The sequence below is a fragment of the Carcharodon carcharias genome, chromosome 7 (assembly GCF_017639515.1).
Source record: "Carcharodon carcharias isolate sCarCar2 chromosome 7, sCarCar2.pri, whole genome shotgun sequence".
Classification (NCBI taxonomy): Eukaryota; Metazoa; Chordata; class Chondrichthyes; order Lamniformes; family Lamnidae; genus Carcharodon; species Carcharodon carcharias.
The window spans coordinates 139,834,933-140,123,290 of NC_054473.1; the positions used below are offsets into that span (position 1 = coordinate 139,834,933).

At 42.8% G+C, this 288,358-nt stretch overlaps 1 protein-coding gene across 2 annotated transcripts; it reads left to right on the plus strand.

Annotated features, from left to right (window-relative positions):
- Positions 1-77,767: 77,767 nt before the first annotated feature.
- On the plus strand, positions 77,768-201,303 carry tox3 (TOX high mobility group box family member 3). 2 transcript variants are annotated; one of them, XM_041192206.1, is made up of 7 exons: positions 77,768-77,869; positions 144,051-144,116; positions 181,066-181,320; positions 191,721-191,990; positions 192,811-193,038; positions 197,484-197,564; positions 200,229-201,303. In XM_041192206.1, the coding sequence occupies exons 1-7, from the start codon at positions 77,768-77,770 to the stop codon at positions 201,009-201,011; spliced, it is 1,785 nt and encodes a 594-aa protein (XP_041048140.1). In that variant the 3' UTR covers positions 201,012-201,303. The 2 variants fall into 2 exon arrangements, with proteins under 2 accessions (XP_041048140.1, XP_041048139.1); XM_041192205.1 differs by having other exon boundaries at positions 181,069-181,320.
- Positions 201,304-288,358: the final 87,055 nt, after the last annotated feature.

A 288,358-nucleotide genomic window follows, 5' to 3' on the forward strand; every position in this document is an offset into this window, starting at 1 on the left:
AAATTCACCCACCCACTTCAGTCAATACTCAACTGCTGCTCCCGGTCCCTTTGGTCAGCTTTTCCTTGCACAAGTGCAGACGGAGCTGTCTCTTGTGGGGTTCTCATGGGCTCAAACATTTTTAGCAGCTTCTTCAATGAACTTCCCTCCAACATAGGTTCAGAGTGTGGATGTTTATTGATGATCACACAATGTTCAGTAACATTCAGAAATCCTCAGATAAAAAGCAGTCCATGCATGCATGCAGTGAAAACATTCAGACTTGAATTGATAAGTGGCAAGTAATATTTGCACCTAACAAGTGCCAAGCACTGTCCATCTCTGTTATGGCACAGCCGATGGTAAATGCTGAGTTGTTCAAATCCCAAAGGGAAACTTGAAACAACTGCCACAACTTGTTTTTTCAATTTGTATGTTTCGAGATGTGGGCTTTGAATTCAGTAGTAATAAGACAACCAAGCCTCGTGGGTTTTTACAAATTAGGGGTAGGATTTTTCCATCATCACTGCACCCCATTTAACTTTTCAGGTAGGCGGGGGCACAGCAAAATCAGCTGTGCACCCGCCGACCTGTCAATGGCCTTGAGGTTGGCGGGCAGGCCTGAAGCCTTAGCGGGAATTAGAAAAAGCACTAAACCTCATCCATGGGTGGGATGAGGTTTCATGTAGGTTTTTAAATATTTAATTAAAGTTTTTTTAAAAATTATGGACATGTCCCAACTCATGTGAAAGTGTCACATGAGGGAACATGTCAGGGATATTTTTTTCTCTAATTTTAATATTTTTTATAGCAGGACCAATCTCCCTGAGGCAGCATTTAGCCTCAGGGAGATGAGTGTGCACTTTCATGTGCATGCGCGAAAGACAGTACTCTCAGGTTTAGGATCCCAACCCCCCCCACCACCTGCACAGGGAGTGCATAGCACTTCTTTGCGGATGTCCCGCTGAATGGGCTTTAATTGGCCCGCCCATGTAAAATGGTGGCATGCCCCGACTGGGGTGCTGATTGGAGGCGCACCTGCATGCACCGGACGGGGGTAAAATCCTGCCCTAGATTAAACATATATTGATCAGAGAAATTATTTTAAGTTCATACATATGTCTATAAATTACTCTAATAATTTCTAAATCCCCTAATCAATCTGACTCCCAGTTACACTTACACTATTACACTAAGATACATATATTTTAAAAGACCCAGCAAAGATGACACACAATACCCTGAACCAGTCGAATTCAATGGGAGTTTCCTTAACTTCAGTTCTTTGAAGGCAGAGGCTTGCTGAAAGCTTTTTACATTTGTTAGATCTTAAAAATGCCTGTTCTTATACACAAGCTTCACTCCTGTATAAATATTTTCCCTTTGGAATGCAAATTCCCATTGTTTCACTCTGTCTTTGGTCTTTATCTTTCTGATAATAAAAATCTCTCATAGTACGAAGTTTTACCAGAAATCTTTAGGAAAAATAAACACACTGTTTCCGAACTTCACCTGGCTAGGTGACACATTTCACTCCCTCTTTTGAAAACAATCTAGTTTGGTTTATTTAAAATGCAAATTGCCTCTATGTTTACCTACTTAACATTTCAGCCCTAGTTTCTCTTCTAACACACCAAAGCCTTCAGACCAGCTGCCTTTAATCCAATTAAGTCTTTCTCACATATACACGGACACATATAGGCACAGATACCACTACTTATAATAAATTCCACTAACACTATTATATCTTCCTGACATCCCCCTCCTTATTAAAAAATGAGCTGTCATAATTTAAAAAGATGGCTTCATTTTTATTAACCCATCTTATACTGTCTCCTATACTTATCTATTACATTATCAGGTACATATATTAACATAATATATATAAAAGTCCTTCATATTAAAAGAAATCATTTCAGTTCAGTGTCCAGTCTTTAAAAATCCAATTTTCCCTTTAAGCTTCAAACTCTTTGATAATGCATCTGCAATCAGATTTTCTCATTCTGCTACATTTATAATCTGAAGATTAAATGGTTGCAGTAATAAATGTCATCTGAATAGCCTTGCACTTCAGTTTCAAAATTTGGCCAGAAACTTTAAAGGATTGTGGTCGGTATAAACAATTGTTTCTGACTAATTGTTTGCAGCATAAATCTCAAAATGCTGCAATGCTAACACCAGACCCAATTTCTCCTTTTCAATCATTGAATACTTTCTCTGTTGTACATTCAACTTCTGTGAAAAATACCCTATAGTTTTTTTCAATTCCATTTTCATCTTCTTGTAACAGCACGGCCCCAATGTCTATATCACTGGTGTCAACGGCTAACTTAAATTCTCAGCTTAATTGGGTACTGCCAAAACTGCTGTCATAGTTAATACAGTTTTGAAATCGTCAAATGCCTTCTGACACTCCTGTGTCCATTGAAACTCCTTGTTCTTTTTTAATAGTTCAATCAGTGGAGCAACCACACTGTGAAAATTTGGAACAAATTTCCAATTTAAACCCAGTCATGCCCAGAGCTCTCAAAACTTCTCATTTTGTTGTAAGCATGGAGAAATCCACTTTAGCCTTGACTTTCACATTGCTTGGAGCCACCTTACCAGCAATGCTATGGCCTAGATACATAACTTGCGCTTTTGCAAATTCACTTTAGCCAAGTTCACCACCAAATTCTTGTAATCATGTAAATAATTCCTCCAGATATTGTAAATGTTCCTCCCATGTCTGACTGAAAACTATCAAGTTGTCAATATAAACAGCACAATTGCTCAAACCTGCAATTACTTTGTTTGTCAGGTTTTGAAATGTTGCAGTTGCATTTTTCATGCCAATCTGGCATGACTTGAAACTGATATAGTCCACCTGGCATCACAAAAGCTGATATCTCCTTTGTTCTCTCTGATAGCAGTACTTGCCAATATCCTTTTAGCAAGTCAATCTTTGGGATAAATTTTGATTGCCCCACTCTCTCAATATAATCTCCCAACAATGGTAAAGGATATGAATCCACTTTTTGCCATGGCATTCACCTTTCAATGGTCCACACACAGGGCAAGATTTTCCAGACTTTGGACTTTATCTTTCTGATAATAAAAATCTCTCATAGTACTAAGTTTTACCAGTAATCTTTAAGAAAAATAAACACACTGTTTCTGAACTTCATCTGACTAGGTGAAACATTTCACTCCCTCTTTTGAAAATCTAGTTTGGTTTATTTAAAATGCAAATTCCCTCTATGTTTACCTACTTAACATTTCAACCCTAGGTTCTCTTCTAATACACCAAAGCCTTCAGACCCACGGGAGATTTGGTGGCCCAGCCAAAAGTCTACTGACTTTTGGTGGGGCTGGATGATCCTGGTGGTGGGCGGGGCTGGAAAATCCCACCCACAGTCTTTGTGTTCCATCTGGTTTTGGTACCGGCACAATAGGTGAACTCCAGTTACTGCAATTAAACTCAATTATGTCATCTTGAAGCATTAATTCAATTTCTTTCCATACTTGTGATAAATTTGCTGGCTTTAATCTATAAAGATGTTGCCTTAGCGAAGATGAAACTTCTACACATACATCATGTATAGCTAAATTTGTCCTTCCCAGCTTATTCCCACAAATATCTTTGTGTGACCACAATAGCTTTTCCAAATCACTTTGACACTTGTCTGGAAGAAAACTCAATTTTACATTTAAATTTTCAAGCACCCCCTCATTATCCAATTTGATTAGAGGAAAATCAATTTCAGAATCCTGCATTTCTACTTCTTTCTCATCATCTACCACCACTAGTATCTCCTTTTGGCTCTCTTCCCTGACAAAGTACTTTTTAAGCATATTTACATGACACACCCTCTGCTTCTTTCTTCTATGTGAAGCATTTATTAAATAATTTACTTCACTCAGCTTCTTTTGAATCCTGTAAGGCCCACTCAATCTTGCCTTTATTTCAAAAAGAAATGGAAATGTGAAAACGTGATCTCCAGAGGTAACAGAACTAGCACTTTCTCCCCAGCAACAAAACTATGTGCTGTAGCTTTCCTATTTGCTTTCATTTTCATCACTTGTTGTGATATCTTTAAATGTTTCCTAGCCAGCTCACATGCTCTGCCCATTCTCTCTCTCTGAAGTTTGATACGTAATCCAGGAGAGTAGTTTCTGAATTTTGACCCACCAATTTCTCATGAATCAATTTCAGTCATCCTCTCACCTCATGACCATAAAATAATTCGAAGGACTGAAAACCTTTCAATGAATTAGGAGTTTCCCTAATAACAAATAACAAGAATGGAATTCCCCTATCTTCATCCTGTGGATAATCTTGACCATATGCTCTCGTCATAGTTTTTTGAGTTTGATGCCATATTCCAAAGCCCCTTGTGATGCAGGATGATAAGCTGTTGATTTCAAATGTTTTATTCCCAAACTGTTCATCACTTCCTAAAACAGCTGTGACTGAAATTTGAACCCTAATCTGATTGCATTTCTTTAGGTAAACCATACCTTGTAAAAAGTTTAGTTACCTCTTCCACAATTTTATTTGCTGTAATGATTTTCAAAGGTGTTGCTTCAGGAAACCTGGTAGGCACACCCATTATTGTCCATCAGTACTGATTTCCACTTTTAGTCTTAGTGGGGTATCCCACACAATCAATCAATCAACCCTAGTAAAAGGTTCTTCAAATGCTGGAATTGGAATTAAAGGTGCTGACTAATCACTGTTTGTGGTTTCTCTATCACCTGACATGTGTGACATGATCTACAGAATTTGATTATATCCCTATGCAATCCAGGCCAATAAAAATGTTTTTGTATTTTTGCCTGTGTCTTTCTAATTCCTAAATGTACCCCCATTGGAATTTCATGAGCTATCCTCAGAATTTCATTTCTATATCTAAATGGTAGTGCAATCTGATGCACCTCCCTCCAGCTTTCATTTGCTGAAACATGATAAGGCCTCCATTTTCTCATTAAAAATTACCCTTAAAGTATTAACATTCTGGAATACATTTTGCCTCTGTTTCTGAGTAAGCTGTCTGATATAAATGTTGTGTTTGCAAATCCTTTTCCTGCAACTCCACTAACCTCCTTGAGTTAAACACTTCAGCTGAATTGTCTTCCAGTTTTTCTTCCTGAATAATGTTATCAAACACAATGTCAGCTAATTGGATTTCCACACCTTCTCCCTGCCTTTGAACTTCCTATTCTTCTTGTTTCAACCTATGAGCTTGTGATCTCATTATCACACAATCTGGAAACAATCCATGATGCTCTCTCTGCAACATTTCTGTTGAAAACACTTCTACAGGCTGCTCAACTACCATAGGCATCACCCACACTTGTGATCCAGCATCACCTAAAATAAATTGAACCCCTGCAATAGACAATTTTTTCACTACTCCAATGATCGCCTCACCTGTTTTTCACTAACTCCTTAAATTTACCTTCCACAATGGAATAGGTTTAGCATCTCCATGAATACCACTGATTATCAGCTGTTCCTGCAATACACCCTCCGAACAAGGATTGTCACTATCCCACTACATTAAGGATTGACTAACCCATGTGTCTCTTAAAATTTTAACATTTTTAACTATTCCACCTTGTATACATGGAAAGACTTTCCCTTCACGCACACAATCTTTAAACATTTCTGCAACCTGCTCCTCTGAATTCTCTTGTGTAAATTGTGAACACATTCCCACTTCTTTAGCCATCACTGATTCTCTCTGTTTTACCTGTACACAAAACACTGGTTTTTCTTGTGCCTGAACCTCAGAACCCACAGTACTTTTACTTCCAGAACTTTTCTGCACCTCTATAATTCCAACAGATTTTCCCTGCAATTTCCAGCACACAGATTTCATATGTCCAACTTTATTACAATGAAAACACTTCAATTTTCCAACGTCACTTCTACTCTCAGCACCTTTCTTTTTATTCTGAGAAAAAATCTTCCTGCAAATTTCCATCTACTCCTTCTATTTCCCGACTACCCATCTTGCTTTCACCTTCCCACTTTCTATCATTTTCTGATTTAAAAGGGTGGTGACAAAAGGTTTAGCTCTATGAATTAACTCATAATCATCAGCTATCTCTGCTGCTTGTCTTACCATATGGACCCCCCATTCCTCATGAGTTCTCTCTACTGAAGGGATTGAATCTTTAAATTCTTACTAAAGAATTACTTCTCCAAGAGCTGCATATGTTGTTTCTATCTTTAATGCCCATATCCAGCAGTCAATATTATTTTGTTTTACTCTTTCAAACACAAAAAAATTTGCCGAGGCTATTTTCTCGTATTCCTAATTTTCTGCCTGTATGCCTCAGGAACCAACTCATAAGCACTCAAAATAGATGTTTTAACCACGTCATAGTTTACCAACATTTCTTCTGACTGTGAAGCATAAACCTAATGTTCTCTACCCACCAATCTGGATTGTAACAACACTCCAATTTTCCTGTGGCCATTTCTTTTGTTTAGCTATTTTCTCAAATGAAATAAAGACTGCTTTCATATCTCTTTCCTCAAACTTTGGAAGAGCTTGTACAAATTTAAACATCTCCCCCCTGGGTTTTAGGGTAAAGGTTTTTTCCTCATCAGATCTTCACTCAGAATCTGAGATCACTTTTTTAGCTTCCAGCCTTTTAAGTTGGTATGCTCTTTTTCTTTCCTTCTCTCTTTCCATTGCCTCTCTTTCTTTATCCTTCTCTCTTGCCTGGATTTCCAGTTCCAGCTTCCTTCCTTTCTCCTGCCTTTCCGCTTGCTCCCTTTGAAATGCCTTGTTTTTTTTCTGCTGCCTCTAGCGCCAGTTTTATCATTTCCAATTCTTTTTCTTTTTCGTTTGCCTCCAATTCAAATTTCCTCAGTTCCTTTGCTTGTTCAAATTCAAGCCTCTTCATTTCTAACTGAAGTCTCACTACCTCCAGCTGTGACTCACAAGCATCAGGTATTAGTTCCAACTATAGATGCTATGTTACACCTTCATTTATATTTGCTTTCTTAGACCCTGCAGGTAATCCCAATTCGAATTTATCCATGAATTCCATTAACTTAACTTTAGTTACCTTTTGTAAACCAGCCAAAGTTATAACTTCAACTCGCAGACAAGTCTGAGCAACTGCCAAAGCCATATTGCAGTCTCACCACTTCAAAGAAATACCTCACACCAACTCCTGAATTCAAAGTGCTTCTCGTACTCATAACCTTAAGATTGACCAACTCCAAACCAATCAAGTAATTTCAAATATATCCTGCAAAGAGCCCCCAACTATGCTATGGCACAGCCGATGATAAATGCTGAGTTGTTCAAAACGCAAAAGGAAACTTGAAACAACTGCCACAACTTGTTTCTTTAATTTGTATGTTTCAAGATGTGGGTTTTGAATTCAGTAGTAATAAGACAACCGAGCTTCATAGGTTTTTACAAAACTAGGGGCAGGATTTTCCATCTGCGAGCAGGCCACGCCCCCCTTATAGGTTTTTTTTACAAAACTAGATTAAACATTTATTGGTCATGGAAATTATTTTAAGCACATACATATGTCTATAAATTACTACTATATTAACTTCTAAATCCGCTAATCAATCTGACTCCCAGTTACACTGTCACTGAGATACAAAGATTTTAAAATACCCAGCAAAGGTGACACACAATACTCTGAACCAGTCGAATTCAAAGTGAGTTTCCTTAACTTCTGTTCTTTGAAAGCAGCAACTTGAGATTTAGATGCTGAAGGCTTTCACACTTGTTAGATCTTAAAAATGCCTAGCCTTACACACAGCCTCCGCTCCTTTATACATATTTTCCTCACTGAATGCAAATTCCCATTGTTTCACTATGTCTTTGGTCTTTATCTTTCTGATAATAAAAATCTCTCATAGTACTAAGTTTTACCAGTAATCTTTGGGAAAAATAAACACACTGTTTCTGAACTTCACTTGGCTAGGTGACACATTTCATTTCCCCTTTTGAAAACTATCTAATCTGATTTATTTAAAATGCAAATGTTCCTTTATCTCTATGTTTACCTACTTAACATTTCAGCCCTAGCTTCTCTTCTAACACATCAAAGCCTTCAGACCAGCTGCCTTTAATCCAATTAAGACTCCACACAAGCATGTGCACACACCACTATTTTACAATAAATTCCATTAACATTATTATATCTTTCTGACAACCTCTAACTAGCGACGATCTAACCATTTTCCCTTGGCATTCAACAGCATTACCATCTGTGAATCCACCCCCACCATCAACATCCGAATGGTCACCATTGACCAAAACTTAACTGTACTCTGGCTGTAACTGCTGGTCAGAAGCAAGGAATTTTCCAGTGAGTGACTCACCCCAGAGCCTTTCCATCTTCTACAAGTAATAAGTGTGGAATCATTTGGAATACCCTCCACTTGCCTAGATGAGTGCAGCTCCAACAATACTCAAGAAGCTCAAAATCATCCAGGGAAAAGTAGCCCACTTGATCGACACTCCATCCACCAACTTAAACATTCACTCCCTCCACGGCTGACGCATATGTAGCAATGCGTGCTATCTACATGGCTCACTGTAGCAATTGGCCAAGGCTCTTTTGACAGTACTTTCTAACCCCACCTAGAAGGGCAAGGACAGCAGACACAGGCGAACACCACCATCTGGCCATTCACCTCCAAGTCACACACCATCCTGACTTGGAACTATACTGTTGTTGCTTCACTGTGGTTGATCAAAAGCTTGGAACTCCCTCCCTAACAGCACTGTGGATTTACCTACACCAGATGATGTTGTGATATGATGACTTGCAACTTTAAAGGGGCAGGTCTCAAACGATCGTCAATCATTACATACCTGGACAGGATGTGATATTTTAGTCTCATGACTTGGAATCAGTCTGCAAGCAGCAGGACGAGGAGCAAAGTGTGTATATAGTATTCTGCTAGCTAACTCTATCTGCATATAGCCTTATCTTCAAATAAAGAAACCACATTACTGTTTCACCGCTCCATGGCTTGAATTTTGCACTCGTCGGGTGTGCACAATTGGCGGGCCCGAGAGCAGACGGGAAACTGTCCCCCAACCGCGATTGACCCCTGACACAAGTTCACGCTGGCTGGCCAATGAATGGCCAGCCAGCATGAAACTCCCCCTGAGGAAGGCTCAGCTCTGCTGGTGGGGGCGGGACCTCAGGTGCAGACAGATGCCTCAGAAAGCTGAAGGCCTCCAAATAATAAAAGAAAGCATAAAAATTAAATGTTCAAGCCTGTTCAAGCACCTGAAAGCAAATCTCATTTAAAAAACAGTCCCCAGTTATTTATTTTTGTTTTAAATCCTAATGGAAATTTCATCCCACCCTTGGATGAGGCTTCATCAAAAATATAAAGCCTGCCTGGCCGATTGGCCTGTTTGCCAACCGTAAGGCTGGGCGACCCACGAATAATCACTTATAATTGGGCTGTTAATGAGCTTAATTTCCCACTTAATCATTGGTGGGTGCTCTTCTGGCATATGTGCATGCCAGTTGAGTGAAATATTGCTGGCCTGATGTCATCTCATGCGATTTTACGCCAGTTTGGGTCGGGCACGCGCCGGCCTGTGGGACATAAAATTCTGGCCCATGTGTATGATTGATATGTTCACACTGAAGAGGAGAAGAAGGTGGAGTGTGGGGCTCAAGAATGTAGCTCACCATCACCTTCTGGAGGGCAATCAAGAATGGCAACAAATGCCTGCCTTGCCAGCGATGCCCACATCTAAAGAACACATAAAAATAAAAAGACTCCAAGTATTGGAAGTCACCTCCGGGGTGAAAGTGTGCTCTTAGAACATTCCTGAAGCAAAAGCTTTTCACTCACGCATTGAAACAGGTGTAATATCTGGATAAGATTCATCTACTCAGCTCACCCAATTCCCGCTGTCTTCTCAATTTACTTTCATTGGTGAATTCCAGGAAGCACAGGGAACCCGTGCACTCAGACTTAAAGTTAAAATAGCTGTCAATGACCTGTTAACATATTTAGATTGGGCACTCACCTCACCAGAGGGTGTTCTCAATATGCAACCTAAAGGGCTGAAGTTAAAAGTGGAACCTGGAAAAACTCAGTAGGTTTGACAGCATCTGCGGAGAGGAACACAGTTAACATTTCGAGTCCGTATGACTCTTCACCAGAACTAAGGAAAAATAGAAAAGAGGTGAAATCTAAGCTGGTTTAAGGGGAGGGGGGTGGGGGGGGTGGGGGGGGTGGTGGGACAGGTAGAGTTGGATAGAGGACCAGTGATAGGTGGAGATTGCCAAAAGATTTCATAGACAAACGGACAAAGAAGTGTTGACGGTGGTGATACACCTCTTTGTCCTTTTGTCTATGACATCTTTTGGTTATCTCCACCCATCACTGGCCCTCTATCTAACTCTACCTGTCCCACCCACCCCCATCCCCCCACCCCCAACCCTTGCGCGCCCCCCCCCCCCCACCCCACCCCACCTTAAACCAGCTTATAATTCACCTCTTTTTTATTTTTCCTTAGTTCTGATGATGAGTCATTCGGACTCGAAACCTTAACTGTGTTCCTCTCCGCAGATGCTGTCAGACCTGCTGAGTTTTACCAGGTATTTTCGTTTATGTTTTGGATTTCCAGCATCCGCAGTTTTTTGCTTTTAAAAATGGAACCGATGGGTCGCGGCCAGCTTCCAGATGCACTGTCAATTTCAGCCTTACTAACCAGCTACCCATTTCCAAACCACTCACTTTTTTATGGTAAAACTCCCCCAAAAGAGTGGTGATTGTGAATGAGTATGCTGACAGATATCTTTGTCTGTGATGCCTCAGATGATTAAAAGGTTGCGAGATGTGCCCTCAGATGTGAGTCATGTCTGTGAAGGACTGTGGGAAGTATGAATATCAGTGTATAGTTCGATGATGGCTGAACTGTGTTCAGGTTGTGGTGCAGCTGTTGAACAGTGTGTTGATGAGATGGGATCTTACCTTGACCAGTTATGTCAAGCCATTCTTTATACGGCACTGGAGCTTTGTCCTGGTGCATGGCTGTCACCTCCTGGCGAATTTCCTTCTCACATATGTCATGTTACCTGTCTCTGTATCCTCCTTCCGCCTCCATTACCTCCCCTCTGCCCCCTTATGGGTACACAACATTCCTCCTCCTCCTTTGGACTTCCTGAAACAGGACCTCCATTGCTGCATCCAGGAATCCATGAGCCCTCTCTCTAGATTCCTGAGCCATCCTGCAATGTGTGTTTTTTAGACAGCCAGCCACTCCACACCTTCAGTGGAAGTGGATGAATGGAGGCTACATAAACAGCTCCATGAAAATTGCTTCTAATTAGCCTTTAAGTGCCAAATGTGCAGGTGTCATTTTTAGCACCTGCAGAACACATTTAAAATCAAGATAATGATCAATTAGCCCCAAAATAGCGTGGTAAATGCAGACTTTCAAGCAGACCTTTCTTATCATCCTAGCACCCATTTAGCACCTGCTTTCAACCTTTTCCCAAAATAGGCCCAGCATATGCTTCATTCTTGAGCAATACAGTGATAAAGAAAATTACAGTCATTTTAGTGAAACATAAATGAAGATTAATAGGTTAATGAATTAGTTTATTTTCCTTACTCCAACATTGTACCTTATTATAATTACTTGCACTCATTTAATTAACTTGAGTTAAGGTCAATAAAAGTTAATTCATTTTCAAGTTTGAAAACAATGGCTTTAATTTCCAGTGCTCCAGTTTCGGGAATCTGAAGTTTAGTAATGATTTTCTTTTCTTAATAGCAACAGTTTAGAATGGCTGCCTGAAAGGAAACCTCACATTATATTTGGGTAAGTTATCAGTTAATGCAATCTTTTTTCTTGTCACAAAGATGCCAAGCCTCACTCACCTGTCACACTACTTTCCCCACTAACTGAAGTAGTACAGAACCAAAATTTTAGTTTTAATTTTTTGAGATAGCAGTAAGCAGAACAGCTCAACATGATTGCAGCCTATGAATGCTTTAAATTAGAAGCTGTGTTGTTAATGGTGCTAAATTAAATACTTGTACCTTATTGGCTTTGAGCTTTGGGTTTCGGTTGATTTTAACAAGCCTCCAGCTAACCGTAATAATGATGGAATCCTGTAAAATCGCATAAGTTCCCTTACCCAATGGACCCACCTTGATTTTGGAGGATGTATTCTTGTGCAAGAGGCAGCAGCTGCCAGGTAAAAGTGACAAGGCTTGGCCTAAATAGCCAAGTGGTTATGGTACTGGGCTTGTAACCCCAAGATCAAGAGTTCAAATTTCACAATGGCAAACTATGAAACAATGTAATTTTTCCCGTATACCCTACTAGCTCAATCGGCATACTATGTGACTGTTAATCTCAAGGTTGCAGGTTCAAGCCTTGATTTGCTTGGCTTAAATAGCCAAGTGGTTATGGTACTGGGTTTGTAACCCCAAGATCAAGAGTTCAAATCTCACAATGGCAAACTATGAAACAATGTAACTTCATCTGAAACAGATGGAAACAGGTTTACTCAAAAGAATATCAAGAGTTCAAATCTCACAATGGCAAACTATGAAACAATGTAAAAGTGACAAGGGTGGGGAGCATATCATTCAGAGCAGGTTTATCATCCTTGCTGAGAATTTATGGCACTTGGGGCAGAGTTTTCCTGTTGGCGTGCAGGGACAGGCCCCGCACGCAGGTGTGTAAAATGACACGCGATGATGTCAGGCGAGCGTCCCGACGTCACCGCTCGCCATCGCGATATTTCGGTGGGCGGGTGCGTGTTGATCTCCGATGCGCGCCCGCCATTAATTAAGCGGCCACTTAAGGCCCTTGAGGCACAAATCGACAGTGATTTTTCGGCGCCTGTGCGATCATCCGGTCAGCACATGGGCGCAACGGACAGACGGGTGGGACACATTTGTATAAACCTGATCCACAGGCAGGATAAGAGGGGTCAGTGGGGTTGTGAGTGTGCACTGTCAAATATTGAGGTTTCAAAGTTACTGATACTTGCCTGTGTGATCTGCAATACTTCAAAATGCATACCAGCTGCTTGGTCTGGACTCACAACCTTCAGGTCAGCACTCTGCAGTGAGGAATCTTTTCTGGGCCTGCATGTTTCAGGAAGCCTTCCCTTAGCCTGGGAATGGGTGCTGAACTCTCCACTGGAGGCACCTCCTCTGAGAAGGAAGGAAGGGCTAGAAAGGGGAGGAGTGCACATTCAGCCACCAGGAGAGTCACCTTTGGGAGGTCAGGGGCAGGCACAAGGGGCACAGGGCCAAGAGGTAGTCCAAGGCGGAGGGGGCCGCAGAAGACCCGACTATTGTGCTGACAGGGCATACAGATGGTGAAGCAGCTACCTCAATATGTCGGAGGTGCAGTGCCGAAGGAGGCTCCGACTGTCAAGGGAGAGAGTCAACTATATCTGTCAGATTATTGGGCCTGAGATCTCCGCTAACTGTATGGGTAGACACCCCATGCCAGTGGCTCTAAAGGAAACAGCCACCCTCAACTTCTATGCATCTGGCTCCTTCCAGAGGTCAGTGGGTGATCTTTGAGAAGTCTCCCAATCAGCTGTCCACACTTCTGGCAAGTGGGTTACAAACACTCTGTTCAGATGGACATTGACCTTAATCCTCTACCTTTGGGACCAAGCAAGCCAGACACAGCGAGCCAGAGGCTTCACGGCCATTGCTGGCTTCCCCCACGTCCAATGTGCTATAGACTGCACACATGTGGTCATCAAGGCGCCAGCAGGTGAGCCCGGTGCCTTTGTCAACAGGAAGGGCTTCCACTCCATGAACGTGCAGATAGTCTGTGATCACAGGATGCAGATTCTACAAGTCTGCAAGGTACACACGCAGCTCCCACGACGCCTACATCCTCAGACACTCCCCGGTGCCAAGGTTCTTCAGTGCTCCAGACCGGCTTGTTGGATGGCTGCTGGGTAACAAGGGTTATCCCCTCAGAAGGTGATTTATGGTGCCTCTCCGCCATCCAAGAACAGAAGCTGAGCAGCGGTACAATAGGAGCCACGGCACCACAAGGGCTGTGGTGGAGAGAACCATCAGTCTTCTCAAGATGCGCTTCTGATGCCTGGACCGCTCAGGGGGTGCACTCCAGTAGCCCCCAAATCGTGTGTAGCTGATAGTGGTTGCATGCTGCGCTCTCCACAATTTTGCTCTGGAAAGAGGGGATGCTGTGGACAATGAAGACAGAGATGCAGTGGCACACAATGACTCCAGCAGTGAGTCCAAGGATGAGCATGCACAGGGAAATGCTGAGTGGGTAGACACTGACCCGGGCATACTGCAGGGAAGCAGGGACACCTGGGAGGCTTTAATCCAATGAACCTTCAGCTAGCACACCAGATATGGACCTCCAGGACTCCATAGTCGATACCTAAGTGCAAAATCTGCCTGGTTAGGAACATTAACTAAGGTCCTTGTTAATAAAGCTGAATGTCCCACAAAATACTCATTACATTAGTGGAAACCATCCAACTGCAGAAGAAAAGAGGCACACTCAATCATGGTGACATCTCTGAATTTAATATTGCAACCAAAGAAATTTAGTGGAACAAAATGACAAAAGTGTTAAAGATCACACCAACTCATAAAGACCTCATTGCGGGCCAACACAAAAACACTAGTGATAAACCCTTGGCGTGCCTAAGGTGCCTAATGTTTACGTTTTTGGGTGCTACGTCTTGGTGCTGACCCCTTGCTGGGAGTGGTATCTGAGACAGCCTACTGACTCTGCTGTCCTGTTGGCCTCGATTACCTTGGTGGCCATCCTCTGGCCCGTGGAGCCTGTGCTGGCCCCGCCTGGGAGGGAGCTGCCAGTTCCACAGCTGGCATCTCCCCAGTCATTGCAGCCTCACCTCAACGGTCACTGGGAGAGGGGCGGAGGAGCTGCCGCCCTCATCCGGAGCGCCCTGAGAGGAGCCTGCAGAGTTGACAGGAAGCTGCTGCGCCGACGTGAGATCACTTCAGACCTCCCTGCTCACCGTGGATAGATGGGCACCGAGCTGGGAAACTTGGTGCCCGGACCATCTCCTATGTCAATGCTGATGTGAGGGCTTGCTGGTCCGAGCGCATCCCCAGGAAGCCCTAATTGGTCTCCTGGAGGAACCTCCCCATGAGAGTCGCCACTCTGTCCATGGAGGACACATGGTGCTCGGACATGAGGCTCATTGCCTCAGCAATAGTCTGCGTAGACTCCTCCACCACGGACACCAAGCCAAGCATAGCCTCATGTATCTTCCCTAAATGCTCCCGCACACTTGGCCATGTTTCCTGCGCTTGCTGCATCGCGGACGACTCCAGAGGCACATCATCGGGCACCGACTGAGCACGTGCCTGGTCCCCTGCAGTCTTCCGACTGCTGACGCCATGGGCACTCCCTGTGTCTGCCAGCTTCTCCAGTGATTATGAAGTGCCCTCACCACTGTGCCCCGGGACACTAGCAGATGTTCTAACTCCCACTGAGGTGACAGTATCTGCGCTGGTGGCTGCCTGGCAGATGGTGTGACGCTGGTGATACTTCAGGGCCCTCAGGTGTGAGACGGGGGCCTCTGCTGCTCCTCCTCCCAGCCCTGCACTACTGATGCTGAAATGAAGATCAAGGACATTGGGACATGGAGACAATGGCAATGTGCATCCCTGTCCCCTGGATCATTATGCGTTCATCCTTCCAAAAGGAATGGTCAAGCCATGTTGCAAACTTCAATCAATGAACATTCAGCACTGCCATGGCTGTTGGGAGAACAATGGTGACCTCACTGCTGGGCATACATACCTTCCCGTGGCACCCCAACATCACTGACACCAGTGGGCCTGGGCGCATGGCGCCACTTCAGATCTAGGGCCTCCTGCTCGAAGCAGCTGAGAACCGGCAACTGTGCCGGCCCACCACCAGTGCTCACCTGCTCAACAGCATTATTTGCATTCTTCTCCTGAAAAGGAGAGAAGGGCATTGATTAGTGCTACTTGTACCTGGACTCTCTTCATGGACTGCCCACCCCAACCAGCGTGGAACATTGCAGGGCTCCAGTGCTTTCTCACCCAACTGCTGCCGAACACTCACACAGAGATGTTAGGCCTGTCCCCACCACCCACCCCCTTGGCCAAATGCTGCCTACATCACATCAGGCATCACATGGTCTAACCTTCCATAGCAAGGAGGCGCAAGCACATGGAGCGCAGAGGACAGCAGATCGATCATTGCCATGCCACCTTGAAGCTCCCCTCCCAGCATGTCATCACCCTGACTGGGACATGTCCTGCAGTTCAAGCACAGCGCCTAGGTGCAGCTCCTCCAGGTTGCCCCCAAAACAGTCATGTGGGTCTCAGTGCACTACATGCTGCGGGGGCAGAACCCATCTCTTCATCACCCTCTCAGGCTGACCCTGGCATGGGCAATACCTGCTGGCCCACACGGTGAAGGATACATGCCGTCAATGATTCAAAGCAGTCACTACACACAGACTTGGGGGGAGGGGGAACTGCAGGGGATAAGCCGACCTGCTGGGTTAAGTGACCAATGCCAACATTGTCCTCACCCTGCCAGAACGCAACAGGTCGTTGAAGCGCTTTCAACACTGGATCCAGGTGCGCTGCACCACATCATGGAAGCTCACCACCTCCACCACATCCGCCACCTCCTCCCAGGCACATTTGGTCATGTGGGGGGGCCTCATCTTCCTGTCCTGGGGAACCAGGACCTCCCACTGTGCTGCCATCTCCTTGAGGAGGGGAGGAAGGCAATCATCGGAAAAACGAGGGGCACAGTGCCCCCCTGCCCTACCCTCCTGCCTGTCCTGCTCACCAGCAGCGCTCTGGGGAGCCCTTCCACTGACCGTGATTCACAGCCTTGGAAAGGCTGCAGCAACTTTTTAAAACAGGCCGCCGGGTCATCATTGGACCTGGGGGTCATTGCAGTCCCACCGTCGCCCGCCCACTCCCGCTGTCCTTGGGAGCCATGATTCAAGCTGGGCGGATCATAATTGGCCTGCCCACGTAAAATGTCTGCGCCCACCCACGCCCACTCCCGCTCTGCCCCCCTGCCAGCCAGAAAATTCTGCCCTTGGTGAAAGATAAATCAGTTTTCGATGAAGACTAAACAAGCAAATATTGATTAATCTACATACTGACTTCCAAGAAAATTTAGAAATGTGGTTTATGCTTAGCACACCCTTCCCAGTAAGTAGGCTTTGAATTCTTTGGGGTGTATTATCAAATTTACCACCTGAGCAGAAAACTGGCATTAGGAATCAGTCAACAGGAATGAAAATAGGGCTCCGTCTCTAAAAGCTGGCCCATCTGCAACATCAGTGCCAGAAGAGTAGAAAGTGCTGGAAAAACTCAGCAGGTCTGGCAGCATCTGTGGAGAAAGAAACAGAATTAATACTTTGAGTCCAATATGGCTCTTCTTTGGAACTTGTTTACCAAAACTCGTTTTCACACCTGTGTTATACCTGGATGCCAAATTTAAAAACTCTCCACAGTTCATTTGAGCAAGACACTAACTTGGGTGTATGTAGAGTAGTGGTTCTGATATTGTACCAGTAACCCAGAGGTCTGGACTAATGGTCTAGAGACATGGGCCCGAATTTGTCAGGGTGGGGCCAACAGTGGGCCGTAAACTGGGAGCAACCAATTGGCCACTTGGGGTAAACCTGAAAGGTTTAATGTCCATCCAGCAGCTAAAGAGTTGCTTCTGGTGTTCCCACCCCTTGAAGGGACGAAAGCCCAACTCCAAAACCTAGCAGCCAATCCGAGAGTCGGCAGATCTTCATTCCCAGCAGCGCAATCAGAAGCACTGGTCACTGATAGAGCTGCTCCCATCCGAGAGGACGCATCATGGACATTGCTGCCAAGGGTCCCTTCTGTGGGCCACAGGGTTTACTTGGTGGTTTCCCAACATGGTGGAGGGGCCACCTGCTGGTAGAAAAATGCCAGTAGTGGTGGGAAGATCCCTTAATTGGCAACTCAAGTGGCTCAATTTTGGGCAGGAGAGCTGATTTTTACCTTCCCCATCGTTGTAAAATACTATGGCAGCGGGTAGGCACAGGCACACCACTCCCTGCCCTCCCTCCTGATTCCCCCCCCCCTCCCCACCCCCATCGCCTCTTGCCCTACTCTTGCAAGCCGCATAAAATTCCAGTCATAAGTTCAAATCCCACCATGGGAATTCCAATTCAATAAATTAAATAAACCTGGAATAAAAAGCTATGGTGACCATGTAACTACTGGATTGTCATAAAAAAACATCTAGTTCACTGTGTACTATAGGAAACCGAATTTGCTGTCCAAACCAGGTCTGGACTAGGTGTGACTTCAGACCCACAACAATGTGGTTGACTCTTCACTGCCCTCTGAAATGAGTTAGCAAACCAACCAGTTGTGTTTGAGAAGGCAGATCATCATCACCTATTAAGGCGATGGGCAATAAATGATGGTCTTGCCCCATGAATTTAAAAAAAGGTTCATGGTACCAGGCTGTGTGCTCATCATGGAGCTGACAATACAATTCCAGTACCAGACAGGACTGCACACATCAGATTCTGCATGCAGCAGTACTTCAGCAATGGAGGTCCCATTATTACAAAACGTTTTGCAAGTACCAAAGGATTTGTGGCAGCAGTGCCAAAGTAGTCATTCTTAAAGTGCTGCTGCTCCCCCGTAAAGCTGCACAGGTGAAGAAATGGCTACAATACAACTTGTTACTGGTGCTGAATTAAATACATCACAGCTTTCTCAAGGATAAAGGATAATTATGGAGAATTATGATAGTTGTGTCAGTCGTGGCTCAGTTGGTCGCACTCTTACGATGAGTCAGCTGGTTGTGGGTTTAAATCCCACTCTAGAAACTCGAGCAGAAAAGTTTAAGCTGACACCCCAGTGCAGAGCTGAGCGACTGCTTCAATATTGTAGGTGCTGTTTTTGGCCGAGATGTTAAACTTCAAGTGGATGTAAAAAAATCCCATGGGGTGATCCTGAAGAAAGAGTGGGAGCTTTCCCTAGTGACTTGGCCAATATTTATCATTCAATCAACATCACAAAAACAAATCATTTGGCTACTTTCACATTTCTATTTATGGGACCTTTCTGTGCCAAATTAGCTCCAATGTTTCCTGCATTACAACGGTGACTACACTTCAAAAGTACATCATTGGCTGTAAAGTGCTTTGGAATATCCTGAGTTTGTGAAAGGCATGATATAAATGCAAGTAATTTTTTTCTCTATTCTTTCAAATCAAATATGCTCTAATTAATGCAACTGTGGGTTACAGTGGATCAGGGAAAGGAATTTTGGACTTTTTTTGTATAGATGGAAATGATCTTTGACACCATCATAGTGCTATCAATATTTTGGATCCCCAACCAAGCTCCACCATAGCTCAGGACAACCTCATTCAGTATGACTGAAGCCAAGGAATGTTATTGAAGCCTGATGACCCCATCCCCACCCCCTGAGCACTGCCAGGTGCCAAATACTGACCCATAACCTGGTACATATAATAATAATCAAAGTTACTGTTTTATAGTTTTGTTGGAAAAAAGAACAAGATTGAAGAATTCAATCTCACAATATTGCCTATAAATCCCATAATATCACTCCATAAAAACATTGACCTATTCAGTCACCACAGTTAGTGGCCTTGATAATGTCACTTCTAAATACACGTCTGTGATGCTTCAGTGACACATTTCTAATTTCACACTTTCCATTCCTGCTCCCAACTATTAGTAAGAATCTTTAAAACACTCAACTTCAAAAGTATGCCAGATAAAACCAGGAAATAAATTATGCAGATACAATGCGGTCTCCTCAGATGTTCTTAAACATTTTGTAGGGGGCCAGTTAGCTTGGTTGGCTAAGAATATGGTGCAGAATAATGCCACGTACATGGGTTCAATCACTGTACTAGGTGAGGTAGTTCTTGGGGCTTACTCAGTCGCCTTGTCCCATAGTGATGCAGCTGCACAGTTACCTAGATGCCCTGGATCCTCTTTGCTTCGGCGATCAAACAAAAGCAGTGGAGAGGGAGTGGGGCAGCACCACATATTCTATCTCCACTATAATCAAAGGTAGGTTTAGCTGTAAAGTGTGACCTTTGAAATCACTACAGCTTTGACATACTCAAACAGTTAGGAGTCTACCACTACGACTAACTATTTTATTCTTGATGTCCTTATAAAGAGTGTGTTGTCTTAATCCTTAACTTTGGACTCTAACATGGTGCTTCCCAAGCAGGAATGTGGTGGTGAATTGCAGCTGCTGTGGAATGTTCATAGTTTAGATGCTCTGGATGCAGCATTATGCAATATTCCTGCAGTGGAACGAGGCAATGATGTTGTCACAGCAACTTAGCCGCTTTCTGAAAATTCCTCAATCTTTTGAAGGAGTGAGTCAAACAAGGAATTTATATAGTCTTCAAAAGATAAAGTCACCTACTGGAACCCTTACCTTGCCATGCCGAAAGGCTTGGCTTCTTTAGGCCTCCTAGTGGGATGCCATGCATGCTGCATGATTGCAGTTCATGGAATGTCTGCAATGCGGGTGAATTTCACTGACAGTACTTGGTATAAATAATCACCAAGTCTCTCAAATTCAGTAGTGACCTCACTGTAACAGCTTTTGTGCGAGACACATTCTCAGAATAAGAGATAGGCCATTTAGGACTGACATGAGGGAACATTTCTTCACTCAAAAGGTGGTAAATTTTTGGAATTCTTTACCACAGAGGGCTGTGGAGGTTCAGTCAATGAATATGTTCAAGACAGAGATCGATCGATTTCTAAATGTTAAAGATATCAAGGGATATGGGGATAGTGCACTGAGGTGAAAGATCAGCAATGATCTAGTTGAATGGCAGAGCAGGCTTGATAAACCAAATGGCCTTTACCTGCTCCTATTTCCTAACTTCCTGGACCTTTATTGTGTTTGGCCCTTTGATGTATTGAGACTTCCCTGAAGAGGGCTTTGGTAATGTCAGCAATAGACAGAACATAAAGGGCATTGTTCTTTGTCATGAGTTTCTTCAGTAGATTTGGGCCATCTCCTGTTATCCTATGGTTTTTTGCAGCCATGGCCTGCATCAAGAGCACATTATCATACTTCACTCAGAAATCTGAATTCTGCATTTCCTGACAATTGCCTTTCTGGGTGATCTAGGAGGGGCTCTGCACTTGGGAGCTTTGTTGCCTGTGTTAATGTGTCATGCAGTTTCTGTAAGGTTAAGCTGCATAACAGCGAAAGGACCATCCAGTATAATATCTTTGCAGCAGAGGGCTAGTTACACTGCAGTATTGCCATGCATATGGGAAGGGAATGCCTGTACAGTAAAGTGAGTAGACTTAGGGCAGACTTTTCCATGCCCGCTGTTGCCAGGCGTGTTTGGCAGTGTGATGTGGCAAGAAGGCCAAAAATCGGTTTCACAATGTCGTGAAACTAGTTTGTAATCATTCGCTCTGCCCATCAATAACAGGCCGCGTTTTCTGCCCTTGGATGTCGGGAACATCATTGCACTATATCTGCATATCATTATAAGCCCAGCTCACTGGAATCATCCCCATACTGGATCATCCGAGCACATCGGCAAGAAAGCACACCAGTGCAGAACACATCTTAATAAGTGTGACATGCAGGAGCCAGGACTTGCCGCCAGAAGCTTGCTCACATCGCGGACATCTGAGGAGCAGATGGGATCCTGGAGGAATGTCCAAGGCAAGATAGGTGGATTCTCATGGACATGGCTCTGTCGCGAATCGGCTCACGGAAGATGGTAAGTGAACATTGATACTCACAATGGATGATAGGAGAAGGGCTGGAGCGGATGGTCCAGCTGTCTTTGGGACAGGAAGAAATACCGGGGGTTGGGAGAGGAAGGCCTAGGTTCAACTGGGAGAGGGAGAAGATTCAGGATGGGGTGAGGTTTGGAGTGGGGAAACGAAGGTGTTGGGGGGGCTGAGGTTGGGAGGGGGAGGGAGTATGTGGAGGAGTGGATAACGGGGAAGAAGAAGTCAACTGGGGATATAAGTGTAAGGGGGAGGAAGGTGTAAGGAAAGGAGCCAGAGAGCGGAAAGAGTCTGGGGGTAGGAAGCAGTCCAGAGAGGGGGCAGCTAAGGATGCTTCCTGGGGAGCGAACTGAGGATGGGTATGGTATGATGGAATGGTGGGAATGACCGAGGGCAGAGTGAAGCAGTAGGGTGGGAGGATGAGGGTGCCACAGTATCGGTAGAAGGGATGGCAAGGATGATTAGTGGGGACTCAGAGGCAGACACAGGCCCTGAGGGTGGGAAGGAGAAGTTGGGGACATTAATGTGGATGGGGGTGGGAATTTGGGGAAGGAAGAGAACATGCACATTCACCTGGATATCCCTGAAGGGAAAAGGTTGTGACTGGTAGATGACAGTGGAAAGGTGGAAGGTGATTCCAGAGAGGCCAACAGTGATGAGGGAAAGAAAATGGATGACTGGGGAAGGGGAAAGGACGGGGGAGCACAAGAGAACCTGTAGCACTATCATGCTTGCTAAATCGAAATCTGAAATGAGAATGCTGGTGGGTGAGAACAGGTGCTGCATAGGAGTGTGGTCAGTGGGTGGGTGGAGATGCAGGTCAGCTCAGATGGACAACTGAAAGTGTACCCCATCAGGCAGCATTTGTGGGCCATCTGTGTGCAGCTGAACTGCAAACAGAGGGTGGGAGTGGGGGGGATGGTGTGGGGAGTGGGGAAAGATGCAGTGGGAGGACTCACAAAGCCTGTAAATTAAGCTGCAAGACACCATTACACATTATTCAATGAAATGAATATATTTTCAGATTGTAAAGTGACAAAATGTGTTCATCTGTGCAACCATTTATGGTCAGAATTTCTTAACTTTTGAACGCCACAGGATGGGTGCAGACAGACTTTGCAATAGTTGGTCCTGTTGCCTCTGATGATTTTGACATGGGTCCCCTGGAGAGCCAAGGCCTTGAGGGCCTGACTTGCTTTAGCTGTCCTCCTGTGAGCCAGCTACTCCCTCTGTGGTGACAGAAAACGAGGTTGAGGGGGTCACAGGCAAAGGGGACTCAGAGGGAGAGGACAGCCTCTGAGATTTCTGAGTGGATGACCCAGGGATGTTCAGCTGCCACTCCTCCTCCCTTAGGGTGCCGCGGGCCCCGGCCTGACCCCATGGGGAAAAGAGGCATCTAGGGGATTCCCTCTCGTGTTGCCACTTCAGGTACTCACCCAAGGCTACCGCGATGGAGTGCAGGCTGTTATGACGTGGCAGGTGGTATGTGCTGGGCAGACCAAATCCACAAGTGAAACTTGGCTATCACAGCAGTTTTACAATTTGAATTTGTAATGAGAAGATTTGTGCTCTGAATTCAGAAGTAATGAGTTCACTACCACTTTTACAGATTTTAAACTTAAACTAAAACATTTATTAACAAAAGAAAAAAACAATAAACACACACAAGATTAAAGTTACATGGTTAATGAGTCTTCACAGTTCCCAAAATTCTTTAATTAAGCAGGCTCCCAACTACACACTCTCTTTAAGGCAACAGTCCAAAATAGATTTTAAATTTAAATAAGCAACCCAGCAAAGTTACCACACACACCCACTCAACAGTGGAATTCTGAAGTCTTTTTAACACAACTTTAGTTACTGGACGCAACAGACTTCTAGAGGCTTTTCCCCAAGGCTGCTTTACATGGTGTACCTTTCAAGATGTTACACAACCACACTCCCACATAACCTTCCATCCTTCCTTGCATATGTTTTTCTCTCTTTAATGTGTAAAATCCTGTTGTTCTACATGTCTTTGGAAATTACTTTTCCCTATAAAAATCTTTCATGTTGCCAATACAGCCAGTACCTTTGGGAAATAAAAACACACTGCATGGCCTTGCTTACCTTGTTAATTGTAAACATCCTGCCATCCCTTTGAAAATCAAACAACTCCCCACTTAACTTAAAATGCAAATTTCATTTACACCTTATGTGTGGAACCCTCATCCTTACTTCTCCATCTCCATTTCAAAATTCTTTACCCTTGATTCTTTTGATAATTTCAACCTTGCAGTCTATCTGACTTTAATTCAATTAAATCAGTCACACAGACAGAACCATCCACACTCACACCCCAAAGCTTACAATAACATTATGAAAAACATTATAGTTTTGTGACAAGGTCTGCATGCATCTCTGTGTTCTGCTAGACCAGTATCTCCATGGCATCCACCATCCTTCCCATGGAGACATCCATATGCGCATGTGTGGGCACAGCTTCATCAGAGAATAGGCAGACATACTCCTCTGACTTACATACCACTCTGTTGAGGGTTTCCAACAGCTTTGTGTGATGTTCCCCCACCCTCTGTTGACTCTCCACGATGAGCTGGAAGGCTGAATCCAGAGGCTCGTCATCTGACTCAGGCCTCACAGATGTCTCTTCCCCAGTTGTCCTCCAAGTGCTGGGGAGCTCAGCTGAACCTGCCTTCTGCTGTGGACATGCATCCATGCGGTGACCACCAAATTGTGAACCTGAGCCTGCTCTAGATCTAGGTTACACTGAGTTGTATGTCTTTGCGCTGGTGGAGGGTGTGGGTAAGTGATATGATGGGTCTTCCAGGCTGCTTATTTCCAGCTCTTCAATGGAGGAGGAGTCCTTTTGGCTGGAGATGAGAACCTGTATGGAGCTGAGGGACTGGGGTGTTGGTCACTTGGTAGAGTTCCCTGTGAACCAAAGTGGAGATAATTAGTGCATGTCAGCACAGTCAAAAGCAGAAGAGAGCACTCACAGTTGCATTGAGAGAGGGATGATGTGGTGCAGGATCCTCAGGTGGGTATTCACCACTGGCCTCACCATTGCTGCAGGCACAGTCTGTGTCCTCACCAGTCAGCGCGATGGCATGCTTCTCAAAGTAAGTGAGGGGCCTAATGTGGTCCACTCCATCCCCGGCCTGGGATTTCTCCCTGCTGCTGTGAGCCAGCTTCTCCTGCATGAAAACAAGTGGAGAGAGTGTGAGCAAGTCACATGGCACTGTGTGGAATGTTTGTGTGGTGAGAGGATGTGAGCTTGAGAGGATATGAGCCCGATGGAGATGTGATGGGGTATGTGAGAGTTAGCGGTGTTGTTCCGTGAGGTGTGAGATCCCTGTGGATGTGTGATGGGTTTGTGAGTATGAGTTAAGAGTGATGAGAAGAGTGACTTACACTGGCAGAACAGATGAGAACATTCATCCTCTTGTGACACTGGGTGGCTGTTCTCTTTTGCAGGGCATTGGCGCTGACCACTGCTGCCACGACCTCCCAAGCTGGATTAATGATGTTGCTGCCCCTCCTGTAGCCAGAGCGGAGGTAGGGAACATCATGGTGGACCTTCACTGCTCTCAAAAGGTATCTGAGGGACGCATCATAAAACCGGAGAGGCTTCAGTCTTCTTGCCCTTTGGGGCCATGTCCTCTTTGCAGCAGTCCAGGCTGGGAGCACTGAGAGGTGTGCGCGCAGCTGCACTTTAAATAAGGTGCTTGGTGAGGTGATGCTGTAGTGGGTGAATGAGAGCCCACCTGCCATCAAAACGGTGTGTTTCCTGGGAATGCAAGATCAATGAGGCGGGATTGGGACAATACGATGTGAAAAGCCGCCATTGTGGCCAGTGGGTAAAACATTCTTCTTCCAGCCTGCTACCACACATTGCAAATCTGGGATGACTCCGCCCTTAATTTGGCATTCCTTCCTTATCTGTTTATAGGTCTGTCTGATCTGAAACACAGTATTCACTCTCTGGGCAATAGCTTCCCAAGCAGCTTGAACCTCTGGTTTTGGGGAAGGGATGATTTCGGCCTTGAAGAGGGAAACCATCCGCTGCCATATCTTCCCCTTACCTCCAAGGCATCCGGGTTGTAGGCTGCCAACTTTTCTATGGTCACCACCTCAGCAGATTATAAAAGTGGCCTACAGCTCCAAAATCCTAGTCAGTAATGCCTCATGTTATTTATCAGCTGCAGTCTTTTAAGAATTGCTGGCTAATCCAGTTTCCTACCAGCAGTCAACCAACAAAAGTGCTCCCTGTGCACATTTTCCTTATGCAGAGATGCATTATGCAATGGATGGCAGAGCCTAAGTCAGGAAATCCAGCCAGACCAGTTTCCCCAAACCACAAATGTACAAATCTCAAAGTTTCATTGCCTCAGACAAGCAGGTCTTGTTTGTCGTTTATTTGTATATTTCAGAAAAAAAAATCAGAGCCCATTTGAATGCACTGCTTAACTGTGTCAATCACATTGAATTAATTTAATGACAGTGAATATAACTTGTCAAAATTATGTGAAGTTTTTTGCTGTCTGCAAACAAGAATTTATCTCTTTCATTTTAATGTTCTAACAATTTATTGGTTATCTAATGTAGCATTTCTCAACTGATGAAGACAAATGGGCTGAGGTTCTTGGAGATATTTGTTCACAGGGATTTTATATTTAATTACATATGTCACATTGGTTTTATAGGTTGGTCAAACAACTGAGACTTAGTTTTAGAACGAAGAGTGCGGGAGGAGTTAAAAGAGGATTTCAATTTCAGTCACAGTGTAAAGATGCAATGATAGCATCCATTCAGTGGTATAAATTGCACTAGGGGCTGGATTTTCATGGAGTTAGAGAGACTCCGGGGGCCTTTAACAATCCTGGATGGGTCCCGGATCCGGAAGTCCCACCTCACTTCCAGCAGATTCCATTTTTCAGGTAGGAAAAAGGGAGCAGTGCGTGGACTGCACAGGCATGAATGACAAATCAGCTGGGCCTTTTAAATTCAATGCACAGGACAAGCTGATCTGATTTGGACTCGAGGAATGGTGTCACCCCTTTTTTTTATTCATTCATGGGATGTGGATGTCATTGGTTAGGCCAGCATTTATTGCCCATCCCTAATTGCCCTTGAGAAGGTGCTGGTCAGCTGCCTTCTTGAACCATGTGGTTAGGTGCGCCCACAGTGCTGTTAGGAAGGCAATTCCAGAATTTTAACCCAGCGACAGTGAAGAAATGGCGATATATTTTCAAACCAGGATGCTGAGTGGCTTGGAGAGGAACCTCCAGGTGCTGGTGTTCCTATGTGTCTGCTACCTTTGTCCTTCTAAATGGTAGCAGACGTGGGTTTGGAAGGTGCTGTCGAAGGAGCCTTGGTGAGTTCCTGCAGTGCACCTTGTAGATGGTACACATTGCGGCCACTGTGCATTGGTGGTGGAGGGAGTATGCTCCAGGACTTTATGGTGGAGATATTAACACTCATGAGGATGGATAAGATATCTAGAACTGTCAAGCTGTCAAGTTATTTAAATCCACTGCCCTTTAAATTTTGAGAGAGAACAACATCTGCCTGTGTCTGTGATAGTAAAACAAAACTGTTCTAGCAGTTTCAACAGATGTATATTGATGCAACTCTAAAGTCTATCATTATAGCATTATTATAGCTTGACTGTTTCCACAACCTGTCATGACCACAGTGGGGGCCTGTAAGTTCACCATTTTATTGACAGCTCCAAGATGTTATTAAAGTATTAACTGTCTGATGTGAGGTTATGAATACAAATATTTGTTTTATAAGGGATTAAGCACTGTACTTCAGGGGATTAAATGTTCTGAATGGGCTTTCATGAATATAAGTTTTTTTTAATATGGTGCAGTCTGTAATATATATGTATAACTCTTACTTCATCTCAGCATGGCTCCTGAGGTCTGCTCATGGTGGATAGTGGGTGAATTGGCATGGAGCATGTAAGGGAAAAGGGTGGTTGGTTGAGGGGCTGAAATGAGCTGGCATGAGTTGGCACTAAGTTGGCATGGGCTAAAATGGGCATGGGGATGAGTGGAGGGGCATGGATTGGCATGGAGGGTAAGGGGGCATTGGAGTAAGTGGAATGGTAAGGAAGGTATGAGGGACTATGGGGTGGGTGGGGGCATGGATTGGCATAAATGGTATGAGGGGCCATTGGGGTGGGTGGAGGAGTATGAATTGACATGCTTTGGACCTGGGGAGTGGGTGGGGTCTTGAGGCGGTGTGAGGACCAGAGGTCAATCAGAGTGAACTTGCAAACCATTCAGCACCCTTTTCTCCTGTAGTAGAAATTGTTGTGATTGTTTGAAATTTGGCATTCTTGCATTTGTCTTGAAAAGTGCAAAATGAAAAACTTTGAAATATATCTCTCTACTTTTTCATTGGCTGCCAAACACTTTGAGATGTCCTGAGTTTGTGAAAGGTGCTGTATCAATGCAAGTTATTTCCATTTGGGACTGTGTGCCTCCATATAAGAATAACATTTTATCAGTACAAATCGAAAAAATATAATTTTTGAATTCCCGTAGGGCAATGTAAAAACACACCACCAATAGATGCAAATGAGATACCTAGGGCTGGATTTTCATCTTATTGGCAGGTAGCTAGATTTGGGGAAATTTCCTGGCTCAGTGCACCCGGCTCAGGAAAATGTGCCCTCTGCTTCCAAATGGAGAGCATATAGTTTCCTGTTGCCTTTTCTATGGCAATGCCTCAACCAATCAGAGTAGGCTTGCTAATCAATCAGTACCCTTTCTGTGATTGCTTGAAATTTGAAATTCTTGATGTGTCCTGAAGAGCGCAAGATAAAAAACTTCAACAGCATGTCTCTCTTTTCAGCAATATTCAAGTTCTGTACTTCCAAGTGACTACTTTTGAAGTGTAGTCACCATTGTAAGATTAGGGAAAAGGGAATTTAAAATACATTTTATAATGTCTAGATTTGACATTAATACAAATACTGGCCTCAACCCAAAGCAATCATCTCAACGGTAAACAGAGTGCAGAGTTGTCTAACTACATGTGCCACCACAAAGTGTTTTAACCATATTTTAACCCGACGAAGGAAAAATCCAAAGAGTTACTGGACTAGTAATTAGATGTTTGACTGACATCACTGTTTCTGAAAGTTCAGGTATTACATAACTGGGGCGTCTCTGAGCAAATGATTCTAGTTATGTGTAGACGTAGTCAGTAGAGATGGTGATGAGAGGTCACTGCCTGTAACATGGTCATGAAGAACATGTTGAAAAATTGTTGATGCTTACCATTGCTCCAGAATGTAGGGTGTCTATTCCTAACAAACGATGCCATGAGTTTTTTGATTGTAAACTGAAAGGGCAATTTAAAAACTTTACTAAAGGAGTGCTTGAGAATTGGAAAATGAGCATTATCAAGTAAATAATACTTATTTGCATCATTTCCTGCAACTGTAAAGTGTATTGTGTTCAGAGACCAATATCAGTAGTAGTGTGCTGTTCTGTTTTCCTTAGTAACCTTGTGGAATGATATTGGAAGCAGAGTGGTTTGGCCTTTTTGACTGATCCTGCAGAAATGTTAGTCCCATCAAACCTCTCTGTTCTGTAATCATAATAGAAGCTATAGTTTTCTCTGTAGCTGAGGGGCAAAGGTGGCAGAGTGGTAATGTCACTGGACTAGTAATCAAGAGACCCAGGCTAATGGCAGCTGGTGGAATTTGAATTCAGTTAATAAATATGGAATATAATCTAGTTAGATGGTGACCATGAAATTACCTTTGATTGTTATAAAACCCCATCTGGTTCATTCATGTTCTTTACGGAAGGAAATCTGCCATCCTTACCTGGTCTGGCCTACACATGACACCAGGCCCGCAGCAATGTGGTTGACTCTTAGCTGTTTTATGAAATGGCCTAAGAAGCCAATAAATTCAAGGGCAATTAGGGATGGGTAACAAATTCTGGCTTTGCCAATGACGCCCACATGCCATGAAAGAATTAAAAGCTGGATGTGACAATAAAGCTACAGAGTTCTGGACAGTTATAATACACGCCAAGTTTTAGAAGTCAAAACTTCATACTGAATTTAGAGCATTTATTTGTGCCAAGTAATTGTTTTTTATGTTTGAGCACTTCACCAATAAATTCCAATTCAGAATTATTGAAGTGCGCTTTACACCTCCATGATCATTCACATTCGCTGCTGCCTGAATTAGTCTTTTGGCACTGTGCTGTAATCTGTGAGCCTTGGAGTTGATGCCATCTCTTTATTGTGGCATACGTGTCATTATAATATATTGTGATTTCATTTCCACCCCATATAATGCCCCATTGCACATGTCAGGAATGCAGTGCCACATGAATCTGTGCTGTTTTCCAAACACCACACCACAAAAAAGATTTATATCCATTGTAAGCTTAATAACAGTCCAGACTGTATTATGTTATTCAGTAAATAGTAAGCACTTCTGATCCTTCAATTTTTATTTGATGACGTGCTAACCAGATAAGGCATCCTCTGTGACTATTTTTCTCTTTCAGCAATAATTCCTGTAATTGCATATTTAAATAATTCAGCTAGTGTCTCCTGCAATTTCTGCATAGGAAAGGCAGGGCTAGCAGAGTGGCAAGAGACTAACAGAACCAACAGAATAATGTGAATCAGAAAGACCGAGTGATTTTCAGCCTTCTGGCAGCTTGTTGTTGGCTGATGTCCCACCATCCAGCAAATAGGACTCCAACCAAGATACTTAAAGGTTGAATTTTCATTTTTAAACAATCTTACTGGGGTTATTGCAATTAAAAAGGTACTACTATATTATTATAGTAGGTACTACTATATTCGCTTAAATCACCAAGAACTGCAGCACTCATCTTTAGTTTTAATCAGTATATAAAGGATTACTGTAACCAATCAGAAGGCCCAATATGAGGAACATTGCAAGAAAGTGCCATTGTTCTGTTTAATTTTAATTAAAGTTTGTCAATTAGATATGAAAAGAGTAACTAATCTTCAGCCACTTACAACAGATACCAACATTGAGCTGAGAGTGGTAATAGTATGGGCCAGAAGAAAATCTAAGCCTATATCTTTAAGTAAAATTTTCTGAGGTAGAAGATATTTGAGTAATGATGAGGCGTGATATTAATGAGAAATTTTTTCCCCTTTGGATTGCACCTAGTGATAGCCTTCAATGCTTGCAATGCTTCCATCATTGATTGGAAATTTAGGTTACTCGTAAGCAATTCTGGTTCCTTCCATTATTTAATGTAAGACCTCTCAAGATGTATCTGTCAAACTGGTACTAGATTTAGGAAAGGTCTCTATTCCCTGGCAATGTAAGAAATTGTTTCACTAACAGATTTTAAAGTAATTGTAAGAACGAGGGAGAAGAATTTCCTTCAATCTGCTCAAATATGATTCGAGCCACAGAAGTAAACTTAGTCAAAAATGTAATTCTTATTTTGTAGGAAAAGATTTTCCAAATTCATGTTAAGTATCAATGAATATTGTATCGCAACATTGAACAATACAGGAATATTAATTTTCAAAAATCGGCATCTACAACTGAATAAATTTCATATATGATGGTGTAGAATTTCCACATTGGGCACAATTGGCAATTATGGCACAAATTGCAATAAAACATGTGCCATTGTGAGAAGTGTTTTTTTCCTTCATGTTCATTTGTATGGTGCTGAATGCAAAATCTGCCATCTGCAATTGGGCAGCATTTTAAAATATACGTTTTTTTTAAGTTTTAAAAAAAATTCCTTGATATATTTAAGAATGGTAACTTTGTAAAGTTTGATTAATGCAGCTGAAAATTGGTTTATCACACAAAATAAGCATTTTAAATCACTGCCAATCCACCACTATGAGTAACTTGATTTTAAATGACTGAAGATTACTTTTTTTAAAAATGTACAAAGCCAATTTCTAGTTAGCTTGTGGTATAGTAGCTAGTTGCTTAGTAAATATAAAAGAAAATTCAAAACCTTTGAAAATCTACCTATTTGTGTCCGTGAAGCCCACCAGTGAGCAGAATTGGTGGAAACTTCCAATATGATTATTTTTTTAAATTCTTTCACTTTGGGCTTTGCTGGCTAGGCCAGCATTTTTATTGCCCATTCCTTAATGCCCTTGAGAAGGTGATGGTCAGCCACCTTCTTGAACCGCTGCAGTCCCAATTTGATTGAGTGCATGGGCAGTTTTGTGGGTAAGGCCTGCTTCTGAGTTTTTAAACTATTGCAAAAGACTGCAGAAATTTCACTTGCATTGAATGCAACTTGTACTTCAAATTTTGTGAGTGTTTACACCAGTTGTGCCAATATCAATGGAATTGCACCAAAAAGATCAGTGCAATGAGTGGATACTCCAGGCCATTTGCCAGTTTCCTCATAAGCATGATTATGTAAGAGCGCAGTTACTTTAAAAGTATATAAGCTTTTCTAAAAAAGAATCTTTTGTACATTTTAACATGTGTTCTTCCGATTTCATAATGAGTGGTACATTTCCAAGAACCTTTGCCAATGTATAGTTTTCACCTGAGTTTTAAACTGAGTGAAGACTATTTCAAGGCCAGTATTATGATGCAGCTTGCTATTCCATCCACACAACAGAGGCTCATTTGAATTATTTTGTACGTGCTTATTTTCTAATGAGTTCTCTGCAAAAGAGGCTCATTTAAATGATCACGAAGAGTGCATATGTGTGGGTAGATTGCCTCTTGCTAGCAGGATGGCATCAAAACAGATGGTGTAAAGAACATAAAGCTGGATGGAGATGTAGCCACTGGGACACCGATGATTTGATTTAAAATTCTGTTTGATTCAGATTAAGCATTTTCAAGATTACAGCGATATTTCATGCCTTATCTTTGCCTTATGAAAAAGTGGGGCTGTTAAGTTGACTTCACGGGAGTTATGTAATCACCACTTAGCTGCTGTTTCATGCTATCATTGCAGGAGGTAAATCAAGGATGTTGAACACAAAATTCTGGACTGATTCCCAAGCTCTGTGCATATAAACAGATTGAAGCCACAAAGGAACAAATAATGGAGCTACAGAGAGGTGGAAACAGATGCATATACAGAGAGGGAGGCATCTACTCACAGATCACTAATTGATTGACTTATTTTCTGTATTTTTTCCCTTCATGACATTTTAGCAATGCTCACAATGAAATTTGTTTGACTTCAGAATAAGGCAGCAGGGACAAAGACTGATATTTTGTCTTTGGCTTCACATATTACTTTGAAATCAATGGCAAGTCAGATTTTCAAAATTGGAGTGAAATTTTCTCAAGCCTTCAAAATGGCATCTGAGGGTAAATGTTATGATGTTCTACCAGTGGCACTCAGTGTTGTTGGTAATGGGCACAAGTCAGTACGTGAGGCCCTCCAACTTGTGCTCCTACTCACGCCCAGATCATGTGATGCAATTTTGAATAAATGGGAAGGCTGCATTGGTGGACTTTGTGAGCAATGTTTCAGTAGAAATTTGATGCAACCTGCCTCATATAGAATTGTACAACTTCATGTGGTGTTGCACAAACCTCATCCAAATAAATGTTCACAACTGCTTGACAACTAAACAGGCTTGGCCTATTTTAAAGTGCCATGATTTGTGGCTGTTGTGGTTATTTGCTGCTCTAGTTGTTTTGTCGGTTGTGAGCATTTCTTACACACCGTTACTTCCCAGTGTTTTTCTGCCTGTTTACGGACACATTTTATTGGCTAGAGAACACTTTCCTGAAGTTTACCTGATTAAATCTGGAGGACAAATACACCTAATCGAGTTGGGAGAATACAAATATCATTGGCTGTACCATAGTGTTGTATTGTATGATGGGGAGAAAATCTTCAGGTCCGGGGACTGCTCACATGGTATTTGACTCCTGTTACTGCCCCCAAGGAACGATATTTGTACACTACATTATACTTGCTTGTGTAAGTCAGAGGAGACCTAGAATCTGTTGGGGTTGTCACTGACGGCCTCCAGTATTGGGAAAGCTCCTCCTATAACTATAGTGTTAAGTTTTCCTTTTGCAGGAAAATCCTTAGTGGCGATTGATGCAAAGGCATCAGCCAAATAAACCAGTCTGCACTTCAGACCTCCATGAGACAAGTAACCGATGTATGTTTTTCCGAAAGAGACACATTTATCACATTCTTAGTGGAAAAGAAACATCAATGGAGGTGGTCCAAAACATTTAGTGCATCTCAAGAGGACAACATATTATATATGAAGCCCACCTGGCCATTAGGCCTCCGCACATAAACTGAATGCATTTGTCAGCAGGAAGGGGAGAAGTGCAGCCAAAGTCTCTTAAGGATCTTGTTTGAAGATATTTTTAATTGGGAACTGTATTTCAATTTGAGATGCAAATTTAAATCTCTGTTCTTCTGCTTAAGTTTGGAAAATATATTTCAATCTGTCATGTTCCAATTGAATAATTTAACAGAAGCAATAACAGAAAGATAAGTCAGAAAGAATTATCTCGAGATATGCAAGAAGAACTACAAAGACTACTCAATCGTCTGAAGCAATGTATGACTTGGTGGATTTCTACCTACTGACCACTAGAAATGTTGTCCTCAACTGTATTCTGTTGGTGAGGAAGTATGTTCTAAAATTTTAAGGTTCAATTGATAGAGAACTTGAGTTTCCCAGTGAAAACTTGTTTTCTGATGAATACAAATAAAACTAATTGGGATAAGACCTGAACTGTAAAAATTGCTAGTTGTACTGAGTAAAATAGATGTCTAAATTCTTCCAATGATTTAAATGTATCTACATTGTACAAGAAAATAAAGAAAGACTTGCATTTATATAGCGCTTTTCACAACCACTGGACATCTCAAAGCGCTTTACAGCCAGTGAAGTATCTTTTGAAGTGTAGTCACTGTTCTAATAACAAGGAACAAAGAAAAGTACAGCACAGGAACAGGCCCTTCAGCCCTCCAAGCATGCGCTGATCATATTGCCTGTTAAACTAAAACATTTTGCACTTCCGTGGTCTGTATCTCACTATTCCCATCCTATTCATGTATTTGTCAAGCTGCCTCTTAAACACCACTATCGTACCTGCTTCCACCACCTCCTCTGGCAGCGAATTCCAGACATTCACTACCCTCTGCGTAAAAATCTTGCCCTGCACATCTCCTCTAAGGTTTTCTCCTCTCACCTTAAATCTATGTCCCCTAGTAATTGACTCTTCCACCATGGGAAAAAGCTTCTGACTATCTACTCTGTCCATGCCACTCATAATTTTGTAAACATCTATCAAGTCGCCCCTCAATCTCTGTCGCTCTAGTGAGAACAATCCAAGTTTCTCCAACCTCTCCTCATAGCTAATAACCTCCAGACCAGGCAGCATCCTGTTAAACCTCCTCTGCACCCTCTCCAACGCCTCCATATACTTCTGGTAATGTGGCGATCAGAATTGCATGCAATATTCCATGTGTGGCCTAACCAAGGTTCTATACAGCTGCAGCATGACTTCCCAGCTTTTATACTCAATACCTCTGCTGATGAAGGCAAGCATGCCATATGCCTTCCTGACTACCTTATCTGCCTGCGCTGCCACTTTCAGTGACCTGTGGACCAGTACACCCAGATCCTTCTGTTCGTCAATGCACTTAAGGGTTCTGCCATTCACTGTATAATTCTTACCTGTATTAGACCTTCCAAAATGTATTACCTTGCATTTGTCTGGATTAAACTCCATCTGCCATTTCTCCACCCAAGTCTCTAACCGATCTATATCCTGTTGTATCCTTTGACAATACTCTTCACTATCTGCAACTCCTCCAACCTTAGTTTCATCTGCAAACTTACTAATTAGCCCAGTTACATTTTACTCCAAATCATTTACGTATACTACAAACAGCAAAGGTCCCAGCACTGATCCCTGTGGAACACCACTAGTCACAGCTCTCCATTCAGAAAAGCACCCTTCCACTGCTACCCTCTGTCTTCTATGACCAAGCCAATAATAAAGGAAACGCAGCAGGCAATTTGCACACAAAAAGCTCCCACAAACAGCCCTAATGTGATAATGACCATATAATTTCTCTGTGCCATTGATTGAGGGATAACTCCCCTGCTCTTCTTTGAAATACTGCCATGGGATCTTTTACATCCACCTAAGTAGAAAGATGGGCCCTTGGTTTAAAGTCACATCCAAAAGCCAGCACTCCTTCAGTACTGAACTGGAGTGTCAGCTTGATTTTTGTGCTCAGGCCCTGGAGTGGGATTTGAACCCATAACCTTGTGATTTAGAGGTAAGAGTGCTGCTAACTGAACCAGTGCTGACACTGCATATAGTTTATTAAAAAACCATTAAAGGTAACAACTTAAAAAATAAAAAGTATTTTGAATTCAAGGATGTGTTGAATTTCCACACTCATATGGAAAACAGTTAAAACATTCAGTCAGCAGTGACAATATGATTGGCAAAGATGACACATATGTTGCTTTAGTGCTTGTCATTTGTCTCTTGCCTCCCTGTGCAGCCAGGCACCTCAATGTTTTGCATCTTCCACGTCTTCTTCCTCTGTGAGCTATGTCATCCACAGCCTGATCCTCAAACAGATCCACACCTTACTGGGGGCTAATGTTATGGAAAGTGCAACAGGCCCCAACAATGCATAAGACCCTTGCGGGAGTGTACTGCAGGGCATCACCTGGCCAGTCTAGGTACTGGAACTGCATCTTCAGAAGATCATTGGCCTACTTGATGGTAGTCCTTGTCGGCAAATTGCTTCAGTTGTAGTGCTTCTGTAGTAATTAGATGTATTGTCCCTCCCTCCTATCAATCACTTATCACGTGATGCAATTACAGGGCCTTTGACCAATAAGCTGATTGTGCGGCTGACAGAGAGATCGCGTCTAGCGTCCAAGCACCTCCACAGGTCTCCTAAATAAAGTTTAGCCTTTTCTTCACCAAACCTGCTATTCCATCAAGTTATAACATTTGGTGACAAGAATAAAACCAACTTCTGCTGTGTCCTTCGCTCTGGTTGCTGTGAGTAAAATGACGATAAAAAAAAATACCTACCAGTCGTGCTGCTGTTTGGAAGAATCAATCCATAAAATGCTAACATTGAAGGTTGGAGTCAGTATGTTGAGTGCCTCAGGTTTTACTTTGTTACAAATGAAATCACCGCCAAAGATAAACATAAAGCTATCCTACTAAGTGCATGCGGAAGCAAACCATATAACCCAATTCGAAGCCTAACTGCCCAGAATGTTCCCAGTTCTATGTCATACAGTGAGTTAGTGGAACTCGCAAAATTGCACTTTCAACCCAAGTCATCTGTGATCACGCAGTGCTTCAAGCTTAATTCAAGAGTTCATGCCCTGCTACCTTTGTGGTGAATCTGAAACAATTAACTGAATACTGAGAGAGTTTGGGGATACCTTGAATGATATACTAAGGGGCAGACTTGTATGTGGAGTAAAGGACGACGCCACATACTAGCTGAATCCGACATTGATTTCAAGTGCGCCATGAAAATTTCTCTTGCTATGGAAAGTGCCATGACAGACTCGCAGGCTTTACAGCACGTGGATGGTGGTGTCGTACTCCATGTTGGGCGGGAACCTGACACTGAACGTAGTGCAAGAAACAGAACAGCAGATTTTAAATGTGATTCTATGCCCACTACACAAAGACTTAGGAAGCCTAATGGTAACACATAGAGTCATAGCGGTCTACAGCACAGAAAGAGGCCCTTCAGCCCATCGAATCTGCGCTGGTCAAACAAGTATCTAACTATTCTAATCCCATTTTCCAGTACTAGGCCCATAGCCTTGTATGCCATGACATCGCACATCCAAATACTTCTTAAATGTTATGAGGGTTTCTGCCTTTACCATCCTTTCAGGCGTGAGTTCCAGATTCCCACCACCCTCTGGGTGAAAAAATTCATCCTCACATCCCCTATAAGCCTCCTGCCCCTTACCTTAAATCTATGCCCCCTGGTTATTGATCCCTCCACCAAAGGGAAAAGTTCCTTCCTGTCTACCCTATCTATGTCCCTCATAATTCTATACACCTCAATCATGTGCCCCCTCAATCTCCTCTGTTCCAAGGAAAATAACCCCAGTATATCCAATCTCTCCTCACAACTAAAACTCTCCAGCCCCGGCAACATCCTGGTAAATCTCCTCTGCAATTTCTCCACTACAATCACATCCTTCCTATAATGTGGATTCCAGAACTGCATGCAATATTCTAGTTGTGGCCTAACCAGTGTTTTATACAGTTCCAACATAACCTCCCTGCCCTTGTATTCTATACATCGGCTAAAAAAAGGAAGTATTCCATATACCCTCTTAACCACCTTATCTACCTGTCCCGCTACCTTAAGGGACCGGTGGACATGTACACAAAGGTCCCTCTGATCCTCGGTACTTCCCAGGTTCATCGCGTATCCCCATGCGTTGTTTGTCCCAAGTGCATCACCTCATACTTATCCAGATTAAATTCCATTTGCCACTGATCAGCCCATCTGACCAGCCCATCTATATCCTCCTGTAATCTAAGGCTATCCTCCTCACTATTTACCCCCCCACCAATTTTCATGTCATCCATGAACTTACTGATCAACCCTCCTACATTCAAGTCTAGATCGTTTACATATACCACAAACAGCAAGGGCCCAACACCGATCCCTGTGAAATCCCACTGGACACAGGCATCCAGTCACAAAAACACCCCTCGACCATCACCCTCTGCTTCCTGCCACTCAGCCAATTCTGGATCTAATTTGCAAAATTGCCTTGGATCCCATGGGCTCTTACCTTAGTTATCATTCTCCCATGTGGGACCTTATCAAAAGCTTTGCTGAAGTCCAAGTAAACTACGTCAAATGCATTGCGCTCATCTAGACACCTGGTCACATCTTCGAAAAATTCAATCAAATTGGTCAGACAAGACCTCCCTTTAACAAAACCATGCTGACTGTCCTTGATTAATTCCTGCCTCTCCAAGTGTAGATTAATTCTGTCCCTCAGAATTGCTTCCAATAGTTTCCCCGCCACTGAGGTTAGACTGACTGGCCTGTAGTTCCCTGGTTTATCCCTTCCTCCCTTCTTGAATAATGGTACCACATTGGCTGTCCTCCAGTCCTCTAGCACCTCTCCTGTGGCCAAAGAGGTATTTAAAATTATTGCTAGCACCCCTGCTATCTCCTCCCTTGCCTCATTCAACAGCCTGGGATACAATTCATCTGAGCCTGGAGGATTATCTACTTTTAAGCCTGCCAGACCACTTAGAACCTCTTCCCTTTCTAAGCTAATTTCTTTAATTATACCACAGTCCTTCTGCCTGATTTCCATGCCCACATCATCCCTCTCACTTGTGAACACCGACACAAAGTGTTCATTTAGAACCCTACCTACGTCTTCCGGCTCCACACACAAATTATCACTATGGTCCTTAATGGGCCCTACTCTTTCCCTAGTTTTCCTCTTACTCTTAATGTACTTGTAAAATAACTTTGGATTTTTCTTTATTTTACTTGCCAATGTTTTGGCATACTGGCTAACAAGATACGCATTTGCTTCAGATGTGGAGGAAATCATGGAGCAGACGTTTGTAGTTTCAATGAGGCAGAATGCCATTATTGCCACAGGAAAGGACATCTGGTTAGACAATGCAGTACAAAGAATAGGTGAACAGCAAAACAACAAACACATCTAATTGAGCTAACTGATACAGCAAAGGCTAAGGTTTCTACCACTGATGTATACGCTCTGCACCATGTGACTGCTGTTAAATCTCAGCCATTACAGTGATGGCATAAGTTAATGGAAAGCAACTGCAGGTAGAGGTGGATACCAGTGCTTCAATGACCATTGCTGGGGAGCACATGTTCAAGTACCTCAGTGAAGAGAGTCAGCCATTTACATTGGAGCGGACATCCACCAATCTGAGAACTTACACTGGTGAATCCATTCAGATCAAAGGCATTGCTGCTGCTGTCCCAGTCTGCTACAAACAACAGACGGCCCAACTGCCTGTGATCATTGTAAAGGGGAAGGGGCCCAGCCTTTGGGTCAAGTTTGGCTGCGGAAAATAAAATTTGACTGGTCAGAAATATTCCATTTGAAGTCTGATGGAATTCCAGAGCTCTTGAAGAAATACAAAATTGTTTTTCAAGATGAATTGTGAAAACTGAAGGGCATGAAAGCTAAAATGCACATCGATTCCCAGACAACACCACGTTTCTTCAAGGCTGGACATCTAAAGGAGGGAAATGAAGAGTCATGTGGGCTCAAAACATGAACTCTGTTTTTCTCTCCACAGATGCTGCCAACCCTGTTGAGTTTTACCAGTGTTTTCTGTTTTTATTTTATATTTAATATCTCTTTATGTGGTTTGGTATCAAATTTTATTTTATAATTTCCTGTGAAACACCATGGGACATTTTCTTATGTTAAATGTTCTATATAAACAGAAGTTTATTTTTGTTGAAGAGAGTTCTAAACTTCTACCACTCTTTGTCCGGAGAAGTGTTTCCTAGCCTCACGAGGGAAGGCCCTGGGTCTGTTGGTCTGTTTACCTTAGTCCTGAACTTCCCAATCAGTGGAAAGTTTCCCTCGATCTAATTTCCTTATTCACTGAAAGAAAAATTGGAAGCAGAGTTGTGCCAGTTGGGAAACCAGGGAATGAGTTAGCCTGTCCAGTTTTCTGAGTGGGCCACACCCATAGTTCCAGTTGTCAAACCAGACCAGGCTATATGTATATGTGGTGACTACAAACTGGCAGTCAACAAAGCAGCAAACTTAGACAAATACCCCATTCCTAGAATTGATGCCTTGTATTCCAGGTTAGCAAGAGGCAAGTCATATGCAAAACTAGACATGAGTCATGCCTATCAACAATTGGAATTGGATAGCACATCAAGAGAATTAACACCCATAAAGGCCCCTACCAGTACACCCAATTATCTTTTGGAGTTTCATCAGCATGAGCTATTTTTCAGCGAACCACGGAGAGTCTCTCGCAGGGACTTCCACGTGTCCTTGTGTACTTATATGACGTTTTCATCACTGGACTGACCAAAGCTGAACATTTAGCCAAGCTTGAGGAAGTGCTGAGAAGATTTATGGAAGCAGGTGTGAATTTGAAACAAGAAAAATGCATATTTCAAGCATCGGAGTTACCTACCTAGGTCACAGAGTGGATGCTATGGGGTTGCATTCTGTTGAAGACAAGGTCCATGCAATTAAAGATTCACCTTCAACCTCTAATGTGACAAGAGCTTGAAGCTTTCCTAGGTATGATTAATTACCAAAGCCATTTTTTCACTAACCTATCCACTGTACTGGCACCACTACATTTGTGCTGAGGACGAACTACTACTAGTCATGGGGTTCACAGCAAGAAGACAGCTTTGTAACAGAGAAGAAACTACTTAATTCACCAGACTTGTTGATACATTATGACCCATCTAAAGAGCTAGTGTTGACATGTGATGCTTCTCCTTACGGTGTAGGAGCTGTTCTATCACATCAAATGGAGGACGGATCAGAAAGAGCCATTGGCTACATTTCAAGAACACTTTCCCAAGCTGAAAAGAGCTACTCTCAGTTGGAAAAAGAAAGATTATCGGTTGTATTTGGTGTCAAGAAGTTTCACAAATACCTACATGAGCGGCATTTTGCAATTGTGCCTGACCATAAGCCGCTGACAGGTTTGTTCAGTGAAGCCAAAGTTATTTTATCTATAGCTTCAGCAAGAATCCAACTTTGGGCTTTGATGCTTTCAGCTTACGAGTACACATTCCTGTACCGCCCTGGCTTGCATACAGCCAATGCAGATGCACTTAGTCATCTTCTGTTAGCAGGTAGTCTTGTCAATACACCAGTTCCACAAGAGTTAGTGTTATTGGCAAATTTCTTGGATCATCACATGTATGTGCCAAACAGATCAAGAATTGGATGAACAGAGACCCAGAACTGTCAAAAGTCAAAGACTTTGTTTTACAAGGATGGCCAAGAACACTTGTGTCTAATGAATTACGATTATTTTACTCCAGAAATGCTGAACTAAATGGTTAAGACTGAATTTTGCTTTGGGGCTCAAGGGTCATGGGCCCATCACAGGGTAGAGAGTTACTCTTGGCAGAGCACACCCAGGATGGCACGCAGTTATGTCTGGTGGCCAGGAATAGACAGTGACACTGAGAGCCTGGTCAAACACTGTTCCCTTTGCCAGCAACACCAGAAGTTACCTGTTTCAGCTCCTCAGAGACTGGATTTGAAATTGCCAGAGACCGTACAAATATATGCTGTTTTTTCTGACATGTTTTTTATTGTAAATGTAAGAAACTTAAAGGGGGAGGAAGTGTAGTAACTAGATGTATTGTTCCACCCTCCTGTTAATTGTTTATCATGTGATGCAATTACAGGGGCTTTGACCAATAAGCTTATTGCGTGGGTAATCCTTTGGGCGGGACTTCCAACGGAGAGATCGCGTCTAGCGTACAAGCACCTCTACATGTCTCCTAAATAAAGTTTAGCCTTTTCTTCACCAAACCTACTCCATCAAGTTATTAAAGCCTCTGTCTCAGGGTCATGTAAAGGGGTGAGTAGCCATCTCTTCAAGAAATAAGTGTTGTCTCCTAGAATCCAAGCTGTACTATCCTGGATTGGTGAAGGATAAAGATTTCATGGCAGCTACCAGGAAAATGAGTGCACACATGGAGGAAGCCCTTGTTCTGGTTGCACACCAGCTAAATGCTGAGAGAATGGAAGCCCTTCTGGTCCACGAATCTCAGTGGATGGTCACTCAGTGTCTTGATGGCCACATGGGTACAATCGATGATGCCCTGCACCGGCAGGAATCCAGAAATGTCCAGAGTTTGCAAACCTGTGACCTGTGAGATTCAATAGCATGCTGCCACTTGTGAGACCCACCAAGGTCAGCAGCTGATCTTTGAAAGGAACCAGTGGCAAAGAAGTTCAAGGCCACAGTGACTTTGACAGTTATCGGCAGGACATGGCACACAATGCTGTGTGAGGTCTTTTATAAAAAGGGCATAAATCTCTATGATCATTTACCTGGTGAGTTGCAGTCTCTGACAGAACTGGTTCTCCAACATGTCCAGGTAACTCTATCTTCTGCTCTAAGTCCTATGCTATGGGTATGGCCTCAGTTGCCTTACTGGCCCTCATCCCTCTCCGCTGCCTTCCTTGTGCCTGGGGCTTTGCCTCTGCTGCGGAGGATGTTGCGCTTATCGCCAAGAGACATAATATCTGAGAGTGGTGCTCCCATTACCAACTGCCACCTTTCTTGCGCTCAGCTGGACAGTAGTATAATGGGTTCATAGTTATGGTAATGAGTTAGTGATGTGTATCATGAAATAACAGTGACATCAGCAGTCATGTGCAAGGGACTCGGTAGATGGAATAATCTGTAACCAACAGAGATCTGTTTACCTAGTAGCTCGTCATTTATGTCATGTATATAGTGCAAATAAAGTAGTTTTGAAGTAATCAGCCTGAGTCAGACTACAGTATGTCATGTGTGAAGGGAAACCCTCCCTCTAAAGATTAGCCCATGAGATAACCCACAAAACAGGACTCCCAATATCTGGAACCCTAATCCCCTTGGTTTATGCACCTGCAATGCCAGGAGACTGATGACCTCCTGCACTGCCCAAATACATACAGAACACCCTCCCCACAACCTGGGAAGACATCCGATGACAGTTGTGTTCTAATGGCTGCTTGTCCCTCTCAGTCTTGCTCCCTTTTCTGTGTCCATCTAGTTTGATGGTGTGGCCATGACTGACTCCTCACCACGTTCTGCCTTCATCCACCTCATCTGTCCCTGATCCAACATGTAACCCGTGAATTGCACACCTCGCACCCCACAAAAATCCCACAACTAGCTGATAAGAAGCTGACAATGAGCTCAATAACTGGATTAATTGGCCTCAGTCCCACATTGGACGGGTTTCTGGGGCCTGCCTTCCCCTATCCTCAGTGAACTCAGTACGGGCAGGAATGGTGCATAAAACCAGAACAATGACTGGTGCCACTAATTTTATTGCCCATCCACCTCCATTCCCACCCTATGCCCCTGGTGTCTAACTATTAAAATTAACATTAAAAATGCTTTATTCTCTCTATTTTACTTGGTCATGATAAGAAACCAACTAAATCCAATTATGTATAGAACATAAAGCCAAATTTAGTCATAATAATTTAGCAGGCTATATGCTAGCTGAGTTTAAAGAGGCATACTTAACTTGCACTATATACATTATATACATGATGAGCTACTGGTCAGTGATAATGGTAAATCTCTAACTGTGTTGACACAAAAATGTCAATAACTTATTAAAAAACTTAGTTTGCAAATGACCCCTGAAGAAGTTGTACCGGTATTGTTTATGCTGTTGCATGTATCTATCACAGTGCAACATTTTCTAAGCATCCAATATAGCAGGTATGAACCAAAATATTTAGAATAAGAGGCTTCTGGCTCTTTCAGCCACTGAGCCTGCCTGAAGCCCCTTTGAGAGGACAGTTAACCATGGCTGTTAATCATCTTCAAAGACAGAAGGTTTTTGATTAACATTGTCTGATGGAGCCAACACCACAAAAATGGCTGACAGTAGGTATATTACAGAGGAGGTGTATTATTTACAGGGAAATAATTTGTCAACTGGCCACATCAGTGGCTGGGGTTTATAAGGTAAACCATTTCTCAAAAAGAAAACAATTCATAAAGTGTAAAAAATAGTGGGGAGCAGATGAAAGATCAATAAAATCTGGGGCTGCATTTTATCTGCCCCCTCGGGCATGTTTCCAGCAGGGGGGCACATAAAATAGAGTGGGTGCCCACCCCACCACTTTCCCACCCACCCCCAATCTCACCCCCTCATAATACAGGGGGTGGATGGATGCCAAAATCAGTAGCCATATTCAATTAGGTAATAAAGGGTCAATTAGGCTTGTTACCAAGTCAATTCACCCCGAGAATACACTGCCCATGCCATTAAACATTTGGCATGGGCAGCCAGATGAGAGCAAGCAGCCTGGTTTATTTTCAACTCTACTCTTCAAAGGGCAGGAATGAAGCGGAGGTTCAATCTTCAGAGGCTGTCCTTTGAGGAATGGGGAGGCAGCCCCTAAGGTGGAACCCCTCCTTCCTAAACCCTGCAGCCTTAAACCCAGCACTCACATCCAGTGCTCCCCTCCCTGCCCAAGACTCCATCCTTACTGGCTTCAGGGATCCATGAGCCAACTTCCTCCTCTTTTTGCAATTTCAGCAGCAGCCACTAATGTGCTCTTGGCGCTGCCTCAACCGGATTGGCCAGCAGCTCCAGAGGGCGGGACTTTCTCCTCAGTGAGGGGCAGAAGTCCCACATGGCCCTTGTTAAGCCCACCCGCAGTGCGTTATGGCTGTGGGATGGGCTGGCGTGAAGCTTCATGCCGACATTGCCTCTGGGGGGCTTGAGCCGTCGACCCCCCTCCCCAGTTTTATTCAGCCCCTAGTTGTGAAAAACAAACAGCATACATCTAGGGGTGAGGTTTTTTAGAGAAACATATTTTAAACAACTGTGTTGCTGAAGGTAATCATTTTGCACCATTTCTGTAGGTTAAGGACTTGAATATTTAAATATTAAGACCCCTTTAAAGTGAAATATGTTTCTAAAATTAGCAATGTTGTGTCATTTATTTCCAGAGAAATTGCCAGCTTAAACATTGTAGCACCTTCCTCAAGGGAGTGCAATTTACCAGTTTACCAGACCATTTGATTCCTTCCTCAGATTTTTCTCCTTATGGTTAGTTAGCTCTATTTAATATCTAAGGGAGAAGGGCAATGTTGTTCAAGCAGTATTATAGACATTACTACTTTACAGTAACATCAAATGGCAAAAGTAGTGTCAGTTAGGTAATATCAGTGTTTCATTTATTAGTCTACGTCCATCCAAAGTTGTTGGGTAAATCTGATATATCACTTAGCAGGCTGGCTAACCACCAACAAAACTAATCAGAACTAAGAAGGTCATAAGAAATAGGAGCAGGAGTAGGACATTCAGCCCTCAAGCCTGCTCTGCCATTCAATAAGATTGTGGCTAATTTGACTGTGGCCTTAACTCCACTTTCCTGCCTGCCCCTAATAACCTTGACTACCTTGTCAATCAAAAATCTGCCAAGCTCATCCTTGAATATATTGAAAGACCCAGCCTCCACTGCCTTCTGGGGAAGAGAATTCCAAAGCATAACAGCTCTTTGAGAGAAGAAATTCCTTCTCATCTCCATCTTAAATGGGGGCCCCTTATTTTTAAACTGTGGCCTCAGTTCTAGATTCCCCACAAGGGGAAACATCCTCCCAGAATCTACTCTTGCACAGCATCTTATATGTTTCAATAAGATCACCTCCTATTCTTCTAAATGCTAATACCCCAACTTGCTCAACCTTTCCTCAAAAGCCAACCCATTCATCCCAGGAGTCAGCCTAGAGAACCTTTTCTGAACTGTTTCCAATATAAGTACATCCCTCCTTAAGTAAGGAGACCAAAACTGTACACAATACTCTGGGTGCATTCTCGTCAATGCCCTCTACAGTTGTAGCAAGACTTCCCTACTTACTCCTTCACCCTTGTAATATAGACCAACATTCCATTTGCTTTCCTAATTACCTGCTGTACCTGCATGCTAACTTTTTGTGATTCATGTACAAGGGCACCCAGGTCCCTCTCTACTGCCGCATTCTGCAGTCCCGCTCCATTTAAATGGTGTTACGTTTTTCTATTCTTCCTGCCATAGAGGACAACCTCACATTTTTTCACATCTGCCAAATTTTTGCCCACTCATTTAACCTATCCATATCTCTTTTCAGACTCTATGCATCCTTTTCACAATCTGCTTTCCTACATTTTTGTATCATTAGCCAATTTGGCTACAATAAAGTCAGCCCTTTCATTCAAGTCATTAATATGGATCATAAATAGTTGAGACTTCACAAGTTACATATTGCCAAGTTGAAAATGGCCCATTTGTCCTGACTCTTTGTTTCTTGTTAGTTAGATATTTTGGTCTGTCCACACCAACATATCACCCCGAACAGCATGACTCTTATCTTGTGCAGTAACCTTTTATGTGGCATATTATCAAATGCCTTTTGGAAATCCAAATATACTACATCTGCTGGTTCTCCTTTATCCATCTTGCTTGTTACACCCTCAAAGAACTCTGACAAATTTGTCAAACATGATTTCTCTTTCACAAAACCAACTTGACTCTGCCTGATTGTATTATGATTTTATAAATGTCCTGCTATTATTTCCTCAAAAATGTGGTTTAGCATTTTCCCAATGACAGGTGTTCCCAATGACAGGTGTTAGGCAAACTGGCCTATTATTTCCTGCTTTCTTTCTCTCTCCTTTCTTGAATAGAAGTATTACATTTGAAGTTTTTAATCTGCTGCAACCTTTCTAGAATCTAGCCATGGATGGTGCATCCTTCTCCTAGGTTCTTTCTTTCTCAATTGAATATATCTTTGTTGAAAGTTAAGAAATGTCTCCTTAAATGTTTGTCACTGCTGCTTTACCATCTTTCTAACCTATTTTCCCAGTCTACATTAGACAACACTGTCTTCATATCCTTTTAATTGCTTTTATTTATGTTTACGACATTAGTTGTATACCTGCATTTCTCACCCTCAATCTGAATGTTAAATTCTATCATGTTACGATCACTCTTCCCTACAGGGTCCTTTACTATGAGGTCATTTATTAATCCTGTCTCATTACATATTAAGAGGTTTAATATATCCTTGGTTGGTTCCAGAATGTATTGTTCTAAGAAACTGAATTGAACACACTCTGTGAACTTACCCTTCAGGTTACCTTTGCCAATTTGATTTGTACAATATGATTATTATTTATATTATATGAAGATGAAAATCACCCATGATTATTGCAGCATCTTTCATATAAGCCCCTGTTAGTTATTGATTTATACTATGTCACATAATGTAGCTACTCTTAGGGGCTTATAAATTACTTCCGCCAGTGACTTCCTTTCTTTGCCATTTTTTATCTCCATCCAAACTGATTCTACAGACAGGATTTTATGGCAGCAGGATTTTATATTCCTGCCAAAGTCAATGGAGTTTAGAATGTCTCATTGCATTTTACTGCCCCATCCCTGCTGTGACAAGGCTGTAAAATTCTGGCCTACATCTTGATCTTAAGAACCAAGATCATTCCTCTCTATTGTATTGATCTCATTCTTTATTAACAGAGCTACCCCATCTCCAATTCCTTTCTTCCTGTCCTTCCAAAATATCAAATACACTTGAATATTCAGGTCCCAGCCATGGTCACCTTGTAACCATGTCTCTCTAATGGCTATTATGTCATACTCATTTATTTCTATTAGTGCTATGTAAAGAACATATTTTTTTATTTCCTGTTGGACTGTGAAAATTTCTCACTCCTAAAACCAAAAAGGAAATCCTGAGATTTTTGGGAGTGTGTGAGTTTTATAGGAAGCTTGTGCCTAATTTCAGCATAATAGCTGTACCTCTCACCAATTTTGTCAAGAAAACAGTGGTATGGTCAGTGGAATGCCAAGCATCCTTTGAAAAGCTGAAGACAATCTTAATAAATGAACCAGTGTTGACCACCCCTGACTTTACCAAACCTTTTAAAATGGCAATTGATGCTAGCAACTTGGGGGTAGGTGCAGTCCTATTACAAGATGATAAATTACAGATAGAGAAGTCAGTGGGGTACTTTTCCAAGAAACTAAATCAATATCAGGGGAAGTACTGTACGGTAGAAAAAGAAACTCTAGCATTGTTGTTGTCTCGTCAACAATTTGAAGTTTATGTCCAACATGATAACAAAGAAATATTAATCTACACTGACCATAATCCGCTGGGGTTCATTGAAAAGTTTAAAACTCAAAATGCAAGACTGTTTAGGTGGATTTTCTTGTTTCAACCATTCAATGTAAAGATTGTTCACATTGCCAGTAAAGATAATATGATTGAGGATGCATGGTCCCGGGTGTAAAATATTAAAATAAGTTAAAGTAGTAAGGAATGCTAAAGATTGTATTATGGGGAGGAAGGATGAATGAAAGTAAGTCTCGTGTTTTGTTGTCCATGTGTCACATACCTTGAGATGAAACGTATTTTTGAAATAGCGTTTCATCTCTTTTAAGGGTGGAGGCATTTAAAAAACATATCTTTTTATTTCTATTGGACTGTTGTAAGGAACCTACTTTTTACTCCCTGTTGGACTGTCGATTAAAATTACAATGACTGCAGTTTGAAAGACACGTCCACTGGAACAGGATGAGGGATGTACACAAAGTTGCAGTCCTGGAACAGAGTGTGCCATGAAAGACAGGATGGTGCCAGAAAGGAATCCCGGACCAAGGAAGCTGCCTGGCTCCAATGTTTCAATTGGCTTCTGATCAGGTGACCAGGTTTTGTGTGGGGGCAGTGCAGCTAAATAGCTCCTAGCCTGAAAGGAACAAGACCTAAAACCTCTTTCTCCTGTGTGTGGAAGATTCCAGTATTTCCACAATAATAGCTAGATGGCTTTTTCTCCTCATGCCTTCATAACCTGCTCTCCCTCCTGTCAAGAGACAAAGGGGAAAATCACTATTAGGGATATTGAAAGGCAAGTGCTCAACCAGTGAACTAAATAGTGAAAGTGTTGGAAAACTGCCTTGTATCATCAAAAGGAGCTGAAAGGAATTTGGAAGACATCGATCAAAATCAACCCATCGAATCCTGTACTCCGGAATTGGTGCTATTGAACTGTTTTATCCCACCCTTAAAATCCATGTTTTGTCTGTCTTATGTACCACTGAGCAGGTGGCGTTGTTTGTATTGTCTGTCTTTCACTGGGGCACCCATAGAGGCATGAGTATACATGACTTCAATGAATATTCCTTGTCCCTAGAACTCATCCACTCACTTTGGTGGTTGGAGTGAAGATCTGAGGCAGCCTGGACTGGCAGTGGATGAGGGAATCATGACAGCTACCAAGAAAGTGAACATATACATGGAGGAAACTATTGTTGTGGTATTAGACTAGTTGGATAGTGGGGGATTGGAAGCCGTTCCTGCTGATGGATCTCACTGGGTGCATTGATAGCCAGACAGGTGCAATCAATGATGTCCTGTTCCTGGGGAATCCAGCATTGGCTCCGAAATGTCATGTCCTTGAGAAGCAACATCTGTCATGAATGAATCTACTGTCCAGATGTGGCAAAGGGGGAATCACTGACTTGAGAGAAATAGTGGTGTGCAGCCATTTGTGAGATGCCACTAAGATCTGTAGTTGATTTTTGGAGGGAACCAAAATTGAAGAAGTTCAATGCCACAATGAATTTGATGGCCATTGGCAGGGCATGATGACCAGTGCTATCAGGGTATGAGGTCATTGGTGAAGAGATCCAGGCGAGAGTGGCCATCTGCCTGGAAAGTCATAGTCTCCTGCAGCATTGGGTCCCAGTCCTCTCCAAGTAGTATCGTCTTTGCCAGTGGATCCTCTATTGAGGGTGTGGTCTCCGTTACCTTCTTGCTCCTTTTTCCTAACCTGTGCCTTCCTAATGTCCACGGTTTTAGCCTTCCTCTGGAGAATGATGTCCCTGATCACTACAAGGCCTTGAATCTGTCAGTTGCACCTCCATTGCCAGCTGCAGCCTTCCTTTCAGACAGGTGGCCATCCAGTTGCAATTGGCAGCCTTGCCCGGTGATCTTCTAGCCACTTGACGCCAGAGAGGTGGGGTGACAACTTCATTCAATGCTGGTGCTCAAGTGCCCTCTCTCCCTGTCACCTGAGCAGCACCAAGGGCACCACCTTACCAAGTTGGGGGGGGGAGGGGGGTCCTCTTTGCTCCACTGACCGTCTTATGGAGCTGAGCTAATGCAGTGGGACAGCCATGACTGGCTCCACACTCTGTGTCCACCTCCCTTCAGCTGATCTGCACTAGCACCTCCTGAAGCCCATGTCCCCCCCACAAAATTCCTCCTTCTCCAACAAGCTCTTATTCAGCTTTTTAAGTTACTTTAACTGGCCTCCATAGGGATGAAAGTGGGATTCTTGTCCTGCCCCCCAGCATCCTGTTTAACCATGCTGTCACCAGGAATGGTGCCCTGAAACTGACATGTTGAAGGCATCAATATTTTTGACACCCCTGCACGCCCCCCCCCACCTCCATTCCCAACCTTGGGGAGGGGGGCCGAAAAAATTAGTCCCTCATTTCTAGCAGGGTCCGTTATCCTGCTGGTCACATAATAGATATTCAGAGATGAGCTGCATGTGATTTTCAGGCTGTATAAGCCATGCTGAAATGAATGTCAGTACCACAAACAAATAACTGTAGTGGAATTATAAAAGTTCTATCCAGGTTTGCACTTTCCAGAAGTACTGGCCAGGATTTCATGGCCCCACTGTGTCTCCCCACCCGCAGATGCGGCGAGCCATTTAAATCTCCATTCAGCTTGGCGGGACTGTACTATTCCGCCGGGCTGAACGAGGCATAAAACTCAGGCCCCTATTTCACTTTGTAGCAGTTCTGGTGACTTTCTATTGATTCTTCAGGTGCAGAACATATGGAAGGGCTATTGGGAAATATAAATCAGAGGTTTTTTCTGGTCAGAGATCCTCACACTGCATTGGCTGTGAAGTGATGTGAGCTGTCCAGTGGTCATGAAAAATGTTATAAAAATGCAGGTCTTTTTTTTTCTTTGATACATTTTACAGAAAAACAAGATGCTTACTGCAGGAGAAAACAGAGACAAACAAGAAGAAAATGGAAAGGCCATCCATATTGCGCAGAGGAAAAATAGGATGAAATGAAGAGTGTGCAAGAAGAAGACAGGCCTAGTATTGTAACTACATCCCATTGGCGGGTTGACCAAATGGTAAGTGGATTTTCTATGTTCTTCTTCAGTTACAAGTCCATTTTATTTCACAACTTTAGGAAACAGGTTAAAGCTCATCCTATTTTGTGCAGTGCAATGTTCTGCATTACAATCAATTTGTCTGGATGACTAGATGCAATTATTATTTATCCATAAATTAGTCTTTAACTGACAGCATAATTGGTCAGCAATGCCAAAGTGCTTTGTATATGTCATTCGTCCAGGAATAGAGAATACATTCTAGCACATTGAAAAATTGCCACCCTTGATGGGATGACTTGATGACTTGACAGATGCTGTATGTTATCCAGTTTGACATCATTGATGAAGTGGTTGTTTTTAGTACAAGCTATTCTCTGATTTTGCTAACGTTGTCTCACACACAAGCTTTGTTTTTCACACCCGAGTTTTCCCACCTTTGCATACTCTTATGAGGCTGAATATGCAATCCCAATATGCTGTGAATCAGCTGACCTTTGCAAGATCAGGTCAAGATTATTTGATGGTCATGTGTAACACATTATGCCCTGGAATGACTAATGAGGTAGGGGCAGGGTGATGAGGGCAGGTTTCAGGATTGAGCTCTTGGCTGTTGTCAGTTAATCAAGGGCTTATGGTTGCCTGTCAACTGCTGGCAACATTTTCTGGCAGGAGAGATTACATGAGAAATTAGGACATGATTGACTCGCAGGCACACATGATGTAGGAGGAGGGAGGGGTCACAGGGTGGGCCAGGTAGAGGATTTATTTTCTTAGCATATGAGAGCGTGGTCATCAGAGATGTTCCAAATGGGGGTGGGGATTGCAAAATTGGAGTGCTATTCAGGCACTCCAGTTGCTTTTGAGGAGAGCCTCTATTATAAGTTTGTATGCAGTCTGCTAGTGCTTTACTTGCTGGCTTTTGGCAATGAGGCATATTGCAATCCTGCATGCCCAAAAGTATAGGAAGCAGGTACCAGGTGCACTTCACTTTATCAGGACCCTTTAGCATTAGATAATCCTATTTTGTTTAAAGCATATGCTCCTGCTCTTGCACCTGCCTATTCAGAGCCTGCCAATTTTTTGTTTAATTGAACACTTTCTCTCTTAAAGCTACGGCCTGGATTTTCACTGAGTTGGATTGACCCGGGAGTCCTTTATAAATGCCATGTGGGTCCTGATTCTGGGATTCCTGATCCCATTCCCAGGCCCTGCGATTTTTAGGAGTTCCTTTAAAAGATGCGGGCTGCTTCCTGTCAGGCACTCCCAACCTGGCTGGTTCCATTGCAGATTGGCATACTTAATGAGGTTTGGTTGACAGACCAGATATCTATTAGAATAAAAGAACACCTGCTCAAACACCAGATTGATAGCTCAGGCTCTTTGATCACTGCAGTCAATTTCACTGTGTTTGTTTACGTAAGTAAGTGGTTTCAAGTGTTTGTGATTTGTGGTTTTTGAAACTTCAAAGGACCTTCATTGTCATTTCTATTAGCTTGTCCAGATTGTTTCAAGCATATGGGAAAGTGATCAAAGGATTATGCTTTTTCAAAGTTTTTTACACATCCCACTTTGCACAGTGGTGTCCATTGGTTCTAGAAAGTGTACATTGGGTCAATTGACATGGAGTGTCAGACCTTGGCCTAGGGAGCGTGAGGGGCCTGAGAGAGTGGTTGCAAAGGCAGAGCTTGGCATAGGGTGCATAAGCAGGCATAGGGCATGGGTAGGGGGCATGAGGTGGCATGCATGGGGCATAGGGAGTGTTTGGTGGTTGAAAGGAGTGTGAGGGGTGAGGGCTGGAGGGCCTTTGTGCTTTGTTTTCATTCGGACAAGTCCCACAGCCCTGTTGTAGGCCTTTTAATCGGCCATCTCAGGACATGCTTCCACACTTCTTCCGAGGTCAGCTGGACTGACTCCAGCTCATACCCAGCCCCCAGCAATGAAGACCCTGCCTTGGCAGGCACTTTCTCCTGTGATGGTCTGGTGCAACTAGGAATTTTCCTGACTTCCCCCTACCCACCTCAAGGATGAAAATCCAGGCTTATCTCTCCAGTGTTCTTTCTCTCTCGCACACATCCTGATTCCTTTCATGAAATACCCTGACCTTAGTAATTTAATTGCACCCTTCAAAGGGCAGCAGAGCGAACCACAAGGTGTTTTAGCAAGGTGCTAGGGCATCTGTTGGCACTTGAGATCCACCATAACTCAACTCGCTCAACAGACACCCATATACGCTAACATTTGAGTGGAGGACAAACTGAAATATGGATTTGGTAGCAGCTGATTGATTCCAGTACCAAGCAGAAATATTGAATACAAGGACATAAAGCACAACCGGAGCCAGTCAGAATTAAAGAAAGCAATGATAAACTGGAAGGACAAATGTGGCTTCCAGTATGTGTATGCAGCTAAATATCTGCTAAGAAAACACACGTTATTTCAGTAATCTTTGGAGCTAGACCCTAAATTTTTACATGTGTGTAAATGTCTACTGAATTTTATCATAGGATTACATAGGGTTTACGACACAGGAACAGGCCATTCGGCCAAACCAGTCGATGCTGGGTATTTAAGCTCCACTCGAGCCACCTCCCATCTTTTCTCACCAAAATCTATCATTGTAATCCTCTATTCCCTTCTCCCTCATATGCTTATCCAGTTTCCCCTTAAATGCATTTATATTATTCACTTCAGCCACTCCATGTGGTAGCAAGTTCTGACCACTCTTTGGGTGATGAAGTTTCCCCTGAATTCCCTATCAGATTTCTTGATGACTTTCTTATGGCCTCTAGTTATGCTCTTCCCAGAGGTGGGAACATTCTCTCTGTATCCACTCTAGCAAAGCCTTTCATAATTCTACAGACCTCCATTGGTCACCCACAACCATGTATTTTCAAGAGGGAAGAGACAGTCCTTTCCTGATACGAACACCTGTGTATTTCTGGTATCATCCTTGTAAATCTTCTCTGAGAAATAAAAGCTAGTTCTTGCTTTTTTTCAATGGTCGTGTTAACCTGTGATGCAACCCATGGTGGTTGTTGTATTTGTAATCCGAGATCCCTTTGTTCCTCTACACTACCTAGACTTGCATCTTCCAAGAAATAAGTGACCTCCCTATTCTTCCGACCACAATGTACTACTTCAAGGCCTGAATTTTACCCTTGGTAGGCGCATGCGATCGGCGGGCCTGGGACCTGTCAGGAAGCAGGCTCCTGACCAAAATCGGCCCATGACCCTGATTTCATGCTGGATGGCCAGTTAAGGCCTGCCCAGCATGAAACGTGTCTTCCCAATGTTTGGGAAGGGCCGGGCGGGGGCGGGGGTCTGTTGGGCGCCGTGTCTAATGACAACATGGCAGACGGTTTAAAAATGGCAGGGGCAGCTCCCTGAAGGCTGCCAGGGGAGAATCATATATTCTGCATTCTGGAGACTGAGCTGCTCTCAAAAGCGGCTGGAGACAACAGGCAGGAGGACAGGTCGGCTGGGCTCTTGGTCCCCTGTTTTTCAGATGAGTGCCTCGGAGGAGGTGGCTGCCAGGAGGGGCATCCTCATCCCCAGGGATGGAAAGAAGAGGCCACTGCACCAGACAAAAAAATCTTGGGAGGAGGTGGAAGCCGAGGTCAGCAGCAACGACATTTTGTTACGCACATGGGTGGATTGTCGCAAAAGGTTCAATATTCTGCAGCACTCGGAAAGAACAAGTATTGTGTTGGCGAAGTGGAATGGTCTATCCGTCCCTCCATGGAGCTCAGGGGTGTTAGAGCCTGAGATCCAACTGCCAATTACGCCAGAGTTGGACAAGGGGGTGAGCCCTGGCTGCTTGGACTGACTGCCTTGCGACTCGAGGGCCGTGATTCGGATGTGCCCTGAAAGGGGTTCCTCAGATGAGATTGGCCAGGCTGCAGTGGCGCTGCAGGTAGAGAGTGGGCTAATCAATACTTCTCCATCCTTTCAGGAGAAGACGTGCCATATCTACATAGAGAGGTCGCGGACAGGAGGAGGCTCCCCAAACCTCCTAATATTGACCAGATTTGAGCGTCCTGCCTTGGAGCTGGAGAGCTGCCACGCACCTCGTTCAGCCAGTCGTGGAGAGGCAGGGGTGTCAGACGAATGAAAGGGTGCAGTGCACAGAAGTGAGAGTTTTGCATTGTGCAGCCATTCTTGTGTAGTCTCTTAATTGATGGGAGTCTCAAAACTGGAGTCCCCATTGATCATTGAAAGACGATGGCACTATGATGCAGATCTCCATTATCTCACCAGGGTGCCTGGCATGGACAGTGACAGTGTGACGACTTTAACTAATGACATGTTGTTATTCTCCCTTAGATTTACCAGTACGCACTTGTTTGCAGGGCCCCAAAACGCCACCCCTGACGCCAGAGGACCACCAGGTGCTAGCTGCACCCACATCACAACCACTTTCTGAACCAGGCACCAGCACAGATACCAGCACTTCGGTGGACATTAGTTCATTGGCTAGAATGTCGGTGCACATTGGTGAGGGCACTGCACACTCGCTTGAGGTGCAGGCAGAGGTAGAGAGAGCCCAGGGCACCGGCAATCGCTGGAGACCAGGATGATGCTGAATCAAAGGCAGATAATGAGCCTCTGGATTTGTCCATTAGACAGCAAATGCTGGATGTCTACCAGGATGTGTGGGAGGATCTGGCGGAGATCCATGAGGACATGTATGCCATGGTCTCTGTTGTGGAGGAGTCAATACAGAACATAAGCACTGTGATGACCCTCATGGCTAAGCACACAGCCTCCTCCATTGAGAGAATGGCGACTCTCATGGAGAGGCAGCTCCAGGGACAGAATGAGCGGTTCCTGGGGTTACGCTCAGACCTCCAAGTTCTCACACAGGCAATGACCTCAGTGTCAATGTGGGAGATGGATGAGGCACCCAGTATCCCAGCTAGGTGCCCATCCATCAATGGCGAGCAGGGAGGCCCAGAGCAGCCTCATGTTGGTGCGCAAGCTGCTTGTCATCTCTGCTGGCTTCTCTCAGGGCACTCTGGATGATGACAGCAACTCCTCTGCCCCTCTGCCAATGACTGTTGCATCTGATGAGGCTGCAATGACAGGGAGATGCCAGCCATGGCACTGGCTGCTCCCTCCCAGGCGGAGCCAGCACAGGCTCCACTGGCCAGAGGACAACCGCCAAGTTCAACAAGGCCATCAAGGCAGCAGAGTCAGCAGGCTGCCTCCAATGCTGCTGCCAATGAGGAGGGGACACCAAGACGCAGCACTCGCAAATGTAGGCTTAAAGCACAATGAGCACAAGAGGGACTGTCCACGAGTGATCTTCTATTCTGTAATGTCTTGTTTATATGTTTAGTGGTGTGAAGTTGAACACCAGAGATGGTCATGTTATTTTGTTTTATGTGTGAAAATTACATAAATTTTGCTTTTGTCATAATGGCCTCAGTAGTCTTCACCTTTTTTTAGTGCAGGGTAAAACAGTATTTAATGCTGGACGTGAGTGGCTCTATTCTTTATTGCACAGACACTGCATGGACTTTGAGTTCAAATGAAAGAGTCATTTCAGACAGCCTGGATTGAGACATGAGGCAGAAGCAGATCTTTGTCAGCCTAGCTGAAGGAGCGCTTGATCAAGGCTTCCCTGATGTCCCTGCCTTGCTGAAGGATACTTAGATCTGCCTCCACACCCTCAGCATTCTCCTCATCATGCTCCTCTTCTGACTCATTACTGGATTCATCCTCTGTGGCCTGTGGAGCTGCGTCAAGATCCTCTTCCTCCAGTGGGTCCCCCTCCTTGCCAGTACCAGGTTGTGGAGAGCACAGCATGCAACCACTATCAGTGACACCCACTCTGGGGGTTATTGTAGTTTTTCCCCTGAACGGTCATCTTCAGAAGACCTATGGTCCTGTCTATCACCGCCCTTGTGGAGGCATAACTCTTATTTTAACGCTGCTCTGCCTTTATTTTAGGGTTGCGGAGAAACATCATAAGCCGCCTTTTCAATGGATATCCCTTGTCACCCAGCAGCCATCCATCCAGTTGGAGCACTGAAGAGCCTCGGCGCCTGGGTGTGTCTCAGGGTATAAGTGTCATGGGAGCTGCCAGGGTACCTTGCACAGACTTGCAGAATCTGCGTCTTGTGGTCACAAACTATCTGAACTTTCACCGAGTGAACTCCCTTTGTCCCTTCATTGACAAAGGCACCCAGCTGACTTGTTGGCGATTTGATGGCCACATGTGTACAGTTGATTGCACCCTGGATGCAGGGGAACCCAACAATCGCTGCAAAGCCTCTGGCTCACTCAGTCTGGCTGGCCTCGTCCATACAGAAATGAATAAATGTCATTACCCACCTGAACAGAGCTTCTGTCACCAGCTTGACACAATTGTGGACAGCTGATTGGGACACTCCACAAAGATCCCGCGCTGACCCCTGGAAAGAGCCAGAAGCATAGAAGCTGAGGGCCACTGTGACCTTCAGAGCCACTCGAATGGGGTTTCCACCCATACAGTCGGAGCTGATCTCAGGCTCAATCATCTGACAAATGGAGATCACAGTCTCCCTGGAGAGGCAGAGCCTACTTCGGCATTGCACCTTGGACATATTGAGGTAGTTGCATCGCTGTCTGTAAACCCTGGCAGCAGGATATTGGCATATAAGGCATCTTCGGCCTTGGACTACCTGCTCGCTCTGCGTCCCTTGTGCCTGCGCCTCTCTTCCCATAGGTCGCTCTCCTGGAAACTGCATTGGGACACCAGGCCTCTTCTCCCTTGTGCCCCTCTCTTATTCCTCAGAGAAGGTGACACCAGCAGAGATCACAATCCTCATTACCAGGGTTACAGAAGGCTGTCTGATACCTGGAAGGGTCCACACAGTCTGAATTCTCTGGGGGCCTTGGAGACACCAATGAGACCTAAAATGAAGCCTGGAAATGCTAAGAATGAAGCTCAGAACTGAGATGAAGTTGTCAAGTTCCATCCAATAAGCAAACTATCTCCTAAACTTCTTATTACTCACGCTGACCCTGCTGCTGACCTTTTTTATCCCACCCTTGGATGAGGTTTTGCAAAAAGCGGGCTCTCCGCCTGCCCATTTTGCCCATGCGACGAGCGAGAAATTATGCAGGCAATGTAAAATCTGGATCAATTGTGTTTTTAATGGCCTTAAGAGGCCTTTTAATTGATGGTAGGAGTGGCTCTGACACTCACGTGAGCCTGCCAACCTGAAGATTGTTTGCGTGCAGGATGACATCAGGACGCTCGCCCAAGGTCATCCCACACGATTTTACGCCAGATCGGGTTGGGCGTATGCCCACCCGTAAGATGTAAAATTTTGCCACATGTTTATCTGTGCTGAATTTCATTTGCTACTTGTGCCCTACCAAGGTAATAAAAATCTAGTGACCAGAATGTCCCACAAATATATCGAGAGCGTTTGTGGGTGAATGTTCAAATGATTATGTAAATTTTATTGCATGGAATATACAACACAGAAGCAGACTATTCAGCCCAACTAATTCAAGCTGATGTTTATATTCCTCCTTACACAAGTCTCCTCCCACCATATGCACCGGATCTAAGCCTTTCAGGGTTACTTCCTTTCCTTTCTTTCAGGATAACTTCTATTCCTTTTTCTCAGGGTAACTTCTATTCCATTTTCTCATGAATACGTCTAGCTTCCTTTTGAAAGTACCTAAACTGTTACCTCAGCCACTTCCTGTGGTAGTGAGTTTCACATTCTAAGCACTCTCTGAGTAAAGAAATTTCTCCTTATTCTCTGATTGGAATGATTCATAACTTGTGTGTATTTGTGACGCTTAGTTTTGGATTCTCCCACAAATGGAAACATTTTCTCCATTTAAACACACTCATAATTTTAAAGAACTAGAACAGGTCACCTCCAAGTCTTCTCTTTTCAAAATTGAATAGTTCAAACCTGAACAATCTTTCCCAATAGCTGTAAACTCTCAATTCTGGTACCAGCCTTGTAATTCTTTTTTGAACTTTCCCCAATGCTCCTGCATCCTTTTTATAGTATGGAAACCATAAATATGCACAGTACCCTAAGTGTAGCCAGCGCGAGGGAGAATTTTCTCCCCATCAGGCCAGGGGGTGTGGGGGAGGGGGTTGGGTGGGAGCGGGCATGGGCAGGCGCGCAGCCGATTGCCGCCCATGATCGGCTGCAAACTGCCATTTTACGTGGGCGGGCTAATTAAGGCCCACCCAGCATGATGCACGCCCGGAAGTGTTGAGCACTCCCTGTGCAGGCGGGGGGAGTAGGCTGACTCTGGGGAGCCTGTGTTGTTTCACACCCGCGCATGAAACAGTGCAGAAATCTCCCTGAGGCACAGAGCTGCCTCAAGGAGATCAGTTTGAGTTTCAAAAATTTTATTGAAGAAAAAAATTTAGGATATGTCCCCTCATGTGAAAGTGTCACAGGATCTGGGAATCTATGAATTTTAATGAAAATCTTCATTTCACTTATAAATCATTCATGAAACCTCATCCCACCCGTGGATGAGGTTTCATGAAAAATGCGAAGGCCCTGGGTTCTTTGCATGCCCACCTACCTTAAGGTTGGATGCGCAGCTATGTAAAGTTGTTTAATTAGTCACCGCACGTCATTTTACACGTTGGCAATTGGGCCCCGCCCCTGCTTGCCGAGCTGAAGATTCTGGCCCCAGGTTCTATACAAGTTTAATATAACTTTGCTACTTTTTAACTAAATCCCATTATTTTGTTAGCATTTAATTCCTGTGATAACCTGTGTTGCTGTAAAGTGGATTATAATCCCAGCCCCTTTTGGGGACTATTCAGGATCAGGCGTATTCCTTGGATGATGACTCTTACTTAAGTTTGAGAAAGACAGCCCCCACGGACACTTAAATGTGTCTGAAGAACTTATCTAACTCTCCTCGAAGGAAAGGAACTACACGAGAATATTACTGTCCTCCAGATACCCCTTTTAACAAGTTTTAGCTAGATTATAACAACCCAGATATTATAAGTGTCTGGCGATCTCTCCTCAACCATGTACCTCTCCAATGAAGAGCATGCAGAGGTGGGTTTAGATGCAGAAGATTATGTGAGACAATATATTTTCTAAATTACATAAGTTTATTAAAGAGCCATCCAAGCAATTTATTTTTGATGGTAATTAAATTGTAACATTTACAGTTCTAGGAAAAGTAAGTATAATCTTTTTCTAATAGAGAATCCAAGTCTTATTAATGTTACAGAGAGATATTTAAGATGTCCATCAATATTTAAAGTAGTATTTACCTTAAATCCCTGAGTAGAAAGCTATTGAATCTAGCAAAATAACTTAATCCTCATTACGGGGAGAACTGTCATCACTACACCAACTTGAGAGTTGCTAGAGTGAATCCAACAAATCTAAAAATCCTACTGTGTATTTCCAATATTTATATCCTAGAAGACCTAAGCCAGTAGGGAGCATGTTGAACACTCATGCTGGACACCATCCTTTGTTTTTCATCAACATCCTTCATTTTTAGTCAACATCCTTCAATCAGACTAGATACTGAAAGGTGCATATAATGGTCACATACTTGCAATACCCAGGGCAAACTTTTACACCCCGTTTCAGTGGGGATGGGGCCATAAAATGCAGTGAGCCATTATAAACCCCATTGACTTCACAGGGAATGTAAAATCCCACTGCTGTAAAATTCTGCCCCTAGTTGCCAGGATTCAGAGAACATGTTATTTAGGGTCATCCTCATTTTTAGATTGTAGTATCTTACAATTTTCCAATTCTTGCTGAGGTGATGTAAAGGCAAGTTCCTGTTTTTCAGAACTGTCTTGTGTTAGAGGATATGCCATAGAATGTTATTGTCCTTGAGCATATAATTATGCCCAGGCATGTTTATAAACTTTTAAACATTTGTCCAGCAGATGAACTCTACTTTTAATTTTTAAGCCCTATTTCATCAGAGAATCACTCTCCTTAATCTGATTACTCCTTATTTACAGTTGGATTCCCTTATAACTCCGTATTTATAGCTGCGTTCTTTCACTGCTGATTTTAATGCTTGGTTCACTAATATTGCCAGATCCCTCTGCTCTTCTATTCCATTCAGTTTCTTATTTTCTAAGGTGTAGATAATCTTTCTAGTTTTCTTTCCAAAATACATTACCTCACATTTATCTATGATAAAAACATATCTTACTTAACTACCCAGTCTTCAAGTTTTCTAATGCCATCTCTATAATGTTGCAGTTTTCCTTTTTTTTTAGCTTTACCCCCAGATTGATATCATCTGCAATTTTTGATATCAAATTATTTGTTTGTAATCCCAATCATTAATACAAATTATGAATATCGGTGGTCTCAGGACTGATCCTTGTCGAACACAGCTTTATACTTTCCTCTAATCTAAATAACTACCCTTTACCCCTATCACTGCTTCCTATTTTTGGCCAATTTGCTACCCATTCAGCCAGTTGTCCCTAACTCCACATGCTTTAACCTTGGTCATGAACCACTGTGTGGCACCCTATCAAAGGCATTTTGAAAATCCAATTATATGACATCGACTACATTACCCTTGTCTACACTTTCACTTACCCTTTAAAGAATTCCATCAGGTTATCTAAGCATCACCTAGCCTTTCAGAATCCATATTAATTTTTAAAGTATATTTTCTGTTTCTAGATGCTGTTCTATGGGCAGAAATCTGCCCCCCCCCCAGCAGGGGGGGTTGTGCTGGAGCAAGCGCAAACCCAATCGGCACCTCCGATCGGGTGCACGTCGCCATTTTATGTCGGTGGGCCAATTAAGGCTGCCCCTAGCGTGATGCACACCCGAAAGCACTGTGTGCTCCCTGTGCAGGCAGGGAGGGATTCCCTTAATCAGGGCCTGCGCTCTTTCGCACATGCGCCCGAAAAAGCGCATAAATCTCCCTGAGGCATGGAGGTGTTTAAGTTTAAAAAAATGTAATAATGGTAAAAAAAAAATGAAGGTCATGTCCCCTCATGTGAAACTGTCACATGAGCTGGGACGTGTCCATTAATTTTTTCAAAAAATTTTATGTAATTAATAAACCCTTCATGAAACCTCATCCTGCCCGTGGATGAGGTTTCATGAAAAATGCAAAGGTTTCTTCGGCTCTTCGTCTGCCCACCAACCTTAAGGCTGGATGGGCAGCTTTCTTAATAGCTTTAATTACTTTGTTAATGGCCTTAATAGGCCTTTGACATTTTGGCAGGCCTCGCAGCTGATGCGGCCGTACACCCGCTGAACTGACAACCTAAATGACGCATGGTGACGTTGGGATGCCCGCCCGATGTCACCGCGCATCATTCTCCGTGTCGGCAAGTGGGCCCCTCCCCCGCTGGCTAGTGGGAAAATTCTTCCCAATGTTTTATCATATAGATTCTTTCCTATCATTATTGTTAAGTTAACTGATCTCCAGTTCCCAGATTTTTTACTATCTCCTTTTTTTGATATAGGAACGATATCGACTGTCTGCCAGTTCTCTGACACTATTCTCTCTTCTATGGAAATTGCATTTCCTTTAGTATGCATGGGTCCATTCCATTTGGATTTGACATTGTACCTCTTTAGTTTGTCAATTATCTTCTCCCTTTTTATCCAACTTTATTAATATTCTTTCTAATCTCATGCTGTAATGAAGTCCCTATTTCGACATCTTCACTACTGCTACCATTTCTTTACCACTACCCATGAGTTTACTTCACTCTTTGTTTGCCATAGCCCTACTTGTCTATACTACACTTTATTATTTCTTTTTATATTCCTTGATAATTTGACTTCCTAATTTCTCTTTAGTTTCCTGATGGTATTTTAAACATCTCTCCTATGGTATATGTATTTCCTTCTATCCCCCTCCCTTTTCATGTCTAAGAACTCCTTCTGTGTCTTTTTCTTTAGACTGATTTTTTTTCTTTTCCCTTTAGCACTACTGATTATCCTTTACAAAATTTCCACTGATTTTCTGTCGCTTCATTTTCAAGATTTTCTCCCAGTTTACCTTCTTCATTTTTACTTTTATTCTTCATGATTTGTTCTTTTCCAGTCCATTATTTTAGTTTTTGTCGTACTTAGGCCACTGTCAGTCCTAACCTGGAACCTCATGATGTTGTGATCATTCTTTCTAAGACGCACCCCTCCTCTTACTTCTCCTATCCGTCTGGTTCATTATCCATTAGAAGATCAAGCAGTGTTTCTTTTCTTGGGGAAATTGAAAGAACAGGATCAGAGACAACAGCAACATAGTTGGCAAGGAGAGGAATTTGCCCAGTGAAGGTGATTGAGATGTTATAAGGTTTGCCATTTTTTGTATGAAGTCAGAATTAATGTACTGCAGTTGTCATCAGCTAACCTTGGTTTGCACAGTGAAATGCTGAATCAGGTATAAATCTATAAATATTATTGTGTTTCAACCATTGTATATTGTGTACTGTGTTTCAAGACAATTGCAGTTCAGGATATTTTCACTATTGCCCATTCTCAGATGTGCACTGTTACCTACATTTTTGAATGTTTCTGCATTTTTCTGGAGATGACACATTCCTACTTTTAATTCCAAAGCATTCAAATTTCCAAAAAGAGTGTTTTTTTAAAAGTTTCTTTTTACAGACTTGGTCTGTTTTCAACACATATAGTAGAGAACAAATCATGCGGCTGAATGTAAAATGCCATGTTGAAGTTTCAGAAAGGATACTGGCTGTTTAGGGTGCAAGCGCGTTCGAATTCAATAAAAGCTCACATTCGTATAGCACCTTATAACATTAGAGACATTTTGAAGTACTTGAAGCACAGTGACCAATGTGCAGGCAATGCAGTAGCCAGTTTACATTCAGTAAGATCCTACAGGAGTGCAGCCATTTTACATTCAGTAAGGTTCTACAGATGTGTGACCAGTTGATCTGTTTTTGGTGCTAATACTTGAGGGAAGTATTGGTCTGGTGGCTGAGACAACTCCTTTACTTTACTTTCAAATAACGCTGCGCTGTATTATAACATCCATTGGATTAAACAGGTAGAACATTGGCTTAACGTATCATCTGAAGGATGGTATCTACAGTAATACAGCGGTCCCTTGTTACTGTACTGCAGTTTGAACCTAGTTTACGTGCTCAAGTCTTGAAGTGGAATTTATGCCTATAGATTTCTAATCCAGAGACAATTGTCCTACCAGGCTGACATATATATGCAGGTAAAAAGTTGGCGTTCTTTCAAGATTCATCATGCGAATTGTATGGCAAACTGAACATTAAATTGCATCTAAATTGGGGCTGCAGCCCACTGCAGTCCACAGGCATAACGAGGCCAATGGCAGGATCATACAAAGTTGGTCTTCTGGCTTCATTTTTTTAGAGGCACATCACTGATCATGGGATGAATGAAGGTCAGTTGACTCAGATGCCATGAGTTGGGGGAGGAGAGTTATTGGCAGTGACTGGCAGATTTAGCGTGAAGCTGGGAGGAGCACTCCTGCTCCTACTGGTTCAGAATAAGGTAGGTAAAACAATAAAAACATACATTTTGTAAAGCAACCTCCAGTGGGATTCCCTTAAGGGCTGATGTGACAGCCTGATACTTGGCAGTTTCAAAATCAGACAATTCGGGGTGGATCAATATTAACGAGGTCAGTGCTTCAAAATCATGGTAGCATTTTCACCATTGGTGATCAAATGGCTCACTGTGGCAACTATTGATGCCATTGAATGTGTATTGTTTCTGTGAGATATTTTCTTCCACTATCTTATGTCCCTCCATGCTATACAGCTTTACCCAGGCTTTGGTCTGGGAATAGATTTATATAGTACTCTCCTTTGAACCAGTTCAGAAGAAGCATCACAGTACATAGAAACATAGAAAATAGGAGCAGGAATAGGTTATTCAGCCCTTTGAGCTTGCTCCACCATTCAATATGATCATGGCTGATCCTCTATCTCAACACCACACTCCTGTGCTCTCCCCATACACCCTGATGCCTTTAGAGTCCAGAAATCTATCTATTTCCTTCTTAAATATATTCAGTGACTTGGCCTCCACAGCCTTCTGTGGTAGAGAATTCCACAGGTTCACCACCCTCTGAGTGAAGAAGTTTCTCCTCATCTCAGTCCTAAGTTGTCTCCCCTGTATCCTGAGACTGTGACCCCTTGTTCTAGATCGTTCAACCAGAGGAAACATCATCTCTGTATCCAGTCTGTCTATCTCCGTCAGAATTTTATATTTTTCAATGATATCTCCTCTCATTCTTCTAAACTCCAGTGAATACAAGCCGAGTTAGCCCAATCTCTCCTCATACAACAATCTTTCCATCCCAGGAATCAGCCTGGTGAAACTTTGCTGCACTGGCTGTATGGCAAATATATCCTTTCTTAGGTAAGGAGACCAAAACTGCATACAATTCTCCAGGTGTGGTCTCATCAAGGCCCTGTACAGCTGCAGTAAGACATCCTTACTCTTGTACTCATCCTCTCGCAATGAAGGCCAACATACCATTTGCCTTCTTAACTGCTTGCTTTCAGAGACTGGTGTACAAGGACACCCAGGTCCCTTTGTACATCAACATTTCCCAACCTATCACCATTTAAATAATACTCTATCATTCTGTTTTTCCTACCAAAGTGGATAACTTCACACTTATCCGTTATACTGCATCTGCCATGTATTTGCCCACTCACCCAACCTGTCTAAATCGCCTTGAAGCCACTTAACACCCTCCTCATCACTCACATTCCCACCAAATTTCATGTTGTCAGCAAACTTGAAAATATTACATTTGGTTCCCTCATTCAAATCATTGACATATATCGTGAATAGCTGGGGCCCAAGCACTGATCCATGCAGTACCCCGCTAGTCACCGCCTGCAGCTCCAAAAAAGATCCATTTATTCCTACTCTCTGTTTCCTGTCTGCTAACCAATTCTCAATCCGTGGCAATATATTACCCTTAATCTCATGTGCTTTTGTTTTACACACTAACGTCTTAAGTGGGACTTTATCAAAAGCTTTCTGAAAATCCAAATACACCACATCCACTGGTTCTCCCTTATCTATTTTGTTAGTTACGTCCTCAGAAAACCTCAGTAGGTTTGTCAAACATGATTTCCCTTTCATAAGTCCATGTTGACTTTGTCCAATCCTGTTGATATTTTCTAAGTGTCCTGTTATCATATCCTTTGTAATAGACTCTAGCATTTTCCCTACTACTGATGTTAGGCTAACCAGTCTGTAATTCTCTGTTTTCTCCTTCCCTTTTTTTAAATAGTGGGGTTACATTTGCCACCCTTCAATCTGCTGGGACTGTTCTAGAATCTATAGAATTTTGGAAGATGACAACCAACGTATCCACTATTTCCATGGCCACCTCCTTTAGTACCTTGGGATGTTGATTATCAGGCCCTGGGGATTTATTGGCTTTTAGTATTAGATACAAAGAGGAGCCATGTAAAGTTGCTAGAAAAAGTAGCAAGCCTGATGATTGGGAGCATTTTAGAATTCAGGGAAGGAGAACCAAGAGATTAATTGCTCTGTCATATCCTTGTTCTCTATTATAAATTCTACCATTTCAAACTGTAAGGGACCTACATTTGTCTTCACTAATCTTTTTTCTTTTTACATGCTTATGGAAACTTTTACAGTCCACTTTTATGTTTCTTGCAAGTTTACTCTCCTACTCTATTTTTCCCCTCTTAATCTCTTAGTCCTCCTTCCCTGAATTCTAAAATGCTCCTAATCATCAGGTTTGCTACTTTTTCTTTATATGCAACTTTTAGTATAGCAACTTTATATGACTCCTGTTTGGATCTAATACAATCCTTAATTTCTTCTGTTAGCTATGATTGGGCTGCTTTTCCTGTTCTGTTTTTTGCACCAGAAAGGAATGTATAACTGTTGCAATGCGCACATTCATTCCTTAAATATTAGCCATCGCCATGCCTTTTAATGAATTTCTCCAATCTGTCTCAACCAACTCATGCCTCATACCTTTGTAGTTACTTTCATTAAGATTTAAGACCCTAGTTTCAGATCAGGCTACTTTTCTTTCCATCCTAATGAAGAATTCTATCATGTTATGGTCACTTTTCCAGTATTTTCTGCTTTTTTTCAGATTTTGATTTGTAATGTTTCCTTTTATCTCAATATTTAAACAAAATCTTGTTCAAGTACCTTCCCAGATGATTTGCCCACAACTTTGTCTTTGGCTCAGAATAAGAACAAGACATTGCATTCTCCAGGAGGAGAGGATCTCTATTCAGAATGAAGGCCTTAGAGTGACTGATGAAGTCGTGGATATGAAAGGTGTGCAACAAACCTATGGTGCAGACAGGACCAGGAATTTTATTTCTAAGAGAGAAGCTTGAATACCAACACAGATAAGACAGACTGATTAGCTGGAGATTACATGTTCTACCCTTTGTCTAATTCTCAATAACTTCACTTGCTCCTTCCACCTATTTTGTATCCACTTTTCATTTTTGGTTATAAGAAAAGGACAATGTTGTGGGATATTTAAAGCAAAAACTTTGGTCCAATTTGAAAATCAGAACCACAGAGAGGTTTGACCATAAAAGATATTTTTCCTAAAATTAGTGCTTACGGGTGATGCAGTAGCTGTGGCTCATTTGGTAGTTTTCTGGTCTCTTGAGTCAGCAAGTTGTGGATTCCAATTCCATTAGAGAGGTTTGAGCAACTATCAAAGATGACACTCCAGTGCAATACTGAAGGTGTACTGCATTGTCAGAGCTGCCATCTTTCAGATGAGATATTAAATTAAGACCAGCCTGCTATCTCATGGACATGGAAGATGCAATAAGAGCCGGCAAGTTTTCTCCAATGTCCTGGTCAATAGTTATTAGTCAACCAACTTAGCTATATCAGATCATAAGGTCACAAGAAATAGGAACAGGAGAAGACCATTTGGCCCATCGAGCCTGCTCCACCATTCAGTAAGATCATGGCTGATCTAATTGTCACCTTAACTCCACTTTCCTGCCTGCCCCCCAGCCTCGATTCCCTTGTAGATCAAAAATCTGTCTAACTCAGCATTAATTATATTCAATGACCCAAACTCTACTGCTCTCCAGGGAAGAGAACTCCAAAGACTAATAGCTCTCTGAGAGAAGAAATTCCTCCTCATCTCCATCTTAAATGGAAGATGCTTTATTTTGAAACTGTGCCCCCGGTTCTAGATTCCTCCACATGGGGAAACATCCTCTTAGCATCTACCCGGTCAAGCCCCCTCAGAATCTTATATATTTCAATAACCTCTCATTCTTCCAACCTGCAAAGAGTATAGGCACAACCTGCGCAACCTATTCTCATAAGACAATTTCTTCATCCCAGGAATTAACCTAGTGAACACCACCACCTGGAAGTTCCCCTCCAAGCCACTTACCATCCTGACTTGAAAATATATCCCCATTCCTTCACTGTCGCTGGGTCAAAAATCCTAGAAATCCCTTCCTAACAGCACTGTGGATGTACCTACACCACGTGGACTGCAGTAGTTCAAGAAGACAGCTCACCACCACCTTCTCAAGAGCAGTTAGGGATAGGCAATAAATGCTGGCTGATATAGCGATGTCCACATCCCATAAATGAATAAAAAGAGAACTGCTTCCAATGTAAGTATATCCCTCCTTAAGTAAGGAGACCAACACTGTATGCAGTATTCTTGGAACAGTCTCACCAGTGCCCTGTACAGATACAGTAAGAGTTCCCTTGCAATGAATGTCAACATTTTATTTGTCTTACTTCTGTATCTGAATGGTAACGTTTTGTAATTCATATACAGTACAAAGATACCCAGATCTCTCTGTACTGCAGCATTATCCAGTTTCTCTCTATTTAAATAATATTTTGCTTTTCTATTCGTCCTGCCAAAGTGAATAACCTCACATTTTCCCACATTGTACTTCACATGCTAAACTTTTTCCCACTCACGTAAGCCATCTATATTGTTTTGCAAACTCTTTGTATCCTCCTCACAACTTGCTTTCCTACGTATCTTTGTACTGTTAGCAAACCTGGCTACGTTACATTGGTCCCTTCATCCAAGTCATTAATATACATTGAAAATAGTTGAGCACCAAGCACTGATTCCTGTGGCACTCCACTAATTACAATTTACTAACCTGAAAATGACCTATTTGTCCTGACTCTCTGTTTCCTTTTAGTTAGCCAGTCCTCTATTCATGCTATTATATCAACCCAATCTAATTCTTACCACATTGGCATTTATGGGAACTTGTTCTGTGTAAATTGTTCATCATGTTTCCTACATTACTACAGAAAAAACACTTCAAGAGTACTTCATTAGCCATAAAGAACTTTGGGATGTTCACTGTTCATGTGAGTTGTTACATAAATGCAAGTCTACACTTTTGTGTTCACATTATAGCTACAGAAAATATTAAACACAATTTGGAATTTGTGCTCTGTATGTATGAGCAACAGGAAGATATAATAATTCTCATAATATTATTGGAACTTATTGTAAAATAGACTAATAATGGGATGTGTCTGTGTCTATGTGTGCGTATGTGTATGTGAGGCTTAATTGAGTTAGAGGCAGCTAGTCTAGATGTTTTCATGTAACAAGAGAAGTTAGCTTTGAAATGTTGATTAGGTAAACATAGGGCAAAATTTTGACTTCAGTGGGCGGGCTTGGTGGGGGCAGGCGGTGACAATCGGGAAGCCGACCGCAGTCTGCAATTGAGGCCGGAGAGCCATTTCATGCTGGTGGGCCAATTAAGGCTTGCCCAGCATGAAATGCAAGCAGCAGCGCTCATCGCTGCCAGTGTGTGGTGGGGAGGGAAGGTGAGCTGGGCAAACACGAACTTTGCGCATGTGTGCGAGTGCATACTTGGGATTCTCCCTGAGGCACAGAGCAGACTCGGGGAGATGAAGAGTTTTCAAAAAAAACAGATTTGAAATATGTTATAAAACTTGTTCCCCTCATGTGACACAGTCAGGACATAATATGTGAAATTTAAAAAATTTTATTTTATTTTTAGTTGATGTTGGAAACCTCATCCTGTCTGTGGATGAGGTTTCCAAAAAAATGCAAAGTTAATTGATACTTTAATGACCTTAATAGGCCTTTCAATTATTGGTGGGCACACAGCCGACTCCGGCACGTGCCCACAAAATGAAATGTCGCATGAGTGCGCGATGATGTTGGGATGCAGCCTGACTTCATCGCACGTCATATTACACGTGTCGTACACGTGCCCACACACCGAACGTAAAATTCTGGCCTATGTGTCTTACTGTTGCCTTAATGAAAGTGTAACTGAGAATTGGATTGATTAGGGGAATTTAGAAGTTATCATAGAAGTAATTTGTAGATCTGTGTATGCATTTAAAAATCGTTTCTCTCATTAATAAATGTTTAATCTAGTTTTGTAATGCCTATAAGACTTGGTGGTCTTTTTACCACTGAATTCAAGGCACGCATGTCGAAATTTATACAAACTGCAAAGCAAATTGTGGCAGTTGTTTCAAGTTTCCCTTTGGGATTTGAACAACTCAGCATTTACCATCGGCTGTGCCATAACAATGAGGTGAGTCCACAGATATTCATGAAGAGTCCACATGAAGTTTTGGAAGGTTGTGTTGCTCAAAGATCAGATAAACGTGTTTCTTGAGCAGAGGAATACTGACTATCAACGGTCTATTTTTCATAATATACAGAAGAAGGAAAGGTTTATAAGACATTTGTTCCAGATGTCTGTCACCCAAGCTGATGACTAGGGAAATGAATGAATGGGTAACCATTCAAAAGAGACAGGGGTATTTGTTCAAGAGACTGCCATGAATGTTGTTTTTCCTAATACGTACATTATACTCAAATCATGAGGCAGAATCTTTCTCTTCTGGATCCATGTTCACTGTTATTTACAGATAATCACAACAAGGTAAACCACATTCTACCTCAAGCAATATGCGTTTAGATTGCTTCATTTCTGCCATGTTTTATTTGATCAAAAGTGCACTGCCTTCATGAAAAAACCATTGTCAGTTTTTAAAATTAGTTATAAACAAATGATGCAATGAGTCCATTACATTGGAATTAGTGTTACAAACTCTGTTAGATGCTTTTCTGAGGGTTTGATCATGTGACATTTGATCATTGATATTTGTTCATATGACAATCTCCAGGACTGCCCTATTGAATATAAATGTTTAATTAAATTCCTGTGTAAGTACAGATAGGATAACCAATGTGTAGTGTGACCACAAGATGTCCAATCACTTTATATCTTCAAATGTTATTGCAGTTAGCTTTTAAAGTTTGGGTTCCCTGTAAGTGATATTTTTTTCTTCTGGATTTGCAAGTCACAATACTTCAATCTGATTGGTTGTAAGATTTTGAAGTATGTTTGCAACTTGTGAAAGGGGCTAAATAAATGGAGAGGGGTGGGGTCTAAAGAATTTTAAAATGTGAAAAAAGACTCCAACCGGCCCACTTCTGGTTTTAATAGAGGCGGGACGGGGGGGAAGAGATCAATGCGCTCTCAGGAGATGGGTGAATCACTAAAACCGCTTAAAGAGACTGCATGCCTCCATTTTAACTAAAGTCTTATTTTTTAATGCCTGCAGGCCTGGATTCCTGGTCCTAAGGAACCTGCCAAGGAAAGGGTGCAAGAGGGCAGCATCCATGAGATAAATGCATTTATTGCACTGCTTGTAGGCCAGGGGGAGCAGGAGTGCTTCTCCTGGGACCCCAACCTTATCTTTTAAAGACCCTATGTGCCCCCCACCCCTGCTGATTGGTCAACCAACCCATCAACTGCACAACATCTGCCTTCCTCTCACAAGGTCCAACTCCCTCCACTACGGCATGCAATCTTTCATTCATCCCTGGTAATTTCCCATTCAATCTCCAACAATGATCAATTCTCCTCACCCTATTGCAGTGTTTGACTTAACTCCCCACCCGCCTATAACATTCCACTCACTACCCCCGCTGTGATGCACAATCCCCTTATCATCTCACATTTCCAATCCTCCCTGTAAACTTTCCTCACCCCCGTGATGTTCCATTCACTCCCCGTAATGTTCCCTCACCCTCACAATGGTCTCACACCCACTTCGTCCCATTCACTTCCCATGGTGTCCCATTCATTCCCCACAATGTCCCATCCACTCCTTGTGATGTCCCATCCACTCCCCTCGATGTCCCATTAACTCCTTGTGATGTCCCATTCCCTCCTTGTGATGTCCCATTCACTACCAGTCATATCCCAGTCACTCCCTGTGATCTCCATTCACTCCATGTGTTCTTCCATTCACTCTTTATGATGCCCCATTCACTCCCAGAGATGTCCTATTCACTTCCCGTGAAATCCCATTCACTCCCCGTGAAATCCCATTCACTTGCTGTGAAGTCCCTTTCGCTCCCCATGATGTCCCATGCATTGCCCGTGATATCCCTTTACCCCTGCGGTATCTCAACCATGCCCCTGTGATGTTCCCTCATCCACTGGCATGTCCCCTCACCCTACACAATGTCACATTCACCCATTCCCCTCCGTGATTCCCCTCACCCCACGATTCGTTGCCCACAATATGTCCTCTCAGCATGGTATCTGACATTTCCATGAAACCCCTGTTCACATCTTGCGACGTCTCATTCACTCCTCTCAAAACCTGACTGTACCCCCACCATGGCGTCACCTGTCAGACTTATCTGACATCTCTGTTCCAGCTGATTCCCAACCTGATAGACAGCCTGCCATCAGTCAATCTGGCCGGCTGTCAGGTAGGAAACCTGTTGAAGAAATATGAAATAATGCCTGGCATTAATTTTGGCAGTACCTGTGGGAAACCCTTACCTACAAATTTCCCATCTGAGTTATAATCGGGATCCTTATACTTCAGTTCAAAAATCTTCCTTCCCCCTTTGCCTTCTTTCTTCCAGTGAGTTTCCTCATTTGCTTTGTTTGCCCCCAGGGGAAACAATCTGTCACTGTTTACCCACAGTAAAGTCCTTAGGTTTCACTCACTCAGGCTTTTACTAGTTGTTCATTTCTCATGCCATTCCCACTCACCACATTGCCTCTTCTGCTCCCAGTACTACAGGAAATGTTGTACCCCATGTCCCCTATTTCCCACTTTCCCTGACCTACTGTTACTCTCTTCATCTGCCCTCAGCCCCGATCCTCTGAATCCCCTTCCTTCACTGCCCAGTGACCAACTCTTCACTGTGCCCCAATTCCCTGCCCCTTTAGTTCCTGATTATCTTTTTCAAATCCAGCCCCACTCCTCTTCATGCCATCCCACTCCCCCTTTGCCGGCTTTTTCTCTTTTGGCCCATTTTCACTCACCACTAAGCAGGTGCCCCTCACTCTGTAATGGTGGAGCAGTGATATCACTGAGTCAGTTAGTGGCTTCTCGGTGATGCAACTTGGCGAGGTCATAAAGCAGATGGGAGGAGATGGGGAAATGTAATGAGTGAAGATCTCCAGGATCCTTATTAGCTGTTGCTAGGAGTTTCATGCCCTATCGCAGATGACTCATAGTATTCCCGCAGGGGTCAGGAACCAATGCTGGGACATAAATGTGCAGTCAAGCAAAGGCAGGCAGGTCAAGAACATGATCCCAGCTCTGTACTGTGTTGGCTCATCTCAGGCAGGTAAAGATAGGGGTTCTCCAATTGGCTTCAGCTCCCCTTGGTTATGGACGGGGATTATCTGCCAGAGTTCCCACTCTTGACTGCTAACTGTGTCTGTAAAAACTAAGGTAAACCGCTGTGTTGGTTAAAGTTTGATCAGCTTTTGCAGAGGTAACATTATTCCTCTTTCTCTTTCTTCTTTTCTCTTTCTGCTGTATCTCAGCTACTGTCTCACATAAAATTAGGATTAGACATCACACACTAAAATCCTCATGCTCTTTTTTACAATTCTCTCCACTGCCTCATCCTATTTACATCTGCAACCGCTTCCAGCTTTGCAATTATGGCCGTGCACTTCAATTCTCTAGGTATGGCCCCCTGTGCACCTCCAACAACTCCACCCCCAACTCCCACCTCCATTATCTTGTTATACAATCTGTATCAGAGTTTTCAGCCACCTCAGTTCTGTCCTCAGGACCTCCTTCCTGAAACCTCACATCTCTTCTCCCATAACCTTTAAGAATCTCTTCAAAACCCATTTTATAGTTTCCCTCATCTCTCCTAATTCTACCAGTGTTGGAGGGTCCTGCCTCTGCTGTAAAAGACTTTGAGATGTTTACTGCATTACAAAGCTCTATAAAATGCACATTGTTGCTGCTGATGTCCAGCGGGAAGTGTACCAATACATCTCAGAACAAAGCTTACAATATTCCCTTCTCCCATTCTCATTCTTGGCTTGTTCTCAACACCAGACACAGCCCGCAGGGCAGAGAAAGTAAAATTGGAGCAGAGCCTGTTGTTCAGCCCCTTTCACTTGAAAGGAACAAGACTTTGGGCACATATTGCATTAATGCTACAATGTGTTGATGTCCCTCAGGGGTTCTGACTGCATCACTGAAGTCACCAACTCTTAAAGATTATGTTTTTCACTCTCTCTCAGCCGACAACTTAAATCTAAGCAAAACATCGACAGGAAAACCTGAACAATGCCATCTTTATTTATGAATAATTCAGAAACCTGCAAGCTGTCAACGGAGAACTTGTGTATGTATATGTGTCTGATATATGTGTATGTGTATACAGAACTTATTACGGAACAAAATTGATGATCATCCTGCTAAAATTACAGATATGCCAGGTGGCTGCCGCGTGGCATAAAGTTCTTCACCGATGAAACTTTCAGATGAAGCTTTGTAAAATTACTTTTCAACTCACAAGCACCAGGTTGTATAGGAGTATAGGAGGAGGTGTCCTCAGTCTGTTTACTTCTGGAACAGTGTGAGTTCACAGTACAGAGGCAACATGCAGCAGTTGAATGAATGGTGAGCAGCTATTGGTGGACCTAGGCTTTGCCTACCTATAGGTGTGCTGAGTGCAGCTCCAGACCGCAGAGGTGTGAATCCTCAAGAAAATCCACTTTACTACTTGTCTCCTGAGTTAGTAGCAGTGCATGCAGAATTCGATCCTCAGTTCCAGGAGTTCCTCGGTCAATCTGAGGATGGTCACATCAAGTGAAAATAAAGAGCTATACTTTTGACTTGCCTTCTGTCCTGATCACATGAAGAAAACATCTTTTTAATTTTTAAAATTAATAATTTCAAAGTCTTATTCTATTTCTTGATGTCGCAACAGGAGCTAATGTTCATAATGTAAACAAGTATTTTAACAGTCAGGTATTTTTTCTAAAGATTAATCTTACCCAAGCAAAGAGAGAGAGAGGCAATTTCAATGTTTTTAATCATGGACCTCTGAGCATACGCTGTATAAGTGGCTATTCTTTTTTTTATCTACTATAGATGCAAATTATACAAAATAGTTTGAGGGTTTAGCTTTTGTAAGATATGTTCAGAAGCCTGAGGTGATTCCTTCCCATAGGTCATGGGGTCAAGATACACAACATTTATTTTGCAAGGCCACTTTCTAAGGGGTAATGAACAGAGCCATTTATTTTCATTTGTTCTTCCTTGATTACATGGATCTTACATGGAACATATTCACTGGACAGGTGGTTAGAATTCCAGGGAAAGGCGAAAGATATCCCTGTCTTAATTTGGGGGGAAAAAACAGCCAATCATTGTTGACGAAAGCATTTTTTTAAATAAGAGAAATTTTGAAATAGCTAAACTTAGAAGGAGTAGTGCAACATATATTTCGAAACAAGCTTTACTGAATCAGTTTTTATTCGTCTTCCTGGAATGAGGAAAATTTTCCATTTCAATGGGAATCATTAAAAGATAAGCTTTTAAAAACAGACCTGCACGCTGTGTGTGGGTGGGTTGTCTATGATCTGATTCTCTTAGTTTAATTCAACAAGGACTTGATTTTAATTGATTGTTTTCACTAGGTTTTCGCAGCTTGCTTGCACACACTCACTCACCGGGGTTTGTGAGTGCTCGGGAATTAACCCTGATGCCAAGATTTGATGGATCGACAGGAGTTGTTTACTCTGTAAATTTTCGAAGACTACTCACAGTGATCCCCTGGTAAAGATGCTGTGGGTGCGCCTTATAACGTGTATTTGTCTATGTAACATCTGCGTGTTTCTGATCATTTGTACAATCGCTTGATCACCAGGTTTAAAAATAAGCCTTGCGAAATGAAGTTCCAATTGGCATGAACTAGGGACTGGGGCTGGAATAGGAATGGGAACAAGAATGAGACTGCATCTGCCCAGTAGTAAACTGGTTTCGTATGGACTGGTAGATACAAAGTAATGTTTAGTAGGTGTGCACTGAACCTCTGTATTTGTGTGTATAGTGGCAGCTGCTCCTGGTGGGAGTGGTGAGCATTACTGGGAGTGGCTCATTATGAAGCTTTCTGTGCCGCCTTTCAGAAGCTTTACTTATTCATTATTCTCAGGGAGCACTGTGCCAGTAGCAGCTTCAGAGCTCTTCAGCGCTTTAGAGTACAAGCTGTGACCGTTGGGTGGAAGACTTGGACTCCTGTTAGTAACCCCTGGCTTTAAATTCTACAAGGACTGCTTTTTTAATCTTGCCAGCCCAGCTGGTTGTGCGTGTGTGCGTGAGTAGATATGGACGGCTGAAAGTACTGTTTTAAGAGTTAACAGGAAAAAGCTTGGAACCTCCTCCGTCTTCTATAAGGGACCCAGTTGCTGTTCCAGTCTTTATCAGCACCCCAGATCAGAATCTGCTTTGGGTGAAGCTGGGAAGCATCAGCTTATCAGTGCTGGTCGCGTGGCTTCTTTGTGTACAACAGCTGCTCTTGATGCATGGGCAAATACTGAAACTCAGCACTGGGCAGTTAAACACAGACCTAAGGAACACAGGAAATACATGTACCTCTACCTTTTCTAAACGAGATTTAAACCACTTTATACACAATCCCCAGGGTTACTTCTGTGCATTACTTATCCTCAATTGAGTTAGCACTAAGTGGATGTAAAAAGAAGAAACCCATAATACTCAAAGTGGTTCATTACCAAGGGTTGTTATATTTAACAAAAAAAAACCATGGATGTACGTTTTTATCCAGCTGCTGCTGGCAACACTATTCCTGGAGATCCTTCCAACCTGGACCTTTCCCAATGCTTGGGCTACTACAGCTACAACAAGGTGAAAACATTTCTTTATCTTCATTGTTGCCATTCTTTACTCTTAATACTTTGTAAGAAAAGAGGTAATTGAATTATCTAGTATTAAATTATTTCCAGTATATATGCAAACTGTTGATATTTATTGTAAGTGACTCTAACATTCTTTTTGCCTTTATGATTTTAAATGTCTTATCTGCACTTAAAGCCATCAGAAACTAACTCCAAGTGGCATAATCATTATTCGCCTTTTTCGATTTCTGAAATCAATAGAAACACTGATGGGATTGGCAGCATAATCAGTGAGCCAGAAAACTGATTGCTAACCATCTTCCAAAGAAAAGGCCATATTTGGACTCCTAAAGATTACAGGAGTATTGTTTGCAATATTTTATCCTGTCATCTGTGAACGCACATTGAACAGTACCAGAACATTTCTTTTCATGTGCATTATTTATTTGAAGACACAAACTAAAATTAAACAATTTACTCTGAATGTTTAGCTGTACCATTTTTATCAACTGTGTCATTTTGACTGTGATCACTCACTGAATAAAATCTAAAAAAAATTGTGATCTGAATTCAATCATAATCTGTTAATTGCACTAATTACCTAAAATCCTAACAAGAATCATTGGGAATAAACTTTTTTTTCCAAACTGCTGGACTCCACTATATGTTATGTAAATGCAATACCATTGATTTTGCGGATTCAAGCATTTTGTCAACTAAAAGTTTAAAACTCTTACACAACCATTGAAATAATCGGATGTGCTATAGAATGTACGATTTCATTGTGTTGGTAACATGCTCTCCTTGTCTCAATGCTGCTCCTATATTTGACTTTATTACTTGTTTACTGGGTGTTTTTACTGTCTCTGAGTAACACATTGCTCAATCATTTACTGCTTTAGGCTTGAGGGACATCACGCCTAATTATTGGCTAATTACTGTGAGAAAGTTTTGTTTTTTCTCTCTACCCTACTTTCATCCATCCCATGGCAGCATTATCTCCTGATTCTCTTGTACTGTGTATCAGAAGAGTAATCCTTTTGTACTGTCAAAGCAAGTATTGTTTCAAGTTACTCACATGGCAGACACAAAGCTGTTCCCGTAATCAATATAACTATTTCCTTTTTTCATATAGTCAACGCAGCACTGTTGATCTTTGTTGATAACTACATCATCAATACTAATAGTTAGCATTTAGTTTAGTAAAGAGTATGGTGGACTCCTATAGAGTTTGGCAAATCAAAAATGCTTTTATTATGCCAATGATGTTCTTCTGTGCCCTACTGTAGATCTGTTGTGATCTGGCAGAACCACTTCATTGTGTTATTTAGCATACAGTTGTGACCCTGCTGAGGAAAAGCTTGCTCATGCCGCCAGCTTCGTTAGAAAGCTGGTTAATGTGTGTATGCTACTCCCAATTTTAATTGTCTTTAAGTATGAGTTCATGAATCATCTTTTCTGGAGAGTAAATTTCTGAGGGAATCTGCAATAACTTTCTGAATATTGTTCTTTATTGATTTCACTTGAGTTTTAAGTGGTGAAACTTTGTCAGAAGTGCTATATGATGACATGTGAAAAGGTAGTGCCATGTAGAATATTTCATGTGCTTCTAAAGCTACTTTTTGAATAACTCAAAAGCACCTGTGATTTTAAAGCTGCAATACTAATCATTCTCCATTTAAACCAATTGTATAACTTTTGTAAAGAGATGAGTATAAGAAAATGAAATGATTTGGATGAGTATTATTCAACCAAATCTTAGACTCCAACTCTTTTTTTTCATCTTTAGTACATCATCAGCACAATGTGTCATGCAGTATCTGATCTGAACAGGGGCAGCTTAGCATGATCTTTCAGAGTTCATTATTTGGAATGGTTAACAATACATTTTCGAAATACATGGGAAAGATTTGCATTCTCAATGTTACAGTTTTTAAAAACATTTCTGAAAATTTAGATATTTGTCACAGTCTAAAAAATGTTGCTACTTTCACAAATGGTTCTGCAGTTAGATTTTTTTTTGGAACTGTACAACAGCCTATAAATAGAAGATGACTGGCAAGTGAAATCAGAGATGTTTTAAGGTATTTGGTGAATGGAGCTTGAAGTTTTTAGGTTTCATATCATTATTTCCATTGACAATGTTTGAGTAAAGCTGGTGCTACTGTCAGAGTTATGAAAACTCTCTTCTTGTAACTAGAACTCTTGGCAAGTTAAAGACGGTTCCTCTTTGGTACAAATCCAGCCAAATTCTCCAGCTATTAACTCAAAAACATTACCATGATATCCCCAGTGCTTAAAGGTAAAAACTGCTGTCATGAAGTTGATTTGTTTATACTGACAAGCTGTCGGCCAACATACTCTCACTTGCCCAAAGCAATGATTTGTTGAACATGATTCAGCTTTGTTAAATGAAATCTTTTCATCACCTTCTTTTACCTGTAGTTATATGTGCAAATCATTTCATACATAGTAAATGTATTTGCCAAAATACATTAACCAGACTCTTCCAATTGTGGACTTGAAAGTTTTAAGAAATGCTTGTAAAAGAATTAACATAGGAGAAAGAGCAGTGCAGGAGCAATAAATGAAAGTCTGTTTTTTTGTACAGAACATAAAAGTTATAGTGTGGATAGTTATGTGTTATGTAAATAGTGTGCAAATATTTATGCAAATCAATTTGCATTTCATGTTTTAGGTTTGAAATTTGAAGTAGTCTCTGTTATTAATTGATCTAAGTGATTCAAATTTCAGATCCTCTGCACATACTGAGATCTGTTGCAATTTGAATGCACCGTTCCTTCAAGAAAATAATGGAGTCTTGGCAATGGGATCAGTTGTTCTGTGCAAGGATAGTGGCATTTTGCTGGTTGAATATTTCTGTCTTTCAGAAATTGGCAACAAAGGAGTGAAATAGATTTTGTTTTTATTTTGCATTTCAAAATTTGCAGATGACACAACTTGGGAGATCATGATAGACATCAAGAAGACATTGACAGGCTAGTGGAATGGGAGGCCACATGACAGATGCAATTTATCACAGGCAATTGCAATTTGATGCATTTTGGTAGGAAGAACATGGGAGATAATAGAAACTTAGGGGAACAATTCTAAGGGGGATGAAGGAGCAATGAGGCAAATTGTTGAAGGGGCAGGGTAGGTTGAAAAATTGTTTATAAAGACACATGGAATCTTGAGCTCTATAAATACAGGCGTAAGTATACAAAAGCAAGGAAGTCATAACAACTTTAAAACACTGGTTTGGCAGCAACTGGAGCATTGCATCCTGGGCTCTACAATTCAGGGACAATATAAAGAGGGTGCAGAAAAAGAATGAAAACGGTTCCAGGGATGAGGGGCTTCAGTTACGTGAATAGATTGGAAATGCTAGGGCTGTTCTTCTTTGAGAAGAGAATACAGAGAGTAAATTTCATAAAGGTGTTCAAAAATGTAAAGGGTCTAGACAGGGTTTATAGGGAGAAACAGTTTCTGTTGGTAGAAAGGTCGAGAACCAGAGGATACTGGTGATTGGGAAAAGAACCAAAGGTGACATGAGGGGAAACTATTTTACACAGTGGTTATATTCTGGAATGCCCTGCCCTAGAGTGTGGTGGAGGCAGATTCAATCATGGCTTTCGAGAGGGAATTGGATAAGCACCTGAAGGGAAAAGATTGGCCAGGCTACAAGGAATGCGTAGGGGAGTGGGACTAGCTAAATTCCTCTCGCAGAGAGCCAATGTGGAGTGGTGGGAGCAAATGGGCTCTTTCTGTGCTGTAACCATTCTATGATTCTATCTCTACCAAACAATGCAAATTATTTACTTGGTGGCCCAGTGAGTATGTATTCAAGATGGATCAGTAAGGTGTCTGTCAGTAGCTTCCCTTCGTGTTCTTTGTTTCCCAGGCACTATTGAGAAGATTAGGGATTCTCTGCAAAAGTAGATAAATTCAGCCACAATATAATTAAATAGTGGAACTGGCTCAAGGGGCTAGATCCCCTACGTTTGTTCCAAGACCAAGCCCAACCCTGTGTAATTTTTGGGGAGGGAACTATAGGTGGAGTCAAAACTCTTAAACCACGTGAATGTGCCTAGTGTATTTGCCAAAATCTGCTGGGATGAGAATGGAATCCGAATTACATGTGTATTGCTCAGGAAAAAATACGATCCTAGCCTGTGATTGTTTGTTACTTTCTGTAGGCTTGCAGGAATATTTCACAGCTGTAATTTTTCACAACAGTTGGTAGTATGGTATCAGAAGACCCTTTGAAAACTAATTTACAAAAGGAAGAGTTTGAATGATAGTTAGCAGACTGGCATCAAAACTGGAATAATAATTCTTAATCAATGAAAGGATGGATTACAAAGCAATGAATAATGATGGATGAGTTGAGAATCTATCTCCAGGTTTTTGTCATTGTGTTCATACAGTATAAATAAGTTCATGTGCATTAGAAATTGAGACAACCTGCTTTGTTATTTCACAAGAAGTAACTGAATGAATTCAGAGACTAGTGTCTGGCAGCTGTGTTGAGTTAATCATCCAACCAGTCATTAAGTACCTTCAGGGAAAGGATTTTGTTAATATCTCTAGGTATAATAATTCTGATTTAATTTAATCAGCACAGTTTAATTTGACATCAGAGGGCACACTACATCATAAATACTGACAGGACTGAACACAGTTTAACATTTCTGTTTACTATTATTTCATACGCCATTATTTCCCTGCTCTGAATTTATTTTCCTTTTCACTAGTGGAGCAATTCCTGATTTAAAAAAAAATAATCCTGGGAGTATCAAATTTTTAATGTTCCAGGCTGTAGTAAATTAAAATCTGTTCTAACAAATTTGGCTCTTGCAGAGATTTGCTTAAAAATGTTTTTAAATAACTCTGAACATCTAGTTGCAGTAAGGGAATATTTAAATATTGCATGCATTAAATATGACTCCAGAGAAATGGAGCTGGAGTTTAATACAAATTCTGAGGAAACTGGCAAGAAAAAAATCTGCTGTGCAGCAGTAGGAGATTGCATTATACTATTTGTAAGGACTGTGATTATATTGCAAAGTGCTTCAGATGTTATGATTTATTGTAGAAATGTTACAAAGCTATTGAGCAAAATGAATGCAGTAAATAAGTGGAATTGTAATGAAAAGCCACTTCACATTAATTTGGTGCAAGCTGCCTTTGTATGCATAAAATAACAATATCCACCCTACTTGGATTCTACAATCATAGAATAAATTAAAATGTTGTATTTTCACAGTTTGCTATTTAACCAGCATGAGGTAATCAGCATCGTCCTCCAGCCACTTTCTGTGCTGCATATTTAAACAAAGAGCAAAGTGCTCAGCTGTTTCTGAGGGATGGTGCTGGAAAAACACAAATGATTTATGTGCTTACAATCTTTTTAGTGTGTATTGATTTGACTGTTACGATCCATAAACTGCCTCTATCAACTCAGTCCTGAAAATTACTTCAGAAAATCTTATTCAGGATTGATAATATAAAAGTTAAGGAAAAACAAGACAAAATTGTATTGTGAGGCAGAAAATATATTCTCCAATATTAACTTTCTCTTTTTCTGAAAAATGTTTCACAAAAAAAGCATGGAGCTTTAAGCGAAAGATTTTTCTCTAGAATTCTTGAGTTTGACCAATCTAATAAAACTATATATTTTCCTTCTTTCACTCATTCATATTATATTTATGTATTCTGCTTGGTCCCCAAGTTAGGATTAAATAAATTTGAGTCTGTCCCATCCGCCCACTGTTCTTTCAACAAGCTTAAATACAACAGTGATATACTCCTGGAAGGATAGAATCAATCCAATTTCAGGATAGGTGGATAAATGAGGAACAAAGGTCAGCAGTTAGAATAATCTGATTTTTTTAGTCCTTTTTTTAACTTTATAATATTGCGATACAGTCGGTGTAATACTGCTTGGAAAAACTGAGGAAACAATATTGGTTAAAAAGGTGTAAAAAGCTCGTAACTTTGATACCAATGAGCTACTTTTTAACACACTTGCATTGCACTTAAGCAATATGCAAATTAGAGTACAAAACAAGTGAAATCATGTGCACATTTCAGATGTCAAGCATGTGTTTCGCACTGCCTGAAACCCAAAGTTGTTCAGTACACTTTGAGTACTCTCCAAGTGTACTGGTACTGTTTCTTTGAGTACCGTTTTGTTGAATGTGAAATCAGAAAAGTTTTGGAATAATTACTGTGTTGCTTTTTATGATGAAATACTTATGTTTGTAACATTTAAAGTAACTATTAGCCAGAGGAAAAAGAACCAAAAGTCCAAAAGGATAAGGGGCCCCATCATTGGAAAGTTTTATAATAATGTGTATGTTTCCCAAATGATGGAGGGGGAAGGGCTGATAGCAGTTTGATTTCTTTGTGTTGGCCCCTGGCATACCTTTTGGTAACCCTGGTAACAAAAGAGTTAGCAAGAGAATGATTTATCACAGCATGGTACTGTATTTGAAACCACATATGCATAAGTGGTTTAAAATGGTATTTTTCTGCATCAGTTTCTCCACTGTGGCTACTGAAATGATTTTAATTACAGGCTAGTATGGAACAGTAGTAATAAAAGTATCTGACCCCACTGTAATCTGCCTCAGTGTTAGCTGTCAATGATAATGTTTACTATATTGTGTATAATTTAGGCATTAGTGGACCAACCCAATTTCTGTAGTTGACAATTACTTAGAATTCTTTATTCTAAAGTTCATTTGGTGTTGCCAGTTGTTCCAGCATTTTGATCAATAATTGCACATTTGTTTAATTTTAATCATGAGTGCTTTCAGCAGTTAAGTATAGCTACAGAAAAGGCAATTTGTTTTCAACAAGATATGACTGAAAGCATTTTACCAGTAATAAAAAAAAAACTCACCGTAAGCCTATACTTTTTGAAAATGGGGCCTGAGTTTGGTACAACAAATATTTTTTACTGAAATCCTTAATGGATTCCAATGTGGTTAAAAAGAGAAGGTGCAGCAAACTTTTGAAAGGACCATTGAAACTGCCAGCTCACATACCTTGAAAACCTGCTAGGGTAAACGTGTTGACATGAACTGGGTCATTATTTTAATCTTGGTTCAGGGAATAACTTTTGGCTCTAGTTGCTGTGCTGTTGTGCATCAGGGGTTTTGCAAAAGGCTGATTTAACTGACTTGATATGATCTCCCTTCAATTTTTACCACAAAGGAACTTGCAGCACGTGCAATCAACTGGTAATACTTTCCACACAGGAACCGAGACCGGGCAGAGGGCAAGATGGTCGTGTAAACCCGGTTTGAAATTGGTAGTGGAGTAGAGAATTCTTAATCCCTACAAACCAGAGAATGTTTTGATAACTATCAAGCACCATTTGTGCCACAGCTGGACATGAACCTTTATTGGGAATTACAATTACATTCTGGATAATGACTCCATACATCTGATTCCAAGTACTTTATTCCATTTGCTTTTTGGAGCAAAGGTGGTGATTTTAACATAACCCGCACAGTCAGAAACTGCCTGGATCAGGTCAGACATTGGTTTGATAGCCCACCTGATTTTACTCTCCACTCACTTCACTGGACAGTGAAATGAGCTGGGTGTCAATAAAGCTTGTAACCTTATCCCTCCTGTTTTCCCCCCAGCTGAGTCAGGTTAAAATTATCCCCAAGTCTTTAGCTTGCTGATCTCAAGAGTGGTTTAGATTGAATAAGGAGGTTTAAATCAGGTTGGTATAAATGGCAGGTCCAAATAAAATGACCATTTTCTACAGGAAGAATGGTATAACAGTCTCTGACCTGAAACGTTAACTTGGTTTCAGTCTCTACAAATGCGACCTACCCTGCTGAGTATTTTCAGCATTTTCTGTCTTTATTTCCGATTTCCAACTTTTGCAGTATTTTGCTTTTGTACAGCACAAATATTTGGCTGGTAATTTAATAATGCCCATTACCTGAACTGAATCTGAAAAGCTGCTAGTATGAACCCTAGGACAATTGTGTACAGTTCAGATTACCCTGATTCAAACTGTGTAGTCTCAATGAGGACCACAATATAAGCAGGGAAATTAGTGGAATTCTATCTAAGGCATTTCTACAGAATTAAGTGATTAATATGTTCAGTTATGTTGTAAAAGTGTGTGGAAAATTATTACATTATTTAAATATCTTATATTTATCTCTTATGGTAAGTCTTGTTTGTCTTGCCAGAAGGTTGATACTGTCCTACTGATGCCACATGCTGTATGTATTAGAAAAAAGCATTAAATGGGCAAAGCTCTAAAGTACATTTAGATTGGTGCTGGCTGCTGTACAGTGTTGTCAGTTAATTGAAAAAAAACACTACTGCTTTCTATAGTGACACTGAACATAAATGGTTTGCTACCCAGAGTATAGGGCAGAACACAGCTTGTTTCTTTGTGATTGAAAGTGGTTCAAATCCTCCTAGGCGACTAGCATTGACTTTTAAAGCCCCGGACATATGGTACAGTAAATGATTTGTATTTACAGTACTGCCAGGCCTAGGTATCATGTTTTATAAAGGCAGTGTTTTGTAACAGTGCCCTGGTTTGTATTCCCAGTTCTCTTTTCATTGTGCCATGTCTCGGTATCCAACTATTCAGGCGGCCATTATCTTTTACAAATCATTGCATCTGTTATCTTCTCGGGTTACTATTGACAAAGAATTGAGCCTCAACTGCCTACAGACCCAGTTACTACCTTACTTGTTCACTTTACACTGGCTGCCTGACCAAATATGGCAAAGATTTTTTTTAAATTAAATGCTTAATAATTGAAGATAACAAATGCTGTCTTTTTATTTAAAGTCACATGCACTGGAAGACATGGTTCCATTTGTTGTAACTGGTGTCAATTTAATTATTTAGATTTGGTGTTTTGGAGTGGTGAAGAAACCTGATTGCCATGTCTAACAACGTATTTGTGCTTTTGTGTGATTTTAATTTTCATTCCCATTTAGTTCTCATTAACCTAGATTTAGCTTTCTGCACTGACGCGCAGCTAGAAATCTGAAGACAATGCAGATTATGTTTTCTGAATTCTGAATGCTCCTGAGGAATGCCAGAGTGGCTATCGTTGCACAACTGGAGACTTGTAGGCAGATGTAGTAAGGAGTAGTAAATAAACTTTGTGCTGCTTGAACAATTTGACTTGTATTTACTGACGCCAAAGACAGCAGCAACTTCTATCATTCACCCTGTGCTCTTTTTGAAAGGTTAAATTTGAATTTACTCCATAGAACTTTATGCAACAGTATAAAACAATATAAAACCTAAATATTATCCTGCAGCATACAATGACCATCCCAATTATCCTACAGGATATTTTGTCATCTGTTTATTTAAAGAGTATATGTCATTTTAAATATATACTAAAGCATCCTGTTATCTTAATCTACATAAAACCTTTAATTTTTAAAGGAAATTATTGCTCCTTATAAGGGGAATATACTCAACCAAGATTTTTGAAATATGTAATGGTATTTAATATCAGTAAAGGCAAGAAATTGCTGTTTGTTATAAAAGTGGATGAATGGGTAACACATTCATATAACATTCCTCTATCTGCTTTTTTTAATAGAGCCATGAGCACATTCAAAGTAACTTAATAAATGCTTAATAGCCTGTGTTGAAATAGCATCAAAAAGTGATATGAATCCATTAAGCATTGGTCTATTAGAATTGCAAATAATCTGCTTCTAACCTAAAGTGTATTACCCATTCCCTTATCATTTAAAAAAATCTGAACAACAGAAAAGGTGCGAATTGCAGCATTTTGTTCAAGCTGTTATGAAATGAACAATCTAGAGAATTATATTTGCAATCAGGCAAGTAATAGATGTGCTATATCTTTTTTTAATCACATACATCAAATTTACTGCCCATAATCGGGAAAAAGCGGGGTATCTGGAAATTTCTGTTCTGTAGGTGATATTCAAATTTAATTTTTGAATAACAATTCTATTTTCACACATTAGCCAGGCACATTAAAAATACACTTCTTGTTGATTTCGCCATATAAAAATGGATGAAAAGTGACTTTTTCCCCCAACGTGAGGGGAAGACGTGAAGATTACAGCAAAGTCATTAATGTAGGCATTATATTTATGAAGCTTGCAGCGCCTATAACTTAAAATAGATGTACATTAGGAATAAGAAACCTTTTATTCAGCTAAGGAATAACATTGAGAGCCATGCTGTAATATTGAGATGCTTTGGGATATCAGTCATGTCGTAGTAATGATAAAAGGATTTAACATGAATTCAATGATTGGTAACAACTGTTGGGATTAATAAGGATGGAGACAACAGTTTAAATAAAGATGTTCTTACAAGATGCTTCAAATGCCAAACACATGCAGTATGAATAGATTACAATTTATCTGATTATATATTACAATTATCTCTGCAAATCCTAAACACATGAAACAAAGTTTTATGTGACCTAATTTGTACTCTGATTCATCTGGAATACAACCTTTGCAGGTGAGGAAAAAAGATCCGTCAAAAAATGGGGTAGTCAGTGTTTGGTGAAGGGGAGGCTGTGGCAAAATGCAATTGTCACTGGACTGGTATTCCAGAGACCCAGGGTAATGCTCTGGGGACCTGGATTCAAATCCCACCACGACAAATGGTGAAATTTGAATTCAATAAAAATCTGGAATTAAAAGTCTCATGATGACCATGAAACCATTGCCGATTGTCATAAAAATCCACCTGGTTAACTAATATCCTTTAGGGAAGAAAATCTGCTGTCCTTACCTGGTCTGGCCTACATGTGACTTCAGGCCCACAGCAATGTGGTTAAGTTTTAAATGCCCCCTGAACAAGGGCACTTGGGGATGGGCAATAAATGCTGCCCTAGCCAGTGATGTCCACATCCCATGAATGAATAAAACATAGTGGAAAAGCACAATTACAAATAAGAATGGCTGAGGACTTTCTGGATCTTTTGGCTTCTCCAGCAAGGCAAACTGTTCTAATGTATTGTTTTACACAACCTGATAAACACATTTGCTCCTCGTTTAGCCAGGGGATCCTAATACAATATATTTTTCTAACGTTGAAAGTCTGTCTTTGCAGCTTTCCAATTCCGTTTTCCATGGCTTCCTCAACAAAATAATATTCCTATTATAAAAGTGCAAGCCTCTGCCAATGTTCTGAATTTGGCCATGAAGAGGTGCACAGGAATGGCCTGGAAGAACTTGTCTGTTGTTGATATGTGGTTGGTTGGTAGCCCCTATGTTGCTAACCAAGCATTATAACTAATTGTAAACTTGCTTAGTGGAGAGTCATTTGCTTGGTGGACTTCAATCATTTTAACTGAATTAATCCTGAGAGAGAACATTTCTTTACAGTGCACTCCCTCTATGAGTCTGGTGGGTGAGCAGCATATTGTTTGCAAATTGAGCCAAGACCTAAATAAAGTCAAACTCCAGCCTTCCTTGACAATTCCTGGGAGGTTTGTCTGGAGGGAAGCCTCCACCTATCCAACCATGGCCCACTGTGCTAGATGGAGCATGGCTGTGGGGTGAGACTATGTGCCATATACATAGCCAGTGATCCTGCCAGCAGGCTACGGTGCCATGAAGGAATGCCAGCTTGCCCACAAGTACGAGCAGAGTTCAACTGGGGATCTGGGTCAGGGTTGTGCAGTCATTTTTTGGAGTCCTTTATAATTGGCACTACTGGCAGACCACTCCAGGGGACCTCGGCACCCAAACATCTGAGGAAGTATCCTTTGATAGAAATCCTGGTCTTGCTCCAGATGATGCCTAAGATATGCCCCTAGTGGCATTGAAAACTTCCAGCAGCATTATAAAGAGGTGATCTTGCCCTGACCCTGCATACCTTGGGTTCAGTGCAGGAAGTCAATGGCTGTTCCTGGCACTTAAACTGAGATCAAAGGCCTTTGGACTTTCAGGGCTAGTATATTTCTCACCCTTCTAATAGGAAGAGGACCTCTGAAACTTTCTGCAGCTCAACTGAGGATGTTCATCAAGCCATGACTATGTACGATTTACCGGCCTCTTTCTCAAACTGTACCTGGACAACAACAGTTTATTTAAAGTTTGTTGCCCAGTGGGTTATTGCATGATGAAAATTAAGAACTTGGACTTTATTTGAAAGGTGACAGAAATGATGAGATTAGACATGCCTGGAGCTGAATCTTTTCTAAATTCAAGTTAAAATCTAATCAAGAAAAATGAAAAGGTTTAGTGGCAACTATTGCTCTTTACTGCTTATGGCACTGTGAGAAAAATAATAATCTATTTAAGCTCAGGTGCAATTTTATACAGTGAGCTCTTATGTAATGAAATATCATCTATCCTGACAAAATTTCACTATATCAGGAGCTGTCTGATTGAGCTGCCTGTGGACATTAATTTACAGAAAGACACAGAAGGCAAAACTAGATCAACATTTACAGAGTAAAGGCAACACATTACTCAAGGCAGCTGAAGAGAAAAGCACATTAGAAGAAGAATTATGTGTTGCAGAAAGTCAAATAAATGAGTTGTCTCAGAAACTCAATGTAATAATAAAATAAGCACTGCAGGAAGAATTGATGAAAAACAACTTGAGAAACAAAAATCACATTCCCGCTTTGGAAGCGAATAAAACGAGGTTCCAAACATCACAGAGACCTTGAAGCTGACCAGAATGATACGAGACTAAGGTTCAAGCAACATTTAGAGGATCTTACTATCTTGAGTGACAGTAGTGTTCAGACTTATTTTAAATGAATTGGTACAGGGCAATATTTTTACTATAACCATAGATTAAATCTATTTTAATTCATTGTGAGTAGCTTCACAATAGAAATATAGAAACATATTAAAGGAGTGAGTGAGTTGGATTTGAGAATCTAACTCCAGCAGTGACATTGATGAGATGAGTTAAAGGTTTCAGGCCACCCAATATATCATTTTGTGCTGTAAATGCACATTTAAAGTTTGGGTGAATTTTGCCACAAGCATGATTTAGAAGTTCTGGGCTCACTTTCATTTTTAAATTGCATATTTAATTATCATGCCCTTCAGGGGCCTAAATTGGATAGTCCCCCATAAAAGGGCATGAGGATTGCGATTAACCTGTGCCCATTCAATGTTAAGTAGGCAGCATGCCAACTTCATTTGAATAATTGCTGCTTGCAGCCAGCATGAAACCCGCTGTTCATTGGTTGCATGGATTGGCCCAAAATTGTAACTTGCTACCACTGCTAAAACTAACCTGCACTGCTTACACAGAAGATTACTGCCACTGGAGCAGGTGCTGGCACTCGTTCAGGAAGGAATTGATGGAGAATGGCACAACATGGGAGAGCGTGGCTCCAAGGTTCTTGGATGCTGGTCTGGAGGTCTTGGTAGAGGGAGGTGGAAAGTAGGAGAAACGTCCTGTATTTGCAGGAGGCCAGGATGCCCTCCTGATGCACCCTCAAAGGGCAATGGGAGCAAATAGCCATGGAGGCCAGTGTCAGCAGTCAACCCAGAAGGATGCCATGTCGCAGGAAGTTCACCAACCATGCTGAGGCACTGCTCCTCTGGAATGGCTGTGGCTCTGTGTGGCTCGAGGCTGCTGTCCTCTCTCGGGTGACAGCAGTTGTCTTCCCACCCCTGCCGCTCCCTTGCTGTTGAGTGTAAGCCAGCCAACTTAGACTGCAGTCCCCCATGCTGAGGTAGTACAGTTCACAGCTGGTCCTTTTAGGCCCAGAGCTGCTCAAGGTCCTTCATTTATAAATGTGGCTTGGGGAATGTTTGCTTTGTGGTGGCTTTTATTTTTGCATTGTGGCCAACATAACACTGTGATGGTCAGTAACAGAGGGAAGGTAAGGTGTGGTGGATTGGAAATTGTAACTCTTTTAGAGTTAAAACAACTAAACTAAATTAACAAAATGAGGGATAAATCAAGCACAGCCCTAAGTCAGGTCAGCTGTAAAACTAAGGACAAAGTTTAAAGGAAACTTACAAACTTTTAAACCAAAATGTGATCAAAGGGGTCAATAAAACACCCCAGTCCCCGCGGTGCCCACTGAGCACGGAAGGCCTCGAGAGTGCCGGCAGACACCGCGTGCTCCCTCTCCAGGGACACCCGGCCGCGAACGTAGCAGGGGAGAATTGGAAATTGTAGTTGCCTTTATTAGTATAGCACTCTAATTAGCTGTTTCTAGACAGCCTCTTTCTGACTGGACTATCCAGAATGCCTCCTCCTCATGCTTGTTCTGTTCAGCTACTTGTTGTATAGTTGGTGATAAGGGCTGTCCCGTTACGATGGTGAGGCTGTGCAGTATGAAGCAAACCATCGTGTATCTTGAAAGCTGCTCCGCTAAGTACTGTAACGCTCCTGAAAGGTGGTTCAGGTAGATGAAGTGTTGTTTCAGCTCACCAATGGTCTGTCTACAATATGGCTTTCATGATATGCATGCTGTCCACATGCACGTGGACTGTGCGCAGGAGTCATCAGCCATATGGGCCAGTGGATAGCCCTTGTCACCCTTTGGTTTGGTCTGGTGACTCTAATCCAGCTGGCACAATAGGCTGATGCAGAAGGAAGGCAACATGCTTACTGACAGGGTACTAGGCATTGACCTGCATTATTCATGGCCTGTGATCACACACCAGCTGGATGGAGAGGGAGTGGGATTCCAATGAGGAAGAACTGATATGCCATGCCTGCATACAATCAATGGTACCTGGCACCTTAGGAAAGCCTGCAATCCTAGTGAAGGTGCATGTTTTGCACCAGCTCCTCCCCTCTGGCTTTGGGGAATTAAATGAATTTATCTCTCTTTTTAAATAGGTAGCCTCAGTGTCCTCTCTTGCCCAACAGTGAATGATAAATTGTGAGATGTTGCAAATATCTCCCTCCCCAGCCTGGAAGGAGCTAGGCAAATAAATATTCATGGTCACCATAATAGCCGCTGGCAATCTGGCCCTTGCCCTTCTCTGGGGCTGTAGTTGTGGCTGCAGCATGCTGAAAATTTCAGTGAGCAAGTCCTTACTGAAATGCAGGTGTCTCCTGAGATTGAGGCAGGAGAATTGTTTCCTGAGCACTCTGGGTGGATATGCTGAGAACCCTTCTCCCCCTATTTTATCTTCCAGTAGCTTGTCCTGCTTTGTGAGCCCTCTGTTCAAGTTATACTGTACTCCAAGGGGAATGCCTACAGATGTGCCAAAGCCTGGAAGGATTGCTTTGTGCAAAAAGTCTTGAAGTCAGCAAAAAAATTGTTCAGCACCTGCCACAGAACTAACTCTAGACTTTCATAACTTAATGTCTGTAGAAAGTACCAAATCCTTGTTAAATTGTAGCAACAGCCAGAAGAAATCAACCAGTAGGTGATCTGTAAGTAATGCTGATCCCTTTAAGTAACACTGGTGGGGCATCTTCCTGCTGTTGAGTGCACTTTCAGTTGTGTGAGGTTAAGAGGGGGCGTTATCGAGAGCATTACATTCCAAATCGGCATCTCTGGCATGATGGTCTGTCTGCTCTGCATACTTCCATTGGACATTAACTGCATGTGTGCTAACACCCTCACCAATATGGTAGGATAAGCAATACACCTGGCTAGTGTGCATGCCGTACCACAGGGGTCACTTTGCAGCCAGGGCTCAAAAATGGGCACTAACGAGCTCAATTTCTTAACCTTTTATGTTAATTGAAGATGTCTGTGATGGAGCAAGGCAAATGTTCTAGTCAACTTGAATCTAATGTCAACTTGAATCTAATGTCAGTTGATAATGTCTTGTATCACTGCAGACCACCTGCATCGTCCCCAGTATATCATGTCATTCTATGAAGCTACTAGTTTAATGCCCATTAATGAGCAATTCTATACTATGGACTTTTAACTAGAAGGAACTGGGCTTGGCCATTCAAAGTTATTCCTGTCCAGCAGGAAACAGGAACTTTTTGGACTGGAGTCGAATGAAACTTTGCAGCTGGTAGGACAGTGTACATTTTAACCATACCACAGACAAGTTTTATGAACTAGCTGCTGGAGATTTGAAGTTTTATCCACTGGTTGATGTGTTTAACTTAGGTCGGTCTTGTTGGGGATAGGTGAAATTGGCATTAACTTGCACAGGATTTTATCTGACCTTCACTTCAAATCTGGTTCACAGCAAGGGTAAATTGAAATCAAGACTTTGACTTTTGATCCTGGCATCTGGAAGGGATGCACAAAGATCAGCTTCATTTAACTTGGGTTTTAAAGAATGACGCTACTTGTGGTGACAAAAATGAGCCAACTCATACAAAGATTCAGCTCCTGGCTGCTGCTGTAAGCAACTGACTGCTGTGTGCCACACAGTATCCAAAGCAATTCCTAGAACATACATGATACAATGTATGAGTTTCTGTCATCTTAACAAAACCTTTTGTTCCTGTTGAAATCCTTCAAAAATAAGGATTAGCATTGGTAGTGGGCTAGATTTTAAAAAGGTTGGGACCGGAGGCAGGCGGGGGCACAATTTGGCATGCTGGCCTCCTTGTCAGTTCAATGCCGTGATCCCAACCCCGACTACTCAGGGTTGGATTGGCTGCTCACTGGCAAGCGGTGGGCAGTCAATTGAGGCCAGTTAGAGTTAATTAAGGGGCCTAATAAGGCCCCATTCCCATGCCGACTGGGACTTCCATTTGGCAATGTGGGCAGCCCCCATGGACCTGCAGGACCTGGAGGGGTTGCCCCTCTCGCATCATGGCCATTAGCTGTGGCAATGTAAAAAGAGATTTAAGTTGCCTGCCCTCGCTCTTTGCTACTGGCATCCTCAAGTCAGCAGCCCCCACCTTGGCCGGTGGGGCTGGTGATCTCTGAGCACTGGAGAAGCTCCCATTGGCACTTCGGTGTCAGGAATCCACCCGCTGTCCATGATTGGCGGCTATTGATTGGCTCGAGCATTGAAAATTGCGGCGGGTGTGTCTGGAGCACGCCATTTGGAGTCAGGACCTGGAACTTAGCCCTATATATGATTCTGGAACCCTGATTTAAAAATCCAGCCCAATATAACCGTGACTTTTTATTCCAAAATTAATAAGGAGGTTCAGTGTACAATACTTGGTAGATATACGTTGTTTACTGCACTAGCTGGTACATTTCCTTTGCCAGTACTAAGTTGTCCTGCTACACGGTGGTGAAATCCAGCATATAATATTGAACAATTCTTTTATTCACCAGCAGGAGAATTCTGTTCCGTGCTGCAGTAAGTGTTGAATAGGCAATGAAGGGCACTTAGTGGTGGAGAAATTGCCTCTTGCATATTTCCAGGATCCACCATGCTGTAGTGAGGTCTGATTTAGCCATGTGACACTGAGGCATCCACAGTGGCTGCCCGCAGCATGCACAGGCATCATTTAAATAATAAGGCCCCTTTTCTGAAATTGGTGCCCCTCTATGCCTGAAATGTCACTTGCTTAACCATACCACCACCTCCACCCCCCCACTCCCCGCCACACCACTTCATTGGCAGTAAAGCCAGCAAGCAGCTTTCACAGGTGATACTGAGAAAGATCCTCAACTCCATTCAGGTAAGTCACTGATTTGTTGTTTTAGGCTTCTCTGTGTTCTTGAGCTAAATTTTTTGGCTTTTTTTGGATTCTGTTTATCTGCTTTAATACTTTTCCTAAAGTGAAGGGGGGCACAAACTGTTTTTCAGGGTTTCTTGAGTTGCTGAACATGGGAATACTGCTGAGATTACCACCGGGGTTCCAAATCAGGAGGAAGAGAAGCAACAAGGATGGGAACAAAGTATGAAGTCACAGGCTGAAGAAGACCAGGGCTGAGGAGACATTATAGCATGTGGGTTTTCAGGAATCCATCATCATAGATTGCACGCACATGGTCTTGCTTGCTCCTCAAGAACTAGCTCTGTTTTTGCAAAGGAATTAAGGGCAATGTTCAACTTGTTTGTGACCATGGGGAGAGAGTCATGCCACTTTGCCTGGCTTTCTGGCGGTAGTCATGACACTTACTTTCAACTGAGTCAATAGCCTCTCAGCCCTGGGTATGGTGGGACAAAGGCAGCCCCTCATGACTGGCTCATAACAGGAGCTCAACCACAGATGTGGAGCCATATGTGAGAGCCATGAAGCAGCAAGGGTTCTGACTGAGCAAACCATTGACCTCCTGAAACAATGGCCAGGACTTTTCCCTCAGCAACTGTGGTGGGAGCGGTCAGGAAGCCAACCGCCCCCGCGATCGGAGCTGGACCATGATTTCAGCGTCGTCTGTTTGGTTGGAGGGGTGGCAAACAGGGGGAGGAGGAAGGCAAGCGCGCAACTTTGCGTGGGTGCAAGCTGGAAAAGCTCCCTGAAACACAGAGCTGCCTCAGAGAGCTGAAGATATAAAAGAATAAAAATAAAAAATTTTAAGGTGTTAAAAAACATGGCCCCTCCAAGTGACTCTGTCACATGAGCAGGGTCATGTAATTAATGAAAAGTTAAAGTTTTTATTTTATTTTTCATAGCTGTTAGAAACCTTATCCAGCCCATGGATGAGATTTCCTAAAAAATGCAAAGGCCGCTTAACGTTGGATGGGCAGCAAAAAACATTCTTTGCAGTTATAATTGAATGGCCTTAATAGGCCTGTTAATTGTCGGCAGGCGCTCTGCCGACTCCCGTGTACGCCTGCCAACCGAAGTATTGCGCGAGCGCATGACGATGTCGGAACGCTCACTCAACATCATCGTCTATCATTTTACGCTTGAGGGGGTCAGGCGTACGCCCACCCACTCAGCGAAAAATCCTGCCCAATGTTTCTGCTGCCTGGATAGCTCAGGAGAAGACCTTCAGCATCAGCAAAAGATTTGGAAGCAAAGAACTGCAAAGGCTGGAAATCTGAAAATGCTGGAAATATTCAGCAGGTGTGCTGTGAGTCTCTCCAAGTGTGTAACCGTGCTCTCCTTCAGACATTGTAGGCCATATCAAGATGACAACAGTCTGAGCTGCCATTGGAGTCTCCATCACTGTGGGTTCTCCTGCAGTTCTGAAAGAGCTGACATGGTCTCAATACAGTGTGTGAAGATAGCACACAAGTTGGAGCTGAATTCCTCTGTGCTCTCTAACATTGTACTCAAATTAGCTGGCAGGCAGCTCAATACACTTGATCCTTGAAGACAGGCATCACTCTGCTTATCTATGGTGGGACTGTGATATTTTCTGTACCCTGTGCAGCAGGACTAGGATGCACCTGTGCCCCTAGCAAGCTGCTTACTGAACTGTCTAATCATTTGTCCTTTCTCTTGTAGCTATATCCTGGATGAATTTCCACAAACTGAGCACTCCATGCCTTCCATCTCTTCCTTCCCTCTGAATTACACGTAGCATCAGTCTCCAAACTGGTACCTATAAACATTAGGTCGATTGGAGTCTCCTATTCTGCAGTGCGACCCTCTTCAATGACTTTAGTATCGCTACAGATCTTCATATGTGATTGTGTTATGGGATTTGCCACCTAATGTCAGCCACTGAGCTTTTCAAAACCTGTGCTGCATTAGGGATAAAAGTTTGCCTTGTAATACTGACTAGTAATCAAGAAAGGCTAAGCAAATGAGAAAAATTACAAGGCTTTTAAACATGTATGTCAGTAGATAGAGAGAAGATGAAATGATGTTTTGGTCGGTAAATATATTGTTTTTGCCAATATATTTAATGCTGATTTGATTTCTGGATTAACCTTTTCATTGTCTCAATAAATCACTAAAGTTACATAGCTCCCTATCAAACCTTACCAAGAGTTTCATTCAAAAGAAGTAATGTGTAGATGATCATTGATGTACATTGTACCGACTAATGTGTATCTATCAAGGATTTGCTCAAACGACCCATGGAAACCTTGTGAGATTCCCGAGACATACCTGGCACAGTTTTGAAGAGCAGTCTTCATTTTTCTCCTTCAGAAGAACTAAATTATACTGAATGCTAACATAAAAGCTTCAGGGTGTCTTATATGTGGGCTTCATCTTTCATTGTCCATTTCAAAATTATCTTTCATTCTTAAGTTAAATAACAAGGCTGTGAAGTTTGGCTTCATAGCACGTGGCTTTTCACTGTTAACTGTGCCATTTTGTCTCCAAAGTGGCTTCCGCAACGGCACACACACATGTGGTGCTTGTTGTGCCAGACCCCATTTTGGTGAGGACATTATTGTTTGTGCAGTGAACACCCACTGGGTGTACTCTGAGTAAGTAGAAGGTGACATCAGTCAGCATGCTGCCATTTCCAGTGCCCCATGTGCCATCCTATAGCTGTTCTTAACCTCACACAGTTGAAAATGCCTTCAGCAACAGGAAGGACCCCCTCCACCAGTGTTGTTTCAAGGGATTATCAGCTACTTTCAGGTTAGATTCTTATTGATTTCTACTTTCTGCTTGGTGGTGTCTCGACTTGTTTAAAAGTTGCTGAAGTCTACAGGGAGTAGTGTGGCCTGTGCTGAAGTTCTTTATGCTGACTTCAAAGATTTTACTTGAACCACTTGCTGGCAAATATGTGTATCACAGCAGGTATCCCCTTTAGAGTATTGAATGATAGGAAAATGAGCAGAGGTGACAAAGGGCAGCACAAGCTTCTAGAAGAGGAAGGAGGAGAAGGAAGAGAAAGGTCCACCAGCAGGAGACCATTTGAACCCAGGCCATTTACAGAGCAATTCTAACCCATCCTCACAAAGTATGTCTCCACTGAAATCTGTCACCTGCTGCAGCAACAACTGCAATCTCAGAGTAGGGAGAGGATAGCATTGTCAGTGAGTGTGAAGGCCGTGGACTTTTTATGTGGCTAGTTCCGTTCAGGCTGGAGCATGTAATATTTGCAACATCTCGCAGTTTGCCATGGGAGATCACTGAGGCTCTGCATTCCAATGGAACTGAATACATTTCATTCTCTGTTTCCAGAGAAAAGTAGGTGGAACTAGCACATCACTTTGCAAGGATTTTGCAAGCTTTGCAGGCACTGAATGTCAACTCTGAAATGTACTGCAGCTGGATGGAATTTCACTCCGCAACGCCCCCCGGCTGGTATGTGACCATATCAGTGCCAGATATGCTGCCAGTAGTTGTGATGTCTTAATTCTGCAGCAATCTGTTGGGTCTCCACAACAAATCAGAAGACTGCTACTGGGTGATGGGACCTATTCTCTGACTGCATGGCTCTTGACTCCAGTGCACAACCCAAGCACGTTTGCATTTACTACCATAAAAAATGTAATGAATCTAGTTGCTCAAACAACTCTTCTACCTGGGCTGCTCTGGAGAAGCCTCGCTGTACTCACCAGAGCATGTATCAAGAATCTCAGTGGTCTGCTATAAGCTGCAGAACCTCACCAGAATGAGAGCACAAACTTTGCCACCAAAAATCATTTTAATCGCTGTGCAAAAAACAAAAAATCACCACAAAATACACATTCCAAACCAAATTTCTAAACCAAAGCATGTCACATTGTATACGAATGTCAACTGGTTACCTTTGTGAATTCCCTTAGAGCGTGATTCCGGGTGCCTTTGGCTGCCCTACTGCTCCTAAGCAGTGGTGCCCCAGTGGCTGCAGCATGACTGGTGAAAGGATGCTGGCTTTAAGGGGGTGGGTGGGCTGGGCTGCAGATGGCCTTGCGGGCTGACCTTGAGCAGCTCTGGCCGTGAATCCCTGGCTTCAGGCTGCATCATCTCAGCAGCAGTCTAAGCTGGCTGGCTGACAGACGCCAGCAAGGGCACAGCTGGAAAGGCAGTGGTGGGAGGATGGATTGTCACCCTGATAGAAGACTTTGTGCTCCATGTCACTCCCTAGAGCACCATCTCAGCAACTAGTAATGTGTCGGAGGATAGATTACTAAACTGCTGTGACACCCAGCCAGCCTCTTTGAACATTGCTATCTGCAGTTATGATAGCTGCAAGATGATCTTTCATATTAGAAATATGACCTTGCATGACCTCAATATGAGCTTCCATTGCAGCACTTAGACATTGGGTGGTTGCTGGTTTTTTTCCTGCAATGGAAACTGAGAGTTCAGCCATTAGACACTACATCATGTTTGGGTCTACAAGTACAATAATGAAGTTTCCACCACTTCCATACTGGAAATGATGGACTCCAAGTTCTGCACAAAACTGAGTACCGAGTTAGTGCTGAACCCCTCCATGATTGTTTTTTTCATTTATGGGATGTGGGCTTCGCTGACTAGGCCAGCATTTATTTCCCATCCCTAATTGCCCTTAAGAAGGTGATGGTGAGTTGCCGTCTTGAACTGCTGCAATCCATGTGGTGTAGGTGGTGTTAGGGAGGGAGTTCCAGGATTTTGATCCAGCAACAATGAAGGAACAGCGATATATTTCCAAGTCAGGATGGTGAGTGACTTGGAAGGGAACTTCCAGGTGGTGGTGTTCCCCTTGTCCTTCTAGATGGTAGCTGTCTTCAGTTTGGACGGTTCTGTCTAAGGAGCCTTGATGAGTTTCTTGACATTGCAGACTTTCTGGCAGGTCTGCCAATGCACTAAGTATGTTGCATACCCATCAGCTCGATAGGCTGCCCTATTGCAGTCCTCATTGAGTCCTCTACAGCAGAGCTTGTGTTCAAGCTCACTATCTGGAGAGCTGGCAGCTGTACTTTCCTTGCCTCCTGCCTGGCTGCAGGGCACTCTTGCCCAGTGTCTCACCATGTGCCTCTAAGTTATCCTCTTGTGTACGCGCAGTGTCAGTATCTGAGTCTCTAAGTGTGAGAACAAATGATGGTGTTTTTTCTTCTTCACTTTTCCTGCTCTGCCACCTCCTTCTCTTACACCACTGCCTGGTTAGGTTGCGTTCTCGGGTATCTGAAAGGAGCGAGGCACAAGGGTAGGATTGTTGTGAAATCAGTGAGGAAGCAAGGGGGTCATGCTTGCACAACCTGCGCTGTAGATCAGAAAAGACTGTGTGGGATTAGGGGGAACTGGGATATGAGGAGGGAAACCGTCATCTTTGATAGTTTCAGCCTCACTGTTGGCCATGGCCACAGCATGGGTGCTCCAATAATGGTGACCCCTGTCGTCTCCATTGGAGTAAGGACATGTAGCTATCCCTGTTCCCACCAGTTAGCTGCCTCTGGTTATGTGCCACCTTTTGTTGAGAGTGAGGAAAGTGTCATGTGTTTGTGTGATGTGGTTGTCATGGAATAGCTGGCAGTATGTGCAAACTGTGAAATGTGGATGTGAAGCTTTCAGCAGTATTAAGTGTGTGAGGGTAAGAAAGCTATGAATGTGAGGAAATAATATTGATAGAATTTGTTGGTTGGTGAATCATGGAGTGGATGCAGCAGCCTGCGAGGTTACTGGTGTAGTTGGTGGAATATGGCATTTGAAGGTAAATTCAATGGCCTTGACCATCCCTGTGAAGTCACAGAATGTCTTGTGGAACTGCATTCAGAATTTAAGGATTAGCCTCCTGGCATTGGCTGTCACAACAGTCTGGTCCCACTGCCTTCACAAAATCTGTCTGCAGGGCCTCCAGGCTCTGGATATGTGACATTTTTCCTCCTCCTCTTCCTGCTGCACCAGTGCAGTGTCAGAAAATCTTGGATCCTACTCTCTGCCATGCTGTGCCATTCCTTTGTCTTTCCCAGTCCAGAATCGGTTGTAGAACGACTTCCAGCCCCTACTCCAGTTCCAATACACCTCGCCTTTCCTAGGTGTATTCTTGCTTTAAATAATGCACATTAGCTTCACTCACCTCTCACTATTTTATGACAGGAATGCAGCCACTTTACAACCCTGGTGTTGGCTGCATGTGCCAAACATTTAAGTTAGCAGACATCACAAAGTTAGCAGGTTAGTCCCACATCGAAATCCCTGCAGCTGTTTCCAGGTCTTATCCAAATTCATGGCTCGACACCTAATCTGTAGCTATTCCGTGATGCCAATGGGTGTTACTTTAATGGGATTTCCAATATAATGTAAACTCTGTTGCTCATATCCTAGCTTTCATCAGGGCCCATCAGCCCTGTCCTGGCTGACCTATATTGGCTGTTTGTCCCCCAAAACATCAAATTTAAAATTTCGATCCTTGTGTTCAGATTTGCTCGTGGCCTCACCCTGATATAAAAGTGCAAAATAAATGAAAGCTGTTGTTGATCGATAACCTTTTAAGCACCCTATAACACTCTCCCATCCCCTGGCCATGTCCAATATTGATGAAAAGACCTCCAGGTCCATTCTTTCTTGTAGATAAGGTCTTACTTTTAAAACCGTTTTGTATTTTTCTTTAAGTTTAATAGTAAAAATGTCTCCAGCCCACTGGGCTTCTGCCTAGTTTGCTTTTAGGGGCTGCTGTTCAGGCTCCACTTAACTGTTCCTGCTCTCACCATGATGTCTTTCCCAGACAGATTGCCTCCCTCAATCCAGCTCTTTCCTTTTCACTCTATCTTACCACATCTGGCCACAACAACACCCAAGCCTTTCAGCGCTCACCTTTTCCTTCTCACTCTTATCACCTTCTACCCCATTACCCGAGTCATCTGTTCCCTTCTGTTCTTTACCTGATCTATGTCTTCTCTTACCACCTCCCAGACAAAATAAATCCAAACACAGAACAGTAAAAATAAGAAATAATGTCGAATAAGGGAAAGAAGAGAGAATTAGCAGCAACATAGGCCAAGATACTCCTTATCCAACAGGGCAGGTCTGTGCATTGTTTCTAATGCACTTAATCCAGACCCATTTCCCTGGATCAGGGTTCACTTGTGATGTCAATGGGCTTCTGGCAGCATTCCTGCCATTGAAGGAGACTTCAGGACAAGATCGGAACCGTTGACCTCTGTTTGTGGGGAAGTTTACTGGCACGTACTGAGGCCTGCTGTCATCTTGAGGTTATTCTGTTATGATCTCTGGTGAGACCAGTAACTTCTTAAAAAAATGAAATCAAAAATCACAATTATTTACTAAAAGAATGAAGCCACAAGATTCCACTGTTTAAAACAAGAATTTTTACTATCCAAGGGTCCAACAGAGCAAACACTAAATATTATCTTGGCTAACCACTGATGCCCAATGACCAGAATCACCATAAGTTAAACATACATTAACATGGAAACTTGAGGTTAATTATAAATTAAACATTCAATGGCAGATACAACTAAGACAGATCTTACAAATTGGTTCAGCAGTCCACATGGTATATAAGTCATCAAACTCAGTCACTAAGTTCTTCAAAACCCTGTCTTCCTTACGAAGAATTTCAACTCCTCTTAGCCCAATCTTCAATGCCAAAACCATCACCAGAATCAGCATTTGGAACATCCAAACACTTTTCCACTGTGGGAAGATGTCCCAGATGCTGAGAGATGAGAACCTATTGACATGACATCTTGGGCATCAGAAAGATAGGCCAAGGATGAATCAGAGGTAAGAGCGCGATTACCCTGTACTCCAGGCAAGAAGAACACCACAGCCATGGAGTTGGCCTCATATGCAACAGATGCGCAGCGCAAACGTTATTTGGTTGGAAGCCAGTAAATCATCGCATTATCGCTGCTAGATTCCATACAAGGAACACCAAAATCAATGTCATGCAAGTTTACACACCAACAGTGACAGACACAGAGGAGGAGAAAAGTGAATTCTACCACTAATTGCAGGACATGCTGGACAAGGCATGCAGCTAAGATATCAAGTTTCTGATTGGTGACTTAAATGCTAAGCTTAAAGACAACCAGCAAGTACTGAAAAGTACGATTGGGCCCCATGGGTCAGCAAGTATTCTTAATGGAAATAGTGTGTCTCTGCAACAGCAATGGGTATACCTTCTTCAAACACAAGAACATCCACAAAAAGACATGGAGGTCTCCAGATGATAACACCCTGAACAAGATTGACTACAAATGCATCAGTAAAGATGTTCGGACTTGTTGAGGTGCCTAACCTTGTGTTAGGCAAGATCCACCTGAAGCTGAAGAAGGCAATGACCACGAAGTCACCATGACCATATGCAAAGGAAAAACTGAAGGGCAAGCGCATGTTGGACAGCGTACAGCTGGTTCTCCAATAGATTCGAAGTACTATTGAGGTCAGGCAACATCTTCAAAAGAGAGATTAAAAAGAGTGTAGAAATCATCATCAGAATGGAGGAGAGGAACCAACAAGGAACAATGGAATACTGACCCACTGTGGAAGTTGATTAATGAAAGAAAGCTGGCGAAGAGCAGGAGGGTCCAGGAAAAGAACATAGAACAAAGACGAGAAGACAATGAGAAGTACAGAAGACTGGAAAAAGTTGTGCAGAGGAGCTGCAGGTGAGACAAACAAGGATGGACAGAGTAAAAAGGCAGGAAAGGACAAGAAGCAGCAAATTGGAATGACTCCAAGAAGCTGTGCAGGATTATATGGGAACTGACTGATACAAGAAACAACACCACTATACCAAGCAAGGGCAAGGATGGCATGTTGCCTCTGGATGAGGTACAGGTGACGAGGCAGGTGGAACGCTTTTGGGAGATTCTCAACCAGCCCAACCCCAGCTCCACATTAGAGTTTGATGACAGCATTTCACCTCCACAGCTTGATGTCAATCTGGGAGAAATTACCAGATCAGAGGTTCAAAGACCCATCAAGAGCCTGAAGAACAACAAGACACATGGGATCAATGAGATACCAGGAGTGTATTGAAATGTGGCAAGAACACTGTCACAACAGAGCTCATGGACCTGTCCAATAAGATATGGACTGCGGAGGACTGGAGCTGAAGAGTAATTGTCAAGTTACCAAAGAAGGGGAACCCCAGTGACTGCAACAATTGGAGAGGCATAACACTGCTTGTCAGTACCTAGCAAAGCCTTCGGCATGGTGTTCTTCAACAGATTGAAAGCAAAAATAGACAGTACCTCATGAAGAACAGGCAAGTTTTCGGGGTGGCAGATCATTCTGCAAGAAGACCTTTACACTCAGGAACATCACTAAGCAGAGCATAAGACTTTCTGATGCCACTTGTTATCAACTTCATTAATTTCAAGAAGGCTTTTGATAGCATCCATCGGCAGTCACTCATATCATTGCAAGACTGTATGGCATTCTATCGCAGTATATTGACATCTTCAAAGCCTAATCCACAACCCTAGCAACATGAGCACCACGGACTCCTCCTGCATCATCACAGGAGTAGGGAAGGTTGCATGCTCTCGCCATTCCTTTTCCTCTTGGTAATTAATTTTTGTCATTAGGTGGGCATAGACTTTGGCATCCCATGGCAACCCCACCGACTGATGGACTTGGATTTTGCAGACGATGTCACCTTGCTGGCTGAAGAATCGTGTGCAGTTCAAGACATGACCAACAATCTTGAGAGTAGTGGTGCCAAGGTTGGTCTGTCTGCTGTGAGAAGACCAAGACAATGATGACTGGTCAGGAACTTGGCACACTCCATCATCATTGGGCAACAGAACATAGAGGACATCAATTACTTCCCCTACTTAGAAAGTATCCAGGGAGTGTGTTGTAGAGATCAATGTCCATACAAGAGCCTGCAAAGCAGCAACAGCATTCCAGCGACTCCGCATGGTCTGGGAAACCAGCACCATCAACACAGCCATGAAGCTGCAATGCTACATGTCCATAAAAGTACCAACTGCAATCTATGCCAGCAAGACATGGAAGAGAATTTGGACGTCTCCCACCAGCACTGCCTATGTAAGATCCTGGGCATCACATGGAGAGACATCACCAATGAAGAGGTACTATAGAGGACTGGTCAGAAGCACCTGCTGGACATCTTGATGAAGAGAGAACTGAGGCTGACGGGTCACGTATTTCAGCTCCTGGATATGCGCCTCCACCAGAGTGGCAGTAGAATGGATGCCAGCAGATGGAGGAAAAAAAAGATGGGACTGGCCAAAAAAGATATTTAAGAAGCACTTTCAAAAGCATAACACATGCTGGACTGGAACGAAAGAGATTGCAATGGACCTGTAATGGAATCTTGCTGCTGATTGTCCTGCATCGGGCCGGAGGAACTAAATCTAAGGGTGGGGCTTTCTAGTCCTGCCCATGGCAGGGATTTTCCAGTTCTATTGAAAATCAATGGACTTTTGGCTGCCTCTCCAAATTTTTTGTTCCCGCCTGCAACACCAGCAAGACTGGAAAATCTTGGCCTATGGTTTAAGTCCTTCCAGGGTTTAGCCTGATCCCCAGCCAAAAGCATTGCACAGTCAACCCAAATTCCACAGGCACAGCCTTCACCAAAAATGACAAGTCTGCAGAACCTCCTCAACTCTGTCTGGATGGTGTAGATCCACCAATCTTATTTTCATGTAACAGGAACAGCTGCAGCAACTATATATTTGCTTATTCTCAATGCCTGGATATAGCATCTGTCGTCTTCAGCTTGCCTCTACCTGTATGGACTCATCAACTTCAACTACTGAGCCTGGATGGCCCCGCATTGCTTTATACAGCCTCAGCCAGTTTCAGTCTGCCCTGAAGCTATGGTTTCCAGAGTTGGTTTCAATTTTTGTTTCCCTTTGAGATTGGGAGGGTTAGTTTTCTTTGTTTTCCTTTTCAGTTTCCCTTTTCGATTAGGGTCTGCCTCAAAAAATACAAGCTTTGAAAGCACAGATTCCATCACAATTCCCTCATTTCCTGCTGCAAGTGCCCCAGTTGTGATTATGGAGAAGAATTCTCCCCTTACAATCAGAAGAAGGGTGAAGCTGCAGTACTGAGGCAAATAACTTAACAAATGTTATCGCCTGATATGTGGTGAGCAATGCCATGAGAGGCCTGCTAATTTGCACATATTTCCTATGGCAGGTGTTAAAATTGGTTGCATTACATTGGAAGGCCAACACTAAGTATGCCAGCATGTCACTGAATTAGACACACCATTTATTTGACTAAGAACCCTTTTTTAAAAAATAAAATGCTATTACTGAATTGCTTGAATGATCTTTTCAGTAAACTGAAGTGTTTCTAATCTTGTTACACTGAGAAGTGCTGAAATACCAATTTCAAACTGATCTCTGCTTACACTACTTGCACCTGGGAATTTAAAATGGCACTATGGGGCTGGAGGAGGCCCCTAGGGGTCCAGTAGAAATGAAAAGATTAATTGCATTCATTAATTATTCTAATGTTTCGCTTTATTTGAACAACATCTGCTTTATTTGAGCTGTAATTCTGTGGGACATGGCGTAGTTCTATAATCTGAGCAGGCAAGACGTAATGCTGTAATCCTCCAACATGCATTGCCAGAAGGAATAGTACTGCTCTGGTGGTGAGACAGTGCCATGTTACAAGATGGCTTTGATGCACAGCATCCCTTGCTTTGCAATGCTTGACAGAAGTTAACAATGTAGCAACATGTTACTTCTCGAGGGATAGTGGCTCTTTAAATATTACAGCACACTTACAATGCTGATATTGATGACCTTATGAGTTTCTCAGTGGATTAATTGTCTTGTGACGCATTTTAATGCTGACCAAAATCATTTTTGGTAAGGTTTCCTTTCATTCTTAACAATTCACTTTAATATTATAGATGCATTTCATAGGAAGCTAGATATAGGTGAGGGGGAAATGAATAGAAAGTTATGTTGATAGGGGTAGGTGGATAAAGATGGGATGAGGCTTGTGTGGGACATCAACGCCTGCATGGACTGGTTGGGCTGAATGATCTGTTTTTGTGCTGTACATTGTGTGTAAAGTGTCAAAGGTTATTTTAGTGGATTATTATCATGTATTAGAATTCAGTAACCCAATAAGAAACATGATTCTATTTGGTATCATTCACCTTCAGGAACCAGTCAAGTGTTTATCCTCTTTGTATGATAACCGTCATTGGTTAATTGTTTTAATCGATGAAGCTTCAAGTTTGTGTCCTTAATTCCATATTTCATGGAATAATACAACAAAGTAAGAGGCCATTTGACCCTTTGTTCCTGTCCTGATTCTTTGGGAAAAAAAATACACAGTTAGTCCCTTGCCATGGCTCTGCAAATATTTTCCTTTAAGTGTTTCTCCAGTTCCCTACTGAAAGTTACTCTTGAATCTATTTCCACCACCCTTTCAAGCAGCACATTCAGATCATAATAAATTGCTGCATTAGACATGTCTCTTTGTCTCTGGCTCTTTTGCCTATCACTTTAAAGCTTTGTCCTTGGTTATCCATCCTTCTGCCAGTGGAAGCAGTATCTCCTGGTTTACCAAAAACGTTCATGTTTTTGAACACCTCTATCAAATCTCCCCTTGCATTCCCTGCTCTTGGGAGAGCAACCCCAGCTTCTCTAGCCTCTCCATGTAACCTACTATCATTCTAGTAAATCTCCTTTGCACCCCATCAAAGGTTTGGACATTCTTCCCATATGTGGTCTCTGGAATTATAATCAATACTCTGGCTGGGTTCTAACCAGTGATTTTTAAAGGTTTAGCAAAAATTCCTTGCTTTTGCACTATGTGGGCAGAATTTAATCAGGTGACAGGAGTATCACACGCCCAGCCAGAGAACAGGTGAGAGTCCCACATTGTCTCTGTTGAGGAAGGCCCGATGTATTAAGTTCTTATCAGGCACTTAATTGGCCACAATCGGGCCTTCCCTGGGATTATGGACCCTGGGAGTGGGGCAAAAATCCAATCCACCCCCCCCCCCCCCCCCACCAAAGAGTTGCAAACCATAGGCCAGCAGCTCTGCATTGGAGGCAACGCTAACAGGAGCAGTGGCAGCTGCTGGCAATGCGCACACTAGAACAGTTGTCTTCACTATTTTTCAAGGAAGGGCCACTTTGGCAAAAAACACTGCAGTCTGAGAGCCACATTGACTACTAAATTATCATTACTTACTATTCCAGTAACTCACTTGGGCCAAAAAATACACAACACCAATGGCTAAATACTCTGCTATTTCTATGGGGGTTGCTATGGTAATATAACTGTTACTATACAATGCACATGCTTAGATATGCTTGTTGGCATATGTACCATACGGTCAATGTGATATGTAAAGAAGTCTGACTTTTGATAGGCTCGGTACACATTTTTTAATGTTAAAAATAAAATAAATAGGAATATAATGCTGCGTTGGGCTCCAGCTTGCCGCGACCCTCTGAGGATAAAGCCGTTACTAAAAATGAATGGATGGAGTTGGGGAGCTGCCACTGGCTCGAGGGTCTTGCAATGAAGAACACTGCACTGGAGGCTCAGAATCAATGAGGGACCTGAGTGAGTGAGGGTGGAGGAGGCATCAGGGGATGGGTGGATGTTGCAAGGAGGTAGGGGGTTCAAGACTAAAGAGTCGCTTTCAGTGGCCCCTATCTTTCTGATACTGGGTCCCTTAATCAGGCACTGAGTGCCTTTGAATGCGAAACACTCCTTAGCCCACAAGCAAATTCAACAAGGGTTTGCTTTTCAGGCTTCCCGCATTGTGACTCCCCTGCTTGCTGCTCGTTGAATACCAATGGTGAGATGAGATCCTTGAGTGGGCATTAATTGCCCATTTGAGGGCTTCAATTAGTATTCAGGTGGGAAGGTCGCCATGAGGCAGGAAGAGAAAGGGCTTTCCACCAGGTACCCTCCTACCCAATTAAATGTCCGCCCCCTCCACCCCCAAAACTTGCCGCCGGGGTTGGGGGGGGGCAATGAAATTCAACCCTATGCTTCTATTTAAGCCAAGAGTCCGATATGTATTTTTAACAGATTTGGCTTGCCACCTTTAATGATTTGTGTATGTAGACCCGCCCATCTCTCTGGCTGGGATTTTCTGGTCCTGCCCATTGCAAGACTGGAAATTCCCGCTGAGGACTTTTTCCTGGTATGCCATATTTTCCATCCTGCCTGGAAAACCCTGGCCCCTGTTTCTGCATCTCTTTTGATATTTTACCATTCAGTTTATATTATCTCCCCTTTCTTCATAGCAAAATGCACCACTTCACACTTCTCAGCATTAAGTACCATTCCACCTGTCTATGACTTCTTGAAATCTGTTACTCTGTTCCTCATTGTTTACTACATTTCCAAATTGTGTCTTTTTTTATTCATTCATGGGATGAGCATTGCTAGCTAGGCCAGCATTGATTGTCCATCCCTGATTGCCCCTGAGAAGGTAGTGCTGAGCTGCCTTCATGAACTGCTGCAGTCCATGTTATGTAGATATGCAGAGTGCTGTTAGGGAGGGAGTTCCAGGATTTTGACCCAGTGACAGTGAAGGAATGACAATATAGTTCCAAGTCAGGATGGTGAGTGGCTTGGAGGGGAACCTGCAGGTGGTGGTGTTCACATGCATTTGCTGCCCTTTTCCTTCTAGACTTTCAAAATTTGAAATGTCCTGTATACCAAAGTCCTGGTAAATAATATATACCAAATAAAGTGGTGGTCCCAACATTGAACTCTAGAAAACCTCAGTGTGTACTACCGTCCAGTAAGAGAAATGACTGTTCACTGTTACACTCAGCTTTTTAACCCATGCACTCTAATTTTGCTAACTATTCTGTTATGTGGTGCTTTGTCAAATGCCTTTGAAAGTCCATGCACACAACATCAACTGCAATCCTCTCCATCATTTCACTCCAGTCAAGTTATTTATTAGCTCATACTTTTCCAATTGCCAATTAATTTTGTCCAAGGTTATTGTCTTTAGAAGTCTTCCCACCACTAATGTTCAGCTGACTGGGATGTAGTTGTTATGTTTAACTCTTTTCCTCTTTACTTAAATAAGGGAGCAACATTTTCAATCCTGCAATCCTCTGGCACCACCTCCTTATCCAGGGAGGATTGGAAGATTGTGCCCAGAATTTACATGATTTTTATCCTAATTTCCCTCAGCAAATTAAGATGCATTCCCTCCAGACTGAGTGACTTTCCTACCTGGAAGGCACCAAACTTTTAAATATGTCCTCTTTATTTATTTTCATCCTATCCAATATTGTTTTCCCCCACCTACTGATTTCCAGTGCAGTTTGGTATAGAAAATGTCTGATTTAAGAAAACCATTAAGTCCACAAAGCTGCTGTTTAAGGTCTTTGATGTTGAGAATTTTGGGGGTTATGAGCAGAATTCAAATCAATATAATTTGAAAATCTGTTGATATATAATAAACAGTAGAATAGATTTTTCACATTGTAAATGTACTTTGAGGCAGGAAATAGAGTGGGAATCCATTATATTGGATCCTGGCCCACATTTCTGTTCATTCTAACTTCTGCCATTGTTACCAATGGATAGCAGAAGTGCCTGGCTAATATTTGAATAATGTTGCAATAATGTGGTATCATAATATGTACAAATTTACATAATTCCCACCTCAGGTGCATGCATTAGGCCGGTTAGAGTTAGGCTCTTGTTCCTATAACATGGGTCTCCAGTGTTGCATTTTTCTTTTTTCAAGGCAAAGAAGGAGAGCAATGGTCAGGCAGCACCAGGTGTGCATGGAACCCAACAGCCAGAATATAAAGACTGAGCCCCTCCTACTTCCAGTTGTCCCACAAGCAGAGTTTATGGAAGTTGTGCCTGACAAAGGAAGCTATCAACCTACTACAATCTAACTTAAACTAGAGGCACTGCACTGTAAGTGGCTAAAAGTATAGAACAAATAAACATGCATGTATGTATGATCTCAGGATGTTCAAAAATGCTTCACAGCCAATTAAATTAATTTCAAGTGTTGCCACAGCTGTTTGTTGACAAAGATAGTAGCTAATTTGTACAGAGCAAGATCCCACAAGCAGCAAAGAGATAAATGACTAATTTCTTGTAGTGGTGAAGTTGAGAGATTGAATGTTGATCAGGGCAGTAGGAGGTTTTCTAATAGCGCTATGGGATCTATGATTATGGATTCATAAAATAATGCAACCAAAGAAGGATGCCATTCAGCCAACCTGCTTCTGCTAGCTTTTTGATTGTGTTCCCCGCTGGTTCTGCCTCCTTGATCTTTCCCTAAAACCCTGCATGTTTTTTTTTCATCCAAGTATTTATCCAATTCACTTTTGAATCTTAGCATTGAATTTGCTTCCACCACCCTTTCGGGCATCGCATACCAGATCACAACAACTTGCTGAGTTTAAGAAAAACACTCCTCATGGTGCCTCTAGTTCTTTTACCAATTATAAATTTGTGTCCTCTGGTTACCAACCCTTCTGCTACTAGACACAGTTTCTCCTTACTTACTCTATCAAAACTCTTGTTGATTTTGAACACCTCTGCTGAATCTCCCTTAACCTTCTCTGCTCTAAGGAGAACAATTGCAACTTCTCTGCATATAACTGAAATCCCTCATCCTTTAGATCATTTGGGTAAATCTCCTCTTCACCCTCTCCAAGACCTTGACATCCTTTCTGAAGTGTGGTGTCCAGAATTGGACACACTACTCCATTTAAGGCCTAAACAACGTTTTATCAAGAGTTAGCTTGCTTTTGTTCTCTATGGCTTTGTTTATAAAGCCTAGGGTCTCATATGCTTTTTAAATAGCTTTCTCAACCTGTCCTGCCACCAACTAGGATTGTGTGTATACAACCCCAGGTCTCTCTGCTTCTGCACTATCTCTACCCTTAGTCCCTCAGCAATTTAGGATGCATCGTATCCAGACCAGGTGATGTTTCAATTTTAGGTTTACGTACCTCCTCTACCTATTTTTATCCTATACAACTAGTGCCAATGGATTATGCTGTTAATTTTTCTGTGTAAGATTGTCTTTATTGGATAGTCACACTGATCTCATCGTTGAGAAGAAAAGTCGTCAGTGGGACCAAATATTTCCTGTTGGCTTAATCCTGGTAAGGATGTGACTAACCAGGTCAATTATCTTTCAAATGGGCATAACCATGCCAAGAACCTTTGCAGTGCATTTGCTGATAGTATTTTATGAGTGGTATATTCTATACGAGGAAAGAGATAGCAAAGAAAAAATGGTGGTGGTGGGGAGAGGTGGTCATTTTCAATTTTGTCAACTGGGCAACAACCTGATTATGAACTATGAAGCTCCCACTGTGCCTGGAGGATGATAGAACCCACCTAATTTTCATGCCATTCAGGTTAAAAATGATCGACGTGTTCACTTTGCCTCTGAACTATTCTTTATCTGAGCTGGCCAGTACTCATTGTTTACTAATGCTGGAAAATGAGATCTCCTTAAACCTAATTACCTCAGAGAGGATTAAATTAGTGAATGATGACTCATTAAGTAAGCAGCGCAGTAATATTTTGTCCCTCTGTTTTTAGTGATACTGTAATTATTGGTGGTACTTTACTATTTAACTTTAAGATTTGTATGATTATTATTTGAAGCTGTGGAACAATATATAATTTTACATGCAGCTCAGTTGTCAACTTTTCACTATCACTCCGAGATCTGGAGTACCTTAGTTTGTGTTAAATTCTGATTGTTGTGAATCTACCCATAATGTATATCTTACTAAAATCCCAGCAAACTAGTTACTAAAATTTTTATTATGTTCCGTGTATTATTTAGATCTAAAATTTGGAATGGACACAGAAGCTGCTCAATTTTGCAAAAAAACAAAAACAATGCTGAATATAATCTGACACCTATTCTCTTTGGGGTTAAATATATATGCATTCTGGTGACTTATAAGAAATTTGAACAACATTTGTTACTTACATTGTCCTACAGTAGACTTTAAAGAATTTACTGTTATCAATAAATTAACATTGTAATGGCACTGTAGCATTTTATGATTCCAGTTACCAAGCAAAATCTTTAAAGGAATATTTGCAAAATGCCGGATAGAAACAGACTGTGCTCACTGTTTAGCTTTAAGAATACCATTGCTGAAAACATTTTCAAGACTCACAGCGCTTAGTTGGATGCCTTCATCCCTGTTGGTAACTGCTTAAACTGTTCTAAGCCATTACTATAATTATCCCCCTTTTCACCCTTCCCAGTGGGACAACAATGTCCCTGTAATAGGCCACACACTGGAAGACGTAACACTTCAATTTTGTACAACAGTGTGATTTTTAATGACTAAAACAAACCAGTTAAATTGTTCATCTCCAAATGTTGTATAATCTACAATACATTATGATTTTTTAAAGCAAAACTCATTTTCTTATATATAAACTGTTCTTGATTTGGACATTCTGCTTTGGATTGTTTGAATGGATTATGTTGTTATTAATTTTCCTGTGTAAGGTTGACTTCTTGTGTTGTAATATTAAATCACACTGATCCCATCAGTGAGACCAAAAACATTGTTAGGAGAAGGAAGAGTTCCCTGTTGGCCCAAACCTGATAAGGACGTTACTAGCCAGGTCAAATGTCTGCCTAATGAAGATGAATGAAGAAAGTCTCAGTATGAGAAAGACATGGTGGGCATTCAGCCCAGGTTATTGAAAGTGTGATAGGAACTCTGACACAGCATCACAGTTTCATTCATCATTGTCAAGTTTGTGCTCAAAGCATTCTTCCTATAAAAATCAGTCAACTTGGTACAACTCTGGTTTTAGAACAACGCTTGATGTCTTCTTCACTTAGTTTTTTAGACACTTGAAAATCAGTGCAAAGGATTGAGGTAACTGATGGAACTTTATCCTCCATAGCTGTATAAAGGATGGAATCCTAGTCAACATATTAAAGATGCACACAATACTGGTTATTTCTTTGGTGTTTGACATCATGTATGGTACCTATTCACAGAGCAACTCATTGAGTTTTTCCACTGGAAAAAGAAGCCGTCGTATCTTGGAACAATATTCTGTGCTTTTGTAATAAAAGCAAAATACTGCAGATTCTGGAGATCTGAAATAAAAGCAGAATGTGCTGGAAATACTCAGCAGGCCTGGCAGCATCTGTGGAGGGAGAAGAGTTAAAGTTTTGAGTCCGTATGACTCTTCTTCACTTCTTTGGAGTGAAGAAGTGTCAAATGGACTCAAAACTTTAACTCTTCTCTCTCCACAGATGCTGCCAGACTTGCTGAGTTTTCCAGCACTCTGTTTTTATTTCTGTGCTTTTGATTATGTCATGTCATCAGGATTTAAGTGTTGACATTTTTTTGTCCCAAGTGCTATAAACTCAAACCTGTGATTGGCTATTCTCACAAGTTTAAAGCAACTCATTAGCCAAGTAATCATAGACCATAATGTATTTCATAGTGGCTTCATCTTTGATGCTATCTGGACTTTGTCATGACTGTGACCTTAAAGGGACCTAAGGCTGATTCTTCAATCTTTTAAAGTCTATGTACTCACATAGCATGGCAGAGACAATAAGTACTGCAGCCAACCAACTTGGTAGAGGTTTGTCTAATGGCTAATGCATTTAAAAACTATATTGCAATGTGAATAGACACTTCCAATACTTACCGAAATATATTTATATTAAACCAGCAAGCTGAATCAACATTGACTGACAAATCAAGACAATTGAGAAACAGGTGCATAGGGTTTTTAAAGTAAACATATAGGACAGATGTTTCAGTGGTTCAAATTAATTTGTAACAGTCATACTGTTAATCTTTAGCAACTTGTTGATTGGCATTTTGTAGACATATTTTTGGAAAACACCCAAAGCAGTTTCAGCACAAGCAGAGCATCACTGGCAGTAAAAGCAAGCAGCATGGGCACAAAGTGGAGTCTAGTACTGGGAAAACAGCCAAGATTTAAATTAGACAATAACCTCTGATCTGTATATTGCTTCTATTCTTCGGCTGCAGGCAAAGTGATTTGTTTTAATATAGTCAGCCCTGTAGCATATAATAGACTGATGTACGAGTCATTGCTCAACAAAATGCGTTTCTCAAATTTATATGGATTGAACAACTGGTTTGTAATGCTTAGATACAGTTGTGCAAACATTAACCAGTAACAGGGTTGGAATTAACTTGGAAAAATCTCCCTTAGTGGAGTATTTCTTGTTAAGGCTGATGCATGAAAGAGTGTACAAATTAATAATTGAATTATTAAAGTAGAATGGCAGCATCTATTTGTATCTGGGAACTTTCCAAGCCATTTTAAATTATCTTTACTTGTAAAATATAATTAGCTCTGAGACCAAAGTAATAATATTTGAATTATACAGATTTTATGCTATTATATGACAAAATGTAAATTTGCCGATGATTAAGTTTGATGTACTTTTTAAAGGAAAATAATTATATGATGCATATTGTAGGATTTTTTTCCCCCAGAGGAATTCTATATTCATTGACGTAAAGGTTGTTAAAGTGGGCATTGGGGTATTTTTTCCATTTTTGGTACTCAACGTTGGCATCAAGCATATAGTTACCAACTTGCTAATGGATAAATACAAATTTTCCCTATTAGTAGCAAGGCTGAGTTAAAATGAACCATGTAATTCTCTACACTCGTGTACAACAAGGATCCATGTGCTGGCTCTGCAAATTGAGAGTTTATGGGGGCATCGTGGTCTAATTTCCCAAAATGTGCAGCCACTAGATGAGTCATCAAATTGATGGTGTTGCACTCCATGGGTGGAATCGTCACAGGTTTGCACTAAGTGTGGTAGCAGGTGGGTAAAATGATGTTTTACCCGCCGGCCACAATGGCTGGTTTTCATGCCATTTTTTCCCAAACCCGCTGCATTATTTTTGCATTCCTGGGAAACACCCCGTTTCTATGGCAGGCGAGCTCTCATTTGCCCACTACGCCATCATCTCACTGCTTCATCACACCGGGCACCATATTTAAAGCCCAGTCATGTGAACACATCTCAGTGCTTCAAGCCCATGACTACTGCAGGGAAGATGCCCATGAGAGGCAAAAGGACTGCAGGCACCCAGGTTTAATGACACTCACTGGAATGCCATTTGGATGCTGTGGAGGCCAACTGTGTTGTCCTCTACCCCTGCCCTGGCTGCAGGACAGGCAGCAGCATCACCAATCCAGCATGGCAGGCGGTGGCAGTGGTGGTCAGTGCCAATGCTGTGCAGAAGAGGTTGGCCATCCAATGCAGATAGAGAATGAATGATCTCATCTGTGCGGCCAGGGTATGGCAACCATTTCATCACTCTAAACTCTCATACTCAAGCCCATTACACATTCACTGGCATCTCACTCACTGCCAGCTCAAGGGACATCACCACCCATTCTCTCTCTCTCACACACACACACAGACACACCCCCTCGCAGGTTCATTTGGCCTCATCTCCTCTGCATCCTCTGGCCTCCTCAAGCATCACCATCTTAAGGCCACTAGCACAGAAGAACATGTGCCCCCCCACATACACCCTGGGATACCCTCATTCCCCAGTACAGCTCTCGTCCTGCAGCCTCTTCCTTTGCCTGAGGCCACTTCTCTCCCTTTCCAAAGCAAGTCCTTGCCCTGCAGCCATTGAAAAGCCACCCACATATGAGTGATCTGGTAGGTAGAGACCTGCCATGAGTCCCCTAAAAGTGATGTGATGCTGTCTGTGAAGCCTGGTGCTGATGACTATGAATGCTGCCCGAAGCAAGGTAGGCAAACAAACCTGAAAGTCCCGAGCGAAGTGCAGACTAACAGGTGCACGTTGCTCATGTGCTGTTGTGAAACACATCGGCGTGTTTTCCCACCGATGTGGATGGACGATCCTTGAGGCGGGTGCTGAGTCCGGCAGCCTGGCCTTATAATGATATGCTGTTTATTACAATCAGGTTCCTGACGTCTGATGGCGGGAAACATGCCCCCCCCCCCCCCCCACCGAATTGGCAGGAGAAGCAGATGATTCCAAACTGGTTTCATGCTGTTGTGAAACTGATTTTTGGCTTTCTCCCCATATTGTCCGCTCACACCACTGAACACGCCCGATGCTGGCGGGCACAGAAAATCCCGGTCCACGTTGCAGGATTAGAACAATGACTGAGATTCTGCGGTCAATACCGCAGCAAGGGCATCCACTGCTGACTTAGAACAAAGCTGACACTGAGATCTAAAGGTGAGCTCTGAGGTGAGAGTGACTGCCCTTAACATCAAGGTCAAATGCGGCCGAATGCAGTAATAAGGAGCCCTAGCAAAACTGGAGTCAATGGGAATTGGAGAAGTTCTCTGCTGATTGGAGTCATATGTAGCACAAAGAAAGATGGTTGTGGTTATTGGAGGTCAATCATTTCAATTCCAGGGCATCACTGCAGGAGTTCCTCAGGGTAGTGTTTTCAGCCCACGCATCTTCAGCTGCTCCATCAATGACCTTCCTTCCATCACAAGACCAGAAGTGGTGGTGTTGGCTGATGTTTGCACAATGTTCAGCACCATTCGCGAGTCCTCAGATACTGAAGCAGTCCACGTCCAAATGCAGCAAGACCTGGATGATATCCAGGCTTCGGCTGACAAGTGGCAAGTAACATTCATGCCACGCAAGTGCCAGGCATTGACCATCTCCAACAAGAGAGAATCTAATCATCACCCCTAGACATTCAATGGCATTAACATCACTGAATCCCACCGCTGCCCCCCCCCCCCCCCCCCACCCCCCCCACACCTTTCAGCATCCTGGGAGTTACCATTGACCAGAAACTGAACTGGACTAGCCATATAAATACTGTGGCCACAAGAGGAGTTCAGAGGCTAAGAATCCTGTGGCAAGTAACACACCCCCTGACTCCCCAAAGCCTGTCCACCATCTACAAGACACAAGTCGGGAGTGTGATGACACTCCACTTGCCTGGATAAGTGCAGCTCCAACCACTCAAGCTTGATACCATCCAGGACAAAGAAGCCAACTTGTCACCCTATTCACAAACATTCACTCCCTCCACCACTGATGCACAGTGGCAGCAGTGTGTACCATCTACGAGATGCACTGCAGGAACTCACCGAGGCTCCTTAGAGAGCAGTTTCCAAACCCACGGCCACTACCATCTAGAAGGACAAGGGCAGCAGATGCATGGGAACACCACCACCATCCCCTCCAAGCCACTCACCATCCTGACTTGCATTGTCACAGGGGACGGAGTTCCAGGATTTTGACCCAAACAGCACTGTGGGTGTATCTACACCACATAGAATGCAGCAGTTCAAGAAGGCAGCTCACCACCACCTTCTCAAGGGCAGTTAGGAATGGGCAATACATGCTGGCATAGCCAGCAATGCCCACATCCCATCAATGAATTTTTTAAAAATCTGTGGCGGGATGTTCCCCTGTCCCAATGGCAGTTGAAATTTGGTGCCAAGTTGACTGGATCTCTTGGCATGCAGCAGGGATGTCAGCAAGCATGTAGGCCTCAAATTGAAGCATTCACTCACGGCAAACCAAGAAGTTAAAAGCACTTAAAATCCTTCATTTTTACTTTAAATTTTCAGTTATTGTGGTAAATATATGACTTTATTAAGAAAGAAGCTAAGATTTACAGATTTATATTGAGAAATTTGACATTCCACAAATATAAGAGTAGCCTTTCAGGGCCATTGAATTTATTTAGCAATAATTATGAAGTTAGTGCGCCTTTAAAACCCAGTTACTCCTAGTTTAATGAGGTGTAACATTTTCCTGGGTTTTTACAGCAAGACTGGAAGTTCTCGACAAGCCATAATTGTAAGGAACGTAGGAACATTTGGAAGCCTTTACAATACACTCTATGGAGATGTGTCAAATCTCTTCAGTAGCTTCTGAATCTCTGTGTTATTCTGCGCATGTTCAAACTCCAGAAGTTGTTGTCAGTTTCAGTGGAGTAGTGACTGTGAATGCTGGCAGTTTTACCGCCATTAACACCACAAAATCCATGATTTTCACTTTAGGGTGAATGCTTAATGTTTTGTTTCAGAAAACCTCCCCCCTCCTCATTGAACTCTTGAAATCTGAGAGTCATACGCACTTGCTTAATTTTTCAACATCCACTTGGACGCTCAGCAGCCAATGATTTCTCTCTCTCTATTGATGTAAAAATTGGCAAAATGAAAACCTAATAACACAAGCAGAGAACCCTGGCCCAAATAAAATGAGTTATTTCAGTGTCATGGCCCTTGTTGCTCTGTATTAAAATTCTGTCACCTTTTTTAAAATGGCTAAGGATTAGCATTGTGCCTTTAGGTAAAGTTGTAGACCACTAGTATTTAAACAGAACACAATTGATTGATAGTATGATTGATAGATGTCTCTCCATTTGATAGTTTTTATTCTTTCATAGGATAGTAATGTCACTGAATGTCGAGGGGAAGGGGTTAGACTCTCTCTTGTTGGCGATGGTCATTGCCAGTGGCCTGTATGGTGTGAATGTTCCTTGCCCCTTAGTCCAACTTGAATGTTATCCAGCCTCGTGCCTGTGGGCATGGACTGCTTCATTATCTGAGGAGTTATAAATGGAACTGAACACTGAACGTCAGCAAACATTCCAACTTCTGACCTTATGATGGAGGGGACATCATTGCTGAATGAAGCTGAAGATGGTTTTCTCTCAGACACTATCCTGAGATATTCCTGCAGTAAGGCCTTGGGGCTGAAATGATTGGCCCACAACAACCACAGCCGTCTTCCTTTGTTTTAGGTATGGCACCAGCCAGTGGAGGGTTCTCCCTCTGATTCCCATTGACTTCAATTTTACAGGTCACCTTGATGCCACATTCGGTCAAATGCTGTCTTGATGTCAAGAGCAGTCACTGTCACCACTGGAATTCAGCTCGCTTGATGTCCAAACCTTGACAATGCTGGAGAAGGTCCAACAGCTACACACTGGAGTTCCCTAACCAGTGTCTGTGCATGGTTATCCAAAGAGACCCAGAGCAACTCTGTCCAGCATACTTGACTTCTCCCCATTCACTTTGCCTGCCAAAGAGTCCAGTGTAGGTTGGACCAGTGTAGCTGTCACATGCCAATCAAGCATGTTTTACAAAAAAACATTAAATGACCTGTATCCTGATTCTGAAGCTCTGTGTTGCACACACTGCTGTACTAGGAATCTAGACTGAGCTACATTAAGCAACAAACCTGCAGCAATCGTTGGGCGATGAGGTTGCAACATGATGCCTGACCTCAAGTTTGGGGGGGATATTGGATCTTCAAGATTCCCACTCTGGTCCTTTAAGGTGATTCCTGACACAGTTGGCTGTGGAGAAAGCCTCCCTTTACTCTGGCTCAACAACATGCCTTAATAATCCAACCTAAATAGTAATTTTGTTAATAGAAAATGCAGCAGCTCAAGCAGATATCACATTTCAGGTTGTGAAAACTGTTGGCTATAGTATAGCTGTCTTTTAGAAGTATGCTTTTCCCTGGAACATTCCTGGGATGTTTGGCTCAGAAAACTGGGGACTACACTGTTGTAACCCTATCCTTGGTTCACACTTTCTTGAGCAAAGGTGCCATGCTGGGATCATAGTGATAGAATCATTCACTTTTTGGGTGTGCTTCAAATTTCTTCTGTCAAGAAAAGAATTGTGTTGTAATAATTTAAAATAAATGATATAGCTCAGCAGCATAATCCTATTTGCTTAAAATTCATTCTTGGACGCTTGAACAAATATAAATATCCTTTTTGAATCTCACTGGTGAAAGCTAACATTGGATTCCTCCTTCCAGTTCCCTGACTTTGCTCCAGTAGCATCTTTCTACAGATTTTCCCATATTATCCACCATAGTCTCAGGACAAAAGCAAGAGTTGAGAAGTTTGTTTAAGAGGGATTTATACAAAGCCCTGTGATTGATGGTTGAAATTTGCAATTCAGTCAGACAGTGTGCCAAAGAACAAAAAATGGTTCTGACATGAAACAATGCTTATTAGCAAACAGCTGTGCAGATTTATTCTGCATTCAAACTGCCCCTGGAAAAAAAAACATTCACCTTTAAAGCTTCACCCGTGTTCGGATTGACACAGACTAGAAGTGTTGTACCAGTCTGGAGTTAGAACTAGATCACTCTGTTTTGGAAGTTCGAGCTCCTTACATTTTTAGTATAGAAAGATGGTCCATTTAATTGAAGTAACACCATTCCCAGAATGAGTATTCCCATTCTCTTAAAATTGTTCTGTGGCATTTTACTGCTGGTTGGGTGGCATGGAGCTGACTTAGGCATGAATTTACAAGTTTGTTGACCTACACCCAGATCCAGTTTGGAGAGGGTTCAGATGGCTGGTCCCAGCAGATAATTTCACAGTTACTGATCTGCTGTATATAAATAAGAGTTTTATACAATATCAGCTTTTCAATTCTGAAAATCCTTTGGGCCAACTAATGTCCAAACCTACATTGTGTGAGGTATGCTGGCTCACTGGCCCAACATAATTACTTCCATTATGAGGCCTCCACCATTGTTGCTACTCCTGGCTAGCTGCTGGACCAGCAGCAGCAATTGCTCTTGATGGTGCTGCTGGAACTAAAGAGCTACTGGCCCTCTGAATGGCCAGCAGCCTGTGGAGGTGGGATCTCTGCCCTTAAGGGGATGGAAGCCCCATGCCAGGCAGCTAATTACCTGAAGTGCTGAGAATTGCATTAGGGCTTCCAGAATTAGCTGAGGCGGTCTTGCCCCAGGTTTCTGGCCCACTGTCAGGGCCGCTAACGCAGCCCATTAAATTCAGCCCAAGGAGATAACATGCCCAGTAGTTGAAAAGATAATCACACTCACTCTGAATTATCATCTCTGTAGCTATATCCCACTTAATACAATATCTGCTACTTTCTGACTACATACAAATTAAAAAGGTTATTGATGCATTGGTTTAACACCTGTTACCTCCTTTTCCATTGAATATTAATGCATGTGTGCTCAATATCACTGCTGCTGCATTTCCCAGAGTTCAGGGGGTTACTGATAACAGCCACAGGTCCAAGTGTCAAGCCTTGGTGTGAGTGTGGCAAGACTTTTATTATGTGTTACACCTTGTGACTGTGCTGTTTTGAGGCAGGAATATTCATGAGACAGCGAGAGAGCTGTAAAGTCATATTAAGGTTTGACCTTGGCGAGGATTAAATATGGAATAGCTTGACAGGCTACACACTGCAAGCTGTGCCATTTATCTGGTGCATACTTTTGTTGATTATTCTTTCTTTGCCAGATACCTTGTCTTGTGGGTTAAAGGGTATCCAAAGGCACCTAAGAATCAGCCAGATCATCAGCAGACTAAAGTGTGTGCTTGTCTCTGATTTTCCTTGGTGCTAATGTATGAACTGTTGACCCTAATTGAGCACTCCTCCTGGAGAGATAGACCAAGTGTTGGCAATAATTCATGTGCTGCTGTATGGGAAACTTGGTCCGACATCTTTTCTGCCACATGTGCAAACATCAGAAAGGGTTGTGTAATATCTCATAGCTTAAAGGATAGAGAGCAAATTGCCAAGGAATCTCCTACTCCTCTTGCTATAGCACATATAAAGAACAAAAAGAGAAAAGAATGGCTTCCTGAAAGTTTGAGTTCAGATGTTACTTTTTGTACACAGAGTAACATGGTTTTATAATGTGGTTCATTGACAATTAGTGTATAGTGTAATAGGAAGAGAAGCAAAATACTATAATAAACTAATTTCACCTAGCTAATGGGCTGTTCTTTCTTTGGAAAAGGGTGCAAAAATTCAGCACTACCTTTTTGTTGCAATGATGTACCATAATGCCCAGGTGCCAGCATGCAGTCCATAATGAACTTGATGAATGAAACAATTATAGAATTCCATGTGAGGCTTTTAAGGGGGAATGCATATCGGGATGTGACTGAAGGAATGGCTCAAGTTATAGCATAGCATTAGAAGCACCTTTATAGGCATTGATGGTAAGTAATTAAGCTCATTTACAGAGCATGAAGAGGAGGCCAATATATGTGGAAGACATGTTTAGTACAATATATTCTTAGAAGATGTGGCTGACTGTTGCCTTGCTTGATCTAGTAAGGATACTGGATTTTCCCTGGTATTCAGTGCTGTGCATGAGACAGTTATGCTGGTACTCAATGATTTACTGCCTCATATCACCCCCTTCCAATCACCCTGAGCAGTTCTTCAACAGGGTCTCAGTCTGTACGTTTCAAAAAGGGCCTGATCTTAATCTGTAAAGGAAAAGTGGGATGGGAAGGGAGTCTGTGCCTTGGAGCTGAACCTTTGAAATTTGGACAGTAATAATTTGTTTTTTGCAACAATATTGGTGATGTCTGGTCCTCTAAGGTGTTGTAGACTTTAAAGGCCTGCTGTAACATGCCCTTTTGCCCCACATTCCAACCCCTAATTATGAGCAACTAGTCAGAGGCCCATGTAACCTCGCAGATTACCTTAATTATTCAAAGCACCTTGACCCTGGAAATCTCTGAGGGGCTAACACTCATGATGTCATTCTCGGGCCAGTGCTCCTCTTGTGGGGTTCAAGCTCCATTGGAAAATTTAGACTTGGATCTCCAGAGGATGATGATGCAATGCAATGGTGTTGGGTGAATGAGTAGATACAGCTCCGAGTGAAGACTTAATAAATGTCCTCGAGGGAAACTGCATGAAAAATAGTCCATAAATTAGCTGTCACTTTGATGAAGTGCCTTTCAATAGCAGCAGTGAATTGCAACATATATAACATTATAATTTTATCCAGTTTTCTAAATGTATTACTCTTCTAAATGTATTACTCTTGGACTACCAACTAGAGAAACAAATATTAAATCATAATATTATAACATAACTGCTATTAAAACTTAATAAATGGATATTGGATTGTAACTGTTATCTTTTAATGATGGGTAATGAACTATTAATAAATATCTCTTTGCTTTTGGCTTCTCAGCAATCAGAGTGTTGTTGAATAATTGAATTAATGAATGTTTAGAGGAGGCCGTGAAAATAGGTCCCAGTGAACGTGTTTAAATGTAGAACACACGAAGCTTGGATAAAGTGATTTATCAATTTTAGTTGGGTAATGAACTAAGTAGTCTTTTTGGTATTATCAAAGGTTAATTACCGTCTGTTCCATTACAAGTCATCCTACCATTTTTTGTAAAATATAATGCTGTTTCATTAAAATTGCATAGCATAACTACACTTACCTTGACATACCCAGTCATTGGTTTGAAATTTTAAACCTTTCAAATGTTTAAAGATACTAAATGATAAGAGATGTTTTTAAACCCAATTACAGGATGACAACACTTGCATTTATATAACAGCGTTCCAGGATATCTGAGGATGCTTCACATAATGTTCTGAACTTCGGCTGCTGCTGAGTCAAACATGGCAGCTAATTTATACACAGCAAGGTCTCAAATGAAATGAATGTCTGGCTAATCTGTTTTATTTTGGCAGTGTTGGTTAGGCAATAAATATTGCAGATAAATTCCCATTTTCATTTTCTTTTTGTCATGAGATCTGATGGACATTTTACAGTTCACCTGAAAGATGCCACCTCAAGCAGTCCAACAGTCCTTCAGTGCTGAAATCCGGCATGTAATCTATGCCTCCTCTTCAGTGCAAAACCTCTCACTTAGACTACCGCCACTCAGCCAAGTTGCTGAGATATCTAAATTATTTATCCTTTAGTTTTCTCCTTGAGCAGTAGAGTTTCCTAACTAGAAAACTGCCCTGACTCATTGTTATTTGAATGATTGGTTCTCTATCTCATTTGTCACTGAACCTGACCAGTGTGCACTTGGTTACAAAAGAAAACGCAAAATATTTGAAACTTCATTAATGGCTATATTCAAATATATCTAAATGAAAATTTGGTGCATGATTGAAGTTGTAAAACTGACTCTTTCGCTAGCATTAGCTGAAGTAGGCAAATACAACATATTGGTGGGGAAGATTGGGGAAATGCTTTACCTTGTGCATTCCCTGATCTGGGAGCATTTGACTGGGTTATTGAGTGGCAAAAGTGGAAAGAATGTTTGATCTTTACAGTATTGAAGGCTAGATGCATGCTGAAATGACACAGAAGCAATAGAAAATTAATTAAGTTTAAGGCATTAATTCACTTCTGTTTAGAAGATAGAGCATTACTTTAAGATATGATGAAAGGTTTACAATTATCTTTAGTTTTAATGGCCCAGATCTCGCAGTTGCAATGAGGTGAAACTTACAGCATTTGTCATCATTGCTCTGTGAAACTGACAGCAACTTCTGGCATCAGCACGCATGCAGTTAAGCGCAGAAATTGGAAAACGCTGGCAGTGATTCTCTGCTCCTCCACAGGGTGTGCTGTTGAAGTCCACACAGATGCAAATCAACTAGCAATCGAATTGATGTGAACTTTTTACGTTACTAGTCTCACTGTACAAACCCTTCCAAAAGTTACACCTTGTTGAATGAAGTATGACTAGATTTTAATGGCCTACAAGTCATAATTATAGCTGGACAAACTCTCTGGCCCTGAAAAATAAATGTCATGTTTGTGGAATGTCAAATTTCTCTATTCCATCATAATAGCCCAGATCTTCTGCCCAGTGGATCGCTGGAGACTGGATACATGACCCAAGATGCACGTCAGGACCTGGTGGAAGTCCCGATTCACTGATTCCATCAGAATTGCCTGGGAAGTTTGTACTTCTGATGTGTAACTCCCATGCTCCCTGGAACACTCCAAAAAAAAAGTCTCTGAGTTAGAATCGGAGACTTTGGACAGTCCTGGCTTACCTACCTGAATAGATGCCCAGGAAATGTTAGACAGAAAAATCTTAGTCTAACTTCTGGGTAACTATACAACTGATGCCCCAATCACTCACACTGACCCACCGACTACCCTTCCCACCTCCCAACCTAACTACACCATAACCTGACCTGACTAGCCCTCAACAAGATAAGCCCTCCTGATCTACATCTTTAACCTACCTACTCCACTCTCCCACCTACACACCTCATCCACCTTACCCACTGACTGTTTTTACATCTTACCAGACTTGCCTCCACTCACCCACCTTCTACCCTAACACTTGCCACCCCTCCCACCTTCCGCACTACCACTCTACCTACCAACCACTCTATTCCTCTACCCGCCTACCACCATTCCACCCTTCTACCCATCCCACCTGCCATCCTACCACCCCACCCACATGCCACTTTATTCACGTGCCAACCTACCACCCTACTACCTCACCCACCCTTCCCACTTACCCCACAAGCAGTCCATATCTGAATGTAGAAGACCTGGACAATATCCAGGCTTGAGCTGACAAGTGCCAGGCAATGACCATCTCCAACAAGAGAGAGTCTAACCATCGCCCCTTGACATTTAGTGGCATTGCCATTGTTGAATCTCCAACTGTCAACATCCTGGGGGTTGCCATTGACCAGAAACTGAACTGGATTAACCGTAAAAGCACTGTGGCTTCTAGAGCAGGTCAAGGGCTAGGAATCCTGTGGTGAGTAACTCACCTCCTGACTTCCCAAAGCCTGTCCACCACCTACAAGGCACAAGTCAGGAATGTGATGGAATACTGGATGAGTGCAGCTCCAACAATGCCCAAGAAGCTCAACACCACCTATGACAAAGCAGTCTACTTGGTTGGCACCCTATCCACAAACATTCACTCCCTCCACCACCGACACACAGTGGCAGCAGTGTGTACCATCTACAAGATGCACTGCAGGAATTTACCAAAGCTCCTTAGGCAGCACCTTCCAAACCCACAGCCACTACCATCTAGAAAGACAAGGGCAGCAGACACATGGGAAAACCACCAACTGCAAGTTCCTCTCCAAGCCATTCACCATCCTGACTTGGAAATATATTGCAGTTCCTTTGCTGTCATTGGGTCAAAATCCTGGAGTTTCCTCCATAACAGCTCTGTAGGTGTTCCCACGCTACACGGACAGCAATGGTTCAAGTAGGCAGCTCGCCACCAACTTCTCAAGCGCAACTAGGGATGGGCAATAAATGGTTGCTTAGCCAGCGATGCCCACATTCCTTGAACGAATAAAGAAAACTTACCAGCCTACCCATTCGCTCATTCATCACTAATTTTCCTCCATCACCCATTCACTCACATTCACACTGGATATTTAAACTTACCTTACGGCAGTTGGTGCTGTAAAAAGGGAGCGTGTCTTCTGCGCTGGTTCTATTTGCTGCTCTCTGTGTGGATTCCTGTGCTGGGGGAGTTCTTCTGGCTGCTGCATCAGAAGTCAGAGCCTTTTAAATGTAGCCAGGTAAGTGTGCAGTTCTTTTGTCTGATCAGCATTGGATGAAGCGGTTCCAAAATGGATCGGAAGGTTTGAACCAATAATGGCATAGATTTTTAAAAAATTTTTTATAGTTTATGATATTACAGTTTCCACCTTAACCTGATGTGTATGTCACAATCTGTATTTCATATTCTGTATAATTGTACAAAGTGGAGATAAAATCTCCATGTTACTTCCTGGTTTGCTGTCTGTGAGAATTCTTTGCTGTGATTAGCTGCTAAGCCTGCTTGATGATATCATCGATACTGGAAACCAGAGATCCCCTACAACTGGTGCTAGAATTAAATTAATTTTTGGAAAGGTACAATCCACATCACTGAACTCACTAGATCTTTGCGGCAGCTTTCTTCAAGGTTATTTCATCACTGAAAGCAAAATCCAAGCTATTGACTTCTTACCTGCAATCATTATTATAGTGAAAGTCGTTCCTTACAGCATATGGAGATGTGGGTGGGTGTTGTGTTGTTCAAAGTAATGAAACAAGCAAATGCTTAAGATTAAGATTCCCAGTAGAAAGAGAAACAGTGTTTTACTCGAAACTTACTGACCCTGCTGTTGATCAGATTTTTACACTGAAGTTTAAGATACTAATCTGCATGGATTTTTGTTAACAAGTAGCAAATTCTATGCCCAGCTTTTCAATCCTGAGTCATGTATAATTTACAGTGTGTTCAATCTTTAAAGTTTAGCATTTGAGTGAAGCATTTGAGCCTTGTCACATTATTTAAGTGTAAAATGAGGATTGATGAGCCAGTAGCCTGTTTTACATCTCTTACCAACTTTTCTTGCCTTTAAAGGAAATGGAAATTAAAATTGGAAGAGCTATAGACTGGGCTGCCAACTCTCTTGCCCATTTTACAGTATTGCACAAAGTCAAGATTTACTCCATTGAGTATGAATTATGCAACAAGCTTCAAACTCAAATTCCTGACTCTGGATTCAGGCTGTATTTATATTATAACAAATTCCTGACTCTGGATTCAGGCTGCATTTATATTATAACAAATCTGGATTCAGGCTGTATTTATATTATAACAAATCCCTGACTCTGGATTCAGGCTGCATTTATATTATAACAAATCTGGATTCAGGCTATATTTATATTATAACAAATCCCTGACTCTGGATTCAGGCTGCATTTATACTATAACAAATCTGGATTCAGGCTGCATTTATACTATAACAAATCTGGATTCAGGCTGCATTTATACTATAACTAACTGCGATCGGCATCAGGCAAAGCCAATTTATACTGACATGACAATTGGATTGTAAATGCATCCTCAGAACAACCATGAACAATGCTTGAGTGAAGAAATGTATCATACAAGACATGCAGTTCAATATTTTGAACTTTGCCAGAAAAATGTGAAAAATTCCTAAATAAAGGATTTTTCAAACGTGCTATTTGCTAAGTAATATATTTAATGCTAAAGCTGTTTCCTATAATTTTTTAATAGAACATTACACCTTTAAACAACATTTGGTGACTTTTCTATCAACAGCCACATAGTTCTATCAGTTGTTTGTAAATATTATAAGGCAATGTAATGACAGGAAAGCAAATATTGATTTTGTAAGTATTTAAATTGTTTTTATTATAACTGCCCTTTACATCAATATAGAAACTCAAAAGGTTATTACGTGAAAGCATTTGGATATTTCGCCAACATCAAAAGCTTTCCTGTGGTGAGCAACTCCTGCAACACATTACCGCACGTCAAGTGTTTGCACCTCCAGTTCCAGGTTTAGTGAACATTCAGTCTCAGCTAAGTCATTGAGACAGGTCGTGGTGGTAAGGGGTTACCCCCTAAGCAGGCAGAGAGAATCAGAGGGTGCATTAACTTGGTTTGCTATCCAGCATCCAGCAAGGTAATTAAGAATGATGGAACTGCAGGAGTGCTAAGAGTAGGAAGCCTAAAGCTCTTTATGTGGCTCTAAAAACACTTGTCTGAAATATACAATCATATTTATTTATTTTTAGTTTTCACATTTATTTAATACATGTAGTATTACAATGTTATTAAAGGAAAATGTCAAAACTTCATTTTTCTTTACAATCAAAGAGCTTGATTTCTCTCCAATTCCTTGTTGGCATGCTTAATATTCAGCATTAGTAGAAAACAAAGAACTTACTAGTGTTCGATAATGTAAATTGCAATGTGCCATATGTATACTAAACCGACCTGCTGAGCTAAAGCTTTTGTGTAATCCTTTTTTCTGTTTCCAGCTAGCTGATCAATTGTAGATAGACATTACATTGTGTTTTACCACTGAATTTAATCTACAAGTATAAAATGAGGCAACATTTGACATTCATTATTGTATTAAGTCTCAATAGTACACCTGACGGCTGAGCATGTGTTCCTGCATTATACGAATGCTTTGGACCTCCTGCCATTGCCAAAAGATTTTTTTAGTGCATATTGTGTTGTTTGTACTAATCAGGCTGAAGTAGCATTAGTCGGTCTTCTCATCTTTTAATTACAGACAGTTTATTGTCTGTGCTGACCTAGTTTCTACACAGCACGCCAGGCTTAGCAATCTCTGTTAATTTAATTTGGCATTTCATTCAATCAGGCAGACTGTGAGCATGATGAAAAAATTATTTAAAAAAAAAATAACTTGCTGTTCATCCTTAATTGATGTTCCTATCAGCCTTTGTCCTTGCCAGGCCTGGCGATTATTTGCCACTCAGTCGAGCAGAATCTAACCAACTGTATTTTCTCCTGTGGAAACATTATGATTTAGAATTCTGATTTTGCTTTTGAAAATAAATTAGTGCAAGTCTATAATTATGCCTGTATATATGCCTGGGAGTATATTTTTCCCATCACTCATAGGTGGGGATTAAACTAACCCCAGAAGCCGGGGTGTTCTTGCAGTGCTTCTGGGTCAAAGGTCATTTTGAGCTTGTCGAGCTTTAGCAGCTTGCTGGTTCGGATAATGACTGTTTGTCCAAAGCAGACCTTAAGTTTCAGGTGAGGGCTTCTCTGCAGATTCCTTGCACTAATGAAGCCACCTGTTTTGCCAAATGGCATGGGGCCCTGTTTTTACCCTTATCCATGCGCTGAAGTGTTAACATTGTCACCGAGTTCCCCATTTCTCCAGGAGAGACAGTAATTAATGGACACCATTCACAGCCGATTAGCTGTAGTTCCTCGACTAATTACGTTCGCACGCTTAACAGTTCAGACATTTTAAATTTGCTTTTCATTTCACTGTGCTTCTTTCTTAGTCCTCAACTATTTAGCTTTCTGAGATAATTCTATTCTTACACCTATTTAACTGAAGTGGCTGGAGTTCCCACCTGTCTGTGTTTTGTTTCACCTGCATGCTCTGGAGACATTAATAAGGAATAAACCAGACAACCAAAGTCTGCTTTTTAACTGGAAGCTGGTCCTTTTTACCCACTTTGCTACTGTTATAGGATTTCTATACTTCTCCTTTTAATGTTATTTCAGTTGATTTTCATTATTCGCAACCAGAACATTAAACCCAAGCCCTGGTCCCGCTCCTTGCCCAGGCCCACATCTGATTTTGGACGAGAAAAAGGACGGGGAACCAGCTTTCTGTACAGTTCAGGACATTAGATTTTGAAATCATAAAGCTGGTCATGCCAGAAGCCCACCAAGTGAACCAATTCCTACTTAAGAGTTTGTGATAATAAACTTCTGTAAAATCATTAACTGGTTGATCCTTATATATATTTCAGTGTTTACAATAAGTAAAAAAAAAACCTGCTGGAAAGACTCAGCAGGTCTGACAACATCTGCGGAGAGGAACACAGTTAACGTTTCGAGTCCGAATGACTCTTTATCAAAACTGACATTTTTGCTTTTGTTTCAGATTTCCAGCATCCACGGTATTTTGCTTTTTTAAAAAAAAACTGCGTTTGTGTCGCACTTTTCACAACCACTGGACATCTCAAAGCACCTTACAGTCGACGAAGTACTGTTTGAAGTGTAGTCACTGGAGGAATGTAGGAAATGTAACAGCTAATTTGTACTCAACAAACTGCCACAAACAGCAATGTGATAATGACTAGATAATCTAGAGATAAAAACAAAAAAAACTGCGGATGCTGGAAATCCAAAACAAAAACAAAAACAGAATTACCTGGAAAAACTCAGCAGGTCTGGCAGCATCGGCGGAGAAGAAAAGAGTTGACGTTTCGAGTCCTCATGACCCTTCGACAGAACAGATAATCTGTTCTTTGTGACGCTGATCGAGAGATAAATATTGGCCCAGACACCGGGGATAACACCCCAGCTATTCTTCAAAATCATGCTGTGGGATCTTTTACATCCACCCGAGATGAGGCCTTGGTTTAACATCTCAACTGAAAGATGGCACCTCAAACAGTGCAATGCTCCCTCAGTCCTGCTGTGTAGTGTCAGCTTTGATTTTTGTGGTCAAGTCCTGGGGCAGAATCGTCCATGCCTGTCGGCATTGGGGGTGCCCATTGGTGTGAGCAGACAATATGACGGGAAGGCCAAAAATCAGTTTCACGGCATTGTGAAACCAGATTGCGATCATTTGCTCAGCTCGTCGATGGTGGACTGCGTTACACGCCATCAGATGCCGGGAACCTCATTGTAATATATCTGCATATCATTATAAGGCCAGCCCGCCAGACTCATCCTCTCATGCTGGATCATCCGCCCACTCATGCCGATGTGTTTCACAACAGCACATAAAGTGACGTGCACCTGGCGAGCTGCACTTCGCTCGGTACTTCAAGGTTTGTTTGTCTATCTTGTTTCGGGAAGCACTCTCAGCCATCAGCGCCAGACTTCGCAGACAGCAACACAATACTCTTCGGGGGCTCACAAGCAGGTCTCTACCTACCAGACCAGCTATAAGTGGTAGCTTTGCAGGGCTAGGACTTGCTTGGGGAAGGGGGAGAAGTGGCCTCAGGCGAGGGCTATACTGAGGAAGGGGGGTATCCCAGGGTTTGTGTGGGGACAGAAGTTGATCTGTGCAAGTGGCCTCAAGATGGTTAGGGGTGAGGAGTCAGCTTCCAGAGGAGATGAGGCCAGATGGACATGTGGAGGTGTGTTTGAGAATGGATGGTGATGCCCCTTGAGTTGGCAGTGACTGAGATGCCAGTGAATGTGTGATGGACTTGAGTGTGTGAGTTTAGAGTAATGAGATGGTTGCCATACCCTGACAACACGGATGAGATAATTCATCCTCTATCTGCACTGGATGGCCAACTTCTTCTGTGCAGCATTGACACTGATCGCCACTGCTATCACCAGCCAAGCTGGAGTGGTAATGTTGCTGCCCCTCCTGTGGCCAGAGTAGGGATAGGGGACATCACAGTGGGCATCCATAGCCTCCAAAAGGCCCTCAAAGGACACGTCACTAAACTTGGGGGCTGCAGTCGTCTTGCCTTTTGAGACCATGCCTTATTTGCAGCGGTCCTGGACTGGAAACACTGAGAGGCAGGCACATAGCTCTCCTTTAAATGTGGCATCTGGCTTGATGAAGTGGCAAGGTGAAGGCATGGTGGACAAATCAGAGCTGCCCGCCATGCAAACGGTGTGTTTTCCAGGAATGAATAATTAATGCAATGGGCTTAGGACAATATGCCCGCTACCGCACATAGTACAAATCTGGAATGATTCCACCCCTGGAGTGGGATTTGAAACTGGAACTTTATGATTCAGAGGCAAGTGTGCTGCTGGCTGAGCCAAGGCTGACAGACTAGAGTACAAATCTACATATCACTTCCATGGCCAGTAGAGTTGTCAGACCTCCTGAAATCTCCATCATTGATGATCAATCTCCAGGATAGTCCAGGGGAAAAGTCATAAGGACATTAAAATTGGACTTTTTCTTATTGTTTAAACTGTAGTTAGTTCAAAGAGTATTGCAGGTGGATGGGGAGACATTAATAGTCAAGATTACTCCAGTTGGGTAACAAAGAGTGCATTCCGTTTTCAGTTGGCGTGGGAAGGCAGTGTACCTGGGGATTGACCAATATTGGGAATGTGGAGGCAGAGGTGGGAGGTCACGTGATGAGACTTCCAAGATTGCAGCCAACCAGAGCTGGTATCCCTAAAGTCATTTAGGGAAGGAAATCTGCCATTCTTACCAGTTTGGCCTACATGTGACTCCAGATCCACAGCAACATGGTTGACATTGAACTGGCCTCTGAAAAGGTCTAGTAAGCCGCTCAGTTCAAACGCAATTAGGGATAGTAATAAATGCTAAACTTGCCAGCGATGCACATGTCACACCAAAGAACAAAACGCCCTAAACATGTGAAATAATTTTGACCTGCCAACATTTATAGCGTTCAAGTGTTTGTTTGTTTGTTTCTAGCTCCATTTGTATTCTTGATTCTTGAAATCAGATGCCTAAATATAGGGATCCAAATATTTGAAAACTTTGCAAACAATATCACTCCTTCCGTCACTGGGTGGATCATTTTTTGCATGAGGTGAATGGCTTTGCTGCTGTTCGAAGCTGACCTATTGTGGAACTGTGATGTCAATAAATGGCTTTAGGTTTACATTTACCTTGAATGCAACAGAATTGGGGAAGTTAGAATTACTGATTGTTATTGTAGATTAACTGCCAACATGGTAATTCTTGCCACTTTCAGCATTGCTCCCATGGGCAATGTGTGGAAAGGCAAATGACAAAAGCAAAGAGAGAAAATAAAATGGTTAAGGGTTTGCTAACTGCTTGCTAATGACTGTTGAAGCCAGGTGGAGAGAAACACATGCAGGTTTCCTCAAGGAGAATAAATTTGGAAGGGTAGTTATTTACATCCAGTCCTGCTTGTTGTCACTTTGTGAACAATGTGCATATGAGAAAAGAATGAGATACATTTACATAGCACTTTGGAAACATCTCAACATACAATGAATTACTAGGTCAGACCACAGTTGAAGTGCTGTGTGCAGTTTTTGGCTCCATACTCGAGGAAGGAATTTGAAGGAGTAAGGAGGGTACAGTGCAGATTCACAGGTGGGGATTTAAAATCCAATATAGAAAAGCAAGGAAGAGGCACCAAACTTCTTATCCAGGAGATGCCATAGGGAGGCCCAGCTGATTTCAATAACCGGGGCTCATTAGCATTGGCGGATAGGAAGACAGTTAACGTCTCGAGTTCCTGTGACTCTTCATCAGAACGCCTGTTCATACGGATTCAAAACGTTAACTGCATTCCACTCCGCAGATGCTGTCAGACTTGCTGAGTTTTTCCAGCTATTTTTGTTTTTGTTTCAGATTTCCAGCATTCGCAGTATTTTGCTTTTTTACTCATTAGCATTTCACTGACCAGCAGCCTGTCCAAAACTGGCATGGGCCTCACAAATATCAAACACTTGCTGATACTCAGATAAGCCAAATGAGAAGAGTTTAGTGCTGTTGGTGGTGCGGGGCAGGAGCCCAGGACTGCAAAAACCCATGTTTTCCTCCTGGGGCGTGGAGAAGCATTTCTGCTCTTCCTTTTTAATTCCTTCACAGGATGTGAGCATCACTGGCTAAGCTCATCCCTAATTGCCCTGGAGAAGGTGGTGTTGAGGCACCTTCCTGAACCACTGCAATCCATGTGGTAGAGGTACACCCACAGTGCTATTAAGGAGGGAGTTCCAGGATTTTGACCCTGTGACAGTGAAAGAATGGCATTATAGTTTTAAGTCAGGGAAGTGTGTGGTTTGGAGGGGAACTTGCAGGTAGTGGTGTTCGCATGCGTCTGCAGTCCTTATCCTTTTAGGAGATAGAGGTCAAGGTTTGAAGAGTGCTGTCAAAGGAGCCTTGGCAAGTTGCCGCAAAGCATCTTGTGGGTGGTACACGCTGCTGCCACTGTGCGTTGGTAGTGAAGAGAATAAATGTTTTTGTCCTGGGTGGCATCGAGCTTCTTGAGTGTTGTTGGAGCTGCACTCATCCAGGCAATTTTATTTTTTATTCATTCACGGGATGTGGGCTTCGCAGGCTGGGCCAGCATTTATTGCCCATCCCTAGTTGCCCTTGAGAAGTTAGTGGTGAGATGCTGCCTTGAACCACTGCAGTCCATGTGGTGTAGGTACACCCACAGTGCTGTTAGGAAGGGGATTCCAGGATTTTGACCCAGCGACAGTGAAGGAATGGCGATATATTTCCAAGTCAGGATTGTGAGTGACTGGCAGGGGAACTTGCAGGCGGTGGTGTGCCCATATATCTGCTGCCATTATTCTTTTAGGTGGTAGCGGTCATGGGTTTGGAAGGTGCTGTCTAAGGAGCCTCGGTGAATTCCTGCAGCGCATCTTGTAGATGGTACACACTGCTGCTACTGTGTGTCGGTGGTGGAGGGAGTGAATGTTTGTGGATGTGGTGCCGATCAAGTGGTCTGCTTTGCCCTGGATGGTGTCCAGCTTCTTCAGTGTTGTAGGAGCTGCACTCATCCAGGCAAGTGGGGAGTATTCCATCACATTCCTGACTTGTGCCTTGTAGATGGTGGACAGGATTTGAAGAGTCAGGAGGTGAGTTACTTGTCACAGGATTCTTAGCCTCTGACCAGCTCTTGTAGCCAAAGTATTTATATGGCTAGTCCAGTTCAGTTTCTGGTCAATAGTAACCCCCAGGATGTTGATAGTGGGGGATTCAGTGATGGTAATGCCATTGAACATCAAGGGGTGATGGATGGATTCTCTCTTGTTGGAGATGGTCATTGCCTGACACTTATGTGGCACAAATGTTACTTGCCACTTGTCAGCCCAAGCCTGGATATTGTCCAGCTCTTGCTGCATTTGGACATGGACTGCTTCAGTATCTGAGGAGTCACGAATGGTGCTGAACATTGTGCAGTCATCAATGTTCAGCACCATTCGTGACTCCTCAGATACTGAAGCAGTCCATGTCCAAATGTAGCAAGGCCTGGACAATATCCAGGCTTAGGCTGACAAGTGGCAAGTAACATTCTCACCACACAAGTGTCAGGCAATGACCATCTCCAGCAAGAGAGAATCCAACCATCACCCCTCGATGTTCAATGACATTATGATCACTGAATCCCCCACTGTCAACACCCTGGAAGTTACCATTGCCCAGAAACTGAACTGGACTAGTCATATAAACACTGAAGCTACAAGAGCATGTCAGAGGCTAGGAATCATGTGACAAGTAACTCACCTTCTGACTCCTCAAAGCCAATCCACCAACTACAAGGCACAAGTCAGGAGTGTGATGGAATACTCCCCACTTGCCTGGAGTGTGGAGAGTCTTTCTTCACACTTTTCACTTCTGCCTTTTAGATGGTGGGCAGGCTTTCGGGAGTCAGAAAATGAGTTACTCACTGCAGGATTCCCAGCCTCTGATCTGCTCTTGTAGCCACATTATTTATATGGCTGGTCCAGTTCAGTTTTTGATCAGTGGTAACCCCCAGGATGTTGATCGTGTTAATGTTGCAATCTTGTCACAATGCTTTTGTTGTAAGTGAGAACAGCTGTGTTAAACGGGGAAAAGTAAGGGAATTATTTTTAAGTGTATATAAAAACAGGTTTCCACCCGAGGGTGTAAGGAACGGTCTGCACCTATGCCCTCTGGGTTTGTAAGTAAACTTATGTCAGAGAAAGATTGACTCAAGTTTCCTCCTTTACTTCGTGAATGAGCAATGAGTTTTAATAGATATTGATGGTAATGCCATTGAATGTCAAGCGGGAATGGTTAAATTCTCTCATGTTGGAGATGGTCATTGTCTGGCATTTGTGTGGCGTGAATGTTACTTGCCTAATAGACCAAAGCTGAATGTAGAACAGGGTGTGCAATCTGACTGTTTCAGTATCTGAGGAGACATGAATGGTACTGGATACTGTGCAGTCATCAGCAAACATTCCCACGTCTGGAAATACAATGAAGGAAAGACCATTGATGAGGCAACTGAAAATGTTTGGACCTCAGACACTATTCTGAGGAACTCCTGCAATGATGTCCTGGGACTGAGATGACTGGTCTCCAAAAACCACAGCTGTCTTCCTTTGTGCTAGGTATGACTCCAGCCAGTGGAGAGTTTTGCTGTTGATTCACATTGACTTCAATTTTGCCAGGGCTCCTTAATGCCACACTCGGTCAAATGCTGCCTCAAAGTCAAAGGCAGTCACTCTTGCCTTGCCTCTTGAATTCAGCTGTTTTGTCCTTGTTTGAACCAAGGCTGTAATGATATCTGGAGCTTTTGACCCTGGTGGAACCCAAACTGAGTGTCAGCGAACAGGTAATTGCTGTGTAAGTGCCACTTAATAGCACTGTCCCCTATACCTTCCATCACTTTGCTGATGATCAAGAGTGGGCTGATGGGGTGGTAATTGGCTTGATTGGATTTGCCCTGCTTTTTGTGGACAGCACATACCTGGGCAATTTTCTACATTGTTGGGTAGATTCCAGTGTTGTAGCTTTACTGGAACAGCTTGGCTATCGGTGCAGATAGTTGTGGAGCACAACTCTTCAGTGCTATTGTTTGGATGTTGTCAGGGCCCATAGCCTTTGCCGTATCTAGTGCCCTCAGCCATTTCTTTATTGTCTGGAGTGTATTGAGTTGCCTGAAGAATGCCATTTGTGAAGCTAGGGCCCTCAGGAGGAGGCCAGGATGGATCATCCACTCGGCACTTCTGGCTGAAGATGGCAGCAAGTGCTTCAGCCTTGTCTTTTGCTCTGACACGCTGGGCTCTCCCATCATTTAAGGGTTGGAAGTTTTGTGGAGCCTTCTCCTACGACTAGTTGTTTAATTGTCCACCACCAGGACTGCAGAGTTTGATCTAATCTGTTGATGGTGGATCATTCAATTCTGTCCATCATATCCTGCTTCCTCTGTTCAGCATGTCTGTAGTCTTGTATTATTACTCCACCAGGTTGCACTTCATTTGGTACTGCTCCTTGGACACATTGAAACATAGTTTATCCCCTGGCTGAATGTTAATCGTGCTGTGAGAGGTAGGCTGGACTGTGAGGTTACACAATGTGGTTGCTGATGGGCCACAGCATCTTATGATGCCTAGTCTTGAGCTGCTAGATATTTTTGAAATCTATCCCATTTAGCATGGTGGTAGCGCCACAAAACACAATAACTGGTATGCTCAGTGTGAACATGGGACTTCATTTCTACAAGGACTGTGCGGTGGCACTCCTACAAATATTGTCATGGAAAGATGCATCTGTGACAGGGGTATTGATGAGGGCAAGATCAAGTAGATTTTTCCTTCTTGTTGGTTCCCTCATCTCCTGGCAGATAATTCTTCAGAACTTGGCAAGCTTGGTCTGTAGTTCTGCTAATGAGCTACTTTTGCTAATGGGCATTGATTTTACCCACCCAGAGTACATTCTGTGCCCTTGCTGTATTCAACATGGAAGAGTATTGATTCATCAGCTGAGGGAGGATGGTAGGTGGCATCGAGCAGGGGTTGTCCTTGGCCATGTTTGGCCTGATACCACAAAACTTCATGAGATGTGGAGTCAATGTTGAGGACTCCCAGGAAAACTCTCTCCCAACTGTATACCACTGTGCCACCACCTCCGGCAGATCTGTCTTGCTGGTGGGACAGTACCTACCCAGGGATTGTGATGAAGGAGTCTTGGATATTGTCTGTAAGGTATGATGCAGTGAGGATGACTATGTCCGGCTGTTGCTTGACTAGTCTGTGGGAAAGCTCTTCCAATTTTGGCACAAGCCCCCCAGATGTTGCACAGTCAATTGAGCAGGGTGTGCCATTGTTGTTTCTGGCGTTGAGGTCGCTGCTGCATGGTCCATTGATTTTCTACAACTGAATGGTTTGCTAGACTATTTCAGAGGGCAGTTAGGCGTTACCTACATAGCTGTGGATCTGGAGTCACATGTAGGCTGGAAATGAATTTGAATTTCACCAGCTGTCATAGTCAGATTTGAAAACGTGTTCCCAGATTACTAGAGACCTCTGGATTGCTGTTCCAGTTACTTACCACTACACCAATTGGCCCCACAAAGATACATTTTGTATTTACATTTGGAGCCTCCACTTCTCCCTTGGCAGGTTTTACTGGTTGGAACCTCCATGGCAAATGGTCCAGCCAGAAGGCTGTCAAAATTTCCTCAGGGTGATATTTGGGTGATCGGATCCTGATTTGCATATATTTATGAGGTGCCACCTGAGTCAGGCAGATTGACACCTCAACCACTCGATGTTAAAACAGTCATGGGATTGTATTCCAAGTGGCAAAATGCATCGCATGGCTTTAACGTCTGCTCTGCTTGAGTTGCAAAGGGCAGGGGGAATTAAGCTCCCCCCAAATCCCCCCTCCCCTGTCCCCACACACCCCAACTTGAATCCTGAAAAGAAAAATTTGAGAAGTTCAAGCTGCTTTCATTAGAACATGACAGGGCCATGGAGCACCGGCAGCAGATATAGGAAGCTGTGCACAGAGGGAGGAAGATGAGGGCTCTCACAGAAGGCTGTGCGCACAAGGGCATTCAGAGAGCACCTCTCCTACCTCAATCTCTGAGGTGGCGACATCTCCCCAAGGAGGCGGTCATTGAATTGTGCCAAACAGCAGGGTGAGGACAGCAGTGCCAGTGACAGTGAAGGTCACCATGGTCCTCAGTTTCTACACCAGCAGATAATTCCCGACAGGAGCAGGCAACATTGCTAACAAATCACAGTTTGCCATCCGTTGCTGCATCAGGGAGATTTCAGAGGCCCTGACATCTTCATTATCTTTCTTACCGACTCCTCCTACTGCACTCTGGTATGTGGCTTTGTCAAGCTAGTGGGATCCTCAATGGTTCAGAGAGCCATTGACGTATGTTCTGCTGACCCCACATATTAATGGGGAGATGCACCACAACCATAAGGGCTACCATTTCCTGAACATGTAGAATGAATACAGTCAATAACTGGACATCATGACAGTGAGTCCTATCCTGGCAACAGCCATGGATGGCACTTTCATTCTACAGAGCCAGCCATACCCACCATATTTGAGCCACCATGATAAACCAGAGGCTAGCAGCTGGGTGATGCGAGCTACTGGCTTTACACCTGCTCATGAGTCCTCTCTGCCACCTGAACATGTGCACCTCAGGAGGCGAAGGTATGAAAGACTGGGGATTCCTTTGCTTTGGACTGGCTTTACATGGCCATCTATTCAGACTTCTCTTCCTCTCAATTCTCACCATATCATCGTTGCTCCACAATTTCCCACCTTTCAATCCTTTGCTACAGATCATCACAGGTACCACAATAAAAGGTACCACAAAAAGTCTTTCTATTTTAACTTCATCCAACAACACTTCCAATCGTACAGACAAAGTTGCACTATTCACTCTTGTGAACCCCCTTATCGCCTGCCTTCCATGTGCCTTTGCCTGGCCTAGTACACCTATACAGTGCTACTATCTTGGTTGCAGCATGGCCAGAAGATTAATGACTTTCAGTGGGGGAAGACTACATATGATCTTGCAGGATAACCTCAAGTGGTTCTGCCCCAGAAGGCACAGCTTCAGACTGTATCATCTCAGGATGTGCAGCAACAATCAACAGCAAGGGCAGTGGTAGAGTGGCAGTATGAATGCTGGTGTCCTGAGGCAGTAGCACAGATCACTGAACCAGAGGACATGTTGACATTTAAGAATGAGTGGGTGAAGGAAGAGGGAATAAAAAGTTATGGGAACAAAGTGATCAATTAAGGTTAGGACTGCAGTGTCTCTCTACATTGATGTATTTGATGAAATACAAGTGTTAGGACACTAATCATTTTTCTTCAGAAATTGTGCAGTTTGTTAAAATGCCAAATTAAAATATATTTTTGCAATCCATAACAAAGAAACAGCATTTACAGACCTATGTTTACGTTACCTATGTAGCTTGTTTCAAACCGTCAAAAGTTTTCCTGAAGTCGTCACAACATCTTGACGTTCCTGAATCAGGGTTGACCCACTCAGCAATCCATATCCAGGCAACCTTATACTGTCTGTGATGAATGGATTACCCTCTTAACCTGAAAGTGCCATCAATAAGGATGCCAAGGTCTCAGTCTGAAAACTTATAGTTTACAAACAATGCACTCACCCTCTGATTAACCCCGAGCACTGCAGGATTACCACCAGTTCACAATAAATACTAGTTAAGCAGTTTGTTAGGCGCTTGAGAAGACTGGACCTGACTTTCAGTGCAGGTACGAGCTGACTGGTCCTTCCATTCCTCACTGGTGAGATTTATGAATTGAAGGGGCATGAAAGCAGCAAAGGGAGTCTTGGAACACCTGCCAACCTGAACGAAGAGTGTTCAATAAAATCAGCACTCTCTGACTTCATACAGAAGGAGAATCTAACCATTAGTGCGGACATGTTTAAGGAGCACTAATTCATAATCTTGTGAGATGTACATTAACTTCTCAGCTGAGCAGCACAGGAACACTTTTGCACAAAATTAGAACCATAATAAGACTTTTCTAAAAGTTGTCTAGTTGCAAATACTCCTTAATTCTGCAGTCTGACAATAATTTGAGTGGCACCAGGCTTCTGTAATTTTTCAGGCACCTGTCAGGTGGGCACTACTGTTGTGCCCTTCCCATATGTGCCAGCTGCCTGTCCTGAGCATGCAGGTGATTCCATCCTTGCAGTTAGGCATGGAGCTAGTCTTTGTGAATCTGTGGACTTGAGGCTTGTTTTGCCACACTTACACCAGATAAGTGACCCAATTGAGGTATCAGACTTTAGCTTGATCAGATGATCTAGGCTAACATTTCAGCGTATCACTGATGGTTCCTGTGCTGCTGAAGAAGCTGTCCTTTGGGTGAAACATTAAACTTAGGCAATACAATTAACTTTGATAGTTCAGGTTGGTATTGAAATAGTATGATTCTATAAAAGGAAAAAAATGGAAAGGTGTCCTACCAATATTCTTCCCTCTATTAACAACACCTAAAATAGTTTTGATGGCCATTCACTCATTACTATTTGTGGGGTCTTACTGTGCATCAGATGTTTACCTACACCATAGTTGTAATTCACTGTATATGAAGCAATTTGGGTTGTTCTGAGTGAAGTGATAAAATGCTATATAAATAAAAGTTTGTTTTTCTTGAGTGTGTTGCTCCTTTTAACTTTGACTTAAAAGTACATTTATTGGTTCCTCCCTAATTTTTTCAGCCAATTGTATAAATAAAATTGTTTTACAAAATATATCCTGAACCATACTATTCTTGGCATAATGACTCCAATAATGTCACAGCAAGTCAAAAATTGTCCCATGTTGTTGCAATATTGTTTAATTACAAACTGCTTATCTTCCTTATTTATATACTGCTAATGTAGTGACCCTGTTCTTAAATTACACTAATTTCGAGAGTTCACAAGTGTCAGTTTGCATTGGTTCCACATAGCATGAAAATGGGATTGAATGTTGGTGCAGTCCTGAAGACACTATGTTCCACCTTGCAGTCACCAACAAGAAGGTCTCACTGTTTTGTTGTTTTAAAAAAAGTCTTAAAAGCCAGTGTGATTGTTACATACTGCATGGCCATTGAAAGAAACATCACTCATGCCAAAGTGCAAGTCACATTGAATTTAATGGTATGTTCTTTGAGGCTACATTTTAGCATCCAGAATAATTAAATCATAAGCCGTTCATCAATAGCAGTGCCACAGTCCAGTCTAATTTAAACGTTTTAAAATCTACTAAACCATTACAGGTTTTCATCACCAGTATTGTTAATAACATAAATGATGTGAAAGTTAAATATTCTGAGTTAATTTAATAGTAAACTTGTTCCTAATCATCTTTGCAGAAGTAGTATCAGGCAATAGCCAATCTCCTCATTGAGAATGCATTTGTGTTGAAGTGCTTGTTAAATTATAGACTAAAGCCAAGTTGTAACTTCAAACAAAATTTCAGTTAAATCAAATGCCACAATTTTAGTATTTAGTTGCCACTTTGAAATATATGCACCGGAATTGAAACTGTACAATAAATGGTTGTGGCTGTTTTTTTTTAACCAACTATTCAAGAAATGTGAAGTTTACATATAAATCACCCATTTCTAATCTCCAGCATTTGTAAACATTTTGAACGACTCTTAAATAAATTCAGTGTTTTGTGATCCAGATTTAAGTCAACAATGCAAAATAGTGATTATAGTTCAACCTAGTAAGGAACATGGAGATCCTCTCGCTCCATCAGGTTTTCTAAGTCAACCAGTAGTTTATGGAATGACTCTAAACCAAATTTATTTTTCTTTCTATTCTAGTTTGCAGGGAACAACAACTACATGAACATGGCAGACCCAAGCCATGCTTTTGCGACAAGTAATGAGGCAAGTACATTATTCTCTGTTGTATTATCTCTTTTAATATCCATTATCTAGCAGTGCACTGCATTAAAATTACAGGCCTAGAAATTCGAACATGTTGGGACCATTTTACAGCTGAAAAATAGACACTAAGTGGTCCAACTCAACATGCAGTGTTTGTGTGCTTATTCCACACTGCGACAGTATGCATGCCTGAAACCAGCGTTGGGTGTGTTTCCTGCGCTAATCCAGGGAACACTTATGGTTTCATGTCCCTGTCCCATATTAGAGTGCAGCTAACCTTAGCATGCACCATGCTTGTTGCAGTTAGCTTTCTCAGGCCTATAGTAACCAGACCAATGGTCCTTTAAGGTCCCACTGGAAACTGTCACAAAAATGTAATTTTTCTAATATTTATCCAAATATGAAGCTAGGAGGAGCAGGAGTGTTCTGTAGCCTATCTAGGACTGACCATCAGTCCAGAACAAGCCTTCATGCTAGCCGACATTTGTCCTCTTCAGGCCTAGTGTTCTACAGCCAGGGGTTTGATTGCGTCCCCAGTGTGCCCCTGCACCATAATTGCATGTGGCTCTCTTGAGCACCAGCTTTAGTGTGTGGTCATTATTGCATTCAGATGTAACTCAATAAACCAGAACGAAGCTGTACAATTTTTTCCTGTATGTAATTAGCTGAGTTTGTGTTTATATACTGTCACACAGCATTATAATTAATATTGTTCTAGGATTTTGCCTTCAGCAAAATTAGTATTAATCATTAGATGAAAATGCCATAATCTGCTGTAAGGAATCTTCAATTAAAAACAGTAAAGTCCTTGTTGTCTTTGTTGTGACAGTTGCAGTAAGTACTGTGCAGTACTGAAGAGAGTAATTCTCACTCCACTTGGTTAATTAATAAACAGTGATTTTTAATAGGTAACATTAGGTAGATTTTATACCTCAAACTTTTGAATAGAAAATAGGTTAAGTTCTAAAATAAAAATAAGGAAGATGCAAGAAATCTGCAAAGGGATACAGATAGATTAAGTGAGTGGGCAAAAAATTGACAGCTGGAGTATAATGTAGGAAAATGTGAAGTTTCCCACTTTGACAGGAAGAGTAGAAAAACAGGGTATTACTTAAATGGAAAGAGACGCAGAATGCAGCAGTACAGAGGGACCTGAGCATCCTCATGCAGAAATCACAAAAGGTTAGCATGCAGGCACAGCAGTTAGGAAGGCAAATGGAGTGTAAGTTTTCCTTGCAAGGTGGATGGAGTATAAAAGTAGGGAAGTCTTGTTACAGCTGTGCAGGGCATTGGTAAGACCACATTTAGAGTATTGTGTGCAGTAGTGGTCTCCTTACTGAAGGAAGGATATACTGTTATGATCTTGGTGGAGATCAGCAACTTTTAAAAAGAAATTCAAACTCCACATTATTAACTGTGAGAATTACGCCACAAGATTTTGCATTTTAAACAAGAAACTTTTACAGTGTAAAAGTTAAACAGGTCAAATACTGCTAACTGAACTCTATATTTTATAAACATATACTTTATACCCAAAAATCTTAACAGCACACTCTTTTTTCCACCCAAGATTTTCCCTATACATTACATGGTCTTGAGAGTTCCTTCACTTCTCTGGGGACCACAACTCTCAGGAATTCACTTTGATTCTCCTCAGTGGTCCCGTTATTCTGTGAAGTCTGATGTTTTTTGCGGTCCTTCCACTACTATCTGGCTAGGCAAACCTCCAACTCCCCCTGAACAACTTACAATTATGGACTCCCAAACTCAAGCAGAGGCTTCACTGCTTTCTTGTTTAATGACTCCAAAGCCTACCCCATGTTTCTGTTTGCACTCTGCGACTGGTCTACAGCTCCTGACAGACTCTTTCTCTGTTTGTTTCAAAGCTGCTCCCAGCCTTCAACTGCACGCCTGTTTCTGTGAAAAATCACACAGCTAAATCCAAAACACCTCAAAAAATACCTCCTGGCAATCTATACCCACAGCAAGGTGGCACACCTGTGATGTCCCAAATAGAGATTTGAACTAATTGGGTGGATTTTCACCTTTGAGGCTAGCAATGAGAATTGGGAAAATTTCTGGCTTAACCTGCCCACCTTGAGAGAAAGTGCCTGGAAATATGGGACTTTCGTTGTGAGGGGGTGGTTGTGGCCTGCAGTCGGCTAGCCAACCTGGGAAAGGGTTCTGAGGTAGCAACAGGGGCTGCCAGATGCCAAGGTGAACTGTTTAAAAGGTCTGCCTCAGTGCTGTGGGACTTGCCAAGTTACAATGAAAAAAATAAGACCTTCTAGCCTGCATGCCCCATCCTTGCCAACCCATGTCCCCATGGCCCTTCATGCCCCCAAGGCAAAAATATATTTCCACCCACATTATGGGCCCTCATGCCTCCATGCCAGGTATGCCCCTCATGCACCCTCTATGGCCCCTCATGCCCCCAATGGCAAGCTATAGAACTTCCATGCCTATTCACCCACTAAACACTGTATAGAACCAATGATCCTTATAATGAAATAGGATGTGTAAAAAGAGCTTTCTTTTGAAAAAAAAAGTAATCAATTGATAACTTCATTATGCATTTTTGGCTGACAGTCCAGGCACCTATTAGGGTACTGAAACAGCTGAGCCCCAGGGAAAACATTGCTTGATTGACAGCTCTAGCTCTCTGACCTCTTCTATCAATTTCACAATGTTTAGTTACACAAGACAGAGGTTTCAGTTGCTTGCAGTTTCAGCTATTGATAATTTAAATGGATGATTCATACTTTTTTGGCCTAGTAAAAAGGAACTTGTTTTCAGAAAATGAAAAGTTATCAAAAGGCTTCCTCAAGTTATTAATCCTAATGTTTCTTGTGATCATATGTTCATAAGAGTTGAATGGTCCAAGTACATTATTATTTTTGTGAATGATTTTTATATAATTGAAGCAATTTTTGAAAAGTCTTTGCAGCATTGTTTTGAACCTTTCTATAAGGCTCTCTAAGTTCTTTGGTGCTGTTTCTCTATTTTAAAAATTGTTTCCATCAACAATGACTTCTCTACCCACACCAAATCATGAATGCAACTTTACATCAATTGGGTCCTCCACAAACACAGGGCAGAATTTTCCAGTCCTGTCATTGGCGGGTTTTGTGGCGGGCAGGAGCAGAAAACTTGGAAAGGCCAAAAATCAGATTCCCACCAGCAGGAAGTTGGTTTGGAATTTTCCCCTCGCCACTTTCATGGCGGGCCAATGGCAGGTTGGGTTTCTTGCTGGTCCATGTCGGGAATGCCATTTGCATGCATTACTATGTCATGAATACTCATTAAAAACTCTACTTGCTGGAATCACATTCCCCTCCCAATCTTACTCCATGCCAGCAGGAAATTAGACCGGTCTAAATCACGTTTGGAAATGAGTGGCATGCAGCTGTCCATTCCCTCGTCACCTGTAACTTTGAGGAGAGTGCAGCATTCAAAGCCTACCTGCAGCAGCGCTGCTCCAGGTTCTTAGCACTAGCAGTGTGTGGGGGGGTGTAGGGTTAGTCTGCTCACAGTGGCTCGCTCCATACTCCAGGAGGACAGCACTCATTATGTGCTGTGGGTCTCGGGCAGGGCTGCACTCTGAAACAGAGACCAGCTTTGCAACTGGGTGGTGGGGCTGGGGGGAAGGAAGACTGTGTTACAATCAGTCTTGAGGGAACAGGAGAGCAAATTAAAAGACAGTCAAAGTGCCTGGTCTGGAGCCAAGAGGTCAGAATGAGAAATTAAAGGCAGTCCTGGGGCTATGCGGGCCATGTTACAGGGCTATACTTGGCACACACATCGTAGCCCTGCTCCATTGAGGGGCAGGGCCTGTGTGTTCAATTGGGATAAGGCACAGTTAGGTATGCAGGGCATGTTCATTGACTTACAGTTGGTGGAGATAGACTTGTCTGGCTCAGTACTGGGCTGCAAATGGGATGGTCATGGCTAGGAGAGCTACCTGCAGCCTGCAAAGAGATAAAGAAGGGAGGTACTCAAAGCTCTCCTGGCGGGGGCTGTCTTCTGTATGTGACTGTGTACACAGCCTTGAGATGGGGAGGGGTGAACTCCATATGGAGCACGAGGACATCAACAGTGATGGGTTCAGGGAGGTGGGCTGGAATTCCCACCACAACAACAGTGGGATCCAGGGTTACTGGGGGAGTTAGGAGAACAACCAGAGGGAGGTCCACGTGCATATTGTGGGTTTCCAGGAAGGTTGGAGGGACTCGAACACTGACAGAGGCAGGGTTGAAGCTGGTCTCGAAATAAAAATGCAGCACGACCATCTTGAAACCCTGAAGTTATTGCGCAGTTTAGAATCGGAACTGGAAAAGAGCCTGCACAGGAGGGGTCTGAGGCAGTGTGGGAGGAGCCGATGGCTGGACTAAGGGCCCTTTCAGGGGGCACCCTTAAACTGCTTAGAGTCACAACAACGACATAGATTCAGAGCTGAGAGAAAAGGGGAAGACTTCTGTATCAGTGAAAAGCAAGTAGGGCAGATGCAGCTCTGGGGCATGACAGTGGCATTCTGTTTGCAAGTGGGAGGTCAACTATATTTGCCCAGTATTCATTTATCTGTTGCGTCTATCAGTCCACAGAGATAAGGAGGATTGGATAATGAAGCCTGGGTTCAATGCTGCTGCCTTGATGGCAGTGATCCAATTAAAGAGGAGCAGAAGGGCCCAGTGCTGTCTAGCACAGCTTCGAAAAGAGGCCCGGCCTGAGGTCTATGGTCTAGGGTGCCCCAGCAGGACCTAGAGGATGAGGAGGTTAAACCCATCCCATGGAGTTGACCAAGGGTTTACTGAAGAAGAAAACAAAAACAGAATTACCTGGAAAAACTCAGCAGGTCTGGCAGCATCGGCGGAGAAGAAAAGAGTTGATGTTTCGAGTCCTCATGACCCTTCGACAGAACTGAAGAAGACTTTCCTGTTGCGAGATAAGTGACAGACAATGCTGCGCATGTCTGTGCTTGTCAAGAGATGTGGTGGATCATATCTGCCACTTTGTGTGAGGATCTAACACCCCATGCACTGGGAGGACATCTTGTGCCAGTGCCCCTGAACATCAATGCCATGCTCAATTTTTGTGCCTGTGGATCTTTCCAGGGATCCACTGGGGACCTATGTGGCATCTCTCAGCCCTCAGCACATAAATGTATCAAGGAGGTGACAGATGCCCTCTACAGTAAGGATCATCATTATGTGAAGTTCACACTCGATGAAGCTAGTCAGGCTGCTAGATTCCTGGATTCGCGGCAATCTCAGGCTTCCCTAGAGTACAGGGTGCAATTGATTGCACACATGAGGCTTTGAGAGTTCCATGGCAGCAGTCCCTGATGTTCATTAACAGGAAAGGGTTCGACTCCCTGAATGTTCAGCTGGTGTGCAATCATCAGAAGCACATCTTGCACGTTTGTGCCAGGTACCTTGGGAATTCCCATGACTCATACATCCTGAGAAACTCTGAGGAGCCTCACATGCTCGAAAGGCCTCAGGGATTACAGGGCAGCTGCTTGGGGATAAGGGGTACCCACTCTAACGATGGCTTATGACACCCATGCACCGTCCTCAGAGTGCCTCAGAGGAGAGATGCAATGCGGTGCTTACCTGAAGATGCACTTCCAATGTTTGGCTCTGCCGTACTCTCCACAGAGGGTGTCCCACATAATTGTCGTCTATGGTGCCCTTCACCACCTTGCACTTCAAAGGGAGGAAACCTTTGCCAGAGGGAGACATGGAGGAGGCTGACAGATCCTTGGACAATGAAGAGCAGGAAAGGCAAGAAATTGCAGAGGGAGATGAGGTCAGCTTCCACATGAGGATGCCATCAAAGAAGCATGACGTGGAAGATGTGCCCATGCCACAATGATAGCTACAAGATTCCAGGAGGAGTAAGGTGCAGGCAACATAAGAACATAAAATTCCTTCGCATCTCAGTTTTAAATGAATGTCCCCTTATTCTGTAACTATGACCTCTAGTTCAAAATTGCCCCACTAGTGGAAACATCTTCTCAAGATCTACCCTGTCAAACCTGCTCAGAATCTTGTACCTTTCAATAAGATCATCCCTCATTCTTCTAAATTCTAATGAATAAAGGCCTAATCTGTTTAGCCATTCTTGATAAGTCAACCCCTTCACCCCAGGAATCAGCTTAGTGAATCTCTTTTGAACTGCCTCCAATGCCAGTATATCCTTTCTTAAATACAGGGACCAAAACTGTACACAGTACTCCAGGTGCAGCCTCACCAACACCCTGTACAGTTGTAACAAGACTTCCCTATTTTTAAACTCCAACTCCCTATCAATACCGGCCAAAATTCCAGTTGCCTTCTTAATTACTTGCTGCACCTGCATGCTAACTTTTTAGGTTTCAGGCACAAGAACACCCAGATCCCTCTGTGCTGCACTTTTTTGGAGTGTCTCTCCATTCAAATAATAGTCTGCCTTTTGATTCTTCCTACCAAAATTCATGATCTCACACTTTCCTACATTAAACTCCATCTGCCAAGTTTTTGCCCACCCACTCAACCTATCTATATCCCCTTACAGATTCCTTATATCCTTATCATAATATGCCCTCCCAACTATTTTTGTATCATCAGCAAATTTGGATACAGTACACTATGCCCCCTCTTCCAAGTCATTAATATAGATAGTAAATAATTGAGACCCTAGTGCTGATCCTTGTGGCATTCCACTGGTTACGTTTTTCCAATCTGTAAAAGACCCATTAATCCTGACACTCTGTCTTCTGTGTGTTAACAAATTCTCAATCCATGCTAACACATTACCTCCAATATCGTGTGCTCCTATCTTGTGCAATAACCTTTTATGTGACACCTTACCGAATGCCTTCTGGAAATCCAACTACATTACATCTACTGGGTTCCCCTTTATCAACTCTGCTTGTTATATCCTCAAAGAGCTCTAGCAAATTTGTCAAATGTGATTTCCCTTTCACAAAACCATGTTGACTCTGTTTGATTGTGTCCTGCTATTTGTTTCTTAATAATGGGCTCTAGCATTTTCCCAACAACAGACGTTAGGCTGACTGGCCTATAGTTTCCTACTTTTTGTCTCCCTCCCTTCTTGAACAGGGACATCACATTAGTGGTTTTCCAATCCGCTGGGACCCTCCTGGAATCGAGTGAGTTCTGGAATATTTCAACCAATGCCTCCACAATCCCTGCAGCCGCTTCCTTTAAAACCCTTGGATACAGGCCATCAGGTCCTGGCAACCTGTCTGCCTTTAGTCCCATTAGTTTGTCAAGTACTTTTCCCCTTGTGATAGAGACTGTTACAAGATCTTTCCTCCCATTAGCTCCTTGCTTATCTGATATCTTTGGGATGTTTATAGTAACCTCCACCGTGAAGACCGATGCAAAATATTGGTTTAATTTATCTGCCATTTCCCTGTTCCCCGTTATCGATTCTCCAGTTGCCTTCCAAGGGTCCCATGCTCACTTTAGCCACTCTTTTCATATACCCGTAGAAGCTCTTGCTGTTTGTTTTTATATTTCTTGCCAATTTACTTTCGTCATCAAGTTTCTCCCTCTTTACTAGCTTTTTAGTCATCTACTGCTGGTTCCTAAAAAAAATTACCAATCCTCTGGCCTACCATTAGGTTTTGCTGCTTTGTATGTCTTAGTTTTTGATTGCATACTTTCCTTGACCACCTTTGTTAACAATGGGTGGTTCATCCTTCTCATTGGATTCTTCTTTTTGACTGGGAAAATTTTTTGCTGAGCTTAATGAAATATCTGCTTAAATGGCTGCCACTGCTCGTCCACTGACCCTCCTCTTAATCTATTTTCCCAGCCCACTTTAGACAACTCTTTCTTCATACCTTTGTAATTGTCCTTTTTTAAGTTGAGGACACTGGTTTGAGACCTGACTTGCTCGTCCTCGAACTGAATTTGAAAGGGACACAGCCACATTCTTCCTGTCCGTTCGTGCCGTGCCAGTGCACTGAAAGGCCTTTACAACCAGTAACATTGGGAACAAGTTCAGCATTCGGACTTGCACCTTCAACCCTCATGATTCACCAGGCCCTAATCTTTGGAAAAGTCAGTGGCAAACCCTGTATCCATGCGCTCAGGGAAAAGAAAGTCAGCACAACAGCGCAGACGCTGTGGTAAAGGACTTGATGCAGCCGTCACCATCTTAATGAGAAACCTTTAGCAGACGCTGAGATGCACACATGGTTGGAGAGACCATCATGTTTGCAGGTCTTGTCCTTTGGCAATGAAGACAGCCGCCTCATTTTGAGAAACAGTTACAGCTCACCCTCCAAGGCTATTGAGCACACCTAATGCCATGTTGTCTTATAAGGAGTAGTGGTTACTGACACATTTTGCAAACACTTCCAGCAAAGAGTTTGACACCATCTCCCTGACATAACACATGGATCGAGTAATTATCATGACTCAGCTACACATCACATGAATATGAGGCTCACAAAGGAAGCTGATCACTGAGTGGGAGCATGATTAACCCTCGCAATAAGAGTACACATAGATGCATAGGCATGATGATACTTTCATATGACGAGAACTTTCTCATAAACAGCTAATGTATTTACAAAGGTGGATGATTTATACAGTGATTGACCATCCATGATCCAGAAGTGATGTCAACATTTCTTAATTTTTCTAACCCTGCCGCTATGTCTTGATGAATCCCCTGCTGCTACCTGTAGGAGAGAGAAGATTGACTTAGTTCATGAACAGGCTGAATACAATATTCATGTCAGTCACTGTGAATGTCAGGATGTGATCAACTCATGAAAGGCTTATCCTTACTGGCTTGCTGGGAGAGGCCGGTCTCGCCTTCCCCACAGGAGCGATCTCTGTCCTCTCCACCAACTTGGTTGCATCTTCCACAAACTTGGAGAGCTCCTGGATGTTGGCCATCCCTCCTCCAGACTGGGATCTCTCCCTCTTGCTGTGGGCAAGCTTAGCCTGCATGAAAACAAATGGATGGGATGTGATGAGAAGGGATGGAGCTGAAGTTGGGAAATATGCATATCTACTGTGTGTGATGAGCCCCCTCACCACTAAGGGCTGAGGATGGAGTTTGTGCAGCATAAAAGATGAGATGCTGGTGATGCTAAAGTGCCCGTGAGACAATCATTGTTGATGTCTCCCCTGCTAATATTTTGTGAGATCCCTGAGAAGCGTAACCCTTTGAGTGCATGATGCCATTATGAAAGTGTGAGATTAGAATGAGTTGAAGGTTGACTTACCCTGATGGAGCGGATGAGATGATTCATCCTCTTCTACACTGGATGATGTTTTTTGGGCAAGTGCCCGATGAGTTGACCTCCTTTGCAACCACCTCTCAGGCTGGCAAGGTGAGGCTTGTGGGCCTCCTGGAGTCATTCCTTGGGTACAGGACATCCTTGCTCTTGGCAGACTCCAAGAGAGCCTCGAGGGAGTCATTGCTGAACATTGGTGCAGCTTTTTGTCTTGGGTGCAGCCATATTGAGATGTTTCCTACACACAGCAGGGCTGGAAAAAGTGTGTGTGTGTGTTCAGGTCGCATTTAAATATGGTGCCTGGACCTTCATGGTAGGGTGGACAAATCAGTTCCCGCACCGCCATGTGATTCGGAGAGCATCTTGCCTATGTATAATTAATTAACTTCCGAGCATGAAATCAGCCGCGGGTGCTTGCCAGGCTGCTGAGTGGGAACCGTGCCACAAAACTCACCTGCCATCGCACTTAGTCTCCAAAATGGAAAATTCTACCCACAGTTCTTTAAAGTTTATATTTTCCATCACTAAGATTGCCCATTTCCAGCTCCATGCCAGCAGCTGTTGCCCACCCCCCCTCACCCTGCCTCAGCTCATCGGCTGCTGAATCCCTCATCCATGCATTTGTTACCGCCAGACTTGACTCTTGCAGTTCTGGAGCAGAATTCTTCGGCCTCGATGGAGTGGGATACGGATGCGGGCAGGTGTGGAAATTCACACTGACAGTCAGTGTGCTGGTTTGACAGCAGCATCTCACCTCGATTGGAGGGTAGTATATTTAGCATTTTTAAAGTGCTAATAAGGCCTATTGTCAGGGGCCTTAAAGAATTTTCCAGTCAGCCTACTTTTTTCCAACAGACAAGAGACCCAGCACATTAATTTTTTCTTGATACACCTACACATAGCAGGTATTGCTGCACAGCATCCAGGTCCTGCGGACTACCCTGCTGGCATTGACCACAATGGTTACCTTGTCCCATTGCCTTGGTGGTGTCTGTTAGGAGGGTCTCCTGCCCCCCTACAAATAGAGGATATATCTCCTCTGTTCCAACTCCCGCACCAGGGCCTCCAGTGCAGCAGCATAGAGCCCTGGAGCCTGTTCTCTCTCCCTTCTTTCTGGTTACTCTTCTTATAGGTCAGATGCTCTTCCCAAGCTGCACCCAGGAACTGCCCCAGTGAAAATGTCCCTCCCTTTTGAAGAGGTGGAGGCTGGCTTTAAGTAGTATAGGCTAGCTTTAAATGGCGTTAACCTTGCATAGCCTTGGGCATCCTGCTGAGACATGCAGCTACTCAATAGCACATTTAGCATTGGGCTGCGTACTGCAAACATTGAAATGAAAAGGCAGCACAAAGTTTGCATGCTGCCTGCATTGGAAGTGGCGGGATTGAGTTCAACACATATCACAATCCCCATGCCTGTTTTTGGTAGCCACACAATTTAACCCCCTTGAAATGGTACTTGTGTGTCCAGGTATGCAGATCACGCAAAACTAGAACACAGGTACAATAGTAATCAAAATGGTTACTGAAATGTTGGCCTTTGTCTAAAGGACGTTCCACTTTGGTTGTGTGAAACCTTTTTTACAATCCATCTGGATTTCTGCATTCAATTTGGGCACTGCACTTAAACTCTGATTGTATTTCATTGACTTCAGCAGGTTCGGGGTGATCTAATTGAGTTGTTTAAAATGATTTAATATAGTCAATACAGGGAAGTTATTTCCTGCGAATGGAGAATCTAGAACAAGGGGTCACAATCTTAAAACCAGAGCTAGGCTGTTCCAAGTATAGTGGAAATGTGCACTCTTCCACCAAAGTTGAGAAAATTGACATTCTCAACACCGAGACCGACAGATTTTTATTGAGTATGGGTGTCGAGGGACTTGGATCAAGTGGAGTTGAGGTACACGCCAGCAATGATTGAGTTAAGATGAATTGTTACAATATTTTGTAGTTGCCTTTAATAACGCAAGGATTTGGTATATGGAATGTATTTAGGGTTACATGATGTGGAATGGTTCCATAGTGCTTCATGTGCTATATCCATTCTCCTTCCCCTTTGCATATAATTGGGATTGTCTATTGCAATGTGTAGATGTGGAGACCTCCTGAGGAGTCTTTCAAGAACTTGCTTTTCATTCAAAATTTTGTTTGTCTCAGCCTGTTGCACCCTCGAAATGATCATCTAAGAAAGCTAATCCAGTTCAGCGGTCCCGCATGTTTTGCTGTGCTTGTCCTGTCACGCAAAGCCAAAAAGCCTAGCAACAATTTCAGATCCAGTAGCCTGTTTCTCCTCTTCTGCATTTCTCCTGCTGTTGGTTGAGTCTTTAGGGTGGCCTCAGACTTCTTTGACCAGAGGCCATTGCACTTCTTACAAAATCTCTGACAATCACTGTGTTTCCAAGTACATCAACTTTGAGCATAATCTCCTTTGTGCAATTTGGACTCCAACATCTGCAGCATTCTTGAGAGATGTTCAATTATCCTCATCCAATGTGTGTCCAAGGCTTCCCCTGTAGATACTCAATTACCTTAAAATTGTCAGTTCTATGATTTCCCTGGGTTACGGTAAATGTTTTGCGGCCAATTGTCTTTGATACAATTTGAGTCTGGTGTATTCCGTCTCGACGTGGCAGGGTGCTGTTCTTGGTGCTTTCTGAACAGAGCAGGATGCCTTGTTGCATCACTACAGCCGGCAGCACACATCCTAAATATTCTGATGATCCCATTTCCAGAACTGGAAAGAGAAGCAAGCAGAATCCCATCCTCTTGCACTTTAGTACTTCTGAAATGGTCTGCAGAATTTCTATCCTGTTTTCTCAAGTTGAGCTAGGACTAATTTGTTGTAACAAGAGGCTTGCAATGGCAGAGTTTGAAGCCATTTAATTTAATATGCAATTAATAATTATTCATAAAGTAACATTGCCAATAGACTCAGGTTTTATGAGCACTCCACTGAGTAATAATTTGTATCCGACAAATATGGCAAAACCGGGAATATAGTAAATTGATTTTATAATTAAGGTACGGAGGAACCCGGATATATACACACAATTTGCAAATTAGTTTTTAGATGTATATAGCAAATATTGACTGAAACAATAATAAGGATTCCTTAGTGACTCAGGATGTTGCTACTGAATTGTGCCTTTCAGACCTGTGCTGAGTTAGCTAATTTTAGCTGGAACAGCACTTGGGCATTAAAAATTAATTGCCTCAGGTTAGGCAAGAAAAAAATCATTTGGGGTTCCCTCTCCCATTAGTTATCCAACATTCCCTCCAGAAGGGACTGCAGTCAAAAAAATAAATCATTGTCAGACTGCCAATGACCAATTGGGTGAAATGCTGGGACCTTATCCCAGCCAAGAGTCAACAACTTCAGGAGGGAACAGAAAAGGAGTGAAATAAACTGGTTGGAAAATTAACAAGATAACAATGGTTCAACATTTTTGCTGTATTACCTAAGAATGATACTGGGATTCTAAGAGAAAAAAACAATTAATCTTTTACTTTAATAAAAAGAGTTGAGTGAAGGTCAAAGTGGTTTATACTTTAGTCTCTAACCAATACGATATAGTAATAAGAGTAAAAAACTATGATTGATCACAAGGATTGACAGTAACTGCAAGAATGGCATAAGCTGAAGAGGGAACAAAAGACATGGTATTCCTTTGGTCCCAGATGCCTTCGTTATGATGTCCGGAGCTTGTCTGTAACCAGCAACATGATGCTTTGTTCTGCACTTTTTTTGTGTATTTAATTACCAACCACTTTTCAGCAGCTGCTCAGAGACCATCGAGTTCCAGCTGTGATCATTTATTGCATGAGACATTTTTGAGGGGTGATGGGACGGGGGTTTTAAAGATGAGTGAGTGAGTGAGATTGGGATTAGGCTGGAGGGGTTAAATCAGAAAAAATTCCGAGTGAATTAGGAAACCAATTTCAACCTGCTGACCTCAAGCAGGGAAAGGGGTGGGCAGCCAACCAGCTCCCAAGAGGCGAGTTGGCAACTTGAGTATGTTAATGAGGCTTTCTCTCTCTGTTTAACCTACCTTGCAGGTTTTCCAGTGAGTAGTTAGGTTTTCCAGGCCAGAGGAAACCTGACACACTGAAGACAGGCAAAGACAGTTCTGGAGAAAAGACAATTCCCATAGGAGGAGCAGCAGCACCGTCCCTTCACACCCCCAGCGCCCAAGCTCCCCAGCATCGGATCCCTACCCAATGCAAAGAATCAGTGATGGGATTGGACAGCTCAGGGCTAGGGGAATCAGATTGCCCACGCCCAAATGAAACCCCTTCCCTGGGATCAGAGATCAAATACCACTCCGTGCTCTGAGATGTGACCCCACATCCCCTGGAGTTGAACCACCTCCCCTTCAGAGTCAAGAGATTGGAGTCCTCGCCCATCCCTGGGTCCTAGCTCGGACCTACCTAGTAGTCCTGTAGCTTTCTCCGGAGTGCTTCCCGCCAAACTGCAAGGCAAGTCTGTTAATCAGGCTGACCTCCAGAAAAGACCATTAGAGAAGAAAGCATCTGAATCTTCACATTGCAGGTGAAGAACTGGAACCTGGGATAGGGTAGGGAAGTAAAAACAGAAAAACTGGAAAAACTAAGCAAATCTGGCAGCATCTGTGGAGACAGAAACAGAGTTAACATTTTGAGTCCATAAGGCTCTTCTTCAGAGTGGAGTTTTTCCAACTTTTTCTGTTTTTACGTCAGGTTTCCATCATCCGCAGTATTTTACTTTTACTTTAGGGTAGGGAAGTGTTCATGTTTTTACAATGTCATTGCTGTGGAATAGATTTTCTTCAAAACTATACTTTTTTTTTCAATGAAATGAAACATTTTTCATGCTGCCAATCCAGTTCCTGACAGGCTAGAGCTGGCCAGCTTCTCACAACTCCCAACGGCCGCCCACCCCACAAAAATGTTGGGACCTTAGAATGTGAGCTCTTTCAGCACTCAATTAACCATGTGGGTGACTTCACTTTTCTGCCCTCCCCTCCCCCTGCTCTTCTCCCACCCTTGCAAAAATTGGCAAGACTGAAAACAAAGGTGGGACATCGTGGTGACATTAGTGCCGTTTTTGTCCATTGCCTCTGCTCCAACATGTAATGATAAAAATCCAATCCCCTGTGTCCACTTTGCATTAAGGAGTTCTTATTGAGGTTGAGGGGTTTTTCGGGCCCTTCCCGCCATGAATTGTTTTGTTTGTCATGAAAATATTACCAGGGAAAGGCTGTTCTCTCTTATGGAAGTTGATATTTAGCTAAATTTGCCAATGACACCAAAATAGGTAGGAAGGTGAGTTGTCTAGAGGAGGTAGAGAGTCTGCAAAGGAATAGAGACAGGTTAAATGAGTGGGCAGTACAGAGAAGGTTCACTCGACTCATTCCTGGGATGAAGGGCTTATCCTATGAAAGGTTGAATAGGCTGGGCCTATACCCATTGGAGTTTAGAAGAATGAGAGGTGATCTTATTGGAACATATAAGAGCCTGAGGAGACTTGACAGGGTAGAAACCGGGAGGATGTTTCCTTGTCTGGGGGAAACTACAACTAGGACACCATAATAAACTTGGAATGCAGGGCTGGTTTCTTGTAAGAAACAGTAAGCATTATATACAGATTCCTGATGAGGTTACATGCTTGTTCCAAGACCAAGGCTAAAAGCTGGACCCCTAAGACTCCCATCACTTAGGGCTGATTCATCTATACAGTCTCATGATCCACGTAACAGTAAGAAATGGTTTAACTTACAATCATTACATTCCTCCCCATTTAACTTTGTTTTACCCTCTTATTTACAAAAACATCATAACCTATAATATATACAATTATATACAGTTCACGCCATTATAAATTCAGTCTTTGAGGAGGTTTACGGATTCAGATAGAGCGACATAACTCTACAACTGGAGGGTCTTCCATCAGATCATCTTGCACAGGAACTGCAGCTTCGGGGATATCCCTAAACAATGGCAGTTCAGAATTATTTACTTCAACAGATACATCAAGTATGTCTGTTCTTCATCAATCTGGCACCTCAGGGGTTGAAGTTTCGACTTCGATTTCAGGTGGATTAACTGGTTATCGGAGGGTTTCTCAACTTCTGAGTTGTTTTATATGTTTCCTAACAATCCTGTTTTCCACTTCGACTTGATAAGATAAAGGTCCTGTTTCAGAGATAATTATACCAGGGACCCATTTCGGTCCAGTTGCAAAATTTCATACAAAAACACTCTCCCACAGCAAACTCTCAACCTTCACTCTGAACGTCATGATTCATTTTCTAAGTACCCCGATTTCTCTCCACCTTCTCCTCTAAATCAGAAAATAGTGGACTCAATCTTGTGTGGAGTTGGAGCTTCATTAACAATTCTGAACAATGATCACATGAGTTGTATGATAGCTGAACAGGAATCTTGAAATTCGTGTTTCTAACATTCCCTCTGATAATTTCTTCATGCCTGTTCCAAAGGTTTGTACTGCTCTTTCTGCTAACCCATTGGATGAGGGATGATATGCTGCTGTTCTGACGTGTTTAATCCTATTTAGGTTCATAAATCTTTGGAATTCAATGCTAGTGAGAGCCATACCATTGTCTGACACAACTTCAGGTAAACCATGAACACTGAAACTCTGGCTCAGTTTTTTGATGATTGCAGATGATGTAGGTGATCTCACTTCAGACACATGATAGGGTCCCCCTTGTCCTCACTTATCACCCCACCAGCCTCCGCATTCAAAGGATCATCCTCCGCCATTTCCGTCAACTCCAGCATGATGCCACCACCAAACACATCTTCCCTTCACCCCCCCTATCGGCATTCCGTAGGGATCGCTCCCTCCGGGACACCCTGGTCCACTCCTCCATCACCCCCTACTCCTCAACCCCCTCCCATGGCACCACCCCATGCCCACGCAAAAGATGCAACACCTGCCCCTTCACTTCCTCTCTCCTTACCGTCCAAGGACCCAAACACTCCTTTCAAGTGAAGCAGCATTTCACTTGCATTTCCCCCAACTTAGTCTACTGCATTCGTTGCTCCCAATGTGGTCTCCTCTACATTGGAGAGACCAAACGTAAACTGGGCGACCGCTTTGCAGAACACCTGCGGTCTGTCCGCAAGAATGACCCAAACCTCCCTGTCGCTTGCCATTTTAACACTCCACCCTGCTTTCTTGCCCACATGTCTGTCCTTGGCTTGCTGCATTGTTCCAGTGAAGCCCAACGCAAACTGGAGGAACAACACCTCATCTTCCGACTAGGCACTTTACAGCCATCCGGACTGAATATTGAATTCAACAACTTCAGGTCGTGAGCCCCCTCCCTCATCCCCACCCCCTTTCTGTTTCCCCCTTCCTTTTCTTTTTTTTCCAATAAATTATATAGATTTTCCTTTTCCCACCTATTTCCATTATATTAAAAAATTTTTTTTTTTTTTTTACATCTTTTATGCTCTCCCCACCCCCACTAGAGCTATACCTTGAGTGCCCTACCATCCATTCTTAATTAGCACATCCGTTTAGATAATATCACCAACTTCAACTTTAACACCTATGTGTTCTTTTGTACTATTGTTGTTGACATCTTTTGATGATCTGCTTCTATCACTGCTTGTTTGTCCCTACAACCACACCCCCACTCCACCTCTCTATCTCTCTCTCTCTCTCTCCGCCCCCCACACACACACCTTAAACCAACTTATATTTCAACTCTTTCTTGGACTCAAACTCAAGTTCTGTCGAAGGGTCATGAGGACTCGAAACATCAACTCTTTTCTTCTCCGCTGATGCTGCCAGACCTGCTGAGTTTTTCCAGGTAATTTTGTTTTTGTTTTCACTTCAGACACGTTCATCCACTTTGAATGTGCATCGATAATCACCAGAAACATGGAACCTAGAAACGGGCCTACATAGACTATATGAAGTCTAACCCAGGGTCGACCAGGCCACTCCCATGGATGCAGTGAGGCTGAATCGGGCAACCTTTGCTGTTTCTGGTACTGGAGAGTGTTTCACCATTTTTTTCTATCTCACTGACTATACCTGGCCACCAGATGTAACTTTGTGTGAGCATATTCATTTTTGGAATACCGGGATGCGCACTATAAAGTTTTTCTAATAATTCTCTTCCTTGCACAGGGATAACGACTCTTGCTCCCCATAACAAGATACACCTTGACAACTCCTTCCAGATCTATGTACAAAGAATGGTTTTAATTCTTCAGAGACTTGTACATTTGACCATCCTTGCAATACCTGTTCACAGACTCTTGCTAAAATTGGATCCCGATTTGTCCAGTTCTTTATCTGTCTCATGCAAACTGGTGAGGAGTCCAGGAAATTCAAGGCAAGTACTACCTCTTGAGGTACAGGGACATGTGTAATACTGTCTAGCAAAGGGAGACGACTGAAAGCATCTGCATTTGCTATATGAACATCCAGACAGTGCACCAAAGTGTACTCACATGCCAAAAAAATTAAGGCCCATCTTTGAATTCCAGCAGAGGCTATTTTTGCCTTATCTCCACTAAACAATCCTAACAGTGGTTTGTGATCTGACATTAAGGTGAAGTGTCGACCACGCAAATATTGATGGGCTAAGATTTTCCATTCGTTGGGCGGGCTCGGTGGGTGCGTTCATGGAGCCGACCACCGCCCACGATCAGCTCCGCACCGCGATTTTACGTGGGCGGGCCAATTAAGGTCCGCCCTGCATGGATTGCAAGTGGTAGTGCTGAACGCTACCTGTGTGGGTTGGGGGAGAAGGGAGAGTCGGGTCTAGCGCACATGTGCGCGAAAGAGCACTTCACTCTCCCTGAGGCACGGAGCTGGCTCAGGGAGATTGAAGCGCTTTTTAAATAAATAAATAAATACATGTCCCCTCGTGATTGTGTCACGTAAGATGGGACATGTTTTTATTTAATTTGTAATAGCTTTAGGAAACCTTATCCCTCTCGTGAATGAAGTTTCCTAAAAAATGTGAAGGCCGTTTGGCCTTTTCGCCTGCCCGCCATCCTTAAGGTTGGACAGGCAGCGTAAATTTGCAGTGAATTAGTTCGTTAGTGGCCTTAATAGGCCTTTCAATTATTGGCAGGCGTGCAGCCGGCTCCGGTGCGCACCCACCAAACAAAATATCGCGAGCCAGCACAATAACATCAGGATGCACACCCAACATCATCACACGTCATGTTATGTTCCGGCGTGTTGGACAATGTAAAATTCTGCCCCTAGATATTTTTTACTCCAAATATATTAGATAAGCCCTTTCTTTCAATTTGCGAGTATCCTTTCTCGGCTGCAGAAAGGGTTCTGAATACATATCCTTTAGCTTTTAGGATTTGATTCCTGTTTTTTCTTCTTGTGTTTGCCACAGGCTTTTGTTTCATCTTTCATTTTGATTTCATAGTCAGCCAAATTTCTCTCTGGTGAAATCTTAACTTGGTTCAGTTCGGGGGTTGAGTTACCCATTTGCATCTTGGAAAGTTCCATGATTTTTCCTTCTACTGTTTCTTTTGCCTCAATCAACTAATTCCTCAGTCCTTCTGTCTCTCTTTTTTGTATCTTTTGGCTTCCTCTTGGAACATCAAGCATTGTTGGTTTTTTTCCTCCAACTGTTTCTTCAGCTGGTTCAGAGTGGCACTGCATTCAATTAGCTTCTTTTCATGATTTTCCCATGGAACCAACTCTGACCTGAGGGACCCTTGCTTCCTGTGAAGGTCCTTCGGTTCATCTATCTCATTCCAAAAGACACCATCATATTTCCTTCTCAACTCAGGATTTCTTTCTGCTCGGACTTGAAAAATTTCTGACCAGTTTAATTTGATTTCTTTCAACCAATCACAGCCCAGAAGGCTAGGTCCTTCTCCCGTTACAACAATTATTGGCAGCTGAGCTGTCGTTGCCTGTATGATACAAGTACAGAGGTGATGGCTTGGCCTAAATAGCCAAGTGGTTATGGTACTGGGTTTGTAACCCCAAGATCAAGAGTTCAAAGCCAAGTGGTTATGGTACTGGGTTTGTAACCCTGAGATCAAGAGTTCAAATCTCACAATGGCAAACTGTGAAACATGTAACTTCATCTGAAACAGATGGAAACAGGTTTGTACTCGAAAGAGTATCAAGAGTTCAAATCTCACAATGGCAAACTATGAAACAATGTAACTTCATCTGAAACAGATGGAAACGGGTTTGTACTCGAAAGAGTTACAGAGGTGATGCCTTTCACCTTTATTGCTGCTCCTGTATATATTTTTAAGCAAGCAGCAGTTTTCCCAAACTCAATGGCTGGGTACCTTCTCTGAGGTATTTAAAGATGTGTTCTCCCACCACTGTGGTCTATGCTCCTGTGTCCAGTTCCATGAGCAAAGGCTTTCCACTTACTTGGAGTGTAACAGTGATTGGTTTAGTTTTCCTGGTCTTCAGATTGTGTAGGGAATAAACGTCAGTATCTTCAAGCTCATCTATATTGTGCACTTCATTTAATTTGACCTGCTACTGAATGGCTGTCTTGATCTAGTCCTGCACTGTTTACCAACATGCCCTTATTTGTGGCAGTAGCGGTATTCTGGCTCTTTAAATCTACAGACTTCAGGTACCTGATTTCCCCACAATGGTAACACTTTAACTTCTGGGTCAGTGCTGAACTGCTTCCAGTATTTCTTTTTGTTTTTCTCGTGGCGGGGACCATGTCCCGCTTCACGGTAGCTTCCCTGATCGTCGTGCCATGCCTGGTGTCTGGTTCCCGCCTAGCTGCAGAACGGCGCCATGCTGCACATTCTGCAGAGCCTGAGAGTCCCTCTCAACACTCTCCATTGCTAGCGCTATCTCCATGGCACGCTACAGGTCTATCTCAACTTCTGCAAGCAAACGGCATTGATTGGCATCATCATTTATGCTGCAAACCAAACTATCTCACAACATGTTGTTTAAAGTATCCCCAAAGACTCAGTACTCTTAACTGTTTTCACTTTGTGATGTACATTGCGATCGACTCACCGGGGGCCCTTCCTCGAGAGTTAAACTTGAATCTTTGCATGATCACAGAGTGTTTAGACTAAAAACATTCTTTTACAAAGTCTACTAGCTCGGTGAAGGATCTGGAATTTGGTGCGTTCGGAGCCATCTAGCTACAGATTAGGTTATACGTTTTGTTCCCACAGACACTTAGGAGAATTGCCTTCTGTTTCTTCTTCGCCATTATTTTGTTAGCTACAAAGCAGAAATCTGATCGCTCAATATACTGACTCCAGTTCTTGATGGATGAGTCAGACGGGTCAGTTCTACCAAAGAGAAGCATTGCTGGCCACTATACTTTTCTTCCTTCTTTTAAAATATCGGAATAATCACAGTCACAAAGCAAGTTGCTGTGTTGACTCTATTTATCCTTGTCGCCAATTGTAATAAACGTGGAATGCAGGGCTGGTTTCTTGTAAGAAACAGTAAACTTTATTTACAGATTCCTGATGAGGCTACATGCTTGTTCCAAGACCAAGGCTGAAAGCTCTGCCCCTAAGATTCCCCACACTTAGGGCTGTACATTCAGCGTTAGATAAAGACAATCTACAGTCAAGCAAATAGGAACGCAGGAACATGGGACTTAGGAACAAGAGTAGGCCATACATTCACATGATCCCTATAACCGAAAGAAATTGTTTAACTTACAATCATTACAGAGAGACAGTTTAAGAATAAGAGGTTTCCCTTTTAAGACTGAGATGAGGCAAAAAATTTTCTCTCAGGTCATTAGTATGAGGAATTCTCTTCCCCAGAGAGCAGTAGAGGCTGAGTCACTGAATTTATTCAAAGCAGAGTTGGACAGATTTTTGATAGACAAGGGAGTCAAGGGTTATGGGGACAATCAGGAGAGTGGAGTTGAGACTACAACTAGATCAGCCATGATCTTATTGAACGGTGGAGCAGGCTTGAAGGTCCAAATGGCCTACTCTTGTTCCTAAGTCCCATGTTCCTGCGTTCCTATTTGCTTGGGGCTGTAGATTGTCTTTATCTAACGCTGAATGTACATCTCTCACTAATTTTGGTTCAGACTTTCTTGATGATTCTAATTTTCCCTGCACTCTTCGCACAAAATTTGAATATTTTTCACTGATGGGCTGGTTTTAACCCATTCATTTAACAGTAATGGGGTGGCTGGGTAGGTGCTTAAGTTCATGGTAGAGTGCTTCCTACTGCCTTCCTGATGTGCTACCATTTTAACTCAGTTTTCTGACTTGGTAGTGCCCTCGCAGAAGCAACACTGGTGTTATCAAAGCAATGGGAGCAGCAGGGTCATTACTGAGTACACCATTGAGTTGCTGATGCAGAGGTGCAGATGTCTTGACAGGTTTCCTTTGATGTGCCCCACAGAACCTCCTGTATCATACTGCAAACAGAGAGACCTGCATTGGGAGGTGACATAGCAACACAGCAGCCTGCATTGGATGAGCAAAACTGGAGCAAAGTGAGGAAGCTGCAGAAGAACGAGGGCAACTTAATACCCTGTAGCAAAAGATGCAAGAGATGAGTGACCTTACTCTCCAATGTAGGCTGCAGATTGCTGCTGTTGTGCAAGATGTCACAGCACAAGCTGGAATCTGACTCCTCCACACTTTCAGCTATTGCGCTGAATCTCTTTGGCAGGCCTTATAAATACTACAGTAACAACTTGCATTTATACAGGATCTTTAACATAGCAAAGCATCTCATGGTGCTTACATAGCATTGGTTTGACCAACAAAAATTGTCACTTAGATACGTGAGGAGACATTAGGACAGGTGATCAAAAAGGTAGATTTTAAGGAGCACTTTAAAGGAGGGAGAGGTTGAGAGACAGAGAAATGTAGGGAAGAAATTCCAGAGCTTAAGGCCTAGGGAGCTGAAGGCATGGCCACCAGTGATGGAACAGTGAATATTGGCGGTGCACAAGAGGCCAGAATTGCAGCAGTACCGAGATCTCAGATGGCTGCAGTACCTAATATAACTGCTTGTGAGAATCCTCACCCTTGTCCTACTCAGCAGAGCTGGACGTGTCATTAGGTGGAATTTTCTACTCCGTTTGCAGCGGGCAGAGAGGGGAGAACTCGGTTTCATGCCACCAATGGTGCCCACTGTGGCGGATCGTGAATCCCACTGGAGGCTGGAGTGAAACTGATCAGCATCCCACTAATGGGATGCAAAGTATGGCCCAACCGGAATTGACCCCCCCCCCCCCCAACAACACCCAATTTACCTTTTTAAAATTAATTTATGGGATGTGGGCTTCGCTGGCTAGGCCAGCATTTATTGCCCATCCCTAACTGCCCTTGGTGGTGAGCTGCAGCCTTGAACCACCGCAGGGAAACATGCCAGTCCAGAACACGTCTGGACAAGTGTAACGTGCAGAAATCGGGACTTAGCTGTAGAGCCTTGCTCAGATCGCGGACCTCCGAGAAGATGATGATGCTGGAGGCCTACAGCTACAGGAACACATGCATTGCATGCTGGGTGGATCCTCATGCTCATGGCTCTGCTGCAAAGCAGCTCTTGGAGGGTGGGAGGTCTCCACGCAGCAGCTTCGATTTCGGATTTTCATGGACCTCACTGATGCTTCGGAACTAAAGGGATTTTGCCAAGGGCTCGTCCCATCTTCCAGAGATTTCGCCATGGGTAGGTATAGATGAGCAGCAAAGGGGGGAGAGGAAGGTCTAGGTGTGAATGGGAGAGGAAGGGGGGGGTATGTGGAGATGGGGAGGGCAGGTCGCAGGGAGGGGACGGGGTTGCAGGGAGAGGACTTACGAAGCCTGTAAATGAAGCTGAAAGACACCATTACACGTTATTCAGTGAAAGTGAATATATTTTCAGATAATAAAATGATAAAATTTGTTCACCCATGCACCCACTTGTGATCAAAATTTCTTAACTTTTCTAGGCCTATCATTTCTTCTAGGTGCTGCTCTGACATCTGCAGCAGAGGTGGAGTCAGCCTATGCAATGGTTGGTCCTGATATCTATGATGACTTCGGTGTGTTGCCTCTGGAGATCTGAGGCATTGAGGGCCCTGGCTTGCTTGGGCTACCCTCCCGTGGGCCAGCTGCTCCCACTGCATGACCGAGGACGATGCTGAGGAGGTCACAGGCAAAGGGGGCTTGGAGGGAGCAGAGATTCCTCTCAGATTCTTGGGTGGATGGCCCAGGGGTATCTAGTTGTATCTCTTCCTCCCTTCGGATGCCCGAGGGCCCTGGCCTGACTCCTTGAGAGGAAGGAGCAGCCGGAGAACTGTCGAGGTGCCCCACTTCCCTCTTGTGTTGCCATTGTAGGAACTCACCCATGGCTACCACAATGGCGTGAAGTCTGCGTGCATCTCCAAATTCCGCTGGACGAAGGTGTCCATGACATCCACCATCCTTCCATTGGAGACCACCATGTGTGCAGATATGGGCACCACATCATCAGAGGGCAGGCAGATGCACTCCTCCAAATCGCATGCCACACTGTTGGGGGCTTCCAACAGCTCTGCATGATGTTCCCCTGCCTTCTGCTGACTCTCCAGGATGAATTGGAAGGCCAAATCCAGAAGCTCATCATCTGACTTCGACCTGACAGATGCCTCTTTCCAACAGTCCTCCGAGTGCTGGGAGCTCGGCTGAACCTGCCTCCTCCTGCTGCGGGTGTGGCTGTTTGCCGACAACCTCACCGTCGCCACAGGCATGGTCTACATCTTCACCAGTCAGCACAATGGCACACTCCTCAAAGTGAGTGAGGGGCCTAATATTGGCCACTCCACCCCCCAGTCTGGCACCTCTCCCTGCTGTTGTGGGTCAGCTTCTCCTTCATGCAGACAGATAGAGAGAGTGTGAGCATGATGGAGAGAGTGTGAGCATGATGCAGGGCACAGCGTGAAATGTTTCTATGGTAAATGGAGCAATGGAAGGGCCAAGGACACGAGCTCCAGAGGGCGTGAGCTTGATGGAGATGTGAGAGTTAGTGGTGTTGATCCTTGAGGTTTGAGATCCCTGGTGGGTTTGTGAGAGTTGAGTGATGAGGCAGTTGACTTACCCTGGCAGAACGGATGAGATGATTCATCCTCTTCCTGCACTGGATGGTTGACCTCTTTGCTCCGGTGGCCTGACCGCCGCTCCCACTGCCTCCGAGGCCAGTTGGTGACTCTGGTGGATGTCCTGTGGCCAGAGTGGGGGTAGAGGACATCGTGGCAGGCTTCAACAGTGCCCAAAAAGGACTCCAGAAAGGCATCACTAAATTTGGGAGCTGCTGTCTTCTTTGCTTTCGGGGCCATTTGGAGCAGTCCTGGTCTGTAGACATAAAGTAGGCATTGCGCTCTGGTGCACTTCAAATATTATGCCCAGAGCAAGGAAGCACTGAGATCACAGCATGATGGGAAAAACTGAGCCTGACCACCAGTGATCAGGCATGTTTACCATGAGTGCACTATTAATGAGGTGGACAATAAAGCACAAAAACAAGCCATTGCAGCCGATGGGAAAAATATCGCTTTTCATGCCCACTACTGCACTTGGTGCAATTCAGGGCCAATTCTGCCCATTGTCTTCTCATGAGCTCTCTCCTGGGCTGCCTCTGTAACCATACCTGCAGCTACACGCACGTTGTGGGTGATTCACCACATGCAGAATCCTGTGGCTCACTACCTATCTTTGCTTGGGAAAGTTGGAATGGATGATAGTCTCAGAGAAGGATAATTATCATGAGGATGTATTGTCTGCAGCCTCCTGGTGCCCAGAGGAACCTAAAGATAAGAGTGAAGGTTCAAGAGTTAGGATTGCATGGAGAGGCTGAACATTAGCAGGTAAAAAAAAATTGGAAAATGCTGCTTGAAATTGTGAAACTTGCTGAATAGTTGTTGAGATGAATGAAGGCTTACACATTAAATGCAAACACCTTACTCAGATAAGCCACAAACCTCAGCTTCCCCAACACCCATGGTGATGTCCTGGCCACTATTTTCCAGAGCTTTGTGCTATACTTGCATGAGGGTTATGATAGTGGATACCCCTCTAAAGGTCTTGGTTCTCTCCTTAGAATTATGTGCTGTCTGGTCCTACAGAAATAGAGGGCAAGAGTTAGTGAGAGCACTGTTGCAAAAATAAGGAGATGTGTGCTTGGCTTGTGTATATAGTGCATGTGCTCCGAGGTGGAAAAGAAGCAAGGTGGAATGAGCATGTGTACAGTGATCAGAGGGAGTGATGCTGGGAGCGGCTGGTTGTGCAATTGTGAGGATGTGAGAAGGGAATGGTATTGGTATATGGTATCAAGACAGGGGAGGAAGAGGTCATTGTTCTTGGCATGAGAAAGGTAGGTGTTGCAATGTGTCTTTGTGATTATATGTTTACAATTTGAAAAGAAACTTGCAAGAGATATCAAAATCAACACAACATTTTTCAAATTATATTTAGAAAAAAGAGGGTGGTCAGAAGCAGTGTGGATCCCTTGACAATTGTGAACGATGATATTGTCAATGAAAATAAGGAAATGGTGGACCTGTTGAATACTTACTTTGTGTCAGTATTCACAACAGAGAAAGGGGTCAGCATGTCGAAAATCTCAAGAAAAGTAATATTAAATCAGGGACATAGACTCACAAAAATTAATATAAGCAAAGTAACAGTAATGAAGAAAATCATGGTGTTCAAGAGCAACAAATCCCCAGGGCCAGATGGTTTGATCCCAAGATTTTATAGGAAGAAGATTAGAACGTTGTCGATACCCTGTAATTTTCTAATTTCCTCTCGATCTGAGAACCACTTCTTTAGACTGGAAAGCTATGTATGTTACTTTGATATTTAAGAAAGGTGAGAAAGGGAAACCAGGGAATCATAGATGAGTTAACCTAACATTTGTTGGGATATGATTAGGGTCTATAATTATGTAACTGAACCCCTTGAAAAATTTTCAAATGATCAGAGGAAGCCAGCATGAATTTGTAAAGGGTAGCTCTTCCATGGCAGGTGAGCATCACTGGCAAGGCCAGTATTTGTTGCTCATCCCTAATTGCCCTTGAAAAGGTGGTGGTAACCCCCCCTAGAGTCCATCTGGTTTGACCTGTGTCAGTTTGGTACAACTGAATGGCTTTCTAGGCCTTTTCAGAGGGTATTTAAGAGTCAGCTGCATTGTCTGGGGTAACATGTAGGCCAGACCATGTAAGGATGGCAGATTTCCTTCTCTAAAGGACATTAGTGAACCATATGGATTCTTGGAAAAAAAAATGATAGTTTCATGGTTACCATAACTGAAACTAGCTTTCAATTCTATATTTTTAATAATTGAATGTTAAATTCCAACAGCTGCCATGGTCTGATCTGAACACATGTCCCCAGAGCCTTAGCCTGGGCCTCTGGATTACTAGCCCAATGACGCTAATACTAAACCACCATCTTACCCTTTCATATCTCGAGAGCTAGAAGACAAGGGGGTAGAAGTTATGCAACAGTTATGCAAAACCATGGTTACTACAATTGGAGCAGTTTTGCCACTACACCTTAGAAAGTATATATAGGACTTGTAAGTATATATAGGATTTGTATGGAATGCAATGTAGATTTACCAGAACATACCTGGATTCCAAGAATTTAAACTTTGAGGAAAGATTACATAAACATAGGTTGAGTTAAGGGGCAATTTAATCAAAGTTTTCAAGATATTAAGGGAGAGTCTAGGATGAGAGGACATGGCCTAAAAATTGGAGCCAGATCATTCAGGAGTGAAATTAGAAAGCATTTCTACACAGAGTAGTAAAAGTTTGGAACTCTCTTCCTCAAATGGCAAATGATGTTGGATTAGTTACTGATTTTAAATTTGAGATTGTTGGGTATTAAGGGATATGAAACAAAGGGAGGCATGCAGAGTTAGGTTGCAGATCAGCCATGATTTAATTGAAATGGTAAAATGGCCTATGCTCTAAAGATGGGGTTAAGGCAGAAGGTTGGGACAGACCTGAGGAAGCTTTATTTTACATCTAACCTATGCCTTTCCCTTAGACGGGGCAGCTGACACTACCCAAAGTGGAAAATTGTTTCACTCACTGGCACAGTGATGACTCTCATTTTGATGGGGCACTTTTTTTAGTAAATGTTTACTTATGCTGTGTGAGAACCCTGTTTCACTTGAGCAAGTGCTTCATCAGCTACTGGCCACCCCACAGAGCATCTTAAGATCACTGATACACTCACTGACAGCATTGAATTTTGAATTTGAATCCAATCCTCCATCTGCCTCTGCATAATAATTCTTTAACTTGTGATACAGATGTCATTCTAAGTTTGAAACTGTGGAAACCATTTAGCTCTGTAGCCAAAGGTTAGACATGTTTGAATTTTCTAGTTTTAAAACAGTCGTCACTTTTAACAACAGCTCAGTGAACGAGGTAAAGGACAGACTGGTGGTAACACGCTTGAAGGTGTGCAGACATTGAGATATTCACGTTCTTCTTTGACAAGCTCCAAAGCAATCATGAAGGTTGCATGACCTCTAATAATCTAATGCTTTGTTATTCATTATTGTTTAGTTAATGATTATAGTATACACTGGCCATAAATGTTCTGATTATTGGATGCAGACTATCCCTCAGCAAACCTGTAAACTTAACATAAGAATCAAGTGTAAACCACACTATACACCATCACATAAAGCACATTGACTATCAGTGTCAGCATTGACAGCCCTTCCAGGCACAGAAACTGACTTCAAACTGCATAACTCCACTATATAAAATTCACAACATATAGAACCATATCATCATATGATGGCAAGTATCCATGTGAGCTTCTTGTCTGCAGTTTATGACACCATCTAAAGTCCATGTTGAGATTACTGCCTTGTAACCACTCCCTGTTGTTCCTATTGTTCCCTGCACAATCAATTCATCAGTGCTGCCCAGTCTGCACACCTTGTGAGCTGCCGCCATTTCATATTCAGACTAACATTGGCAGTCTGGGCATGTTTCTGTACTAGATTTCAAAGTTAGTCTACATATAATTTTTAAGAAATGTCAACTCATTATAGTATTTTACTTTAATCCAAAATGACAGTCAAATGGCTTATTTATGTAAAATCCTATTTAGCCATTCAGTTCATTTTAATATCTATAAAATGCAGTAAATAGTTTCAATGACAGGTTAATTTTGATTGTAGGCCCATTCTGGGTTGCAGATCTTAAATCAAATATTATAGTTCACTTTAATACGGAACACATTTGCAATATGTTAACGCTTGGCAAAATAATAATTGTCATTCCTGTCCCAACAAGACACATCTGCACTGTTTCTATACAGTTATCAGAATCAAATGTCTAGGGTACATGCTCTTGTGTCTACATTATTAATTTAGAGCAATTAAACTTTAATCACAAGCAAATGTTTTCAAATGCAGATTTAAACAAACCAAGCAGTTATTTTTATCTGAAGTGACACTAATAGAAGCTACACTGGACTGATATTTGTAGTATGTTCCCTTAGACAGTATCAGTCTGGCACCTCATCATTTTCGATTTTGGAGAAATAATGACAGCTCACTGCTTCTGTATGCATGCACAGCTTTCTTTTTCATTCACTGAATTTTTGACATTTTTAAGCAGTTATTAATCTCATATTATCATTAACAATTTCAGTGGTGATTATGTTTATAGGAGATAAGATTTTTCATTAACTGTGAATTGTCCAATGCTATTATAAGAGGTGCACAGAAAACAGCTAGCAGTGAGTGTAATTGGATTCTGAGCATGGATTAGGTACAAAGACACACTGCCTGTGCAAATGTTCCCTATTTACTGCCTAGAATAGCATGAGATTCCAGATTTGAATGGGTATATTCACCAAGTGAATTGATCTAATTGCTTCTGAGTCCATATCCCCTTCTAGCAAAAAAAACTACCTATATGAACGTAACAACATCCAGGTTTACTCCTGTCTCAGACCATCTCCGAATCCATGCCTTTGTCACTGCCTTCGTCGTCTTTTTCCAGTTCCTCTCATTTTACTTGGCATCACCACAATGCTGGTTGATCACCCATCTGCATCTCCTTCTGAGACTCACCCATTCCTCTTCCAATCCCACTGCATTTAGGTTTCTCACCACCGCATCTTCCCATCTGTCTTAGGCCTTCCTCTTCTCCTTCTTCCCAGCAGTCCCATCTCCTTTACTTGCCTCACCACATTTCCTCTCTGTCTGTCTGTCTGTCTCTCTCTCTGTCTCGCTTTAACAGAAAACCTTACCATTTCAGTCTCTTCTCAGCTACTTTCTTTGATGCGTCTACAATCTTCACCGAGCTCCTGCTTTACATGTTCCCGATTTTGTCCTTTCTTGTCATTTTGTGCATCAGGATTTTGATGGAATACTCCCCTCTTGCCTGGATGAGTGCAGCTCCAACAACACTCAAGAAGCTGAACACCATCCAGGACAAAGTAGTCTGCTTGATTGGCGCCCCATCCACAAAGATTCGCTCCCTGCACGACCAACGCACAGTGGCACCAGTGTGTACCATCTACAAGATGCATTGCAGGAACTCACCAAGTTTCCTTAGACAGCACCTTCCAAACCCATGACCACTACTTTCTTGAAGGACAAGGCCAGCAGATGCATGGGAACACCACCACCTGTTCCCCTCCAAGCAACTCACCATCCAGACTTGGAAATATATTGCCGTTCCTTCATTGCCGCTGGGTCAAAAACTTGGAACTCCCTCCCGAACAGTACTGTGGGTGTACCGACACCACATGGACTGTAGCAGTTCAAGAAGGCAGCTCACCACCACCTTCTCAAGGGCAATTAGGGATGGGCAATAAATGCTGGCCCAGCCAGCAACTCCCACATCCTATGAATGAATAAAAAAAATCAATTTCTGCATCCGCATCTCATTATTATCCAGTCATTATTCCTCCCCTTGATGTTGCCCAAGTTTCTGCACCATATAACAATGCCTTTGTCGCTGCCGAACTCAACTAACTCAATGCTCTCCAAACTAATTTTCCATTCACCACCTTAAACATCTCATAAACTTCAGTTCAGCTAAAACCCTGTTGCCGATGCTAGGGTTGCCAACCCTCTATAACCATAAGACGTAGGAGCAGAAGTATGCCGTTTGGACCATTGAGTTTGCTTCACCATTCACTGAGATCATAGCAGATCTAATAATCTCCACTTTCCTGCCTTGTCCCCAGAACCCTTGTTTCCCTTACTGATTAAAAATCTGTTTATCTCAGCCTTGAATACACTTAACGACCCAGCCTCTACAGCCCTCTGTGGTAAAGAATTCCACAGATTCACTACCCTCTGAGAGAAGAAATTCCTCCATATCCCTGTCTTAAATGGGCGACTCCTTATTCTGAGATTATGCCCTCGGGTCCTAGACTCTCCCACAAGGGGAAACAACCCCTCAACATCTACCCTGTCAAGCCCCCTAAGAATCTTGCGTGTTTCAATAAGATCACCTCTCATTCTTCTAAACTTTGAAGAGTTCAGACCCAACCTACTCAACCTCTCCTCATAAGAAAATCCTTCCATACTGAGGATCAACCTAGTGAATCTTCTCTGGACTGCCTCCAATGCCAGTACATCTTTCCTTAGATAAGGGGGCCAAAACTGTTCACAGCATTCTAGGTGTAGTCCAACTAGTGCCTTGTATAGTTTTAGCAAGACTTCCCTTATTTTAAATTCCATTCCCTTTGAAATAAAGGCCAACATTCCATTTGCCTTCCCTATTACCCTCTAAAATTGTATGTTAGCTTTTCGGGATTTGTGCACAAGGACTTCCAAATCCCTCTCTGCTGCAGCTTTCTGCAGTCTTTCACCATTTAAATAACATTCAGGTCCTCTATTCTTCCTGCCAAAGTGCATGACCTCACATTTTCCCACATTATATTCCATCTGCCAGGTTTTTGCCCACTCACTTAACTTGTCTGTGTCCCTCTGTAAACTCATGGGCTGAATTTTGCTGTCGGTGAACAGGAAGTGGAGCCCACTGGCCAACGCATGGGAAGACGTCAAGGGAAACCCCCAACGTCATCCCACCTCATTTAAATTTTCAGGAAGGCGGATCTGCAGTAAAATCAGCTGCGGGCTCGCCAACCTGTCAATGGCCAATTGAGGCCATTGACAGGATCATTAAAACAATTAAAGGCCCTGCCCGTCCAACCTTAAGGTTGGTGGGCAGGCCAGGAGCCCAGGCGGGGAATAGAAAAAACATGAAAACTCATCCACCGGCGGGATGAGAGTTCATGCAGGGATTTAAAAAGTTTAATAAAGTTATAGTGTAAATTATGGACATGTCTCATCTCATGTGACATTGACACATAGTGGGGACATGTTAAGGATATTCTTTTCTATCTTTAATGTTTTTAGAACTGTAAGCGATCTCCTTGAGGCAGCACTTAGCCTCAAGGAGACGTTCGCTCTTTCGTGCACATGCGCGAAAGAGCGCACCTGCTTTTGGGGAACTCCCCCCACCCCCCACCCCCACTCAGAAAGCGCATAGTGGTTGGCCCACCCATGTAAAATGGCAGCGGGCCCGCTTCTCTGGCGGGGATCAGCTCCCCGCCCGCTGGAGATTGGGTCAGGCCCGCCCACCCGACAGGCAGAAAATTCTGCCCTTTGTGTCATCCTCACCACTTGCCTTCCCACCTATTTTTGTGTCATCTGCAAACTTGGCGATAGTACATTCACTTCTCTCATCTAAGTCATTAATATATATTGTAAATAATTGTGGCCCTAGCACTGAACCCAGTGGCACTTCACTAGCTACAGGTTGCCATCCTGAAAATGCTGCCCTTATCCCATTCTCTGTTTTCTATGGAAGAATTGTCTCTCCACTGGGGGGGTTGGATGGGAGTGGGTGAGGGTGGGCGTGCAGCCGATCGCCGCCTGCAATCGGCTGGGCACTGCCATTTTATGTGGGCGGGCCAATTAAGGCCCATCCAGCGTGACGCGTGCCCAGAAGCGCTGAGTGCCCCCACTCACCGACCTGAAAATTCTGGCCTATTAGTAAGCCAATCCTCTAACCATGCTAATATACTGCCCCCAACACCATGGGCTCTTATCTTATTTAGTAGCCTTATGTGCTGTACCTTATCGAATGCCTTTTGGAAATTCAAATATATTACATCTACTGGTTTCCGTTTATCTATCCTGCTTGCTACCTCTTCAAAGAGTTCTAATAAATTTGTCAGGCATGATTTCCCCTTCATTGAGCCATGCTGACTCTGCTTGATTAGATTATGCATTTCTAAATGCTTTGCTATTACATCCTTTGCAATAGACTCTAACATTTTCCCATTGATGGATGTTAAGCTAATTGGCCTATAGTTACTTGTTTTTTGCCTCCCTCCCTTTTTCAATAAGGGTGTTACATTGGCGGTTTTCCAATCTTCTGGGACTTTTCCAGAATCTAAGTTTTCTTGGAAGATTACTACAGTGCTCCCACTATTTGTGTAGTTACTTCCTTTAATATCCGAGAATGCAAGCCATCAGGTCCAGGGGACTTATCAGTCTTTAGCCCCATTATTTTCCCTAGTACTTTTTCTCTAGTGATAGTTATTTTATTTATTCCCCCCTTCCCCCCCACTTTTTCCCCATGATTATTTGGCATATTTGGAAAGCTATGAGTCTCTTCTATCGTGAAGACTGATGCAAAGTATTTATTCAACTCCTCCGCCATTTCCTGGTTCCCCATTATTATTTCCCCAGCCTCATTCTCTAAGGAGCCTATGTTCACTTTGGCCTCTTGCTACCTTTTTATATATTTAAAGAAGCTATTACTCTCCATTTTTATGTTACTTGCTAGTTTACCCTCAAAGTTTATTTTCGCCCTCATTTTTAGGTCATCATTTATGGTTTACCACCGATCTTTGCCACATTGTATGTTTTCTTTCAATTTCATGTTATCCTTAACTTCCTTGGTTAACCATGGTTGGTTTATCCCCTTCCTACAACCCTTCTTCCTCAATGGGATATATCTTTGTTGTGAGGCTTGAACCATTTTCTTAAACGTCTGCCATTGTTCATCAACCATCTTTTCTGCTAAACTCCTTTCCCCATCCACTACACCCGACTCTGCTCTCATCCCTTTGTAACTACCTCTATTTAAGTTCAGCACAGTTGTTTCTGACCCAAGTTTCTCACTCTCAAACTGAATGCTAAGTTCTTTCATGTTATGGTCACTGTTTCCCAGGGGATCTTTTACTCAGGGATCATTTATTAAACCTGCCTCATTACACATTACCTGATCCAAAATAGTCTGATCCCTGGTTGGATCCTAAACATATTGATCTAGGAAACTGTCCCAAATACACTCTGAATTCTTGCTCATGGCTACCTCACAAATTTGCTTTTCCCTGATCTACATGAAGATTGAAGTCACCCATGATTAATGTACTGCCTTTTTTATACACCTCCATTTATTCCCTGTCCTACAGTATAGCTACTGTTAGGGGGCCTATAGACTACTTCCACCAGTGTCTTCTTCCCCTTGTTAATTCTTGCCTCCACCCATATGGATTCTATATCTTCCGATCCATGATCATTTTTTCCTATTGTGCTTGTTCGATCTTGTACTCTCAAAGCTACCCCACCACCCTTTCCTTCCTGCCTGTCCTTTCGAAAAGTCACATACCCCTGAATATTTAGTTCCCAGCTTTGATCTCCTTGTAACCACGTCTCCGTAATGGCTATAAGATCAAACCCATTAACCTCTATTTGTGCCGTTAATTCATTTATTTTGTTCCGAATACTACATGCATTTAAGTAAAGGCCATTAATTTTGCCTTTTTACCATTTTCCGCCCTTTGACCCTATTTGCTGCTTTTTTTTAATGCTTGTACGCTCTGTCCCTTCCTGTCACACTCTGGGTATCATTACCTAAAGAGCATGCTCTGCAATGCTGCCATATCCTTTTGCTTTGTAAGCCTATTTATCCCCTCTCCTCTATTTAGTTTAAAGACCTTTCTACAGCCCTAGTTATTCGATTCACCAGGACATTGGTCCCAACAAGGTTCAAGTAAATCCTGTCCCACCGGAACAGCTCCCTTCTGCCCTAGCATTGCTGCTAGTACCCCATGGACTGAGACCCATTCCTCCCACACCAATCTTTGAGCCATGCCTTTAAATCCTTGACTTTATTTATCCTATGCCAGCTTGCCCATGGCTCAGGTAGTAATCCTGAGTCTATTACCTTGGAGGTTCTGCCTTTTAATTTAGCTCCTAACTGTTCAAATTCTTTCATCAGAACCTCCTTTCTAGTCCTATCAATGTTGTTGGTAACAACGTGGACGACAACAACTGGATCCCTCCCCTCCCACTCCAAGTTCCTCTCCAGCCTTGAGGAGATGTCCTTAAACCTGGCACTGGGCAGGTAACACAGCCTTTGGGACTCATGCACACAGCTGCAGAGAACAGTATCTATCCTTATAATTATACCATCCTCTACCATTACTACGTTCCTATTTCCTCCCCCCAGTTGAATGGCTGCTTGTACCACAGTGCCGTGGTCAGTTCGCTCATCCTCCGTTCAGTCCCTGCTATCGTCCACCCACCTTGCAAGAACCTCATTACTGTTGGATGGTTACAGGGGCTGACACTCTTCGATTGCTACCCCCAGGGTCCCGGTACCTGCCTCACCTGCAGTCACACCCTCCTGTCCCTGGTCACAGGCCAAATTTGACTGACCTATTCTGAGGGTTGTGGCCGCCTCCTGGAGCAAAGTGTCCAGGTAACCTTCCCTCTCCCTGATGTGACACAATATCTGCAGCTCAGACTTCATCTCCTTAACTCAGATCTGAAGCTCCTTGAGCTGAAAATACTACAGATGTATTCACCCTGGATCACCTTGGTGTCCAGCAGTGCCCACATGCTGCAGCAGCAACACATCACCCGTCCTGCCATTGATATTGCATTAAATTTAATTAATTAATTAATTACTCTAGTATCCCTGTTCTTACACTTGAAGAATCCCCTGCTCTTTACACTTTATTGTAATTTTTTTTTTACACACCAGTATCGATCTTATACTTAACAAGCCATTTTTATGAAAAAGCAAAAAAAGAAATAAAAAGACCAGAGACCTAAACTCAAACTAAAGACCTTATTTTTACTTTAAAGACTAGAAATACTCACCAATCCTGCTCACCAATCAGCTGCTTTCCCTGCACTTGCGTGTCTCTTTCCGTGCTCTTTAATGGTTTTTCATCTCTTGCTCCTTGCGCTTTTTAATGGTCTCTCGTCTCTCTCTCCACACTCTTTACTGAACTTTCACCTCTCTGCGCTCTTTAATGGACTCTCGTCGCTCTTTCCACACTCTTTAATGACCTAATCTTTAGGAATAGCCTGGAGTTTCCAGGAATTGAGGATCAACTTCCAGGAGAGTGCTGTGTGCAACCCTGGAGAAAAATCATTGGGACATATATAAAGATTTTTTTTTTTGTTTTCTTTAATCATTTCTCTTTCCAGATATAAAAATGTTGAAAAAAAACTGCTGTTTGGCTGACAGTCATGGGTAATGTGTCTTTTTGCTTTCCAATTGGTGTAAGAAGGCAATGTGTCACAAAGGATCGATATGTTGGCTGACTAATGGCTGGAGCATGGGGGAAAATCATGTGTTGAAACCTCAACAGGAATACATTTAATCACAGATAGCAACCCTAGTCGATACCCTATCCCACATCAAGTCCCAATCACCCAATCCATTTCCTTGCTGACCTGTATTGGCTCTTGTTTTTTCAATGTATCAAATTTCAAATACACACCCTTTTGTTCAAAACCCTCCATGGTTTCACACTCCATGTTTTTGTACTTTTTCTTCAGCACTACAACCACTACCCAATCAAGCCCTCTGGTGTATCCCTCCCTGCCCCTTTCTCAGAAGTCTAACCTGTTTATTCTGCAAGCCCTACCTTCTGTTGTTTTATTCCATACAAATCTCTGCAGTAATGTTCCCCCTCGCCACCCCCCCGCCCCCCCTGTACATTGTCATGTCTTTGTCTGGAGCAATAGCACCGTTGTTTTCTCGGGTGCTTTGTGAATAACAACCAGTTTTCAGCACTTGTGAACTCAAGTGACCAGGTCTAGTAAATATACGATGTGACAACAGAACTGTTACATTTGATTGCATAAAGAGCAGCTGCAATCATGTATCAGCGTTGCTAATCAGTGCAGGTGGAATGTGGGTCACCCATCACCAGAATGTATAAACAATGAATTTTTACAATGCTGTATTGTAAACTTCCTGCCCAGGATCAGTGGTATACATTGAATTAATCTACAAAGGACCACTAAACACAGATAATAATAGTCTAGCTAATTGACACTATAATGAAGCGTTAGTGTCATATCACTTGTACTTTCAAAAGCCTTGATAACCTAAGGTTTTGTTAAATAGTATCACTTAACAGGTATTTAAAGCTGCAGATAAGGAATCGTGCTCATTTTGCTTGTCCAAATAGATCACTTGCCAACTGAAGAGTGAGATTTTGTTCAGAGCTGTGTTAAGTCTCCCTATAGACAAGTGCATTTTGATGCAGTTTCTGATGTGCAATGATTTCAGTCAGCAAAGAGTACTTTTATTAATTGAGGGTGCTGCTAGAGTGGAAGTGTAATAAGATTCTGTTCTGTTGTATAAAGGCATGCTCTTACTGCCTCGAGGCTTTACATTTACTGACTATTGCATGCTGATTGTGTCCAATCTGTTCTCTCTTCAGACATTCCACACTCCGAGCCTTGGGGACGAGGAGTTTGAGATTCCACCCATAACCCCACCGCCAGAAACAGACCCCACGCTGGGATTAACAGATGTGGTGTCAGCTTTTCAAGGCCTTAATGATCCATTGCCCTCACAAGGAAATGAATTCACACCCCATTTTCCCCCACAAAGCCTGGAACTGCCTTCCATCACAATATCCAGAAGTATTATGGACCAAGATGGTGGACTCCTCAGCAATGGTTTATCTGTGGTAGGTGGAACTTAAATACAACTGTCTGGAATATGCAGCCTTTTATTTATTTTTAGCAAGAATGAGACATTGTTATGAATGATATTGATTATAAATTCTTGAACCAAAAATGCATCCATGCATAATACTAATTAGATACCTTTATTGAATAGATATTCAATTCATTGACATACAAATTAATACTTGCATCTATTTTGAACAAAAACAGCATTCCGTTTTAATGTTTACATGTGGTTAATGCAGTTAGAGTCTTTAATGCTGATTCCCTGATTGAAGGAAAAACAAACTAGAGAACTTGCCTCTGTTTTTCTAATGATTGTGGCAGTGCATGAACATAAGGTATTTATATTTATTGAAATTAGTCAATTTGTGGTTTTGCTAGTGGCTTGGTGAATCTAGCTAATAATTAGCTGAGCTCAGGTTCAATCCTCCATCTCTGCTGATCCCTGTTCAGCAGCAAGGAGCTAGAAATGACTTTAGTGCCCTGGGTTAGGGTGCAGAACCAAGATTCCCACAATGGATCGCTATCCAGTTACTCTTGTTGGGACTGCATAAATGTGGACATCTACCAAGTGACGGTCTAATCTGCTATACCCTACAGCCAATCTGATTGCTGAAACTCAATATCAAAACTTACAAATACTGGAAACCCAACAAAGCCTTTAAAAAAAAAGGGAAGAAAATAGATGAAAACTTAAAAGAATACTCAAGAGTAACTCAAAATTTCCTCACACAGCCTGCCTTGATGTATTTGCTAAGACATGTAAACTATGCAGCAATTGATTTACTGCAAGCTCTTTAATCAAAGATTTGGCTGACTTTATAAAAGTTAATCCAGACTGGTGAATTATAAATGGCCTGATCAATCTCCTGGCTGCTTCATAATCTTTTAAATGCTAATGAGCATTTGATTTGCTTTAAGCCAGGTGAAGTTATTACAGAAGTCTAATGTGTAACTACATACATGACTTACAGTTTAGATTGAAGTTATGCAGTAGCAAATTATCGCAAAGGGAAAAATTTAACATGGCTGAACTAATGGGATTGGATGCAGGTGGGAGCGTTAAGTGGGCAAAAATTTCCCAACCACTTCTGGGTTTCTCAGAGGGAAACAATGCGCTTCCAAGAAGGAAGTTGGCATTTTAAATATGTTAATGAGGCAGGGAGCCTAGGATTTAACCTGCTTTGCAGTTTTTACTCTAGCTGGCTGTGTCCAGGGCCTTGGAGAAACCCAGCAGTGTGAGGACAGCCTTGGGGAGAAGTCAAGTGCACTCATAGCACTCCTATGGTCCAGGAGAAGCAGGCACACCTCCTCCTGACCCTCAAAGCTCCCTCACTATCAGATCACCCCACACCATGTAACACCACTTCCCACCACTCCCACCCTCCAGAGTCTTGAATCAGAATTCCGCCCCCCCACCCCCAAATCCCACTGGGTATCAGGGATTGGATCTACCTGGTCCTGGAGCCTCCTCCAGAGTGGTCCCTCCACCGACTGGAAGTCAAGCCTGTCAATCAGGCTGACTTCCAGGCGTGGAACCCGCCAGATCCAAAGTTAAAACTCCACAGCATGTGGGGAAACTCAGACTTCTGGGCTTCCCGTGTGCTACCAGCCTCCAACTCCACTCCCAGCACGTCAGTAAGTAAAAATTCCTAAAATGTCTATAATTATTTTAAAATGGGCATTGCAGCTAAGTAGGTAAAGACTGCAACATTATTATTTTGAGATTTAATAAAGCACACCAGCTTAGTCTTGCTTTCTCGTGCTATTATGTATAAACATCCTGATGCTGTAAAAACACTTTAAGTAGCTGATCAACTTTGAATGTGGAAATTCTGAAATACATCAAATGATTTCTAGCAATTTATAATGCAAATTAAATGTACTGTTGAAAACACAATTTTATTTTCCATGTATGAGAATGTGAAGACCTTTTTCTTACACTTGCGTTAGCTCCAAATGCAAATGAAAGTACCTTTGAGGAGTTTTGCAGCACAAAACGCACCTTTCAAATTTTAAATGTACAATATTAATACTCTCTGTCATTGGAACCGTCTGTCCTCATCTGGGGCAGGATTTTCCCCCTGGACTTCAGGACTCCGCTATCAGCTTAAAATGGGAGTCAGAAGTCCACACTTTATGGGGAACAGTCACTCATCTGTGATTTTCTCTGAATTGGCTGATTAATGGCCAGAGGCTGGGCAGGCTCTTGAAGCTGAAGGGCCAATAGGAGGGCCCCTAGCACTGAAGAAGCTGAAGCTAGCCTTTCAGGTAATTGAGAAAGAGGGTGCCATCATTTTGAGGTGCCCTTTCTGCAACTTCTGAAAATTTACAATAAAAAATAGAATAAAATAACAACAGGCCTTTAATTAGTTGAAGCAGCTACCAACCTCCCAGCTCCTTGTGGTGCTGTCAGCCCAGTCCCACTTCTGGGAAAATGGCCCAGGGTGGGATGGAGTGGAAGAACCAGTACCCCAGCCAGCCACATGAAATTCAGCACCCACCCACCTGTGTCCCAATCGAGGCTAAAAATTCAGCCCCTGGTCTTTGCTTTATAAACAATGCCCAGACCTGTTTCTTCTCTAACAGAATCACCTCTAGGCCGTGGTTTTCTACTGTACTGTGTATGTGTTTTCAGCTGTCTGTTCAGTGTTTGCAGACTGTAGTCATAGTTGGTGAGTGAGAGCTCAGGTGTAGAACTAAAGCAGGGGCTTTATCTGGAAGTCTAGTCATTCAGGTAAAATGCAACACAGCTGTTCCTGGATTATAACATTCAAAGGAACTTGATTATCTTCAGATGTTTGTGAAAAGTTTACATAGCATGCTTTTAATCATTTGGAATATTGGTGCCAATAACAGCCCTTTTCAACATTTAGTGGTAGCTGTTTGTGTTCCGTTCCTACCCTAATCATGTTTTCAGTTTCTTGGTACACCTCTTGGTATAAATGTTCAAAAATCTGTGCAGTCCAGTTGCTACAAGGTTAACATGTCACTTATATTGGGAGTTGACAAACTGAAGCACTCCAAGTTTCCAAACACCAATCTGATTTCCAAATGACAATAAAAATGCTTTCGGGTAGAAGACTACTCCAGATTTGGGCAAGCATATCTTGCTTGGCGGTCTGAATCATGGAAAAATTGACTGCAGTGAAACCGCTGCCATTCCCCCAGCTTAGTTTGCCAGCCATGTGAATTGACCACCAAGCCAGAGCTGCAACAGGTCATTGGGAGGGAGGGGCTGGTAATTTTCCCCTTCACCGTTTAGACAATAATCTGGTGGATCAGATTAGCCACCCATTGTGGACCTCATCCAATTTTCATCCCACTGCTTTTCAACATGTTAACACCAGCTGATCTGAGCATGCTGAGAGTGAGACTTCTTCTCAAATCAGCATAACCCTGGATCATCTGATTGCCATTCCAATATAAACTGCACAATACGTCTTAAACTTTCAACCAGCAGACCAACCTCATAAACCTTAATGCCATTAACTTTTGCAATCCTAGTTTCTTTGTATTTTGGAACTAGTTACCTATCTGAGGAATGGAGGGGTGTATAAATGGCCAGCAAGATGTTCTTATGGACATTGCCCAATTAGTCGTCTTCATGTGTTAGCATTGGCTGCAATTATGAATGCCCTGAGCATCATGAACATTGCGAATGGTGGAGGTGGGTTGAAAATAGGAGAAGTTACACTTGCATACATATCCTTATTTATCTCCTTTCAATAAAAGACGTAAAACATTGGTGGTTTATGTTAATATAGGTTATGCTTCTATTTTTATTTCTTTCCATAGAAGAAATTTAGTGGCTTTCAACAGTGCAGCACTGATACATCACCTTTATATTTCCCTTGGGTAATATACCAGAGATATACAGAAAACCATTCCATGAAGCAGAACATTCTTTGGATTTCTTGTTCAAAATAATGTGTCAGGTTGTTTGATGAGTTGCAAAATAGTGCAAACATTATCAGCACTCATGGTTATTCGAAAAGTGGATGAAATAGAATTATTTCTAGGTCCTCAATTTTAAAAATATGATGCTCCTTAGCGGCAACAGACAGGACTATTCACTCATGTTTCTATTATACAACACCGGCATAGTTATTTATAGTTTTTGGAAGAGAGGCATTTTGTACCACAAGCATATAATTTAGCTTTCAGACATTAAACACTTTTCTTCCTTTTATATGAGATTTTCAATATTTGTTCACAGCATGATTGACATTTTCTGCTCAGAGGAAGTATTTTGCTTTCATGACAGACAATGGAAGAAATTCAATCCCGTAGAAATAATTGCTGCTGAGCAAATTTATTAAACACTAAAATAGGAGATTAATTTCTGTACATGGTGAATCAGCCTTAGAATCTGATGGGAGGAATGAATGGGCAGCATGTCATTTTATAGGAACACCTCCAAATTTTACAGATTAGTAGCAATATATTTGTTTTACTAGTTTCATTATTTATTTATCATAAATATTACTTCAGGCAAATTTTCAAAATTGTGATAGCTAGCCCACATAAAAGCATGTGAGAGCAGGGCTTAGACATTCATTGAGCTTGTAGGACCAGGTTTCTAACCTAGCTCAGAAAGATGCAATGAAAATGCTTTCTTTATACCAGTTGTAAATGTAAGGAGCTTGGTACTCTTGACCAAGTCGCAGCTTGTCATCGTTCCACAGTAGAAAACTGTTCACAGATTGACATCAAATTGCAGCCTCATTCAGAGAAATAATAAGGATTGCTGGTGTGGAATGTGAAAAAAGCATATTGTGGTGGTCTTTTCAGAAAAGCATGTTCCATTTCCCAATTCTGATTTTGTTCATCTTGAGGAGCATAAAAAAAGTGGCCAAACATTGGTTGTAGAAGATAGCTGTGTTGATTTCACAAGCAGAGTCCATTAGTTGCAGTTATGATGAGCCTAATTAAGACTTGGCTGAGTAGCTCCATCGAGCACCTGTCTAAAGTGGAACATTTCACATCAAGAGAGGAACTGAATTGTAGCCTTGTCCTGCAACCTCCCTCATCACTGTTCACTGGGCAGTATTTACAATGATCATTGAGAAGAGTGTAGCCTTAATTGCCCTTTCTTACCAGCTGATGGATCTGACACGTAGGGAAGAATTTTCCAGTCGGTGAGCAGGGATGAGACCCACTCGCTGACGTGTAAAATGACGCATGGTGACCTCAGGTGTGCGTCCTGATGTCACTGCGCATCATATAGATTTTCAGTTCGGCGGGTGCGCAGCCTGCAGAACTGTCAAAGGCCGAATGAGGCCTGTTGAAAACTAATTAAAATAGTTAAATGAGCTGCCCATCAAACTGTAAGGTTGGCAGGCAGGCGAAGAGCCCAGACAGCCTTCGCATTTTTCATGAAGGCTCATCCACAGGCGGGAGAAGGCTTCATGAAGTTTCTATAAATTAAAGTTTTCCATTAACGTTCCTTGACATGCCCCAGCTCATGTGCCACTGTCACATGAGGGGACATGTCTTATAATATTTTCTTTTCTGTATTTAGCTTTTAAAAACTTGAACTAATCTCCCTAAGGCACCTCCGTGCGCGTGCAGGTCCCGGCTCAGGGAATCTCCCTGCCTGCACAGGAAGCGCTTCCAAGTGTGCATCACATTGGGTGGGCCTTAATTGGCCCGCCCATGTAAAATGGTGGCGCGGATCCAATCGGGGATGCCGATCGTGTTTGTGCCTGCTCCCACCCACCCCCGCTCAACCTCACCGATGGGAGGAGAATTCTGCCCATAGAGGCTCCCGCAAGGGAAAATAAAGGATAAACTTTGATAAAATGATGTTTGTATGTTTACATCACATAATTTCTACTGTTTACAGTTTAAATTACTAAGATAAAAGAAAAATATATAGAGTTAACATTGATTAGAATTTTAAAAATGGCATGACTCAATTTTATGGCAGCATATATTATACACTTAAAAGAATTTTTCCCGTGATTTGCTGTGGGGAAAATGATGATACTTGAAGACCTGGCACACAATTCAATGTACATAGAATCCTACATAATAAAACTGTTAATATTTGCCCAATGTCACATGATGGTAATTTTAAATTCAAACATATTGGAAGACTTTCATATCTAAGTTTAATTGCAATTTTAAGAAAATGTCTTGAAACAAACTTATAAATTCTTTATATTCCAAATAATAAAAGCTAATTGTAAATGAATAGAAAGCAATAATCCAATCAGAAGAGTTCTGATGCTGAATATAAACTATTCATGCTTCACTTTTGATTATGAAGTAATCCGAAGCCCTTGATTGGATTATTATTTTGTAATGCAATTACATACATCCATTATCCTGTATATATGCATTGTGTTGGAGACCATAACTTGTAATTCCTTATGTCTGTAACAAACAGGCATATTGGCCTTTTGTTACAATGGATTAAAATAGGTTTTTGATGTGTACAGATCCATAAATCACAGATTTTGTGCATTGAAGACAGTTTTTATTTTTTTTTTAATACTATGTTCAAATTTAATTAAACCAAGTCTATTGATAATTTCCTTTCACATTATTTTACTTCTATTTAATAATTGTATAGTTATCCCAAGACACTTTCTTGAATGTATGACTAGTGGTTCAGCACATTCTTTTAACACCTTTCCATAATCTGTCCAGTCCACTGAGTAGCAACGACTTCTGTAGTACATCAGTTTCAGAAAGTGGAATTTTTACTAGACAGCTATTGTGACATATTGGGTCAGTCAGAAATGAAAGATATTCATGCAAGCATGCAATACTTGTAATGAAGTCTCACTCTGACCTTCTGTATGATTGATTCTGTAATTTAGTTTTCTCAGGCTGTGCCAGAAATGAAATGAAATCATGTTGAACAAGTTCTGAATACCCACAGTGCACTTCGAAAAATCTTCAGCCCAAGAGGTTTGAGGGGCAACAGCTGAGCGATTTATCTCTGCACTATTATAGGCTTTGCTAGCATTCAGAATTTCATTTTTCTCATTTGGTTTAAGAGCTTAATTCTGCAGGTAGTTGTGAATGGAAAAATAATAAAACACAGTTCACATATAAATTGCCAGAACAGGAGTATGTGCAGAGGGCTGATAAAATGTCTGAATAGAGCTGACCTTTCATGTTGGTGAAAGTTGCTGGGGGATTCATCCTCATAATTACCATATAGATTATTTTATTCCTCTTCTGCAATGAAACATTTCAGAGAGCACTACTGCTGATTGAATGAAAATTGAACTTGTTAACAGTCTTTCCAGTTTTGACTTAGAAATGCTATGGGACCCTGCTGTATGTTATGTAATGTTAGTTTTAATGAATTCCGATATTAACTCTGAAGAAACAGTGAATGTCAAAGCAAAATGTCTCATCCTATATCCCTCATATTATTCTGTTAAAGCAGTAGATTTTGCTTAAGTGTATATACTATACTGTTGAATGTACAATTTGCTGAAGTGTATACCATATTTAGAACACCACTTCATAACTGTATGGATTGGATATATCCCAGTAAATTATAAATTTGGGAGTTTATATTCCCCAATGCTCAGCCAAAATTTTGCACTTTCCCATGTTTACAGGCAAGATAGATTTGCAATCCATATTTTGATTGAAAATGTAAATTGACACAGTTAATAGCTCACTACAAAGAAAATTGCTTTATATATTAAACATATTGGTGCATAATTATACATGTCTGCCAAATCCTATTAGTGAATATTCAATTAAGCCTAAAAGGAAAGTGCTTTTATATAATCAATGTGAACCAGGCATTTATCTGCGTATTTTACTTCATAGTAAATATTTCCATGAAGGCTTTTTTGTTGTTGTTGTGATTTGTGGCATATTTAATACTAGCGGCACTACGGATATCCCTTTTATTTTCTAAATAAACATTGTGTATAACCTCCAAATCAATCCATGTTTTAATCAATTTAGTGAATTAACAACCTTGTTTACCGTGCTGCAAGTGAAGTAGTTATTTTATGCATCATTAAAATGTTTAATGTCTGGAACGTTTTGTTCTTTTGAACAAAGTGTTCACTGCACAAATTATTTATCTTCTCTTTGCTATCAAATGAAGATTACCTATGGAATTGTCCATTAGAGCACAATAACTGTAACATGAAATAAAATGGCTTGCATGATTTTGTAATTCCAATATTTCCCCACAATTCAACGTTTAAAGAAGTTGACATCTATGATGAAAATGAATGGATCTTTTATGCAGAGCAAAATCATCAGGGGATAAGGACACGACAATAGGACTGGAAATGGCTGCTTTAAGTGTCAGCAACACATATCTTAAATGGATAAAGATTTCCAGAATTTTTGGTTACCTTGAGTTCCTCAGTGGTTTAATTTTGGCTGATGTTATCCCACTAAAATTATATTTAAAATTTCAATCATTAATCCATCCTTTGCGCACATTGCTGTAAGATATGAATCAATTTTTTAAAAATACAATTTACAGTATCCCTAATAGTCTTTGTGGAAATTGTCATGTTTTGTACTAGCTGCTAAGATGACAGCAGCTGACCAATAGTGTGTTTTGGTTAATGGTTTGTTTTGCCACAGCTACATAACTGGTGAGTTATGTCAATACTTGTAAAGATTTTCCCATTTTTTCACATTTGTGTCAACATTTATTTTCTAGGTTTATAGTGATACAAATAAAGTCTGTTCACAAGGATATCATTAACATAGAACTGGGCTTCATTTGAATATTTTTTGGTGCCCATTATGGAAAGTTTGATAGCATCACACAACAGGGCATATTGTCACAATACATGTGAACTGAATTTTGGTTCCTGGTATTTTAATGCTACAGTTAATGTTTAATATTATGGGACATGACTGAAACATGTATCTCATTATAAAACACAAGATGATTTTCTCCCAATAGCTGTGATATTATGAGGAAGCAGTTATACTAAAAAGCTAGACTATAACAGCAAATAAATTCCTCCGCTTCCATACATTGAGAAATTAGCAGGAACGTAAGAAAAATGAGTGACACAGACATGCTTGAATCAAAGTGCTGCATTTCTAATTTCTCATTTTAATTTGTGCCAAAAATTACAGTCGCAATCAGACTTCTTAATAATCCACCAGATAAAACCAAATCTTCTGCTCAACTGAAGCAATGCATATAGATAAGGACCAAAGCAAGAACTGGCTTTGAGGTGACCTATCTCACTAGGATTGAATTAGTAATTAAGTATATATTTGGATTGTATTTACATTTTTCATTACTTTTTGTGCTTATCATAGCCAGGGTTGTGCAAGGAAGTTTTCCCATTTTTTTTTATAGATAATCAAAATCAAGCACTTCTTGGTCCCAGAGGCCTGTAAAGCTCTTTCTGAGTAACACATATTGACAGCAACCTCTGAAGAGCATCCTTTATTGCAGCAGTGTACATTTTCAGCCATCCTCTGGGCTCTTTGAGTGAGCTGGACAATTTAGTACCAATTAGTGTGAGGCTACAGGCAGTTTTTCTGCTGTGGCCATGAGTTAAGCACACAGAAAAGTTTCACTCAGTTACTTTGGGTTTGATTCAAACTTACAATGTAAACAGTGTCCTACCCTATGGTCTAGTTCTGTTAGCAAGTTAATTTCCAGTTCTTCTGGAGAATTGCTAATGGAGAATTTCCACAGAGAGTCACAAAGTAACTTCAATTGATTTTATTAGACTACTTACTTAAATTACACTATTATTTTACAATTGAAAGCTTATTATGCCATAAATGTCATAAACAGACCATGCCATTAACAACAATGACGGAAGATTTTTTGTATTTATTAGACAACACAAAGGTAAAAAGTGACTGTCTTGCTCAGAAGTTATCTGGTCAATCTCATTTATGGGTCACAAGTGACATGAGAGATATCTGCTCCAGTGAGTTTGATCATAACTCAGTCTTACTTGTGGAGATATGTATCATTGTCTCATTACTGATCATGATAGAGCTTTTCTATTTAGCACATAAAGCTCACAACAAAGGCTTTTTAGGCCATCCTATCCCCTGCTTCCCCAGACCATGCACAATATTTATGCATTTGCACAGTTTTGCCATTCAGTCCCGTCCTGTTGTCTTCCACAGCCTTTCCCCAACTGCAGCTGCAGATGAACCATTGGGGTGGAAATTTATCTTCCTGCAAAGTGGAACTCGTCCAACTTTCATTCCATTGAAATCAAGATAAAAATATACCTCATTGTCATAGGAGTAGTTGATTATCTCAAATTATGCCTAACTCTTCCAATCCCATTCCCATTGGATTATTATATAATTCCTTTAAAATAGTAAAAAAGAATGACCTAACTCTTTTGTCTTTAAGGTCTGTGTTCTGTTAACATATTTCTGAACGTGTTTTATCCTTCTATGAATGCAGGACCTGGGCCAAGCGCAAGTTCCCCAGTATCACCATGATCCGACCATGGGTATGAGGTCTGTTGTTCACATGGCAGATGTTAATCAAACAGCAATGATGCAACATAATCAGCTGACCACTATTAACCAATCACAGCTGAGTGCACAACTGGGATTGAATTTAGGAGGTGGTAATGTGCCCCATAACTCACCCTCGCCCCCTGCCAGCAAGTCAGCAACCCCATCTCCTTCTAGTTCGGTAAATGATGATGATGCAGAGGAATTCAACAGGGTAAGTTATTTGCTTCCTTGTATTCAAAAACGCTTAGAACATGACTTTACTTCAAATTGTTCTTCTGGAATTTTATGCATGTGTTTTTAATTTATAATTACTGCGTCTTGCAGTATATAGCCTTATTTAACAGGGGTAATGGTTGCTGTTGTTCTGAGGAACTTAATTATCTTAAAATAGTTGTTGTAATTATGATGGATAGACTTTGTTCGATATAGTTTGCTTATTTTTCTATCCTTCCCGCTTGATATATTTATGGAAATTATTTGAGTTCAAGGCAGACAAAACTAAATTTGAAGGTCAATAATTCCTGAGTCTCATCTGGGCAATTCTATAGAAAAAGCAAATGAACAGTTCCATCAAATGTCACTGTTAATTTTCAAAAGATAATTGCAATTTTTAAGTTTGCTTTGAGAGAGTGATATTTGATTAACTAATCTGCCTTGATTTGCTTTTGTTCTGTCAAGCACTTTAGAGATTGTTTTAAAGCCAGTTAGCTAATCCAGATCAAGAAACCATTGCTACATATTTGATTGCCTAGCTTTGATCTGCTGTTGCTAAATCCCTGCATGATTCAAAAGTATACTGTACGTTTAATGCCTAAAGACATTTGATACATTGTCAACTTCTGATTTATCTAAGACTAAATGTGCAAATATTTGTTCTTTCAATTTTTACCTTTGTTAAGGAGCATTAGAGTCCTAAATGAATAATCATTTTTCAACATAATTTAATCAAAGGAATAGGTTTCAGTCTTACAATTTTAATCGCCTTAAAGTGAGCATATACTGTAACCAACTATTCTTCTGTACTGCTTCAGGTGAGTGTTGAGAAACGAGCAGCAGTGGATTCAGGCAAAAAACCCAAGACACCAAAGAAGAAAAAGAAGAAAGACCCCAATGAGCCCCAGAAACCTGTGTCAGCGTACGCTCTATTCTTCAGGGACACACAAGCTGCCATTAAAGGACAAAACCCCAATGCTACCTTTGGAGAAGTTTCCAAAATTGTAGCATCCATGTGGGACAGTTTAGGAGAGGAACAAAAACAGGTGACTTATAGATATTGTAAGGTGACGGGTCAGTCGAATTTTTTACTGCTGAAATTGATTTTGATAATATGGCTGGATCGTATTAGCATATATTACATGGACGATGGGTTGGATTTTGCTGTGATAATGAGAGCAAAACTGCCGGCATTTGCTATCATTACTCCACCGAAACTGCTAGCAATTCTGGGAGTCGGCAGATGCTCAGAATAAAGTGGGGCTGGATTCCACCCTCCCCTGCCCTCACCCAGAAAGAAAGTCGGCTGAAAAGAAGCCCTCCCCGCAGCCATAACACACCTACTTCCGGTGGGCTAAACGAGCAGAGAGTGGGACTTCAGCCCCCTCAGTGGGAGAAAGTCTCTCCCTCGAGAGCCACGCAGCCAATCTGATTGGTTGGCAGCTCCAGCAGTCCCAGTAGCAGCAAGACTCGGTAGTGGGAGCTGCCAGGACTGCAAGCAGGCCCACGGTGAAGGAAAAATGGATGCCGGGGCCAGTTAAGTCAGGTCTTTTTGGGTGGGAGAGGGATTGGGCAGCCTGGGGGAGATGGTGGGGTGGAGACGGTGCGGGGGTGGGCTTGGGTGGGGGGGGGGGTTGGGGGTGTTGTGGAGGGTTGCTGGTTTTGGAGACCAGGCAGGAGGGAACAAAGTTGGGGTAACATCTTTGCGGGAGGTGCCTCTGATTCTCAAAGGGCACCCCCTGAATGATGTGCCCCCCACCCCCCTACCTTCCTTCCTGCCTTTTTTTCAACTTGTGCTCGAAAAACAGACTGCCACTCCTGTTCACGCCAACCACATTATGGCTTGGGCAGTGTAATATTCCAGTCAATTGGCTTGGTAACAGTTTCAATTGACTCTTAATGATTTATTTAAAAATGGTGGGCAGGCTACCAATTTCAGCACCAGCCCACCTATCTGTTATGGTGGACAGCTTGGAGGTGGACGGGAAGATGGTGAGTTGGGCATCCCTTGTAATTTATTTGCCCCACCCCCCCCACAACAGCAAACACACCTAGCGGAGCCGTAAAACCCAGAAGTTACTAAAAGTTCTTCTATGCTTCTGCAGAACGTGCATTATTGAGCTCCCCCAAAGCAATGAATTAATTCGTTAAAATTTCCATTTTTATGCTGTTCGTCTTGCTGTTAGAAAACCTTGAAAAAGGACACCTTGTTGAATGAGGTATAAACTGGGTTTTTAAACAGTGTAATAGCTTCATTATTACTATTGAACACTCATACAGGGCCTGAAAAGCTAATTTTATATTTGTGGAATGTCTAATTTCTCCATTATGATAAATAAAAATTCCACATTTTAATAAAATGTTAAAGTTTATTTTAGTTTCCACCTTAATCCAATCATTCTCATTTATTTCATTGTCTAAAGCTGTAGAGGCTATTAAATGCTTTTAATTTCCTGGTTTGCTGTCTGTGAGAATACTTCAATGCGATTGTCTGCTTAGCCTGCTTGATGACAGCACTGTTGCTGGATCCCTGGTAATTCCCGGGACTTGTTGCCAGATTCAAACTTATGTCAGGAAAGGGGAAATGTGCGTTACAGAGATTGTTTTCCGTGGGCAGCTTTTTTGAGGTCAGCATTGAATGCTGTTGCTTCGCTACTGACCAAAAAATTTAGCCAAATAAAACTTAAAGTAAAACAGGTGATATTTTATAGGTTGGCCATTATACAAATCTTCTGGATTTTACACTCCATTAAAGCCTTGAAAAGGAAGATCAGCTGAAGCATATAGGTGGCCAGTCTGATATTGCCACTTTACACTATTATCACAAAAACTTTAAATTAGCTCCAATACTATCCATGCCATTTAGTATTTTCTTACTCAAATAGCTAACAATGCAAAAATAAAAAAGTCAGAATGTTATCTGATCCTTGTTAAATCAGATTCGTAATATAATTATCTGCTTTCATTTTACACTTTCATTCCCCACTTTTCTTTCTTTATTTGTTTCTCTTCATCCCTTTTTTCTGTTTCCTTTCTCTGCTGATCTGCCGCCATTTTCCTGCTTTCTCCCCTCTTAGGCCTGGATTTTCACCGATTTGAAATAACTTGACAACTCTTCAAAAATGGCGGGTGGGTCCCAATTCCGGGATTCCCAACACCATTCCAGCTGTCTGATTTTTGTGAGTGCCTTTAAAGGGTGCGACTGGTTCCTGTCGAAAGCCTGCATCTGGCACTTCCGACCCATCTGGCTCCATTGTAAAGATAGGCATATCCTACTCCTCCACAATTTTCATGTAGTCAAGCCAGGTTTTTTAAAAGTCATGGTTCATGGCCCCTCAGTGGAGTTGTGAACCCTAGTCTGGGTGAGAAATCTTTTCAAAAGGTCCTCTTCAGGCCCCCTATGTGAAGCTATGCCCTTCCACCCACCCCCTATGGGCCCTCATGCCACCCCCCGCCCCCTCAAGCCAAGCTATGGCAGTTCCATGCCCATTGACCCACTAAACACTGTCCAGCACCAATAACCCTATTCTGACAGTAGGATATGTACAAAAGAGCTTTAAAACAGTAATTAATTCATAACTTCCTCCTATGTTGGAAAAAAAGTCATTTCACTACAAGCTAATTAAAAGTGTCAATCATATAGGTATTTAAGGTATCAGTAACAAAAACCATGAACCCTTGAAACCACTTACCATTGTTTCAGCAAACATTGTGAAATTGATAGCAAAGGTTAGAGAGCCTGAGCTGTCAACCAAACAATGTTTTCTCTGGGGTGCAGGTGCTTCAACAAGAGTGATAGTTGTTTGGGCTGTCAGCCAAACATACATAATGAGGCTTGACTGAGAGCCCAGACATCCATTAGGGCTGTTGAAACAGCTGCACTCCAGAGAAAACATTATATGATTGATAGCTCAGGCACTTTGATCTCTGCTGTCAATTGTACAATATTTACATAAGGTTAAGTAGTTTCAAGGTTTCAAGGGCTTGTGGCCTTTGCTTTTGATACTTTAAAGGGTCTGGATGATTGACACTTTTATTAACTTGTTGTGAAATGACTCTTCCAACATAGGAGAAAATTATGAATGAATTATTTTTTTAGAGCTTTTTTTACACTTATTACTGCCATTAACCCACGACATACTGTCTAGAACCAGTGGACATGGAACAGCTATGGCTTAGCATGGAGGGTATGAGGGGCCATAGGGTGGGGGCAGGGTATGAAAGTGCAAAGTTTGGCATAGGAGGCATCAGGGGCATAGAGGAGGGTGGAAGTGCAGAGCTTGATATAAGGGGCAGGAGGGGCCATGGGGGGTGGATGGAAGGGCAGAGCTTGGCATATGGGACGTGAAGGGCCAATGTGGGTAGGCAGCATGAGGTAGCATAGGTGGCGCATGGGAAGTGTTTGGAGGGTGAGGGGTGGAAGGCCTTTGTGTTGCTTATTTTAACTGGGACAAAGTCCCACAGCACCAAGGTGGATCTTTTAAACAGTCCACCTCTGTACCCAGCAGCCCTATGACTGTCTTTAAGCTCTTTCCTGGTTCATCTGGCCCAACTCCAGCCGCAAGGGATGAGCAATAAATGCTGGCCTGGCCAGCGAAGCCCACATCCCTTATAAATGAATGAAAGAAACCCCCCCCTGCAATGAAGATCCTGCCTGCACGGGCTCTTTCTCCGAAGGCGGGGGCCTGAGCCAAGAATTTTCCTGACTCCCACTATCCACCTTGAGCCTGAAAATCCAGACCTTGGTTTTTCTTCTTTATTCCCATCCTTTCTTCCGAGGCCGTTCTTATTTTCTTCCAATTTCTAAGAGATATTTCTCTTGACAGGTAGCTCTGCTAGAAAGTGCCAACTTTGTTAAGGTGTCCAGTTTGCATTGCCACACCTTGCATTTGATGAAGTCCAAGAATTTCACAAAAGTGAAATTTGTCTCCCTCCTTATCTGACAGCAACAACTTCTAGATTCTTTTCTAGTTTCCTGTCCTTCACACCCACAAACTTAACTTGTCTATGGTTGAACAAAATTTAGTAAATTTTGTCCAACCATCAATCTTATACTCTGCCTGCTCCCACCTCCCCTTCTCCTTTACCCCACTATAGATGGTAGAGCCTTCATCTCTACTGTGACATGCTCTAACCCCATTGCCTTTTCACTTCTCTCCTCCTTTAAAGGCCTTCTCAAAAATATGCTTTTAACCAAGCATTTAGTTACCCCTCCTAACCTCTCCCTTCATGCTTTAGTGGCCATTTCCCTGTCTATTTCCATTTCTTGGGACCTATTTTACATTAGAGCTGATATATAAATGCAAGCTGTTGTTGCTTTTTAAAAATCTGCAAATTGCGTAAATAAAAATCCTTCCATAATCAAATGCTATAAAATTGCTATGTTACATATTAAAATATTTTTCCTCATGATCTTACAAAAGTTATATATGTACAAGGTTAATAAATGGACAAGAATTTTAACCTTCAGAATATCTGTTCTTGAATGTAGGTATACAAAAGAAAAACAGAAGCCGCTAAAAAAGAATATCTAAAAGCACTTGCTGCGTACCGAGCTAGCCTTGTTTCAAAGGTAAGCTTCTAAAAGTGCATGTTGACCGTGGTCTGGTTGCTTATGCAGGGTTCTGTAGTTCATGCTAAGTAGCAGGTTACTGCTGGAGTCAAATTTAATCAAAACTTCACAAGCCACAGAACAGAACTTGGTTTCATGTTACAAGTTAGAGTATGAATGAGTGACAAAAATGTTGTGTGTGGTACATATTGGATTTATGCAAAAATAACTCCTGCGTTTTATCATTTGTCAACTGTCAGAGTAAGTCACTGCAATAACATGTGTCAGTTACCATCTATGAAATCTGAGGGACAAAGTATACCTTTTTTCAAATAAAATTGAGCAAACACACGATATGTGCCAGTCGTGACTCAGTGGTAGCACTTTTGCATCTCAGTCAGAAGATTTGTGCGTTCAAGCCTGCTGTACAGATTTGAGCACATAGTCTAGGCTGGACCTCAGTACAGTACTGAGGGTTTGCTACACTGTCTTTCAGATGAAATGTTAAACTAAGACCTCATCTGCCTCCTCAGGTAGACTTAAAATATCCTGTGAAAGTGCTCAAAGAAGAGCAAGATCAGCCATGATCGAGTGGCAGAGCAGGTTTGAGGGACCAAATGGTCGACTCCTGCTCCTAATTCATATGGTTGTATATTCCTGATTGAAAAGGGAGTCAAAGGGTATAGTGAGTAGACAGGAAATTAGAGTTGAGGCCACAATCAGATCAGTCATGATTTTATCAAATAGTGGAGCAGGCTCGAAGGGCTGAAGGGCCTACTTCTGTTCCTGATTCAACTAAAACTGATTATCCACTTATTATCTCTTCGCTGTTTGTGGGACCTTCTGTAATCAGCTACCATGTTTCTTGCGTTACACAGTGGCAAAGCTTCACAATTACTTCAGTGGTCATACAGTGTTTGGGACGTCCTGACATCATGAAATGTGCTTCATAAATTCAAGTTATTTCTTTCCTTCTATAAACACAATGCTGATGGGGTTCAGTCAATGCTACGTTATTACACTCTGTGCCACACATGCATAACTTATTTTTACATGGGTCTGATCAATACCTTCTGATAAAGGAACACTGGGAAGGGGACCTTGAGCCTGGCAGGACTGGGATGGAGTTTTAGGGTCTAGCGCTATTTTGAAGGTTTGCTACATGATCTGGGCTGAGCTCCAGGAACATTGGAAAATAAATACGGTAACATTTGGCCAAGTCCTGGGCGCTGGGATAAATGGTAGGGGGATTCTGAGGTCTAGAGACATTGATGGTGAGACTGCTTATTCATAAAAGTTCTTTTAAATATATTTTCAAAGAATTGGAGAGGGTCAGCGATGTAACAGAGATGGTAGCAAAATCGAGACACTTGTTTTCAAATCTTTACATGCAGAATTCCCTGATTAACCATCTACTTAATCTATTAATTCTCCTCCTTGAAATCTGCGTTATCTAAAATTCAACATGCTGGCGTAACTACTTATTTTTTTAGTGTATAGAGTTTCGTCAAATTATTTGAGAGAGACTTACAACTAATATCAATGCATTCATTATTTGGCAGTTAGGAAGATGTTAAATGTCATGAGTATAATGGTCAGAAGTAAATGCATTGGAGCAGCAAGCAAGAAATGGAGCATCAATCAGAGTTCTTTCAAATCATTTGTCTTAGAAAATAAAAAATTCATACTGAAAGATTATTTTATTTAATATATTCAATTATATTGCCCAAAATTTATTACTACTTTTCCCATGAACGAGCACATTAAAAGAGTTATTCCGTTAATTTGGTATTTTCTCAATATTGTTTCATCGGCACCTGTTGTTTAAAAACATGAAAAAGCAATTGATTAACTACCACATCCTTTATGTCAATAAAAAGATCAAAAATACTATATTTGCCATTGGAATGTTTATGATTTCCATATTATTCCACTTCCTGATTAGTTTAAATTTGCTCTAATTGATATTTATCACAGCATGTTATTGATATTATCTGATTTTCATTACTGCTTCTTATTACATGGATGGTTGAGTTATTTTCCTTCACAGTAATGTGATAATGATGCACAATATCAACTTACCAGATGACTAGCCACATCCATAATGTGCCCTAGAACTGATAAAAACTGTTCCACTGCATTCCACTGAACAAGTATGATAACATATTTCTATTTAATCTTTCTGAATTAAAAGGAAAAGTAGCTAAATGTGTTCAAAAGCATTTACCCATAGCTAATCCGACTTGATCTTGCCAATCCCTTTTCCCTATTTATATATCTCTATTTTGTTTGATAAATACTAGAGCAAATATAGTGGAGCGATTTCAGGCAAGAAAATCCCCTTGAGACCTGCCCATTTTAGTGTAGGAACCAGTCATTTAGAATTGTGGACTTCCTTTTTATTTAAGTCTCTTAATTTTGTGTTATTGCATTTTAGTACTTAAATGATCATCAGGAATGCAAAAGGAAAAGGCAGCCCATGACACGCTGACAGCACTACCAGCAATGAAGTGTAATATTTTTGAAAGGGGAAAATCTGTATCTAAGTAAATTACCTGGCCTGTACAAAATTTCACAGTTACCTTTCGTTTAAAGTATTATCATTGTTACACATGAATATAGTGTTTTACAAACGTTCTAGTGTGTTACTTAGTTTAAGGTTCCGGCATTGTGTTCTCTCCACAGGCTGCTGCAGAATCAGCTGAAGCGCAGACCATGCGTTCTGTTCAGCAGACTTTAGCATCGACTAGTCTTTCAACTTCCCTTCTTATGAATCCATCACTTTCCCAGCATGCATCTGTCTCAGCGTCAACCCAGACACTGCCAAGGGCAATAGCCCCCAAACCAATGAGGTTGCCCTTACAAGGCAATCAGCTGGTGGCATCCGTTACTATAACACCAAACATGTCAACAAATATTGCCACGCCCATGGGGACCTCCATAGTCCCCACTCCACCTTCACCCCAGCTAAGCCCTCCATTGCAAACTCAGCAACACCAGATACAACAGATGCAACAACATCAATTGCAACACTTCCAGCAGCATCAAATGCAGCAACAAATGCAACAGCAAATGCAGCATCAGCAAATCCAGCAACATCAGCACCAAATGCAACAGCATCAAATGCAGCAGCAGCAGATGCATCATCAAATGCACCAACAGCAAATTCAGCAGCATATGCAGCAGCAGCTACAGCAGCAGCTGCAGCAACAGCAGATTCAGCAGCAGTTACAGCAAATGCAGCTACAGCACATGCAGAAACAGCAAATCCAGCAGCTGCAACAGCAGCACCCACCTCAGCACTCGCCACCTCAGCATTCCCCTGTTACCTCGCAGTCAGTGGTGGCCTCACAGATTACTTCTCCAGTCCCCACACGATCAAGTCCACAGCCAGCCCAGCAACAACAACAATCTCCACTACAAACCCAGGCCCAGACCCAAGTATTGCCACAGGTCAGTAACTTTTAAAAATGAAAATGTTCCAGCAAAACAAGGTTACGTGCCATTTTAAGCTGACATGACTAATATTCTAAAATGGATGATATTTGATAGATTGATGAATCTGGTGTATTAATGACCTCAGACTGTTTGTTATAAATAAATAAATATGTACTTCAAGATGCTTTTTGTCTTGTGGTAAACTGATCCGAACATGGATTTTAAAAAATCAATTATGCACATTATGTTGATTAAAGTGTGAAGCTGAGCATTTTAGCTCTGTTCTGTACAATGTATAAAATACATTTTCTACAATGACACATTGCCCTTATATTTCTTTGAAGAAAATGTAAAAGAATAATCCAACAAACTGTTTAAATAAAAGTCACAAAGTTAAACATTGCGTGGAAATTGGTATGGTCATATTTAAATATTTAACATAGAAGAGGTACATTTGTCAATAAAATAACTGCAGAATTGGATCGGTAAGGAAAGATTTGCATTGACTAAAAAAGCTTTTGTTTAATTGGTGACTTCTAGTAAATGATGCAGTATAGTTATGGATTGTGAATTCAATTAGATTAATTGCCACATTCTGTACATGTTTTTTATTCTTTAGGGATTAATGTCATTTTGACAATTCTACCACACCAATGCAGCACAGCACTGAAATTAAAACTAAACTTGCACAAATAGACAATGTATGCTCTCAGTGGCAGGTACACCACTCAGGGGCTGCCAGCTAACAATCAGAAAGGGACCAGAATCCACAAAATGCATTATTCTTGGGAATAACTGATATTGGTCTTACATTTGTTGATTTCCCAACAAGGAATTATTGGGATTGAAAAGCTTTATTGGGTCCTGTCTACTTTAAAGTCCACAGATGAATAGATCTTGCTGGATTTAGCTTATTCTTCAGAAAGACCTTAATAATTCATTGCTTTTGATGGTCCTTTCACACTCATGGAATGAATCCAGTAGATAATGCACTTATTATCTTATTCCACAATCGGATTACAATCAGGAAAGTGCAGTTACACTCTATGTACCTTATGCTATTTTGCAAATGTATCTGCTCTCCTATCTCCAGTGATCATTGTTAAATAGAATAAAGAATCCGAAATGAGTTTGGAAGCAGGAATTAAATTATAACTCCAATTGGTGAGAGATTCTATGTGCCTCACGTTTTGCAAACATTACTTCTCCAGTGAACTTGCTTGTGTGATACTGAATGCAAATTTTTGTTGATAGTCCTCCTCACTTAGTCGTCTACAAAACAGCTGAGTGTAATATACTGCTCCTGCAACCCATCATCCTGCACCCAAAATTGGAATTCAAAGATTTTCATAAATGTATATACAAATTTAGAAATAAGAAGAATCTGAGAAAATGTATTAAAGAAATAACATCCCTTACAAAGAAATGTGTTCTTGTAAATAGATTAGAGTAGTACAAGATCTTATCAGTTGTCTACTTTCTCACCAGTAAATGAATCTGTAATCTGTATTAATAGCATTGAGAAAGAAGTACTGAGCACCTTTGTGCATACTGCCTGCACACAGATGGGATTAGCAGCTCACATTATTTCATTTCTCATCCAAGTGCTTCAGAAATGAGGTTGCCATCGTAATGTTTTCTGGAACAGCATGGCTGCCGTCCCCAGCTGTCTCCAGTGATTAATTACAGCATCTGTCCTGTCAGAAGCTATAGTGAAGAAGTCTGGTTAAAATTGCAAATGAGTGCTGGCAACAACCTTAAACTGCTGATGATAAAATGAAAATTAAAAACAGCAAGTGTCATGCATGACTGGAATCCCAATACACACTGGGGACATGCTATAGTATGTGTCCATAGCTACCAGCTATTAGTTATAAACAGAAATTAAAATAATGAGCGCTCACAAAATAGCAGGTATTGTGTTGTGCCTGGAGTATGTTGTTTCATTGATAAGGAAACATGCATTTTTCTTGTGTTTTGCAACTGTTCAGCATTTCGATCCTTGTGTACAAATATTTAATAGTGTCTTTGTGTATATCTGATTAAATTCTAAATTCATTGCTTGGAATAAATTAGATGGGAAGAAGAGAGCTTTGTGTGTGAAAATTATCTCCTCCAATTTACATTTCATCTGCTATCAGAAAATTAATATGAATTAGACAATGTTGCTGTATAAAGATAATTCAGCACAAATCAGCTTTTGCATTTTGTCAAGTATAATTACATTTTTGTCTTTGGACAAAAGAGTAATATAATTCATATTTTAATTTATGTTTAGTTTTGGCTATTTCAGAAATTAAAGTTTGCGTGACTTATTCTACCCTAGGGAAATTAGACACCGCCGATATAAAATTATAATGTGATATCTCATTTGCGTGAACACAAATTTTCTATCCCTTCAGTACCTATTCATGGCACAAATATTTTAGATGTTAAAGATGCAGAATCACGTAAAAGAATAAGATGAGCTTCAATTTTTATTTAACTCAACAAAGTTTAAATAATTCTATTTGTTTTCATGGAATGCATCAAGACAACACACTTGGCTCTTTCCCGTGTTGGTGGAGAGCTGTATCATCATTCCCATTAAACAGTTTTGACGTTAGTTGAATGAACACCAAAAGTTTTAATTAAAGTTGGCACTAGGTCATTAATCACTAAGTTAGAGTGCAACAACCCCAGTAACTGTATGCAACATAATTTCAGTCAGCCATTATCACCTGATCCATTGATGTTTGCAGTATTTCTAGACAGATGGATTAAATATCTCAGGTTTAACCAGTGTCTTCTGCCTTACTCCATTGAATAGTCTTTAAGCATTTGAAAGGCTTCTTTCTATTACCCACTTCATGGAGTAGTTTGCAGTACTGGACTTGAGTATAACCTTTCTTGCCCCTTTGTTTGGCTTTTGTTTTGTAACAGCTGTTATCATCGTTTTGGTCAGCTGTGATTGCCGGAGGGAAAATAGGACCAGATGGTGTTTTGCTATGCATGAATGGAGTGTTAGAGTAGTTAGGACTGAATAGGCCACGATTGAATGGTGTCTATGCACCACCTGCCCCCTTAGCAGCAGTGTTTGGATCAGAGTAGCATGATCTGTCTTGGACTTAGTAGGTTGGGATGGGAAAAAATAGAGAACTTTGTTGGATTTAGCCCATATTTATTGATCTGCCGTGTGGGCAGGAGCATAGTGCAGTACACAGTCAATTTGACTTAATTGGATATGACACCACATGTACATGTAATCTATCATTGTTTTCTTTCAATACAGGTTATCTGTTTGTTTCCATGGCAACGTGGTATTGTTGTAATGTATCAGATAAAGGAAGGAGGCAGGAATATATTTGAGTGTGTGTTTTTGCTTTTGTTAGTCTTTTTGTAATTATGTTGCATGTAACAAAGATACATAGATTGTGATTCAAAAAGTGTCGCCACCCAGTTTTCCAGCGCTACCATTGCTTTGTGAAAATGCAAGGGAGCATACTTGAACCACATACTGTTGATCCAATTAAATCCTAAGATTAAAGCGTGCAAAATGGTATTTTTACTCATTTTTAATTTGAATTGTAATTACCAATTATTGTGTGGAATTCACAAGACAAGCTCTCAGAATATAATGCTCTTTTGAGATGGCATTGCCTAAAATGACCCCTCTTTTGCTGCGGAGTATTTTGCTTCTCTAATTTGTATGCAAGCCTTGCCTGCTCTTGTCTGTTGGAAGCCAAAGCAAGTATAATTTTCTTCATTCCTGTATCCGCAGGTCAATCACTCACTTGAAAAGAATGATTGTGAGTTCTGTTACTATGTATAAGGTTTAATGCTTGACCTTAGTATTCAGAACCTAGACTGGGTATTTTCTTTATTCCCTTTCATTGTGTAGACACACTGCTTATCATGAGGCTGGAGCAAGGTGCAGTTTCACATTTGGTGTATGAAGGCAAGCTATTGGACTGAAAACACCTTATAGGGACCCCTAGTTAATCACTGCAAGAAGAGTTAGTATCATTATTCCTTGCCAGCTATTGATGCTTATTCTATTACATTTACATCTCAGTTGAGCACTACAGAGATAAATAAGTTCTCCGGCTCTTTGCTGTCCACCAGAGAACCATTTAAAAATTGGATTAATTAGAAAAGATTCGCCTATTTAAATAGTTTTTAACTACTTCCAGACCTTTTCACCACCTCCGCCTGAAGTCCAGCCTATCATCAGCTCTCCCCCACCAGCTCCTGTGGGTGCTACCACTCTAATACGATGCATGAGGACTGGCTGCACAAATCCACCAATCCAGAGCGTGGAGTGGGATAATGAATACTGTAGCAGCGAGTGTGTAGTTAACCACTGCAGGTAACATTTCACATATACCTGTTTTATCAGATTAGTTACTTTATCTAAATAAAAGTGTATTATTCAAGACACACAAAGCAAAAATGATTCCTGTGCAAACAGCATGCACAAATGTAAATAAAAACCTCTCCATTTGCAAAATGTTAATATCTGCAGTGGTAGGTGATACTTAACTGACATTTTTGGAGCAAGTTCCTTTGTGGCTGGAAACAAGGATTAGGCAATACTTTTGATGTTGTTTTCAAAATGATTCTAAGTAGCGGTCTTAGTATATCCATTTTCATTATGCTAAACTTGATCTCGGTCATCAATCACGTCAATTTGGAACAGAAACACTGATTATCCGATCAAGTGTAATAATGTACAGGAAGATGAATCTTCTGAATGTACAGACATATGTTCTTCATTGATGAAGCACGGATCATACTGGCTAAACTGCTTTTTAAGGATGGAAGTCTACCACTGAGCTGGGGAGCTTAGAATAGATGGAGGTCATAATAGGTACATCACAGATAATGTGTTATATAGGACACATCGATGTCCACTGACCAATCTGGTGGGTTTTGAAAATGTTAAAAAGTTTGCTTCAGCCAGTGTGGTCATTCAAACAGTAAATTGTGATGTAGTTGTGATGCATTGTAGCACTAGGGCCACGGGAGCTGTTTATGTATCTAAAGGTCTCTCATTCTGCCTTGGTGTGAACATGAATTTCAGCTATGAGTTAATTGTGCCATTTAATTGCTCCTTTTTTGTTGTAACTCTGAATAAAAATATATAAATATCTGACCTCTTGAGTGGTGTACATGGTACTTACAAATGTGTACATATTTAAAAATTATTTGGATGCTGATATTTTCTGCACATCCTATTTCCAGGCAATGAAACTAGTAGTACATGTGCTGATGGCTCAGTCTTTGTATTTTTTCCTATTAGCCATAGAGTGTGAAATGTGGAAACAACAAGCAGAAACAAAAATTGGGCTGCATGTCACTATTTGCTGTTTTTTAAAAAAAGCTATTTTGTGATGTTCTGTTGAATCCCAGTTAACGCTTCTATGTATTATGAAAAATTACACTTTAAGTGCTTAACAGTGTAAATCCTATTGTACTACTACTGGTTGAGTTTTACTGCCAGCTTGTTTACCATAAAACACCAACATGTAAACAGGGCTTTGAAAAATTACAGAAGATTCTATTGAAGAGAGTGTTTGATGCTTTTAGCCTGTGTTATTTCCCCCAGTTACAAACATCCTATTTGCAGATTTGAAATTATGAGATAGGTAAGGGGATTGTGGTAAGATTGAGAAACCTGTCAACCTGCATCTTACCTATTACTTTTTGTCTGAAATATTCCTTGCAAGTTCTGATGTGATAAAGGTTAAGATGCATGTTGTCACTAAAATCTAATTTCAGCTATTTGCTAAAATGTCATTTTCGTTCACATGTTCAGATTGATTGGCAGCAAAAAACTGAAGTTTATTCATCTACCTGGCCTTGGAGGACATATTTCAATGTTGAAAATTTTTGTGCAATATTGCTTATGCTTAAATGCAATAGCAGTGAGGTTAAAATCTTGTGTCTTCTGTAGGGATATCTTCATGGCGTGGGTTGCCTCTCGTAATCAGAGCAGTACTGCTTCTGTGAAGTGAAGATTTGCCATCGATGTTTTGCAGCCAAAACTCAGCATTTGTCAGACAGACTGCCAAGAAGATGTTCTGAAAGGCAGGCTGACATGCTTTGTTTCCTTGTAACTACATGGGCACAGACTTCAGAAGGCTTTCCAGTGACAGGCTGTACAGACTTTCTTTAGGCCCACCTGCCATTTCTGCCAGTGCCTGGAGAGCTAGCCATTTTACATTGTGTAATGTAGCTTCAGATGATTATTTTGTTTGACATGAACTTAAAGGGCATGGCTTTTAGTAAATGACATGCCTCTGCATGATTTCTGAAGACTTTGAGAAGACTCAGATGGAAAAACTACTTTTCTTTTATGACAGTGATGTCATTGTGACCGGTTGAGAAATAAGGTACTGAGTGAAGCGTAATACTTAAATGGAATGCTAACTAAATTTTTCCTCAGAATAGCTCAAATGCTTTTTAATGGGTTAAAAGAGAGTTATGATTTTTTGCTCAGTTAGTGTTTCCATTTTACAAATTGTAAACAATGACAAAGTTTAAGAATGTTGGTTTCTCAGATGTAATTATTTTCTAAGTTCTTAAGAAACCAGGTTAATCATGTAATAAGCAACCGTATGACACCCATATAATAACATCTCCACTGTTAGTTTCATCTATTTGTTCTGCAACCAAAAAGAGTTATTTTACTATGTACTGTATTGTAGGAATTGCTTTTTGTATGGCAATTTCTTAGCATAGTGTGCTCAATTTAACTGTGCCTCCTTTAAAGGAGAGTTCTGTGTATAAGGCCAAATGCTTTAAAAAAGCTCCTCTTTAATGCAGTAGTCAAGTTAGGGATGGCTAGCAAAATAGCCTGTAAACCAAAATCAATCATGTTTAATATTTTTACTTTGGTTTGTATTTAATTTTTTTGTATTAAAATTTGTGGTCTTATTTAAGATTTAATTATTGAAAAGCGATAGTTGATGTTTTACCGATTGACATTTCAGTGAAGCATATGTGTTTCTTCATTCAGAAACAAAATGTTTTCTTTCTCTATTGTAACTGATCTTTTAATTTCTTTTATTTTGGCTGTAATAAAAGTGACATGAAAATACTTCAGTGAAGGTGTCATGAATCATATGAAAGATAAATTTTCTATTTTGGATAGCAGCACTGCGCCATTCCCCCACAAAGTAAACAAATTACAATGACTGATGTGCTAGAACCAGTGTAGGACAACTGAACCCAGCATAATGCACGAGAGCTGGACAAACTGGATGTTTACAAGGTCAAGAAAGTAACTGTCACACTGGAAGTCTAACTAAGCACTCTAAGCCAGTCAGCCCAGTTCAACCAAAGTAAAAATTTGGAAAGAGATTTTATTACGAAAAGCCCTAAAATGTATTTTGCGGGAAATTCCTCAGAGCCCCACGCACTGCATCGGCATTAATTTGCAAAAACTTGCAGTAGTATCAGCATGATCTTGTTAAGCAGAAATATTAACAGAATTGGACGCAAGGCTGCAGCATGGGCTCCACCTAACGGGCAGTGTGCTCTAGAGAAGGCCCACAATTTTTTCTTCAGGGGGAATTTTTGTGGGGAGGAAGAGGACTCTTCCTATCTTAGCAAAAATATTGCAACAAACTGTCAGCCAATGCCAGCCACACCCCCCCCCCCCCCCCCCGCTTTGGAATTGCTCTCCTATGCTTGAGCTGCCCATTGGCTAAGCACAAGAATGGCCTGATTTGCCAACATTGCACAGCCAGAGCTCTAGTGAAGTGTCCATTAGTGTCTGTATCTCACCACCTGTATTCAAATAAGACCCAAGTCTGAAAACATTTCGGACCTTCCACATGCGAGTGGTGGCACATCCATTCTGGTTCTTGAGTAACGTTAGCCGTGACAGCTATTAGAATTTGTTGTAAAAACCCTTTTTGTTCACTAATATCCTTTAGGGAAGGAAATCTGCTGTCCTTACTTGGTCTGGCCTACATGTCACTACAGACCCATAGCAATGTGCTGGACTCCTAACTGCCCTCTGAAATAGCCAATCAAGCCAGTCGGTTCAACTGCAAATAAGGATGAGCAACACATGTTGGCAGCCACATCCCACGAAAGAATCAAGAAAAAAACTTGCACTGTCCCCCTTCTTAATTCGCTGGATCTACTCTGGTGTCCATGCTGGTGCAGCAAGCAATTAGGAAAGCAAATGGCATGTTGGCCTTTATTGCAAGGGGATTAGAGTAAAGAATAAAGAAGTCAGGCTACAATTGTACAGGGTTTGGTGAGACCATGTCTGGAATACTGTGTGTAGTTTTGGGCTCCATATTTAAGGGAGAATATATTTGCATTGGAGGTGGTACAATGGAGGTTCACTAAATTGATCCCTGGGATGAGGGAGTTGTCCTTATGATGCAAGACTGAGTAAATTGGGCTTATATACTCTATAATTTCGAAGAATGTGAGACAATCTCATTGAAACATACAAGATTCTGAAGGGGCTTGATGGGGTAGAATAGGGTGTGAATACTTGGAATTCTCTAGGGTTGTGAATGCTCCATCATTGAATACAATTAAGACTGGTCTTTCAGGGAATTGACAGATATGGGGAATGGGCAAGAAAGTGGAGTTGAAACTCAAGATCAGCCATGATCGTATTGAATAGCAGACCAAGCTCGATGGACCATATGGTCTACTCCTATTTCATGTGTCTCAGCCAGGCGACTGTTTTTCATATGTGAGCTGAGAAGGTGAATGTAGCAGCTTATTAGTTATCAAAACCCTTGAGGTGCATTGATGCACAAAAATATTTTCTTAGTTCTCTAAGATTTAACTCTGCCAAATCTGAATTTATTCCTCTTTTTGTCTGGATATAGCAGCAAAAATAAGCTGTTACGGAACATATTGTCTCCAATGAAGGTGTGTGAGTATTCATGCTCCTGAGTAAAAATATTATTTAATTACGTTGAACAGAACATAAAAGCTAAGGTTATGCAGGTGAAAAGCGATGTGTGCAAATATAGCTTGTGTCTGTACACAAATAGCTATATACACATTAAGAAAAGGAAATACTGGGCCAAATTTTCCCTTGAGCTTCAGGACACTGACGTCCAGTCCAAGCGAGGTCCTGAGCCCACACTTGCTGGCAGCAAGAGCAGCACAGTGACAATCCTGATGATGACCTCCTAACTGGTCACCTCCAAACTCACCATTCCTTTTGCTCCAGCCATTGCCTGGTAAGTTTAAAATAAAAAATTCACGTTGGCCAAGCAGGCAAGCCCCTTGGACTGGAGGAGAAACCATCCGGATGGCTCTTTTTTTGGGGGCTGTGTGGACTGCATTTGCTGCCCACCACCACCTCTTTGAGGCATGGGGCCTCAGGTTCCAAAAACCCCTCTTCCCATGCACCCCCGCCCCACCTCCATCCCCCCCCATACTGCCATGGGGAGGCAGCCCCAGGAACTAAAGGCTTCCGGACACAGTGAGGGTTGGAGTGAAGCTGTTCCTCTGCCGGAAATGCTGGCGGACCATCTAAATCACCCTTAATTGGGGCCCTTAAATATGATTTGATTCCCAGCTGCATTCAGAGGAACCCATCTTCCTGCCCACTGCTGGGAAAGTTCCCCAAGCCGCCTGTTCTTTTGCCAGTCATGCCACCACCCCTCCACCCCAACCTGCCATGTCTCCAATTCTGTTATTCTGCATTGATTTAAATCATCATCATCATAGTTCTCTTTCCTATGGGTTAATGGCCTTGGTCAAAGTGTCTCGGTGCAGAAGGATGATATTATGCAGTAATTCACAACAAGGTTTGTCCTCTGATGCATGGCAGGCTTCTTTCTCTGACTACGTTTAGTGTGACAGCTTTAGAGATGAGCTCACTGCGAAGTTTAAACATATCTGGTTACGGTTAAAAGTATTATTTGGGAGGTGAAATACAATCAAGATTTAGATTTCTCACGCTTTTGGCTCCCACATAACTTAACGGCTTAAACTCCCTTATGGTTTCAGTAGTTCAATACAGGATTAGTGAGAGTTCTGCTGTCTTATTCTACAGGGGAGGCAAGAGATAGGCCTGAACATAGCAGCCCATCACAGCACAAAATGTTTTGAATGGTTGATGATCAATCTTTATATGAAGCCTTCAAATGTTGACAATCATCTTGTCATGAGGATGGTGGTTGGGTTGGTAGTGTTTTTCTTTACTGGTAAAAGCCGATTGACAGTCCATATAATTTCCATGAAAGATGTAGACGCCATGGCAATTGTCAGTAGGTCTTTTGTTGGCTAATTGTTGTTGCCACCTTCCAGCGCTCAGATCATGCCATTGCATCTGTAGTATGGAGATCTTACGTGTATATATTTTTCTATAGTGGCAGCTGGGTAGCGCCAACCGCACAGAGCTGCCAATTCAAAGTAAAGTCAATGAATGCTATCCTGCTGATTCTCAAAACAGATCCTTCACTAGTTGAGATTATATATTACTAAATAGGAAGAACTGATGGACTTTCATACAACATCGCATTTGGTTTTATACATTAAGGTGACTATTATAATTGTTTTGCTAGTTAGATCATCGACATGATTATCCAGCAGACCTGATAAATGGACACAGACAGAAATCACAGATGTCTATAATATCTTATCAAGTTGTGCATGCAGACTTTTTTTTTAAAAAAAGCATTTGGCTTTACGTATCAGTAAAATCCTTTTAGTGAAGACGCAGTAACCGTACATTTGTCAGATTAACAAGTACGTAAGCTATTTGCAAGCACTCCCACGTTCAAATCAAATCACATGCTCAACAAACAGAATTCTACTTTCTGAAGAAGGTTCTGAAGCAAGGTCCTCTCCTGAATTGTAAACTTATCTGTGCTCCTCACAAATACTTATGTCCTGTTCCAGCACTTGATCTCCAGCAGCTGCAGTATTTTGCATTGTAACTCAATTTCTACATTAAACTGATTCTGCTCTTAAAGTTAATGTAAAAGTATCTTAAATTTTTATCTTTTATTATTACTTAAGCAGGAGGCATACTGCAACAATTATGTACAAAATACTAATATTGCACTTGAGGAATCAGGGCCAATCTTCAGGTGATGCCGTTCCGAAGAGGAGTCATTTTGGACTCAAAATGCTAACTCTGTTTCTCTCTCCACAGATGTTGTCAGACCTGCTGAGTTTTTCCAGCACTTCCAGTTTTTATTTCAGATCTCCATCATCTACAGAATTTTGCTTTTATTCAGATGATGCAAGGTTCAAGGCCAGGGCATAATAGGACCAGGGCCACAGATTCAATTCAATCACCATCTTGAAGTCATTCACGCTCCACTTAAAGAATGGGGGGAGGGGGGGGGGTGGTGCGCGGGGGTGCAAGCTGCTGGTTTGGTTTAGCGGGGCAGTAATGGAAGTGGTTCTGTGCAGGAAATTTGCATTCTGTGGAGTGGAGCCAGTTCTTTGAGTTTCTCAGTGGGGATGTGGGTAGGGATTCAGGGAGTCATATTTTACCTTCAGCGTGGTGGGTGCTCAAGTGTGAATTTTGCCTCACCAGGTAGGGGTATGCTGTATTTGAATTTTATTTTGTCTGGTTAGTGTTTATTTGGGCCATTGAGGTCAAAGTGGTTGAGCAGATTTTATATCTTTGCAAAGGTTTTGCTGAGCAGTAGGAGAGATTCAGATCTGGGGCATGGAGTGTTGCAGGTATCAGTTAGTGGGAGAGATCTAGGGTGGAGCTTAATGCTCCCCCAGAGGTGGGATGGGAAAGCTGTATAATGGAATGGGAAGGTGCAGGGCGGAGACCCCATCACTTTCACAACTCCCACCGATTTGGTCTGGGCAGGAAGGGTCAGGTTATTCTGCCTGGAGGCCAATTGAGGCTCTTAAGTGACCTCTTCAGGGCCTCATCCCGCCACCTCTGGTATTCTACCTGTGGAGGTAGGGCAACACCATGTGGGCAATCTGCCAGTCAAACCCCGGCAAGCATACCTATGACTTGGTTAGGGGCGTTTACTCCTGTTTGGGTAGCCCATATCCAACAAATAAACCTCTCAGTGACAAGGCCCAGCCAAATGAAAAGATCCTCATAGTTCCTTTAAATTGACCCCCACCCCCTCCCCTCTTGCTGGGCATCTTGACTGGCCCAGGCAATCCTGCCTCATCTACCTTTCCTCCAGGACTCCAGTGGCGATTCAGCTTCGAAACAGTACTGCAGTACCAGCAGTGGCCACCGCTTACAGTGGTGCAGCAGATACTGGAAAGCTGCTGCCCTCTGATTGGCTGACAGCTCTTGGAGGCAGGAAATTCCCCCCAAAGATGCCGAGGGCCCTGTTGCCAGCCAGGTAAGTGCAATCAGCTTTCAATCAGGCGGGGGGGCAGGTGGGGCGCGGGTGGTGGGGTATAGCTGCAATGGACCTGCCATCAACTGATGGAATCACAGCAACAATTAAATTCCGCCCCTAGTTTGTGTGTGGCAGATGCAACAGTTAAATTTTTGCTTCAGCAGATGATGTGGGTCAAGTCAGTATACAATTATCATCCCCGTTACCTGGGGAAATTGGTACTTTAATAGGGTATTTGTTTGCTTTGCAAATAGGCGTGAAATTAGGTGATTTCAGTTAGATCTTGACTGAGTTACTGAAGGCAGGCAATAGTTCACCAGGATTTGTAGATATTAACCAATCCTCCTTAAGTGTCATACGTTCTACTTTCTTTCTCAAAGTCTCGGAAGCAGAAATGTATAGATTGTTACCAAGCTGTTCCAGTACAGCTACAACCCTGGCATCTACCCTAGAATGTGGAAAATTGCCCAGGTATGTCCTGTCCACAAAAGGCAGGACAAATCCAACCCAGCCAATTACAACCCCATCAGTCTAATCTTGATCATCAGCAAAATGATGGAAGGGATCATCAATAGTGCTATCAAGCTGTACTTTCTCAGTAATAACCTGCTCGCTAACGCTCAGTTTGGGTACTGCCATGGCCATTTGGTGCCTGACCTCGTTACAGCCTTGGTCCAAAAATGGACAAAAGAACTGAACTCCTGAGGCAAGGTGAGAGTGACTGCATTTGACACCAAGGCGGCATTTGACTGAGTGTGGTATAAAGGAGTCCTAGCAAAACTGGAGTCAATGGGAATTGGGGGGAAACTCTCCTCTGGTTGGAGTCATACCTAGCACAAAGGAAGATGGTTATGATTGACCTCTGACAACCACCTCAGTCCCAGGACATTGCTGCAGGATTCATCAGCATTGTGTCCTATACACAACCATCTTCAGTGGCTTCATCAATTATCCTCCCTCCATCATAAGGTCAGAATAGGGATGTTCACGGATAATTGCACAATGTTCACAGAATCACAGAATTTTAGCGGCACAGAAGGAGGCTATTCAGCCCATTGTGTCTTCACTGGCTATCCAAATGAGCATTATGACCTAGCGCCATTGCCCTGCCTTTTCCCCATACCCTTGCATATTGTTTCTATTCAAATAATCATCTAATGCCCTCTTGAATGCCTCGATTGAACCTGCCTCCACTACACTTCCTGGCAGCGCATTCCAAACCTGAACCACTCATTGTGTGAAAAAGTTTTTTCTCACATCACATTTGCTTCTTTTGCAAATCATTTTAAATCTGTGCCCTTTTGTTCTTCATCCTTTTATGAGCAGGAACAGCTTCTCCCTATCTAATCTGTCCAGCCCCCTCATGATTTTGAATATCTCTATCAAATCTCCTCTTAGCCTTATTCTCTCCAAGCAGAACAGTCCCAATCTCTCCAATATATCCTCATAGTTGAAGTTTCTCATCCTTGGAACTATTTTGTAAACCTCTCTTGCACTCTCTTCAATGTATTCACATCCTTCCTATAATGTGGCACTCAGAGCTGCACACAATACCCGAGCTGAGGTCTAATGAGTGTCTTATTAAAATTCAGCATAATCTCCCTGCTTTTGTGCTCTATGCCCCTATTAATAAAGCCCAGGATACTGTATTCTTTATTAACTGCGCTCTCCACCTGTCCTGCTATCTTCAATGATCTATGCACATATACACCCGGGTCTTTCTGCTCCTGTACCCCCTTCAAAATTTCACCTCTTATTTATATTGTCTGTCCATGTTCTTCCTACCAAAATGCTTCACCTCACACTTCTCTGCATTGAACTTCATCTGCCACGTATTTGCCCACCCTACCAACTTGTCTATGTCCTTTTCAAGTTCTACACTGTCCTCGCTATTTACAACACTCGCAAGCTTCATATTATCTGCAAACTTTGAAATTGTCCCCTGTACACCAAGATCTAGGTCATTACTATATATCAGAAAAAGCAAGACTCCCAATACCGACTCCTGGGGAACTCCACTACAAACCTTCATCCAGCCTGAAAAATATTCATTGACCATTACTCTGTTTCCTACTACTCAGCCAATTTTGTATCCACATTGCTACTGTCCCTTTTATTCCATGAGCAATAGCTTTTCTCACAAGTCCGTTATGTAGCACTATATCAAATCCCTTTTGAAAGTCCATGTCAACCACATTAACAGCATTACCCTCATCGAACTTTTCTGTTACCTCTCCAAAAAACTCCAGAAATTTAGTTAAACATGATTTCCCCTTTTGAAATCCATGCTGGGTCTTCCGAATCAACCCATATTTTTCCACGTGACTGCTAATTCTATCCTGCAATTATTGTTTCTAGAATCTTAAACTGAGTGGTCTGTAGATGCTGGGCTTAGCCTTACAACTTTTTTTTGAACAAGCACATAATGTTTGCAATTCTCTAGTCCTCTGGCACATCCCCTGATTTGAGGGAATACTGAAAAATTGTGGCTAGTGCCCCTGCTATTTCTATTCTCACTTCTTTCAATATACTTGGATGCATTTCATCCAGTCTGGGTGCTTTGTCAACTTTAAGTATCAACAGTCTATTCAACATTTTCTCCTTATCAGTTTTGAAACCTTCTAGTGACAGAGTTTCCTCATCTGTCACCACGGTCTGGGTAGCATTTACCTCCCTGGTAAAGACAGATGCAAAGTACTCATTTAATACCTCAGCCATGGCCCCTTTGTCCATTTGTAAATTTTCTTTTAGGTCCCTAATCAGCTTTATTCCTCCTTTTAGCACCCTTTTGTTATTTATATGCCTATAGAAGACTTTGGGATTCCCATTCTTAGCACCATTTGCACCTCCTCAGATAATGAAACAGTCCATGTACAAATTAGCTAGGCCTGGACAATATCATGCTTGGACTGATTGTAAGCAGCATTTGTGCAAGTGCCAGACAATGACCATCTCCAACAAAAGAGAATCCAACCATCAACCCTCGATGTTCAATGGCATTACCATTGCTGAATCCCCCACTAACAACATCCTGGGAGTTAACATTGACCAGAAACTGAACTGGGCTAGCCATATACATACTATGGCAACAAGGGCATGTCAGAGGCTAGGAATCTTGCGATGAGTAACTCTCCTCCTGATTCAACAAAGCTTGTTGACCATCTACAAGGCACAAGTGAGGAGTTTGATGGAATACTCTCCACTTGCCTGGATGAGTGCAGCTTCAACAACACCCAAGAAGCTTGACACCATCCAGGACAAAACAGCCCACTTGATTGGCACCCCATCCACCGCCTTCAACATTCACTCCCTTCACCACTGACACACGGTGGCTTCAGCTCCAGTCTGTACCATCTACAAGATGTACTGCAGGAACTCATCAAGGCTTCTTCGACAGCACCTTCCAAACCCATGACCTAGAAGAACAAGGACAACAGATGTATGGGAACACTACCACCTGCAAGTTCCCCTCCAAGCCACTCACTATCCTGATTTGGAAATATACCGCCATTCCTTCACTGTCGCTGGATCAAAATCCTGGAACTCCCTCCCTAACAGCACTGGGGGTGTACCTACACCACATCGACTGCAGCAGTTTAAGAAGGTGATTCACTGCCACCTTCTCAAGGGCACTTAGGGATGAGCAATAAATTTTTTGCTTGGGATAGCCACATCTCATGAACAAATAAAAAAACAAAGGAGATCCTCTGCAGGCTGAGGAGTTAGGAGATTTAATATTTCTTTACCATAGTAAAACCACCAATGTGGAATTGTTATTACACTGTGTTAATTGTTTCCATTATAAATAGGAGCATAGCAATTTACAGCAGATGAAGCTGACACAAGAAGCACATGCGGACATAACAGCAGTAGGGCATCTAGTGACCTCTACTGTAAGTTAGACTTGCCCTTGCATGCTAGATTTTCAAATTTTTAATGTGACCAGTTGCTCAAAAGTGTGAGTTGATTATGACACAATGAGTGGAACAGGCCATCTGGAGCCTAAGTGAACAGGGCAATCAACTGTGGGTTTGCTTAACCAATGGAATTGAAGGATTCAGTGAAAAGACTGAGAAGGATGTTTAAATAAAATTGGGCGAATTCAATGTCAGATCAGGTAGAGAAGGGAAGGAAAGAAAGATGAAAAACAAAAAAGAAAAGAGACAGAAAGGACGAGTTAAAACAAATGATTAATTTTAGATTTGAAATTTTTAAAATCTCCAACATTTAAAACCTGAAGCAATAAGACTCCACACATGGAATAGTTTTCAGTGCCTGAGAGTTCGACTGGCAGTAATTAACACATTTTTTTACCGAAGGGCACTACTGGGCAGGACTACCTCCTGGCAAGTCCTAACTTCAATAGAAGACAGAGGAACTTGAAGTGCAGTGACAAACCTCACAGGCTTGTAACCATTTGTCTATGTCTGAGCTCTGTTTGTGACAAGGGAGATAAAACGTAGCTGCTTGGACACAGAAAAGATCCTTAAAACAGAAAGATTGCAAGTGCAGTCAGGTCTTGTTAAATGCAGAGATGTGAGAGCTTTCATAAAGAAGTGATTAGAGATGCTGGGATTAATTAGAAGACATTTTGATTTAGCTAAGTAAGGATGAACCACTGATGTGGGAAAAAGTGGTATATTCCTTATTTTATATCATTACACAAGGGAAAATTGTACTGATTGAAATAACTGAATCTGAACATAATGGTTGCTCTGAATGCTCACAGTGGGGACAGAATTCAATGCTTCCCACTGGAACAGGAAGCATGGCAGGGGGCTGTAGATTCGCATGTCAAAGACCCAATGTTAGAAATTCAACGTCGAATTATGTGGGGTGGGAGGGGGGTGGTGGGGGTGCAGGTGGGGGCACAAGGAGGCAACGAGGTGATGATGCTACATGCAAGTGATGAGAAGGCAATTGAGAACGTTAAAAAAGTCATCGGGTGAAATTTTCCACTCCAGAGACTAAGTGCCCTAGTGGACAGGATTAGCAGTGAGTTTCCCGCTGATCGGCTGGTCGGGAAATCGCGCCTGATCTGACACTTGGGAGCTCATTAATAATGCATCGGCGAGTAGCTCTCCAAATCAAATGGCGGGGAGGCAATGATTCGTCTGCCCTGCCATAACCTAATGGGGCCAAAGGTCCTTACGCCATTTATAAAACCAGCCAAACACACACATTACTCTCTGCAGGCCAGCTGTGTGGCCATAAAAGGCAGAGATGGCTCCAAGCAAAAAGAAGACAGCGCCAATGACTCCCTTGAGGCTTGTATATGTGATATGTGTCAGTATGTCCTCTACCCAAGGGATGGTTCCAGGAGGTCCAACAATCTCACCTCACTGGTTTGGGGGGTGGCTGCAAGGGAGGTCAGCTCCACGGGCAAACGTCTGAGAAATGCCATCCAGTGCAGGAAGAAGATGAATGATCTGATCCGCATCATCAGGGTAAGTCATCATTCATCTTGCTCCAGATGCATACTCTCAAAATGGCATTATGCACTCACAGTGTCACTCAGCTCATGGATCTCACAAAATATTAGCATTGAAAGCCTATTCATCAGCATCTCATCTATCATCCTGCACAAACACCATCTTCAGCCTTTACTCGGGAGAACTCAGCACACACAGCAGGCATACATATGCTTCCAAACCTCTGCTCCGGTAGTGCCCTTCTCATCACATTCCATCACTTTGTCTTCATGCAGGCCAAGCTTGCCCAAAACAAGAGGGAGAGATCCCAGACCGAAGGAAGGACGGTGGTAATCCAGGATCTCTCCAAGTTTGAGGAGGATGCACCCAGGTTGGTGGGGAGGACAGAGATTGCTCCTGTGGGGAAGGTGAGACCGGCCTCTCCCTGCAAGCCAGGAAGGATGAGCCCTTCATGAGTTGAGCACATCCTGACATTCACAGTGAGTGACATGCAATATTGTATTCAGCCTGTTCATGAACTAAGTTAATCTTCCCTCTCCTACAGGCAGCAGCAGGCCCAGACAGACCAGCACAGGCAACATAAGCCCCAGCCTCCAGGCCACCTCAGAAGAGAATGTTGAGGAGCTATTTGAAGAAGACCTGTCACAGCATTCACCTGCACTCTCCACCAGCGCAGAGACCCCGGAGGGTCACAGATCTAGATTAGGCTGGGGGTCAGATCCTGGGAAACACTTTACTGACACATCTCCACAGCAGTCGGAGGCAATGACAGCCCAGGTCTCTGGCACTCGGAGGACTGCTGGAAATCAGGTACCCATTGAGTCTGAGTCAGATGATGAGCCTTTACAAGTGCCCATCTCCAACATGCAGAACATCAGGTAAAGTTGCAAGCGGAAGTCAATATTCTGGAGTGAAGGATGGAGGAGTCTATCCATGTTCTCTCTGATATCATGACTCTGAAATGTGAGCACCTCAAGGTCTCCATGGGAAGGCTGATGACTGCCTTGGAGACCTTGATCCAACAGATCTTGCTGGATTTGCACTCAAACCTGCACTCCATCGCTATAGACATTGGTGGGATCCATCAGTGGCTAGGCGAGAGGGGGCAGGTCACCTCAACCTCACTCCTGGCGCCCTTTCTCCTCAGTGAGTCAGACAGGGGCCCTTGGGCACTCAGAGGGAGGAGGGTCAGCATCTGGACACCCCGGGGCCACCCACTCAGGTGACTCCGACAGTGTCCAGCCAATCCCAATCCTTCCTGTCTGTGACCCCATCACCTCCAGCTGCACAGGTCGAGGAGGGTGCATCTGCCTCACAGAAGCAGACCCAAAGTAGGCGGGGGAATTCCAGGCCACATCCCTGCAGGGGATGTCCTCCAAAGACAAAGACAACATGGTTTAACAGTCAGCAAGCTGCCTCCACTTCTGCTGCGGATGTCAGGGATCCACCAAGACATAGCAATAGGGTTAGAGAGCTTAAGAAACCTTGATATCACTTTTGGGTCAAGGGTCTCCACTCACTGTATGTATCATACACCTTTGTAAATACATTTACTGTTCATGACAATGGTCTTGTGATTTGAATGCATGGTGTATATGCATCTGTGTGGCCTCTTATTGCGAGGGTGACTCAAGCTCCCACTCCATGATTGCCTCCCTTTGTGAGCCTCACATTCATATGAAGCTTAGTTGACTCATGTTAGGTACTTGCCCCATGTCTAATGTCAGGGAAATGTGTCAATGTCTTTATTGCTTAAGAAGTGATATTCATTAAAAGACATCATGGAATGATGTGTGCTCAATTGCATTGGAGGGTTACCACTCATCATCAAATAACTGTCTTCATTGTTAGTGGCAAAGCACAAGACCTGTAGCCATGATGGTTTCTCTAGCCTTGAGCGCACCTCTGTGGCAGCTACAAGTATTCCATTCCGGAGGCCATGACTGAATCAAGTCCACTTGATGCAGAACTTATGCTGGTACACTGCCTTTCACCTCCCAGAGTGGCTACTTATAGCTTTGACTGCTGACCTTGCCAAATATTAGGGCCTGGTGAAACATGACATTTGGAGGTCCAAGGCCCAATGCTGACCTTACTCTCGATGTTAATGGTTGTAAAAGCCTTTCGGATCATTAGGATGCCATTAACGGACAGGAGAAATATGCTTGGGTACACTTGCCTGCGCTCTAATCTTCCTGGAAACTTGTAGCTATGAGTGTGTGTCACTCACCTTTCGCACCTTTTTTTAATTCATTCTTGGGATGTGGGCTTCACTGGCTGGGCCAGCATTTATTGCCCATCCCTAATTGCCCTTGAGAAAGTGGTGGTGAGCTGACTTCTTAAACAGCTGCAGTCCATGTGGTGTAGATACACTCAGTGCTGTTAGGGAGGGAGTTCCAAGATTTTGACCCAGCGACAGTGAAAGAACGGTAATATATTTCCAAGTCAGGATAGTGTGTGATCTGGAGGGCAACTTCCAGGTGGTGGTATTCCTATGCATCTGCTGCCTTTGTCCCTCTAGATGTGGGTTTGGAAGGTGCTGTCTAAAGAGCCTTGGCAAGTTGCTGCAGTGCATCTTGCAGATGATCCACACTGCTGCTACTGTGTATTGGTGGTGGAGGGAGTGAATGTTTGTGGATGTGGTGCCAATCAAGTGGGCTACTTTGTCCTGGATGATATCAAGCTTCTTGAGTGTTATTGGAGCTGCACTTAGCCAGGCAAGTGGAGAGTATTCCATCACGTTCCTGAAGTGTGCCTTGTAGATGGTGGCTTGCAGCTTCGATCACATCCTCATGTGGAAGTTCCCACTCACACCAACCCCAACCCCCCCCCCCCCCCACCCCCCCCACACCCCAACCCCCCCACCCCTCCTGCAGCTTCCTGTGCTTCCAGGTCTTCATCATCCGTGGAGTATTCAGCTTCCTCCACATCTCCCTTTGGCAAGTCACCTCCCCTTTAAAGTTCCAGATTGTGCAGGGCGCAACAGACCACGATGATGTGGAATACCCTCTCTGGACAGTACTGCACAGCCCCACCTGAGTGGTCCAACCATCGGAAGTGCATCTTCAGGACACCAATGGATGGATCTTGTCAAACTATGCTTTGCATTATATCTTTTCCCCAAGGCACTTCGAGAACAATGCATGGGTGTCACGAGCCATCGTTTCAATGGGTACCCCTTATCCCTAAGCAGCCAGCCCTGTAAGTGCTGCGGCCCTTTGAATATCTGAAGCACCTGGGAGTGCCTCAGGATGTATGGGTCATGGGAGCTCCCAGAGTACCTGGCACAAATGTGCATGGTGTGCTTCTGATGATCACCCACCAGCTCAACGTTTTGAGAGTGGAATCCTTTCCTGTTAATGAACATCAGGTGCTGCTGCCATGGAGTCTGAAAGCCACATGTGTGCAATCGATCTCACCCTATACTTTAGGGAAGCCAGAGATTGCCGTGAATCCAGAAATCTAGCAGCCTGATTAACTTCATCGAGTGTGAACTTCACATAATGATGATCCTTGCTTTAGAGGACACCTGTCACCTCCTTGACATATTTATGTGCTGAGGATTGAGAGACACCAAATGGGTCCCCTGTGGATCCCTGGAATAGCACCTGGCCAAAAAATTGAGTGTGGGAGTGACCTTCAGGGGCACCGACACGCGATGTCAACCCAGTCCATGCGGTGTTAGCTCTTCCTACAGAATGTGGCAGATATGAGCCATCACATCTCTTGACAATCGTAGATATGCGCAGCATTGTCTGTCGCTCATCTCCAGATGGGAATGGCATCTTCAGTAGACACTTGGTCGTGTGAATCACCTCTGTGGGATGGGTCTAACCTTCTTATCCTCTGGGTCTTGCTGGAGCTCCACTGGACCATAGTCCTCAGGCCAGGCCTCTTCTCAAAATCTGGGCTAGGTGGCGCTGGATCCTTCTCAATCGGATCACTGCCATCAAGGAGGCAGCACTAAGCGCATATTCAATTCTCCTTCTCCCTGTGGACAGATAAATCTGACAGGTTAAAGAGTAATGGACAGCTATAGTAGATCTCCCAAACGCTACAAGAAAGTCACTGTCATACCCTAGAGCTGCGTCTGTGCTACTCGCCTTTCCCTGACCCAGTGTTCCAGCTGAGGTGCTACCTCACAGATCTAGATGACCAAGGTACCACCCCAGCTACTTAGCATCTTAATCCCAGAGTGGTTGGGAGAGGTTTGAGCACATCGAGGACATGTTCAACCTTACCCAATGCACTCCTACCATGTCTGATCTGGTATATGGATTATACCTAACCTGCACTTTTGAAATGACTGGATGCCCATTCTGAACTTCATTGTGAACCCAATGGCTCCTGCATTCTCACAATAAAGTGTTCCAAATGTCAATGGCTCCAACTGCACCTTCTCAATGAACTCTTCCTGAGTTCTATCAGCTCAGACTCCAATTCCATGATGTTACTTTAAGCAGTTCGAGGGTGTTCCTGTTAGGGCCCCGAGTCCATCTGTGAACTCCTCCCACATTGCCTCAGCCCCCTTCCTTCCAGATTTTTTCCAGTGTTGATTTTAAACTGCTTCATAACTTTGAGGTCTCAAGATGGTGGTTCTGCATTTTTACTTTGAGAGTGGCTTTGATTCTCCCCCTGTCAGAGTTCGGGTCCCCTGATTTTTAAACATTCATTTATGGGATGTGGACATCGCTGGATAGGCCAGCGTTTATTGCCCATCCCTAGTTGCCCTTGAGAAGGTGGTGGTGAGCTGCTTTCTTGAACTGCTGCTATCCACGTGGAGTAGGTACATCCACAGTGCTGTTAGGGAGGGAGTTCCAGGATTTTGACCCAGCGACAGTGAAGGAATGGCGGTATATTTCCAAGTCAGGATTGTGTGGGGCTAGCAGGCGGTGGTGTTCCCATCTATCTGCTGCCCTTGTACTTCTAGATGGTAGTGGTTGTGGGTTTGGAAGGTGCTGCCTAAGGAGCCTGGGTGAGTTTCTGCAGTGCATCTTGTAAATGGTACATATTGCTGCTACCTTGCATTGGTGGTAGAGAGAGTGAATGTTTGTGGAAGGGGTGCCAATCAAGCAGGCTGCTTTGTCCTGGGTGGTGTCAAGCTTCTTGGGTGTTGTGGGAGTTGCACTCATCCAGGCAATTGGGGAGTATTCCATCACACTCCTGACTTGTGCCTTGTAGATGGTGGACAGGCTTTGGGGAGTCAGGAGGTGAGTTACTTGTCGCAGGATTCCTAGCCTCTGACCTGCTCTTGTAACCACAGTATTTATATGGCTAGTCCAGATCAATTCCTGGTCAATGGTAACCCCCTAGGATGTTGATAATGGGGGATTTGGTGATGGTAACGTCATTGAATGTCAAGGGGCTATGGTTGAATTCTCTCTTGTCGGAGATGGTTATTTCCTGGCATTTGTGCAATATGAATTTTACTTGCCACTTGTCAGTCCAAGCCTGGATATTGTCCAGGTCTTGCTGCATTTGGACATGTTCTGCTTCAGTATCTGAGGTGTCGCGAATGGTGCTGAACATTGTGCAATCATCACTGAACATCCCCACTTCTGTCCTTATGATGGAACGAAGGTCATTGGTAAAGTAGCTGAAGATGGTTGGGTCTAGGACACTACCCTGAGGAACTCCTGCAGTGATGTCCTGGAGCTGAGATGATTGACCTCCAACAACCACAACGATCATCCTTTGTGCCAGGTATGACTCCAACCAGCAAAGAGTTTTCCCTGATTCCCATTGACTCCAGTTTTGCTAGGTCTCCTCGATGCCACACTTGGTCAAATGCTGCTTTGATGTCAAGGGTACTCACTTTCACTTCACCTCTGGAGTTCAGCTCTTTTGTCCATGTTTGAACCAAGGTAGTAATGATTTCAGAAGCTTAGTGACCCTGGCGGAATCCAAACAGCGTCAGTGAGCAGGTTATTGCTAGGCAAGTGCCGCTTGATAGCACTGTTGATGACAATTTCCATGACTTTATTGATGATCGAGATTAAACTAATGGGATGGTAATTGGTTGGGCTGGGTTTGTCCTGCTTTTTATGTACAGGACATACCTGGGCAATTTTCCCCATTGTCGAATAGATGCCAGTGTTGTAGCCGTACATTTTTCTCATGCTGGAGCCTCACGATGTGCAGGTAGAGCTCCCTCCAGTTATTCTCCAACCTCCCCCAGTAACCCTGGATCCCACTGTCATTGTGGTGGACATTCCTGCTCTCCCCCCTAAACCAATCACTGTTGATGTCCCCATGCACAATGTGGATCTTACCCCCCACATGCCACCTTGTGTGCAAGGTCATGTACAGAGGCAACCCCTTCCCCCTGGAGAGTTTTGAGTACTCCAACTTTATTATATTTTCCCCATTTACAGGCTGCATATGCCTCCCCTGACCATAATCATTCCATCTGCAGCCCAGTAACAAGCCAAACACACCCATTGCCATCGACTGTGAGACTATGACCACACCCTACACACCAAGCCGTGCCTGATCCCCATTGAGCACACAGGCCTTGCCCCTCCCTAGAGTGGGAACACAATGTTGTGCCATGCATAGCCCTGTAGCATGGCCCACAAGAGCCTCAGGACTGCCTTTAAACTCTCACCCTGAGTATGCGGTCTATAGAGCCTCAGGACTGCCTTTAATCTCTTACCCCGATCTCTTGGCATCGGTCCAGGGACCATGACTATCTTCCACTCAGCTCTCTGGCTCCTTAATGAATGACCACAGTCCCCCAACACTCCAGGAGTCTCTGTGTAACCCTTCTCTATTGTGCCACACCAACTCCCCTATCCTCTCCTCATCTCTTGTACTGTAGAACCTGTATGCATCCTCGCCCCTTCTTGCAAATTGAATCCCATCCACCCCCTTCTGTGTCTGCCTTCTAATGTTGCATGTCAGGATCCAGCTTCCCCATCCCCAAACCTCCATCTGCCTGCCATCGTTTCCCCAAAACACCCCTTCCCTCCCAACAAGCCCTTTTCACCCTTATGTCGCTGTCATCTCCCTCTCCTGGTCGCTATGCAGCTCTCTTAGAGTGCAGCTCTGCCAGAGTGTCGCAGCACAATGCTGCCCTGCCAGACTATTGCAGCAACTGCAGTGAACAGTCCAGCTCAACGCCCGAGACAGCCATGTTGAACAGCTCCACCATACATCACCATGGGGTGGAATTGTACCGTGCCCACTGTGGTATGTTTAATGGTGGGTGCGGTGGGCGGGGGCACGACAATACTGCCAGAGCTCCAAAAATCGATTTCACGCTGGCGTAAAATGACGACAGGATCTTCCGCTCCCGCCTGCCATGGATCTGGCTAAGGGGATGCAGACGAAGGCCCGACCAGAATCGACCTCCTGCCCAATTGTCCACGCTGCCAGCACAAATCATACTGGTCCAGAACATGTCTGGACCAACATGGTGTGTACCACATACATGTTGCCACTTACCTGAAGAAGGCCTGGGGCAGCCTGCAGGGATCGGGATCAAGGCCTCCGTCAACCATGGGCCCTTGAACATGCAGCAGTTGGTGAGGGGAGCATGTATCAGGTGGATCTTCCAGCTTCAGTGGCTTGGAAGAGGTCCATCTTCCATCTTCAGGAGGTCCATCTTCTTCATGTTTGTAAGTCTTTTAAAAATGGCACCCAGATACAATGACGGGGCACGATTCACCCAGTCGTCCCACCATGCAAAGCGTCACAAAATCCTCAATGCATATTTAATGAGGCCGGGGTCACGCGATACGGCGTGAATTCCCAGCAGCCTCAGTGGCAGGCAACACTCACTGTCCCCACCGTTGCAATGGGACTTAATTCCTGGAGGGAAAATTCCACCCTTGGCCTCACTCCAAATTCTCCGCTCTTGCTCGCCACAAAACCTGCTGCTGGCAAGACAGAAAAATTCTGCCCATTAAGTAGAGTTAGCATTTCTCTGAATGCAATTAAATGCTGTGCTCCGAATTTAACGAGTGGAGTTTAGGGATCACAGGCCGTCAGATTCTTGACCACTCAAAGGTGGCACTTTCCAGTTGATGTCTCGGACTCTGAGAGGGAGATCAGCCACTCTGCAGCTCGTGCCCATAGGAGTGCAGATTTCAGTCGAAAGGAGAGAGCAGGCCAAGGAACGTGTGAAGAACAGGGACCTGAGGAGCTGAGGGGCAAAGCTGGACACTGCATCAAGGGCAGTGGCCAGTGGAGGGAGTGTCATCCAAAGCTGGGACCCATCCACCTAAAATTCCTGGACCCATGAGCTGTGGAGGACAGGTGCAGAGGAAGAGTGCACCAGGTGCAAGAACCAGGCAGGAGCAGCAAGAGATGCAGTGCATGGCTGGCCAGGTTGTCATGGGGAATGGCAGCAGGAGAGAGACCAAAGACAGCTCATGCTGTGTTCCAGTGTGTTCAGAAGATACATGAGTTACTTCCAGATATCAGAGCCAGTGCCAGAGAAGACTGGGCCTCTCAAGGGGGCCCATCACTGACCTCTGTGAAATGCTACAGGGCGACCTGTGGCTGGGTGGGCACCCGATGCCAGTGGCACTGAAAATCATCGCCACAATTTATAGCAATGAATTTCTACACCTCTGCCTCTTTCCAACAACAAACACGTTCCAAGCAGAAGCAGCCAGCAGCGTAGTAGAAGGTCGACTCAGCATACAATTATGTAAATGAGGTGGAACCACCGAATTTGCATGCTCCTACCTTTAGCAGAACCTCTGTGTGTTGGCCTCGAATTGTGACCCCTGTATCTGAATAATGGTGAAAATCAATTCTTGGCCCTCTGTCTACCAACAGGAACAATGGATGCCACTGAACTCGAGATGCTTTCTGTGGAATAGTGCTTAACTAGATTAAGGCTCCACTGTATTTGACCTCTACTTTGGACGACTTTGTGTCTGTATGCCACATCTGATTTCCAATTTGTTCCAGTTTAGATTGAGGTGAATTGTTTCTTGATATACTTCCATATTTATTTTTAAAGAGCCATGAATGTCAATAAGTGAGCTCATTTGGGCTAGAAATCTGTGGCCTTTCTGGTGCATGCCTGCTCTGTGAATATGGCTGAAAGGGAGCAAATTAGGTTGGTACTGACTGGCCGTCTGCCTTACTTGTGGGGCCTCTGCTTACTCCAAACAAAGCCTGTGGTGTTGGATGGGCAAGGTGTAGGTGCCTTATCCCTGCCCATTTCCCTGGCCCCTCCAAGCCAAACATTGGCAGTTGATATACTGAGCGAGATAAATATCTGCTCAGTGAAGGGAGTGGTTCTAAGGCATGGTTGAGAGTTCTCCATGATCAGTGGATCACCCCCTGATCCCTCGATTATTTTTTCTACAAGTCTCAAGTAAGGAGTGTGACAAAATACTCAGCATTCACCTGCAGCTGCAGCAACGTTCAAGAGCAGTAATCCTGACTTTGGTCAATTGTGGAAAACGGGTGGTATTAAATCAGTGCACAGCATTTCTCCCTGGTTTTCACATCCAGTGATTCAATGGAAATTAAAATCATCAGGCGCACAAGGTTCAGCACCATCCGCAGCAAGGCAGTTTGCTTTATTATAGTGCATTCAAAGCTTTGCAAAACCGAAAGGTCTTTTGTTCCGGTACAAATCAGTTGTCTGCTTTTTGTTATGGTGCAATGATAAGAAAGGAATTTCTAAACAGATAATGCATAAGAATAATCTAATAGTCAACTTCCCTGCCATGAGCAGAATAAAAATATGAAACTGCCATTCAAAAATGCTTTTCAAGCAGAATACAATATTGGAAAATAGATTCAATGTGCAAAGAATTTGTATTTCAAAAATGTTTTTCCCTACAGCTTGCTTTTACTTGAAAAATGGAAACCCAGGGCAGGATTTTCTGCCTGCCGGGCGGGCAGGCCCGACCCAATCTCTGGTGGGTGGGGAGCCGATCCCCGCCGGAGAAGCGGGCTCCACTGGCATTTTACGTGGGTGGGCCAATTAAGGCCCACTCAGCATGACCTCCTCCGGGAAGCGCTATGTGCTCCCTGTGCGGGTGTGGGGGGGGGGGGGGCGGAATTCCCCAAAAGCGAGAGTGCGCTCTTTCACGCATGCACACAAAAGAGCACACATCTCACTGAGGCTAAATGCTGCCTCAGGGAGATCGCTTACAGTTCTAAAATCGTTTAAAAAATTCCTTAACATGTCCCCCTCATGTGACAATGTTACATGAGATGGGACATGTTCATAAATTACAGTAAAACTTTATTAAAGTTTTGAAAATCCCTCCATGAAACCTCATCCCGCCGGTGGATGAGGTTTCATGTTTTCTCTATTTGCCACCGGGGCTCCTGTCCTGCTCACCAGGTTGGATGGGCAGGTCCTTTAATTGTTTCAATGATCCTGTCAATGGCCTCAATTGGCCATTGACAGGTCGGCGAGCCTGCAGCTGATTTTGCTGTGCCCCCACCTTCCTGAAAATTTAAAAGGGGTGGGATGACGTCAGGGGTTCCCCCCAACGTCAACCCGCATCATTTTTTGTGTCGGTGAGCAGGCCCCGCCCCCTGCTCGCCGACGGCAAAATTCAGCCCCCAGACTTGTTTAAGCAGAGATCTGAAATGGTTCTTCTAGTGGAATGGTGATGCTAAATACAAGGGCTTAGCTGTTGTCTCCATTGTTTATTGATTTATAACATTTTTTTAATTAAGTTGTTACCAGGAACATAGGAGCAGAAGTAGGCCATTTAGTCCTTTGAGCCTGTTCCACCATTAATGAAATCACGGCTGACCTATGGCCTTTCTTACAGTTTTTCAACAATGGAGGTACAAAAATAAATTAATCTATAACACTTTAATTTCTGTTTTAATCAAAATTATCTCATTAAAAGTAAATTATTTTGAGGTCATAGTTTTAAAATGTAAGATTTGGAAAGCACATGTTGAAAACAAAATGAAAATATCTATGGGTGGTATAAAATACCTCACAATATTCAGGCACATGTATGCAACAGCACCTGATATAATATTGAACATTTGGTCTAAAGCCTTTCACAACTGATGAAATGCACAATCTTCCTAAATGAGTAAATAAAAGTACAGCAAGGTTCTTAATGCATTTGTTGACATTTACATTATTTTAACTGTGTGTGCAACCATTTAAAACCGAGAATCAACCCAATAGTATGTGGTCTTGAAACAAAGAAACATTTTAACACCAAAATCTTATTAATATGCAAAGATATGCATTGTATACCTTCTCAGTCCTCTTTTGAACTCCCCCAACAACATAACTGCCACTTGAAGATTTTTTAAACTTTTACCTCACAAATGCTAAACATCAACTCCGGAATAAGGCAAACAGCAAGGATTTTCTAACAATAGATGGAATGGATGCAATCGATATTTTTATTATTCCACTAATCCAGGCACAATTTACACATAATAAAAGTTGGTGTAATCTTTCGTGATGTCTACAGATGCTTATTATACAGTTCACAGAGCACTCAAGACAATTTTCTCTTTCATTTCTACAGTTAAATTGTTGTTCGCCTAGTTTCCCAAATAAGTATCTCATTGGTCTCCTGGGGGCTCGTCTGGCCAAGAACCACGCAATTACCAAAATGGATTAGACACCTTGAATAACAAATCTACTCACACTATAAACTACATCATTTAATTGGACCAAACTGTTTGTGGTTACAATTAAAAGCTGACTTCTTCAATATACAGAGTTTTCAGCGTCACACCAGAGAATTATGCATTTAATAGTGTGTTAATTTTGTGTAGTGCAGTGTTGTCTGTTCAGATTGCGTATCATTTCCCAAATTAAATCTACCTTCCATATTAAAAATGAAGAGCTATATTCTGAAGGAGCTATGGAACATAATTAGAAACAAATTTCATCTAAGGTTTTCTGCTAGTCTGTCAGCTACATAAAGCTGATTATTTTATATTAACTTTACATTGTTATGATCTGGCTGCATTCCGTAATTGGCATCAATTTTGAAAAACTTAAATGAATGCACCATGTCGTGGTTCCTTATTATTTAATTCTAGTATATTTCTTGAAACTGCTTTTTAAATTGTTACATCATTTTCCTCATAAAAAACAATAGATTTTAACTGGCTGGGATCTTCCAGCCCTGTTGTGGCAGGACCTGGTGCAGAGGATGCACCTTGTCTTGTGATCAGGCCATCATTTTTGCAGCATTCTGCAGTTCTGTGTATTATAAAGGTGCTATTGTACAATACAGAAGCACCTTATTGACTATTGCTTCAGCAACCGTCACTCCTCATTTCTCAAAACATCTCTCAATGTTTCATTTTATATTGTAGTCACAATTCAGATCATCATTTTATGTAGTCCTCAAAGATAAGGATTGCCTTCGTAATTCACTGTGTTGTGAAAAAAGTGCGTGCCACATTTTGAGCATTACTTGTTCAATATCATATTCTGAGATAAAAAGAAAACATAAATTCTGTAAGTCTGAAACAACCATTACTGGAAATGTACTGCTGGTCATTCTATTTTTGATTTTAAAAAATAAATTAATGTTTTGAGTGTGGCACTTCATATGAACTCCAATTGATCAGATGAAGGGCTACGTTCAGAATTCAAATCAACCTTTTATGCTTTGGATATAGCCTGATCTTCCCTAGATCCTTTTAAAAAAAAATATTTGTTCTCAGGATGTAGGTGTGCTGGCAAAGGCACCTTTATTGTCCAACCCTACTTGTCTTGAGAAGGTGGCAGCGGATCTGCTTAAGCTTTGGCAGGCCTTGTGTTGATGGGTGCTCCTACAATGATATCAGGAAGGGAATCACAAAACAAACAACCCACTTATGTTGGAAAATGTTGGGTGAGGACGTCAGGTATGGGCAATACTTTTTGTATGGCTCTACAATAAGGCTAACATTAATTTATTTTTAATGATTTTTCTTTAACTTCTGAAACCAATGTAATCTTTCTCTTCATTGTGTTCTCTGTATTCAGCTACCTATTTCTAATTTTGGTAGTTAAACCTATTGCTGTCTTGATAAAATGTCAGAGAAATATGTCAGGCCTCACATACGTCAAATAATATTACTGTTAATTAATATTTAAACATGCATATGGAATCAGTGCATTAATATGCAAAACTTTTGCCATGTCAAATAGTTGGTCATAATCAAAAATATTTCATATGATATGTAAAGAAGTTAATATACAAATCATGCAATAATTATAAACCACAATAAAACATGTCATGAAAATATAATAGTTTTTATAATATTATTATGATTTATTATAAAAGTGAGTTAATTGAGGAGTTTGAATAGTTTGTGTGTGTGTGTGTTGGGATCTAATTGAATTGGACAGTTGGTCTGGAGATTTTGAGTTATTATTTGACGTATGTGAGGCCTGACATATTTCTCTGACATTCTATCAAGATCTAAAAATTACTGCTATAATAACTCCTAGAACCTCTAATTACACTTGTTCCCAGTTACACTTCCATTAACGCAACTGTAAAAACAAATAGATTTAAACAGACCCAGTCAAAGCAACATGATACCGTGGGCAGTGAGTTTTCTTAGCTTTGATTCCTGTAAGCAGCAACTTAATGCACAGAGTGTGTTAGATCTTACAATGCCTTTTCCTCTTATACACAGCCTTCTCTCCTTTATACATGTTTTCCCTTTTTAATGCATGAGTTATCAACAAGAAGCTAGGTTTGAAATGCTAAATACATAAACATGGCTGACGTTTAAGAACGTGAGGTATAAGGAAAATTTGCATTTTTAGATAAACCAGAGTAGTTCGAATTTTAAAGAGATGGTAAGATGTTACACCTAGCCTGAAGAAGCTAAGCCAAACAGTGTGTTTATTTTTCCCAAAGGCTACTGATAAAATTAATACTATGAAAGATTTATATTGTGAGAAAAGTAAAGTTGTAAAAACATATAAGAACAATGGAATATGCATTAAAAAGGGAAAACATGTATAAAGGAGAGAAGGCTGTGTATAAGAGGAAAAGGCATTGTAAGATCTAACACACTCTGTGCATTAAGTTGCTGCTTACAGGAATCAAAGCTAAGAAAACTCACTGCCCACGGTATCATGTTGCTTTGACTGGGTCTGTTTAAATCTATTTGTTTTTACAGTTGCGTTAATGGAAGTGTAACTGGGAAAAAGTGTAATTAGAGGTTCTAGGAGTTATTATAGCAGTAATTTTTAGATCTTGATAGAATGTCAGAGAAATATGTCAGGCCTCACATACGTCAAATAATAACTCAAAATCTCCAGACCAACTGTCCAATTCAATTAGATCCCAACACACACACACACAAACTATCCAAACTCCTCAATTAACTCACTTTTATAATAAATCATAATAATATTATAAAAACTATTATATTTTCATGACATGTTTTATTGTGGTTTATAATTATTGCATGATTTGTATATTAACTTCTTTACATATCATATGAAATATTTTTGATTATGACCAACTATTTGACATGGCAAAAGTTTTGCATATTAATGCACTGATTCCAAAGCTTGAAATCTTTTCTTTTGTTAATAAATGTTTAATTTAGTTTTCTAAAAAACCTCTGAAGTCATAGTAGTTTTATTACGTATTTTATCTCGAAATAAAACACAAATTGCAAAACAGTTGTGGCCATATGATCAAGTCTCCCTTGTGGATTTGATCCAACTGGCTCACATCATCTGCCACATCCTAACAAATGTAAGTTATATATTTTGGTATGGATATCCCTTGAATAGATCTAAATGTCATCAACTGTTTAATTACTAGTTCCCTTGGCCACAATCCCTTCATGTTGTTGCCAAATCCCTTCTGAGCATCTTCTTGGTCCTGTACAGCTCGGCATGTGAAATTGCTGCTGTTTTGCTTAGAATGAATCTGTTTTCTGATTGGAACTTCCAAAGCAATGCTTGACAACAATAAATAAAAACAAAAGTCTTTGCTTAGTACTTCTTGGGGAGCTTTTCCATTGCACTTGTTGGAAGCAGCTACCGAATCTTAGAACTCACAATCTCCATGTTAGTCATCTTTCAGCCGGTGGCTACATTCCTTGGAACTCAGCTTCCTAAAATTTGGTCACCTGTTGCCTCTTTACTATACTCTCACCTTCAGTTTATAGGCCCAGATATTTCATGTAACCCATGAATGTTTTCTTTAAATGCTAAAGGCTTACAACTTGCCAAGTCTGAAAGAATGCACAGCAATACAAGTTCTCTGTAATCCTGGCACATGTTACAATCATTATGATATGTTCTCAGAAGATCGTCAGCATTTTTAATGTCAGAATTTGAAAGCAGGAGAAGAATTTGGCAGATACTATGCTGAGTGGGTGATCCACTTAGCTAGATTACCACCTGGGGTAAAAACAAATCTAATCCATTTTGCAGTTTTGCACACCCTTTCTCTAACTTTTACTTTGAAGCTTATAACTTTTGCTATGAAAATATTTCTAACAGATACTGATAGGGTATTGCCAACAATTAATCCTTATGATTTCTGATTAGTATAGGTTAGAATATGAATTTTGAAAATATATATCTAATACTTTAAATTTTGGTTTCATGGAACTTTCTCAGTTTCTATCTTACCTGAAATCTAGAGTCACTCTCTGATGGACTGATTCAGCCCTAGAGGATACCATGAGCTTCAGCTGATAAGGACCTAGAGTGAATTCTCATATTGATTTCTTCAGATCAGTTTTTGCACTATATTAACCTGGAGATATTCAAAAGTAAAGATTTAATCATAACAGCTGAAGTTTAATTTGTTTATGATTCAAAATGGTAGGACAAGAAAACTTTGGGGAAACTTAGAACTGTCTCCATCAGGGAGAGGGGCAGGAAGAAGAGGAGAAAGAGAGGAGTCAATCTAGACTGTGTCTTTCCGAGCAGACTCTCTTCCTATTGCATGACCGGTAACCACAGCCGCATTCCCCATTCACCAGCAGCGCCACAATTTACCTTCCATCTGTTACCATCTATCGCAGTATCTGCTTGACAAAAATAAATAAAAACAAAGGTCACCACAAAATAAACATTCCAAACCAAATTTATAAATAAAATAGTGCCATATTACACAGAAAAGTCAACTGATCATCTTTGTGTATTCCCTCGGTGTCTATTTCCAGTGTGCCTTTGGCTGTCCTTATTTTCCTACATGGTGCTACTCTACTGGCTGCAGTGTGGCTAGTGAAGGCTGCTGACTTTCAGTGGAGGAGATGCAGGGTGATCTTTAGCAGCTCTGGGTCCAGAAGGCCTGCCTTCAGACTGCACCTTCTCGGCATAGGCGGAAGCAGGTCTGGGGTTTTCTGGCTGATAGGCAACAATCAGGGCACTGGTGGAGTGGGAGGATGAATGCTATTTCCCAAGAGAGGATAGTGGGTTTGTGCACCATAGAGCCACTGCTACTCCCCGAGGCAGTGCTTCAGCAATCTTAATTGTCTGTTGTGGGAGAAACTGCTGTGAGAACCTGCAAACTCCTGTACATACTGTAATCCACAGTGATGGCGGCAGCAAGCTGACCTTGCATGACAGCAAGCTGAGCTTCCACAGCAGCACTCAGACGTTGGGTGGCTGCTGTTTGTGCTGTAATGGAAACTGCAAATATGCAAATGAACAACATGTCCATGCTGGAAAGGATGGGCTCCAAGCTCTGCTTAAAGTGCTGTGCCAAGTTGGTGCCGGACTCCTTGACATTGACAACACACGTTCTGGCACACTCCCCAATGCACTAAGCATTTTGTTGGTAGGTGAGTGCTGGCAGACATAAGTGGGGGTGGGGGTGATGAATTGAGCTGTGATTGAGGCTAGATGTGCAGTTGGGCAGGATATGGCATTTGAAGACACATTCAATGACCTTGACCACTCGTGTGAAGTCATTGAATTTCAAGCAACACTCTATCCAGGTCCTTGGGGCTTGACTCCTATTGACTTCCACAGATTCCTGCTCCCACTACCTTCTAAGCATGTACCTGGAGGACCTCCTGATTCTCTGTGAATAGAGGACTGTTCTCCTCCTTTCCAATTCTGTGCCAAAGCCTCCTTTGCAGTGTTTGTAAACCTTAGAACCTGCTTTCTCCTGTGTTGTGCCATTCTTCAATATTTTCTGGCTAGAATCGCTTCCTGCTCCAGCCACAATGCTCCTCCTCTTTAAGTGATGCTAGTGCTCATGAGACTGACCATCCAACCAATTAGCAGTGGCTGGAAGTTGAAATCATTGCAATTAGTGGGCACTGGTTAATCGCTCACTGCAATCTTGTGCCTCTTTTTGAAGGCTGTTACAATTTAGCTCTTTGAAGGTTGAACAGAATACTTTGCTTCAAGCAGGGGATCTAGATTTAAAAAAAATTGGTGAGGATAGGAATGGCCTCGATATTAATTCAGAGGTACATTGGGAACTGTGAGGGGAAGGAGTCCAATATAGGGTAGGAAATCTGGACTTACATTCAGATCACCAGTCAGTCACATTTTAGCTCAGATTAATGTTGATTGTGTGGCATTGGGCTTCATAATGACCATCATGATGTCATCTCAATTCCAGTATTTAAAGTCGAATCCAAAGATGGAATTTGGAGGAGTTTGGAGTTAAGCAAGAGAAGACACGGTGTGACAATGTAATCAGAGTGTTCAAAGGCTGTGCCCTGCTTTAATGACATTTCCTTTGATGTACTGGATTGGGGAATGTGAGGAGCTAGAGAGAGATACCCCTTTCCCAGCAATGGGAGGAAGAAACCCCCTGCTTCCACAGAGAAGACATGACTGGAGGTGGACAGGGAGGTCAGTCACATTATGAAATACTCCTGGATTCAGTGAAGGAAGTGTTTTAGTGACCTAACCAAGACAAGAAAGATGAGTAGATTTGCTATTCAACTACATTTTTCTGTGTGTTTTGTTGCAATCCTGTCTCTGCCTTGCCACATTTACTCCATCATATCACTCATTCCATGCATTCTTTGGCAAGTGCATACATACTTCATTTTCTATGCACTTTCACACATCCCTATTTATCCATCCGCTACTGGCATTCACGCTCATCCTTATGCAGTTTCATAACTCTCCTCAATGCTCACCCTCAGCAAATGCACTGCATCCATCAGATGAACATATGCCATTATACACATTCATGGCTCTGTTCTTTCATCCATTGCAGAAGAGAGCATTGAACACCAGGGAGCGTGAGTGAGCAGAAGTGGCAATCCACAGATTGCCCAACTAACAACTTTTAAAAAATTATTATTCATCCACCGGATGTGAGCACTGCTGGCCAGGCCAGAATTTGTTTCCCATCCCTAACTGCCCTTGAGAAGGTGGTAATGAGCTGCCTTCTTGAACTGCTGCAGTCTATGTGGTGTAGGTACACCCACAGTGCTATTAGGGAGGGGGAGCGAGTTCCAGGACTTTAACCCCATGACAGGGAAGAAACGGCGATGTAGTTCCAAGTCAGGATGGTGTGTGACTTGAAGGGCAACTTGGTGGTGTTCCCATGTTGTCGAAGGAGCTTTGGTAAGTTGCTGCAAACTGCAGAGGAGGGTGCTGTAGACCAATGGCATTTCAATGTCCTTGGCCATCGGAGATGGGGAACTCCCAACTACAACCCACATACCATGAAACACTCAGACATGTTGCTTTGATTTTAACAATGAGTGAAATATAATCACCTTTATAATGATCAGTTGCAACATACATGCCTTGCAAGAACTAATTTGTATCCTTCTTCTCCACCAGAACCTTCCATCAGGATTCCATGGACCTTGAGGATGATGAACTTCAGATGACCTGATTCACTCTGAGGGTGCATTATCACAAGACTCAAGCGCACCATGAAGCAGCTCAGACATTTTCTGTTTGCTGGGTTAGACAAATAGGGTAGTTCAGTTTTCATCTGGGTGACTCACGCTTCACAAGTTATAGGAGTGGAGAGTCAGGAAGTGCAGACAGTTCCAGGCTCTGCTCAGCTGGACATAGATGCTGTACCCCTGGGGCCTCTGATGAAAAGGAGAAGGAATGAGGAACAGCAGAGGGTGTGTGATGTGGTGATTGACCTTCAAAGCACACTGAGGCTGATTGCAGAGAGTCCACCTCAAACATGAGTCAGATGATGTCATGGAGCACGCTGATGATGTGTTTTTCCATGAATAGAGCGGCCAACTCCATGGAACATCAAAGATGGCAATGGGTCTATGCTGGCTTTGATCAACACCATTTACACTCTGAATGCCAACAGGTCTGCTACCTTAAAGAGGATGAAAGAGACCCTATAGCATTGCACTGATCTACACCAAAGTGCTCTCCATCGGAATGGAAGCAGTGAATTGTGGCCAGTTCATGACAGGAATGATGGCGAAACGGTTACATCAAAGTGGGGACTCCAGCCAAAGGACTTCCACTTCTCACTTGCTGTGCCCCGTGCAACACCCACCCCCACCCACCCCCAAACATTACCACATCTACTGCCTTGTTATGTTGGCTGAATCTTTCCATTCACAGATACAGGGGAAGCAGTCTTTGTCAAAGCCTTCACAGGCTTCAAGACCCGGGGTAACTGGCCACAAGCGTCTCAGCAGAAAAGCAGGGATTTGAGCACCTTGCCTCCATCTCTGCTGAAGCCTCAAGTATTGCACCACATATAAATTGTAAGAAAAGGAAGGGTTCACTAAGCATATGTAGATGGGTGTATGAGAAAATGTTGCGTTGTGAAGTTTCTGCTTTTAGCAGAAACACATACATTTTAGTAGTTTGCACAATTTTGCCATCGGCTGTGCCCAAACTTTCCTCCAGTTTAAAATTCCCCTCAATATGATTAACAAGGCATTGTGTATGTATTTGTATGATCTCAGTTCTAAGGTGCCCAGTAAATGTGGTTTAGATCTCAAGACAGGTGAGAGAAGTAAATGCTAGATTCGTTGGATATTGGGTAATCCAGAATATTAAATTGAGTGCTTTTGAATTGCTTTGCAATAGCACTACACAACACTTGAGCAAATTAGTAGTTATAATTGTTTGGGAGTAAAGAACTGAAACAATATTGTATTGCTGAAAAAAGAGACATGTCGAAGCTGTTCATCTTGCACTCATCAGAACACTTTGCAAGAATACTAATAAAAGAGTGAAAACAACAATTTATACTGTATGAGGACAAGTGGACTCTGCCTGGTAGAGAGATTGGCAAGTGGACTCTGATTAGTAGAGGCATTGCCATGGAGAATGCACCAGTGATGATGACTGACAGTTAACTGCCAAGCATTCTTTGAAATTTAAAATATGCAGTTTGATTGTGATTGGTCAAAGTATTGCACTAAGGAATGAGTCAGTGAATGGCTGTTGCTTATTTTGTTTAGCTGAAATAGGCACAATGTGTGTATGTGTTCTTTTTGTCTGCAACAACCAGAGCCCTCTGTATTAATTTTTGCAGCTTGCACTACACACAAATGCGCCACACTGTGAGCCTGACTGACAACGTTAAACTGGTTGCCAATGTAATTTTTAGCACACTGGGGATTATTTAGTAAATGTTGTCCAACCATGGAATCACATCTAATATTGGGCACTCTGTTTTGAGATTTGCAAGAACCCAACAAAGATGTTTGTGAGAGCTGGACCTAGAGGGGATCCCATGGCAACACCATCTACTTGGGTATAAATGGTGTAATTAAAACTGAACTCAACTGCATGAGTTGCTGAGTTCAAGTTCAATGAATACTGACTCATGCAATGGTGGCGGGTCTAGATTGCCATGGTATGGTGCTGCAGCACAAAGGTCTATGGCTTCCTTAAGTGGAACATTGGTGATTAGGCTAGCAATGTTAAATGAGCACCTGGACACAGCATTGTTATTGATATGCAAGTCCCGTATGAACTTTGGAAGTGTGAATGATTCCTTCACCGTATATGTGGAAAACTTGAGCAAAACTGGTTGTAACAATTCGCTGAACCACTTGGCCAATTCATGTTGTGCAGAACCTGTCATAGATAAGATAAGTGTGTCTTGCCAAGTCCATATTTAACTGGACACAGCGATCTGTGAGGATGAACCCTGTCATATATATCAGGTGCAGCTCATCGTTCATACACAAGTCCAGCAAGCCTTTTTTTAGCTTACTCTTGAGCAAGGCTGTCCAGTCATGTTGAGTGGCAGGTCCAATGGATACGAATTTGAACCCATTGTTAAGAATTTGGTGCATTTTATTGAAACAGTCATGTTTGTTAAGGATGACTATTCCCGTCCCTTGTCAGGTTTACTGATGTGTATGTTCAGTTGGTCTTCAAGCCTTTCAATGCTGTAAGACATTCATATTGCATGTGAAAGTTAGATAGGTCATTCAGAATCCCACAATATGTGTGCACTAGATCAGCTAGGCATGCTTTAAAGGATTTAGCACCTTTGGTAGATGCTGGTTTGGGGTGGGATAGTTGGGTAGAGGAGTTCAAACTCAGCAAATACCTCTTCCTGTTTGATCTGGGATGAAGGCATACCAAAATTGAAACCATGGACAAGAACAAATACTTTGCTAACTGAGATAACATGCTCAGAGAGATTTGTTACGTGTTTAGTGGAGTCATTAATTGTGTTGCCAAACTGCTTCCGTTTTTATGGTGCAGGCATGTTTCAAATGGGTACTCTTTATGGTGCGGTTTATCGTGCCGCTTGACATGACTGAAAGCCTTGCTCAAAAGTAAGCTAAAAACATACTTGCTGGTTTTGTATAAGAGCAATAGTGTTGCCATGGGATCCCCTCTAGGTCCAGCTTTCCCAAACATCTTTGTTGGGTTCCATGAGAAACATGTTTTCAACAGAATGACATCTAACCTCCTACCCCTCACATATTTCCGATATGTAGATGATACATTAGCTATATTTAAATCAGCAGCTGCATGCCCGAGCCATTTGTTCACCATGCAAGCTTAATGGTGAAATAGGGCGCATCAAAGGCATCCTGCAGGATAATGGCTACCCTGATCAGATCATTTCACTCAAATGTTTGTGTACCCCACAAACTCACGAATGGGCCTAAGGCCATCACTTGTGGCCCTGAAAAGTGCCCAGTCTACCTCAGATTACCCTGGAAGCATAAGGTGTCTCAAAAATTTGAGCAACAGGTGAAATTAGCTGCTTCACACTGCCATTATACAGTAGCAATACGAGTGGTACTCGCCATTAACAAGATGCTGCCGTCAAACCAAAAAGATGTTCTGCCTATCACACCAATGAGTAATGTGGTGTATGAATTTCAGTGCCAGACTGGCGGATCATATCAAACAGCATGTCCCAGCCGCTGTTCGCAACGGGCAGGGTACAGACCGTATCCAACCAGCCTGTGCTTGCAAAACTCAAATTACAGTGTTCAACTTTAGATGCGATTCTGCGATTGGACAACATTTGCCAAATAATCCTCAGTGTGTAAGAATTACACTGACAAGCAATTTAAGATTGCTAGTTGGGCTTGCTGTGTGGTGCATTTGCGTATAATGGAAACTACATATAATAATATACAGGGCCCTGTCCTTTGCAAACAGAAAGAACATGTACATGCACTGTGCCTGTTTCAGCTAAACAAAATAAGTGACAGCTATTCGCTGACTCATTCCTCAGGGCAATCCCTTGACCAATCAGGGGCAAGTTGCTTGGTTTAAATTTCAAACAATGCTTGGCAGCTAACTGTCAGTCACCATCACTGATGCATTCTCCATGGCAGTGCCTCTACCAATCAGTTGCCAACCAATTAGCACTCTCTTCTCATTCAATATAAATTGTTGTTTTCTCCTTATATTGGTATTTTTGTGGTGTCCTGATGAGTACAAGATGGAAAGCTTTGACATGTCTCCTTTTTCAGCAATACTAAAATTAATAGTTATTATGATCTGGAATACATTATTTGAAAAACTTGAGGAAACAAACTCAATAGTAATTATCAAAAGTGAATTGAATAAGTAGTTCGAAAGAAGAAATTTTCAGGTATATAGGAAAGAAGCAGGAAAGTGAGGCTAATTGGATAGCACTTTCAATTATGCACAATGTGCCAAATAGCCTCTTTCTGTGCTATTGGATTTTATGATAATACTTTGATCAGAATATTTTATTTTGATACTTTAAAAAATATATGATGGAAAATATTATAGCACAATGTTCTACCAAAGTCCCTATACACATTGACAAACTATCCAAGAAATTCTATGAGAAGATTTCCCATAGCATTGTTCTCAGTAAACCTGATAATAGACTGATTTTATAAGAATGTAATAGTCTTTGGCTAAAGTGCAACTGTTTGTCTTTTAAGACCAAAAATTCAATTTGCTATTTTCAATACATCCTGAGGTCACTGAGAATTTAATTGCTATTTAGTAAGGAAACTGCAGATTAGAATGTGTTTGTCAATTTCAGGCTGTAGCTCAAAAGCATCCAGATTTTGCAACTGTAACAATATCTGGTCCGCACCAAATTTAAAGTTTTGCTTAGACATCACCCTTCTTCTATTATGCATCATTTAAATATACATATCTAATAAAATATAGATTATTTCCCCTCTTTCACTTACATCTCCTCACAAAGGATTCAGTGTAACTTAATGTATGTGAATCACAGTAAGACTAGCATTAAATAATGCTGGAGCTATTTCCTTTTCACCTATGCTGAATTGCAGCAGAAACAAATGATGTTTTCTTGTGCAGAGTGTTCATCCAATGTTGCTTCATTTTGGATGATGCAGTAAGCATGGTTTTGAAAACAAAATTACCCTGGTTATATCTGTAAAAGAGTCATACAGATTCAAAATGTTATCTCTGTCTCCCTTCACAGATGCTGTCAGACCTGCTGAGTTTTTCCAGCACTTTTTGTTTTCATGCCAGATTTCCAGCATCTGCAGTATTTTGCCTTTATTACCCTGGTTACATTTTGAGGCAATAAAAACATTCAATTAAAAAGGTTTTACAAATTCTATTAGTCCAAACATTAACAAAGGAGTTGAATTCAAGAGGTGAGAGTGACTGCCCTTGACATCAAGGCAGCATTTGACCGAGTGTGGCATCAAGGAGCCCTAGCAAAACTGGAGTCAATGGGAATCAGGGGAAAAACTCGCCACTGGTTGGAGTCATACCTAGCACAAAGGAAGATGGTTGTGATTGCTGGGGGTCAATCATCTCAATCCCAGGACATCACTGTAGGGGTTCCTCAGGGTAGTGTCCTAGGCCCAACCATCTTCAGATGCTTCATCAGTGACCGTCCTTCCTTCGTAAGGTCAGAAGTGGGGAATTCACAGATGATTGCACAATGTTTAGCACCGTAAGCGACTCCTCAGATACTGAAGTTGTCTGTGGTGCCATATGCAGCAAGACCTGGACAATATCCAGGCTTGTGCTGATAAGTGGCAAGTAACATTTGTGCCACACAATTGCCAGGCAATGACCTTCTCCAACAAGAGAAAATCCAACCATCTCCCCTTGACATTCAATGGCATTACTATCGCTAAACCCCCCCACTATCAACATCACTGACCAGAAACTGAACTGGATAAGCCATGTAAATACTGTGGCTACAAGAGCAGGTCAGAGGCTAGGAATCGTGGGATGAATAACTAGCCTCCTGACTCCCCAAATCCTGTCCACCATCTACAAGGCACAAGGCAGGAGTGTGATGGAATACTCCCCGCTTGCCTGGATGAGTGCAGCTCCTACAACACTCAAGAAGCTTGACACCATCCAGGAAAAAGCAGCTCACTTGACTCACACCACATCCACCACCTTCAACATTCACTCCCTCCACCACTGACGCACAGTAGCAGCAGTGTGTACCATCTACAAAGTGCACTGCAGCAGCTCTCCCAGGCTTCTTCGACAGCATCCTACAAACCCACGACCTTTGCAACCTAGAAGGACAAGGGCTTTTTTTTTGCAAAAATATACTTTATTCATAAATCTTCAACAACATTTTGAAACATTTCAAAATCACCATCACAAAAATACAATCACGTTCAACTTTTACAACATGAATCATAAGATGTATCAGTACAAACAATGAATATTACAATCATTGGCAGACATTCATTTTGATCTGTACATCCGAGGGGCTCTTTACAGTTCCCAGCCCCTCAGTGCACTATGGCAGAAAGGTCTTTGGCAGTGACCTTTTCCCATTGCGCCTTTGCGGTGGCTGCCCCAAGCTTTAGTGTGTCCCTCAGCACGTAGTCCTGGACCTTGGACTGTGCTAGTCTGCAACACTCGGTTGGGGACAACTCTTTGCGCTGGAAGACCAACAAGTTACGGGCAAACCAAAGAGCGTCTTTTACCGAGTTGATGATCCTCCAGCTGCAGTTGATGTTTGTCTCGGTGTGTGTCCCTGGGAACAGCCCTCTTATGCCCGGATCCTTCCTGATGGACTCAGCAAAGGGTTCTATGCAACACACGAAAAGAACAGGCGAGAGAAGGCAGCCCTGCCTGACTCCAGATTTAATCGGAAAGCTATCTGATTCCCATCCATTGATAGAGACTGCACTACTGATGTTAGTGTAGAGCAGTTGGATCCAATTGCGAATTCCCTCCCCAAACCCCATTTTGGAGAGCACATCCACCATGTAGGTGTGCGATATTCTGTCAAAGGCCTTCTCCTGATCCAGGCTGATGAGGCGGTATACACACCCCTGTCCTGTACATAGGCAATCGTATCCCTGAGCAGCGCGAGGCTGTCAGAAATCTTCCTGCCTGGCACAACGCAGGTCTGGTCAGGGTGGATCACCAATTCCAGAGCGGATTTGACCCGATTGGCGATGACCTTGGACAGAATCTTATAGTCCACATTCAACAGTGAAATGGGTCGCCAATTTCTAATTTCCTCCCTTTCTCCCTTGTGCTTGTAGATGAGGGTGATAATGCCTTTCCTCATGGATTCTGACATACTGCCGGCCAGGAGCATACTCTCATACACTTCTAGCAGGTCCGGGCCGATCCAGTCCCACAGAGTTGAATACAACTCCACCAGCAAGCCGTTGCTTCCGGGAGTTTTACTCTTCTCGAAGGACTCAAAGGCCTTAGTCAGGTCGTCAGGAGTTAGCGCTTTGTCCAGGCTCTCTCATGTACTTTCGTCTAAGACCTCTGTGATAGAGGACAGGAAGGACTGTGAGGCCGTGCTGTCTGTGGGCTTCATGTCATAAAAGGATTTGCTGATCCTCAAAATGTCGGACTGTGATGACTTTACTGAGCCCCCTTTTTCCTTCAGGCTGCTGATCACAGAGCTCTCTCTGTGTACTTTTTGGAAGAAGAAATGTGAGCGTGTCTTATCCTGCTCCACGGAGTGGACTCTGGAACGGAAGATGATGTTGGAAGCCTCCGAGGCAAAGAGCGAGGCTTGCTGGCTCTTCACCTCTTGGAGTTCCTCCTTAACATCGACCTCCATCGACTGCAGCCGGAGCAGATTCTGCGTGTTTTTCTGGAGTCGGGACATTTCCCTCTGTTCCTTTCTAGCTTTCTGGGTGCCTTTGAGGATGAAAAACCTCTTGATGTTTCCCTTGATCGCTTCCCACCAGTGTGTCAGTGACTCAAAGTGGGGTTTCGCAGTTCTCCAATCTTTGTAATCCCTCTTGAGCTCCTCAATGTTCTCTGGGGTCAGCAGTTGCACGTTTAGCTTCCATGCCCCCCTGCCAACCCTCTGGTCTTCCTCTAAGTGGCAGTCAGCCAGTAGGAGGCAGTGGTCAGAGAAGAACACCGGCTTGACGTCGGTGGATCTGACTGCGAATGCACGGGACACAAACAGGAAGTCTACCCTGGAACGGACAGACCGGTCAGGCCGCGACCAGGTGTATCTACACTGCGCTCCATCTGCAGGGTTGCTGAAGACGTCGTGCAGCTTGGCATCCTTTACTGTTTACAGCAGGGATCTGGATGTAGCATCCAATCTGCTATCGGCCCTGCCGGATCGTCCAGCCGCATCGATGATGCAGTTGAAGTCACCGCCCAGAATGACCGGCCTGGAGGTTGCCAGCAGCAGTGGGAGCTGCTGAAAAACCTCCAGCCGCTCAGCCCCTTGTGACGGGGCGTACACGTTAATTAACTGGAGTGGAGCATTCTTGTACATTATGTCTGCTACAAGGAGGCGCCCGCCCACCACCTCCTTAACCTGGGAGACGGTGAAACTGCCTCCCCGCAGCAGAATCCCCAGGCCGGAGGAACGAGAGTCGTTTCCTTCCAACCAGATGGATGGCCCATGGGACCATCATTGTGACCATTGCCTATAGGAGCTGAGGTGCGGTATCGCACACTCCTGCAGAAAAAACAGGTCAGCTTTGACCTTGGCAAGGTAGTCCAAGGTCGCAACACATTACGTAGTAGATTTAATGCTATGCACGTTTATGGATACAATCTTTAAGCCCATTTTAAAGCATTTAGTCTCTTACCAAACCTGTTGTCTCTGAGAGTCCCAGACCTTTGGTCTGCTCCTTCATGCTCGTAGTGTGCTCAAATTGCTTCACTTTGGATGGGCTGAGGAAACCGTCCTGAACCTCCCCATTGGCGATGTTCTGCTCAGGTGGCATCTGGGGGTCCGTGCAGAGAGCGGGGTTTGAAATGTCCTCTGTTGGAGAAGCTTCTCCAATCCTCTCCCCCTCTGGGGCGTTGCTGCTCCCGGCTTCCCGGAGCTGGAGTGCGCTGAGCGCCTCACTGCTCCCAGATTCCTGGGGCTGTGGTGCGCTGGCCTCTTCGGGTTGTGGGCAAAGTTGGGGTGCGCTGGTCTCCTCATTGTCTCCAATGTTCTGGAGCTTGGGTGTCTCGTCCTCCAACTCCCTAGCGTTTTGCCGCTTCTTCTGTCGGCGCCACACTGGCCCTTCTTTGTCCGAAGAGCTGCTGCTCTTGTTATCCGTGTCGGATGGGAGACGCCTCTTGCCTCTTGTCTGGGAAGTGGCTTGGTTTCTTCTTAGCCTCTTCTTTCTTTTGGCTCATTTCACCAGCTGCCACTCCCCCTGCTGCTTTCCCACTGCTGCCTCCTCTTCCTCCATTGATTCGCCCTCCTGAGGAGTGGAGGTTCAGGGGGCAGTGCTGTTGATTGGCCGTCTGTTGCCCCAATCTATTCCTCCACCTTATCTTTTTCTGTGTCCTCCTTTGTCCCGTTGTTCTCCCTGGGCACCTTGGTGGTTGGTGTGACACGAAGCATTTCTTCCGCTTCCCCCTCTTTGGCTTTGGCTGCCTGTGCATAAGTACAGCAATGTTTGGGGCAGGTCTTGTAGAGGTGACTTGCCTCGCCACACAGGTCGCAGCACTTAGCCTGTTTACAGTCTTTTGTCTGGTGCCCTTTCTGTTTGCAGTTCTTGCAGAGGACAGCGCTGCAGTTGGCCGCCACATGACCAGACTTGCCGCATGAGTGACGAAGTTTGGGTTGCCCAGCATAGACAAGGTAGCCATGGCTTCCCCCAATAGCGAATCTGGAAGGAGGGTGGAAGATGGCTCCCTTACCGTCGGTCTTGAGCGTGACTTTAACCTGGCGTTTACATGTCCAGATCCTCAAATCGTCTCTAACCGCAGTGCAGCTCCCAACCTTATCAAAGTACCTGGTAAGGAAGGTGAGCACGTCAGCAACAGGGACGAAGGGGTTGTAAAGATGCACCGTCGCAACCCGGCAACCCGGTCTCGTTGCAACGGCAGAGCAAAGAGCGGCTCCGCCGTCAGGATCTTCATTTCTGGCAGGTCTTTCTTCTCCTCAAACACCTTCAGGAGTTTGACACAAGCTGCCACTTGCTTGAACGTCACATCAAAAAATCCAGCGCTGGGGAAGTCCTGTAGGCAGTAGATCTCCGCAGCCTCGCAACCACACAGCTTGAGTAGGATCCTCTTGGTGAAGAAGGTCCGATCCATTACTGTTCCTTCCTCGCTGCCCTTCACCATGGCTCGGATGGTGTTAGGTGCCCCATAATAAGGAGTTCGACTGGTTATAGCCATTGCTCGATGACCTTTCCCTGGCAGAAACGCGATGAAGGTCTCTCCCCTGCCAGGTAAGTAGAAGGACAAGGGCAGCGGATATATAGGAACACCACCAACTGCAAGTTCCACTCCAAGTCACTCGCCATCCTACCTTGGGAATATATCGCTGTCCCTTTACTGTCACTGTGTCAAAATCCTGGAACTCCCTCCCTAACAACACTGTGGGTGTACCTAGACCACATGAACTGCAGCGGTTCAAGAAGGCAGCTCACCACCACCTTCTGAAGGGCGATAAGGGATGGAAAAAAATGGAATGCAAATACTTTTTTACTATTTGTGTACAGGCAGTTTTCTTTCAAATGTTGGAATTGTAGATTTCTCCTCCATTCCCTCCCAAGTAAAGAGAGAAAGACTTGCATTTATATTGCACTTTTCACGACCATCAGACACCTTAAAGCACTTTACAGACAATGAAGCACTTTAGAAGTGTAGTCTGTTGTAGGAAATGCAGTAGCCAGTAGGAGCACAGCAAACTCCCACAAACTACAATGTGATAATGACCAGATAACCCTGTTTTTGTGATGTTGATTGAGGAATAAGAATTGACAAGGACACTGAGAATAGCTCCCCTGGTCTCCTTCAGAATAGTGCTGTGGGATCTTGTATATCCACCCAAGCAGGCAGATAAAGTCCCAGCTTAATGCCTTATCTGAAAGACTGATTTTACAATAAATATGCTTTTATTGTTTGTAATGGAGGAATACCATATTTTTATGGTATTTTAGAAAATTTGAATTTGGTCCAAGTGCTGCAATAGTCTGATTGGCTGAAAAGTTGATCAATTCAAAAGAAATGAGTGATTATAGGTTCCTAAAAATAAGGTTAAGATTAGCTAATGATGTGAATTTGTTACTTTGAAATGTTGCAAAGTGAATGTAAATAACAGAAGGAGCCATATTCGGTTTTTAAGAAAGCAATTTTTTTCAAAGCCTTTATCAGACTGCCTACAGTTCATCAAGAAATCTTTTAAATGAGTTCCAGGCAAGACAATTAAATGGTTATTGTCACAATTTAGTAGGAAATCTGAACCATAATTCAGCAATGTCACCTTTGCAACACCAACTATTAGATTTGTAACACCATTTAAAGGAGCAAGCACTCTGATTCATTTTCCTAATATGATCCCTTATGTAAGCCTTGCAGCCTATTAGATATAATAGTATTGTTCATTTCCTAGTGGCATTGTGGACCAGGTTGAAGTTTCCTACATTTAAAGGGCTCCAAGAGGAGTCCGCTTTTTGTTGCATTCAGCTGAATGCAGTAACTGTAGTTTAAGATTCCCTGTCAAGTTCAATGGGCTAGCATGTAATTCAGAGCGAGGGGACTCCAAAGCGTATTTCTTAAGTATTATGAGAACTCAAGTTTTGTCATAGGAAAAAAGTCTCTGCACATCAAGAGGTAGAACCTGGCATTACGAATTATTGATGAGTTATGCAGAAGGATAGAACCATATCCATACAGTTCAGGACATGCTTAGTAAGTTGCTTCTGCTTTGTACTTCTGCAGCTTGGTTGTTTCAAGATAGTTCAGTGAAGGGAAAAAAACATTTTTGCAACTTGCAGTTTCCTGGCCTCCTTCTGTAACCATGCCCTGATTTTATTCTATTTTAGAATTAGGTTGTGGAACTGCGGACATGAGTAAACATTCCGAAATTGTTCAGTAATTACTGTGGGGATGGAAAGAGAGTATTCATGGAAGCCTTCTCCTGAGAATTTAAGCGATGTAGGGTCTGTGATCTGTGTACGTGCAAGAATTGGGGTTCTTGAGCAAATCATTTTCTCATTCTTTTAGTTGACCGAACCAACTTCCTGGAAGTAAATATTCTATGGGCGGGAATTTCCGCACCCGCCCGCCGCCGGGACCTTCCAGTCCCACCGCAAGTCAATGGAGTTTTGGCTAGGGCACCGCATCGCCCATGGTGGGTCCTGCCTGCGACAGGGCCGGAAAATCCCAGCCCATGTCCATTAAAGAGAAATTTGATTTTGCTCTCATAGTTCAACTTAACTTGAATTTCCAGGCCATTGTAGTAACTCCATGTAAACTGCTACCATTTATTCATATATTAAATGTCTTCAAACTGTTTGTCAGAGCCAGACTAGAAAGAGCCAATGCATGTAATTTTTCCCTTCTCACTCTTCAGTTTTTGATGTACAAGAACATTTGAAGTAAATAATGCAGAAAACAGATATATATCTCTTGTATGCATCATAGAACAATACAGCTCAGGGTTTCTGCTGGGTTATGCTGATTTATTCAATGCGATATGTCTGAAATTGACCAAACCAACGCAAAAGATTGCAGAATTTCAACTATACATTCCATTCAGTGCAGTATCCATGATCAACACTGACCATGCCCCCAGATTGGCATAGTGGCATTGCCATTGGACTGGTATCCCAGAGACCCAGGGTTAAGAATCCCACCACAGCAGATGGTGAAATCTGAATTCAAAAAAAATCTGGAATTAAAAGTCTGATGATGACAATGAAACCATTGCTGATTGTCGTAAAAACCCATCTGGTTCACTAATGTCCTTTAGGGAAGGCCTCCGTGTGACTCCAGCAATGCGGTTGGCTCTTAAAATGTCCCCTGAACAAGGACAATTAGGGATGGGCAGTAAAAATGCTGTGGTTCCACTCATTACAACCATCTGCGGAACTTTGAAAATTAATTTTTTTTCTAGGCACAAGGTCACGAATAGGAGCGTTTTAAAAGCTTATGAATATTTTTAAAAATTACCAAGAAACTAGCTACTGTATAGCAATATCATGTGATTGATTCTTAACTGCCTGCCGAAATGGTCAAACAATTGAATATAGGGATAGGTAATAAATGCTGGTCTTCTTAGCGATCCTCACATCCCATGAATTGATTAAAAAAGGTATAACTAGTGAATGATTCTGTATGGTTTCCTAATGTAATTTTCAGTTATTTAAAATCACTGATAGTGTACAAGGCACTCAGATTAGAAATGCTTACCTCTTGTGATAAACCCACTTTCAGTTGCATTAATAAAACTGCAACAGGTTTTACCACTCTTGCTTATATCAAGGATTTTTTTAAAACAATTTCCTTTCTTTAAGTAAGACCAGTCTCTAAAATGTTATCCATCTGCACTAGTTCATGGCAGATTTTACTTTTGGTGATATGCAAATGAAACTAGCACAATATAGGGCACAATTCGCTTTTTCCAAGGCCAAGATATTGACAGCAAAAAGAGACCCTATTAAGGGCATTATGTTTGTGCTGGTGATTGGCCAGACCAATTTTGTTACCCTGCCGACAGCAAGGTAACTTGCTCTTTTTATCCACTTTCTCCATATAAATGATTGAATAGTCTTTGCCGCATCTACTTATGGTGACAAAACATTCCATACTCCAGGAACTGAGTGAAGATATGCCTCCTAACCTCTTTGCTGACTTTTCGCACCAATATTAAATCAATAATCCCTTGCGACTGATTGCCCCACCAGAGGTAACAGCCTTTAACTATTTGAGGAACATCCATTAATCCTAATGTCTTGTTTCCTGTCAATTAACCTTCTATGTGTGCCACTGTTCTGATGTAGGCCTCAACTTTTGTAACAATCTTCCTGTGACACACACATCTTCTGAAAAACCATATGAATTATATCTAATGATTTCCTTTCACTCCTATTTTGTAGCAATGCTGCAAGGTCACTTTACAAGAGCAATATATATCTTTACTTTTTGAAATGAGGGCACTGTAAGAAAATAAGAATTTCTCCTGCTCACTAATAACCAAACTGGTCCTTTCTCCTTCTAGGTCAGTACAATATTAATGAGCCTATTTCATCTGTCACAGTGGCTGCATTCTTGTGCTCTCGGTGGTGGTGAGCTTGGAGGCAGCAAGGGCATTTACTCAGGTGGGATATTGGTGTACCTGAACCCCGCTGCCTTCTTGCTTTCACTAGAATTAAGACCTTCCTGCCCTGCGGCCAATTGAGCCACTTAAGAAGCCAAATAATGACAACTTAAGGGCCTCATCCTGCCATCGGTATTAACCCAGCTGCGGGCAGGCCTGTTACCATTCGACATGCATTACGCGTAAAAATGTGTAGCCAGCTTGTCACGTCCTGAGGAGGGGGGTGTCCCTTGATCAAAGGCATCCAGTGCTTGATGGAAGAACTGGACATCAGGAAGTAGGGGGTTCTGCTAGAGCAACCCCCCTGCCCTTGCCGTTGAGAGGAGTGCCCTTGCACTCCTCTACCTGTCACTCCCATCTTATGAAACCAACATTCCCTCCCCAAACATATTGCTTACCTGCAGCCTGGCTGCTCCACGATCTTGGGACTCCGGTAGCTGTTCTTCCAGTTATAAAAACAAAAAACTGCGGATGCTGGAAATCCAAAACAAAAACAGAATTACCTGGAAAAACTCAGCAGGTCTGGCAGCATAGGTGGAGAAGAAAAGAGTTGACGTTTCAAGTCCTCATGAGCCTTCAACAGAACTAGATGAATCCAAGGAGGGGGCTGAAATATAAGCTGGTTTAAGGTGTCGGTGTGGGGGGGTGGGGGGGTGGGGGGGTGGGGGGGGGAGAAGTGGAGGGGGTTGGTGTGGTTGTAGGGTCAAGCAAGCAGTGATGGGAGCAGATCATCAAAAGATGTCACAGACAAAAGAACAAAAGAACACAGAGGTGTTGAAGTTGGTGATATTATCTAAACGAATGTGCTAGTTAAGAATGGATGGTAGGGCACTCAAGGTATAGCTCTAGTGGGGGTGGGGGGAGCATAAAAGATTTTAAAATATTTAAAAATAATGGAAATAGGTGGGAAAAGAAAAATCTATATAAATTATTGGAAAAAAACAAAAGGAAGGGGGAAGAAACAGAAAGGGGGTGGGGATGGAGGAGGGAGCTCAAGACCTAAAGTTGTTGAATTCAATATTCAGTCCGGAAGGCTGTAAGGTGCCTAGTCGGAAGATGAGGTGTTGTTCCTCCAGTTTGCGTTGGGCTTCACTGGAACAATGCAGCAAGCCAAGGACAGACATGTGGGCAAGAGAGCAGGGTGGAGTGTTAAAATGGCAAGTGACAGGGAGGTTTGGGTCATTCTTGCGGACAGACCGCAGGAGTTCTGCAAAGCGGTCGCCCAGTTTATGTTTGGTCTCTCCAATGTAGAGACGACCGCATTGGGAGCAACGAATACAGTAGACTAAGTTGGGGGAAATGCAAGTGAAATGCTTCTTCACTTGAAAGGAATGTTTGGGCCCTTGGACGGTGAGGAGAGAGGAAGTGAAGGGGCAGGTGTTACATCTTTTGCATGGGCATGGGGAGGTGCCATAGGTGGGGGTTGAGGAGTAGGGGGTGATGGAGGAGTGGACCAGGGTGTCCCGGAGGGAACGATCCCTATGGAATGCCGCCAGGAGAGGTGAAGGGAAGATGTGTTTGGTGGTGGCATCATGCTGGAGTTGGCGGAAATGGCAGAGGATGATCCTTTGAATGCGGAGGCTGGTGGGGTGATAAGTGAGGACAAGGGGGACCCTATCATGTTTCTGGGAGGGAGGAGAAGGCGTGAGGGCGGATGCGCGGGAGATGGGCCGGACATGGTTGAGGGCCCTGTTCTTCCAGTAGCCTCCCCTGTGGCGCTGCTGAGCAAAAGAACTGCTGACCTCTGATTGGCTGGCAGCTCACAGTGGGCTAGACTTCTGCCCCCAAGGTCTTGATTCCAGGGGAAGGCCCGCTGCTGGCCTTGCTGCTGCCTGATTGGCATTTGGTTCAGTGGGCCTTTCTGAAAAGAGGCAGCACAGGTCTCTCACTGGCTCTCCGGCTGGCAGATGTGTCCCCCGCAGCTCACCAAGATTTCACCCAGTGTGTTGAGCTTTGTGTGTGATATAGTACAACTGAGTAAGAATATGTAGCTAGAGTCTGCTCAACCAGCCTGTATTTAAAATAACTGTTACTTATTATGAATCTTTATAATATAAACACCTGCAAAAACAAAACAAGGAATTTGGTTTGGAACCATTTCACAGACTGACAATCATTCTTTCTGTTCCATGTGAATTACCATATTATTGGTGAGAACTCCACAGCAGATTGGCCAAAATGGAGCATTGACATGGCTTTAGGTGCATCTCTGGTTTAGAACCTGAAAGTAAATTGATGTACTCTCCCAATTCATTGAATTTTACCTCGGCAGGATCAAAGCTGGGGATTTTGGACATGTTTGCAAAAAATATTGACAGACTATCCTACCTGATGAATCATTATTTGGCTCAGTTTCATTCTGTGAGTTAAGAAATGAAATGCATTACTTTTAAGGCTTATAATTTATTATGGAGAGAGGATGAAACTTTTATGTCATGAGGGAAATAGGCTTGAGACTTTTGCAATTGATATTACTGCTGTTGTGTATTACTGTTTCTGCAGAGACATTAACAGCTTTAATATACCTAGCTGTGCACTATACTTTGATAAATGTAGTTATAATGGGTTGGAGCTGGGGTGATTGCAAAGAACCAGTGTTGGAGATATTATGAGCAGGACAGTATCCACTTAGGAATGTATAATGGTGACCTGCCTCTGGAAAGTAATTTTTGGACTAGTCAACAAGACACTGAAAAATGCCATTTTAGGGGAACCTGATTTGAATTGCAGTTTTTTTTTCTCCAAGGGCTAATCAATAATAAAGTACAGTTATCGGAAAAAATATATTGAATAATTGGGAGGGGATGGAAAACAAGGGCAACAGCTGAAGGAGAAGATACAACTGTTTATATGGGAATTGCTGTACTCTTTATGGGTGCTTGAAAAAGCCTTGGGAATGCCCTTCTTTCAAGTGTTGTTCATGGGGCCTGGGGGCAAGGTGGCTAGGAGATTGGGGGGTTTCTTCAGGCTTACATTTGAGTGGGAACAATTTTACCCTCTGATTATCCACAACTGGAAAAGGCCTTAGTATGTTTTGTTTTGAGAGAATTTCTTTTCGGAAGATATTCTCCACAGATCCAATACAGTTAAGTTCTATTATTCAGAGTACACAGGTAGTGTGCCTTTATTTACTCAACATAACCTAAAGCATATAGGAGTGGGTACTTAGATCATAAATAGGAGTACATTGGAGACCATGGAAGTAGATTCAACAATACACACAAGAACATATGGCTCAGATCTCAGCCCTTAGTCAGTGTGCTGCTCAGAGACTTTAGAGTGAGCTAAAGGCCACTTGATGTGGCTTGTTGACTTATCCATTGACACTATGGCTGGTATCCAAATGTAGCCCTAGGCTGCTCAGTGGACAGATTTTTCTGTAATTTCTCCAAAAATCCTCGAGGAGTTTTGTCTGAGATCTATAAATAAACCTTTGCTGGAATTTTCTGGAAATCCTGGCCCTTGTTGGATGTACTGTGCGTACCTTGAAACTTGATGTGCTATTTTACATAATGAAGCTATTTACATCTGTGCCTTTGTACAAGATTTGTTATGCAGGGACTATTAATGCACTTTATAAAGTTATTTAGTAACATGCAAATTGCTTTTTTATTTAATCAGTCTAAAATTTAGATGTTTTCCTATTTTTCTGTACTATTTGGAACAAAAGGGTCAGTGTTGAGATCACTCATTTGTCTTTATTGTATTTTTCATTTAGTTTATATAAAATTTCTCAAGTCCTATCATGCCAATGCAATAATGTGATTATTAAAGGGTTTGAGGAATCACTTGTCTCGTCGCTCTATTTTACTCTGTTCTCAGCTCTTGTTTGCATACCCATGTAGCATGAGGTTCAGATTGTATAATTTTACAAGCATGTTGTCATAAGCAGTATTTTTAAAATAAATCAGGAAATTTCTTTTGCACAATGTGGCCATATACTGGTGAGAGGAGTCAATAGAAAATTTTAGAAGTCACCAGGTATGCTCAGATTAGCTGGAGAAAGTTGAACAGTACTTTTTGAAGATGATCATATTTCTTATGTCTATTGTAAATCAGGTCCTCAGCCAATACTCATTGGTTATTTATGCTTGTTATTCAAATATAGTACCACACAAAATTTTTCTGTATAAGTTCAATTTCTTCATCCAAGCATGTTCTATTTAAAAAAAATGTCCAAGATCAGTTTTTCAAACAACATTTGGGATCCTTGGCTTTATAAACAGAAGCAGTGTGTACAAAGGCAAAGAAGTTATTGGTTTAAGTTAATCTGGCAGGGGAATGGGCAAAATGATGAAACCTTAAAGACAGTCGCTTGGTAGTGCAGAACTTGAGTATTGCTGAAAAGAAAAATGTGTTGTTGAAGATTTTTCTCTTGCACTCATCAGGACAAACATAAGAATGCCAAAATTTCTAATGATCAAACAATTTATACTACAGGAGAAAAGGGTGCTGATTTGTTGGTAAGTTGACTCTGATTGGTTGAGGCATTAACATGGGGAACGTAATGGGGAACTAAAGTCTCCCCAAACTCCCAGGTAATTCAAAAAGGGCACAAGGTTTGAACATATGTTTGTAGAGATCGGGTCCCTGCCTATGAGTGTAAGTCGCTTCCAGCAAGTGTAAATCAGCCACATTATAAGCTTAAATTAGTTGTTAATGTAGCTATGAACACAATCAGGATTATTCAGGAAGTGCTGCCCAATTGCAGAATTACATCTAACAGTTGACATTGGGCCAGCGTATCAAGGGTACCCCAAAGTTGTGCTGGGGAACTCCCCCACAACAGAAGCTCCCAGGTGAGGACTGCACGGCAATTGCCTGGAAAGTTCAAACTTGCTTTGGGCAATTGCCTTGCACTGGGAACCATCCAAAAATATGATTTAAATTGTAAACTTAGGACGGTCTTGACTGCCTTACAGCAATAGTTACCCAGACAAAGTTATAAGAATTAAAGCCACTTCTAGCTTCTGGGTAATTATTGTACTAACCTCCCCCGACACCTCCACTGAGTTGCCCTCACTCTCAGGCAGCCCTTGGGGTTTCTCCTATCCCCCCGCCACACAAGGGACACCCCCGTCCCCAACCAAGCCCCAGTGGGACACCCTCCACCCCAACTACGCCTGGACTCCCCCACCCCTCACACGCACTACCCCCCACTGTCCTCCTGACTATCCTCCCCCCACTGACTTGACCTGACCTCCCCCCACCCCTCCCAACCCCCAGCCCGACCCGACCCAACCCGACCTGGCCCAACCAGGGTAAGTAACTATGAGCAGAGTTGCCACTCCACCGGAAGTTACAGGCTATTCTGTTTTGGGTCTTGCATATGCAGGCTGGTTGAGTATAGTCTGTATTCTGCCTAATATGAACAACTGAAAGAACACGCTGTTTGATGTTATCAGCCAATCATTGGGATGTATGGCCTACCACACAAATGAACGATATTGTTTATGAATTTCAGTGCCAGTGTGATGCCATACGTCCCAAAGTTTGGCTGATCAAATCAAATAGCATATTCCTTTGGTTATTCCATATGGATTGAAGAGAATTATAATGACAAGCAACTGGAAGCTCGGGATCATGCTTATGGAACGGAGATGTTCCCCCAATTTAAGTTTGGCTTCTCCAATGTAGAGCAGATGCATTGTGAGCAGCGAGTGCAGAACACTAAATTGAAAGAAGCATGTGTCAATCATTGTTTCACCTGGAAGGACTGTTTGGGGCTTTGGACTGATGAGAAGAGGGAAGTAAAAGGGCAGATCCTGCACTTGCATGGACAGGTTTCATAGGAAGGGTAGGGATGTTGGAGGTGATTGAGGAGTGGACCAGGGTGTCATGGAGGGAATGGTCCCTTTGGAATACTGAAATAGGAGGGGAGGAAAAGCTGTGATTGAGCGGCATGATGCTGGAGGTGACAGAAATGACAGAGGATGATCCATTGAATTCAGAGGCTGGTGGGAAAGGTGAGAACAAGGGGAAATCTATCGTGGATCTGGGAGGGAGGGAAAGGAGTGAGAGCAGAATTGTGGGAAATGGGAAGGCATGAGGGCCTTGTCAACCACAATGGCAGAGGATCTTTGTATGAGGAAAAAGGAAGACATATCAGAAGTGCTAACCCATCCCATTCCTCCCAGAACCATAAAAGGATTCTCTTGTCTTCATCTTCCACCCCATGTACTTAAAAGTTTGACAGTTATCAAACTAGAAATGTGACCTGGACAGAATGCATCCTAGGCTATTGAGGGGAGTAAGGGTAGAACTCAAGAATGCAAGAATTAGGAGAAAGCCATTCGGCCCGTCAAACCTGTTCCACCATTCAATAAGATCATCACTGATATGATTGTGGCCACAATGTCACTATCCTGTCCATCCCCCAATACATATGACTGACTCCCTTGTCGATCAAAAAAGCAATCCAACTCAGCCTTGAAAATACTCAATGAACCAGCCACTCCTCTCTGGAGAAGAGAATTCCACAGACCAATGAGCTTCTGAGAGCAAACATTCTCCTTATCTCAGTTTAAAAACTAGGGGTCTTCCATTTAAGACTATGATCCCCAGTTCTAGGCTCCTCACATGGGGAAATATCCTCTCAGCATCCACCCTCTCAAGTCCCCTCAGGATCTTACATGTTTCAATAAAATCACTTCTCAATCTTCTAAACTCCAATGGGTATAGGCCTAACCTGCTCAACATTTCCTCATAAGGTAATCCCCCAGGAATTAGACAAGTAATCCTTCTCTGAATTTCTTCTAATGCAATGATATTCTTTCTTAAGTAAGGACACCAGAACTGTACACAGGACTCCAGATGCAGTATGACTAAGACCCTGTACGGCTAGTATTTTTATACTCGATTGCCTTTGCAATAAATGCCAATATTCCATTTGCCTTCCTAATTGTTTGCTGCACCCACATACCATCTTCTATGATTTATGTGCCAGGACACCCAGATCTCTCTGTACCGTTGAATTGTGCAGTCTCTCTATTCAAATAATATACTGCTTTTCTATTCTTCCCGCCAAAGCGGACAAGTTCACATTTTCCCACATTATACTTCTCTGCCAAATTTTTGTCCATTCATTTAACCAACCTAAATCTTTTTGTAGAGTCTTTATGTCCTCTTCACAACTTACTTTCCTACCTATAAGTGAGTTATCAGCAAATTTAGCTACCTTACGTTTGGTACCTTCATCCAAGTCATTGCTATAGATTGTAATTAGTTGAGGCCCCAGCACTGATCCTGATGGTGCTCGAGCTTGCCAACCTAAAAATGGCCCATTTATCTCTACTCTCTGCTTCCTGTTAGCTAACCAATCCCCTATTCATGTTAACATGTTACCCCCAACACCATGAGCTCTTACTTTGTGTAGTAACCTTTGATACGGCATCTTACTAAATGCCTTTTGGAAATCCAAATACGCAACATCCACAGGTTCCCCCTTATCCGCTTGCTTGTTACTTCCTCAAATAATTCTAATAAGTTAATCAAACATTATTTTCCTTTCACAAAACCATTTGTTGACTCTGCCTGATTGTATTATGATTTTCCAAATGTCCTGCTATTACCTCTTTAATGATGGATTCTAGCATTTTCCCTATGACAGATGTTAGGCTAACTGGCCTATAGTTTCCTGCTTTCTTTTTCCCTCCTTTCTTGAATAGACCTGTTAACGGTAGCAATCTTATTGGAACCTTTCCAGAATCTAGGGAATGGTAGAAGATCATAACCAATGCATCTATTATCTCAGCAGCCACTCCTTTTAAGACCCTAGGATAAAAGCCATCAGGTCCAAGAAACTTGTCAGACTTTGTTTCTACTTGTTTAACCAATACCATTTCCCTTGTGATTGTGATTGTTTTAATTTACTCCCTCCCTGCTACCTCTTGATTTTCAAGTACTCTTGGGATGGTTTTATGTGCTTTCTACAGTGAAGACAGACACAAAATATCCCTTCAATATTTACACCATTTCCTTGTTTCCCATTATAAATTCCACACTCGCTCTCAAAGGGACAGACACTCACTTTAGTTACTCTTTTCCTTTTTACATACATGTAAAAACTCTATCTGTTTTTATGGGTGGAATTTTATGGCAGTGGTATTTTACTTTCCCACCAAAGTCATTGGGGTTTAGAATGGCTAGCCACGTTTTATGGCTCAGTTCCTGTCATGACGGGGCCCTAAAATTCCAGCCTATATTTCCAGCCAGCTTTCTCTCTCATTCAAGTTTCTCCCTCCTTATTATTTTTTTTATCATTCCTAGCTGATTTCTAAAATCTGTCAATCTTCTGACCTGCCACTGATCTTTGCAGTATTGTATGTTTTTTCTTTCAATCTGATTATACCCTTAACTTAGTTAACCAGGGATGGTGCATCCTTCTCCTAAAGTCTTTCTTTCTCAATAGAATATATCTATGTTGAGAGTTATGAAATATATCCTTAAATGTCTGCTACTGCTTTTCTACTGTCCTTCCTTTTAACCTAGTTTTCCAGTTCACTTTTGATAACTCAGTCCTCATACCCTTGTAATTGCCTTTATTCACATTTAAGACACTAGTCTCAGGTCCAAACTTATCACCATCAAATTGAATATGAAATTCTATCATGTTATGATGACTGTTGCCCAGAGGCTTCTTTACCATGAGATAATTAATTAATCCTGTCTCATTGCACATTACCAGTTCTAAAATAGCCTGTTCCCTGGTTGGCACTAGGATGTACTGCTCTAAGAAATTGACCCAAATAGACACTATGAACTCATTTTCCAGGGTACCTTTGCCAATCTGATTAGTCCAATCTATATGAAGATTAATATCACCCATGATTATTGCAGACACTTTCGCACAACCATCAGTGCCACCCCCCATTATTTTGTCCTGTATACGCTGTCCTACAGTGTAACTACTTTTAGGGGGCCTGTAAACTACTCCCACAAATGACTGCTTAACTTTGCTTTTTCTTATCCAATTATTCACATATTTCTACCCAAACTGATTCTACACCTTGATCTTCTGAACTAAGGTGACCTCTCACTACTGTACTACTATCATTATTAATTAACAGAGCTACCCACCATCTCCTAACTTTGTGCCCTTCCAAAATATCAAAAACCCTTGAATATTTAGATGCAAGCCTTAGTCATCTTACAACCATGGGTAAAATTTTTAGCTCAGCGGGTGGGCGTGCATCCGACCTGACCGAGCATAAAATGACACACGATGATGTCAGACGTGCATCCCGACGCCATTGCATACTCATGTGATATTTTGGTTGGCAGGCGTGCTGACAATTAAAAGGCTCATTAAAAAGTTAATTAAAAGAAATGAAAATGCCAACTGGCCTTTGCACTTTCTTGGAAACGTCATCCACGGGTGGGACGAGGTTTCCAAAAGCAAATAAAAATAAAATAAAATGTTTAATTTTTCATGAATAACATGTCCCTGCTCACGTGACAGAGTCACATGAGGGAACATGTTTCATTACATTTTGAGATATTTTTTCATATCTCTTCTTCTCCCTGAGGCAGCTCTGTGCCTCAGGGAAATTATGAAGCACGCACTTGTGCACATGCGTGAATTTCGTGCTTGCCCAGCTCACTCTTCTCCCCCTGCCTGCACAGGCAGCACTCAGTGCTGCCACTTGCGTTTCACACTAGGCGAGCCTTATTTGGCCAGCCTGTGTGAAATTGCCTTCTGGCCCCGATTGCTGGTGGCGGTCAGTTTCCCAACTGCCCCCACTGGCCCTGCCTGACATGGGTGAAATTCTGCCCCTTGTTGCTGAAATGGCTCTCAAGCCATAACTATTTATTCCTACTTATGCTATCAATTCATCCATTTTACTATGAATACTGCGCACATTCAGGTACGTTTAAATTCTTTTTTTTAACCAATCTTGCAAACTTTGGCCTTATCTGTTGGTGAAATCTTAAGTTTATATGCTCTGCCCTTTCCTGCCACACTCTGGTTATCATTACCCATGTTTCTACCCAGTTCTACTGCCTTGCTCTTTCTCATAACTTTGCCACATCTTGCCTCACATGATCCTTTCCCCCACTATTTAGTTTAAAGCCCTCTCTACCGCCCTACTGTATGACTCACCAGAACACTGGTCTCAGCATGGTCCAAGTAAAGACTGTTCCAATGGTAGAGCTCCTACTTTCCCCAGCACTGGTGCCTATGTCCCATAAATCGACACCCATTTGTCCCACGCCAATCTTTGAACCACCCATTCAACTCTCTAATTGTTATTTACTAGCTTGTGCCTCAGCTAGTAACCCAGAGATTATTTACTTTGTGGTTTAGCTTTTTAAGTTAGCCCCCAGCTGCTCATAATCCCTAAGCAAAACCTCTGGAACCACATGGACCACAACAACTGGATCCTCCTCTTCCACTCCAAGTTCCTCCCCAGCCCCGAACAGATGTCCCGAACCTTGGCACTGAGTAGGCAACACAGCCTTCTGGACTTCTGCCTAATTGTATTAATCCCTCCAACTGTGTTATCCCCTACCACCACTACATTTCTATTTGTATCCCCCCCACTTGAATGGTTCCCTGTACCATAATGCCATGGTTAATTCTCTCATCTACCTTGCAGTCTCCACTTTCGTCCATACAAGCTGCAAGAACCTTAAACCTGTTAGCCAATTGCAAGGCTTGAGGCTCCTCACTTCTACCTTCTTGATCCCATACCTGCCTCACTCATGGTCACACTCTCCTGTTCCTGATCACGGACTAACTCAGAAGATTCTAGCCTAAGGGGTGCATTGACCTTCTGGAACAAAATGTCCAGGTAACTTTCCCCCTCCGTGATGCACCACAGTGTCTGAAGCTCAGCACATTTACTCTGAGCTGGAGCTCCTCAAGCTGCAGATTCTTACTGCAGGCCTGGTTGCCATGGATCACACTGGTATCCACCAGCACTCACATACTACAGCTGCAACATAGTACCTACCCTGCCATCCTTATTGTGTTTTAATTAACAAATTAACTATATTCTTAAATAAATTTTAATTAATGCCTCTAGTCTGACTTGTGCTTATATTATTATTTCAATTAATATTATACTTAGCCCAATTAAAATTCTCTAGTTTAGATAAGAGAAAAAGAGAAAATGCTCACCAACCAACCAATCACTTACCTTCTTTCCTGTTATGTCACATTTTGATTTTCTTTAGAATGCTCTGAACCCAGAGACTAATGTGCTACCTCTTCAAACTCTGACTGCTCTCTCTAGGTTTCGTTCTATTCCTGGGAAGGAACTTTTATCTTCTACAGCTGCTGGAGGCTGAAAAAAGATGAAAGAAAGTGCACTTCTTTCCCCCTCTGTACCAAATTCCCACGTGAAACAAATTCTGAACTTCACAGTTGACCTAAGTCTCCCTCAGGTGTAATCTCCTCTCCACGCCAAGCTCCAGGCACAATCTTCCAATCTTCCTTGGATATTGCACTGGTGCCAGAGGACTGGAGGATTGAAAATGTTATTCCGCTGCTTTAAAAAAAAAGGCTGAAGGATAAGCCTGACATCAGCACACCTATTGTTAAATGGTGGAGAAACGTCTAGGCCAGGATTTTTAGTATGGAGGGGTTTCCCTTCCTACCATCTGAGGAGCTGATGGAGAACACATCTCCTCTGATACCGCCTGCTCCACAGCCATTTAATGCACCAACAATCATTAATTGGCTGGAGGCAGGACTTCAGCTCCTCACTCAGGAGGAAATCTTGCCTCAGAGGGCTGCCAGGCCATCTGACTGGCCAGCAGATTTCTAGTCCCTGCAGCACCAGAAGCAGCAATGGACAGGACAAGGGACATGGAGCAGACTTCAGAGCCTATGTGCTGGGAGTCTAATCATCCAAATAAAAGGTGTGGCTATGGGTACCCGCATGGACCCCAGTTATGCCTGTCTCTTTATGGGGTATGTGGAACATTCCTTGTTCCAGTCCTACTCCAGCCCCCTCCCATAACTCTTTCTCTGGTACATCAATGATTGCTTCGGTGCTGCTTCATGCTCTCGTCTGGACCTGGAAAAATTTATTAATTTTGCTTCCAATTTCCAGCCCTCCATCATTTTCACGTGGTCCATCTCTGACACTTCCCTTCCCTTCCTTGACCTCTCTGTCTCAATTTCTGGTGATAGACTGTCCACCAATATTCATTACAAGCCTACTGACTCCCACAGCTACCTTGACTACAGCTCCCCACACCCCACTTCCTGTAAGGACTCCATCCCATTCTCTCAGTTCCTTCGCCTCCGTTGCATCTGTTCTGATGATGCCACTTTCAAAAACAGTTCCTCTGACATGTCTTCCTTCTTCCTTAACCGAGGTTTTCCACCCACGGTGGTTGACAGGGCCCTCAACCGTGTCCAGCCCATCTCCCACGCATCCACCCTCATACCTTCCTCTCCCTCCCAGAACCATGATAGAGTCCCCCTTGTCCTCACTTATCACCCCATTCAGCCTCCGCATTCAAAGGATCAACCTCCGCCATTTCCGCCAACTCCACAACCAAACACATCTTCCCTTTACCCTCCCCCCCCGGCAGCATTCCGTAGGGATCGTTCCCTCCGGGACACTCTGGTCTACTCATTCATCACCCCTTACACCTCAATCCGCTCCCACGGCACCTTCCCATGCAACTGCAGAAGGTGCAACACCTGCCACTCTGAAAAAGACCCGTTTATTCCTACTCTTTGTTTCCCGTCTGCTAACCAATTCTCATTCCATGCCAATATATTACCTCCAGTCCCATGTGCTTTAATTTTACACACTAACCTCTTTGTTGGGATTTTATCAAAAGCTTTCTGAAAATCCAAATTTTTGAGCCCCCACCTCCCCGTGAATTCCTCCTGCCAGCTTGGAAATTGAGGCTGGGTGGGAAACACCCTTAAGTGGTCAGCAATTGGCCACTTAAGGGCCTCAATTGAGTCAAGGTCAGGTGGGCTGATTTAGGCCTCGCCCGTCCCAGAGTAATATTGTGGAGAGGTCAGGTTGAGCGTGAGCAGGGTGGGAAGGCCTCTAAGAAATTTTATGTCCACCCCTTGCCTACTAACCCACCAGCAAAGGAACCTAAAATTCTGCATCTAGAAGCAATAATCCAGAACAAAGTTAATTGTCATTTGGAAAAGCATGAGCTAATAACTAAAAGTCATTGTGGATTTATTAAAGGAAAATTGCGTTTGACTAACTTGATCAAGTTCTCTAATGAAGTAAGAGAGAAGGTTGAACAGTGTAGTTTGGTCGAGATTGTGAATATGGAGTATAACTTAGTAAGACATCTTGAGGTCCTTCTCAACAGCATTTGACACTGTACCACACAAAGCGACTATATTAAGAAAGATTGCCAGAACCTTAGTCAAAGCATTTTAAGGAACATCTTAAATGAGGGAAGAGAGTGAGAGAGGTTTATAGATGTTTAGGGAGAGAAACAAAGAGCGAGGGCCTGGGAAGCTGAAGGCATGGCCACCAATTGTGGAGCAATTAAAATTGAGGATGCTCTATAGACCAGAATTAGATGAGTGCAAACATCTTAGGGAGTTGTGGGGCTGGAAAAAATTACTGAGATAGTGAGGTGCAAGGCCATGGAGAGTTTGAAAATGAGGGTAAGAATTTTAAAATTGAGGCATTATTTAATCAGAAGCCAATCTAGGTCAGCGAGTACAAGGGTGGGCAATGAACGTGACTTGGTACCAGTAAGGAGACAGGCTTCAAAAAATTTTCATAACTTCCACTGATCTCCCTGAGGTGCCACTTTGTCTCAGGGAAATCTCTGCGCTCTTTCGCATGCATGTGTAAAATGGCGGCATGCCCTCAACTAGGGGCACTGATTGGGAACCTGCCTGCCCGTGCCCGCTTCCACACAACCTCCCCCCCCCACCCTCCCGATGGGGGGAAATTACTGCCCCAAGTCTGTTTCACAAGGTGTACCTTTAAGATCCTGCATAGCTACACAGACAGAACCATCCATACACTCATAAACATAAGCCTACTTTACAATACTCCACACTAATGTTGTGAAAAAATATGATAGTTTTGTGACAGTGTTAATTTCTACTGGGCTGTTACCATATTCCTCTTCCTCTTTTTCCTCTCCCCGTTTTACTTGGTGTCCCCACCATGTTGGTTGATCACCCTTTTCCATCTCTCCCTGTCAGCCACCCATTCCTCTTCCAATCCTGCTGCATGAAAGTTTCTCACCGTCACATCTTTTCATCTGGTCTCGGGCCTTCCTCTTATCCTTCTGCCTAATGGTCCCAGCTAATCACTCATCTCACCACATTTCCTCTCTCTCTCTCTACAATAGATAACCACACCATTTCAATCTCTTCTCGGTTGCTTTCTTCGATGCTCCCACAATCTTCACTGACCATATTGTCCATCAGATTTTTAAAAAGGGATTTTGAGGAGTTTAAAATTCAGCTTAGGTTGATTACAGTGAATGCCATGAGCTATCCTAAACTCTTTTGATAACAACCATGAGTGGAGAAAAGCGCAAGTCATGGTGAATTGCATTGACTTGAAAGTTGATTGAATCCATTCTTTGATTCTAACCCAGAGAGGAACACTTCCTTCATCCAACCAAGAAATAAATGGATAATTTGAATGCGTGGAAAATCAGGCAAAACTCAAAGTTCTCCTCAAAATCCAGTTTTTTTTCTACCTTATGGAGAATATGATAAGAACCACCTGGAAAATAACACCAATTGCCTCTTTTCTTTCATCATGTGAAAAATAATCCATATAGTGCTTAATAAATTAAAATGGCCCAGCAGGGATTGCAAATCTACTGCACTTGCATTAAAAAGAAAGCTTAAGTGACTAAAATAATTACTTTCTTTATTCTTTCATGGGATGTGGTCATCGCTGGCATTTTTATTTCCCATCTCTAATGGCCCTTCTGAAGGTGGTGGTGAGCTGCCTTCTTGAACTGCTGCAGTCCATATGGTGTAGGTACACCCACAGTGCTGTTAGGAAGGGAGTTCCAGGATTTTGACCCAGCAACAGTAAAGGAACAGTGATATATTTTCAAGTCAGGATGGTGTGTGACTTGGAGGGGGTTTTGCAGGTGGTGGTGTTCCCATGCATCTGCTGCACTTGGCCTTCTAGATGGTAGCGATTGCGGATTTGGAAGGTAATGGTCAAAGTCAAGATAAAAAATAAATATGAAATTCTAGTAATCAGTATTTCACAATGGGTGGAATTGTCCCAGATTTACACTAAGTGTGGTAGTGGATGGATAAAACGATGCTTTACCCTTCAGGCGTTTTAGTCCCAAATGCGCCACATTATTTATGCATCCCCAGGAAATACGCCAGTTCTATGGTGGGTGGGCTTACCGTCACCCGCCCGCCATCAACCCGCTGCTGTATCACACCAGGCACCATATTTAAAGTCCAGCCACAAGCATACATCTCAGTGCTTCCAGACCACCACTGCTACACAGAAGATATGGCCCTGAAACTGAAGAAGACTTGCAGAGCCCAGATTCAGCGACACATCTCTTAAGCACCTTTTGGATGCCATGGAGGTCTGCTGGAATGTCCTCTGTACCTGCTCTGGCCGCAGAATGGGTAGCAACAGGGACCAGCTTGGGAGACGGTGGCAGCGGTGGTCAGCACCAGCACCCTGCGAAACAAGACAGCCATCGAGTGCCGCAGGAGGATGAATGATCTCTTCCATTCCACCAGGGGCAAGTCACTCTTTTCATCACTCTCAACTCACACACTCACAAACCCATCACATATCCACTCACTCACTGCCTGTTCAAGGGACATCACCATTCACTCTCTCACACTCACCATCATTGTCTTCATCCGGTCCACTCACCACACACACACAGGCTAGGCATATTTATCATCTGACCTGGCCAGGCTTCCTGCTTATAATTTCTCCATCTCTATTCATGAAGGTCAAGCGGACATATAATAAGAGGGAGAGATCACAGACCGATGGCAGAATGCCCAAAATCAAGGTCCTCACGGACTTCAAAAACAGAGCCATCCAGCTAACTAGCCACAATCTAGACTGGTCCTGTGCTGACAGTGAGGTCGGCGCTGCTTTACCAAGTGAGGATCCAGCAGTGCAACATCCATCAGACAACCATGCCGTGAGTGATGTGTCCTGTTTCATAGGTCACTGCCATGCACTAATTATCTCCCCTTACTTCCACAGGCACATCTGCCAAAAAGCCAAAAGAGTCCATGACCCAGGCCTCTAATCAAGCCCTGAAGAAACCTCTGAAACCCTGAAGTCCCGTCACAGTGCTCACCAAACTCTCCACCAGCACAGAGACACACCTCAGTGGAATGTAACTTTAGAATAGACCCAGGATCACAATCATGGCACTGTCCAATCCACAGCAGGCGGAGGCAGGGACTTCCAAGGTCCCCAGCACTCGGAGGACTGCTGGAGGCCAGAAATTTGCTGAGTCTGAGTCAGAAGACGAGCTTCTGGACCCAGTCACGCCACTATTGCTGGAGTTGCAAAGCCAAGCTCGAGAACATCAGGAAGGGATGTCTGCGGCACTCCTCAGATTGCAAGGCACGATGGAGGAGTCCATTAGCCTTCACTCTGAGGTGATAATGCTGCATGGCAACGCACCGAGATCAACACTGGCAGGATGGCGACCGCCATGGGGACCTTGCTCCAGGACGTCGCTCCTGCACTGCTGCGTGGGCTCAACTCCATCGCTGATGCCACAGTGTGTATACTTGAGGGGTGCCGGGCAGCTCTATCTCACTCCAGCTACCCCTGCTCCTCAAGGAGTCAGCCTGGGGCCCCCAGGCACCTATAGGGAGGAGGATCAGCAGGTGCACACCCCAGGGCCATCCATCCAGGTGACTCCAAGAGTGTCCAGGCAATCTGGCTCCCCTCTTCCTGTCACCTCCATTGCTCCAGCTCCACAGGCTGAGGAGGGTGCCACCACCACACAGCAGGATCCCGAAAGCAGGCCGGGGCCCTCCAGGTCTTGGTCCTCCAGAGGACACCTGCCAAAGTCATCACAGACAGTCAGCAGGCTCCTTCCACCTCTGCTTTGGGAGCACCAAGACATAGCGGCAGGGTTAGGATAGTTAAGGAGAATTAGTTCTTTCTTTCATGGCTTTGTGTGTCTCTACTTGGAGCTGGTGTACTTGGTCACCGCCTTGGTGCCCTCCGACACGGCGTGCTTGGCCAGTTCCCCGGGCAGCAGCAGGCGCACGGCGGTCTGGATCTCCCGGGAGCTGATAGTCTGCCGCTTGTTGTAGTGGGCCAGGCGGGAAGCCTCACCCGCGATGCGTTGACGAATGTGTTCATGATGCTTATGGCCTGGGAGGAGATGCCAGTGTCCGGGTGGACCTGCTTCATCACCTTGTAGATGTAGATGGAGTAGCTCTCCTTCCTGGCCTTCTTCCTCTTCTTATCACTGTTGGGTGGCGTCTTTTTGATGACTTTCTTGGCGCCCTTCTTGGGAGCTCCTGCCTTTTCATCATCAACCATGGTCAAGTTCAACTTGCACAGCCTGGGCACGGGTGTTAATCACTTGTACATACTGTTCATTATTGTCAATAAACTCCCATGAATGTCTCCCTGCCTATGGCTTCTTGTTCTGATGAGCAGTGTTCTTGTCACTCAGACGTGAAAACTTTCTGCACAGGATAAAGGCAGGTGTCTCAGTCCAGGGACTCTTCCCTGTGCCCTTTGTAGCCTTCAGGCCACAGTGGTGGTCTGGCTTCACACTCCCTGGAAACATTACTGATGCCTGCACCTTGGTGGTGCTTGTCATTGCTGCCAGAATGTAGTGGGCAGGCGCCACAGAGTTCTCTCATACTCCCTGTATGCTCTCAGCACCTTTAAGGAGGGGCTGTCCCCCATCTCTTCAGCATCTGTGACCAGTGACACTGTGCTCAGGTGCTGAAGGTGGACAAAGGATCAGATGCTCCTGAAGTTTCATGGCTGCTTCTCTATGATATGACCCTGAACCCAGAGCGCAAGCGAACTGCCCTCAGACAGGGGTCAGATATTCTCAGAGTCTATGTGAAGATTTATGGAGTGTCCTCACTGTATGTCATCATCATCCCCCTGCAATTGAGCAACTATTAGGGCCTCCACTATGTCTCCATGACAGGAGCTTTATCACAGAGGGTATTCGCGCTGCCATAAGCCAGACTGGAGTCAAATGTTCACAGATGCGATGTGAGAAACTGTGGGGTCGCCTCACTGCATGTCGTCATAATCCTCCACAAATCTAGCAGCTATGAGGGCTTCCTGAATGTGCCTGCCTCACCTAGTCAGTGCGTGGGCTTCATACCCGTCATCATCTTCTCCAAAGGCCTGCTCACCCTCATCCCCATCGGAGGAGATGGGCAGCTCCTCCATATCCCCATCAGCCTGCTTGTCTCCCTATTGGAGCACCAGGTTGTAAAGGGCGCAGCAGATGATGATGATGCGTGACACCCTCTGTGGACTGTATTGCAGGGCTCCACCAGACCGGTCCAGGCACCGGAACCGCATCTTCAGCATCCCGATGGTCTGCTCCACCAAGTAGCGAGCTGTTGCATGAGCCTCATTATACCGTCGCTCTGCTCCAGTCTGAGGCCGCCACACAGGTGTCATCAGCCATGGCCTCTGCAGATAGCCCTAGTTTCCGAGGATTCACCCCGCAGCTTCTGTGGACCCTGGAAGATTCCAGGTATCTATGAGTGACTGAGGGTGCAGGCGTCGTGCACACTCCCTAGAAACCGTGAGCATACCTGCAGGATTCGTTTGTGGTGGTTGCACACCAGCTGCACGTTCAGTGAATTGACCTCCTTGCGGTTGATATAGTTCACCATGTGCTGTGACGGAGATCTGAGCGCCCCATGAATGCAGTCGATCGCACCCTGCACCGACAGGAAACTCAAGATCTGGGAGAATCCAATTGCTCTTGCGTCCTGTCTGTCCTTGTCCCAGGCAAAATGCACAAAGTTGTGTGCCCTCGCGAAGATGCCATCTGTGACCTCATAGATGCATTTGTGGGTGTAGCTTGTGAGATCCCACAGAGGTCACCTGCGGAGCCCTGAAAGGAGCCACTGGCATAGAAATTTCAAGACTTTTGACAGTGGATGCCCTATATGTCCTTGTGGTGCCAAATCCTGCAGCAGGTCGCAGATGTGACTGATCAGTTCCCTAGACATGCGCAGTCTTCAGTGACACTGGTTCTCAGTCACCTGCAGGAATGAAAGGTGGCGTCTGTAGACCCTGGGTGTCGCTAGGCACCAGCCTGCAATGGCTCGCTGTAGCTCTTGGCATGTGCAGGAGCCCCAACTTCCCCATCTTCCTGAGGTTGCTGCTCCTGCATCTGCAGGAGCCAGGAGCTTCAGTTGCACTCTTCTCCGTTGTTCTCGCGCTTTGTAGGCCATCAGGCATACAGCTAGTTCACCAGGCTCCATACTCCTCATGTACTTCTCCTGCAGGATGAAAGAGGGAGACACGTGATCAGCATGGGTGTACTAAGAACCTGTCCTGGTTAAGCATCACGACCCCTTAACGCTTCCCAGAGAGAGCTGACCACCACTTGGATGGCCAGAGACTTGTGCGCTGCATGGCAGCCTTGTTAGCTTGAAACATCGGGAAGACTGGTCCAAACTGGGATGAAGACATTGCTAAGGTCTGTGAGCACCTCCAGCAGTGACTGCTTCATGGCCAGCTTTAGCGAGGAGATTGTACAACGTGCTCAGTTGTCCAACTGTTCTGCAGTCCACTAAAATGCTCATGAATTTGCAGCCTGTGCCTGGGGCAGTGGGAGATGTTCTGGAGCACTTGGTGGCACTTTGAAGCCTCTGCGTTGCTTGAGTGGGCAGATCAGCCAGGAGCCCAACCCCAATTATATCAATATGGCGGCACTTGAACTGTCTCAGATACAGAGGAGTAGTCGCTTTATACAGGTTTCCCGAATGCATGGCCACTTCCCTCACCCACCCTCTCCCACACCCCAAATGCTTGTGCACTATATTCAACAGCAGGGCAGCCCTTAATGCTCCCCCACCACGAGTCACCGCAACAGCAAGGCTGCCCTTAAGCCACACCGCCACGAGTCGCCTCAATGGCAAAGCTGCCCTTGACCCCAACCCCCAACACTCCTGAAGCTTGAAATCCAACAGACAACACCGGTGAGTGCTGCACAACGTTACTGTTTACTCACCTCCGGGCTCCCCTCAAAGCGCAGGTCGCCAAGTGCACACCTTTTATGTGCTGTTGTGAAACACGTTGGCATGCTATCCTGTCGATATGGACGGATGATCTAGCAGCAGGGGACGATTCTGGCAGGCTGGCCTGATAATGATATGCTGATGTATCACAATGAGGTTCCTGACATCCGATGGCGGGATATATGGTCCACCGTTGATGGGCTGAGCAGACGATCGCGAACTTGTTTCCCGCCATTGTAAAAACCAATCGCGCCATATTGTCTGCTAATGCCACCGATCACCCCATTGCCAGCAGGCATGGAAAATTCCACCCATACCTGAGTGGCGCATCCAATTAAGTTCCTATTAGCTCCCTTCCATTATAGAATTGCTTCAAGAAATAGATTTTTAATACTTTGAAGTCTCTTGTTGAGTATAATTTGCCACACTTGTGATGTAGACCACAGCTATAAGGGTACAGTCACAGAACTGTGTGGGTTTATGCTTGTACATGTGTAGTTGTCTGTAAATAGCCACATGTGACTTCTTTCTGCTGACCACACTTATGTCAATATCTTGGAATGCCAGTCAAGCCAAGGTTGGAAAAATCGGTCACTTTGCTGACAGCATCAAGATTGTAGACTGCATCCCTGGTAGTTAAAGATGCCAGGAAAATTCCTTGATTCAGGTGATTCTTAATATTTTAGGAGGGAACAGTACAGAATTAATCTGCAATACTGCTGTTGAAGTCTACACTGCCATAGGCAAAGGACACAAGGCTGTCAAGTGTATTTTTGGACTGTGTTATGAAGGATGTGTAGGTTTCTGCAGGTTAAGCTCTAAATTTGGGAAAGCCAGGGTTAATTCTTACTTGAGAGAAATGGAGGTAATTCTAATGACCCCTCTGTAGTACAAGTACTACAGGCACTTCACGTGGTAATCAAGCAGCCTGCAGTCTCAAGGAACACCTAAATTACTTTTAAATTAAGATATGGGATTATTCTTGGAATGTTTCTGCTAATGGTGATTGTAGCAATGGAACCTTTAACAAAATGAAAGTTGAGGGAGAAAATGTGTGTGATGTGGAATTTGGTTTTGGAGCTGAAAAATGGTTCACCCCTATGCTAACATGCAAAGGACTTTTTGGACAAATCTTGAAGTATAATTGCTGTCATTTTCAGACAGATTCTCACCCTATAACTTCTATTCCAGAATGCCTTCTACTACAGCCCAAACAGCCCCAGGACGCTAGGGTTTGCGATCTTATGCAGTTGATGGTGAAATATGAATGTACTAGCAGGAGTGAAATCACTTGGCTTGCCGTTAAGATGAGCACCAAGTGCTTCAGTTAATCAGTCTGCAATGGATGCGGAAATCCATGCGGTCCCCATTACCTTGACTCATTAATGAACCTAATGACATCCCTCTGCTGGCGACTGGGAATCCTGTGTCAGCCTCTTCTGCTCTCTGACTTAATTGAGGGAGGTTTTGCCATTGCTGGGAGACTGACACAGGTTCCCTCCTGCAAATAGATGGGCCCAGTCACCATGTCTTCTGCTGCGACAGGCTGCATCAAATCCAGCCCATAGAGTGGGTCAACTCAATGTCAAATTGAGAGCAGAAAGTGAAATAAAGAGAGGGAAAAAAAGATTGCATTAAGAGAGAGAAAAAAGACAGAAAGGAGCAGTTTAAAAAAATGATGTTTTCAGAATCTCCAACAACAATTCATATCTGGAGGAACTTTTAATAGTTAATTTTCAGTGCCAAGAAGTTGATCAGCAGTAATTAACAGTTACACATTGGAACATAGGAGTAGGAGTAGGCTATTCGGCCCCTTGAGCCTGCTTCACCATTCAACTAGTTCATGGCTGATCTTCTACTTTATTACCATCTTCCTGCACTATCCCCGTATCCCCTGATGTCATTGGTATCTAGAAATCTATCGACATCTGCTTTGAACATGCCCAATGACTGAGCCTCCACAGCCCCCTGGGGACATCAATACTTCCCAATCCCTCTCTATTTAAGAAATACTCTACATTTCTGTTTTTCCTACCACAGTTGATAACTTCACAGTTTTCTACATTATATCTCATTTGCCATTTTCTTGCCCACTCATTTAGCTTGTCTAAGTCCCCTTGAGGCCTCTTTGCATTCTCCTCGCAACTCACATTCCCATCAAGTTTTGCCTCATTAGCAAACTTGGAAATATTACATTTTGTCCCCACTTCCAAATCATTGATATAGATTGTGAATAACTGGGGCCCAAACACTGATCCTTGCAGTACCCCACTAGTCACAGCTTGCCAACCTGAGAATGGCCCGTTTATCCCTACTCTCTGTTTTCTATCTGTTAAGCAATCTTCAATCCATGCCAAAATATTACCCCCAATCCCGTGAGCTCTAATCTTGTTTACTAACTTTTTGTGTGGGACCTTATCGAAAGTCTTCTGAAAATCCAAGTACACCACATCCACTGGTACTCCCTTACACAAACTGCTAGTAACACCCTCAAAAAACTCCAACAGGCTTATCAAACTTGATTTCCCTTTCATAAATCCATGTTGACTCTGCCCAATCCTACCATTATTTTCTAAGTACCCAGTTATCACATTCTTTATAATAGATTGTAGCATTTTCCCTACTACTGATGTCAGGCTAACAGGTCTATAGTTCTCTCTCCCTCCTTTCTTAATTAGTGTGGTTACATTTGCTATCTTCCAATCGCGGGCATCGTTCTAGGGTCTATAGAATTTTGAAAGATGATCACCATTCATCCATTATCTCTACAGCCACCTCTTTGAACCCTCTGGAATGTAGGTCACCAGGTCCAGAGGATTTATCAGCTTTCAGTCCCATTAATTTCTCCAGCATTACTTTTTTTTACTAAAACTAGTTTCTTTCAGGTCCTCAATCTCACTAGTCCCTTGGTTCCCTAATATTTCAGGGATGAATTTTGTATCTTCCTCCGTGAAGATGATACAAAGGCTGGAATTTTCCAGCCCTCCTGTGGTGGGTTTTCCTACAGCGGGGCTGGTGAGCCATTGAAATCTCCGTTCAAATTGGCGGGACCGGAAAATCCCGGCAGTGTGAACAGCTGGAAAATTCCAGCCAAAGTATTTTTTTAGTTTCTTTGCCATTTCCTTATAACCCATTATAAATTCTGTCTGTGCTTGCATGGGCCCACATTTGTCTTTACTAATCTTTTCCTTTTTACATTCCTATAGAAGCTTTTATTTTCCATTTTTACATTCCTCGCTAGCTTATTTTCATATTCTATTTTCTCTTTCCTTATCAATTTCTTGCTTCTCCTTTGCTGAATTTTAAAATGCTCCAAATCTTCTGGCTTACTATTTTTTGGTAACTTTATATGCCAATTCTTTTGATCTAATAGAATCTTTAACTTCTCTTGTTAGCTGCAGTTGGATCACTTTTCATGCTGGCTTTTTGTGCCTCACAGGCATGTAAATTTGTTGCAAACCATGTATTATTTTATTAAATGCTAGCTGTTGTCTGTCTACCATCATACCTTTTAATGTAGCTCCCCTATCTATCTAAGCCAACTTGCCCCTCATACTTTTGTAGTTTCCTTTGTTCAGATTAAAAATCTTAGTTTTGGATTGAATCACACCACTTTCAAACTTCATGTAAAATTCTATTGTATTATGGTCACTCTTCCCTAAAGGCTCCTTTACAATGAGATTATTAATTAGCCCTTTCTCATTGCACAATACTAGATCTAAAGTAACCCATTCTCTAGTTGGTTCCTCAACATTCTGTTCCAGAAAACCATGGTGTAAACGTTTCAGGTATTAGTCCTCTTCAGCATTAGTACTAATTAGGTTTACATAGTCCACATGTAGATTGAAGTCCCCATGATTACTGTATTACCCTTGTTACATTCACCTTTAATTTCCTGATTTATACCATGCCCAAAATTACCACTACTATTTGGTGGCCTATAAACAACTGCTCCTTGCTGTTTCTTAATTCCACCCAAACCGCTTTTACATCTTGATCTTCTGATCTAAGATCCTTTCTCACTAACGTACTGATCCCATCCTTTATTAACAGTGCAACACCACCTCATTTTCCTTTTTGCCTATCCTTCCAAAATGCTGAATACCCTTGAACTTTCAGTTCCCAACCTTGGCCACCCTGCAGCCATATCTCTGTAATAGCAATTTAGGTCATATCTGTTTTCTTCTATTTGTTATCAGCTTGTGATAATGAGACTTAACTTTCTATGGTGGGTTTTGTTCCTGCCTCCAACCCAAGAACAGCAACCTAATGCCATTCCATACATTTCAGTGATGACGCAGAGAGCGAGATGCCATTTTGCGAACTCAGACAGCAACTTTAGGGTATTGTCATTTAACTATGTTTCTGCTCTTCACCTGAGTTGCTCTATCCCATTTATGCTTAAATGACGTCAAGTGACAGTAGTCTTGCCATTATTTTGAAGGCAAAATCTAGGTCTTTGGGTGGAACTGTACTAGATTTGCATTAAGAAAAGTAGCAGGTGGGTAAAATGATATTTTACCCACCGGTCGTAATGGCAGCCTCTCACGCCATGTTGTCCAAACTTGCCATGTTTATTATACATTTGCGGGAAACAAGCCATTTCTATGGCGGGCTTGCTCGCATTCGCCCAATATGCCATCACCTCACCGCTTCAGCATGCCAGGCGCCATATTTAAAGTGCAGCTGTGCATACACTTCTCAGTCCTTCCAGCCCAATACTGCTGCATGGAAGACATAGTCCCAAAAGGCAATAAGACTTCAGCCCTGAGGTTCAATGATGCATCCCTCGAGTGCCTTTTTGATGCAGTGGAGGCTCACCGAGATGTCCTCTTTCCCTGCTCTGGTTACAGGATGGGCAGCAAACTCACTAATCTGGCTTGGGAGGTGGTGGCAGTGGCGCCAGTGCCCTGCAAAGGAGGACAGCCACCCAGTGCCAGAAGAAGATGAATGATCTCCTCCATTCCACCAGGATAAGTCACTCATCTCATCCCTCTCAACACACACACGCTCACAAACCAATCACACACCCACAGGGATCTCACTGCCAGTTCAAGCAACATCATCTTTCACTCTCTCACACACACATTCATTGTCCTCATCCCATTCATGGGACCATTCACCACCCACAGGTGCCAGGCATACTTATCATCTGGCCTGGCAGGCATCCTGCATGCACTTTTCCCACCTTTATCCATGCAGGACAAGCTGGGTCACAACAGGAGGGAGAGGTCGCAGACTGGTGGAGGAATGCCTGAAATCAAGGTCCTAACGGATTTTGAAAACAGAGCCATCCAGCTGGCCAGCGAGGATCTGAACATTTCCTACGCTAACGGTGAGGTCAACGCTGCTCTACCAATGAGGATCCAGCAGTGAAACATACATCAGACAGCCAAGCTGTGAATGATGTGTCCTGTTTCACAGGCCACTGCCATGCACTAATTATCTCCCCTTGCTTTCACAGGCACATCTGGGGAAATTGCCAAGAGAGTCCATGACACAAGGCTTCCAATCAAGCCCCAAGGGAAGGTTAGAAGAGGAATCTACTGAAACCCTCCATGATGGCGCATCACAGTGCTCACCTACACCCTCCACCAGCACAGAGACACACATGTTGGTGGGGCCTAGCTTTAGAGTTTCCTCAGGATTACAATCTGGTGAGCATATTGCACTTTCTGATCCATGGCAGGCAGTAGCAGGAACTTCCCAGGTGTCCGGCATTCAGAGGACTGCTGGAGGCCAGAAATTTGCTGAGTCTGAGTCAGATGACGAGCCTCTGGACTCGGTCATGTCACAGTTGCTGGGGCTGCAAAGGCAAGCTTGGGAACATCAGGAAGGGATGTCCGCTGCACTCCTCAGATTGCAAGGCATGATTGAGGAGTCCATCCACCCACAGGCTGAGGTGATAGTGCTGGGATGCCAACTAACCACTGGTAGGATGGTGGCCGCCATGGAGATTTGGTCCAGGACATCATTCCTGCACTGCAGCACAGGCTGATATCCATTGCTGACGCCATAGTTGGCTTCCAACAGTGTGTACACGAGAGGCATGTGGGGCAGCTCGATCTCACTCCAACTATCCCTTCTCACTGTGTCAGCCTGGGGCCCTCGAGCTCCCATAGGGCGGAGGATCAGCAGGTGTACGCCTGGGCCTATCCATCCAGGTGACTCCAGGAGTGTTCGGCCCACCCGAAACCCCTCTTCCTGTGACCTTAGCAGCTCCAGCTCCATAGGAAGGAGGGTGCCACTGCCACACAGCAGACATTGAAACCAGCCTGGGGGCCCTCCAAGTCTCAGCCCTCCAGACGACACTCGCCAAAGTCATCACAGACAGGGCGTCGCATTCAGCAGGCTGCCTCAACCTCTGCTGTGGTTGACTGGGAAGCACCACCAGGTAGCAGCAGTGTTAAGACAGTTAAGAAGAATTAGTTGCACAGCCTGGGCATGGGTGTTAATCATATGTACATGATATTCACTATTGTCAATAAACTCCCAGGGATGTCTCCCTGCCTATGGCTCCTTGTTCTGATGAGCAGTGTTCATGCCACTCAGATGTGAAACCTTTCTGCACAAGATAAAGGCAGGTGTCTCAGTCCAGAGTCTCTTCCCTGTGCGGTGTGTAACCTTCAGACCACAGTGATGGTCCAGCCTTACAATCTCTGGACACATTGCTGATGCCAGCACGTCGATGGTGCTTGTCATTGCTGCCAGAATGTTGTGGGCAGACATCACAGAGTTCTGTCATTCTCTCTGTGTGCTCTTAGCACCTTTAAGGAGGGGCTGCCCTCCTATCTCTTCAGCACCTGTGACCAGAGATGCTGTACTCCTGAAAAGGTCAGGTGCTGAAGGCAGACAAAGGATCAGATGCTTTTAAAGTTTAGTGGCTGCATCTCCATGATATGGCCCTGATCACAGAGCGCAAGCAAGATGCCCTCAGCCAGGCAAGAGTCAGACACTGTCAGAGTCTGTGTGAAGATCTATGGAGTGTCCTCACTGCATGTTGTCATCATCCTCCTGTAATTGAGCAACTATTAGGGCCTCCACTGTGTCTCCATGACAGGAGCCTTATTACAGAGGCTGTGTGTGCTGCCATAAGCCAGATTGGAGTCATACATTCACAGATGCAATGTGAGGATCTATGGTGTCTCCTCACTGCATCTTGTCATCATCCTCCACAAATTTAGCAGCTATGTGGGCCTCCCAAGTGTGCCTGCCTCATCTGGCCAGTTTGAGGGCCTCAACACCACCATCGTCACCCTCAAGAACTTCCTCACCCTCATCACCGCTGAAATCCTCCTCAACGAAGGAGACCTCCAGATCCTGCATCTCCTCCTCAGCCAGCTCCTCTGCCCATTGCAGTGCCAGATTGCAAAGGGCAAAGCAGGTGATGACAGTGCGTGACACCCTCTGGACTATGTTGAAGGACTCCATCAAATTGGTCCATGCATCGGAACCTCATTTTCAGCATCTCAATGGTTTGCTCCATCAAGTTGCGAGTTGCAGCATGAGCTTCATTCTTTGCTCGGCTGCAGTCTAAGGCTGCTGCAGTCATCGGCTGTTGTCATCAGCCATACCCTTTGCAGATAGCCCTTGTGGTCTAGGAGCGAGCCCTGCAGCCTCTGAGGACCCTGGAAGACATCAGGGATCTGTGACCAATTGAGAATGTAGGAGTCATGGACAGTCCCTGGAAACCGAGCGCACATTTGCAGGATGCGTTTCTGGCAGTCGCACACCAGCTGCACATTCAGTGAATGGAATCCCTGGCGGTTGACATGGTTAATCCCTTGTTGTGATGGAGACCTGAGCACCACATGAGTGCAGTTGATCACACCCTGCACCCGTGGGAAACCAGAGATCTGGGCAAATCCAATTGCTCTTGCATCCTGGTTCTCCTGATCTTGGGCAAAATGTACAAAGTTGTGTGCCCTCATGAAGATGGCATCCGTGACCTCATGGATGCATTTGTGGGTGGAGGCCACAGAGGTCACCTGTAGACCCGTGAAAGGAGCCACTAGCATAATAATTGAGCACCGTGGTGACTTTCACAGCCACTGGCAGTGGATGCCCTTCATGCCCCCATAGTACCAAATCCTGCAGTATCTGGTAGATGTGACTGACCAGTTCCCTAGACATGTGCATTCTTCAGCAACACTTGTTGTTGGTCATCTGCAGGAATGAATGGCGGCGTCTATAGACCTTGTGTCTAGCTAGGCGCTATCAATGACGGCTCGCTGTGGCACTTCAGCAGCATGTGCAGGAGCCCCTGCCACCCCTTCTTCTTGAGGGTGCTACTCCTCCCTCTGCACAGTCAGGCATCTCCGTCACTCTCTTCTTCATCATCTCCACTCTCTGTATGCAGTGAGGCATACAGCAAGTTCAGCAGGGTCCATGCTTCTGATGTACTCCTCCTGTAGGATGAAAGAGAGAGACCTGTATGTTATTGTGGGTATACTAAGAACCGCTCTTGGTTAAGTCTGAAGGCCCCTTAATGCATTCCGGAGAATGCTGGGCACCATTTGGATGGCCAGAGTTTAGTGCGCTGCATGGCTGTCCAAAACCCTGCCCACCTCTGCCCCACTCCACCTGACTGACTTGCGGCAGCTTTGCCCACTGGACTGCAGGCTGTGCTCTCAGCTCAGGCGCAGGCATCTCCTAACCTGCACTGCACTCTTAGCTGGAACCATGGGGGAGACTGGTCCATTTCAGGATGATGACTTCGCAAGGGGCTGTGAGCACCTCCACCAGAGACTGCTCCATGGCCAGCTTTAGTAAGGAGATTGTATAACATGGGCAGTTATCCAACTGTTCTGTAGTCCACTCAAATGCTCATTATTTTGCAGTCTGTGCCCAAGGGGTGAAAAGCTCTGGAGCAATTTGTGGTACTTTCATGCCTCTGTGTTGATTGAGTGGGCAGATAAGGTAGAGACTCGACTCCACACATGTCAATGTGGCTACATCTGAACTGTCTCAGCTGCAGAGGAATGGTCACTTTATACAAGGTTTCCCTAATGCGTGGCCATTTCCCTCCCCACCACCCCGTGTGCACATGCTTGTGCACTACCTTCAACTGCAGGCCAGCCCTTACCCCCTCCCCCAAGTCACCTCAACTGCAGGGCAGCCCTTGCCTTCACTCCTCCAACACACCTCGACTTTGAAGTCCAACAGGTGAACCAGGAGAGTGCTGAGCAATGTTAGTGTCTATTCAACTCCAAATTCCCCTCAAAGTGCAGCCCGCCAAGTGCACACCTTATATATGCTGTTGTGAAACACATCGGCTTACAATCACTCAGACGTGAACGGATGATTCTGTGGGGTGGCGGGGGTGTGGGGGCGGGGGAAGAGGAATGATTCTGGCAGGCTGGCCTTATAATGATGTGCAAGTCTATTACAGTGAGGTTCCTGACATCCGATGGTGGGGAATGCAGCCTGCCATCGACGGGCTGAGTGGACGATCACAAACTGGTTTCATGACTGAGTTTTGGCCTTCTCGCCATATTGTCTACTCACGCTGGGGGGCACGCCCAATGCCAGCAGGCATGGATGATTCTGCCCTTTGTCTCTGGTGGCATGGATGCTGTCAACTTCAGAAATACTGTTGTCAATAACCTAGCAATGTAAAAATGGCTCAACTTGTGCTGAATTTTATGAGGGGTGTTGGGATCCCAAAGTCAGGGTAAAAAGTGGGTCCTGAACATGAACGTGCAGACGCTGGATCCTACTTGGCAATTTTACTGCAGGCGGCGCCCTAACTAGCCACTTGCGGGCCCGCTGTCCAATTAGGGATGGCAGTTCGCTCTTCATGCTGCCAGCCCAATCTAAAGGCTCAACAGCACCACCGAGAGTGGTGGTCATTGTTGAGGTGTGCAGGAAACCTCGGGCCTACAGGAGGTAAGTTTTAAAAAAGTTACAATTCACAGGGCAAGGGTCAAACCCCTCCAGGAAGATTGTTGGACCCACAGGAGCTGCTGTTCTTGGCCTCAGGCCCTTCATTGGGCCATTATACATTCCCACCCAGGCAGCCACAGGGAGGCTGCCTCCATTTAGCTGGTGACCTCTCCACGTGGCAGGCATTCACCCAGCCATCAGGAAATGCCATCAGCATTGTAAATGGCCCCTGATTGGGCATTTAACCATGTAAATCAGCTGTCTGTCCCTTGTGGTGGTCAGCTTTAACACAAATGGTCTGGCCGTCAGTAAAATGCCCCAACTGCGGGATTGCATGGGTGAGCCAATTGGACCCAGCTCCCCGCAGTTTTACTAACCTCCCAAAACACCTCCCCCACCACCAGCCACCACCACCCCCCCACCCACCCACACCCCCTCCCCCCACCAACCTGCCTCCCATCCCAGCTCCCAAGGGCTGGTAAAATCCTGTCCATTCAAGCAAAATTGAATGGCGACTGGGTAAAACATAACAATAAATGAGAGTAAAGCATCTGGAGCCAAGAAAAAAACCAGTCCTCTCTCAGTAAAATGCAGTTAGCCAAAGTCCAATCCACTGTATATAACACCAGAAGACGTGTAGTTTCCAGTTAAGGTGTGATGAATGAAAGCTATCCATTTGGGTGGTTTATGTAGCAAGGGTGGTAGTAGGCAGGCCACCTTGCCCCAAAAGTGGCTACTTTCTGCTCTTGGTGAGGAGAAATTGAACATTGTGCCGGACAGGAAGATTCCTTAGTGTACACTTCATTATAATTAGAATTATGCCTTATTTTCCATCAATCTTAATTTGCTTACTTTGTAGCATTTAAAATTTACTAGAATTAGAAACAACAAATTATGCTAGCAAGTACATTTGTTCTGTAGTGAAAGTAATGATTCTCTGTATCTAAGGGATTCCCTACATAATGCATTTGTTAAATACTCTGAAAACATTTTATGAACCTGCTATCAGCCTGTAATTTCTACTTATACCTGTATTTTGGAAACTATTACTCTAATTCAGCAGTGTTTTTGATGTTGTGCACCATGCTCAATTAGCAGAACTAAGTGACTGTCAAATATCCACAGGGATCAAAATAATCTCCAGCTGCCAGTTCAGAAAAGCCAAAAATATGCTGAGACATGTACTGACTCTGCCTGAGGATGATAGAAGTAGCAAACTGTAATCAGTTTTTCCATCCTTTGTGAATGTAATAATTTAAAAATTCCTAGCTAGATATAAATGGATTGCAATGTAGGTTGGTGAAAAGTCAAAGAGGCTGGATTTTTCTCTTACCATCTAATTTTTCAGACAATATTCCAGTGGGATGGGAAAGGAAGAGAAGCATGTTCATTAAGGGTGGGATTGGTTTTTGGTGTTAGCATAGAATGGATTGCAATGATTGACTTTGATGCATAATGGAAAATCAGAATGTTGGTTCTCTGTTGTCTGTTTTACTCCATCACTATTGACCAACATCACCGCCATTATGTTGAATCTCTACCCATTTTACATCCATTAATTTTCCGCTATCCTTTCAAGATTGTGAACGAGGTTTCAATCCTGAAATGTGTGTAACTATTTAAAATTAGTTGGTAATGATAGGATGTCACACAATCCGTTTTCAGTCAATGCCACCTCATTTAGTTTGAGAATCAAACACACCAAAGAAATGGGGGTCCAACCTTGCGAATGGTAGTAGGGAAACGGTGGTAGATAGGTGAAGCTACAGAAAACTGATTCCTCAGCCACTTTGTTTTATGACTATTGACAACTATTTCTCTTCTACTTTTGTGCCTTATAGTGTGGGGATCCCACTTCTCACCCATTCCTGGTTCAGTTCTAAAAAGGTCCCAATGTTTTTATCCAATTGAGTATACACATGTATCTAGTTTTTGGTGGAAAAGAAGGAATAGCAATAGGAGTGCTTGTTGTGTTTCTGTGCCTATACAAACTTACCAATCCCACGCACAGGACTGGTAAATTTAAACATGGTTCAGTTTATTTGAATATGGCTTAACAAACAGCTCTACTTTACGTACTTAACAACTATTAATCACAAGGACAGCACAGGTGCAATTACTGCACACATGCTACTAGCTTCCGGTCATATGCTGCTCTACATCCTGGCTACTTGTCCACTTGCATATTCCCTTAAAGTAATATCACAACATTGCTCATCCACCAGCACCTTGTTGCACCAAAATATAATTCCACTCCTGGACCAATTAACATGCTGCACTTAACAAAAAAAACTGTTGGTGAGTTATGCCACTTGGTGCAACCTGAGTTACAGACCTATTCCACAATAGGCTGAATATGGATTCCTGGCCTCATCCCTGTTCTTGCCCTCTCTTCCTCCTTAGATGAGGTGCTTCCAATGGAGAGTACTACTCCCATTCCCAGGATAAGGGAAGGCTGCCTGAAATCTGCAAGGCCCCAAGAATTATATTTACTCCAGAGTCCTGGCCTGTTATTCCGATAAAAGCAGCTCTGAAGAGATTTGAAGTTCTCCTATTCACACAAGCAAGTAGCAGTAAGTTTCTAAAGTAAATGGCTAACAACTAGACTTCGCGAGCCCACTCACCCCTCTTACCCTGTCCGTGGATGAGGTTTTTAAAAATGTGGCCTACCTGCCTGCCCATTGTGCCTGTGTGACGCTCTGAAAATCGCACGGACTCTGAAAAATCACGGTGTATTAATGGCTCAATGGCCTTAACTGGCCTGTTAATGGTGAGCATGCATCGGAGCTCATAGTGCGTCCACCCACTGAAATATTGTGATGACGCGCAGTGATGTTGGGACGCACGCCCGATGTTATTTTACGTGTCGGCGTGTCGGGCACGCTCCCGCACACTGACGTCAAAATTCTGCCCATAAACTACAGAAATTCTCTCCTACTTGTGGTGTTTTCTTTAGAAAAGGCTACTGACAGGGTGAACATGCCAAGGCAGCTATAATGCCCAGCCTTTCAGAAACATTTTGACAAGGTTACACATGGGTGATTAATGGCCAAAACGATTGTGATGAGGATAGCGTGGAGTGCCAGATAGAAATTAGCTAAAAGGGTAGTCATAAATAGGAAATTTTGGAATTTGGAACCCCAGAAGATTGGTCTTCAGGTACCATATTGTTTTCCATCTACATAATCAACCTGATGAATAGGGATTTAGATCTTGGAGGCTACAAGACAACGAGTGACGTGCATTTCAGCATGAATGTGTGTGTAACCAAGTTATAGGAGTAAAGGAACCAATGAATTGATCAGACCCATTTGGTGTACAGTGCAGTGTTCTGGTTTGTTCATCATTAGGATATTGTTGTTCTTAAGAAAGTACCGAGGTGAGCAATAGGATTCTGCCTGGAATTAGGGATTTAATTTTTGAGAATAGCTTGAGGAAGTTGAGCTTGGAGAGGGGAGCCCTCAGGGTACTTAAAATGAAATTTCAACATTGTTTGTTGCAGTGAGGGATTCAAATTCAGAGGACAAATTCAAAAATAAATTTAAGAGTAAGATAGGCAATGAGGCGAAACCTTTTCATCCAGAGGACAACAATATTGTGGAGTAACTTGTTAGGGTAGGCAATAGACGTAGGCACAATTAATGAGCTGAAGAGACAATAAGATTTATTTTTGTAGAAGAGAAATTCAGGCATATGGTTAAAAAGTAGGTTTGATATATCAAAAAAGAATGGGCTTGTTTAATTCTTTGTTTCTGGAAATTCTTGTGCTCTTGATGCTAATGGATTGTGGCAGTTATAGTCACCATCTAGTATACAACTCTGTTATGTGACATTTTAAAATTTCACCGTTACAAGAAAGTCAGTAATTCACATAATATAGGTTCTGCAGCTTCATCTAAAATTTCAAGGCATGTCTGCCAATATCCCAATATAATATTTTAAAATATTTTCTCAATATAATTGAAAATACTGTATAAATAAATATTTTTTTCTGATAAGGTGGATACTTTATGGTCAAGAAGGCATTTGGGATATTTGCCTTTGTTAGCCAAGGCATAGAATGTAAGAATTTTTTACTTAGAATTTTTAACTTAATTCTTTTGAAGACTCCTACGGACTCGAAACGTTAACTGTGTTCCTCTCTGCAGATGCTGCCAGACCTGCTGAATTTTTCCAGGTATTTTTATTTTTGTTTTGGATTTCCAGCATCTGCAGTTTTTTGCTTTTATCATAGAATATAAGAGTTGGGTGATTGTGCTGAACTGTATAAAACTCTAGTTAGGCCACAACTGGAGTACAGTGTGCAGCTCATAGCACCATAAGAACATTGTGATTGCACTAGAAATGGTACAGAGAAGATTTATGAGATTGATGCCTGGACTGGAGAATTTTAGTTATGAGAAAAGATTGGATATGCTGGGGTTGTTTTCTCTGGAACAGAGGAGGCTGAGGGGAGACCTATTTGAAGTTTAGAAAATTATGAGAGGTCTAGATGGAGTGAATAGGAAGAACCTATTCCTGTTATTCTATAGCAAGGGGACAGAGACATAAGGTAAAAGGTATGAGATTTAGAGAGGATTCAAGCAGATATTCTTTCACCTAGAGGGTGGTGAGAATCTGGAACTCACTGCCTGAAAGGGTGATAGAGGTAGAAAGCCTCATAAAATGCATAAAGTACTTGGATATGGACTTGGAAGTGCCACAATCTACAAGGCTATGGACCGAGAGCTGAAAAGTAGCGTTAAGCCTGATGGCTACTTGTCAGCTGAATGGCCTCCTTCCGTGCTGTACATTTCTATGATTCTGTTTAAATGCAGTTTAGTGCACTGCATGCTGCTTGACGCTTTATAGCAATAACCATCATTTAAGGAAAGTGCGAATGAGAAGAAGGCTTGTTACTACAGGCCTCCTCTATCTTTCATCACCCTTCAACATGGCAGAGACTGGTGCATGCTGAGCTTTGGCAGTAAAAACTGGCTTCTTTATCTCCCTCTATGCCTACAGTGCGGGTGAGGCCTAGAAAGCTGATGAGCCCACTGCTGCTTGTTGACAATAATCAGTTGGCATTGCATTCACCAACATGCAGTTAGCTCATTGACAAATTAGATTAACCAGGAGATACATTGCCGTAATTCTAAACAGGTGAAAAATCTGATGCTGAGGCTGTGAATTTAAGGTGTGAAGATAATAAAGATTAATGAGCTGCAAATCAATGAGGGATTAGGAGATTGTTACCAGTTGATACCTTTCAGATTTCAAATACCAGTTATTCCTTCTAATACATTCGTAATGGGAAATTGTTTGCTGGGGAAAAAAAGAACGGAAGGGAGAAACTCTGGAAGAAGAAAAATCACACCCGGAGGATTTGTGTAGCGCTGAGAGCCATGGTTATAATTGAGATAACAAGGACTCCTAACTCACTGCCATATCACAGAGAACAGTTGTTCCTGTTTCTGTTTGTTTAGTTCTAACACTGTTCTTTTTTTGTAGTGATGAGGTTCCAAACAATTCAACAGTGAATGATGGAGGAAAGCTCATATATTTATAATTCTTCAAATGAACTTAGGAGCCCTCTGTTTGCAAACATCTGTATCTGAACTGCTTACACTATTGAAACACTGATACAGCACTTGTTGGCATTATGCTGTCATGCACAGGGGCTTTCGAACCCTATAGTTATTTACTGGTATTAACTCCGGAACATTTGTCTATTTATCTTAAATTCATGTATTTATTAATTTTATTTAAAGCAGAATTGTGTAGTTTGTTTGAATATTCTTAAAAATGCACGGGCAGAATTTTGCCCTTGTCAGGCGGGCTCGGCGGGAGTGAGCGGGTGCGGTTGGGAAGTCAACCACCGCCCGTGCCCAGAAGACCAATTAAGGCCCACCCAGTGTGAAATGTGAGCGACAGCGCTCAGTGCTGCCTGTGCGGGTGGGGCAAGGAGGTCGAGTGGGGCGAGGGCACAGAGCTGCCTCAGGGAGATGAAGAGTTTTAAGAAAAAGTAATAAAGAAATGAAAAATGTTATAAAACATGCCACCTCATGTGACTGTCACATGAGCAGGGACATGTTATTAGTTAAATTTTTAAGTTGTTATTTTATTTTTATTTGCTTTGGGAAACCTCATCCCGTCCATGGATGAGGCCTCTTAAAAAGTGCAAAGGCTGCTTGGCCTTTTTGTCTGCCCGCCAACAGTAAGGTTGGACGGGCAGTGAAAATTTTCTTTTAATTACCTTGTTAATGGCCTTATAAGGCCTTTTAATTGTTGGCGGGTGCACGCCGGAGTTGGCAGCGTGTCCACCGACCGAAATATCATGCAACTGCAGAAACAATGATGGAAAATGTAAATTCATTCATTTTGGGTCTGAGCAAGAAAAATCAGGAGTTTCTTAATAGCAAGTGTTTAGAAGCTGCAGATTTGAATGTGCAGGCACAAAAACCACTAAAAGCTAGTACAACGGAACAAAAATTTTATCAAAAACAGAGCCTAGGTTTGACCTCCTCTGGATAGTGTGTGCAGTTTTGTGCATCAAACCATAGGAAGGATGTAAAAATGAGCAATGCTGGAAATACTCAGCAAGCCAGTGAAAATGGAGGGAAACAGTTAACATATTCAGGTCGCTGATCTTGCATCAGAACTGGAAGAAGTTAGAGAATTAACAATTTTTCAGAAAGTATTGAGCCAGTGAAGTGGAAATGGCGGTGTGATGGAGGAGAGAATAAAAGTGATGATTTATAATTGGGTGGAGGACAGGAGTGATTAAGTT

What these genes read in the sequence shown, in the direction of transcription:
- tox3 (XM_041192206.1), top strand. Translation starts at nt 77,768, where the DNA reads ATGGATGTACGTTTTTATCCAGCTGCTGCTGGCAACACTATTCCTGGA. An exon ending in GCTACTACAGCTACAACAAG is followed by an intron (nt 77,870 to 144,050) that starts GTGAAAACATTT and finishes TTTCTATTCTAG; the next exon opens with TTTGCAGGGAACAACAACTA. An exon ending in TAGGAGAGGAACAAAAACAG is followed by an intron (nt 193,039 to 197,483) that starts GTGACTTATAGA and finishes TCTTGAATGTAG; the next exon opens with GTATACAAAAGAAAAACAGA.